General features: G+C 39.9%; 2 protein-coding genes and 1 long non-coding RNA gene across 9 annotated transcripts; 2 read left to right on the plus strand and 1 right to left on the minus strand.

Annotated features, from left to right (window-relative positions):
* Positions 1-61239: 61239 nt before the first annotated feature.
* On the plus strand, positions 61240-73847 carry NR1D1 (nuclear receptor subfamily 1 group D member 1). Of its 2 annotated transcripts, XM_058181540.1 has the most exons (8): positions 61241-61601; positions 67084-67416; positions 67757-67845; positions 68921-69065; positions 69864-70438; positions 71363-71548; positions 72637-72847; positions 73388-73847. In XM_058181540.1, the coding sequence occupies exons 1-8, from the start codon at positions 61541-61543 to the stop codon at positions 73582-73584; spliced, it is 1797 nt and encodes a 598-aa protein (XP_058037523.1). In that variant the 5' UTR covers positions 61241-61540; the 3' UTR covers positions 73585-73847. The 2 variants fall into 2 exon arrangements, with proteins under 2 accessions (XP_058037524.1, XP_058037523.1); XM_058181541.1 differs by lacking the exon at positions 71363-71548 and having other exon boundaries at positions 61240-61601.
* Positions 73848-75173: 1326 nt separating this feature from the next.
* Positions 75174-232380, minus strand: THRA (thyroid hormone receptor alpha). 6 transcript variants are annotated; one of them, XM_058181546.1, is made up of 14 exons: positions 231372-231413; positions 181398-181465; positions 161518-161638; positions 158973-159121; positions 137630-137887; positions 124926-125024; positions 124685-124813; positions 112924-112985; positions 104352-104452; positions 95346-95493; positions 94793-94998; positions 91447-91593; positions 87843-88101; positions 75174-86639 (listed from the first exon to the last, which is right to left on the minus strand). In XM_058181546.1, exons 6-14 carry the CDS (start codon positions 124928-124930, stop codon positions 86389-86391), a joined length of 1308 nt encoding a protein of 435 aa, XP_058037529.1. In that variant the 5' UTR covers positions 124931-125024; positions 137630-137887; positions 158973-159121; positions 161518-161638; positions 181398-181465; positions 231372-231413; the 3' UTR covers positions 75174-86388. The 6 variants fall into 6 exon arrangements, with proteins under 6 accessions (XP_058037529.1, XP_058037527.1, XP_058037526.1 ...); XM_058181544.1 differs by lacking the exons at positions 158973-159121; positions 161518-161638; positions 231372-231413 and adding an exon at positions 232332-232380; XM_058181543.1 differs by lacking the exons at positions 158973-159121; positions 161518-161638 and having other exon boundaries at positions 231372-231445.
* Positions 116893-119233, plus strand: LOC131197457 (uncharacterized). The gene is made up of 3 exons (XR_009154955.1): positions 116893-117468; positions 118221-118557; positions 118848-119233. It is a non-coding gene; the product is annotated as an uncharacterized LOC131197457 (long non-coding RNA).
* Positions 232381-288358: the final 55978 nt, after the last annotated feature.

The following is a 288358-nucleotide window of genomic DNA, read 5'->3' on the forward strand; positions in this document are numbered from 1 at the left end:
ACACATAATGTTTATTTTAACTCACAGAGACCAGCAACAACCAGAAGAGACAGGCCTGCTTTGACAGCCCTTTTATATTCAGCTGTCAAAAGCAGGAGCCAATCAGAACAGAATGAGAAACCATCTCCACCACTAGGGGCCGCCACTGCCGTTGCAGGACATAACACTTCTTTCCCCCTAGCTTGCGCAATCGTAATCCTGGAGATACGCTGGGCGCCGCTTGATTCGGCTGGACCTTCGTGGCTCCATTGTAGCCATGGTCACTGGCTGGCCCAACTCCTCAGCCTCTTCTGTGGGGGACGTCTCCGGCCCAGGGACCCCTAGCCCCTCCACCGGCAGAACAGACAAGGCTTCATCTCGGTTATCAGGTACAGGGGCTGGGCGTCTTATTCCCTTGTAGCTTAGTTCCTCTGCCCGGGATGATTGGGTTGGGCTACCTCCTGGCTCTTCCTGAGTGCCCCACTCTGGCAGCTGCCAGTCCCCAACCTGACGCCGGGCCCTGAGCTGGTCACAATTTTCAATAAATCACTAGAGATGTGTTATGTTCCTTCTTGCTTCAAACGCTCTACCATCATCCCAGTGCCGAAGAAGCCCACCATCAAGGAACTGAATGACTACAGACCAGTTGCTTTAACATCTGTAGTCATGAAAACCTTTGAAAGGCTAGTGCTTTCCTACTTGAAAACCATCACGGATCCGCTGTTAGACCCCTTGCAATTTGCATACCGAGCAAATAGATCAACAGATGATGCTGTTAATATGGCTCTGCACTACATCCTACAACATCTTGAGTCTCCAAAGACCTATGCAAGGGTCCTTTTTGTAGACTTTAGTTCAGCATTCAATACCATCATTCCAGACATTCTCCTAACTAAGCTAAACCAGCTACAGGTACCGGAACAGGCTTGTAAGTGGATCACAAGCTTCCTAACAAACAGGAAGCAGCAGGTGAAGCTAAGCAAGATCACATCAAATACCTGTACAATTAGCACAGGGGCCCCCCAAGGCTGTGTGCTCTCCCCACTTCTCTTCTCTCTGTATACCAATGACTGTATCTCCAATGATCCATCTGTTAAACTACTGAAGTTCGCAGATGACACAACAGTGATTGGTCTCATTCGAGACAATGACGAATCCGCATACAGACGAGAGGTCGAACGATTAGCCTTGTGGTGCAACCAAAACAATCTGGAACTGAACACACTCAAAACCGTAGAAATGGTGGTAGACTTTAGGAAAAACCCTTCCATACTTCCACCTCTCACAATACTTGACAACACAGTATCAACAGTAAAAACCTTCAAATTTCTGGGTTCTATCATATCGCAAGATCTCAAATGGACAGCTAACATCAAAAACATCATTAAAAAGGGCCGGATAGCTCAGGCTGGTAATAGCCTGTTATTAAGAACACCGAAGCCTGCAATTATTGCAGGTTCGAGCCCGGCCCAAGGTTGACTCAGCCTTCCATCCTTTATAAGGTAGGTAAAATGAGGACCCAGATTGTTGGGGGGGCAATAAGTTGACTTTGTAAAAATATACAAATAGAATGAGACTATTGCCTTATACACTGTAAGCCGCCCTGAGTCTTCGGAGAAGGGCGGGGTATAAATGTAAACAAACAAACAAACAAACAAACAAACAAACAAACAAACAAAAAAAGGACAACAAAGAATGTTCTTTCTGCGCCAACTCAGGAAGCTCAAACTGCCCAAGGAGCTGCTGATCCAATTCTACAGAGGAATTATTGAGTCTGTCATTTGCACCTCTATAACTGTCTGGTTCGGTTCTGCAACCCAACAAGAAAAACACAGACTTCAGAGGATAATTAGAACTGCAGAAAAAATAATTGCTACCAACTTGCCTTCCATTGAGGACCTGTATACTGCACGAATCAAAAGAGGGCCGTGAAAATATTTGCAGATCCCTCGCATCCTGGACATAAACTGTTTCAACTCCTACCCTCAAAACGACGCTATAGAGCACTGCACACCAGAACAACTAGACACAAGAACAGTTTTTTCCCGAAGGCCATCACTCTGCTAAACAAATAATTCCCTCAACACTGTCAGACTATTTACTGAATCTGCACTACTATTAATCGTTTCATAGTTCCCATCACCAATCTCTTTCCACTTATGACTGTATGACTATAACTTGTTGCTGGCAATCCTTATGATTTACATTGATATATTGATCATCAATTGTGTTGTAAATGTTGTACCTTGATGAACGTATCTTTTCTTTTATGTACACTGAGAGCATATGCACCAAGACAAATTCCTTGTGTGTCCAATCACACTTGGCCAATAAAAAATTCTATCTATCTATCAATGTCTGCGCCACATTCTACCCTCATCCAACTTGACCCTGTATGAGCACGGGCCAGTGATTCCCACGATCTTTCCTGGGAACCATAGGGGGTGGCCGCTGTAATTCCGGGCATACACCGCCTCCCCCAAATCAAATCTCCTGTTTGCCCCCATGGAGTCCAATGGCTGACTAGGTGAGTATTGGGGGTGCAATCTATCAAGTGTGGTCCTCAAGCGCCTGCCCATGAGTAACTCTGCTGGGCTCTTATTTGTAAGTAGGCACGGCGTGGAATGCTGCCCCAGGAGGTACTCATCCAACCTCTCCTGCCAGCCCCCTGGGCCCGACCTGGCCAATGCCTCTTTCACTGACCGGACTGCTCGTTCTGCCCAGCCATTACTGGCCGGATGAAACAGGGAAATGAGAGCATGGCGTATTCCTAGGCCCGCTAAGAATGACTCAAACTGGGCGGACGTTAGCTGTGGCCCGTTGTCTGAGACCACAAGGTCGGGTAACCCATGGGTTACAAACAACCGTCGCAAAGTTCTAATGACGGCTTCTGAAGTGGTGGAATGCATTAGTGCGATTTCCACCCACTTCGAGAAAGCATCGACGACCACTAAGAATACTTGCCCCTGGTACGGCCCCGCAAAATCTATATGGATGCGGGACCAAAGACCCCTAGGCTCCTCCCACTTTCTAGGGGGAGACTTAGGCGGCAGCGGTCTTGTCTCCTGACACCGGTGACAGGCCGACACACAGGCCTCTATGTCTTTATCTAGTCCTGGCCACCACAGGTAGCTCCTACCCAGGGCCTTCATCCTAACAATGCCCGGGTGACCCCTGTGAAGTGTCCCTAGAATGGACTGTCGGAGGGGGGGCGGAACTACAACCCTATGCCCCCAGAGGAGGCAACCCTGTTGGGTAGAGAGCTCGTGCTGCCTTCGCTTATAAGGCTGCAATTCAGGGCTGACAGGACCCTGGGGCCATCCACGGAGAACCCAATCAAGAACTTTTGAGATGACTCTGTCCAAGCCAGACATTCTAGCAATGTCACAAGCAGTAACGGGAAAGGCGGAACCGTCAATCAGAAAAACATGGGACGCTGGAGCCGGGTCTTCCACCTTGGTCATCAATGGGCAACGGCTCAGCGCGTCAGCATGGCCCAAATGTTTCCCAGGCCTATAGACCAGGGAATAGGAATAAGCTGCCAGGAACACCGACCATCTGGTCATTCTTGGTGATAGTACTTGCGGAATCTGTCTATCCCCAGCCAAAATCCCCAACAGCGGCTTGTGATCGGTAACAAGTTCAAACGGGCGACCATAGAGATACTCATGGAACCGCTTGACCCCCGCGACCAATGCCAATGCTTCTTTATCCAACTGTGAGTAGTTGCGTTCCGCGGCAGCCAAGGTTCGAGAAAAGAATGCAATCGGGGCTTCTGACCCGTTGGGCAGCCGATGACTCAACACAGCGCCAACCCCATACTGAGACGCATCGCAGGAGAGGACAAGCGGCAGGTTTTCGTTGAACTGTGTAAGAACTGCGTTAGACACCAAGAGTTGCTTGACAGCCTGGAAAGCAGCAGCAGCATTCGCATTCCAAACCCACGGGGACCTGCTATCCAACAGGCGGTGGAGAGGCTCTGCAACCGAAGCCTTGTGTGGCAGAAAGATTGCATAAAAGTTTAAGAGCCCCAGGAATGCCTGTAACTCTGACTTGTTGCGGGGTGTCGGCGCATCAAGGATTGCCTTGGTCTTGGCCGTAGTGGGGTGTAAACCCGACTTATCCACTAGGAACCCTAGGAATTCTACCTGGGGCACAGCAACTACACACTTGCTTTTCTTAACTTTGAGCCCCACATCCCTGAACTTAACTAGCACCTGGCGTAGTCTGGACATCAGTTCCGGAGTGCTTGCTGCCGAAACCAACACGTCGTCGAAATACGGCACTACCCGGGTATTCCGTGGAGTAGGCGTTCCATGAGGCATTCGAACAACCCCGGGGCCACACTGACGCCAAATTGGAGGCGGCGGCACTTGAACGCCCCTCGGTGAGTGACAATCGTCTGTGCTGCTGCTGTGGACTCATCCACAGGCAATTGTTGGTATGCCTGTGCTAAGTCAAGCCTCGCGAAGATGGATCCTTGCCCCAAGGAGTGCAGCAGATGCTGCACCACTGGCACTGGATATGCATGGGCTTGTAATGCTCGATTAATGGTTGCCTTATAGTCCGCGCAGATGCGGATTGAACCATCCGCCTTAATGGGAGTCACAATGGGGGTCTCCCATTGGGCATAATCTACTGGTTCTAAAACGCCCTGGGCAATGAGTTTGTCCAATTCTGCATCCACCCTAGGCTTCAGGGCAAATGGGACCCGGCGCGGTTTTAATCTGCGCGGCACCACCCTAGGGTCTAAGTTAAATGAAACAGGCATTCCGGTATATTTTCCCAACTGGCCATCGAACACAGTGGGAAATTCCCTGACCAGTGTATCCAGCTGACTAGCTCCAATCGAGTTAACACCCTGAATAGTCAAACCCAGGGCTTCGAACCAATTAAGCCCCAGAAGACTAGGCAATGAGCCATCTACAACTACCAGTGATAGGCGGCCTACAAATTTCTTGAATTGTACCCTGAATTTCCCACTACCCACAATGGGAATTGGCAGTCCCTGATAGTCTTTTAATAACAGTGCACAAGGCTTCAGACGCTTCTTAGCGATAGTAGGCACCAGACGCTTTATCGTGCTCCAGGAGACTATGGAAGTTGCAGATCCGGTATCAACTTCCATCAAGCATGGCCGCCCTTCGATCAGGACGGAAATTCGGATTTTCTGCTGGACCGGTTCCTCAGATCGCCACCTGATCCCTGTTCCTCGCATCTCATCACGGAAAATGGCATAGCAGTCATCCTGCGGCCTCCTGGATCTCAGGTGAGGTCGTCTTCCAAGAGAAGGGCCGGCTGACGGACCCTTTTGTGGAACCCTCTCAGGCTGGACCGATTGGCAAACCCGGGCAATATGGTCCCGTCAGCCGCAACGGCGGCAAATTGCATCTTTGAAATTACAGGCGGCTCGCATATGATTTCCCCCACACCCAAAACAGCCAGTCAGAGGGAGGCTATCTCCCGCATAAGTATTTGGTTTCTTAACCTCTTTAAGGCGATGGACAGCGTCTTCCTCCTCCTCCTCATATAGTGGATCAGCTTTGTTGAAATGAATTGTTGCTCCTTTCGCTATCTGTGGGCTCTGCCCTCGAGGCATATCAGCTAATGAGAGGGTGGCCAGCTCTGAGGCACATGCCTCATCTAATGCCATCTGAAATGTGAGGTCCTGCTTAGCGATGAGACGCCGCTTGAGGCGTTCATCCCGGACACCGCTGACGAGCCGGTCCAAAAGGTAATCATCCAGATCAGCAAATTCGCAATGGCGCGCCACTTTACGTAAAGCGGCTACATACTGGTTTATCGATTCCCCCTCAGCCTGATCCCTATGGTAAAACAGCTGCCGCCGGGCGATTCTGGAGGGTGTCGGGGCGTAATGTCTTTTTAATTTAGCCATGAAGTCATCCCAAGTCCCTGCATGAATTGACTGGGGGGCCATCAATGTCATGGCCGTCTCGAACATTTCTGCCCCACAGAAACCCAGGAAATAAGCACGCTTCCTTTCACTAGATAGGTTTGTATATTCATTGGCAATAAGAAAGCATTCAAAACGGGCTACAAATGCCTCCCACGATTCGGTCACTGGGTTAAAAGGCACAAAGTTCTGAGGCGATGCCATAGTTTGCTCTGTAGGCCAGGGATCTGAATAGCTCTGAGGAGAAATTCACACTTTGGCTCGCTCAGCAGCTCAGCAACTCACGTACTTTCCTCAGTCCTCGTCGCCAGTATTATATTCTGTGGGTTCCGTAATAATTGAGGCTCCACAGATGTTCACACATAACGTTTATTTTAACTCACAGAGACCAGCAACAACCAGAAGAGACAGGCCTGCTTTGACAGCCCTTTTATATTCAGCTGTCAAAAGCAGGAGCCAATCAGAACAGAACGAGAAACCATCTCCACCACTAGGGGCCGCCACTGCCGTTGCAGGACATAACAAAAAGAATTTGTGAATTAGAAAAATCCCTATAAGAGAATGTTTGCTGAAAAAATTGATAATAATAAAAAAAGAAATGGGATGTTGTTCTTAGTATTGGGAACTTTTTAGAGGAGTCCAGTTATTTTTTACAACATTAGAGAGCTGTGGTGGCGCAGTGGTTAGAATGCAATACTGCAGGCTATTTCTGCTGACTGCCAGCTGCCAGAAGCTTGGCAGTTCAAATCTCACCAACTCAAGGTTGACTCAGCCTTCTAAACTTCTGAGGTCAGTAAAATGATGACCCAGATTGTTGGGGGCAATATGCTGACACTGTAAATCACTTAGAGACAGCTGTAAAGCACTGCGAAGTGGTATATAAGTGCAGGTGCTATTGCTATTAACTTTAATTCACACAGCAAAGCTCTCAAAGTATGATGCAATAATTTTTTTTAGTCAAGTAATCACTGAGCTTGCCACTGATTTGGGCTGAGATGGAATGATTATGTAGCATAAAATTATGTATATATTATAGGAAAAAAAGACTGCTGTAAAAATGTAGTTAAAGAGAAGCAAAGTGTATACATTTCAAGAAAGCAGAGAAAATGCAGAATAATTTTTATGGAAATCAATTTTGAAAAGTGGGTAAAGAAGACTAAACAAGGAGGTTTTAGCTGAATTGTTATTTATAAATTTTTTTGTTTACTATTTTTATTATCTATTTCCTTCCTACAGTATGTGAAACATACTATAAAACTGCTTATCCTAAAAGGAAATAGCATGTTAGGCATGCATCTTATCTATTTCAGTAGAGTTTGATTCAGCACAATATCAGAATAAGAGTTAAAAGGGATCTTGGAGGTCTTCTCATCCAACCCCCTGCTCAAGTAGGCAACATTGTTCCATTTCAAACAAATGACTGTCAATCTACTCTTAAAAACTTCTAGTAATGGAACATCCATATGTTCTGGAGGCAAACTGTTCCACTAATTAATTGTTCTCTGTGTCAGAAAATTTCTCCTTAGTTCTAGGTTGGATCTCTCCTAATGATCTGCCACCCAGTTTACTTCTTGTCCTGCCCTCAGATGCTTTGAAGAATAGGTTGACCCCCTTTTCTTTGTAACAGCCTCTTAAATATTAAAGATTTCTATCATGTTACCTTTAGTCCTTCTCTTTGTTAGATTAGGCATATCTGCATACCATTCTTCATAGGTTTTAGTCTCCAGTCTCCTAATGATCCTTGCTGTTCTTCTCGGCACTCTTTCTGGAGCCTGAATATCTATTTTGTAATGTGATCTTGATTCTATCCCCAGCTGATGCAGCCTAGGACTGAGTTGGCTTTTTTGGCAGCTGCAGCCCATTTTGGCTCATACTTAAGTGATGTTTACTAGGACTTCTAATTCCTCTCTCAGTAACTGCTGTTGAACCAGTACCACCTGTGCTTTTGGTTTTCTTGCCTAAATGTAAAACCTTACTTTTCTCAACATTGAATTGTATTTTGTTGAATAGGGCTTAGTGTTCAAGTCTGCCAAAAGATAGATCCTGAACCTATCTTCTAAAACAGGGGTGTCAAACTCAACGTCTGTGAACTGGATCCGGCCCTCAGAATGCTTAAATCTGGGCCATGTGGCTGGAAATAGCAAAGGACCGGCCCACAGTGCCTCTGACAACCAAAATGAGGGGCGCAGCCCCCATGCCCCATTTTGGCTGGAAAAGTCTGTAGGAGGCCATGCAGGCCAAGAACACAGCATGGGAGGGCTCGTGTACCACCACCCCCATGCCATTTTGGCCAGCAGGGTGCTGCAGGAGGCATCCGTCCCGCCTCCCCTCCCCCCCCCCCACTGCCTGGACGGCCCATCGAGGAGAACTATAATGCTGATCCAGCCCTTGAAGAAATATAGTTTTGACACCCCTGTTCTAAAGTGTTGGCTATTGCCCGCAGCTTGATGTCTGCAAATTTGATGAGATCCATTTCTATCCCCTCATCTAAATTATTAGTGATAATGTTGAAGAATACTGGGCCTAAGATGGAATCTTGGGGTATCCCACTGCATGCTTCCTTCCATGAATTGTTCGTGGAGAATTGTTAACCTAATTTTGCGAAGCTTCTTCTCTGGTAACATTGTATTTCTAACTAGGGCATACAAAATCTTTGCCAGACCAATTCTTGAATACAGTTCATCTGCCTGGAATCCACATTGTATATCAGTATTAATAAGATTGAGGAGGTCCAGAGGTATTTCATGAGAAGAATACTCCATTGCTCTACTCACAATAGAATCCCTTATGCCACCAGGCTTGAAATGTTGAGCTTGGACAATCTGGAATTGCACTGCCTGGGGTCTGATCTAAGCATAGAACACAAAATTGTCTGCTACAATGTCTTACCTGTCAACGACTTCTTCAGCTTCAACTTCAATAATACACGGGCAAACGATACAAACTCAAGGTAAACTGCTCCAAACTCAGTTGCAGAAAATACGACTTCAGCAACAGAGTGGTCAACACCTGGAATACTATACCTGATTCCGTTGTTACATCCTCAAACCCTCACAGCTTCAACCTTAAACTCTCTACCGTGGACCTTATCCTATTCCTAAAAGGTCCGTAAAGGGGGTGTGCATAAGCACACCAGCGTGCCTACCGTCCCTGTCCTACTGCCCACATTTATTTGTATTCATTTCCTTCGTTCCTGTCCATGTTCATATTCATACCTACAATCTTGTACATGTTTGACAAACAAATAAATAAAATAAATAAATGAATGTTGATGTATGTAGCAAGAAAGGTACATGGGAAATACAGGCAATAAAACTAAGACAGTGAAGAAAAACACTCAGAAAGATATTATATGAGAGCTAGTAAGTATTCTCTATTTTTCTGGTTTTCTTGTCTCATTGCTATTGGATATATTGCCAAAAACAGAATCAGTCACATACATATAACAGCTTTGAGATTAGTAGAAGTACACATTTTTAAATGTTTAAAATTAGTACTTTTAAACAAAACATTATTCTATACATTTACTAGCTACAGAATACTTCTGGAGAGGGAAATTTAAGACATTCAGATGGGACAAGTAAGATAAGATTGAGATAGGCTGAACAAAAAAGGAGCACCACACAGAAAATATTTTTATTTCATTATTTTGTCTTTCTCTTTTGTTTAGTACATGTTATATATTGTTTCCAGCCAAGGTAATTGTTCTTAGTTTCTACTGAAGTCACTGGACCTTAAATCACATTTATTTCTACAAAATCTTAATTCAATCAACTTTGGATACCATCTGATATTAATAAATCATTATAAAATAGGACAAGAGACACTAACGACATATCAATAATTGTAACTTAAAGATTTATCTAATATTGCATGAATTATGAAGAATTAAACCATTAGTATTTTATTAATGGAGATACTCTAAAGCCATTTTGTTTCTAGTGTGCTTTTGTAATAATGAATACAATAAAACCTTAAACTGCATTTATTAATAGTCACTATAACTATAAAATATTATATTTATTTATAATAATTAAAATCATAATTGTTACATCATCTAAATTTTTATTAGTGACATGTTTTAAACATGTCAGTACTGTTTTACCAAAGTGGTAAAAGAGAAAATTAAAAAGAAGACATGTTTTAAATGGTAATAAAAATTTTAAATAGTGAATGTAACTGCATTAAACAGATATAATTTGCAACACAAGAATTTCTCTTAGAACAAAAATTGTATTCCTAATATCTCCATGTTATCGTATCCAAATTTTCAGAGAGGGTTTACATATTCCTTTCATTTATTTTAACTTTGCTTATGAAGTTACAAAAGATAACTGATTTTCTTTGGGGGTTGGGGGTTGAGCTTAAGATTTAGGGTATAAGTGGATAAGAATGAAGACAAAGTAATAGGTAACTTGAAAATGATAATATTACTTTTAATGTACATGAATCTTGGGCATAGGCATAAGCTTCTCAGATTCAATTCATGGGTTTCAAGGAGGAAACCAAGAATTACATAAATTCAAGGGCAGGGCAAGTAGTTATCAATCCCATTGTCTCTGGGAAAGTGGATGTCATTGCACCTTAATTCTAATGTAAACATACAGTAGAACAGGACAGTAAGTGAACACCAGAGGTCAAAAAAATCGAGATGAAAGTGATCAAAAGCTCAATCTATTTCATATGTGATTTATCCATAATCCATGTAGAAAGGAATAGAGCTTCAATTACATGGTTGCCATCACTATTTTGATTTATTTTTGACATCATCTTCTCCGGAAATACTACACTACTAACCAGAGCATATAAAACATTTGCTAGACCAATTCTTGAATACAGCTCGCCTGTCTGGAACCCACACCTCATTTCGGACATTAATACAATTGAGCGTGTCCAGAAATATTTTACAAGAAGAGTTCTCCCCTCCTCTGATTACAACAAAATACCTTATGCCACCAGCCTTGAAATCCTGGGTTTAGAAAATTTAGAACTCTGCCGCCTTCGACATGACCTGAGTTTAATTCATAGAATCATTTGTTACAATATTCTTCCTGTTGAAGACTACTTCAGCTTCAATCACAACAATACTCGAGCACACAATAGATTTAAGCTTAATGTGAACCGCTCCAATCTTGATTGCAGAAAATATGACTTCAGTAACAGAGTTGTTAATGCCTGGAATGCACTACCAGACTCTGTGGTCTCTTCCCAAAATCCCCAAAGCTTTAACCAAAAACTATCTACTATTGACTTCACCCCATTCGTAAGAGGTCTGTAAGGGGCGTGCATAAGAGCACCAGCATGCCTACCATTCCTGTCCTAATGCTCCCTTTGATTGTATCCAATTTCATATATTTATTACATACTTATGCTTATATATATGCTTATATATCATAAAGTTATTTTGTGCTTATGCTTATATATACTGTTGTGACAAATAAATAAAATATAAATAAATAAATAAATCATTACTCCAGACACCAGGAAAAAGGATAACCAATGGACTAAGAGAAAGTGAGATAGAGAAGAAAGCAAATGTCCAGAATTTATATACCATAACTATAGATCAGATATACACAGCCTAAAGTGAAAACAGAGGCTGGCTTCATACAACTCTCTAAACCAGGATTCTCTGAAGCAGTCAATGGAACCATCCATTATTTTTGTCATTGTTGTGATTATTCATATACTATTAGTAAAGGTAGTCTTATTTATTTCCATATAATTAATATTTGGGAGTTGGTGAAGAACTGAAACTTCATGAAGGGATTGATGAGGTGAAGAGTTTGGGTGACCCTCTTCTAATCCATAGTTCTTGTTTGGTTTTGGCTTAATATATTGTGCAACTCAAAACATTACTGGGGATATTTGAAACCCAGAAAATCGTCATTTATTCAGTTAGAAATGACTTATCATAATAGATAAACCCATACAGAAAGTGTAGAATAATGATGAAAATAGATATGTTTTAGGAAGAAGTAGAGAGATTGAAATGATTCTTTTGGGCATCAGATTTGAGATGCATTGAAAGGAACAGAACATAATATAGATACAGGTAACTATTATTCTTTATAAATAAAGGAGGTTGTGCTTGAGTGTATGCTACATTATATTTTATGCAGAACACTATATGATCCTGCAAAGCTTTTGCCGGTTACTCCATTAATCAAGTCATTCTAAACTTGGTTTCGCTTGAGTGTGAGATATTTTTTAGAAATTGTTTTTGAATTTTTACACTGAAACTGTGACTTCAGTTGAATTCACTTTTCAGGACCTCACAATTTACAGATCATAAGGGACAGTGAATGTAATAGAGAGGTTGGAATTTCCTCTTAATCTGTTTCTCTGCACATTCTTGGTCTGGTAATCTCAAGATCTTTCCTTCCTGTCTTTGCCTTTCCATATCCTTTACTTTCTGACTTTCTGCTTGATAAGATGCAACTAGCTGGGAGCTAGACTTTGACTATCCCTCCAATCTTTTTGTGTTATAAATTCTTCTTTTAAAGTTACCACAAACTGATTCAGTTGTCCTAATTCAGCTTACATATTGCTCATCAGAATCACAACTGAAATCAATTCCTCTGGCAGTTCTAGCCATTGAATGTGCAGAGTATATTCAGATAATCAACATATATCAATATTTAGATTCTGTATTACATACATCTACATTTCAATCAAATCACATTATGAATTATCATGTAATTATTATATATGTGTATGTATATGTATACATACATGTATGTCTATGTATATATACATTGATTACTACATGATCGCCCTCATCACTACCAATCCTAGACTATATGAAATTCCCCTACAGAATAAAAATTGTTGATGCAATGCATACTTGATTTGCACATTAACATTGCCCAATAAATATATTTTGAAATGAGAAACTAGAGGTTGTAAACTCTAAAAATGACAAAAATATTTTTCTACTTGAAACAGAGCCACAGATGTAGTCCAGTGGTGGGTTGCTCCCGGTTCGGACCAGTTCTATAGAACCGGTAGTAAAACTGTTGGGAGGTTCCACCCACTGTCCCAAACGTCATCAAAACTCTTCTGCGCATGTCTAGTTTTACTTATATATATATATATATTGTATGTATGTATGTATGTATGTATATGTATATATTTTCTGAGGTTTTCGCGGGTGTTTGTATGTAGGTCTTTAGTTATTCGGGTTTTCTCCCACGTAAAATTGGAAGTGTCTTGGCGATGTTTCGACGAAGTCTCATTCGTCATCTTCAGGCTTCAGCTTCATGCTTCTGGGAGCAATGTGTGATTGCAGCTGTTACTTCCTTTTTAACTGCTAGTGGGGGTTTGAACTGATTGGGTGGGAGCTTGGCTGTGCTCTGATTGGCTGGGGGGGGGTTGTGCTCTGATTGGCTGGGGGTGTGTCCTGTTTGGGTGGGGGCTTGGTTGTGCTCAGATTAGTCTGAGTTGCAGGGGGATTTGAACTGGTGAGCTGCATTGCTGTTGTTTGGCTTCGTGGTCGTGGTCGTGCTACATCTTCATAGTGGGTGCCAGTCTGCTACATGTATGGATTGGAGGGGTTTGAAATGGCTAATGTTGCAGCTGCGGTCTGGCTTCTGGTCCTTGGTCGTGCTTCATGATCAGTGTGGGTTTGGGTCTCTTTCTGGGTAGATGTGTGGTGGTGACATCCTCGTGAGTGTGGGTCTGGTGTCATTCCTCGTGTTAGGGACTCATTTGTCAATAACCCCTCCAATCCATACATGCAGCAGACTGACACCCACTATGAAGATGTAGCACGACTACGACCACGAAGCCAAACAACAGCAATGCAGCTCACCAGCTCAAATCCCCCTGCAACACAGACTAATCTGAGCACAACCAAGCCCCCACCCAAACAGGACACACCCCCAGCCAATCAGAGCACAAAAAAACCCCATCCAATCAGAACACAGCCAAGCTCCCAGCCAATCAGTTCAAACCCCCACTAGCAGTTAAAAAGGAAGAAACAACTGCAATCACACATTGCTCCCAGAAGCACGAAGCTGAAGCCTGAAGATGACGAATGAGACTTCGTCAAAACGTCGCCAAGACACTTCCAATTTTACGCGGGAGAAAACCCGAATAACCAAAGACCTACATACAAACACCCGCGAAAACCTCAGAAAACAAATACACACACACACACACACACATATACATGTATATATGTGTGTGTATGTGTATATGTGTATTATTGTATATATATAATATATATTATCCAGTACCTTGAATAAAGGTACTGGATAAGATTTTGATGGCCATTTGACTCCACAGTAATACCTAGCTATTGTAATTATAAAAGTAAAATTTGCATTATATTTTTGCTGCATTAAATAGAATAACCTCTCATCACAATGGTAAGTAGGTGGGTAAGGTATATAAAAAGGATTTTGATCAGAAAATGTTTCAGCAGTTTTGGCATATTTCCAGATGTTTGACACAAACTGATTGTGCTGGTATAAAATTGAACAATAACGATTTGGGATGAAATTTTTTGAAAATGATGCAAAATTGCATGATAACAATTTGGAATGAAAATTATTGAAAATTTACATAACAGCAAGTTCATATAAAGTGAGAAAAATCTGAACATTGTACCCATAGGCATCTCTCCCAGCCATATTGTTTAAAAGAATAGTAATACCATAATGAGTAAATAGCTACTCTTGCTGCTTGTCTTGCCATCCCCAAACTGCTATATAAGACAGTCATCTTTATCTACCAAGTTGTACTGGTCATATCCCATCCTGATTTTTAATCTTGCTACTCATCAAAAAAGTTTCCCATCAGGCTTTGTTCCTATTTTATCTGGGTCAGCCTCTGTCAGAATAAATTTTGATAGCATTTCCATTTGTAAAACAGCTTTTTAAAAAATGGATAGCCACTGCCGCTTATGATTCAACCATAAGTAATCATTCTAACTATTGTTTTATGTGGTGTATTAGAGAATACTTTTTTATGTATTTCATCCACATAGGATGAAATTCAAACACCATGGAGTTTTAAGAATTGTTTCATATACATAATTTCCTTCCTTGAGAATGCAGATAACTTTGAACCACGGGTGAAATCCAGCAGGTTCTGGAGAACCAGTAGCGGAAATTTTGAACAGTTCGGAGAACTGGCAAATACCACCTCTGGCTGGCCGCAGCATGGGGTAGGAATGGAGGTTTTGCAATATCCTTCCCTCAGGAGTGGGGAGGGAATGGGGATTGTGCAGTATCCTTCCCCTGGAGATGGGTGGGAATGGAGATTTTGTAGTATCCTTCCCCTGCCACATCCACCAAGCCACGCCCACAGAACCAGTAGTAAAAGAAATGGATTTCAGCATTGCTTTGAACCAAACTATATTGCACAGTGAGCCAATTCTGACATTTTCTTTTACTAAATGGCTCTTCAAATATATTCTATTTGAATATACTTCCAAATGTGTTTTTTTATCCGAAGGTAAAACTTTCATCATTATTATTACAGGTCAAAGCACAGTCAGCCAGTTGTTTAGATTAGATTTGACATTTTTATCCGCCTACTGAATCTTTTCCAAGGACTGGAATAGGCAGATGTTGTTGTTTGAAGGTATTAAAGATATCATTCGCAGGATGCAAACTGTTCCAAGTAAAGCTGTCTCTGTAATTGACTGATTACAGAGAGACTGGCCCAAGGTTACCAGCTGTCTTCATGTCTAAGGCAGGACTAAAACTCAATTTCCCAGTCTCTAACCTGATGCTTTTACCATTTTACTAAAGTGGCTCTCTTTTCATTAATAATATTATATTAATAATAAAGGAGATTTGGGGTAATGATTAAATGTTGGATTAGAAACTGGGAATTTCTGAGCTCCCTTCAGCAAAGAAGCCAATTTAGTGATCTTGGATCTCTGTCCATTCAGCTCATTTCATAGGAAAGGGGGAAAACAGGAAGAAGGAGCCTTGAGTTGTTCAGAGTAAAAGAGAGATATAAATTAAGTAAGTACAGACATACACAATATAAAGCTACTACAGCTTTTAACTTTGTTGATATTATTATATTGAATGGGATCATCTCTTCATTATAACATACTTCATCCAGAGTAAACTATGCCAGAGAAAGAGAGCAGGCATGAAGAAGTTCCAAAATAAAATAAAAAATGTTAAGAATATAAATGGCCAGGGGTGTTACTAGGCAACAACCTGTCTGCTTCTCTTTCCCCTACCAGCAAGCACAGCACTTATTGCCCCTTGTCCTGCACTTAATTGTAAAGAAAGCCCAATTACTCAAAGCTGCACAGCAAGCTGGCCACTCATCACATGATCTCCTGCAAAAAATAGAAAAGGTACAGGAAAGGCAGAACTCATGCTGTGTGCAACAGGCACGTAGTCACTGCTAGGACTTAGCGTGATGCCCAGAAAGAGCTGAAAATCAATAAAAGAGAGTATTTGTAGCTCAGAGTTGAACTGTGGTTCCTTGGTGCACGCTGAACTTGATGGTTTTCTTGTAGATGTTTCATTACCAAACTAGCTAACATCATCAGTGCTAGAAGTGAGTGAAGTTTGTTTTTATTTTTATATACTAGTCGCTTACCTTGACAGTGTTGGTGGGAGTGTTTTTAGTGGTTCCTTGATTAGGTTTCTTTCCTAATTAGGCTGTTGTTTACTATTAGCTCGTTTGTCTGTGTAGGTAGTTTCTTGATTGGGATATTTTTGGGTATTCTTCATTATTGGTTAATCTTGGTGCTAATCTCTGCTCATATGGTTGTTGATTGCTGGGCAGGAGGTGTTTGGGTCTTTTTCCATTTTTCCTTTTTGATTGTCTCTTTTGAATGCTATGGAGATGATGATGTTTATTTCTTTGTGCCTGTTAATGTTTGAAATGTCTGAGTGTCAGACACCTCTAGGAATTCTCTGGCATTTTTAGATTTGATTTGATTTAGGATGCTTACAATTTCCCACTTGAAACTGGTTCGATCTATCCAGCTATTGTGAAATAAGGAGTTTTCATCATTTCTTCTGACTCCCAGTTCATGTTCACCGATGCGCTCTGCCAATCTTCTGCATGTTTGTCCTACATAGTGGCATTTGCAATCCTTATACAGTATATTGTAGATGATTCCTGTTTTTGTCTTCTGGGGTTGCTGGTCTTTTGGTTTACTTGGGATGTTTTAGAGGGCTTTAAGTTTGTGTTCATGGAGATCCATGTGATTGTAATAGTCTGTTGGTGGTTTCTGAGATGTTTTTGATATATAGCACTGTTATCCTTTTTATACCTTGCATTGATTGAATTGTAGTAGGTTGAGTGGTCAGGCACTTTTTTATAAGTTGTCTGGATATCCATTATGTTGGAAGTCAATCAGTTGTGGGATTCAAATTTTTTTTACTACCGGTTCTGTGGGCATGGCTTGGTGGGCATGGCAGGGGAAGGATACTGTAAAATATCTATTCCCTCCCCACTCCAGGGAAAGGATACTGCAAAATCCCCATTTCCTCCCAATCAACTGGTACTTGGGAGGCAGAAAATAGATGGGGGCAGGGCCAGTCAGAGGTGGTATTTACTGGTTCTCCGAATTCAAAATTTCCGCTACAGGCTCTCCAGAACTGGTCAGAACCTGCTGAATACCACCTCTAACGTCAACAACCTCATTGTTTTCTTTTTCCAATGTTCAGGATTGCTGCAGTATGTTTGTGCTCATCTAAATAATGTTCTTACACAGCTTCTTTTGTGAGAGGTTGGGTTGTTACTTTGGTGTGGGCAGTTTTTCAATAGATTCATGTGTCTAATTTGCCATTGCTGCCTCTGCTGGTGAGGATATCTAGGAAGAGAGCGTGGAGTTTTCTTCTTCCCTTGTAAATTTTATTATTTTGATAATTTTGTGTGTTTTTTTCTAGTTGGTTCTTTTTTATTATGAGAAAGATGTCATCTACATATCTGATCCATACTCTGGGTGGTATGCGTGGGAGCACTGTAGATTCCAGGCATTGCATTATGGTCTCAGCTATGAGTCCAGAAAACAGTGATCCCAGGGGACTTCCTTTGATTTATTGATATATTTGTCCATTAAACTAAAAATATGTGGTCAGGTAAAGGTTGATACAGTCCATGATTCTGGGCATTTCAACCTTAGTGTATTTGGTTGGTGGGTGTGCTGTGTGGTAGTACTATCATGGATACTTTTGCTACTTCTGGTGTACCAGCACTGATGATGTTATCTAGTTCAGTAATGAAATGTCTGCAAAAAAACCACCAAATTCACAATCAGTTTTCACAACCAGACTTAGGTGGCTGAATAACATCTTTGAACATACTGCAGACCGACATGACTTTCAACATGTCTGAATGAGAAACAGGGTTATAGGATTATCTCTACAGTTTATAGTATGCGCGATAATATTATACACAGTATTTGTTTACTAGATGTGTATCTCACATTTAGGAGTTAAAAGTGATAGTATTCATTCCTATTTTCTTTTATAAAGTATTTTTTATCAACTGCCAGCTCTTTCCTCCACGTTAATTTTGTCTTTAAAGCCATGAAAAGAAATATGCAAAAGAATAAGACACAATTAACTATACTGGATCACAAGCTCTATAGCAGCAGCCTTTCTCTAAGGCCAAACTAACAAACACATCAAAATAATAAATGAGAAGCAAGTAAAAAGTTTACTGAAAGTGATTATTACTGCAAATAGAAAATTATATTGAGAACAAAAGGAAAGGCAACTACAAAAGAAAGAACTCTGAAAAAATAATACTGCATTTAGTGTTCTGCTTTATTGGGCTTGATGAGTGAAAACAAAAGCACATCAACCTTGGAAGCAGGAGTGAAATCCAGCAGGTTCTGACAAGTTCTGGAGAACCGGCAGCGGAAATTCTGAGTAGTTCGGAGAACCGGCAAATATCACGTCTGGTTGGCCCCAGAGTGGGGTGGGAATGGAAATTTTGAAATATCCTTCCCCCAGGAGTGGAGAGGGAATGGGGATTTTGCAGTATCCTTCCCCTGCATGCCCACCATGCCACACCACGCTCACCAAGCCATGCCCACAGAACTGGTAGTAAAAAAATTTGAATTTCACCACTGCTTGGAAGGCTATTAAAACTGGTTTCATAATGTTTATATATATTATAATTTTCATATATGTCGGCTTCTTGACCGATCTCTAATCTCTGCAGACTGTAAGGAACTGCAGTTAGTTTCATATTTTTGCTTGGATTTCTGTTTAGGCACAAGGCTACAATGAGGTTTTGAAAAGTTGTAAAAACTTTGTTCCCTATAAAAAATTTGGTCAGGAATTGTAGACAATGTCTGAAAAGGTAGCCTCTTGATCTCATTCCATTACAAACAGCCATTGCCAAAATCTGAAACGGCATTGTATTTCTGGCAGTTCATATCTAACACTTCTGTACGCCACGGTGATTGCTGGCATGACCCTCCCTCTCTCCAGTTTTTGTTGGTTTCCCTGTTTATGTGGCAATATGAAGCAAGTGGCAGTCTTCCCATTCAGTGAAACAATGACATGTTCCTTTAAGGAAGCAGGAATTAAGGCAGGCCACCACCATTGTACCTCCTGCTTTGATGTGTCCATTGTTACAAAAGCAACTAATCAGATCAACACACACACACACTAAGATTTTCCTTGGGCACCTTTTTCAGGCAGGTGAATTTGCTAAAAATCAAATGGTACAGTTATTCAAGAACCAACAGTCTTCCAGCTATTGCAGAAATCTGCGTCTTATAAGCCTTGGCTAATGCTCAGGTAATATGGGAGCTATATCAAGTGAGCTATAGCTTCTCACCTTGCCAGAAACAGCTCTTTCCTCTCTCCCAGATACTTTATTCCTGGGAAAACTTCCACATTTAAAATGTAATAATTTAAATTACAGTTTAAGACTCTTATCTGTTAAACTTCTATAACACAAACTTTGGATCGTACACATAATCCTAAACCATAAAAGCCTCTAATTTTAATTTAACATAATATGTAAATCCAGGCACCATGATTTATGAATATAATTTAAGGCTTAGAAAATTGTGCGAATCAAACCTGTCTGAGTAGTCCTCCTGCACACAGCAATTAATTCCATCCTTGGATTTCCACGGGAAGGGTAGCAAGTGTTATATATATCATGACATCATTGTCCATAGAACATTTGCATGGCAACATTATGTCACACGTCGGTCAGCCATCTGTGGCCCCATCTACATTCATCCTTATCATACATTCATGGTAACCTAAAATCTAAAATGTCTCTGGGTCACTTTACATAATTAAAATAATGGGTGACAACAGCCTAGTATTTTATCTTGAAACACAACTGCCTGCCTAGAAAAAATAAAGGTAAATTGGGACAATAAAGAAAATGGGGAGGATGAGGTAGTAGCTGCTTCACCAAGCTGTGTTTAGATTAATGTACTTTGTGACCAAACTAAATGCAAAATGGTAGCCATTTTTAAATAGATAAACATTTCTCATAAGAATTATTTTACATGGTGTCATACACTCAAAATTGCAAGTGTATCCACTACTCCAATAATCTGCCTATTCCTGGCTGAAGCCTTCTCCAATTTTCTGAATGAAGACATTTGATATAGAATATTCTGCAGAAGCCTCACTACACTAACCTAACATCACAGGCTACATAAAATAAACTGATGCAACATTCCAAATAAAATACCTGCCAGAAAAAAACACACCGAAACAAGGCAAAGAGAAACTGCACATAAAAACAGACAGTGCAAAAGTCTACCTTGTCAATCTGTGACTATGCTCCTACTACTAGCATGATCTTAGATTAAAAAATTAACCCAGACTTAAATATAAAATCTCTTTTCCCATATTTTCATATTGTGGAGGCAGGAGGGAAGAAGGAGTAAAATGCTAATGTCGACAACTGTCCCATCCCAGCACCATAACTATAACCATAGCATCATAAGAGGGACACATAACTAAGGCAGAATACCAAGAAATAGCCCAAACCTACAAAGATGAAGTTAGGAAAGCTAAGGCTCATTATACTTGCAACAAATTTCAAAAATAATAAAGTTTCTTTCAATACATAAGAAGCAAGAGAAAAATCAAAGAAACCATCAGTCTACTAATGGGAGATGATGGCTAAGAAGTAACAGGCAGTAGAAAAAAAGCAGAATTGCTTAATTCATTCTTTGCATCTGTCTTCATGCAAAAAGATAATAAAATCCAAATTACCAAAAACAGAACCGTAAAAGACAGGAGTACAAATTAAAATAAGCAAAAATAAGGTAAGAGAATACCTGTCAGCTCCAGACGAATTCAAATCACCAGGTCCTGATGGATTATATCCCAGAGTTCTGAGGGAACTGGCAGACGTGATCTCTGAATCATTCAGCTATAGCTTTCAAAGTTATTGGAACACTGGGGAACTACTTGAGGATTGGAAAGGAACTGAAGTGGTTTCCTTCTACAAAGAGTTGGGGGGGGGCGAAACAGATTCAGGAAACAGCAGACTATTCAGCCTGATATCAATACCTGGGAATATCTTGGAAAAGATAATTAAGACACAAATCTGCAAATAGATTTGCAAATTTGCAAATAGAAGCAAGCAAAGTTATTACCAGAAGCCAATATAACTTTATCAAAAACAGATCATGCCAATCAAATCTTATTTTATTCTTTGTCTAAGTGACTAAATTAGTGGATCAGGAAAATGTAGTGGATATAATATACTTGGATTTCAGTAAGGCATTTGATAAAATAGACCACAATCTACTTCTTGGTAAGCTGGAAAAATGTGGGATAGATAGCATCAATAGCAGATGGAGTTGTAACTGGCTGACAAACCATATTCAACATGTAATCCTTAACAGAACTATAGCTACACGGAGGGAGGGAGGCAATGGGGTACCTAGGGTGCCATTTTAGGCCCAACACTCTTCAATATCTTCATAAATGATTTAGACAAGGGAATAGAAGGGGAATTCATCAAATTTGCAGACAACGTTAAGCAGGCAGGGTTAGCCAACACCCCGGAAGATAGGCTCATCCAGATGGCTCTCGCACAGTTGAACACTGAGCCCTATCTAACAAAATGAAATTCAGTGTTGAGAAAAGTAAGATTTTACACTTAGGCAAGAAAAGCTATTTGTACAGGTACAGAATGAGTGAAACCTTGCTGGTTCAATACCAGTAATTGTGAGAGGGATCTTGGATCCTAGTGGACATTCACTTAAATATGAGCCAATAGTGTGCAATAACCAACCAAAAAGGCCAATACAATCATACACTGCATTAATAGAGGGACAGAATCAAGATAAGTATTAGTACCTTTACGAAGCCTTAGTAAGATCACACTTAGAATACCAGATTCAGTTTTGCTCACCACAACATAAAAAAAGATGCTGAGATACTGGAAAGAGTGCAGAGAACAGCAACAAGAATGATTAGGAGGCTGGAGGCTAAAACATGAAAAATGGTTGCAAGAATTGGATATGTCTAGCTTAATGAAAAGAAGGTCTTGGGGAGACATGATAGCAATATTCCAATACTTAAAGGGCCACCACAAAGAAGACGGATTCAACCTATTTTCCAACGCATCAGAAGGCAAGACAAAAAATAATGGATGGAAACTAATCAAGGAGAAAAGCAACCCAGAACTAAGGAGAAATTTTCTAATGAAAAAACAATTAAACAGTAGAATGGCTTGCCTTCAGAAGTTGTGGGTGCTCCATTTTTAGAGGCTTTTAAGAAGAGACTGGACAGCTATTTTTCTGAAATTATATAGGGTATTTGCTCGAGCAGTGGCTTGGACTAGAAGACCTCCAGGGTCTCCAGGGTTCCTTCCAACTCTGTTATTCTGTGTTTTATGTTCTAATTAATAGGACATAATGTAATGTACCCCAACTACTTTACACAACAGTCTCCCATTGTAGACTGTTTTTTAAACTATGATTTGTTGATTATGCCTGGCAGGATTTCTCTGTAAAACTAAGCATAATGGCTTTCAAATCATAAAGTGTATTCACATAACATATGGAGATAAAATTATTTCAGAGCACAATATTGCAAGCTAGGTTCACTTATATGGTTTATTTGTTTGTGGCTTGGTTTCATATGTGAACTAGTTAGTACTGCCTTGTTTAACAAACAAATGAATAATAACTTAATGTGTGAATTCAATCTTTTCACTACAATACTAAGGGAAAAATGATATGTATTCTAATGTTTCCACAATTTTGCTTTCTGCACATGAATAGGCTTATATTTGATAGGGATTTTTGCTTTACTATTGGCTAAAAAAAACCCTTACTAGTAATACACATTCTATTTTTAATTCTCTCCTTGTGGTTGAAATTGTACTAAATCCTAAACATAGTCTGTTCTGGGGCTGACTTACAAATGATCTTCAAGCATTGGTCTGTGTAGGGCAGAGGTTCCCAACTGGGGGTGCAAGACGACATTCCAGGGGGTATAAAAACTTGGGTTTAGAAGCTTCAAAATTATAGTGTGTATGCATAATTATATGCATATAATTATTTAGTTTAGTAAGGGGTACGGGAATATATCAGAAGCATTCTAGGGGTGTGGGGTATAGAAAAGGTTGGGAACCCCTGGTGTAGGGCCAGTGATTTAAAAGGTATAGGTAATCCTTGATTTACCACTAAAATTGGGATTAGAATTTTTATTATAAATTGATGCAGTCATAAAGCACGTCATGATGTAACCAGACGTGACTTTATGATCATTAAATGAATGGTATAGTCATTAAGAAAGTCTGCCTTCCCCAGTTGACCTTGCTTGTTGGAAGCCAACTGAGAAGGTTGCAGATCATGTTTATGTGCAGATCATGTTTATGTTATATGGCATAGGGCCGGGTTACTTACGGGACCGCCTGCTGCGACCGAATACCTCTCACCGACCCGTGCGCTCTCACAGAGAGGGACTCCTCAGGGTGCCGTCAGCTAGGCAGTGCCGTCTGGCGACACCCAGGGGAAGGGCCTTCTCTGTGGGGGCTCCCACCCTCTGGAACGAACTCCCCCCAGGACTTCGTCAACTTCCGGACCTCCGAACCTTCCACCGCGAGCTTAAAACACATCAATTTATTTGTGCAGGACTGGAGTAGATTTTAAATTTTATATTGGTTTTATATTGGTTTTAATGGGTTTTTTATGGATATGGTTTTTTAAATTAATTGGGCTATGTAGAATAAGTTTTTTAATTGTTATTTTATCCTGTATTTATATGTATTTTTATTTGCCTGTGAACCGCCCTGAGTCCCCAGGGAGATAGGGCGGTATATAAATATGATAAATAAAAATAAAAAAAAATAAAAAAATGTGATTGAAAGGCATTGCAACGGTTTTAAATGTAAGCCAGTTGCCTAGTGCTCAAACTGCAATGATGTGACTGCAGGGTTTTGTGATAGACATAACTTTGAAGTGACAGTCATAAGTCACTTTTTCCAAGGCTGTTATAAGTTAAAATCTTCGTTAAATGAATGGTCTTAAGTCAAAGACTACTTGTACAGTACTGGTAAAAAAATGGACATCTTGTAGTCTGGAATTAAAAGAATTGCCTGTGTTCTCCTGTTAAGGAAATGTTCTATGTAAAATATTCAGGGATTCCAAACTACCATCAGATTTTCCAGTTTACCTTCTTCAGGATTTGGCCATAAAATCATGTTGAAGTGTAACTATATTACTAATTAAACTATAATGGCTTATCCCAATAATTGCTGATCGATATCTGGGGGATTCTAGAAAGTCTGCTTTAAATCTTTTCAAATACTTAAATTCCCACAATCCATGGAATTAAGCAACAACAATTAGTAGTTCCACATATCACCTTGGGTTATAACCAAAAAACAGAATTTGAAGGGGCCTTGGAGGTCTTTAGTCCAGCCCAGTGGTGCAATCCTGGCTTAGGACCGGGCTACCTACGGGACCGTCTACTGCCGGCCTCTATCTCCCATCGTCCGGTGCGTTCCCACAGAGAGGGACTCCTCAGGGTGCCGTCAGCCAAACAGTGTCGACTGGCAGCCCCCAGGGGGAGGGCCTTCTCTGTGGGGGCTCCAACCCTGTGGAACGAACTTCCCCTCGGACTTCGACTACTACCTGACCTTAGGACCTTTCGCCGCGAACTTAAAACCTATTTATTTCGTATGGCTGGACTAGCTTGATTTTTTATCTTTAGATTTTAATTGAATTCGATGGGTTTTAAATTTTATAATTTTATAGGGGTGTAAGTTATTTTAATATTTGGGCTAATTTAATCAGTTTTTTAAGGGTTGTTTTAATTAGTGTGTATATTTGTATTTTATCTGCCTGTTCACCGCCCTGAGTCCTTCGGGAGAAGGGCGGTATACAAATTAAAATATTATTATTATTATTATTATTATTAATCCAAATGTTTTTACCACCAATTCTGTGGGCTTGGCTTGGTGGACGTGGCGGGGGAAGGATACTGCAAAAACCCCATTCCCTCCCCACTCCTGGGGGAAGGATATTGCAAAATCTCCATTCCCACCTCAGTCTGGCCCAGCCAGAGGTGGTATTTGCCGGTTTTCTGAACTGCTTAAAATTTCCACTACTGGTTCTCCAGAACCTGTCAGTACCTGCTGGATTTCACCCCTGATCCAGCCCCATCTCTTCTTTGTGGCAGCCCCTTATATATTGGAACATTGCTATCAAATCACTCTAGTCCTTCTTTTCATTAGATTAGGCATACCCAATTCCTGCACCTGTTCTTCATATGTTTTCAACCAACCTTCATTCAACCAACCGTTGTTCAACCAACCAACCACCAACCACCTGTACAAAACCTCTAACCATCCAATGTTCAACCATCCATTGTTCAACCAACCATTGCTCAACCAACCATTGCTCAACCAACCATCCTCCAACCATCCATCGTACAGATCCTCCAACCATTCAGTGCTCAACCATCCATTGTTCAACCAACTGTTGAACAAACATCCAACCTCCAACCACCCATCGTACATAACCCCCAACCAACTATCATCCAAAACTAGGTACGCACGCCCCTTATTTCTTCTACACCAAACACTGCAGATCTTAAATGCAAATTGATAAATGCAAGAAGCATTGTAAACAAATTGCCTGAATTTATCCTCTTGTTAAACAATGGTACATTTGATATTATATTTGTTTGTGAAACATGGCTGAACTCATCCCTCCCTGACTCCATTATTTCAAACAAAGAGTATCATGTTTTTCGATCAGATTGTGAAACCCGCAGAGGAGGTAGAGTGGCTATCTTTTACAAAAAGTCACTGAATCTAAAAAATATTCAAATTCCACATAAACTTTCTCTTCCTGAAACTATTGTATGCGACTTGACCTTTAACATCACACTTCAATTCTTTCTGTGCTACAGAGCCCCTGACTATGACATCGCTCATGCAAATATGTTAACCATACTGCTAACATGGCTACCTCTTGCCCATATCCTATCATCTTCCTGGATGACCTTAATCTACCTTTTAACTGGATAACAAATGACTGTACAACTGAACCCATCCATACTACACTATACAACGCTGTTACAAACCTTGGTCTAGAACAACTAGTAACTAACAATACAAGACTCAACAATTGCCTTGATCTCATCTTCTGCAACAACACAAACTCAATTTATGGACTACAAATTAAAGAACCCTTTTCCAACAGTGACCACAGCATGATAGACTTTTGTCTCAATATACGCCCTTACATAAATCGTCATAATAATAATATTCCAAACTACAATTTCAAAAAAGCCAACTATGACCTTATAAACAATAATCTCTCATCTCTTGACTGGCAAAATCTGTTCTCAACCTGTATCACTGCTGAAGACCACTATAGAGTTTCCTACTTGAAGTCAATGGTCATTAAACTTTACATACCACAAACCACCACCAAAATAAAAAAAACAAATTACCCATATCAATAAAAAAGCTCCAATCAAAAAAAAAATCCCTCTGGAGAAGAAACAAAAAGGGCTATGTAGCAAATTTCAAAAATCGCTGCAGAAATATATGCAACCAAATAAAAACTGAATGCACCAATTACCACACCAAGCAAGAAGAAGACCTTCTGCGCACAAATTCCAATCGTGCTTTTTATAATTTTGTGAACAACAAACTTAAAGACTCGAGATCCATCCCACCACTAAAAGAATCTAACGGCAAAGAATACAATGATGAAACAGTTAAAGCAAACCTCTTTAACACATTCTTTGGCTCAGTCTTTGTTAACAGTAATAGCTCATACCCGACATTCCCCAATTGTACCAACAATAAGTACAATGACCTAACACATATAGACTTCATAGAAGATAATATTGAAAAAGCTCTTCGCAAACTTAAACCATCCCTATCTATTGGACCTGATGGACTATGTGCATACTTCTTAAAAAAACTTTCCACTAATATAGCAGAACCCCTAAGCATGATCTTTGAAAAAGCTTTCATGACCAGTTCCCTTCCCAAACTTTGGTCACTAGCCACGGTCATCCCTGTCTTCAAAAAAGGAGACCCCAGCCTAGTTGAAAATTACAGACCAATCTCTCTATGCTGCGTCACCTGCAAAGTAATGGAATCTATCATCAACCAATCCATTACCCTCCACCTAGAAACAAACAACCTACTCTCTAATAAACAATTTTGTTTCAGAAAAAAATTATGTAATTTACAACTTCTTCACTGCAAAAACATATGGACTACAAATCTTGATCAGGGCAAAGCAATAGATGCAATCTACATAGACTTCTATAAAGCTTTCGACTCAGTAGTACATGATAAACTTCTAAAACTAAAACCCTATGGCATTTCAGGACCCCTCCACAATTGGATAACAGCTTTCCTGTCAAACAGACAACAAGTGGTCAAAATTGACAGTGCTCTATTAAATCCTGTTCCTGTCAAAAGTGGCGTTCCCAAGGCAATGTTCTTGGACCAACACTCTTCATATTATACATTAATGATCTCTGTGACTATATTACAAGTAATTGTGTTCTTTTTGCTAACGATGTCAAACTATTTAACCCCACCAACAATACAACTACCCTTCAAAAAGATCTTGACTTTGTATCTGAATGGTCTAAAACTTGGCAACTCCAAATCTCAACCAGCAAATGCTCAGTCTTACATATTGGAAAAAAGAACCCAAACACCAAGTACAAGCTTGATGGACATTACCTTACAGATGACCCTCACCCTGTTAAAGACCTTGGAGTTTTCATATCAAATGAGCTAAGCGCCAAAGCTCACTGCAACTACATCGCAAAAAAGGCTTTAAGAGTTGTAAACCTAATCTTGCGTAGCTTCTTCTCCAAAAACACTACACTACTAACCAGAGCATATTAAAACATTTGCTAGACCAATTCTTGAATACAGCTCGACTGTCTGGAACCCATACCACATTTCTGACATCAATACAATTGAACGTGTCCAGAAATATTTTACAAGAAGAGTTCTCCACTCCTCTGAATACAACAAAATACCTTATGCCACCAGACTTGAAATCCTGGGTTTAGAAAATTTAGAACTATGCCGCCTTCGACATGACCTGAGTTTAACTCATAGAATCATCTATTACAATGTCCTTTCTGTTGAAGACTACTTCAGCTTCAATTGCAATAATACACGAGCACACAATAGATTTAAGCTTAATGTTAACCGCTCCAATCTTGATTGCAGAAAATATGACTTCAGTAACAGAGTTGTTAATGCTTGGAATAAACTACCTGACTCTGTGGTCTCTTCCCACAATCCCCAAATCTTCAACCAAAAACTGTCTACTATTGACCTCACCCCATTTCTAAGAGGTCTGTAAGGGGCATGCATAAGAGCACAAGTGTGCCTACCATTCCTGTCCTATTGTTTTCTTTCATTATATCCAATTAATATAGTTATTACATAAGGTAAAGGTAAAGGTTTCCCTCACACATACATGCTAGTCGTTGCCGACTCTAGGGGGCGGTGCTCATCTCCGTTTCAAAGCTGAAGAGCCAGCGCTGTCCGAAGACATCTCCGTGGTCATGTGGCCAGCATGACTCAACACCAAAGGCGCACAGAACGCTGTTACCTTCCCACCTTTCGAAACTGCTAGGTTGGCAGAAGCTGGGACAAGTAACAGGAGCTCACCCTGTTACACGGCAGCACTAGGGATTCGAACCGCTGATCTGCCGACCTTTTGATCGACAAGCTCAATGTCCTAGCCCCTGAGCCACTGTGTTATTACATACTCATACTTATATATATGCTTATATATTGTATAGTTATTACATGCTTATGCTTATATATACTGTGTGAAAAAAAATAAACAAAAACAAACAAACAAACAAACGTTTTAGTCCCCTAAATGTCCTTATTGCTCTTTTCTGCACGCTTTCCGGAGCCTCAACATCTTTTTTTATAATATGGTAACTAAAGCTGGATGCAGTATTTTTACTAAGGCTTTATATAATAGTTTTCTGCTTTAAGATTTTTATCCATTGAATCTTTCCCAAGCTCTCTCTAAGTTAAAATAAACTCTTTTAAAGTCTAACATTGGTTTTATTATGTTCTATTATTTGTATTTGCATTCTATTGAATTCCAACATGACACAGTCACTCTCCCCCAATATTTTGGCAAGTTTCGGCAACTTCAACCTGTTAGTACCAATTAGGTCCAGTATAGTTGTCCCTCTAGTTCTCTCTATCTTTTGGATGACAAAGTTGTCAGCTAAGTTAATCAGGAACCTGTTTGATCTCCAACGTCAGGGTTCTGGCTGATGCCCTAATTAAATCATGAGCCTCAAGCCAAGCTTCAAAAGAAATCCAGTTATTTATTATTAGGTTAGGGGTACTGTGAAGTACAACAGCCCTGGATTCTTTGGCTAATTCTGAGTCAATGGATGTAATGAGTCCTGAGACATCAAATGAGTCCGTGATTTCATCTTCATCTATTGCCATCTGTTTGATTCTTTGGAGGCACTGTGGTAGGGAGTTGATGGATATTTGCTTCTCGGTGTGAGATATCCAAGCTTTTTTGTCAATTTTTTGGCAATGTTGTAGGTTGGGGTACCTGGTAATGAAACAATTGGATGGAGAGGTATATCTTGTTGTGTGTTTTGGGGCATTCACAGAAACATGGGAGAATGGATGCACTACTTTTCATCTGCCACTTGTCATCTTTGATGATTTGACCTTTCTTTGTAAGATTGCTGAGAGTGCTCTTGATCTGGTTGTCTAGTTTTTGTATTGGATTGGTATGGGTTTCACTATAATTCATCATATAGGAAAACAATCCATAATATGTTATATTCTGTCCATGATAATAGCGGTTCAGCCTTTCGGGTGTTCAGGATTGCAGCAGTGTTGCAGTACATGCATTCAATCCTCTGCTGCAAATGTTCTCTTTCATCAGTAATATATCAACTCAAAGTATCATTTGCATACCCTGGTTACTAAATATACTTTAATTGGCTAGATAAGAAACTAAGCCAAAACTAAGAATTATAGCTTACAGCATGTTTATACAACCTGTTAGTATACAACTTCCTTTAAAAAGTCCATAATAGTGACTCAGTTGGATCAAAGTTCTGCCTTCGTCAAGTTTTAGATGCCATAGGAGGCCTAATTTAAGTCATAACTATTTACAACCAGATGCAGCCAAGAATCTGGTTTGATCATCTGCTTCCCATTACAGACATAGCTGGAGGTCACACAACTTGCTTACCCATATTCAGCTAAGCCATGGTATGTCCATTAACCCCATTTTCTGAATTTGTACAGCACACTTAAATAACTTCAGGACTGAGTTGTGCAATGTGAGAGTAAACTGTAATAAGTTTACACTTCATTGTGTTGTGTGGACAGAGTCACTTATGCTTGAGTTTGCAGCATGCTATGAACATTTTTTCCCAGATTCCAATGTGATAATAACAAGATGGTCTCAATCGTTTTAAAGAACCAAAGATGTATTTTCATGTTTTAATTATAAACACAGTGTAGTAGGGTGGTCTCTAAAGCATCCCAAGACTCCGGTATTTTTGCTCTGAATAAAACAGTATCCTTTGGAATTTGTTGCCATGGGATTCAACAAAAGAAACTCTTTTATCTACTATATAATTACTTATTTACGTAACTTTGATTTGCTGGCCAATTTTGCTCTTATATTATAACCTGTGGCCACTAGGTGGCTCTGGATATCCAATTGGTGCCCAGATTCTCTGTGTACTTGTATTTGGGTGCCTTTGCTTTATCTTTTTTTCAATATGTCAGTGCAACTCTATTTTTATCTCAAGGTGGTTCAGATGTATATTGGACATTGCTGTGATGCCTTTGTGCTTCTGTTACCCATAGCATCCTCACCATTGTTGTCACAATTATACAAATGTAACGTTTTCCTCCAAGAACTGCAATCAATTGAGTATAGCGGAATGAGCTCATTAGCTGCAAAGCCATGGAGTTTAGAGGAACAGTGAAACTAAGAATTATACAGGAGAAATATAATTCATCTCATATATAGTAATAGTAATTCCTACCACGGTGTTTTAAAGCATTCAATGATGTGAACTTTCTTAAAATTAATGTAAAGACCTTCAATGCTTTATTATTAGCTATTTAGAACCTCACTTCTGTGATCAGAGTCTGAAGGAAGCAATTTGGAAATATGGATGTAGGCAGGTGTTATATTTTTTGCAACTGCCTGGCAAGGAAGCTGACTGGCAAATTCCAAGGAATATATAGGTCATTCAGTTGGAGAACTATTTTAGCAAGTGTTCACATGTTACAGTAGATTAAAACATTGGATGTTTGACTCATAGTATCTTCCAAATCATGGATTATACTGTGGTTAAAAAGAATCTTGACCATAATCTGAAATTAATCCCCTGGACAATCAGCAGAGTGCAGAAACAACCACCAAACAGAGCTATTTGAGAATTAGCATCCTTGTTTGCTTCTCATTTGTATTGGGTGGGGGGAGAAGAGTCTGTTTTGAAGAAGAATGATACAACTTAAATCTTGCCCTTTCACCCCTGCCCAAATCCAGCATAAAGCAGAAGTGCAAAGCTTGACTTCTGGATGTTTTTCCAAACCATTAATAGCTCCACTCTATGTCACATAACTGAGATAGGAGCTTAGAGAATGAAGAAGTCAGCAGCCCTCTTGGCTCCTGCCAAGATTATTTTTTTTCCTGCTGTAGCTTTTCACCTAATTTTCCTTTGTTGCCTTCTTCGTCCATACCAAACTTGATCCCATTCTGTTCCCTTTTCTGAGAGTAATCCTGTTGATGGTATTCAGATAGCCAGGTGAAGTCCTGAATCCCTTTACTTTTTCTCTGCAATATGTCATTAGGTTGGAAAGAATTAAAAAAAACTGTTGTGGCCATCTGTAATTTACTATGTCTTCTGGGGCATGTTTGCTAAGTGAATGTTTTGCCCATGATTAATTCGAAGTTATATTTAATGTGCATGCAAATGCAGTATTTCCACTTACCTTTGTGTAACAGAAACAATCATGTATTGTAAAAAAACATCATGTAATAATTCTAATCTAAGTAATATTCTTTGGGATATGACAAATGCAACCTCAATGATTTGGGAATAAAAAGTAGGTACCCAGCAGCCAACCATTTTAGTTTAGGTGACTGGGGAGGAAGGTCATGTTTGGAAATCTCTACTTCCCTCTCTTTAAAAAGAATGCAAACTCAAAAACAGTGTTGTGCCTCTCAAAAACGTGTGGAACATTTGTGCTGACACAAATGTAGAATCTGTGTCCCTTCATAGTGTCAGTATTTGTCCACTTGGACTCCCATTATTTCCCTTGTTTCTCTCAGCAGAGGCAAATGACATACGCGGGCCACTGCAGATGTAAACAACTCGTACTTGGCGGTACTGCAGTTCCCCTGCATCAAGGAGTCTCCTTGCCAAATTCCTGCCTCCTTCTTCACCCACTAGGGGAACACTGACATAGCCACAATGACAAAAATGGAGATGTCTTATTTAGGGGCAGAGCTCCGTTTCCCGACTCCAGCCTCCATAACTAAGTCAAATCCTTATTTAGACTTTAAAAGGAAAAAATTAAAGCAGAATTAACAAAAACAACTCTCCCTCCTCCTGCTCCCAGCTAGCAAAATAAAACATGTCTTGCTTTGTAACAGGAAGTTTCCTTAGCCAAAAAAATGTACACCACACACACACACACACACACACAGAGAGAGAGAGAGAGAGAGAGAGGGAGGGAGGGAGGGAGGGAGGCTAGTATCCTGTGTGTACACGTGCAATATCCCCGCCTCTTCACTTGGCACATGTCACTGCAGCAGAGAAGTCTAGTGAAGAAGTTGTGTCTAAAAATGGATCGTGCTTCACATGGCAGGAACACGTGACCGAAAGAGGCAAGTCTTTTTTTAAACAAGCTGCCTTTCTTACTGAGAGATGGCTCTGGAAAACAAGCAACAGAAGAGAGCAACTCACATGGGGAGCTGTAAAAAGACAGCCCTGGATTACTGGCAAGCAACTGCCTGGAAAAGCCACAGCAACTGATTTGGCTGGCTGAGCCAGACTTTGTCCTAAATCAGACTTCAAAGAGAAAACGTGATGGAAGTAATTGCCAAATCCACCTATTCCAACAAAAATGACTCCTGGGGGTGGGGGGCGGTTGATTGGTTAAATAACTGCCCTTAGCATTGTAAAGGTTAGATCACTCTGTTTTACGGAACTGCAGTTCTGCAGTACACACACTATCTAGACCAGTGTACTCTGAAGTTAGTAACTTCAAGAGGTACGAGCTGAAATTTCCAGAATTTCACAACCAGGATGGAATTCGATAATTTATTTGTAGTTTATCATATAAGGGGCGTGCATAAGTGCACTTGCGTGCCTACTGTCCCTGTCCTAATATTCCTTTTTACTTACTCTTTTCATGTATCCAAATTATGTTTATACTTTTACCTGTTATATATGATTGACAAATAAATAAATAAATAAATAAATAAATAAATAAATAAATAAATAATGAGAACACAACCATATTGTAGTCACTGCACATTCTGTGAACATGCAATATGGTTTGCTTGAACTTAATGTGTTAGGGAACATTGCAATTATATTTTGTTAAGCTGGATTTCTAATTTAAGATGCTGGGTGAACCTACCTGGCAGGTATTAGCATAAACATCCCCCACTGAGAGGAACAACAAAGAAATAAGTTCAAAATAAGTTCACAAACCCAGCCAGGTTTCCCAGCCTAGAACTCTGCAGTTTTGCTGAGCTTCCACTGTTATGATTCCCCAGTTAGAAGATGCTGGTTGGGGAGTTATGAGAATTAAAGTACAACATGGAGAACCTCGTGTTAGGAAAAGCTGCTGTGAGACATATCCAAGTGGGTATGCCTTTGCCTAAACATTATTTCATTATGGTTAATGTAGTCATTAGCTGAGCCTGCATGTGCTAAGCCATAAATCAACATACATAAAGTATAATGGATAGTTCAAATATTGTTGTCATCAGCCATTCAGTTGTGTCCGACCCTCAGCCACTCTATGGATCAGCACTCTCCATGCTCCACTGCCTCCTTCAGATCTGCCATTGTCCTTCTGGTGTCATCCTTTATAGTATTCATTCAGTAGCTATAGGGCAACCTTTTCTCTTGCTTCCATTATCACTTCCAGCATGATATACTTTTCGTGTGAGTCCACTCACATGAAATGTTCAAAGTATGACAGCTTCTGTTTGGCTCTCTTTGGCAATCTTGGCTTCAAGTTATATTTTTGGTGAGGTTTGGTGTAGGACTTCTTTGTTAGTTATTTTTGCATCCCATAGGAATGCATAATAGTCACCGCCAACACCACATTCAGAGGTGTCCACCCTTCTCCTATCTGCCTTTTTCAGAATCCCAAGTTTCACAATCATAAGTAGCAATTGGAAAAATTATTGTGTTAATTAATCTGCATTTGGTTGTGAGGTTGATGTCTTTACTCTTCCAGGTATTATTCATGCCAGACATTGCAGTTCTTCCAAGTGTTATACGTCTTCTGATCTCAGGGCTGCAGTCACCACTTTGATCGGTTTTAGAGCCCAGGAAGATATATTCCTTTACTGTGTCAATGGTCTCATTGTCAACTCTGCACTCTGACCTATGTGTTCTCTGCAGTAGTCATTATCTTTGTTTTCTTGATGTTAAGATGCAGTTCAAATTTTGCACTTTCATCTTTGACTTTCTGGATCGGCTACTGCAAATCCTCTTTGTCTGGAGGCCGTATGGGTCTGGATGGGGAGAAACAGGCTCAAGCTCAATCCCTCCAAGACGGAGTGGCTGTGGATGCCGGCATCCCGGTGCAGTCAGCTGCAGCCGCGGCTGACTGTTGGGGGCGAGTCATTGGCCCCAATGGAGAGGGTGCGCAATTTGGGCGTTCTCCTGGATGGACGGCTGTCTTTTGAAGACCATTTGACGGCCGTCTCCAGGAGAGCCTTTCACCAGGTTCGCCTGGTTCGCCAGTTGCACCCCTTTCTAGACCGGGATGCCTTGTGCACGGTCACTCATGCTCTCGTGACATCTCGGCTGGACTACTGCAATGCTCTCTATATGGGGCTCCCCTTGAGGAGCACCCGGAGACTCCAGGTAGTTCAGAATGCAGCTGCGCAGGTGATAGAGGGAGCCCCTCGTGGCTCCCACATAACACCTCTCCTGCGCAGACTGCACTGGCTACCTGTGGTTTTCCGGGTGCGCTTCAAGGTTTTGGTAATGATCTTCAAAGCGCTCCATGGCATAGGGTCGGGTTACTTACGGGACCGTCTGCTGCCACTGAATGCCTCCCACCGACCCGTGCGCTCTCACAGGGAGGGACTCCTCAGGGTGCCGTCGGCCAGGCAGTGCCGACTGGCGACGCCCAGGGGAAGGGCCTTTTCTGTGGGGGCTCCCACCCTCTGGAACGAGCTTCCCCCAGGACTTCGTCAACTTCCTGACCTTCGGACCTTCCGCCGCGAGCTTAAGACACATCTATTCATTTGCGCAGGGCTGGACTAGGGTTTTAAATTTTTAATGACTAAATTTTAGCTTTGGTTTTAAATTGGGTTTTACTATTTATATCTGATTTTAAATATTTGGCCTTTATAATAAGTTTTTTAGTTGAATGTTTTATTTTGTATATTTCTGTGTTTTTATATGGCTGTACACCGCCCTGAGTCCTTAGGGAGATAGGGCGGTATAAAAATACGAATAAATAAATAAATAAAAATTTGTTTTCTGCGAGCAATGGTGTATCATCTGTATATTGGGAGTTGTAGATATTCCTACCACAGATTTTAAACAATGGTAGCAACTACCTTTTAGTATATTTTGCAGATCCAGGCTACATGCATAGATTATAATTCTGTGTTGTGCAAACCTGGGTAACTAGATTTAAGAAACAATTAAATCACAAGTATGTCTTTAGAAGACCAGACTAAGTGTTTCATGTTAGAGAAGTATTTCTCACCTGGAGATTGCAACCCAACACCTTACTGTCTTCAGTAAGAAAATATGTTCCAGATTGCAGCTGCAGGCTGTCAAATGACTAAACTGTAATTTGGGGAAAACATTAGCGAGTGATTATTTGTTAGGGGTTTAAGTTTGGGCCACAAATTTTGGCAATCCAGATGTGGCTACCCAGTTTAATTAATATGGGACATTAATCAGACTCAATAATAATTCATCATATAGAAAAACAAGCAATATGCTGGGTGGAAGTTCTGGGAGTTGAAATCCACATATCTCAAAGCAGTCAAGTATGAAGATTTAAGCTTCTATGATAGAAGTATTTAGTTCTCATCCTTCTTTATTAATGACAGGTTTCTGTTAACTTCCGGAATAGGCATGAAATGAAAGTAATTGTTTTATATGGCAACATATAGTGAATAGCTACTTTTAAGATATAGTGAAATTTCAAGTTGACTGACCCAGCCTATGAATAATTTTTCTTTCCACTGAAATGATTAGGAGTTGCATAACATAATGGTGCTGAAATGCCAAGTTAAATTCCAAAAGTCTTGGGATATCTCTGCTATCAGATTTCCATAGGGTTCCAGAAAGATATGTGAGAAGAGCAGGAAGTAGTCCTCAAACAAGGGTGACCAGAAGATTAAAATGTAATTATTGCTGTACCTAAAATCAACTCATAATCGTTAACATGCATATATGTTTGGTATAAAATTATCAGGTGGAATCAGTCCATTGCAGGTGAAATTCTTTTTACTATTGAAAATTATTGATTGTATTTTACTACACTGGTCCAGTGCAGTGGGTAAATAGATTTTTTTTTACCAATTAGTCTGGGGCTGAGAGGGAGAGGGACTAGTCCAAAGTCATCCAGTTGACTTCAGTATCTAATTCTAAGGGAAGAACAGAATTTGATATATTAAAATGATTCTGAAATATAGGATATTTTTATTATCTTCATCCTGAAGATCAGAAATTACCTCTGGATGTGCTGGGGAAGATGATTATCTTTTATTTATTTATTATTTATTTATTATTTATTTATTAGAATAATATAAATACAGAATAAAAACAATTAAGAAACTTATTTGAAAGCCCGTTAATTAAAATATACAAATAAAACCCAATTAAAACCCATGAATTTAAAACCTAGCTCAGTCCTGCACAATTAAATAAATATGTTTTAAGCCCGCGGCGGAAGGTCCGAAGGTCCGGAAGCTGGCGGAGTCCGGGGGGAAGTTCGTTCCAAGGGTGGGAGCCCCACAGAAGGCCCTTGCCTGGGCGTCGCCAGGCGACATTGCCTTGCTGGCGGCACCCTGAGGAGACCCTCTCTGTGAGGCGCAGGTCGGTGAGAGGTATTCGGTAGCAGTAGGCGGTCCCGTAAGTAACCCGGCCCAATGCCATGGGCGCTTTAAAGGTGGTCACCAAGACCTTGAGCGCACCGGAAAGCCACAGGTAGCCAGTGCAGTCTGCGCAGGATGGGTGTTATCACAGGGAGCCACGAGGGCTCCATCTATCACCAGCGCGGCGCGTTCTGGACTAACTGCAGCCTCCGGATGCCCTTCAAGGGAGCCCCATGTAGAAACATTGCAGTAATCCAGGCGGGCGTCACGAGTGCGTGGTGACCGTGCATAGGGCATCCCGGTCCAGAAAGGCGCAACTGGCGTACCAGGCGAACCTGGTGACGCTCTCCTGGAGGCGGCCGTCAAATGGTCTTCTAGAGACAGCCGTTCATCCAGGAGGGCGCCTAAGTTGCGGACCCTTTCCATCGGGGCCAATGACTCGCCACCGATGGTCAGCCGCGGATTAAGCTGACTGTGCGGGATGCGGCATCCACAACCACTCTGTCTTGGCGGGATTGAGCTTGAGCCTGTTTCTCCCCATCCAGACCCGTCGGCCTCCAGACACGGGACAGCACTTGATAACCGTTGGGGTGGTCGGTGTGAAAAATACAGCTGGGTGTCATCCGCATACAGCTGATACTTCACACGAAACCACTGATGATCTCACCCAGCGGCTTCATGTAGATGTTAAACAGGAGGGGCGAGAGAATCGACCCCTGCGGCACCCCACAAGTGAGGGGCCTCGGGGTCGACCCCTGCCCCCCTGTCAACACCGACTGCGACCGGTCGGAGAGATAGGAGGAGAACCACCGATAAACGGTGCCTCCCACTCCCAATCCCTCCAACCGGCGCAGCAGGATACCATGGTCGATGGTATCGAAAGCCGCTGAGAGGTCTAATAGGACCAGGGCAGAGGAGCAACCCCTATCCCTGGCCCTCCAGAGAGGGCCTCATACATGGAATATTAGAATAATATAATATAGAATAATATAGAATAATACCTTCATATGAGAAGGCAACACTATTGTATAAATAGTTAAAATATATTCTCAAGAGTCATTCAGTAGGATTGAAGTCAACTGTAATGATCCCTTCTGAAATTGTGACCATCTCTTCTTCACCTGAAAACTTCCCATAAGTGAGTCCATCTATGCCGACCACCACTGTTCACTTCCATAGCTCTTATTGTCAGGAAATTTCTCATAATGTCCAACTTTTTAATTTCCATCTGTTTGTTCTTGTCCTGCCCAAAAGTGTCAGGAGACAATATTTCTACCTCCTTTTGCACCTGATGGCCTGTTACAAGGCAAGCCCAAGCAACATAAATCCCACAATGGCTTAGTCTGATGTCGAAGATTGTTAATACATAGTTCCCAACGGACCAAAGCAAGGCCACATCTATTCTTTAGCACTTCTTGTATCACCTGCAAAAATCTGCAAATAAATTTTTTCATGGTACTAAGATAAAATTTGCTATGTCTATCCACGAAGGTATTGCTAAAAGCGTAACTGTGGTGGCCTATGGAAAAGCTGGCATCCTAGTGAATGTGTAACAATCACAGACTAGTGAATCATTAACTTAAACGATGGTGCATCCCAGTTCCACAGCTAATTCCTTCTCAGTTATTAAATAGCTGCCAAACAAGTTTCTTCAAGCCAGCATGCCAATGGGCAAGGAAACCATAAGTTACTCAGTGCTAATTGTGTCCAAGTGTTTCCCTGCACGTGTAAGATGCCTTTATTGCTCAAGTGAGAGTAGCAAGCTGTAACACCAATTGGTATGGGGAAAAATAGTCAAAGTGCCTTAGTGCAATCGTTCCCATCACCAATCTCTTTCCATTTACGACTGTATGACTGTAATTTTGTTGCTGGCAATCCTTATGATTTATATTGATATATTGACCATCAATTGTGTTATAAATGTTGTACCTTGATGAACGTATCTTTTCTTTTATGTACACTGAGAGCATATGCACCAAGACAAATTCCTTGTGTGTCCAATCACACTTGGCCAATAAAAAAATTCTATTCTATTCTATTCAATTGTTGGCATACAAGCTGACTTTGAATTTCCCATAAGCTTTACTGAGGAACTAAAAACAATGACAAACAACTACGGCACTGTGAAATAGCTGAAACTGGGTTGAGGGAAAGAAATCAGAGGTTAAGAACTGACCTACAAAGCTCTTCTCTCTTAAAAACTTCTGCAGCATTGATGATGGGCACCCTAGACTGCTTGATGCATATTTGGTATTCTGTAACTGTTCGGTGCCTACGTGGCTGCATTTGCAAAGCCATCCAACTGCACCAAAAAGCAAGAAGGAAGAGAATCCTTGGCTTTCTCTAGGAAGAAGAGTTATAAATTGCTCTGCAGAATGAACTGCAGTGCTGTGCCTAGAAGGTTTTTTTTAAAGGGAATATAACCTTATTTAAGGAATTGCCCTACATTCCAGACTATCTCAGTTTCACAAGCAGCTAAAATTATACCACACCCAGTGCAACTCCATCTTCCAACTCAAAGCTCCACAGAACACACAAAACTACCAGTACCAGTGCACTTCACACACTATCTCACACATGTTCATACAATATACAGTACAATATATACATTACTATATATATATACAATATTACATTACTTATTTCACAAACTCCACAATCCTTTCCCTTTAAAAGTAAAAACTGCTACAGGTAGTCCTTGATTTACGACCACAACTGAGCCCAAAATTTCCTGTTGCTAAGCGAGAAATTTGTTAAATAAGTTTTATCCCATTTTGCAAACTTTCTTGCCAGAGTTGTTAAAAGAATCATTGCAGTAGTTAAATTAGTAACACGGTTGTTAAATGAATCTGGCTTCCTTGTTGATTTTGCTTGTCAGAAGACCACGAAAGGTGATCACAACCCCAAAACACTGCAACTGTGTTAAATAAATAAATAAATATGAGTCACTTGCCAAGCATCTAAATTTTGTTCATGTGTCCATGAAGATGCTGCAATGGTCGTAAGTCTGAAAAACAGCCATAAGTCACCTTTTTCAGTGCTATTGTAACTTAGAATGGTCACTAAATGAACTGTTGTTAAATCAAGGATTACCTGTAATAAACTCCTTGAAGCTTCTTCCAGGATAATAAAAATCCTAATGGCCATTTGCACCATGCTCTCCTTAAAGTAAAATTTCAGAACTTACCACAATTCAGACTTTCAGTTTCTTTTATCCCAGATTTATCCAGACTTCAATAGGCACTTTTTGGAGTATTTGCTCTTCTCACTGTTTTCCTAAAATACACAGAAGGATGGAAAACCTTTTAACCTATAGGCTTGAAGTGGTCTGCAAGGGATTCAGAAAAAATCATTGAAAGCTTCCAGTTCTTATTCTTTTCAATCCTCACAATACTTCTCCGTTGCCATGTGAGAGGAATTAGACAACAACCTATGCTTCATCTAGCATAGTCTCTTTCTGCATAAAAGTGAGCGTAGGGGACTTTCCTTCAATACGGAGCAAAAAAAAAAAAAGTGTGAATCCTTATCTCAAGGCTGTGGCCTTGAAGGAAAGAAGAGCTTCTCCAAAGCTCTGTCCAGGACGATGTCTGACCTTGTTATTGTTGTTCAACTTTAGGGAGATTTGAATTCAGATTTCCACTGTCACAACATCCACTAATTAGTTTAGTTTCAATCTTTAAACCAAGTTTTTTTAAAACTTTGCAGTATTGTGACCCCCCTCCCTTTATAAAACAAATGATTTCAGTGGAGTTACAACTGGGCAAGAAATAAATATGACTGACTTAACAATTTGGAATGTTATCTGTATATTGCCAACCCAAAGTGCATTTTGACCACGTGTATTTTGACAGTGAGCCAGGTCAGGGTTAGGGTGAATTCCCTTTCAGTTGTTTGCTGCCTGTCCTCAGAGTTTGAGAAACCCTGCCTGAAATCAAATTATGTCATCGAGGTTTTTGAAGGAGAAACCAGGCTAGCATCTTCCACATACATTGGAGGAAATTGTGTATCAGTGTAATCAGTAATAGAATGTTAACATTTTAAGAATCTTTTTAAACAAGCATTGCATTTTCATGTACATATACACTGGACTTTAAAGAAGTAGGGCAGGAAGAGAATTGATGCTTCTGAATTCTGGTGAATTCTGGTGTTGGAGGAGATTCTTGAAAATATCATGAACAGTGAAGAAAACAAACCAGTGGATCATCAAATAATATCAGCCAGAATTCTCACCTGAGGCATAAATGTCCAGGCTCAAATTATCCTACTGTGGATACATTATGCAATGACTCGGCTTGCTCAGGGAAAGCTGGAAGGAAAGAGAAGAACACCACAAGTGTGGAAGGACTTACGCACTATTGGGAGACATGAAAGAGCAAGTTAGAGATAGATTTTTATGGAGGAAATCTCTATGTTGTTGTTAGGAGTCAAAAAAGAGAGCCAGTTTAGTCTAGTAGTTAAAGCATTAGATTAGAATCCAGAAACTGAATTCTAGTCTCACCTTAGGGATGAAAGCTAACTGGGGTAACTTTTGGCTGGCCACTCTGTCTCAGCCCAAGTTACCTCAAAAGTTTGTTGTGGGGAAAATAGAAGGAAGAAGTATTAGCTATGTTTATCGCCTTGAGTAATTTATAAAAATAATAAAGACGGGATAAAAATATTTTAAAAATGACTTGATGGGACATAATCAAATCAATACATGGATAGCTATGTCCTACTTTGTAAAATATTCTCAGAACTGCTTTCAAAAGTATTCCTAACCTGGATACCTGACGAGACGGTTGACTCCAGTGTAAATAGACCCTATTAGGTCATCTAGGGAAAGCTACACCTAGGGTGCTTGCCTATTTGACAGCAAAGCTAACAATGCATGATGCGATTTCTTTTCATCCAGTGTCTTGCAGAATCCAATACTGTTCTTGGTTTGGGAGAATGCAATACAAGATCATGTAGTTGGTTTCTAGTACTAACGGAGGACTGGAGGATAGGTCTCCAATTTTAGTCCAGAACACAGTGCCCGCTGGTCTGGGGGGAAGGGGAGGAGGAGGAGGAGGAGGAGGAGAAATAGAGTTGAAAGGGACCATGGAGGTCTTGTAGTCCAAATCCCTGCTCAAGTAGGAGACCTTATACCAGGGGTCTGCAACCTTAAACACTCGTAGAGCCATTTGGATCCAGTTTCCCACAGAAAACACTGGGACCCACAAAACCCTTGACTATTTCTTTAGTGGCCACAAAACTAGCATATGTAGTTGAATTAAATGTTGTTTTCTTCTGAAACTTTTTTCTTGGATTTATCCATGTTTGGCCTACCAGGGGTTGAAAAGCTTAATAAATCGTGTGCCAGTGGGTGTTGCACATTGGCGGTTGTGACCATGGTTGAAATACTACGGTTTGGGCCAGTTCATCTGTACCGGTAGTAAAAAATGCTTTTAAAAAGTAAAAAAAAAAAGTTCCGACAATCATGCGGCACAACTGATTGTCACAGCTGATCGTCGGAACTTTTTAAAAACTTTTTTAAAGCATTTGTTACTAACCTATTTGCCAGAACTGAAAGTAAATGCTTTAAAAAGTAAAAAAAGAAGTTGGCCACACCTACCCAGTCACATGACTCACCAAGCCATGCCCACCAAGCCACGCCCACAGAACCGGTAGGGAAATTTTTTGAATTTCACCACTGATTGCGATGCATATTTTGAGTGACAGGGAGTTGCAGAAGAGGGGTGAAAGAGCCACATGCAGCTCCAGAGCTGCAGGTTGCTTACCCCTGCCCTATACCATTCTAGACAAATAGCTGTCCCATCTCTTCCTGAAAATCTGCAGTGATGGAACATCCAGAATTTCCTGAGGCAAGTCATTCCACTGATTAATTGTCCTCGCTGTCAGGAAATTATTTCTTAGTTCTAGATTGGATTTCTACTAAACGATTTTTCACCTATTACTTCTTGTCCTGCCCTCAGGGGCTTTGAAGAATAAGTTGACCCCCTCTTCCCTATGAAGCCTCTCAAATATTGGAAGAGTGCAATCATATCACACTTAGGCCTTCTCTTTTATTGTACAAGACGATTCTTCATCATCTAGTTTACCCTTCAGTCCCTCAACCATTTGTCTGAAATGGCATAGGATCTCCTGCCTGAACAGGGAGTTGGAGTAGAAAATCAAGGTCCTTTCCAGCTCTGTTATTTACTCATCACCTTTGTTGCTCTTCTCTGTATTTTGCCCCATAGGAATGGCTCTGTAGTTATTGTCCTTCAGCCTTAAGAAAAAGGACACTCTAGCAAGAGACCCTTTTGGGTTTGTTCCAGAGAAGAATGAGCACCAGAGAATGGTGCCTGGCCTATATCCACATCATCTCTCCCATAGTTTGACATTCATTTCTATTTCTTCCTGGTCCCATAAGGAAGGTATAGGGAGTCAGTGTGTCTTCTAATAGTGGTTATACAAATTCAGTGGGAATGTTCAGAAGTATTTTAGTCTGTAGTTAACTTTGTCTGATTAATTAATTTAGTCTTTATTTTCAGTGCACAGCTATTCCTATATTTCATGATGACCTGTAGGACTAGGAAGGAGACATTTTACATCAGGAACAGACAAGCTTTTGATGATACTAAGGATTATCAAAAGAAGTTATGCAATCTTTGATGAAGAGTGAGTGAGCATTTGCCAGAGTTTTAGGTGTAGATTACAGGGATGTTGGGGTTTTTTTTTTGTCCTCCCAGTCCTTTTTTTTTTTTTTGAGAGGTTTTTTTGATTTGGGGTAGCATTGAGCTTTCTTGGCTTTCTCTGTAATCATTGAGCGTTTCTAACTTCAGCATTACTAATATTGCAAATATTTGGCTTTTGCCTTCAGAGGAAATTCCAAGGAACACACAAAAAAAGACTGCACGTGGGGCCATGGTTCACTCAGTCATTTTATACAAAAGAACAAACCATATTAGAGAATAAATACAGTGGATAGAGAATGTTTGATGAATAAACTTAGTCAAAAGTAATGCAGATGGCAATGTTGGAGCTAGATATGTTTATGTCACCCAAGCAGTCCAATTCTACATATTCTTACATTGTTGTTGTTAGCTGTGAAGTCGTGTCCAACCCATCACGACCCCATGGACAATGTTCTTTCAGGCCTTCCTGTCCTCTACCATCCTCTGGAGTCCATTTAAGCTCACGCCTACAGCTTCAATGACTCCATCCAGCCACCTCATTCTCTGTCGTCCCTTTCTTCTTTTGCCCTCAATCTTTCCCAGCATCAGGTTCTTCTCCAGTGAGTCCATCCTTCTCATTAAGTGGCCAAAGTATTTGAGTTTCATCTTCAGGATCTGGCCTTCTAAAGAGCAGTTCAGGGTTGATCTCCTCTAGGACTGACAGATTTGATCACCAAGGGACTCACACCATAATTCTCCAGCACCATAATTGAAAGGCCTCAATTCTTTGGCGCTCAGCCTTCCTTATGGCCCAACTTTCACAGCCATACATTGCAACTGGGAAAACTATAGCCTTGACTATACGCACTTCTGCTGGCAGGGTGATGCCTCTGCTTTTTAGTATGCTATAGATTTGCCATAATTTTCCTCCCCAGGAGCAAGCGACTTTTGATTTCTTGGCTGCAGTCCCCATCTGCGGTGATCTTGGAGCCCAGGAAAATAAAATCTGTCACTACGTCCATTTCTTTCCCATCTATTTGCCAGGAACTGAAGGAATTGCCAGGAATTCTTACATATAAGGATTTAAATATTATACCCTATTATATCCTACCCTTGATAAAACTTATTTTGTCATAACAATTCAATTATAAATTGGCTAGTTTTAAGGATGCACAAGATTGGGGTTACTATCTTTTACACTACTGTCGTTAGCCACATAGCTGTTTTATTTGGGCTATTTGAATCTTCTAGACCAGTGTTTCTCAACCATTAACAACATTAAGGTATCTTTACTCCAATTCCCAGAATTCCCTGACCAGCCAGGCTGGCTGGTGAATTCTAGGTGTTAAAATCCAGCTTCTTAAAGTTGCCAAGATTCAGAAACACTGGTCTAGACATTCCTCAGTGGTAGCCTATAGGATGCAGTTTCATTACATCAGGTCTGGACTCCTGTGTCACATGCTAGGTCAAAGGCTATTGGTAGGTTAGCTTTGACTCCCCATTGCAAAATGTTGGTTTTAGAACCTGACTATTGTGAGAATCTGTTCTTCTCCCTCTGGATCAGTTATTATGTTTTGCAGAAAAGCTTTTTTGGAAGGGCCTTGCTTGGAGAAGCCTGATAGGTGGACCCAGCAGAAAGTTTTTCCCAATGACGTTCCAAACAGTGTCACATATTCCCTGTGAAACTGTCATTACTCCAGCATTGTTTCTTTTCTTCAAACTGTTAAAAATAATTTTCTTGGTCTGATTTTCTAAGCCGGGACGCAAATATACACAAATATACATAAAAGGGCATCTGCTGGCAGTAGAATAGCTTATTAATTCAACTACCCACAATGGTTGAAGGCAGCCTATATCACTAGAGGTCTAACAGTAGAATTATATATAATGACAAGCAAACTTTGATGTTTAGATATGTAGATTGAGGTGCTCCAATCCTGGGCTTTGAGGATGTGTGAAATCCCGGGAGATACCAATAAAAGTAGCACTTAAGACTTATATACCTGTTCACATTGCTTTACAGCCCTCTCTAAGCAGTTTAGAGTCAGCATATTGCCCCAATAATCTGGGTCCTCATTTTACTGACCTAGGAAGGTTGGAAGGGTGAGTCAGTCTTAAGCAGGTGAGATCCGCCCTAAATGTGGATTATTATGAGGAATCTGGTGGCTTCCCTATTTGCTGGAGCCAATGAAGTACTAGTCTAAGTGTTAGGATTTTATGTTTATTCTGCGGTTTGCTGGCAGTAGAGCAGGGGTCACCAACCTTTTGGACCTCGGGGACCACTAAATTCATAATTTTAAATGAAGGGGACCACTAATATGATTTAAAAAAAAAGAAAAATAGTACTAAGTGCAATATAAAAAATGCAAATAATTTTCCTGTGGACCACCAAAATTTTCTCACGGACCACCAGTGGTCCACAGACCACTGGTTGGTGACCACTGCAGTAGAGGGATACTTTTAGGGGGGGGGACGATGACAGAGGCTTCTAATTCTTTTAGATTCTTTTCTATGTTCTTTTCTATTTAAAGTCTAACATTTTTCTAACAAAACTTAAAGATGCAACAATTTAGCTTTTCAAAAGCATTTTGACTGGATATTTTTTTAAAAATTGCATGATTATTACTTGCTCTGTTAAGCCATTTTAGTTTTTGGAAAGGGAGTATATAAACGTTCGAAATAAATAAGCCTTGATACTCCCCTTTCTTGCCTGAGCAAAGGAAGGAATAAATCATGTTCTGAAAAAAATAGGAATCAGGCCAAAGTTTTGAAAACACCAGATACATATGAAAGCCAATGGGTTGCGGGCGCGGGTCCTAGTGTTTACGGGCAGAAAATGCCCGTCCCCCTTGGATGCGCGTGCCTGCCCACCTCTGCTTTGGGTTCTGTAATCTTTTCCTCCTGGTTTATGTAAGCAGCTGCAGGCGAGAGGGAAAAGGGAGCGGCGGCTTTGCACGCGGCTAAGCCAGCTCCTTCCCCTGGTGGTCGCTGCTGCCGCGGTTGCAGCCTTGGCTCGGTCGGATCACGAGGGCCGGCCATGAGCTCTTTGGGCGGATTGCCCCGCTCCACTTCCTTTCCGCGAAGCCAATCGAGGTTGATCGCCTGTCTTGACCGAACCCTGGGTGGGAACGGGCTTAGTCTGCTTTCCCCTTTTCTTTCGTTCCTGGTAGTAGCGCCCGCGGTCGGAGACATCCTCCGAGCAACAAGGGTACAAATGTAGAGCGAGCTCGGGGGAGCGTGTTCGCCCCGGCTCTGACCTCCCCAGCCGTGCAAAAAAATTTTTAGATCTCCTCGTGATTGCGAGGGTCAAACAAGCTTCCGTGCCTGGCAGCGAGCCCAAACTTCTTGGCACGGCTTGCCGCAGCCGTCTTCCAACCCTTCCCTTTACACCCCCTGCCTCCCCTTCTTAATGCAGAAGCCCTTAGGGGAGGGTGGGCTCGGCGGTGGGTTCATTCGGTGAAAGGGGGGGCAAGCTACTGCAAAATTGCTCGCTTTCATGATCAAGATGCCAAATATCTCAGGCAGAGGCTTAACTTTTGAAAGAGCCAGACGACGGCCCAAAAGGCGCGCTAATTCCTCTCGGTGAAGCGGGACGCCGCAGGGGGGAGGGATCTCGCTTTGGATAGCAAACGCTGCATTGCAGGAGGAAAACGTGACGGGAAGAACAGGACTCGACTGCAGTCCAAGAAACGCAGTGTTGCAGTGTGGCATACTGAAATTGAGAAAAAAAAAATCTTCCTATGTGATGGAAGCAGAAAAGTTTTACTCCATGCTGCTCCAGAATCCCAGAAAAACAATTAAGCTTTTCGCCACCGTTTACTGCATTGCAGACCTAGGTTTTTGAGAGCGTATAAATGCTTAAGTACATGTGAATAAGAATAATTTTAAAGCAGATTTTAATTTAGTATATGTAAAAATTCAGCTGAAGATTCTAAAAAACCCTGGCGATTGTTGATCAATTGATCATTAGTAATAGTGATAGCTGCATAATGCAGAGAGCTAGTAATACACTTCAGATATCGTGTTATTAGAAGATGCATTAGGGGGGACTGTTGGAAAAACATAATAATATATAATTTAGGGGATATTCAGCATCATTATGCAGAAGAGTTCTAAGATACCAGAAATCTTAGCTGTGTTGTTGAACTTCTAGGAGCTGCACATGAGGATTGAACCATTGTTAAGAACAAGAACATTGAAATGCTACTGCAGAAAATTCTGATCTACATGTAGGATTATATACAACATTGGAGAAAGTAACGCTTGCAGAATAGTTTAATTGTACATGGAAAGAAAGTTTTAATAGCATTTGTTTGTATATGTTGTTACATGTAAATAAACATTTAACAATATTCCCATAGGATAGAAAGTTTGGTGTGTTTGGGGGGTGGATCGTGAGTGGAGATTGTCAAAGGAAATTCTATTAGCTTATTTATTGTGGGAATGCTGCACTGTTGTAACATTTGGTACAAATGGGGTTATCATGTTAAACCGGTAAGTAGGGTTTATTCATTCAATATAGCATGTAATTTGAATTCAGCGTTTTGTTAATTTGACTTTAGCATGCTGTTTGATCCTAACTTTAGTTGAGTCCCTAGACAGCTAACAAAAATTAAAGACATAAAACTAATACTAATATTGGGGGTCTGGAACTACCGTATTTTCCTAGAAGCAGAGAGAGAGAGTGGGAATTAAATACAGCGCCTAAGAGTATACTTAGGAGCTGTATACTCTCTTCTTCCTTCAATGAAATAGAAGAAAATCATGTTGCATGTATGTGCCTGATAAATCAGCTCTATAGCACAAGAAGAAGGCCTCTTCTGCAGCCAGGCCTCTTCTCCTTCCACTTATGAATATATTACTGTAACTTTGTTGCTTGTATCCTTATGATTTATATTGATATTGTTTCCTTATTGCTTATTTGTACCCTATGACTATCATTAAGTGTTGCATCTTAGAATTCTTGATGAACATATCTTTTCTTTTATGTACACTGAGAGCATATGCACCGACAGATTCCTTGTGTGTCCAATCACACTTGGCCAATAAAATTTCTATTCTGTTCTGTTCTGTTCTGTTCTATGAGCTTGACAGATTTTTAATGGGAGGAAGAGTCAGATAGATGTTCAGTTGCCCACTGTTTTGGAAGCTTAGGGAAAATGGAGTATTGGAGTAGGTGAAGATGCAAACACTTATCTGGAGAGCAGCCGCCATACATATCAAAGACATTTAAGTTGAAGTTAAGGAAGACACCTCCATGTGTAATATACTCTGAAGCACCTTTTTGCTTTTGGTAACCAAACACTTCCATTCAGGGCTTTAAGCATTAATATCAGCACCTTAGATTGTGCCCAATAAAACCAATTTGACAACCAGCATAAATTTTCAGGCAGGAATCTACCTTGCACAGTTTGACAGTTTAGCTGCTGTACTATACAGTCTGGAGCTTTTTTTAAGCTTGAAAAAAAGTATATAATGCATTGTCATGCATTTTCATTCAACATACATTCCTTAATGGGTAAAGCTGAATTGCTGATTTGCCTGGTGCATAGGTAAAAGATGCTCCTGTGCAAATATTTAAATACTTAAACACACATGAAACTTTGATCCTAATAACTCTTTGGAATCTTATCCTCTAGGAAAACAATGCAGTTAATTGCAAGATCGTAAACACATCATTCTCTTAGCTGGTTGCACAGCATTCCATCTGTTCCCACAAAATTATCATAAGGTGGGCGCTCCTCCTTTGATGTCCTTTTGTACCCCACTAGTTTCTTCCTGGATGCAAAATTAATGTCTACCACACTGCTTATTTGATTGCACCTCAGAGATGTTGTAAGTCTCCAGTCTTAGTTTCTAGATTAAGCCTGGCAAGATGCTTATGATGTTGTGGCAGCAACAGAAGAGCAGGTTGTTCCACATTAGGCCTTAACCTTGCTCCAAAAACCATTGCAGTTCACTAGGTGCAACTTCTGCTTGGTTGCCCAAGAGAACTTAAAACTGATCTATGTGGTTTTCAGAATTTTTTCCTGGTCCTGGCCACTTTTTGGAATGCAATCCGAAAAGGCATGCTGTTGAAAAAGGTATACAGTACATCCTTAGATTTATTAGTTTGATCTTTTCTCAAGTCTGACTCACTTCCCTTTTGAATAAAAGCTGGAGAAACGAATGTAGGATGTGCAAAGTAAAAGACAACCAGCTTTTCTCCACAGGGCAGAGACCATTTTTTGCAGCGTTAAAAAAAATCTAGTTGCAATATTATCTAATTTAAAGAACTGTATGTACATTGAACTTTTACATTTAATTGCTTTTCTCCACCTAGCTATTGTAGCATGCTACTGTTCATTTCTTATTCATGTAGTCTCTGCAGCATAGGGATCTCTGATCCACCATCCACTTTAATGGATTTAGGAATTACTCAAGAGTTATAACAATGAAACAATGAAGGATAGTATTTTAATATAAATAGATTTGAAGAGTGAAATAAGGGAAATATGAATAAGAAGTAAGTATTAAAAATGGGAAAATTAGAAATTGAATAATGGTATTATTAAGTATGTTTAAATAATATGATCTGCAGTAGAATAATAAAGTGAAATAATGAGTAATAAAATGACGAAAGAACATATTTTAATATAAACTGGTATATTAATAGAAATATAGATTTGATGAATGTAAAGAATATGAATAGAATTAATTTGCATGTTTAAATAATATTGTGATTGGTATTGGAATCGTATATTTATATATTGAACAATGAAATAATGAAGGATAGTATTGCAATACAAAGGGAACGACTTTTAATATAACGGTGACATGAATAAAAGTTAGAATAAAGACAGAAATAAGAGAAAGGAGGAATATTAGTATACATATTTTATAAAATAAAATAAATGCAATGATAAGAGAAAGGTTTAGAAACTGAACGGTGGTAGTATGTATGTTTAAACAATATGAGATAATGAAAGATTATAATTTGATATAAATGTGTATTACTACGAGAAATATATAAACTGGAGGAATGTGATAACTATGATCAATAATAATACTTTATCTGTATTGAAATGCATGGCACCCAGGTGTCAGTCACACTGTTCACACATTGATATGTAATATAATATAAAAAACAAATTTTATATGTAATATAAAATAAAAAAACTTGATTTAAAAAAGTTATTAACAAAACTTTTGGTCAGGGCTCATTCAGTACGATCAAGCTACTTAAATTCATAATAAATGGTTAAATCAATATTGTTTCCGTTAGCATGAAGAAATGAGGTAAGTCAAATCAAGTCATCTCTGGAAGTAAAGTTGCCTCCCAGTAAACATCAATATCTGATGATTATAATAAATAAACATAAATACAGGTAGTCCTTGATTTACAACCACAGTTGAGACCAAATTTCCCATTGCTAAGCGAGACAGCTGCTAAGTGAGTTTTGGCCCATATTATGACCTTTCTTGACACAGCTCTTAACCGAATCATTGCAGTTGTTAGTAACATGTTTGTTAACTGAATTTGGCTTACCCATTGACTTTGCTTGTCAGAAGGTCGCAGAAGGTGTTCACCTGGGATGCTACAACTATCATAAATACATGCCAGTTGCCAATTTTGATCATGTGACGCTTCAACGTCACAATCGTTGCAGATGTTGCAACGATCGTAAGTTGGAAAAACAGTCATAAGTCACTTTTTTCAGTGCTATTGTAACTTCAGATAGGCACTAAATAAATGGTTGTAAGTTGAGGACTATATGCTTATGTAGCTTCCTTGGTAGCAATATTGAATTAGTTTTGCTTTGTACGTGTGTATTCTCAGTCTACTCTGCAGTGCTTGGATTTCCTTTTGATCTCCCATCCAAGTACTGACCAGGTCTTTCAGCCAGGAATGAGGATCATTTGCTGAAGGGTGTCCTGTGAGTTTATTGGTAGAGATTGGTTTGAATCCAAACGCCCCATTTAAGGGGGGGAAACATACTGTTTTTACATATGGCAAGCCATGATTGAATATAGTAAATCACAATTGACTGGGGTTGCGGAAAATACTAAGCTGTAGATTTAGGTATTCTTGTTTAATGATAGTAATTGGGGATTTCCTTTGCTAAGCAACATGATTGTAAAGCACAATGACAGTTGACTGTTGTTTGGTGATATCAGTTCCAGCAGCGCCCAGTTGCTGTCATTAAGCAGGAACCTCACATGATCATGACTTGTGATTTTCTGCCAGTTCCCCATTTGCTTCTGAGAGGGCTGCGGGAAGATCACAAATGATCATGTGACCAAAGCACAGACAGAAACAGTCAAAAATCCAGGCCAGATGCAGGGCACTTAGATTGCAATCATGTGACATGGCACTGCAATGGCCAGAACTTTGAGAATTAGTTATAAGTATCACTTTTTCAATGCTGTTGTAACTTTAAACAGTCATTGAATGTAACCAATAACTAGCATGTCCTGTTTTAGAATTCACAGTGGCTGAGCTCAGATATGTTAGAGCATCTTAAAAAAAATATTATTTACTGCAGAGGATCATAGCCCATCAGCATCCCTTATACGATACCTGGTGGATCAAGACAAAACCCAGGGTATTTTTTTGCAGAGAGTGATAGAAAATATACTATGGAGAAAAAAGTGGGCCTTAAGAAATTCATTTCTTAAACCTATTTTTCAGACCATGGAAGTACAGGAGGTACTCATTTAGTGATCCCAATTGGAACCAGCAACTTGGTCTTTAAGCAAAGTGGTTGCTAAGTAAAACCATGACTGTGCTTATAATCATAGCTTGACTTTCTATTGCTTTTACAGCCTGCAAAGGTTGTAAATATGAGGATTGGCTTGCAAAATTTCTTTTATCATTGCCACATCACAGCAAATGGTTGCCAAACAAAGCAATCACTAAACAAGGACTGCCTGCAATCTTCTACAAACAAATGAAATTATTGAATATGATTTGAAAATGATAAACTCTTCACTACCTATGGTCTGAATTATTGCATTAAGGTATGTGAAACAAAAGCCAAGTAATTCCAGCACTTTATGAAATTCAGTTTTTAAAAGAAAAGATTTGAAACCTTTTCTTTGTGACTACTTCAACTCCCATAAAACAAGGTGATGAGAAGATACTAAACAAAACTGTTTCATCGTGCAAAATACCATGGACTATGGAACTCTCTGCTGCAGGATGTCCTGACAGCCAGAAAATGCACCTAATGCATTGGGCTGTTCAGAGTATTAAGAGTTCTTTCAATTAACACTGAAAAGGCAAATATTTTTTTCCCAAAAGAATGTCCCTAAACTCTAGCCCAGAGAAAACAAGCAAAAGGGCATGTCTCATTTCTGATTGCCCTTTGTTCTGTAATCTTTGGGGCAAATTGTCCTGATCCAGCAAGTGTGTGTAATGTAGTGACAGTTTTTAACCCCGTCAGCAAATACGTCAACATATAATCTGGCAAAACAATGTGCACTTTTAAACATTTCTTTGTGTTGTTTTGCAGTTGAATACTACTTTCTAATATCAGAACTGCACTCACAGTTTACAAGATTTCTCAACATCTTTCATTTTTTGGAAATAATCGAGATAATGCAGAAAACTGGAAAATAAAGATACCAGATAGACAAAATCTGGCAGCATAGTGGGAGTCAAACAGTTTAGTTTGGCTAAACTAAAGTTAGGCAAGATGATAATCTGTTTACTTCTTTCTCAAACTTGCACCTGCCTGCAAATTTTATAAATAGCTGGCGAAGCTAGTTCAAACATGCAAAATCAAAAGTGATGCAACTACAAGGCTGTTGCCCATGTAAAACATTCTATATTCATTTGTACAACAAAGGTCAAAATGGGACTTAGGGTTTTCACAGATGCAGACATTTCTCAGTGTCACACATTTGAAGAGGCCAGTTAAATATAGATGACCATCAGTCAGCGGTAAAGGGTTTCTGCATCTCTTTGCTGGTATTTGGTGATTGTCTGCCTTTTATACTGCTCAGCCTTCTAGCCCTTTTTTCAGCTTTTGGGAAAGTCTTGAGGACCAAAAACTTGGAGAGAGTGCAGTAGCTCAGGAGCAGGTGCTCAAAGCAGGAATGCATTCCATTCTGTTATTGCCCCATTTACCCCAAGAGGTTAGATTGGCTATATTTATACAATGCGCTTATTGAACTAATCCATTTCGCATAATCCATTACAAATTATATAGGTAGCCTGGGTTAGTGCAACACGCTGGGACACAAAAACTGAACAAAAGCTAATATTCATGAAGCATAATATACTGTGCAATACTTTTTAAAGCATACTGGTTATGTGTGCTGTGGGATCATAGTGTGCACATTAATCATAGGCTAGTGGCCTAAGTACTGGCTCAAAATATAGACTGGTTGGAAATAATGCAACCCAGTAAGAGCAGTGGTGGGATTCAGCCAGTTCGCACCCCTTCGGGAGAACCGGTTGTTAACTTTCTGAGCAGTTTGGCAAACTGGTTGTTGGAAGAAATCATTAGGGCAGAGAACCGGTTGTTAAATTACTGGAATCCCATCACTGAGTAAGAGCATGTGATTTAAGCATAGATCTATGAAAAAGGAATTATTTTAACCAGGCAAAGCAATCCCTCCAGAATGGCCCATGAGAAGAAAGCTTATTTCCATACTCAGTATGAGGGAAACAAAGCCTTCAATGTGAGGAAAAACAAGAATGAAAGAGACAGTTACACTGAACCATATTCTGAAGCTCCATAGGGACATAAGGCAACCCAGAAAAGGAGATGAGAAAAATGTAGAAATGTCAAGGTACATGCTTGGCATCCTGATTGACAGGCCCCAGAAAGCTGCCCAGCAAGCACCTAAATCTTCCCCATTATCTACTCAGGGCACCTGAGGCATGTTGTTTGGACTGGCTTACTTGCATTTGGCAATTTGTCATACTGTATTTGAATATTGTCAGAATATAGGTGTGAGAAGCTCCACCTGGGCTTTGTTTTGGAGTTCTCCCTGGTTCCAAGGTCTTGTAGGAGGTGTGAGCGCAGCAGCCTTACTGGGTGTTTGTGGTTTGGGTACCTCTGCAGACAAGAAGGTTTTGGAGGTGTATTCAGCAGTAGGTTGTGGAAAATGTGGCTTTTCCTGTCTCTCCATAGTCCAGTACTTTTTCTTGGAAATCTGAGTAGGCAGGGCCACTGGGCAAGTGTCCCACTTTTGACTGGTTTAGGTTTAGGCTTAAATTATTGTCACAGTTTTCACACAGTTTGAATGACTGGGAGGGCACTTATTCAAAACGTATTTCTTAACAGTCCAACTGTTGACTGTATTAGATCATATGAACACAACCCATGGAAATTCTCAGCATGCAACAAAATAGAAGATCACACTTTTGGCTAATAACTACCTGTACACTGGGTTCAGATCTCAGACTTAACTGTCAGATGATCAGATAAACTATATCATAAAACCATAAAATGTAAGATCAAATAATAATAACAATCCTATCATCAACGTAATGAAAGAGTATAGTTAATAGGGAGGAGGATCTCTATTTTTGGGACAGGATATTCTCTATTGATTTACTTGGCTCCTACTCATTTAGCTTCACAATATGATTTCCCAACTTAAATGTGTATTATGGGAGTTTCCAAGAATAGTCCCAAAGTTCCTGCATAATTCAAGAAGCATTCCTGGATCAGCAGACAGGAATAGATTGTTTAGGACCAATCATATCCAATATCCAAGACAGCTCTGAATTCCAATAATCGATCATGGAGATAGTGAAATTGCCATTAGATCAGTGGTGGGATTCAGCCAGTTTGCACTACTTCGGGAGAACCGGTTGTTAACTTTCTGAGCAATTTGTTGAATTGGTTGTTGGAAGAAATCATTAGGGCAGAGAACCGGTTGTTAAAATATTTGAATCCCACCACTGCATTAGATCATTGGTTGCCCAAGCATAAGGCACCTGGGATGGACTATCTTAATGGTTCCACACGGAGATCAGAGATAGTAAATCTCAGGATGACCAAAAAGTGATCTGACCATGAAGAAATACTAGTATAAATGTCTTCTACCTTCAGACTGTGAACTATCTGCTCCAAGATAAAAATCAGATCAAGCATACAGGCAACTGGTATGAGTTGGGACAGTACAATTTGGTCAGTACAACAATTCCGTGAACTCCTGGGTCATTTTGTCCCTCACAGTCAGGACATGAAGATTAAAATCCTGTAGCTGAAAGTTACATGCATCTCTTCTTTCAACATGATGTTTATGCAAGTCTTGTTTGTGTTACAGACAAGTTTTGTCTTATGACTCCAGATAATGCCTATGCTAGAATGGGGGAAATTAATCACCAGACCAGAGATGAGACCAAGAAATGCAGGAAATGTTGTGATGTGAAAGTTCTATCTGTGAAGAATGCAGTCCAGTGGATTTACAGCTTCCTCTTCCCCATTAATCAGCAACTATCCTATCATCAGGATCTATTATTGTTATTGTTATTGTTATTATTCATTGCACAGTCAGTCATATGTTCAGACTGGGTTTGGCGTTTTTGTACCTATTGAATCTTTTTCAAGAACCTGGGATAAGCAAATCTTGTTGTTTGATTATTACTACTACTACTAAAACTAGTAGTGGTAGTAGTAATAGTAGTAGTACAATTTTAATCTCCAGTTTGATTCACGGTCTGGGACTGGTTAAAAACAGTTCAAGTCCTAACCAAGAATCTAAGAGCTGTTAAGGTAACATCTGAGTACATAGGCGGTTCTGAGTAAGGTGGCTTTTTGCAAAGTCAGAATATTTATAAGACCTGATATTATTATTATTATCATTATCATTATATCCTATATTACATATAAGATATTTGGGAGGTTTACTTCCTGGAACATAAATGTATAATAAATAAACTCCATGGTTTTGTGAGCCTGCATTACAACTTCATCTTCCTTATTAATACATCATCAGGCCAGGTAATATACAATAAAATTTGAGAACCAGCGCTAGCCCCAAACAATTCATTAAAAGAGGTTTTCACATATTTTAAGATGTGGATTAAATAATCATGATTTTCAGAGATTCAAATTTTAACTGTAGATTAACCTTGTGCTAGATTCAATAGCCAGTTTAGAATAATACTTTGAAACAAATATGTTTCAGTAAAATTGATTATTTGTTTGAATTCATACTTCACACTAATTCATAATAAATTGTATTACTGTGATGGAACATGTACCAGGAAAAGAAGAAGAGCGGGCGGAGTCTCAGCAAGAGAATGTAGTTTCCCAGGGAGGTAGCAAACATTCCAAAGAAGCCCAAAATAAGAATGCACAGTCCTGAATGGTAGCCACACTATAGAATTGCTTAGGATGTATTTAGTAGGTTAGAAAGTTATAGCTTTATTCTGGCAAGATTCTGTCTGTTAGTTGTATGCAAATAATCAGTTGGACTTCAATGTGTTGTCTTTGCACTTGGACCTGACAAGTACATTGTAGGCTAGGTTACAAACACAGTAAATTGTGGGAACTCAGTGATTGTTGCTATAAATTGTGGTTGAATAGTTCAATGTGTCAAGCGAACCCACCAATAAACCATAAACAAACAAATCATGATTTTATATAGTGTTTACCCTAGGTCGTATACATTTTTTTTGTTTTTCATAGTCATGTATGTCATTGGTCTCTTAATTCTTAGATCATTAACAGATGCTTCTAATTTGGGTTTACAGTGAAATTAGAATATATGGCTTGGTTTATACAATGGAACTGCTCAAAATATTTTTAACTTCCTCATGGTTAGGGAAGTTATATAAACCTAGGTATCTCTCATTTTTAATAAACTATTATTAAAATAAGATTTAATATCCTGATGAAAATAGCCTGGATTCATATATTATTTTGAATAATAAATTACAATGATAAATAAAAAAGAACAAATAACTGAACTGAATGGAAACAAATTAAAGGAACTTAATCCCAAACTGTATAGTATTTTAAAGATCAAATATGTCATACTGAAGTGGGCATAATCCTTAGTTTTAGTCTTAACAAGTTCTCTAAACTTAGGCTGATCATTATTTTAGGTTCAGAGAAATGAGAATTTGTATTGTAGGTTACATGTTGATTAAAATTCTGGTTTGCAAAATCTCCACATGTTGGACTGACCAGATCTGAGGTTCACAAATCCAAATGACCACTAGAACAGGGGTCACCAACCTTTCGGATCTCAGGGACCACTAAATTCATAATTTTAAATCCCGAGGACCACTAATATGAATTTTTAAAAAAAAGATAAATAGTATTTAGTGCAATATAAAAATGCAAATATTTTTTCTGCGGACCACCAAAATTTTCTCGCAGATCACCAGTGGTCCATGGACCACTGGTTGGTGACCACTACACTAGAAGGCACAAAGAAATACAGAAAACCCTAACTCTACTGCCATCTAATGGTCATCCAGATTTTTGTGGCTTAAATTTAGTGGGCCCTTCAGGTTAAGTTGACATAGGAAACTAAAATGGTCATTGCAGTAAACATCTTGTACTTTTTGGAAAATGCAATGGCTAAGGTAGTTCCATCTTCTGATTAAATCCTTGTTGAACTCTCTGTGGAAAGGGAGTTCCTAAAATGCATATGCAGTTTAATTACCAGACACTTGGTCAATATTGCCCTATCATATTGGAAGAATGCTGTGTTATGCTACGACACTATGATTTATGCCAATGGTGCTCCACCTATGCCTTGCCATAGACATACCAATATATGCAGCTTTTTCCCAATTAGGTGTATGATTGCTAAAGTAATTCTGGAAGTTGCAGCCTCAAAACTTGTGGCTTTCTTATGAGAAATCCTCTCCTTTATATTTCAACCAACATATAGAATATCCAAATATCTTTAGACAGGCCTTTAATGTTCAGATTCCCTACTCCCATGATACTATCCTGCCTTGCAATGAGGCCACTTAACTATTATAAGGAAGATGCTATTAATATTTAAGATGAGCTATATAAATAGTAGGTATCATGGTGAGGTACGTGCCTTTAAAAAACAGCTGGGAATTGTGCTACTTTCCACAAGTCACACTTTTATAGTAGACGCTGTCTAAAGCATGCTTTTGGAAAATGTGTTTATTCTAGTTCAACTGGTCTGTATTAAAAAGGGAACCAGAGTGGGCAGATAACAATAAACCACTGGTTTCCCCTGTCTTCAGTGGCATGCATTCCTCTGAACCATAAATACAGTACACATTGTTTCACAGTGCCTGCCTTCTCTTACTCAGCAATTGCTCTAGACTCTCCCAGGTCTCGGTGAAATGAGTAACATCCCTTAAGGAAGACCTGATTACAAAATGGGACCTAAATCCAAGTGCAGGAATGCAGCCAAAGGTGTGTTGCTTCACAAAGCACATGGCATTTAATGAAACTCTTGAGCAGACGCTATGGAACATATTAAAGTGAGGGCAGGCAACCTATGGTGTTTTGGACTACAATTCTTAACACTCCCTTATCATTAGCCAGGATACTGGCATTGATGGGAGTTCAGATCAAAAATACCTGGGTTTTATTAGGTTGGCTACCATTGTATCACACTACTCCAGAGAGGATAAAATAGCTCCTCTATATTTTCATTTATTTTTTAAAAAGGGAAGTTATTATTCTCTTCAACTCCAGCAGTTCTTTCACTAGCACATCAGGAAACTACCAGTTGAGGAAAGACAGTAATGTTGCCTAGGAAGAGGGAGAAGCAACTTTTGCCTGCAAACCAGGAAATAGCTGCTCAGCTTTTGATGAGGTACAGTTTGAAAATTCCATAATATCATACTTTACTCTTAAGAGTTAAGTACACATCTTGATCCTGGTTCATCTTTATATCAGCGTTTTTCAACCTCAGCAACTTTAAGATGGTTGAATTTCAGTTCCCAGAACTCTCCAGCCAGCATGTTTTAAGATTATGGGTGATGTTGATGAAAGCTGCTTTAGATTAAGAATAAATCCCTGCAAAGATCATTTTAAACACCACTTTCAGAGTAGCCAAATTACCATAACACTGCATTTGATGTCCATAAACCAGAAGTAAATTCATTTCCTCCAGGTATCACTTACTGTGTGATATTGGTCAGGATTATAGACATATGAAGTATAAAACACTTGGACGCTACAATACTGCTACCCAAAAAGAGGGCTGGATATGCTGATCTCTATTTAAGACTGCTACTTGCATTACCAGCCAATCTGATGGAATTTGGAATTCAACAAAGTCTGGAGGAATGTATGATGCTCAATCTTGTTTAATACTGATAATAGAGATGCAACACTGCACTTCCATTTGAGCACTTTTTTGACAGCAAGGCTGGCATCACAAAACTATTGGGTATCCGTGTGAATAGTGGTCAAAAACATTATCAAAAAGCACCAGTGATTTTTCAAAACCGGGTGATGTTTGCTACTGTAAGGAGGAAAAATTCGGGAGAAAACGGCTGTGTTGGAGAGGTCCATTCTTATTCTTTAAAAAAATCCCTTAACAAAATTCTTTTTTTTTTCAGCACGATCTTTTGCCAACCCTACTCAGTTGTGCCCGGGGGGCGGGGCAGCAACCTTCTTATACATCACGTTAAAGCATCACGTTTTTCATGAATTCTCCCTCTTTTCACTATGTGTATGCTTAAACTTCAATAACTTTGATCCCACCGGCCAAGCGGGCGCTAGAAAAATAATAAGCAAAGTCACCGTTTAGGGATGTAGCGTGACCAATGTAGCTGCGCAAGCGCAAAAAAAAAAAAAACTGTACGGGGAGACTACAACTCCCTGCCACCCTTGCGTTCAAGTCCTGTAAAACAGCCCAGCGCAATGTGCCTGCTGTTGCTGCAGCGTTAGTAGAAAGTGTGTCACTGGGACACGAGGCTCTCCCTAGGAGTCACATGGTGGATGTTCCTGAGCCGCGTGCTGGTGTCTGCGCAGCTGCAAGGAGAGAGTGAGCTTTGGCAGATTAACATTTTGCAGGCGAAGGGAGAGGCAGCGGCATAATCGAGCTCCCAGCTGGCGTGAGAGAATCCTTTGCACGCGCAGCCAAGCTCCAGTTCTTTCCAATCTGAGTGCCGGTGCAAATTACAAAGTTTAAAGAAGCAAGTCGCCATCATCCCGTGCAAGCTGAGGTTCTTTTGCATTGCAACATAAAACTTCGGGCAGGGGGAAAAGAAGAAAGAGGAGGGGAAAGAGAGCTCTTTGCTTTCCTCCCTCCTCACTAATCGAATCTCAACTCGCACCGTCGCTTAATATGAATGACAACTATCAGCTGAACAGGATGGCAACTTTGGATGACAACAACAACGCCCCAGGTAAGCCCCCGCTTTTCATCTATCGGATTCCCACACCTATTTAATTTTCCTGTAGTAAAAAACCCGGTGGATTTAACGCTCCTCATTCGCACACTGGTACCCTCAATAACCTTTTGTGTAGGACAAAGTCCAGTCTCTGAGCCCAGCCTCCTCCCATGTGTTTTGGTTTGTGCACCAGCACCCCAGCTAACCGGGGTCTGTTTTATCAGCATAAGCTGGAAGGATAGGCAGGGGTCACACACACACACACACAAATAGGGCGGTTATATATGAAGATGCTTCTGAACCCCATTAACTGTACATAGGATGAAGGAGCCTTTCCGAAGCGCCAGCCCCACAGAATATACTTTGGGAAGTTGGAGGAAAGTCCTTTTTTCTATCCTGTTCTCGTCTCCCGGTCAAAGATCATTTAATTTTCCACACGTGCACTGTGGCTCCCTCTTGGGGATCGCTAAAAAGGGAAGTAAAGTTTAGATACCAGTTTTAAGGGAGGAGATCAACCTCCTCTTTAAGGAGCGGAAAAGGTAGAGCCAAGGACTTGGGTCACTAACAGTCGCAGGGCGACGCCCTTTCTTGTCCTTTGAATTGAGGGGCAGATGGCGAACAAGGGCAGTCCGGAAGAGAAGGAAGCTGTTTTGTTTTCCTGTTGCGACTCAATTATTTTTCAATGAACTTTCGTCTGAGTCAGGAAATTCCTAATATATCTCGATATTCCCACCTCGACGCTGTGTTTATCTCCCTGAGATATCGCTCCCGGGGATCTTCCCCTCCTCGACGTTTGAAATCGCGCTGCCCCTTCTGGAATCCCACTCATTTTTTTGGGATTCCCCCTCCGAGGGTCTCACGTGTCCCGTGTTCGGACTCAGCCACGTGCAAAGTTTGTTTTCCTCACCGGCCCCGCCCTTGCCACCCATTGGCCTATCCCGCCTTGATTACATCTTTAACCGCGCCCATTTTCAAACGTCATCGTTCACAAACAGGGCTCTGTCTCCTCCCTCCTGGGCGGGCGTTCGGGTGGCTTTTGCTGGTGGGTGGAGGAGGAACCTGAACCAATGGAGAACGAGGGGAAGGGCAAAGCGTGAGGGGCGGAGCTGAGACGAGAGGAGGGCGGGGGACCATGTGCCAACGGGACACGTTGGGGAGACTCGTCCGACCTTCTAAGCTTATTGCCGCGTCTCGTATTCATTAAACTGAGCGAGGAACGGCTCTAAGATCTTCGGGGCACACGAAAATTCTGGTTAAGTCATGAGGCCTGTCCAAATGCCAGCTGCGTGAGTGGAACCCACTTGTTTCCCGCATCTTGGGATGTGCCCGAGATAAACTAAAAATTAAGCAACGCGAGTATGCCAACCCTTGAACATCTTTCGTTCTGGTGCGTCCTCTTCGTTTTATTCTGAGACTATACTGTCCCGTACCCGCACCAGATGGCAGCCCCTAGCTAACCTTGATTAATTGTATAAGAGGCTGACAGGAATTACCTGCGCTGTAGAGTGGATAGGAAAGTTAAAAACACACACTCTTGGGTATTTGCGAAGGAGACACTGATTAGCTGCTGTAAAGCTAATGCATAAGAGCACAAACGTGCATAAGAGCACAAAAATGCCTACCGTTCCTGTCCTATTGTTTCCTTTCATTATATCCAATTAATATAGTTATTACATACTTACGCTCATATATATGCTTATATATTATATAGTTATTTTCATGCTTATGCTTATATATACTGTTGTGAAAAAAATAAAAAATAAAGCTGCCAAAAAAAATTTATGATCAGCTGCAAATAGCTGGACTTCACGCAAGACCTAATGTTACATTTGTTTTAAGGTAACAATGTCATCACAGTACAAGGGAAATAGGGTCATTGGATCTTTTCATATATTACAACCTATTAATATACATACTAATCTGTTTTAATAAGTGATCAAATTCCCCTCTTCCAGCACTATGACGTCTTTATATCCAAAGACCTCTTATGCAATTTCATTGTAAGCTTTCCATTGAGTCCTCATGTCCTCATGAAATTAACAAATTGACAAACTAGCTTTGTATCTTAAGACTAACATGTTGGCAATGCTCCAATATTATCCACAGCCACTCCCAAGCCTCCACTTGGGTAAACTAGTGACATATATTGCAAACAGACGCGACACACCTTTCTTCTTCAGACCCATTTGGAACTTCTCCAGCTTGATGTTCCCGTAACTTTCAGTCTGTCTTGTGCCTTCAAGCATTATTTATTATCTATGACTCACTAGGGATGGTCTGTTTTAATATTCCTGGAAGGGACAACTGCACATGTGCATAGCTTCCTCCACTGGGATTCCCTACTCCACCCTTCATGGTGTGATCTGGCAGATTTTCAAACCCTGCTGCTTACCTGTTAAAAAATAGGAAGGAAGAGTGTTATAAAGGAAAGGGCAGAACCAGAGGAGAAAAAGGGCCTTGAGCCTATGATTTGGCAGTAGCTCCCTTAGATCCAAATCTGAGACAAGATGATGAAGATGTTTGCCTTAACCAGCCAAGAGAGTTGGCTGCTTTCCAGGTCTCTGCAGCCAAGCAGTTCTTAATTCAAGTAGATGCTGTAATTTAAACTGTCTTCATCCTTGTTTGTCCTTGGTAACTTTCCCAGTCGTTAGGCTTAAATTCAGAGATTGACAAAAGTTCCAGATTAATACTGGGCTGCATGACATTTGGAGCAGTCTAAACTGGGAATAGTGAAGTTGCTTCCGGAACGTTTTGTTGCCTTTAAAGTTACTGAGAATTTCCTTTGGCTGCAGTACTGTAATTGGTGCTTTTTTCCTGTTAAGGAATGTCATTCATAAGCCTCCCCCCCTCTTTTTGCAGTCTTCAGATTCCATTTGACACCTGGATTGCTTTTTTTATTTTCTAAAGCTGCAGAAGGAAAAAAAGAGATCTTTCATTTCCCCACTTACGCTGTAGGTTTCCCCATTTACTCTGTTCTGTAAAACCAATGGTGAATTAGTGCATAAGTAGATTGCCTCTGGCTCATTCTATAGGGAGAAAAGTCCCTTATACTGTAATGTAAGAGGTAGAAACGAATGAAAGGATTTGGGGACATTATCCCATTTCTTTAGCCTCCATCCTGATCTTCCCTGTTGTCTAAGAAGATTAAATTCTAGATTAGAAGTTACAATCTCAACAGGATCAGGAAGCCAGCTTCCAAGTGTATTGAGGATTAGAGGATAGTTACTAGAGATCTTTTTTAATCTAATGGGTATCTAGGAGCATAAGGGAATGTCTCTTTTGGGGAGGGGGAATGCCTGGAATGGGTTGATATTATACATAAACTAGAACTGGTGGGTGTTTCAGATTCAAGGAATTTAGTAATGTAGGAAGCATAGCAAATACAAGAAAATAGGTGCAACTTCTAAAAGATGCCTGGGCAATTTTTTTTTTTTGCAGGAAAGTGTTCTTCACGCTAGTCCCAGTTTTGGGTGGAAAATATTTTGTGGGAGCAGTTGGGGTGATAAGTATTTCTTTATGATAATAAAAGAGTAGTATAAGGTTAGAAGACCTTAGCTAGGCGATCTTGTCTTGCTTAAGCCTGGTGACATCTTAACCTTTTTTGATAGGATGTGATAGCTATATAGAGCACCTGAGCATGAGTGGCACCTGAGCAGTTTAGCCTTCTCAAATGTAATGCATTTCAGATATTTTGGGACTGCAGACCCAGAAATCTCTGCCAAGACCTCAGTTTGGGAAAGGCTAAATTAATTCATGCCATCCTCTTCCCTGTTGGTAAAGGAGATGGCTTTTGGATTGCCAGCCATAACTAAGCAAGGAGTCCCAGCTCTTGGGCTGCACGTAGTAACTGAGCTGGCGGAGATAGAGCTTGGCGGTCCCAGTCAAGGCTGGCTTGTTATCAAAGGCCTTACCTGGGCACTGAATGTGTTTCTCCCACGTGATCTTGTTTGTAAGCCTTCTGGCATGTATGATTTTGTTTTTGTTGCTCCAAGATTCCTTGGCAGTAATACTTGCCTCCTGGCAAGTGGCCCAGTTCTGAAACCTTGAGTCTCTTTTTAATCACCAGGTTCCCAATTTAATTGAACTTTTGGATGTGATGGATTTTTTCAAAGAAATAATTATTTTGGCTTCCACCTATTTTTCAGTGAAATTTTGGCTGCCTGTTTCACTGCTGTGAGTTTTTTGCTTCATCCTTTTCCTTACCCCACACCACCCCACCCGCATTTGCAGCTTAAGATATAGGTCAACATCCGAAAGCAGAAAGAATTGGATTGCAAAATAAATACGGTAATTTTGGTGAGATGAGTTCAGAGTTTGCAGCTAGGAAATAAACTTTATAAAGCTTTTAACCAGATGTGTTTGGGAAAAAAAGTCTGCCCTAGTTTATTTACATGTACTCCATTCCGGTCCAATTTCTGCAAATGCTAGAACACACACACCGTGTTCCCATTCACTGTTCTGCCACATCTTATGTAAGTTGCTTGTCCATATTGTAAACTGATTCACTAATTGCCACTTTTTTTTTTTGTATACGATGATTCATACAAATAATATGGTATGAGGCATATAGGAAATAAATAAATATTGTATTTGCAGGTGATGAGAGTTGACATATCTTTCTATCATGCTAACTAGAGATGATTACCCTTGACAACCAAAAATGCTTCTGTACTCCCGGATAAAATGCTTGAAACTCAGTTGATTCAGTACATAAGAAGCAAGGAAATCTTCTTATAGAAATGTAAAGCTTGGAAGGTACCAGGAGGCCATGTAATCTAAATGTCTGTCTGCTGCAAGAATCTTACAAAAGCATCCTTGAACGGTGGACACGACAGTCCTCTAGACACTTGTTCATCTGGCTGAGATGGAATGTAAAGTATTCTCATGGAATTCTTGCCTCACATATGACTCCGTAGATCTAGATTGCTAGCTGTATATGAAATAGGGATGCAATTTAATCCCAAATCAATCCTTTGAAGTTTGTGGGAGGCTTCATATTATTACCCTTAGCAGCTTGCTAAGTCTTCAGCTATTTGCTCACCAAGCATTTCTTGAACCACATTGCCTCTCTGCTAGTATAATAAATGAAACATTTTCTTTTCTCCACTATATTCAGAAATATACAAATCTCTCTTACGTCCTGTTTTAGTAGTGTTTTTCCAAGATAAAGATCAGCATTTGGCAACTTGTCTCTTTGGTCATTCTTCCCTAACCTGAACTTTCCTAATGTGCAAAAATGACCCTTCCTGGAACTCCCAGCCTAAATGACTAGAGGTATTCTGGAAAATGCAGTCCTGGCATTTTCCCCTCAGATTTGGCTCTAAAAGGTGCTTTGTTTTTTTGTTTTTTGTTTTGAATATTGATGACCCTGGGATTAGTCCTCACCCAGATGGCATGTTAGAGAGATCCAGTTACCTGACAGAAACAATTGAGAAACTATTCAGATGCTCCAGGGTAAGAGAGATTATCATAAATTTCTTTTTTTCTCTTTATGCAGGTGGTGTGATCAGTTACATTGGTTCAAATGGATCTTCCCCAAGCCGCACCAGTCCCATCTCTTTGTGTGGCAGTGACAGCTTGAATGGCAGCTGCCAACTGTTTTCCCAACCAACTTTTCCCAACTACTTCCCACCTTCGCCCACTGGATCTCTGGTGCAGGATTCTGGACGCCTCTACGGGGGTAGTTCAGCTGGACTTGGTGATGATGCCTCCCCGTCGTCTTCTTCCTCCTCTTCCTACAGCTCTGGAGGTTCTCCAGTGGGACTCCAAGTGACCTTGGATGATGGGAGGCGTGTCTCCCCTATCAAAAGCACCAGCAGCAGCATCACGAGTGAGTGATGAACTGGAAAGCTGCGCTTTGGGGGATGGGATCAGATTGAGAATGCTGAGGTGAGCATGGATTTGAGAGTGAATGTTGAGATGACCACATCTCGCAGGATAGTTATGGGCTTACAGTTCCATCAACTACCAACTCTTTTGGCAGACTGTGGGATTCAGGTACTTCAATTTATCAGTGTTGCCTTTCTGACAACATTGATTCCAGCTGCGTTTTTCAAAACCAGCTATGTGCATCCAATGTTTGAAAGCTCACCAGTGTTGAAGAGGCTGAAGCTGTGAATCCGGTCTTCAGATAAAGAATCTCATAGCCTTTGTCTCTCTTTCTCCTTCAGAACTCAATGGGATGGTCCTTCTGTGTAAAGTTTGCGGTGATGTTGCTTCTGGCTTCCATTATGGTGTCCATGCCTGTGAAGGCTGCAAGGTAAAGTTTTTACCTCAGCATACTCAAGAGCAGGGGTCTCCAAACATGGCAAATTTAAGAGTTGTGCACTTCAGCTCCCAGAATTCCTCAGCCAGCATGACTGACTGAGGAATTCTGGAAGTTGAAGTCCACAAGTTTTAATGTTGCCCTTTCCAATACTTTGAACAAGGAGAAAATATGTCTCTCTCTCACATAAATGAATCAATGAGAAAATATCTTTTTTAGAAATCTGATGATATTGAGAGCTGCTTGTGAGCATAGTAGCACTTTTGAGCATATTATGCTCTAGAGATCAGGCCTGTCTATTGCTCTTAGTGACATCCAAGATTTGTAGTGTGATTTGATTACTTATCTGCTCATCTGGTAGAACTGCCTCAGAGTTGACTGCTCGAGACCCCCCATCCAGATATACTGATAGGGACATTCCAAGTTGTATTATTTGGGGATAATGAAAATTGTCAGCATTTCTAGATGGCATAGCTGCAAGAATGCCATGAATAGTGACATGCAGCTAAGCAGAGCGCAAGATTCCTCTGCAGTCAATTCTGCTTCAGTTATAAAAATATTTTAATATGAAGGCAATACAATGTGCTATTTTTAGAGACTCTTACTTGCAATTACTATGGAGAAAAGACTTTTGTGTCATACTGTATGTAGGTGAATAGCATTTCTCCTCTCAGATTTGCACTACAGACCAGTGTTTCTGAACCTAAGCAACTTTCACACTTCAAGCAACTTTCAGTTTTCAGTGTCAGTTTTCAACTTTCAATCAGTATGGAGAATTTTGGCAGTTAAAATCCACCAGTCTTCAAGTTGCCATGATTGGGATTGCTCTAGACGTTTATAAGCTATTGAGGTTCCTACCCTTTTTTCCTAGAGCCAAGCATGTAACAGAATTGTTGGGTGAAAAAGGACACACTTGAGAATGTTTACACCAAAAGCACTTGGGAGTTACATTCTGTTTCACAATCTGAAGAGAGGTGTATTGAAACACACATCCTAAGAATTAACTCCTAATCAGACATAGCTGCTCACTGCCCAGGTTAAATAAAATGCTTGTCTCCCACAACTGCAGGGTTTCTTTCGACGCAGCATTCAGCAGAACATCCAATACAAAAAGTGCCTGAAAAATGAGACCTGCAGCATTGTCCGCATCAACCGGAATCGTTGCCAGCAGTGTCGCTTTAAGAAGTGTCTGAGGGTTGGCATGTCTCGTGATGGTGAGTTCTTGCAGCAGGAAATTAAGAAATCTCAGGAAGAACAAGTCTAGCCTTAGTGTAAACCTTTTAGTGGACCTTCTGGGTGATCTCAGAAGATCTGCACCAAAGGGTAAATCATATGCACTACAGTACAGAAGTTTTGGGTTGTCTTCCATCTGTAATTCTGATCTACACTTTGGTGCAGATGTTCTTGACACCAAGGAGAAAATGGCAAGAGATGGTGGGGGGAGAGGAATGTCTGGTGATGTATCTCCTTGGGATATTAGGATCTAGCTCTTGGCATGGTGCACTTCGGCAACATTGCTGAAAGGTTTGGGGAAGGTTATGTGGGATTGTGATTTTGGTTTTGGGCAGAGCAAATATTTCAGTCTTGTGGAATTTCTTTGCTCGCTAGCATAGATTGTTCTCTAAAAGGCGGACTAAGCAGAATTGGACCTGGTTAGTCCTTGGATGGGGGATGGCTAGGAAATCCCAGAAATTTGTTAAAAAAGTAAACCGGAAGCAATGGCAAGCTACTTTATACTGTTGCGATGATGAGGACAATGTATGCCACCTATCTCTAAGGAATTTGGTATGTGTGAAATCCCCAGATTTCCACTGAATAGGTTATCCTGCTATTGTGTCCTTTTGTCACCAAAAGGAAAAGCATGGTGTAGCATGATGTGAAGTTTACCCCGTCCCTGCTTTGCTTTTTGGAAGAGTTTTTGCTCTTCCAAATGTATTAGAATACCCATGTTGATCCTTGGATTCCACAGGGATATTTCATATATTGTCAACTTTTTTCTGTGTCCTGTGCAGCCGTACGATTTGGGCGCATCCCCAAGCGTGAGAAGCAAAGGATGTTGGCTGAGATGCAGAGCGCGATGAACAACATGGCTAATAATCAACTGAGTGCACAGTGCCTCCCTGAGAATCTGCCCACAGGACATCCGCAGTCCAGTACCCTCTTGCTGGGCCACCCATCTCAACTGGCACCTTCTTCCCCACCATCCCGTGCAGCCACCCCACCCCAGATTTCTCCTTGCTACTCTCAGTTTTCTCAGCAGCTGACACCTCCACGATCCCCAAGCCCTGGAGATGTCATGGAGGATGTCATCGCACAAGTGGCTAAAGCCCACAAAGAAATTTTTGTTTATGCCCATGACAAACTGGCCACAGGGCCCCAACCACCCACAGGGAGTAACAGTTCTCCTAGTTGGGACAACAACTGGTTGATTAATGGCCACCGCACCAATGGGCTGCATCTTCAGAATGACAACTGGAACACTGGCTCTGCCTCTAGACCTGCTTGCCACCAGAATATCAATGGACATAGGTTTTGTCCCTCTGGGGAAGCAGACCTTTCCCTTAGGCAAGGCGAAGCCAGAGTCTTGGTAAGTGTTACTTTGCTGTGGAAGTTTTCATTTGCTTTTCAAATTCAGTTGTTGCTAAATTGTTCTCCTACTGCTGCTGGTTGAGTTTACTGTGGCCAGAAAATCCCTGGGATGGGAATGAAATTCAAAACAAGAAACTTATGTTTATCTTAGCTATTTGGTTAATTGTTCACTATATGATTTGGGTGTATTTTTGTCTCCACCGTTTTTATGTTCTGGATGCTTCTTATTTATTAAAATTGGATTCGTAGTTCTGGTGCCTCAAGAGAAGTTGCCGCTTATTTACCTAGGGAAGAATATTTCTTTTCCCTTCTGTTCTTGAAGCTTTTTGTTTCAAGAAAAATCTGAACATTTTCTTTTCATTTTATAAACGATTGTGGATCCTTCAGCAAACAATAACTGGAATATATTTTTTAGAATAAAAAATAATACCCACCCATTTGGAGTAGCATTCAGTAATCCCTTTTGACCGCTGAGTTAAGGTCAGAGAATTTTCCCCATTAAAAACCTTGGGTATGCAATCAGAGGTTGCCATTATTTAGGAGGTATCTGCCCAAAATATTGGCAGGAGATGGATCATGCTTGTTCAATTTTATGTGTGCATTGGAAGGGACATGTACATCGAAAATCCTCAGTATTTCACTGTGATTGCATTATTACTAGGTGAAAGCTCATTTTTCATTTTTTTTTAAAAAAGGAATATGAACAATAAGAAAATCAAAGTTTGCTAAAATTTTATTTAAGAATGTACATCACAATTAGCAGTAAGAAAGGAAAAGTTTTTTTCTTAGAATGGAAAAAAAATGTATGCACACAGCCAAAAAATGTGCTTAGAAGCTTTCTTTTTTTGCAGGCTTACCTATTTCCAACCACTTAAATCCATACCCTTATTTGTCCTTACATGACTATTTCCCCTCCCAACAGGCTTGCCCAGTGAATTGTCAACCTCATGGTTATAGTGGCCGCACATTTCAGGAGATTTGGGAGGATTTCTCACTGAGCTTTGTGTCAGCTGTACGAGAAGTTGTGGAATTTGCTAAACACATTCCGGGATTTCAGGAGCTGTCACAACATGACCAAGTCTCACTACTCAAAGCTGGCACATTTGAGGTAGGAAAATTTCCACCTATGCTAAGTTCCTCCTTAGTCACAAACTATTGATATTCTGTGCCGGGAAATACTTCTTCCCAAAAACCTACTTCATATTTGTAAACAGGGCAGAGCAAAGGTTGTTTTTAAATCCCATCACAAATTTCCATCTTTTTTTTTTAGAACTGAGAAAGCATTGGAAAGACATTATATGTTGGCTTCTTTCTCAAATACAAATTATTTAGAAATAATTAGAAGATTGTTGTCAGGACGGTCTGTTTCTGGGAGACTGTAACCTAGTCACACCAAGAGCAAAATAAGTGCTTTGAAAAACCCAGGAAAAGAATTTGGGCTGAAATTCTGACAAATCATTTTTCTTTGAGATCTTTGAAAGAAAAAACAACCACCTTGTAGTTTGATCCTTACCATGTTTGTTTATATGTAGAATTGCAGCTTAACTTGAGAGATGATTTAAGAACTTTTTTCGCAAATTAATAGTGGAGAAAAAGTTAGGGCTAATCCTTACCAGCATGTCTGTATGGAATGGCATTGTTTGTGTGTTTGGGCAATCTCAGCAGTATCAAAAATTGTCCTTTTGTATCTTCATGTATACTCAATACCAGTACTGCCACTGGTCCTGGTGTTACTATGTAAATGTTTTCCAATGTTACTTCATATTTATTGACATATAGTCAAACTTTTATGACTTCAAAATAAAATTAAGCCGTCAACATAGTTCGTACCAACATGTCAGATATCTTTTACTGGGAATGTGGATATTTATATACATAGTAGCGGAGAAAGCTAAAAGTAATTTCATGCTTTAGCCCATGTCATAATCTCTCAATCTTATGCTATGATAATTTGCATTAGATTCTTAAATCCATTGAAGTGATTGATATAGTAAGATTCTTCATTTTGAGTCTGAAGTTGTTGCCATGGCATGAAAGGCACAAATCGCAATTATAATCCTTCCTAAATTGTAATTATAATTTCGAAGTTTCTTATGTCATTTTGGTGTTTTTTTAAAAATAGAAAAATGCATTTGACCAGTATTTGTGGGAGCATATTTATATTCTAAAAACTTTATCTTTTCTCTCCAACCCCAGGTGCTGATGGTTCGGTTTGCCTCCCTTTTCAATGTCAAGGAGCAGACTGTAACATTCATGAGTCGCACAAAGTACAACCTTGAAGAGTTGTGGGGGATGGGCATGGATGACTTGTTAACATCCATGTTTGAGTTCAGTGAGAAGCTTAGTGCCTTGCAACTATCTGAAGAAGAATTGGGCCTCTTCACAGCAGTGGTGCTGATCTCTGCAGGCAAGTATCCATTGACCTAGATTGGTGGGGACTCTAGTTCCAATAGACAGACTTTTTGATTGCATCTTTTTCCCAGCATAGCTTGTTCTCATTTGTTTGTAGTCCTTGCCAATGGCTTTCAAACCTGCGGATTTGTGATTCTTCACTACCAAAATGTAACCCCCAGCTACCTCACACAAATCTTTTCTTTTAGTCCCTACCTTCCAAATACTAGAAATCTTGTAGGTATAACTGAAATTCTCCATATTCCTCTTCTATCCCAGAAGCTCTCCCTTTAACATCGTATTTTAGCAATATTATGTCCTCGGGGATAAAACCTTCGTTTGTTGCGAAGTAGGATGCATGGCGATGGTTCTTTGGAAATAACAGCCAACTATGTTTCAAGGATTGTGATTTGCAGATCATCTCCGGCGTGATCTTCTGTTACAATTGGGCATTCTTGTGATCTGGAGGGAGACTAGAGAGTCTGGACACTAGTTTTATGTTCTTCCTTCGCAGCCTTCCTCCGCAGTACTTACTGTCCATTCCTCTCCAATGTAGATCGCTCAGGCATTGAGAACCCAGCGTCAGTGGAGCAGCTGCAGGAAACTCTGATCCGGGCGCTGCGAGCCCTCATCCTCAAGAATCACCCCCAGGAGACATCCCGTTTTACTAAACTGCTCTTGAAACTGCCTGATCTGCGCACCCTCAACATGCACTCCGAAAAACTTCTCTCCTTCCGCATTGATGCTCAGTAGAAGATAGCGTGGGCAGAAATACTGCGAGTCCAGGCTCCTGACCAATTCTCCCTGCTTTATTGCACTAACCAGACTATTTTGGGCCTGGACCTGGCTATCTATTTATGTGGGTGTAGCAGCTGCCGCTCCTGCCTGCTCAGAAACAAACAGCACAACCGCCTTTGTAAATATATCCGTGTATATTGGAACTGTGTGAAGAGAATACCCCTCTTCCTGGCTGTGGTGCCAACTTCAGGAGAAAAAATACAATGAAATCAAACTAACTGAGTGGTTGGCTTCCTTCTTTTGTTCACTTGTTCTCATAAATTGAAACTACTGTGGGGATTGGGATCAAGTATGGTATGATCCTTTGGCTGCTACCAGAAGGAAAGCAAGTCTTAGAAAGAGGCGGGTAACTGGAGCCCCATTGGCTTTTTCTAGGGAGGGTGATGTGGTCTGAAGTCCTGTAAAAACTGCTAGGTGAACAGGCTCACCCGCCTTATTGATTCCTTAAAATGCTCATCTTTTAAAGTATTCCTTTGGTGTAGAAGACTATGAATCCCTTTGTGATAGACGCCACTTAAAAGGCAAAATAATTTTGAAATAATGTCCCTTGTCAGTAGAAATACAAGGGAAATAACTAAACCACTTTCTTTGAAATACTCCTGTCTAGCAAAAAGGGAAAAAAAAGAAAAGAATAAATGATCACCCATCCTCAGGTTAAATTTGAATAAAATGAGGCAAGTAGGTATGCTGGCAAATTGGCCTCTTTTTTCCACGTCCTGAATGCTTGGTGAACTTTCTGTGTGTAGGGGAGGTTTTACCCGTTAAAGGGAGCCTTTGATGGGTAAAATGGTTAGAAGAGAACAGATTTCAGCCCAACCTTGTACTCAGTTTTGGCAGTTAAAAGAAAGGATGTTATGCCAGCCACCATTTACCGGAAATGAGACACCAAAAGTCAGTTGGGGCTGTGAGGTTTTTTTTTTTTTTTGTCTTTGTTTAAGGGTAGGTTTGTTTGTTTTTAATCATATATTTATTACATAAATATATAGTAAAATAGACCAGCAACAATTACCATAAAAATATCTTTCTTTAAAATCCTGACCAAAAACACAAAAAGGGTTATTTTTTCCCCCCTGCCCCAGACTTTTCAGGGTTATTTTTTTTTTTTCCAAAATCACACGTCACAGACAAATTGTGATTGTCGTATTTTTTACATCAGCAGCTTCCTGCTTCCCAGATGCAAAAAAAGGAAAAGGAAAGGAAGAAAAACAGAAACAGAAAAAAGAAAAAGACAGTAAGGGAGAGGGGAGGGAAAGGGGTGAGGCAGAGGGAACACCTTCTCCACCTGGCTTTTCCTTCCCTCTGAACTCTTCCCCCATAACCCAACCCCCCCCCTTCAGAAAACCCCATCTCCCAAATATACATTCACTAACTCCCTGCTCACAGTTTCTTTCCCTGCTCTGGACTGCGAGGGGAAAACCACGATGCATAGTATATTGGGGTTTTAAGTATAAAGTTAAGTACAAAGTTGCCTCCTTATTGGAAACTCCTTTCTATTCTTCCATAATCTTCGATGATAATCTGGATTCAAACATTTTTTTTTTAAAAAAAAAACCCTTTCAGAAAGAAAGACTGGCTGGGGTGACAGTGAAGAAGGTAGTGGGATACCATTTATAGGACTGAATGAGGTATGTATTGACAAAGAAATACTGAGAGGAGATGTGGGAATAATAATCAGTTTCTCTCCCCCCACCCCACATGAATAGGTCTATAATGTGAAAAAAAAACAAACCTGCTTCTTACCCAGTCATTAAGTGCCCCACATGGATAGAGGAAGGGACTTTGGGGCGCTGTGCCCGAAGAAGCAACATCTTTACTACAGACTGCAAAGGATTTTGCTTCTCCCATAGAGGTGGCATGGCGTACAAAAGAGGTGGGAGAGATACTGTGTTCCTTGCCCTGAACTCTGGGTAAAATGTGAGCATGGCATGACAGGGAAGAATGACACCTGAGGTGGCAAAGTATCAAAGGATGAAGTGCCGTGGGAGGGATTCACACCCTGAGATCTTCACATCACGTTAAGGATAAGTTATGACCTAGGAAGCAGCCTATGTACCTTCCAACCCCAGCTGACATAAGATGGGGGACGGTGCCCTCTATAGGTAAATGGGCACATAGGAATAAAGTCAGAGGCCTTCTTTCTCCATTAGCAGCTTTCTTGCATATATAAATCTCTATTACAAGGGGTGGGGGGGGAAGCAAATTCTACCTTTCTGCATTCAAACTCCTTATTCAAAATCTATTTCAGCTCCCCTTAGGAGGTGGCGTTATGTATGTGCTGGTGATGGGAGAGGAGTTTTAAATGAGGGCTACAATCAAGATCCTAAAAACAGACATTTACAGGTAGTCCTTGACTTATGGCCATACATTTAGTGAGCATTTGAAGTTATAATGGTGTTGAAAAAAGTGACTTACAACAGTCCTTGGTCTTGTAATCGCTGCTGCCAGTAATGACAGCAGCAAAAAGATCATAAAATCAGATGTGACTTGCTTGTTGACTGTTTCAGTCCCAGTTGTGGTCTTAAGTCGAGGACTATCTGTGCCATTTTAAAAGCTTAAGGGGTGCAAAATACATTTATTCCTCACAGCTGACGAGGTGATGTTGGCCAGGCTGAAAAGGTTTACTTTTGCTATAATGTCTTTGTCTTTCCAATCAAGCAATCCCTGTAAAAAAGGGGCTCCTGCCTCTTCCTTGTAAGACACAACCAAATGAAGCTGGTTGTTTCACAAGATGATGCTATTTCTTGATCATACGCCAAAGGTGTCGATTGAAACTATAAAGTCTGAATTAATCTAGTGTTGTAAATTCTAGCTGAAGCAATAATCTGTGCTAGTTCAATCACATACTATTGCTCTTTAACAATAATGCTATCTAACAAGCCACTATCATAGAAATGTCAACCAGATCATCAACCAAAGTGTCATGGTCTCAAAAGACAAAAAAACAATTTTAAAAATTTTTCTTAATACCTCAGGCTTGGCTTTCTATCTTAAGAAAAGAAACCAAGAGCCTAGTTTCTCTAATTATTTAAGGGAATACAGAATTGAGCCAGATCACTTCAGCCTGCTCGGCAAGAACAATGAAGGGTTCATAACTCTATACTGGGTGCTAAGCTGAAATCAGAGAAATGTTTCCAATTGGACAGACCCTCTCTCATTCCTTTCACAGCCTCATAGGGACAACCAAACACACCAACTAAAGTAGTATAATAATTAGCCAAGTCAAATAAACTAAAACAAATAGCTGACATTTGTCTTCCCCCTACGCTGCCTTCCATTTGAGACTTTGGCAGGAGGCTCTGCATGTAGGTAGAGCAAACTTGTGCGAAGTGCAGATGGGGTTTACACTTTGTATATATAGGATATCTGTGCACAGTTGAAAGAACTATACTTATTAAATATATATGCTCTAGATGAAGTCAAGCAGGAGGTTCTGCGCAAGCTCACTGAAATGAATGAGCGGTTCCACTCATTTCAGGTAAGGTCTAGAAGCTGTTCCTTTTCACTTCAACTACATGTATTATATATACATACCTAAATATGTTCAGGCTACTTCATCCAAGGTAATACCATTTGTGACTATTTTTTCAGGACTATAAAGCCGATCTTACATCTTGAAGTTCAGTATGTGTGGGAAATTCATAAATGAGAGTACCAAAATACTATTTTATAGAGGCTGTACTATTTGGTATAAGGCAATGAGGAATTATTATCCTGCCCCCTCTTCCCTGATAACCAGGGGCATCTTTACATGCTTTGTAGATTTCAAACATAAGATGTTCCAATTACACATTTTCAAGGCAGAATTAGTTTCCAAGTTGGGTTATATATAAAATATTTACAGAATTACAAATGCTGAACAGACTGTTCACTTGATTGATGTGTGAAAGTGTGTCCTTGCTGGCAACTTACAGCGTATTATTAAGGCTTCTAGAAAGATGAGCGTAGAGAACTGACCTCAAGATGGGGGTAGCATTGAGGCTTGAATGGTACTTCAGCTGCCCTGACAAGATGAGGGAATATGAGACATTGGTGAAGTGAGTCCAAATGACAAACGTGTTTGAGACAGAAACAAACAAGAATGGGGAAAATGAGGTAAGGTTAACAGCAAGAAGGAAAATGTCTGCATACATACAGAAATACATTTAAGATATACCTCAACTCTGCCACAAATGCTTGGCAGAACAGTTAGAACCCAGAGAATAGGCAAGGCTCAGTACTTCTAGCTTTTAGGTATATTCAGCCGGGCACAGCAGGAATATAATATTCTTAATATGGGAGAGAACAACATTCCCTGTCTTTAAACAGGGAATGTAAAACCGGCATGATAGAAGCAGAGACACACTGGCATATGTGTAGGAGACAGGGACCTTCTTTTCATAGAGAAGCAAATTTGTACTAGATACGTTTGTACCTCTTAAGAATATTAAAATACATACAGAATTTGTTAGCTTAAAACCACAAGATTGGACACCCATACATCTCAGGAAATTTACCCTGCAGATTCACAAGTCCCTCATTTTCATTATTACAAGCAAAACATACACATTTAGACACGAGCCAATGCCGATAGTGTGTTAGGGACACATCTGGGGTCACCATAAACCAGAGTATCTTTCTCATTTACCAGGAAGATGTTTATATAGGAACACCACCAACAAGTCAGAATAATATACCCATTGAGATAAAGAATACATGTGACCAGCTCTGGGCTCAGCGGGGTCTCCTGGCAGCACCACAATGCCTAAACTGTTTCATGGCTTCTGCCTTTGCTCAATCTACAAGAAGTGAAGAACAACCTGCCTTTGGATGGCATTCGTTTTTCTTATGCTGTCCAAGTTTTTTTTTAAAAAAATCCGTTAGGGCCCTGGGCTGCCAAAGAGGATGCTGCACCTATAGTACGTATAGTACAGGGAGCAAAGCAAACACAGCTCAACCCCCTCCCCAAAAAGAAGGGGGGAAGCGTGTTCGTTCTAACTGAAGGTAGGATTTGGAAAAAGGTAATGATAGGATTATTATTTGAGATCTGTTTTTTAGGCTTCTGGATAAAGAGGTCAGTTGCAGATTAGTTACCTATGCAAACCTTTTCAGCCTGGCAAGGAGGTTATAAGTGGCAAGAGAGCAATAGTTTCTGTAGCCCTTTGCAGGCAGCAGAAGTATATAGGTAGTCCTTGTTTAGCAACTGCCACAGTTATGACAGTGGTGAAAAAAAATATATGCAACTAATCCTTGCATTTATAACCTTTGCAGGTTTCTAAAGCAAAGGAAACTGACATAAGATCACAAACACAATCGGTTTCACTTAACAACCACATTTAACAACCAAATTGCCAGGGATAAATGAGGATTACCTGTAGTTTGTTTCTCTGTTATCAAAAGAAGTGGCATTAATCTCCAGAGGTTTATTTTTCTCTTTTAAAGAATTATGTGGCAGAATTTTGGGTAAGTACTTGAAAGGCTGGCTGCTGACGGAAAGGAGTAGGTCAAGAACTAGGACTAGAGAATAATGTGTGTCTTTCAGTGTGAGACTGTCCAGCTGGGACTCCTTGATCTATGGGTAGAGAAAGCGGGAAAGGAAAAAAGAACAAAGAGGCTGACCTGAGGCAAGAAAGCCAAATACACTGGAACAGTTTTTGGCAGGCAGGCTGGGGAAGAAGACCTTAAAAACCGTTATTCTAGGTCAAAATCAGCTTTTTATTTTTTATGTATTGCTTATTCTTATTTTAACCGAAAATAAGAAGAAATATGAAACCTTCAAACACTGTAAATAGTTTTGCAGAATGCTCAGCTTCAGGAATCTTATTTTTCTGCCTCTCTCTTTGGAAGCAAATAGCCCCCTTGCATGCCATGAGAATTTAGATAATTGGAATACAATGGTATGAAATTAAGGCTAAAAATAAGTTTATCAATTAAAAGGTGATCTGAAAAAGAATTTATTTGGGTTCTTCTCTACCATACTTTGGCTTCAAGTCAATTAAATGGAATTTATGGAAGCTGAACTTTAGAACCAACCCAGATGTTTGTGCCAATTAATAATTTCATTCTGATTTTCTTTGAAGAACATTTAGCAAAGTGGCTAGGTTTGATTGCAGAAAAAAGCAACAACTTTTGAAAAATTCCACAGAAAAAGGCATTCTTACTGCTTATTTGTGCAGGAATTCTTGGCCTAAATGGTCAGAGCACCCTGGAATACTCTAGAAATTTTCAAAATGCCAGAATGGCCACAAATACATTGCTTCCAAAGGAAGATCCAGAAATATTTTGTATAATGGCCACATTTGTTGTAGATGCCAGCTTGGGACAAGCTTCCATCTTAAGTGAGCAAAAAGAAGTAATTTTTAAAGAAGAGCATTCCAAATGGCTGATTTCGTTTCAGCTTGTCTTTATGCTGCTTTTTAGATCTTTTTTCAGCTGATCAGTCCAACTCTCTTTTATATTTACATTCATTTCTAACCTAACTGAATTGATATTGTTTCAAATTCCTTTTACAACTGAGTTGACTGTGTTTAATGCATGTGTGTAATGTACATCTAAAGACCTCAACTCTCCCTCAAGCAACACTCAACTCTTTCAGATGCTACATTCATCACTGACCCAAGCAAGGTTTCACACATTTAGTCATCCTAAGAACTACTGAACGTGTCAACTGATTCAGTAAAAACATTAGTTTATGTGATCAAGTTCAACTCAAGGCATATGCACATGCTTGAGGTTTAGAAATTACATACCTTGCCAAGCATCTCAATTTCTGAAATGGGTAAGAATGGGTTGGGAATACTAACCAGCTTCATGTAGTGCAGATACATTAGTGAAAGCTGTACCTCTTCCTGAATGAAATACGAATAAAGATAGAAAACTAGTTAGCCACTAAACACCTTCTGACATGTTTCTGTGATATCAGATTCTGTGATATCATTCTGTGGGATGCATTATAATCTTTTTAGTTTGGAATGAATAAATAGATGGGGGTGGGGAAGAGTATAAAAAGATAAAAGAGTAGCTTGGGTTGAGTTCAATTCCTGATTATATGGATAATTCTAAATGTCATTTTCCTTGTCAAAGTTTATTCAATATTCCAGTTAGAGAATACACATCTCAGAGATCTGATTTCAAGCCAAGTCCCTGAGATGCATAGAAACTTAACAAGCTTTTTCGTTTCCTTTGTTTACAACAGTTGTATGCCACCAGCCCAATCATGGGCAGCAGGTGGCTGTGGTGCTGAAATACTATTGCAGTAATAACAGATTGATTTTTAAAACACAATTGGAAAATTATTAAGTAGAAAAAGGCTCCTGCCTGAAAAGCTGGTACAGCATATTGCAGTTTTAACGAGACTATTTAACAAGACTACATAAAGTCGAAGAACAAGGCAGGAGTTACAAGCAAGTGGGAGTCACAAACCAATACCTAATGTTCTATTTTATTTATTCAGTGAGTTTCAATTTCAATTTTCAGATTTTGTTGTAACTCTTTTCTGGCCAGAAAGTCAGTTCCTACTACTCACATCTGCAGAAATTCCTAAAAGATTTCCACTGGAAGAGCCATGGAAAGAAAGCATTGAAAAAAGCTAAGGAACTTATGGCCTTATAGGGAAGCATCCATATTTAATTCTGAATAAGAATGGGTTTTGCATAGTGGGAAAGAAGCAGATTAAGGCTGGGTTCACACATTATATGTTTTAACCATGATTTAATGAATAAATCAACTGAGTTCATAAAACATGCTAAACCATGAACTATGGCTTAAAAAGATGGCCAAGTTTCATACAACATGCTAAGCTAAAATCAAGGAAAATCACATTGTATCTTAACATAACGTATGAAGCCAGCCTAAGAATAATGCAGTAGGCTAAGAGTAATGATTGTATGAAAAAAAAGTCTATCAAGAAAAGGAGGAAGCTGCTTTGGATGGTTATACTAACACTGGGCACTATTTAAAAACTTACTAAATAGTGATGATCTTAGCATAGGAGCTCTGGGCTCCTGAAGCAAAGCAAGGACTGTACAGAGGCACCTACAGATCATAGCCAATTCCTCCTGTTTTAATCAAATACTGTGCTTCCCTTACTGAATACTCCTTCAAGGTAATTGTTTCCATGATCTAACATTACCCAATTGAACCACCAAAAGTAGATATAGCAGTCAAAATCTCCAACCTGGAACTAAGCAAAGACTGTTCTGGTGAATAAGTGCTATATAAATGTCCATGGATAAGTGCTATATAAACTTCTGAGGCAGAGCACTTGCATGGCACCAGAGAGGTCCCACATTCGGTTCATAGCATCTCCAATTACCAGAATCTGTCTTTCACTCTCTACATGAGGAAGCAGAAAATGATGTTTCCGTGAAAAATGTGGCCCTACCTTTTGTTGAGGATTCTGAATTGCTTGAAAGCCAAACAGTCAGATCACTTCATCTCACGTTCTGCTTGATTCTCAGGTGCCATCGCTGGGGAAAATGGCTTGAAGCGTTGGGGACTCCAAGGAGAGAATACTGAGCTACAGAGGACACTGGTCTGCTTCTATTTAAGGCAGAAACGTATGTCCATAAAGTGAGTCTTTGATTCAAGTCCAAAGAGTGTATTTTCCATCAAACCTTTAAGATATAGGATCAGAGCCTAGCAAAAGAATTTTAATGGCCATGTTGAAGCAAATCCAGTGATTTTGGTAGGATTTCTTTCTGGTTAGGAGTTCACCCTAATTAACCTCTGTCTCTCACAGACACAGGAACAAACACAACACACATGCTCTCTCATACACACAAGCACACATACCTCATTTTATTGCACAGGGAAGATTAATGTGAGAGGGGAACTGTTTACCAAAGACTTGCAAGCCTGTTTCATGGGACCGATACAGATTTTAGAAGGGATGGATAATAGAGAAGGGCAGAACAATGAGGGTTGAGCAAGAAGGGGTAGTGTTAAGTGGTTTGAGTAAACTAGCTGTTTTTCAGAAAAGTTGGATTAAGCATGAAGGAACTTAAGTTTCTAATGAGCCATGTGCATATTGTGTAGGTGTACAGGGAATAGGATGTTGTGACATAAGTAAAATAAGAAAACACCAGTCTTTGAAATTAGCCAACCAGGCTATAAACTTCCTCATCTTTGGATGCCTTTCAAATTGTTATTGCATGGATATGAGGCTTTGGGGATAGTATCAGGCAAGTTTCTTCATCCTCTACGCTGAACAAAAAAAGTTTTCTCCCTCAAAGAAATCCAAGATTAGTTAATATCTTCAAGGCAAAACTTCTGCATCTTCTCAAGATACATTATTTCAATGGACCCAGTTTTATTCCTTGGGGAAATACCTGGTGGAACAACAACTAGGCATGGTGTTTCCTCTGCACTTTAAACACAAACATCTAACTCCCACATCAAGAAAAGCTGAATGGTGCTCTAAGAAAAATGGAATAATTAAGAAAAACCGCAAATGTGGGCTTATTTTGCATAATGTATTCTATTTCTGCACCAGAGGTATGTATTCCACACACCAATGGAAATCCCAGTTAAGGTCTGTTCTGAGGTTTCATTGGGCTTCATAAGCTGTCTTCACTACCATACAAGTTAGAAACTTGCTTTTCTTAAAGAAAAAAAAAACATGAGACTGTTAAGATCTGTATTCAACATCACATTTGATGACTGGGGAACAGGCATTGCCTTGAATATTATCCAGTATGACCGCTGGCATTTATGGCCCCAGACTCCCTTCAATTCAAGCCCAGCAATTACTTCCCCATTTAACCCCATGTCATTTAAAGATGATAAAAATAAAGCAAAAATCAAACAAACAAACAAAAAAAGCATTATGTTTTTCCAACCCAAATTTTTGTTTGTGTGATTTTTCTTTTTTGTGAACAGACCCGTACAAAGATTTTTCTTCTTAATTAAAAAAAATTATACATATTTATATATATGTGTGTGTTTGTGTATATATATATTTTCTGTATATTAGCTTAAATTGGAGCTGAGATCTCCATGCGCCGGCCTCTGAACCTTCAGATGGTACATCCAACATGTACCCATCATGTGACATTTCCCACGGCGTCTTGAATGAGGTAAGAGGTAAAGGGTTTTTTTTTCCAACGGAAACCATGTGACAGAGAGAAAGAACAAGGGAAGGGGGGAATAAAAATATACCCCTCTCCCGAACAACATTGTATTACAGTTGCAGAAAAAGAAAAGAGTCTGGCTATTAAGTTGACAAGAAATGGATCTATCACAGATAAAGCCGTTTAGGAGAGATAGAGAAGTCTGATCTATTAACAGTGTTAAGTGCCAAAATACTTGCATTAAGGTGATCACAGTCTGGCTAGCATTAAAGGTGAAAAAGACAGAAAGAAAGCGGGAAGCTGGTGGTGGTTATCTTGTTTTTCTTTAGAAATACCTCCTCCAAGGGCAAATCTTTAGAGTGGGAATTCATAACTGGATATTCCATGTCAAATATGGCCCTAAGTACCAATTGCTCCACCTTCCCCAAGCATCAGCCAAGAGGCAAAAATTCAGGATTAAAGGCAGGGCTGGTGGCTATTGAAATGGGATTGTTAGGCCTGGTCGATCACAATTTACCTTATACCCCTTCTCTAAATGATGTTCCTATAAAGCTAACTGCTGGCCAGAACTTCAGAGGTTCTATTTTCCAACAATCAGTTACAACCACATAAGCACAACACTAAATAATGAGGTGGGTGGGAGGAAAGCTGAAATCAAATAGAAACAATATCTAACTTGAAAAACTTGAGGTTTTTTCCTCTTGCCAGCTTGGCCAATTCAGTTTTACAAATGTGGGTAGCCTGCCTCCAAGTTCCCAACTGGATCACCTCTGATACAGTTCATGCAACCTGAGGCTTGAGGCATTGCTCTGCCCATGACAGTTCAAGTTAGGCAGAATGACCCTCCTTTTGTACAAGGAAGTGCATTTGAATATTATTTCATTGATCTAGCACCCCTCCGAAAGGGAAAATCAGACTTAATCAGGCCAGGATAACCTTTCCAACAGGCCTTATAAAAGAAACCTTTGCCTTTTCTTCCCATGTGCACAGATACAGCTGGGAGTACAAAACGGCCAGTAATTTAGAAGTGCAGGGGACATGGAATGCTGTAGGAGAAAGAGAAGTTATTATGCAGAGCCCACAACCTCTTAATACAGAAAGGCTGTACAATCCTGGGTTGGAAAGGGTGCTCCATGTCCCCATGAATTTCACTGTCTTCGTGTTTTCTGTATTGCTAAGTGCCATCCCCCCCATCCCAAATAAGAAAGAATTGAAACCTAACTTTGATTCTCTTGGAGCATTGAAGGGTTAGGATTTCTCCTCGTTTCTTCCCCAGAGAGAAGGGCGTTGAAGGGAGGGTGCAGCAGGGCAGCGAGAATACTAGTGCAGAAAGAAGTGTACCGCCACGTGGCGTGGGAAAGCGTGTGCAAAGAATTAGCAAGGGCTGTTTCAAAGCCCAGTGGGAACATTGCATGCAGCTTTTCAGCTGGGAGGGGGCAGCAGGTGTGGGTGGGAATCTGTTAAATCCACCCACTTGCTGAACATGGAGGTAGATTGGCTGAAGCTTTGGGAAGGGAAGAGGGCACCAGGGCAAGGAGGAAGGTTGATGAATATACCTCTCAACACTGGAGCACAAAGCAGGCACCTCTTAAGATGCAAGCCCTGCAGTGCCATTCAAAGCAATATAAAGTAGATCTTTTTTTTTTTAATAATTCAGTCACCTGTTTTCCCATTAGGGGAGGAGCTGAGGGGAAGGGTTTTTATCTCACCCAAAGTGCATTTGTCCTTCACATGTGGACCTTCAGCCTCAATTTAGGTTTATTCTCTTTTTTTGCCAAAACATCTGTGACCTTCCTCCTCCCACCTACCCCTAATTATTCAATAGGATTTCTCTTTTCCTCTCTCTCTCTCTCTCTCTCTGTTCCATTTCTTTCTTTTACAAAAAAAAGTGCATTTTCGATTTTAGCCTCCCAGGGAGGATAACTAAATGCTAAAGTTCTTAAAGAAAACAACAACAACAACCAAACACACTCTGACGTTTCCTGGGACTGTTATGTGCAAAAGAATATATATATATATTTATAGGTATATATATTTATATATATTGGTAATCAAGTCCATTTAAACGAGAGAGGTTTGATCAGGGCTCAAGAGGTGCCAGTTGCTTCCAGTGTTGTGGGAGGGGGCGGGGGGGGGGCAGAAAACATTTCTTTAAAGAAGGGGAGAAAGGCAAAGCATTTTGGAGGGAGGAGGGGAGAGAATAATATATGGATTGTTTTTATCTTTTTTATGTTAAAGTTTAAGACAGACATTTCACCCTGGAAAGATGACTTTGGACAACAGGGGACATAACAAGGGGGCAGGTAGGAATTGTATTGTCCACTTATTATTATTATTATTATTATTTTAAAAAAATCTGCCTAGATAAAGAATGTGTTGGCTACTGCACATGTCTACCTCATAACCCAGATTTTGTATAGCTTTGACTTTTTTCATGGCCCACCCCCTACCAAGGACGCCCGTGTTTCCCCTATCCAGGGGACTCATTGATGCTGACGTGCAATATTTAGAAAAACGAAAAGAAAAGAAAAAAAAAAGAAAAAAAATGAAAACAACAAAACAGAACAAAACAATGAAAATCTGTTGTGTCCGAGGTGATGAGGTGAGGGCCTTGTGACCCAAGTCCAGACATCGCCCCAGCCCCAAATTGCCCCATGTCCCCAATTCGCCCACGCCACCCTGTTTGCCCCCTCCATCCATCCCTCCTCACACCCTAAACTTCCTGATCCTCAAAGACCTCAAGGAAGAGTGGGGGGAAGAGCTCCGTGGGGCATTCCACCTTCATGTGCAGGAAGCGGCTGGCATGGCAAGCCCCAATCATGCGCAGGTCAGTCACCTTCATGAGGAGCTTGGGCCAGAAGTGGGGAATGTTGTGTTTGCGATAATTGATGTAGTGTTCAAATGCCAGCAGATAGGTCTCTTGGCATTTTTCAATCTTATCAACGCAAATTAGCCCACTGCGATCTGCAAAATAAATGGAAGAGAGGACACGTGTCAGGCATGTGTAAATTTCCCTCTGCAATTGCCCCAATCAGAAGATACCTTTCTGACTCACTAAATCTACCAAACCCTCATTGCTCAGATTAGAATTAACTCTGTGTCCTCCATAGGGACAAAGCACAGCACCTGAAGTTCAGCTCCTTACTTTTTCTGTTCCCCTATCCCATATAAGAGAACACCCACAAATGTGCTTGCAGGAAGAGACAAAGACTTTGTGAGGCAGGATAAGATCTTTGTCAAAACTCTTTAGAAACTGGCCTAACTGGCTATTTTAGGCCCAAAGGATTAAAGTTCCCTAGTCCTACTCTAGTGTTTTAGATATACACGTGTGTATGAAGAGACTCCAGAGATTAAAAGTGGTCCTTGCTCACTGGTTACAGCTATCTTATAATGATCTTCAGAAGGAGAATACAGGTAGCCCTCACTCAGTAACTATTATTAAGAGTGCACCTCTGTCACTAAGCATCACTTGACAGAATTGCTTATTGAAGGTCCTAATATAACTGAGAATGACTTTTCACTCTGAATCACTCAATTCTATCTTCAAGATGTCCCTCAAATTGAACTGACCAAGCTTCCCTTCTCTCTGATTTCTCAGTGCAACCTTCTCACCTGAACATAATAACGCAGTCCAGTTAATAACATTCAATTTGAATTCAATTTTTCAACACATCCAAAGGCCACTTTAACTAATCCTGCAACTGACTGACTGAAGCCATTAAATTAATCCTCTTCTTCATTATTTAATATCCTTTTAATCCTCCAACCATTCACTAGCCAGGTACAGCATCCCCTAATTCCACAAATGTGACGCATATTCTGCTGTAGCTGGAGATCTTGAAAACTTTAATATATATATATACAAATATATAAAAATACAAACCTACTGATGGTCTCACTTAGTCATTTTGACAAATCCGAAGTTGCACGTGGCTCATCCTTGACCTCAGGGAAAGATTGCAGCTAAAATGCTAGCCCACAAGCAGCCAAAAGTTCAGACTCTGCCTTCTTGCAAAATACAACTTTAATCTGAATTCTTACAAAGCTATTGATAATTAATAGGGATACTACTGAGCTATATGCAGCCTTAGTCTGATTTGCTTATGTTTGCATAATGCCAATCATACAAGGGGCACACTGAGAGCATAATCCATCCTGCACACATACCTGAGGACATGAGCAGCACAGCCTGGAGTAGTGCCACTTCAGTGTCATCCAGGCTGAAGGCAGAGAGGGATTTTCCCAGATCAAAGATGGCATCTGATACTACGCCCAAGCCACCGTTCTTCAGCTGCTCCCGCTTCACGGCCATTTCACCACTGAGCGTCAGGGTTTCGCTTTCAGGGTCATAACGCACAGCTGCCCGCAGTGACATAATCTCCATGCAGCAGCCCTTCAAAAGGATGATCTGGTCCTCACAAGGCAGCTAAAGGTAGAGAGAAGCATGATCATCTTGGCTCCAGCACACATGAATAGTCCCCACTGGAACAAAATAAGATCTTACCCCACCTACCAGAGAACGAAGGTTTGGTTTGGTTTGTTTGTTTTTTTTTGCTTTCCAGGGGAGAAAATTGGTGCAAGGCCTTAATATACAGAGACAAGGAGGGGCTGTGCTATCAATAGTGGGCCCCAGAAATAGAAAGAGTACCCATTTCCCCAGGTCAAAGTAGCAGGAAATCAAGAGCCAGAAGTTAGTTGGGGTAGAAAATGTGATGCTTCTTTTGAAAGTCACTTATTTGCCGGAAATGTTCTTCTTTTAGCAGCCGGCTCTGTTCACCAGGAAGCTAATTGAAATTTGCTGCCCTCAGCTAGTTAGAAATACTCCCAGGATGGCTATCAGATCATCTATGTACAACAAGTTACTGCATGATAATTCTCCTACAATTTTCAGCCTGAGACAATGTTCCTTCTCGTCTGCATTTGTGATCAAATCCCTGGTTTCCAATTTTGGCTTATTTATCCAGCCTGAACATTTTGAAGACATAGTAAAATAGTTTGTGGTAATTAATTCACCCAATCTAAAGCCATCATGTATGAAATATCGAAGAGGATACTTTACACTGTTAACATTAATGCTGTATAATATAATAGCTGAGTTTTCACAGAACATTACAATAGAATAAAACAATGTTGATAGTTCAGAATGTTCTGGAATCCTGCCTTTGTCTTAGCATGCTATAAAAACCCATCTCTCAATTTCCCTAAATTAAATAGAACTAGAAGAAGAAAACAGAAAGCTATTTTCTGAAAATATGATGAAGGAGGCCCGACTATGTTCATTACTTAAGGGAAAGACCCAAGTTTACATTTACCTGATGTTCTCCATTTGTACAACCCACACCCTTATCATCTCTGGGCTGAATTACTGCAACACAGGTAGTTCTCATTAATCATCCATTTGCTGTACAAATTTATGACGATGTTGAATGAAAGGACTTTCAACTGGTCCTTGAAGTTCTGAGTCCTTCAGAACTCCCACATCATGTGAACAAAATTCGGGCCAACTCGGTCTTACTTGCGTTTAATCTTTTGGCAACCTGCATACCCACCAAATGGCTCTGTTTACTGCTCCCATGCTTGCCATATACTATGCCTCTACCATAACAGCCGCGGTATTTTTTCACACTGGTGCACCCAGGGCCTTTTTTGCATACTCTTGATTTGTGGGTGAATCAAGGCTCCCATTCATGTTCTGCCCAGGGCCCGCCTGTCACATTAAAGAAGGCCCAAGTTGCACCAGTGAGAAAGAACGTATTTTCTAGGTGGAGCCTTCTTTCACGTCCTGGACATTTTTGTGCAAAACAATGCCCTGGGGAGGGCAAATTGGAGGCCCCGGGTGGGGGGGGGAGAGAAGATTTGGCTGTACTAGGGTGAAACAAGGCAGTGTGAAAGGAGATTCCATCTGATAAATAATCTGCACGGTGTTGGGCAGGGCTGAATAGTGTCAGTAGTGGGTAGATAGGTGGCAAAAAAGGGCAGAGATGGAGGGGAGCTAGGCAAATGGAGGGAGTTAAAGAGGAGGCTGGCTCTTACTTAACCACGGCATAGAACTGGGAGAGAATGGCTTGGATCCGGCTGGGTCCTCAACTAACGACTGGTGGAATTTAGTTAACAACAGCAATCATGACTGCAAAGACTGCCGTCGCTGAGGAATGTATTTCATGTGATGTCATGCTTTAGAACTGCACTGCTTAGCGATGGAAATTCTGGTCCCAATTGCTGTAGTTAATGGAGAACTACTGTATCTTTAGACCTCAGCTGAGGCTGCCTTTGATGGCTACTCAGGAACTGCCATAGGTGCAAAACACTGTGGGCCCTTGGGGCTTGTGGTTAGCAAGCATAGGCTACAGCAGTAATTTTGTGGCATGGCCTTGGCTGCCAGTGAGTTTCCAGATACTGTTCAAAGTGCTGGTTTTAAATTGTAAAGTCATTTACACTTTGGTTTCCTGATGTTTTCAGAATCATCTCCTTCAGGCTGAAGGTTGGGAGGAGACTGAAGGCAGTGACTCCCCTCTGCAGCTCTATGATTTTAGAGCCTCCCTCCCTCCCTCCCTCCCCCCATCCCTCTGGTTTATAGTCTATCTACTACACCTTCTTGATGGCATTTAGATGTGGTAAAATGGTATCAATCCATAAAATCTTTCAATTATAATGGCTGCCACTGGGACTGCGTGTTATTTAACTTGTCTCATCTACTATATTTATTGTTCTTTGATGTAAACTGATGGTATATTCTGTTATATTGGAATAGATGGTACAGAGGAATTGGAATAATCATTAATAGCAACGTAATAATTTATCCCCCTTGGGAATGAACATGCGGCTTAGGCCCCCTCTTCTCCCAAATGTTTCTTCAAACGCCTCTCTACTTTCAATACTTTCTGGAGTTCCTATTTGTCCCTGCTTTGGTGTAATAATTTTTTCTTTTAGTTAAGGATTTCTCCTTACAAAATGATTCCAGTCAAGCAGGAATCACAAACTGAATATGACAACATCATAATATGCCCAGTTAACTAGGCCATATGATTGTATCACTGAAAGTAAATCTGCTATAGCAGAAGAATTTCCTTGGTTGGTTAAGTTTAATGCAATAAAGTTCAGTTTAACAAAACTAAGCAAAGTCTATTTGGGGTGCAACGCATTCTAAGTAACAAGAGCTATTCCTTTTGTAGTGATCCATGAGCCATTCCATAAAAGATCATGGAAAATGAGGAACATCATTTGCACTGTGATAGAAATATTTATGAAATTTCATTTTCCTTTAATTTAAATCACCCTCTAATGTTGCAGACATAGGATGAATGGATAATATTTGACACTTATCTTCATAATTCCCTATCATCTCCTGTGTATGTAAAGAGCTAAAGGAAGGTATATGACCTTCCTTTAGCTAAAAGGAAGGTATAAGACCTTCCTTTAGCTAAAAGAGCTAAAGGAAGGTATAAGAGCTAAAGAAAGGTATATGACTGGTTACTAAACATCCAAAATATGATCATGTGATTGCAGGGGTGGTGGTAGCTGTTGTAACTTCAGATTGTAAGTACCTTTGGGGAAGGGGTCTTCATCGTAACTTTGAAATGTCATTAAGTGACCAACTATAAAGTGAGGACTGCATATACATTGTACTCCTATGTCTTCCAAACAACCAACCCAAAATGGTTTTAATTATGATAAAACAAGAATGGAAGGAGAAATTCTCTGGAAGTTCAAAACTTCATAACCAAATAATCAAATTCCTCCTTTCTCTCTTTCCTCACTATCCTTTGCTTACCTCTGAAAACATGGGCAGTTTTTTGGCAAAATCCACCACACGGGTGATGGCAGGGGTAATGATCTTCGTAAACTCACTGAATGCCTCCAGGTCTACTTTGTCTCCATCAGGCATGGAGGCCATTGGTGACTGACCAATATCTTCAGGCTACGAGTGGGAGAAAGAAGCAATATTAAATGTCTGCAGAGAACTAACTTGGGAGACCCTGTACAACAGGAAATTTATCATCCAGTCCTAACATTGGAAATATAACTCTTATCTATTGATAACTTTTCCTTCTCTTAGCTTCTTTACTTGGTGATCTCTTTAGGTTACATATTCTTTCTACAATTGGTATCAAAATAATATCACCCTATTAAAATATTTTAATAAACATAATTATTATTTGAATGGATTTAATTTAAAAATCTTTAAAATTATTAAAAGCAATTTAGAAGACCAGTTTTAGTGGATATTACTCTGCTAACACACTGTGCAAATGTAAGAGTTACATTGCTGAAAATACAAGTTTCGGTCCCTTGAGGCTGGGAAGGTCAGAATCCATGGTTCTACTCCAATGCACTAGTTTGAGAAGGACACCCATCTGCCTTTGGCTGTTCTGTATCTGAGTGCTTTTGAAAAAGCAACATCAGCCTTGGAGAACTTCCACCTGCTTTCCAATGAAAATGTGGGAAGTTTTCCACACTTCATTTCCCAGTCATTTGGCATACTTGGGAAGACTGTGTTCAAACCACGTGCTGATAAAGCCCGTGAGTCTCCACCTCTTAGGTTTAAATTTCTTTTTTATATACAAGTAATTTAAGAACAGGGCCTGTTTAGTTTCACCACATGAACTGAACAGTAATGCTTTTTAGTCCATTTTTAGACTAAATTTTGGGACCACTTCCTCTGTTCAGTAAGGAACTGCTGCATACTATAAAGGCTGCGGGAACAGACAGAGCAATCTTAACCCATGACCCCCTCAGTCTGCTGGCCTATTTCCTCTCCCCACCCCCAAGCCTCACTTTCTGTGACCTCCATGTCCTGACCTGCCCTGACATTAACTGATTATGGCCAGCAGAGGGCACCCCGAGCCAGCAATTCCTGCTCTGCTTAGAAATAGGGGAGGAGAGAGGGGTGGCTTTGAGGGGTTTCCATTCCATCTGTCCTTGATCAGAGCTGAGAGGTCACAGCTGTGTCCATTTGCTCAAGCAAATTAACCCTTCAAAGGTAGCTCTGCAGCACTGAATCTGCTAAATTGGTATATTCTAACCTCAGCAACTTTTAAGATGTGTAGATTTCAACTTCCAGAATTATCCAGCCAGTAGGTGGCTGGGGAATTCTGGAAGTTGAAGAACATAAACTTAAAAGTTTGCCAAGGCTGATAAATACTATGCTAAATTATGGCACTGAAAGCAATCTTAATAAAACATGGTTGAATTCTCAGCTTTATCATCAGGTTTACGCTGACTCTGAGCTTAGTATAATTGTTAACATTCAAGATGGATCACAATTTTCTCACATTAATCGCATAGCAAGAAATTTGGACATTTTCAAAAGCAAAAGTGCAAATAATGTTAAGTGCATAAAATATTGGGGTTTTTTTTTCAAGGGCTGGGCATATGCTTTTATCACCTGTATTGAAATAAAATAAGTTTATATATTAGCCAGACAATTTATATACAAACATGAATGAAAAAGAGATTTTAAAAATTATATTCTATATTTCTGGCCTGAAATTTATTCAAATTCAAATTAATAATAAATGGAATGTGAAAAAGTTTAAGAGAGACCCCATACAGCTAAATGCCTCAGTTTTTAAAAGGTGCTCACAATTTGGAATAAATCTATAGCATTTTATTAAAGGGTGCATGTGTAAAGTACATGTCATTTTAGCACAGACTTTTAAGATTTTTTGGGTGCAAAATGATACTTTTTAATGGTACAAAGTTCCATCTAATTCATAGTAGCTTTCTTACTTTTGCTCATAAATGGAGAGCTACAGAAGAGCTAGCACATGGGTGTCAAACACAATTTCATTGAGGGCCACATCAGGGTAGTGTTTGACCGCCGGGGTAGGCGTGGCCACAGTGGCCAGGCGTGGCCAGCTGGATGTCACTCATGTTGGGGGCGCCTATGGTGGCCTGAGAACTCTGCCAGCAAAAACTGGCTCCCGAACGCCCTTTTCAGCTGCCATGGCCTCCTGCAACCCTCTGCCAGTGAAAACGGAGCTCCATTTTCAATGGCAGAAGCACCGTGGGTCGGTCCTTCACTGTTTCCAGGCTCCACAGGCCAAATCTAAGTATCCCGCGGGCCGGATCCGGCCCCTGGGCCTTGAGTTTGACATCCCTGAGCTAGCATATAGCTGAAATGTGTACTTACCAAGCAGCTTAATTAGTTAAGCGGAATGTAAATGTACTTTGTCCAGATGCATAATTCTAAGTACACAAACTCTAACTTTGTATTTGTTTCTTTTTCCAATAATTAAGAAAGAGAACACAAAAACAACTTCTGATGCTCAGTTGGCTCTGCAATGATTCGTACAGTATTTCTCAACAATGTCAACTTGAAGATGCATAGACTTCAGTTCCCACGACTTCCCCAACCAGCATTCTGGAGGTAGAAATCCACACACCTTCAAGTTGCCAAGAATGAGAAATACGTAAGTCCACAGCAGCACAATACAGAGCTATGTGTCAAATCGCATGTATATTTTTTTGGTAACTACTTGATGCCTGGTAAATTATGCATATATTCACTTATTCTGCTAGATTTATTTTTAATCTATCAGATCCTGGGGAAAGACTGAGGTAAAGAGATCTACAGAAAGACATAGACTTTCAAAAGAAAAATAGGAGCAGAAAATATTACAGACAGTCCTTGCTTAATGACTCTAATTGGGACTGGAAACTTGGCTAAGTAAAGTGGTTGTTAAGTGAAACATCATGTGACTGCACCGCTTAGTAGTGCAGTTTAGCAATCCAGTTGTGGTTGTTAGGTGAATCACCTGTGACTGTTTAATGAGACATCACACAATTGCAACTTGCGACCTCTTGCTGGCTTCCCCATTGACTTTTGCTGGTCAAAAGCTGGCTGGGAAGGTCGCAAATGGCAATCATGTGGACTTGCAGGATGCTGCAACTGTTCTAAATGTCCAAATTGTGATTAGGTGACTGCAGGGACCATGAGACAGTCCATAAGTCACTTTTCCGGTGCAACTGTAATTCCAAACAATAAATGACTCCTTGTTGTTAAGGAAAGACTATACGTAATCCAAAATAAAGAAGGAAAAGAAATACGTAAAATTATGTAATGTTATCAATTCTGACAAACAGAACTGGGTACCCTATTTGCCAGTACAATTTACCAGGAATTTCCGCTTCTGTTTCCAATGGCTGCCTTGGGCATTGGTACTGCAGTGTGCATCCGTAGCGATGCGTATCAGCTCCCATTCCTCTGGGGTTGGCTCTGGCCGGTGCTGAAGGGATTTCATCATTTCCTCTTTGCGCCGTCTCTCCCGGTTCTCTTCAATCAGCTTCCGTTTGGCTACTCTCTTGGAGTCATCCAGCACCACTAGGAGGGTGGTGAAGAATGAAGAGGTATGAGAGGAGGGGGGGGACTTCACATAGAGCCAATCAGAATTCTGCAACCAATTTAGCCAATTCCAAGGTACCAAAGGGAATTACAAATAGCCATCTGATAGGATGGCTTAATTAAAACCTAGGGAATCCTAGGACAGCTCTCACACTATTCCAAGGACTCAAAATGTAGGGATTCAAAGATGATCCCAATGTAATTTTACACACTAAACAATTATTTCCCTCTTTTGATCCTTCAACGTGCATCCATTGTAACCACTCCCATCCCCATCTCCCCAACTCCCCCCCCCCAGTTCTCCACAGTGGGCGCAATGCCCTTACAGTCCATGGCCATGCCAACAGCAATGCACTTCTTGAAACGACAAAGTTGACACTGGTTGCGGGTGATCTTATCGATGACACAGGAACCATCATATTTGCAGGAGTATGTTGGATGCAGATTTTTCTGAATGGTCCGTCGGAAAAAGCCCTGTGGAAGAGAGAACACAGTGAGACCCAGGCAGTTCTGAGAAAGCAGAGCAGGTATTCTTTGATTCTCTAACCCAGGGGCCTCCAAACCTGGCAACTTTAAGCCTGGTGGACTTCAACTCCCAGGGAATTCTGGGAGTTTTTTGTTTTTTTTTACATTTATATCCCGCCCTTCTCCGAAGACTCAGGGCGGCTTACAGTGTGTAAGGCAATAGTCTCATTCTATTTGTATATTTACAAAGTCAACTACAAAGTTGAAGTCCATCAGGCTTAAAGTTGCCAAGATTGGAAACCTCTGCTCTAACCATCCATATTCCTCTTTCCCCAACCCTTGAGCTTCTATATTCTGTCAAAGAGGACACAGCCCTGTTGTACGCAATGCTATTGACCTTTCTAACTAAACAGGCCTTTTTTCTGCTATAACGATCAGTGACAGACCTGTAATCATAGAGATGACTGGGGTAAAAAATATCATTTTAGTATTTGGAACAGTAGGTTGCTATCAATGTGAATTCGTGGATTTCATATGGTATTTGTTTCTATGGTTCTAACCCAAAATATAGTCACCTTGACATATTCTGGTACTGTGGTTTCTTAGGACTGAATGCAGAACAGCTTACCAGGAAACTATTTTCTTTTTATTGGATCCTCTAGAATTTTCATTTTATTTCATTGAACCTTCTGAGATAAATTTTCCAAAGGATCGCATCTGCGAGCTAGTACTTTTTCTTCCCCATTACCAACCCTTAAAATTTTTCTTAAGCCTACTATTAGCTTTTAAACTTTTTCAGCCCAGGCCTAATTCCACACTTCCACCCAGAGCTGGCTGGCATTTTGCCACAATTGAGTGATTTATGATGCCACTTGAATTTTCTGCCCAAGGCACTGTGTCTGCCTACAGTTTGTTTGTTTTCTATTTAAGTCTGTGTTTTTTTTAACCTTTTGATTGTTTTTTTTAAAGTAAATAAAAAGAAAGCAAAGGTAATACTTTTTAGCCATATGTCAGGTACAACCTATTTGAGAAACAGCATCATACAGCTGGATATATAAGGGCACTATCTTTTTTGTCTTTATGTGCAAGAAAACAGATTTTAGTTGTTTTAACTGTGAGCTGGTCAGAGTCATGTATATAAGAAGGGAGTTTATAAATTTACTAACTTATTAACTTAACTCATTCCTCACAAAGGTTGCTGCAAAATGGGAAGAGCAGTCCTATCCTGAAGGTTCGAGCTACCAAAAGTAACATCTTGTCAGACCACATGAAACATGATTTTCATAATGTATAAATAAAGGCAAAAAAAAGAAAAAAGGCAGCTTGCATTAGGATGGCTCTTGAAGCAAATAAAAGTGGGGGGGGGAGGAAGAATGGACTAATAAGTAAGAGGGAAATATACACAGTGTGTATTCCAAGTTATGACAACATTTCTGTGTTAAATTTGGCACTGAAATCAGGTTTTATAACAGCGTTTTACTCAATCTCCATCCAGAATCTTTAAATATCCATTCATCTTTTCCCCATCCCCATTTAAGAAAAAGTAAACACAACTTTGCAGCAATCTGAAGTACTACAACAAATTGTAAGAAATTCTTAAAGTCATTTGTAGAAAATGTCTGCATTTCAGGCATACAACCAATTGCTTGTGTGTGTGCTTAATATTATCTTGCCTCTCTGTATACAAAGTAGTTATTTTTCAAATTGAGCAATTACAAAAGGAAAACCTATTTTTTTCTGCTGAACTGTGTCTTTGAACTGTGTTTGATCTGAACCCCCATAGTCCAGATCCAATAGGGAGTTGACTTGGGGGAGGGGGATTATTGAATGAGGCCAAGATTTGAAGATTTCATTCCTCTTATTATAACATCCACTGCACTTTACATTAAAAAAACAACAACACTCTGCTGAATTTAAAGCCATCCAAACAAGCACATTTTCATATACTTCTAACTAAACAATGAAAGTAATAGCATTAAAAAAAATTAATAAAAAACACCTAGAACAGGGGTGTCAAATTCAATGTGGATTCATCGAGAGCCACATTAGGGTTATGTTTGACCTGGGGGGAGGCATGGGCAGGGGGTGTGGCCAGCTTGACATTACTCGTGTCCGCGCGTCTGTGATGGTAAGAGCGCTCTGCCAGAAAAAACGGGCTATCGAGCTCCATTTTCAGCTGTGACGGCCTCCTGCAACCCTCTGCCAGTGAAAACGGAGCTCAGGAGGGCCGCCGGGGACCCTCGCAAACTCCATTTTCACTGGCAGAGGCACTGCAGGCCAATCCTTCACTGTTTCCCTAAAGGCCATATCTAAGCATCCCGTGGCCCAGATCTGGCCTGCGGGCTTTCAGTTTGACACCCCTGATCTAGAAAACGCACATGCTACAGAGCTGAATTCCAAGTCATATTGCTACGGAGTCCAGAAATAGATCTCCTAGAAGAGAAGGAGATGGCCATCTCAAGAGATGGATTGTAAGAGGCCACCACTAAATGACACATTGCAATCCCTAAGTGAAAGTGTAGTGAATTACTGCAATTTAGTTAACTGAAGGAAAATTTTTGTGGAGTGATTTCCCTACAATATACATGGCTGTAGAATGTCCCTTACACAGGTAGTCCTCGACTTACAGCCGTTCATTTAGTGACTGTTCGAAGCTACAACAGCACTGTAAAAAGTGACTTATGGCCATTTTTCACACTGTAGCATCTCCATGGTCACGTGATTTACACTCGGATGCTTGATAACTGGTTCACGTTTATGATGTTCACAGCAACCCAAAGTCACGTGATCCCCTTTTGTGACTTTCTGACAAGCGAAGTCAACTGGGAAGACAGATTCACTTAACAACTGTGTTACTAATTTAACAACTGCAGCGATTCACTTAACAACTATGGCAAGAAAGGTCGTAAAATGGGGCAAAACTCACTTAACAAATTTTTCACTTAGCAACACAAATTCTGGGCTCAATTGTGGTTGTAAGTCAAGGACTATTTTCTATTGCAGGGTCCAACACTGACCCTAAAGCAGCATAGGCTCTTATTAAGTTAATTCTCTCCTCCCTGTCTTTTTAAAAAAAACTGTTAATTTTGTCTGCAGAAATCCATTTACAGTGTTGTACAATCTTTTGTCAGCCACATATTCCAAATTTCTTTACTGCTAATCATTGTTAATTAGTCAAACCACATAATTTCTTCTTCCTTTCATTTTGGGCATTTAATATTGATTGTAAACACCGTAAATTCTCCCAGACATTATGTTTCAATATTTTGGTGTTCTCTAATAATGCTAATTATATATAATTGAAGCGTGGTAGCCAGAGCAATGAATTTGGACCGGGAAGATATTGATTCAAAAACATAATATTATAGATATCTATGGAGATTCTCAATCATCCAGGTCAGAGGTCACCAACTGATGGTCCGCGGACCACTGGTGGTTGGCGAGAAAATTCTAGCCAGTCCTGTGACTAGAGCTCTGGAATATGGGACCGGCCAGGCAGCTCGTGGTAGGGCTGGAAATCTCCGCCGTAGAGGATGATACGTGCAACTTGCAACTTTGCAGGTGGTGCAAAGTGCAAGGAATAGTGCAGCCCTCGCTGGCCAGAATGAGGTAAAGATGCTGTTATGGGGGGCGGTGTCGCAGGTGGGCCGAAGCAACAGGTGTCAGCAACCCAAACCTCTTTCATCCCCCTGCTGTGGCTCCCTGTCAGCTGAACCCACCAGTGGCTGGCCCTGCCCCTTGCCCTCCCATCCAGGTCACTCACCTGGCCTGAGAAGATAAGGGCGACGATGGCAGATGGAGACTTGCTCAATATTCCAGAGTGGGAGTGAAGCACCCCTGTAGTTAGTTGCTCCATCTCTTGCTGGGTCCTGTGGGCGCTTCTTCTACCCCTTTTTGGTGCTGTGTGCACCTCGTTCACTTGGGGAGACACGTGACTGCCTCTCTGCCCCAAGACACTGGCCCAGCCATTTCTCTTTGCCACTGCTGTTGGTGCCTCCATGGCCCACCCACTGCTCTTGCAGCACCTTGCGCAGCACAGTTAAATGTAGCATGCTTCACAATAGAGGAGATAGCATCCCCTCCTCCTCCTGGAGCCCACTACGATGTGGAGCATTAGTGCTGCTGGGTCGGGCGAGTGTCTCTGGGCGGAGACTAGGTGCATCTCCCTGAGCAACTGAGGTGCATCCAGTATCAACAAAGGTCGAAGAAGCAAAACTGAGAACGCGCCAGAGAATGAGAATGAGAGAGAAAGATGAGAGACAGACAGAGAAAGAGAAAGAAAGAGAGAGAGAGACAGACAGAGATGAGAAACAGATAGAGAGAAAGATGAGAGACAGAGAAAGATAGAGAGAGAAAGAGAGATATGAGAGAGAGAGAGACAAAGAAAAACAGAAAGAGAGTGAAAGACAAAGAGGGTGATACACAGAGAGAGAGAGACAAAGAAAGGCAGAGAGAGAGAGATGAGAGATACAGACAGAGATAGAAAGAGGGAGATATATAGAGAGAGAGGGAGATGAGAGAGAGAGATACCTGCTTCCCATAGAAAAGAAAACATCGGGAGCCACAAGACCTGGGTAGGCATGGCTTGGGGAAGTCATGTAACTGGGTGGGAATTGAGTTGGCCATGCCTACCCAGGTTTTGTGGCTCCTGGTGTTTCATTTTCTGTGGGAAATGAATCAAATGGCTCTTTTGAGTGTTTAAAGTTGCAGAAAGAGGTGGCCAAGCTAAGTGCTTGAAGGACCCATCCCATCACAGGGAATCCAAGCGCTTCAGCAAGCGGTGTGCTTGATTCATATTAGTGGTCTGCAGGATTTAAAATTATGAATGTAGTGGTCCCAGATGTCCGAAAGATTGGTGACCCCTGATCCAGGTCATGGTTGTCCCAAAGGTGGTTTTTCAAGGGGTAACTGGACTTTTTGGTTTTTCTTTGAAGACTTTTCACTTCTCATCCAAGAAGCTTTTTCAGCTCTGACTGGATGGTGAGGAATGGAAGGATTTATACTCCTTTCAGACAGCTGGTCATTTGCATTCTTTTAGTGAGTTGTTAAGGTAACCTGGAGGTTTCTGTGTCATCAGGGTCACCTGATGCAAATAGGTGTGGAGCCTTCTTGAAACTGTTGAAAGGACTGTGCTGTAGACTGGAGATAGGTGATGCCGTATCCCTCCCCCTCTGTTAAGAGAAGGCTGTTCAATTTTGACATAGATGGCCTCTTTGATCCCTCTTTCAAATCAGTGGTCCTTTCTGTCAAAAATGTGGACTTTGTTGTCTTCAAAAGAGTGGCCTATGTCTTTTAAATGCAGGTGGACTGCTGAATCTAGTCCTGATGTGTTTGTTCTCCTATGTTGTGCCATGCGTTTATAAAGTGATGGTTTTGTTTCCCCAATGTACAAATCTGCACATGGCTCACTGTATTGTACTGCATATAGCAAGATGATCAGTTTTTATCAGGGTGTTTTATCTTTGAGGTGGACAAGCTTCTGCCTTAGAGTATTCTTGGGTTTGAAGTGTGCACATATGTTAGGCTGGCTGAAGATCCTCTTGAGCTTTTCCGATATGCCTGCAACATACGGAATGACAGCATTGCTTCGTTTATTGTTTTCTTTGTTATCTGTCATGGAGGAGCTCCTGTAGGGTCTTTTTTGAGATTTAATGAAGGCTCACTTGAGATAGCCACATGTTCTGAGGGCTTCCTTGATGTGTTTTTGTTTTTTTTCTTTCCCATCTTTGCTGGTAGGCATGCCTTCAGGTCAGTGGTGTAGGGTTCTGATGACTCCCATTTTGTTCTCCAGTGGGTGGTGAGAATCAAAATGTAAATATTGATCTGTGTAGGTGGGTTTTCTTCAATGTTAAGGCTTCTATCTTCCTTAATGGCTACTGCACAATAGTCTAGTCCAGAAAACCTAGACTATTTTCCTTAACATCTTTCCCTATGAATTTGATATCTGGGGAATGCTTCCAATTCCTGTGTTTTGATCTTGGCCCAAGTATTGTCCACATACCTATACCAGTGAGTGGGTGGAATTCCTGAGGAGTCTAAGGCTTTGGTTTCTACTTCTTCCATGTAGAGATTGGCCACAATGGGGGACACAGGTGAACCCATGACACAGCTGTGTTTCTGTATGTAGAAATCTTCATTATATTTAAAATAGATAGTAATTAAGCAGAGGTCCAGCATGGCACATATGTGATCTAAGCTGAGGTTGATTCTGTCACCTAAGGTGCTGTCTTGTAGTAATTTTTTTTTCACTACTATGACAACTTTGATAGTTGGAATGGAGTTGAAGAGAGAAGACACATCACAGGAAACTATAGTCCTTTATTTAAACTCCTTTTAAATTTCCAAACCTTGCTGGCAAAGTCCTGTGAATTGTTGATGTGATGGGTGGTGTTGCCAACTAGAGGAGCTAATAAGGTGATTAGAGGTTTGGCAATGTTGTAGGTGACAGAGTTGATGCTGCTGACAATTGGTCTGAGTGGAGTTCCCTCTTTTGGGATTTTGGGGACTCAACATATGCATGGGGTGGCTTCCCCAGGGTGACACAGTTAAACCTCCAGGTGACCTTAATGACTTGCAAAACGAATGCAAATGATCAGCTGCCTGCAAGGAGTATAAATCCTTCCATTCCCTACCATCCAGAGCTGAAAAAGCTTCTTGAATGAGAAGCAAAACCTCTTCAAAAGTCCAGTTGCCTCTTGAAAAAGCACCTTTGGGATATAACATTATAAAACTTTCAGCAGATTAGTATCTCTGTGCCTTAATACGGATAACCTACATATATCCTACAACCATGATAAGTAACTAGATATATTTGCAGATTTGGGGTACTGATAGTGGCATTGAGAAAGGCTGACAGATAAGGAAAATACAACGGATCTAACTTTTTTCCCCCAGTCAAACCATTCCCGATGTTTTTGTAGATTAAGACTTTTTCTCCTTTTCCATTTTTTATAGTCTAATCTTTTTTTCTTGGCAATGAATGCTAGCTCAAAAAGTTTTTATGAATTTACCTCACTTGGTCCATGTATGTTATGCCTGCTTGCCATCACTATTTCGTATCACCAAGTGGCCAAGTAACCCACATTACTTTCTGCAAAAGACACAGTATGATGCCATGTAAAATGTTTGGGATGATTTACCTAATGCAGAAGAACTATACACGTAATTATTTTTTTCTTAGTTAATTCAAGGTGCAGGAAGTCCTAAACTTATGAACCAAAATTGGGACCAAAATTTCCATTGCTAAGCAAGGCAGCTGTTGGATTATACCTGATGTTATGACATCTTTTCATGACTGTTAAGTGAATCATTTCATATGTTAAGTGAATTATATGGTTGTTAAGCAAATACAACTTTCCCCATTAACTGCTTTTTGAAAGCCGCCCGGAAAGTCACAAATGGTGATCACATGACCCAGGGAAGCTGAAACCATCACAAAAACATGGCAAGTGTGCCAATTTTGATCATGCGACCACGGGGATGTTGCGACAGTCATACGTGTGAGGACCAGTCATAAAGTCCATAAGTCATGTCACTTTTTTCAGTGCCATTGTTAATTTCTAACATTCATTAAATAAATGGTTGTATGCTGAGGACTACCAGTACCGAGCGTGTAGGAATTTTTCACAGCCATGTTGAAGTGTCACATAGCATTTCTTGAGGTAGCAAAATTTTTTATTGGCATAAAATTTACTATTGGCAACCTATCCAGTCATAGACGTGCTGTTAGCAAATGGCACTGATCTTATTTATAATTTGCAGACACGTTCAGAATAAGGATGAATTGATATCCCAAGTTTTGTTTCCCTCCTCTCCTACCTAATGTCACCAGCTAGTAGAAAAACATCTACTAATCACTCTCAATACAGATGACTTTGGTAAGGAAAGAAATAAGCTTTGATAGAAGAGTAAACTGTTTGGGATTTGTGGAAATGAATTCTAACTCAGCATGATTATCAACTAAGAATGTAGCTCCATTTGAACCTACCATAAGTCTACAATATTTTTGAAGAGTGCTAAACCTGTATGCAACCCTGTAAAACTTGTATGTAAAAGGACCAGGGGTGACATTCTAGCAGTGTTCCAATATTTGAGGGGCTGCCATAAAGAAGAGCAGGGGTGGGTGGGGTGTGAAACCTATTTTCCAAAGCACCAGAATGCAAGACAAGATACAATGGATGGAAACTAATTAAAGAGAGAAGCAACCTAGAACTAAGGAGAAATTTCCTGACAGCGAGAACAATAAATCAGTGGAACGGCTTTCCTTCAGATGTTGTGAGTGCTCCATCACTGGAGGCTTTTAAGAAGAGAGTGGACAACTATTTGCCTGAAATGGTATAGGGATTCCTGCTAGAGGAGTGGATTGGACTAGACAGCCCAAACAACTGACAGACACTGGATGAACTGCATCATGAAACAGCAAAGAGAAACCTCTGTTCTTCACCATATAGTTCCCCTCAGGCTGATCCAAGTCTCTGAAATTGGGAACAATCTGGTTTGAAAGAAGAAGGACACTCATGCTGCCTGGAGCAGATTGAACTTGGAAGACAGCACCAAAGGGCTAGAGAGTAAGAGGCATGCCTGCAACAGCCCAAATGGCCAAAAGTTCCTAATTCCAAAGGGTACTAACTGAATGGTCAGTGCTCACGGTAAAAATATTACAACCTACTGACTGTTTAAAGAGCAAAGCATTACTGTAAACCGAGGATGACTTTAAGCTGCCTTAGGTATGACTTGAGATTCTGGTAAAAGCAATGTCAGAAGGATATGGGGGGAGGGTGGAAGGTTGCTGGGCTGTATTGCTGCTGTGATCAGGTGCAGATGTGGAAGGCCCTTGGTTGAGACACACCTTTTCAAGTATTTTTTACCTTGCAGCCTTCACAGGTAATACAGCGGTAGTGGTATCCTGTGGCTTTGTCTCCACATACAACACACTGCTCATCTTTGTCCAAATAGCTAGGGATGTACCCTGTAGGAGAAAGCAGCCAAGAGGTCAAAGCTGGAAAGATGAAACAGCAGCTGCAAGAGGTTAAGACTATTGAAGTAGACTAGAAAGCATTCTTGCCCATCACTCACGCTCACACTCCAGAGAAACAGAGCAAGACAGCAACAACTACTCCTTTGTGGCTACTTACCAATATCTGTTAGTTAAATGCATTTGTCTTTGAACATAAAGTTTACATAAAGTGTTCATTCCCCACTATATTTCTTTAAAACTGAAATTTAGGCACTGTTTTATAAGACAGTTCAGGTTCTCTTGTATTTTACAAAATGAGCACAAAAATCACTTAAAAGCTCAACATAACATCAGTTCTCTTAAGAAGAACAAGCAGCTAAATTTGCTACTTTGCAGTGCCTTAGAAGAATTCAGGATACAAAATCCCCTTTGCTTTGTCAACAACAGGCAGAAGGTGGAGGCTTTTCCATGGCCCAGAGTCTATAAGGCTGTTGTAGAGTCCTACTTCCTGGCTGGGTGACAAGAGGCAAGGGCAAGGCCTGGCTAGCTTGTTCCAAATCTTTCTGGAATACTTTTCCCGCCCCTCCAACTCCAAAGCTTCCTGAAATAGTGATAAAAAGCAGAGGAAAACATAACCACACGTATGTCCATAAAAGGCCCTTTGTCTCTAGGCAAGGAGAAGGAGCAGCAGGAATGATGATCATCCCTGCTAGTAAGTCCACCCACTTTCTATAACCTTGACTTTTCCCATCAATAGGAAATGACAATGTCCTCTCCCACTGCGCTCTTCCAATCCCTACTCACCCACTCCCACTTCTCTACCATTGTGGAAATCACAGCCACAGGCAGGGAAATCACAGGAAAGCAGACTATGCATCCTTGCTATAGAAACTGGCATCTAATTTTTCATTGCCTGAGAAACAGCCAATAATAAATTACCTTTCATCAACCAAACTGCCTTTTTGGCCAGCTTGTCCTATTATCTCTGCATCTCTTTCACTTATATTTATTCTTAGTACCAACAGCACAGAACCTCTCTTGACTTTGGCTGAGAAGGCTTCCCATTCCGCTTTGGGCTCAACCAGTTTGGCCCTAAGGATGTGCAAAGGTGTGCCGGATGGGCTATCCTCCAGCCAACAAAACGTTTTGGGTTGGCAGGCAGTGTTCAGTGCTCCTTCCTTCCTCAGACAATGGCTTCCCATCACTGTACCTTATGGTCCTTTTTCCAGCCTTTTTGGTTTCTCTACTTTTTGAATCTGCTCTCCAGTCTTTCTCTGCCTGCTTACTTTCTCTCCCTCTGTTTTGCCTTCTATTTCCCCTGAGGCCCCTTCTCTGAAATTAAAGTGGGGAAGGGTTAAAGAATGCACAGATAGCTGCAGGATGTTTTCTTAATAGAGCTCCATGGTTTTACTCAGCATATACAAAAGGTTCAAGGACTGCATGCATGTCTTGAAACTTTGTGTGTGGGCGCAAAACTCAACTCTGATTATGTGGGTCTTTGTTGAAAAGAAACTTCATGCTCTTCTCAAACGACCATGCTATTAATATCTATTATGTGTTTACTGCTGTATGAACGAACTTCTCTGATTCCTAGAAATGGCCGAGAGCTGATTCTCACATTACATTTTCCATATTGGACATCCCTTAATATATAAAATACATACTTCACAGCTAGCCATCAGCACCTATAGATTATATGTAGATGTCACACAAACATGCAATTTTGTTCACAATGGAACTACTGCCAATTCAAAACGCCTAATGAACATATTCCTAGAGATATACTTGGCAGTTTGCATGTATTTTTCCAATAGACAGATATACGCATTCCCATAGAAAAAATTGAAATACTGAAAATTGTGTGTATTGGGCACAAGAAGGAGGGGCTGATAACAAACAATATAATAAAAACAAATTTGCATTAGCAAATTTATAGAAACAATATAACTATATCAAATTTAGGTGTAATCAAATGTATTTAACAGACTTTCAAAATGGCCATGAAATGCTATATAGCATTATATCTTGGCAAATATATTATTTTAATAGTAAAAAACCATCATTTTTTTCATCTTGGGTATTTATAATTTCCCAACAACAAAGAATATATAATTTAGTAAGTAAACTGATCTAAGCACTTCCAAATATAAAGGGTGGCTTGTAAGATGATTACCTACAAAAAAGATCTATCTTGTAAGGCAACAGCAGAAGCACAGGTAGTGCTCAACATATAATCATTCATTTAGAGACCATTCAAAGTGCTTAGATCAGCATGTTGAGGAATTCTGGGAGTTGAAGTCCACACATCTTGAATTTGTCAAGTTTGAAAAACACTGGCTTAGATGGAATATTGACATAAAGTGATTCTATTACTTTATATTGTCAATATTGATTAAAAAAAAAACTTGCTATGGTTTAAGTTAGGATCCAGGTGTGGATATGCCCAAGAAAAACCATGGAGTCTTTCACAGCCAAACTGCTCTGCTATGCACCTACAGCCCTAAAAAACAGTTCTGGAAATCCTTTCTCAGAGCTTAATCTGATCACGTATCGTTTTAGTATTAAGACAAATAACTATGAGGAAAAGAAGAAATTCCATTTTCTGTTCTGGCCCACAGAGGGCTTTCTAAATCTCTGGAATGCGTAAAAGCAATAAAATCTACAGAAGTCTTCCCAGATAGATTGAGGATCACTTGTAATGGCTTTTTTAAAAAGGGCTAATTAGACAGGAAAACACAATGATCTTGTACTTATAAAGGGTGGCTTGTAAGATGATTACCTACAAAAAAGATCTCTCTTGTAAGGCAACAGCAGAAGCACAGGTAGTGCTCAACATATAATCATTCATTTAGAGACCATTCAAAGTCACAATGGCACTGAAAAAAGTGATCTGTGACCAACCCATGTATTTATGACCATTTCAGCAACCCCAGTCATATTATCACAATTTGGGCATTTGGCAACAGGTGTGTATTTAAGAGAGTTGCATTGCTTGGGATATGTAATAGCTATTTGGGACCTTCCAAGCTGGCTTCTAAGAAGCAAATCAATGAAGAAACCAGATTCTCTTAACAGTCCCAGGATCCATTTAAAAACTTCAGTAATTCATTTAATAATCATGGGAAAAAGGTCATAAAATCGGGCACAATTCATTTAACAAGTGTTGGTCATAAGTCGAGGATTACCTCTATTTGCAGTCTCCGATTGACTGGAAGCTATGTTATCAGTAATGTAAGTTCTTCATCCCTATTTCTCCAAAACAGAAAGTTTGGAGCAGGTTGTTTTCCAATTTTAAAGAAACTTTTGGCAAGTCTTTTTTTAAAGTGAAAAGTGACTTGCAGAATGTTTTTAATACTTGGAAATACAAAAGCAGTTAGACAGTTTCTTCAAGCATCGGTCAAGAATGAGAGCACAACCCAAGATGAGGATATATTCACCATCTTGAATTATTTGTAAAAATAATAAAGCTAGGATACAAATAAATAAATAAACAAACAAACTTATATAAGTTCTCCAAATATCAAAAGACATGATGTATAATCATTTGTCTTTTTTGCAGGTTGTCCTTTTGCCATTTGCCTTTTTTGCAAGTTGCAGGTGCAAGCTTTTTCCCTGAATTTATTTATAAACTTCCCCACATTCAGAAATTCTGCCTTATCATAGTTTTCAGTCAAAGGGAAGTTTGCAAGTACAACTAGAAGCATGTTTTGGGTGCATAACTTTACACCATCAAATGTATGTATGTATGTATGTATGCATGCTGTGAAAACAGGCAGATGCTGGAACATCCACAAAAGAAAGATCAACCACATCTTCTGTTCTAATTGTTTTATTTTAAATATTTTTAAAAGGAGTATGGTCATATTTAATTCTGCTTAGCATTTATTAGCTCCATTCAATTGGATATATGTAATTTAGCACATTACCTCTAAAAACTCCTCACTCCATCATGACTGACTGTTTAGGGCAAGTGGCATAAGTGATGTTATGAACATCAGGATATCTTTATGCAAATAACACAATAGAAGACTCTATTTAACCTGAGTGAAGACTCAGCGGTTAAGGATGCTAAGCTTGGCAGCAGGAGAGCCGACAGCCTGGGTTCAAGACCCGAGCTCCTCGCTATGGGGTGAGGTCCCATTACTTGCCCCATCTCCTGCCCTAACTAGCCATTTGAAAGCATGCAAATGCAAGTAGATAAATAGGTACCACTTGGTGAGAAGGTTAACAGCCATCCATGAGCCTTTGCTGTATAACCATATTGGCCACCTAATATGAACATAGAAAATGTTTTTGGATAATGCTGGTTCCCTTGGCCAAGAAATGGAGATGAGCACTGTACCCTGCAGTTGGACATGAGTGACAGAGAAACCTTTATCTTTACCTTTAGACTCATTCATTCTTTTATTAATTTTTTGGGGGGGAGAGAAATGGAAGTGAAAGGTGGTTTAGTCATTATCTCAAATGATGACTGTCCGCTGGACTTGAACAGTCAATAAATCTAAATAAGCGAATAATTTTATGACTGGTTTAAATTTACCTCTTGCACCTTTCCTAACTGAACAACTCATAATACAGTTCAGCTGCAAAGTTACCAGTAATTTTTAAAAGTTCTTAAACAAATGATTTTTCAGAGGAATTTGGGGCAATTTGGAAGGACATTTTGTTCTCCAGGTATTTCTTACTTCTAATAAGATTGGTACACACACCCACACCCACAGTTTTTTCATCTGTTTGTTTAAAGTAGGACTGCAGCAATCCTAAACTTCACAGTTACAACTCTTTGGCTTGCACAGAATTGGTAAGCTTTTATTACTTCAATTACATCTTATCGAGGGTATCGCTTGAGACCAGTAGTTCCATCACTGTGTTTGCAGTTTACTTCGTACTTCCACCCACTCCACAAACTCCACAACTTGACCCAAAACTGACTTAACTTTAGTCAACTAAATTACAAAATACAGATGACTGGAAACAAAAATGCCTGTAGACAGAAAGCTAACTAGAAAGAACAGTTCAAGTTTAGCCCCTTTGCTATACCTTTTCTTTAGAAGGAATGTTTAAACATGTGAAAGTATGACACTTTAAACTGTTTCTAAAGCACTGCAGTCCATTCTACAGGCTTAACATTCTGTTACTTCATTTTATTAGGTTTAATATGTTCTTAGTTCCTGGATTATTATTATTTTTTTGCATACTATGAGAGATGCACATAAATAACATTGCATCTGTCATTTAAAAGGAAAAAGGACAGTGAAAGCAAAGAACAATGGCTGTTATTGAAACATGGAAGTAAGAGTAAAACTGAAAGCTGAACCTTGATTTGACCTTTAGGCACACAATTCCTTTGTGGAATTAATATCCCAGTATTGTCCATATATATTACATATGATTTGAAGTTTATTAGCAACTGAACAGGGAAGAAAAAATATCAAAGGTTACAACCGTATAGGCACATCTCAAGAATTTTTGTACATTACCGCTTGCATATTTTACAAACACAGATAAAAGATATTGTTCTAATTTGAAAAATTAAAGAAGGCTTCCAAGGGCAAGATTTTGGTCTTGCATCTCAAACAAAAGCAGATTGTTCTACCATCTATGTGAGAAAGACATTGGGAGACAGGGCCAAGAGATGCTGCTTAGGAAGCAATCGGATAAGAGAAGGGCTAGAGGCTCAGAAGAGGCTTCTTGAGCTGCAAAAGAGACGGTAGGAGATTTACACTTTCAGACTTGCAAGATTTTGCTAATGTAGCTTTACAATAAAGTAGAATTAGCTCATCTCATCGTGTTTCCTTTCAGGACTATCTAGTAAGACTGACAAATGAGATTGGGAGCTTGGTTGTTAAATGAAGCAGTCACTAAGTGATACTGCAGCTGTGTTATGATCTTAATCCATTTTTTCTTTGCTTTACAGACATCTGGAAGTCAAGACTGGTCGTAAAATTACTTTTTCATCATCACTGTGACTGCAAATGGTTGCTAAAAAAGGCAGCTGCTGAACAAGAGTTACCTGTAGATCAAAAGGACATGCACAGTCTCTAAGAGATCCACAAACTGATGGGTGTAACTATATGTTCCACACATCTTCCCACAAGCAAAGCTTCCAGTCATGTTGTTGAGGGATTATGAGAGTTGGAGGCCAATGTATCTGGATCAAGTTAAAGGAGAGTACATAAAATACTCATAAAAATAATGGTCTTATGTGTTATGATTTATTTTCTAATCACAAACTTTCCAAGCTCATAAATTTTCTATGTGCTGTAGATATGTTAAAAGTCAGGATGATCTCGGCCTGCAGTTTTGAAAGCGGATGAACATAAAACAAAAAGAATGAGGAAAGAACTGAAACAGAGCAAGACAGACAGCAGTTCTCTGGCTGAGGAATGAAGTCAGATTGGTCTTAGTCCTGCTATAGCCTCCTTTTGACCCTAAGTCTCCTCACAGATGAAAGAAGTCAGATCTGCTTCCTTTCTGCTGTCCCCTGGCAGATATATTATCTTAAACCCAATACATAACTTAAACCCAATACTCATTCTCTGTAGAGAAATCTGGGAAATATTTTCTAAAGAGGAAACTAACCACAACTTGCCAGATTCCTGGAAGAAATGAAAGAAAACCAAGAAACTTTTTAGTGCAGATATAGGGGCTCTCTGCCTCTTCTCCTAGCCTTGTGGTATGTTTCTTTTTATACAGAGATCAATCTTCAACTATGAGCACTGTAGTGTCTTTCCATTTGGCAACTGCTGAATTAAAGCAATGCCAGGTAAAAGGCAACGAAGCTGCTAAACCCTTATGAAAAGAGTTTTCTTCAATGTTTATGCAAATAGCAAACGTCCATGAACGGGAAATAATCCCATCGACTTTTTTTTATTTTTATGAGAAAAGAATGAAAAATGTTGTTTCTAATATGTATCTCACATGTACACACCTCTTCAGATCTATAAACAGGGAAGTGAATATGTTCCACGGCTGACTAGGGAATTCTGGGAGTTGAAGATCATGCATCTTAAAGTTACCAAGATTGGGAAACTCTGGTTTATATTCTTTATTTAGCTTCTATTTAAAAAATAAAAACACATCAACACTTCTGGTAGGTGGATTAATGCAAAAGCTAAACTGAACTAGAAGTGCTAAAATCTGGATCCTATTCATCTCTCTCACAAAGACCAAGAGGATATCCCTCCTGGTAGTAAAATTATTGCCATACTGCTACATCACTTAAAAAAAAAACTCTCAAGAACTGAAAGTGAAGTGTTGATTAAATATTTTAATAAGGGGGAGAATTTTAAAAAAATTGATTGTGGCCAAGTCTTTGGAGGTGGAGGCTAAACGGGGATAGAAAAAAAAATAACACAAGGGAAAAATGTGGTCTGGTATTCTTTCGCATTCACCAGTTCACATGTGATTCCTTCTTGCCCCATGACCCACTGTGGCCTCACCTTTAGAATCCCGCCCCCAGTTCTTTAGTGGTTTATCTTCCTATTGCAGGCTTTGCCATTTGACATCCGATATCCTAAGCTGCCCCATGACTGCCTTTTCTGGACTAGTGAAAAACATCAAAAAACTCCTCAAAAGGTTCAAGTCAAAGTTGGATACATTCTGGGGATATTGTTTCATTTCAATTTGTCAAAGCAGGTTTCCCCCATCTCCTTTAAATTTCTCCTATTTCTCCTTTCCTCTGGAATATCAACACTCTAGTATATAAGTATAATAACTTTGAGAGCCAGTTTGGTCTAGTGGTTAAGGCAGCAAGTTAGAATCCAGGAACTCTGAGATTAGCCTTAGGCATGAAAACTGGCTGGGTGACTTTGGGCCAGTCACTCAGCCCAATTCACCTCACAAGGTTGTTGTGGGGAAAATAAAGAGAAGTAAGGAGTATTAGATATGTTCCCTGCCTTGAATTATTTATAAAAATAATAAAGGCACAATATAAATAAATATATAAACAAAAATAAATACATTTTTAAGAAGGCTTAGTTGGAATAATTGCTCCGCTGCTAAAGTCTAATTAATAATGTGATCTTAGGGGAATTTTAAAAGGAATACATGCTTGAGTACAAGATAGGAAGCTAATGGAGATCCTGTCCCCTTAAATCTTAAGTCTCCATAAAAAGTCTTACAAATGGTTAATGCCAGATCTTCCAAATTTTTAATTGACAAAGCCAAACTGATCTGTGACTATCAGCTGGATAGGGCATTATATGATTTTCCTGATTGCTTAGGACAGTGGAAAAACAAAACAACCCAAATCCTGCTGTAGTTATCACAAAGTGCTATCATCTTTGGATGCAATCCTTTTCTACTAAGTAAAAGTCCCGTTCTTACAGCAAAGGAAAGAATCCTAAAAAGTGAGTCACTTCCTCAATATCTTTGCTGGCAGGACTACAAGGAAATGTACTGTCTTCTAGTATCACAAAAGAGATATAAGCACATTTGATCTGAAAATTCTGAGCACCGGGAAGCTTAGAAGAGATGCTTACCTGACATATTGCTTTTTACCGAACATTGGCTGCTTTTTCTTTTACGTTTCCCATCCGGCCACCTTCAAAGAAGAGAGAGAGGGGAGAATCAGTAAGAAATTTGGAGTTTTACGCATTCAGTTTATCTTTCTTGCTCACCTGCTGAAACCGTATCCCCCTGCCTCAAAACTTTCCCAAATCACCAGAGCTCAGCTCACCCTTTTTCTTCATGGTGTAGCATTTCCATTATCCTACACCCTTTAAGAAATCAGGAGGTGTGAGCAGCACAAGGGGACTTATCTGAGAAGAGCAGAAGTGATAAAGTAGTTGGGAAGATGTTTTAATGCACATATGCATGGCTAACCCCCTATATGGCCAAGATTTCCATGCTATCCTTCGCACAGGTAAGAGTTCGGCTACACTGTTCTCACCTCAAGCTAATATGGACTATATGCAGGAGATTAAAAAAGGGAAGTTAAGTTACCAGCGATCGCTTAAAGGAAGCTACCCCAACCCAATCTAGGATATACTTCTTGCACTGAGATCTATGGCTGCCCGAAACAGAAGTGAGAGGTTGTCAAGATAGCCTTACACTTGTCCAAAAAGCTCAGGGTGATTATTCCATTCAACCTTGTGACAACTTTTTAGTGTAGATTAGGACTTAATGACATAACCTATCCAAAGTTAACTGGCCTAGTTGAAATCTTCTGCCTTAAGATAATACCTGGCTAGTGCAAGAAATTATGGTGGAAACAAAGATGTAAAGCTACATAAATCCTTTTGGCAGCTGAAATGTAAATGTCTATGAAAGGGAGGAGGAAAAGATCATGAAACATTGAAAATTCGTTATTACAAAAAAAAATTAAAACAAATAAGAGTCCCAATTCAGTTACACATTTGGAAGTATACTCAATATTTTGCGTATGTGTATTTAATTTGCATTATTAAGCTTGGATAGTATACTTTATTAATTTGAAAAGAAGTTTCAAATTACAGTATTTGGGGGAAGCCTAATTAAAACTTGTTATAAATTGCTAGGGGTACATAATGATGAGTAGGAGGGATTCCTGGTATATTCTAAATTCTGTATTATTATAAAGAATGTATGTATGAATGAATGAATGTGTGTGTGTGTGTGTGTGTGTGTGTATTATTGATTACTGACCCAAATTCTAATGAATAATCAAGGAAAATTTATCAAAACTGTCTCTAACCCAATATTCTGAAATTAAATTAACTACTAAAAATCCTACGAACTTTTGAATGTTTCAGTAATTTGAGTACAGTATAGCATACAGTATATACGAGAATATTTTTTCTAGACCAAGAGCTGAAAAATTGTTTTTAGATAAAAAAATCTTTGAAATAAATGTTAGAAATTTCTGATAATTCTTCCAAGGATTTCAGGCAATTAGACAGAGCTGAAGAAAAAAATGATCTTGCACATATAATTTGTATGCATGTATGACTGAGATAAAATTTTTATGTTACATAGAATACTCTTAGATTAAATGAATCTTAAATGAATTTTTATTATTAAAATATAAAATATATGTCTCTGCAAAATATGTACTTGTTTTAATAATAAATTACAAGTACTCCTTATTTATAATCTTTCATTTAGCCGCCCATTTGAAGTTACAAGAGCATTGACAAAAGTGATTTATGACCATTTAAAACAGTTGCATAGCACCTGTACATTTACATGATTAAAATTTGGGGAATTGGCCTGTATGAAGGCTGCATCATCTTACAGTCACGTGATTGACATATGCAGCAGTTCCAGTTGACTTCAAACAAGTAAAAGTCAAATGGGAGAAGTTGAATTCCCTTAATGACCACTTGACTGACTTAACAACTGCAGTGGTTCACTTAACTATGAGAAAAAAAGACAGTAAAACTTGGTGTGACTCACTTAACAACTGCCTTGCTTAGCAAAGGTAATTCTGGTCCCAACTGTGGTCAAAAATTGGAACACCTACATGCCCACAATTCAGAGAAATTAATTATTTCAAATTATCAGCCCCTGTGCATTAGAATTCTTTATTGACCATTCTTTATTGTGATTAGACACACAAGGAATTTGTCTCCAGTGCATTATTTCCTAATATAAAGACCAGCAAGTTAATCTATAAAATGAACCATTACTTAACAAACCCCTAGGGATGATCCATTGGAAATGTTCTACTTAACAGGTTCTTTCTACCATAGTGAGCAAAACCTTCCTAAATCCAATTAATAGGAATACCAAAAAATTGAATATTCTTAGCATAATTTAGAGAAGGGACAGAATTTATAGTTTTCATTATAAAGAGTTTAATATTTCAAAGAATTAGTATAGTGTACTATGTTAAGATGTTAGATTAACTAGACTGAAATCTGCTATTGGCCAAGGAAATTCTCTTTGTATTTTGAGTTAGTAACTCTCTTCTAACCCAATTTATCTCACTGAGTTGATACAAAGATAAAATGAAGGCAGAGCTCTCTATAAGCTGCCTTGAATTCCTTGGGGAAAGATAGCATAAAGTAAAGTAAATGCATGAATTTCTCATATTAGATTAAGCTATATGAAACTAGAGAAGCAGTTTGATGTTATGATTAAGGCATCAGACTAAAAATTGGGAGACTGAGAGTTCTAGCCCCATCTTGGACATGAAGCCAGCTGGGTAACCTGGGACCACCCATTTTTTCTCAGCCCTAGAAAAGAGGCAATGGCAAACCACTTCTGAAAAACTTGCTAAGAAAACTGCAGGAACTTGTCCAAGCATTCTCTTAAAATTGGACACAACTGTACAAAAGAAAAAAAAATGAACTTATCCAGCTGTGTTCATAATTATACCAACTTAGCCCAATGGGGAAATCCAGCCGGATCTATCTGGCTTGCGTGAACCAGTAGGATCGACAGCGGGAGGCTCCGCCCATCTGCCAGGATGTCATTATGCCAATTTTTTACCCTCTGCGCATGCGCAGAAGAGGCGTAGTCGCTCACATTTCCGAACCGATAGTGAAGGTAAATGCATTTCACTGCTGACTTAGCCCCTAATATCACTCTCTCCCCATCTCAGTTTCAACAGGATTGAGGGCAAGGGAGGAAATTATTTTCCAGAAGAAGAAGACTACAAAGATTAAGCCTGGATGCCATATAAAATACAGAAGGGTTGACTAAGACAAAGGATTTCAAGTTTCATCCAATATATAAGAATATATTCCTTACAACATGTGATCTTGTGGGCAGTTCTGTTGAGCAACTTGTTACCCACTGAAAAAAGCAATCCAGCTACTTAATAAGACTGCCCCAAGAGGCCTCCCTCTTGTTGGCCAAGTCTAATGGATCTTTATTGAGGACCTTCAGAAGAGGAAGCAGCAAAAGAGACTTCTTAATGTGTCAGAGAAGGAAAATACCATAAATACAGATTCAAGTCTGATTCTATGCTGGAGGCAATAATTGAGACGAAGCATTGCTATTTCACCCTTATAATACTGGCTAGGCTTGTCAGCTAGCAGTTTAGTTTAGGGTGGAAGCAGCAGGTAGATTTCCCATTGTGAGCAGTCAGCATAGCAGTCTGCTCATGGTCACTCCAATTTGCAAAGGCTTGACTTTTCATGGGGTGAGTCTATTATAGTAATACAGGTAACACTAGAGTGATACAGAGTCTCGCCTAGACTCTGGGGTAAATAGATATAGCACTTTATTAGCTACCGGTATCTCTGGATACCTGTGGGCTTGATCCATGCTTTTTGACTCTTCAAGATATCTGAGAGGTACAATGAATTGGAATGAGAGGTAGTTAACAAATCTGTTCAGGAAAGATAAACGCTATTGGTTTTGTGGTATACTCTGTCTGAAAAGATCCTTTTTGGATCTCTTTGTATGGGACATCTATGGCCCTATATCTAATCACCAATTCTGGGGAACGGTTAGGAGATTGTACAGCTGCAGAACACCTTAGATGAACCAGATTACTGGGCCATTTTCACTTAAGATCCAAGCTTGAATATGGGATGGACACAGCTTCAGTTGCCCTCTGGATAGCCTTTAAAAGGATGTGCCCATCACAGTATTTTTGGATTTCTCAGCAGCCTTCAACAGCATTGGCCTGGTATCCCTCTTGACCAACAGGGAGGGGTTCAGAATTAGAACACTCATTGAGTGACCATTCAAAGTTATGGTGGCATTGAACAAGGACTTGTAATGGGTTCTCATATTGCAGCTGTCACAACATCCCATAATCACATGGGGTGCTTGGCAACTGGCTTGCAATTATAAATCACAGTCTTCTCCAGCCAGATTTGTGACCTTCACTGCGGGCTTCTAATGAGCAATGAGGAAACCAGCAGGAGATTATAAATGGTAATCTCTTGACTGGGGGAATTCTGTGACTGCTCAGAATTTGCCTGATGACAGAAACTGGGATTGCTGCAACTACTATCATAAGTAGTTGGTGCATGAAGTGATAACATGCCTTATAACTACGTTGCTTAGCAGATGAGTTTACAGTTCCAATTATTGCTAAGCAAGGACTATCTATACTTCTGCTCTTACTTCAATGGACAGTTCCACTCGAGGTAGGGGATGACAGCATAACCAAGGAGTTGCTCTCTGTGGGATGCTGCATGTGTCAGTTTGTCTCCCCTGCTTTTTTATATTTACATGAAATAGGGGTGAAATGTAAAATTTGTTACTACCGGTTCTGTGGGCGTGGCTTGGTGGAGGGTAATGTGAGGTTTGTTTGTTTTTTACTTTTAAAAGTATTTTTTTAACCTCTTCGGCCGAAGAGTTTGTAGAAAAAATGCTTTGAAAGGGTTCTGACGATCCCAGCTGAGTTGCCTGATCGGCAGAACCCTTTAAAAACATTTTTTTACAGCCTCTTTGGCCGAAGACGTTGTAGAAAAAATGCTTTGAAAAGGTTCTGACAATCCCAGCTGAGCTGTGCAATCATCAGAGACTTTTTTTTTACTTTTAAAAGCCTTTTTTCGGCCGAACAAAAAATGCTTTTAAAAGTAAAAAAAAAAACCCTCTGATGATCGCGTGGCTCAGCTGGGCATGTGGGGTGGGGGAGGTGGGGTAGGGATTTTACTACCGGTTCTCCAAACCACCCACCACCATCACTACCGGATCAGGCAATCCAGTCCGAACCGGGAGCATTTCACCCCTGGCATAAAACTTCTGGGTAGTTTGTTGCCCAGGTAGCAAATGACATTTCGTTGAAATCTTATTTCTGAAGTCTCTGAAGGGTCTGGATACAATCTAACAAATTGAATGGGTTTGCATTGTTTTCACTGAGTGACATCTTCGGAATTGTCATTTGACATGACAGCACCACTCCTGAAAGAGCAGGTCTATACTCTGGGATCCAGCTACTGCTCGATGGTCAGATGGAAGTTGGAGTCAGAGGACCTTTCTGCAGCAACGGCTGGTATACAAGCTGCAGGCATCCCTGAAGTACAAAGACCTCCTAATGGTTAATTCACACTGTCATCATCACCTGTCCAGATTACTACAATGTGCTTAATATGACACCGGCTTTGAAGAACACTCAGAAATTTAAACTGCTCCAGAATCCAGGTGTTGGTTGCTACAAGACAATATGAGGATTTTCTTTTATCTGTTCATTATGAATATTTTACTGTGAGAAACCTTAAACAGAGCAAAATGTAAGTATGATAATGATTTAATTATAATTAGAAATTCTGCATAACATTAGTATCCATTCTCCCACCCCACCATGGTGATTTTAGCAACTATGGAAGGAGGGTGAAATTTTGACTTATTATGATTATCATCACTATCATTACAACTTATACAGGGAATAGACTCTTCTTCATTAAATAGCCTGGGTTTGTCTCCCCCCAACAGAGTGAGTAAGTGTGCAGAAATGCATGTCTCTCCACTAGCTTTTCCTTCCAAAATAAATTCCAAAGACAAAATGTCCTTTTTGGCCTAGATCAAAACCAACAACAAACGGTGACCTCAGCTAAAGCTCCACCAATCATCTGCCAGTCCAAGCACTCTCATTTGCATGCTGATATCTTATTGGCAGCTGTGGTGCTAAATGGAATGAAGAAGGCGGAGCGAGGAAGACACCCTGTTGGACTTCTTTGCAACCTGCATATTCATAAAGTACTGAATTTATGCAATTTTATACACTTCAATTAAAAAACATCCCCACCTTATTTGCAAATTATTTTTAAAAACTTGGCAAAGAGAAACATTTTAGTGATTTCTGAAAACACCCAATAAGACTGAGCTCAGGTGGATCTCTTTAGGTAAAAAGTCCCATGAAGTCATAATAGATAAAATCCTATGAACAAGATATAAATGCATCAAATGCAGCTCAAATGCCAGGGAACAAAAGCAGGATTAAGAACAAGAAAGATGCAGCAATAGATAATAGTAATAATACATAGCCATAAGCCCCCAAAATGGTTGTTAGAGCATGAATTATTCTGAAAAGGATTTTACAAGAAATGAAAAATAGCGCTCATTCAGCAGCCACGGTGTCAGCTGATCACATGGAAGCACAATTTGCTTTGACTTGGCTATCACAATTGTGGTGGGAAGGACCACATGTGCCAATTTTATACCCTGGAATATGTATCTTTTAACATACATACTGTATTATTTGAGATTTCCATACCAGGAATTACTTGAAATTGAAAGTAACAGCATCGAGGCTCCTTATAAAATACTACCCCATTAGGTAGGACAATTTTACCCTAGATTCAGGAATTGGAACTCAGGGATTTCTGTTAAGATTCCCCATATTTTTAGTCTAACCCCAAGCAAGATAACTATTTGACTGTGCTTGGATTATACCACTCAGACAACAGGGAGGCACTTGCAGAATTTAATACTTCTCCATAGAGAAATACTCCCTTAGCAGGAAAAGTTGTATTTAAGAGAAGTGAGTTCATTCTGTCCTTACCCACCCACCCCCAAAGACATACACCTATTTACATGAGGATATTTATAGTTAAATGGAATGGAAACCCTCAGTGATGTGAGCTCCCATCTATAATACGAAGTGATCCAGCCCCAATGCAGGTTTATGCGGCGGTTAAGAACCAGGACTTGCACATCTGTCTCATAGGCATTTCAACAGAAATACATAGCCAGCCGAATGGTAGGCTTAATGCTTGAATTACAGCAGCAGGATATGCAAAAGGGAAAAAAATGTATTTTAAAAAATTAAAGCTGTTTGTCAGGGAAGCAGCCCCAAAACAGCACAGGCTGGCAGGGTGTACGTGCGCTCTTTGAGCAAACATTACATATCAGCATGTACACAATGCAGCTTCTAAAAAAAGACTATCGTGACTGCAAAGTTGAGGGGGAAGGCAAGACTGGTACGACCAGACTGATACCCCTCCCCATTTCTAAAGCACCCAACAGGATGTCCTCTCATCCACGTAAAGCTTATAGGCACGGCTTGTACCAGGAGTTCCTGGAACCAGTGCCAGACTATGCTCTCTCGGCTGTTCCTCACAACAGCTTGCATGAGGGTGCTTGGACCTCTGCCAGCAAGGGAGGCCAGGACGGCACCTGAGGACAGTATGTGCCAGCAGCAGAACACGAAAGAAAGGCACAGAGATTCTTCCTTATAGATTTTGGGATTCCCCAGAGAGGTAGGAGGGGAGAAGAGGAAGAGCAGGAAATGCAATAAATTGTTTTGATCTGGGCGCCAGCTTCTAGGGAAGGAAAAGAGACAGAATAGCCCTGTGAACTCCAGGGGCGGGAAGAGAAAAAAAGAAAGACTTGGAAGAGATTCTGGCTTCAAATATTTGTGTGCTAGAACTGAGACAGTGAGCTTTGCTTGCCAAGTTCAAATCCTCCCTGAATGTAAAATTCAATAAGAAGTTTGAGTCATCACCATCTCTTAGATTTATAGTTGTTGTATATGGATACCGTGGGATGCATAAGGCAACCCTGTGTGCCATGCTGCATATTTTGAAGAGAAAAATAAGGTGTTTTTTTTAAAATAAATATAGCAGATAAATATATAGGCAGCAACTACCTCCCCCCGCCACCATATACATCTTTACAACCAGCATCCCAACTAGAATCTTCTATCAAACAAGACCAAAACCTGTTCCCTCATTGCACGATGAGCTATTGTGGAAAACTGGATATTCAACCCATATATAGTCACTTGTTGGGATGGACCACTACAGAAATCAAATCAATAAATAAATAAAGTGATAATTGCTCAGATAAAAGCTGTGAAGAGAATACCCTATGTGGAAATAGTTCCTTTTATGATGGCCAAACTCATTTTAATAAAACATAAACATCCCCCCTCTCTCTTTATGAAAGAAGGATACAAAACTCAAGAATAATGGATCTCTCAGATGGGCAAAACCAGAGAAGAATAGAGCATTTTACCTCAAACTTGTAAGCAAATCCTATTCCTTAGTGTTTGTGTATACTAGTCAATTAATCAATGAATTAGGTGCTCAAAACCTAAACTCAGGGCAAATTACACCAACATATGAAAAATATCACCAATCAGAAGAGCAAAATCCCAAAACCAAATCCATAACCATTTTGACAAAAAAACAAAAACAAACCAAACATCAAGAAGCATCTCCACAATCATCCTATTCTCAAGACCTGGAAAAATAACCAAGTCTTCAATAATTTCCTGAAGCACATATGGATGGGATCCACATGAATTTTGAGGACACAGAGGGCAAAATATCCAACGGAGTAAGTGTGCTTCTTGGGTTGTATAACATGACATTGTTTAATTGACAGGACTCATAAGTGTGCCCACCCTGTTACACGGAATTGGACATATCACTGGACACAAGCTGTGCATCAAATCATTAGGCCCTATGACATGAAATGGCTTTAAAGGTGATAACTAGCACCTTGAATTGAAAATGGAAGTCAACTGTCAACCAGTGCAGTTCACAAAGCAGAAGGGTCACATGGGCATAATATGATACCTCCATGCCCTTGCTGCCACATTCTGGACCAGTTATAGTTTTGGAATGGTCCTTAAATAGCATGATACAATAATCCAATCATGAAGTGGCTAGGGCATAAATGACAGTCTCAAGGTCCTCCAGTAAAAGCTACAGAAGTATCTGTGTGAAGGCCCCCTTTGCACCAGGAGCTGAGAATCCAAGAAGAAAGCCAAATTGTGCACAAATTTCATATAAAGAGCTGCAACCATACTGAGAATCAGCAGCGGAATCCCTCTAGATGCAGGAAGCCAAACAGACATACCCCTTTTGTCGTGTAAGAATTGCATCTGAATCCTATACATGTCTTCCTTTCCAGACATTTATAGCTTCCAGACACTGGCTTAGGACTTTGATGCATTGCTTGGCTGGCCAGGTGTCAAGATTGTTGGGTATCATTCACATATTAATGATATGTGATCTCAAATTGGTAGATGACTTCACTTAGCAGTTTTATGTAGATACTACGCAGAAGGGGAGAAAAGTACCAAGCTCTGCAGCACCTCGCAACTGAGGGGCCATGGGTGTGATCTCTCCCCACCTACCAATGCCGACTGAAGCCAATCATAAAGAAAGGAGGAAAATTGCTGCAAAATTGTGCCTTCCATCCCTAAACCCTAAGACCAGTTCAAAAGGATTGAACAATTGACAATACTGGAAGTCATTGAGAGATTAAGAAGCATGAAAACAGATACATGACACCCATCCTAGCTTTGACCCAAGGCATTAACAAGAGAGACCAATGCTATCACTATACTATATACCGGTAATCCTTCTAGGATCCTTTTGAGCTAGAGACCAATACTGTCTCCACCATGTTGCCAAGAAAGGGAAGGTTATAGACTGGAAGATCATTCAAGTCTGTTTCCTGAAGACAGAACATATATATCTTCAAGGTTGAGTGGATCACCTCCTCAAAGAAACTAACATCACCACATAAATTCAACCACAGGTCATCTCTCAGGTGGCTTTAGCCATCCAGGAAAGATCTGGATCTAATGAACAGGTAGGTGAACAAAAAGGCTAAAGAACCCTATCCAGTTTCTTAGGGATCACAGAACCAAAGTTGCTTCAAATAGCAGTAAAATGCCTTGTCCTGGGCACCTTAAGTGAATTATGTCCAATCGGAGTCCAACTGTTTGCAAATCAACCAAGTAACAGGAATATTTCCCACGGCAGCTCTGCAGATAGTCCTGCAATCCTCCGCAGCAGCGACAATCTCCCTAAGCACAAATGCTGGGTAAATATTTGGCCACTTTTATCACTATAATGTAATATCGAATACAGGTTCTTAATCATGCTTGATGATTTTTCATCATCCTTCCATAGCACATCAGGCATCTCTTCTTGGCACTTCATTTGATGGAACTCCTCAGAAAACCAAGGCACGCCCAGCAGGAAAGGGCAGTCTAGTCTGAGTTTCCAGCTGCATATCCACATTGGGTTGCAACTAGAGGCTCATTTGAACTGTCCACCACAGATTCAGAAGAGGATCCCAGCCCCAACTTTTTTGTATTTTACACAAACATATACTCTGTCACGTGCAAAAGTGAGTAACTATTTACACACCCTCTAACTTACATTTATCACAGAATGCAGAAATCTGGAAACAATACTATAAATATTCCAGAAAGGAAAGCATTTTGCAGTCAGTGTTCAAAATCCCTCCCTTGCTTCGTATTTTAAGATTCTCAACAGAATACATAGGGAGAGTGCTTGCTAAATCACCACTTGTCTGAAACTTCTCTTTCAAGGTTCTGCCTTTTGACCATCTGAAGAGTGCATTTCATTGATCATATCAGCCCCATCTAATTTCATCTCAAGATCAAGGATCCAAGGGAAATTTAAGCCCCAGTAATCCTCATTTGAAAATTAAGCAGAGGTCAAGTTCCTGATGCTAATCTGAACAGAGGGCAAAGAGATTTGTTGGCAGAATTTTAAGAGAAGGCTGCTGAATGTAAACACACATCAGGCAAAATCTGAACAAATCCAAACCCTTGGATTCTTCCAACTCTGGCAAAATCACACATTTTGGGAAGAGGTCAATACCAGTTCTCTGCAGCAGGTGGCAGTATGGCTTACTCATATTAGCTCCACCCAGAATATGATTGGAGAAAAGTGTATCCTAGTCAGAATAATCACTAGCATTACTAAACAATTTATTCATTTACTCATTGACATTTCACCTAGCATTGACTATGTTTTATCAAGTCCATATTCAGAACCGCAAAGGTCAAAAAGGCATCTCATGAATGGCTGGCTTTGCATACAACATGCAAATCAGTCAGTGGAAAGTCAGTGGAAGGCTCAACCAGTCAGTTGTGAGAGGGGGGGGAGGGAGAAGGGAAGCAGGAGGGGGGGGAGAGAGAGAGAGAGGGAGGGAGGGAGAGGGAGAGAGAGAGATAGATTATTTGCTATTATTTTTTGTCCTCCAGATCATATACATCATGGACATAGAGACTAATCCATATGGGTACACAAAAAAGCTTAAGGTCCATAGATAGATAGATAGATAGATAGATAGATAGATAGATAGATAGATAGATAGATAGATAGATAGATAGATAGATAGATAGATAGATAGATAGATAGATAGATAGATAGATAGATAGATAGATAGATATAGAGATCTATAGGATATTTATAAATGGGCTGTATGAACAAAAACAATTGCCAAGCTCTTTAGCTATATCTGCAGTTAATTTCTGTCCTTCATACAAGAGCATGAGAAATGAGCTTCTCTGAAACAGGAAGTACTGTATCCTATTATTACATTCCTGGGTCAATTAATCATGGTGGCTTTAGGCAAGTGTCTCACCTGTCTTTTAGCCAAGCCCAACCTTCAAAACTTTCCAGGAGTGATGGGTGTTGAAGTTGGGTATTTCTGAATGATGTCTGATTAGATGAGTTGGAGGCTACAGTAACCTGCTCATATGCACAAGGTAAGCTGAAAGACATTAATACAGGAGGCTCTCATTCCATCAGTTCCCAATGAATACCCTGAAAGAAGTCATTTACAAGTTGGAATTGCCAACGATCTATTCCTTGAATTGAGTTACCTCATTCCTCTAATTGTAAAGGCCAGAGCTGGTTGGGAGAACGAGACCGGCTAACTTCAGATATGTCACCTTGAGCTCCTTACACAAAGAGGAGATTACCTGTATGATCAAAAGAAATATTAACATATATTTCATTGTGATGAATTCGGGCAAAAGTGGGCGGCCCCAGAGACTGGGGCAAGATATCTGAGGTATTGGCGGGTATCAACCCAACTTTGAAGTCAACTGTTACTGGATTCCTTATGCCTAGTGTTGCTATTGAGTAGAGCCCTTAGTGCTCTGTGAGTTTGTTCATTTGCACCTTCTGTTGGTTATTAAGATTGTGAATGCACGTTATTTTACAGTCTGAGATAATACTAATGCTTTGTGCTTAAACGTGTCTGGCATGCCAACTTTACCATTGAGGAAAACGTTGGTATTGCCCTTTTTCAGATCGCTGTCACTAGTTACATAGTGCAGGGGTTGCATGATTGCTATTCAAATCTATTCCACATGACCTTTATCTGCAGGTCTCAATTTCTTCTGCCTAATTAGATGCCCACCCCCAGAGAATAAGTTATGGAACAGGGGTGCCATCTAGTGCCCAGGTGTGTTCATCACCAGAAACTAACCATATACAGATAGACATAAGGGAAGTGCCTGGAGGAAAAAAAGCATTTTATAGGTTACCACTCACAAGATGAGGTCTCTCTTCCTGCTGCTGGAAAGCTCTTAAGCTCATAAATGAACTTTCAAATACTAAAGCACGGAGATATAGCTAGCCTGAAATATAATTAAAAAATTAGATTATGGTGTCCTTCATCAACCCATATGCACACAACAGAATGTATTATCTATTCAAATATATGTGTACGAAGAAACTGCGAGACCATGAATTCTAGTTCTGCCAGGTGGATGCCTTTGGACCAGACACAGGAGAGCCAGTTTGGTCTAGTGCAGAGCTGAGTATTTTATGGCTCCTGGGCCACATCTAGCCTTTTAGCTGTCCCCGTCCGACCCACTCAACCATTGAGATGAACTGGAACTCAGAAAACAACTTGCGGAAGGGCAAGAAGAGAAAGTACTTTTCTGTGCCACTTTCCCCTTGGATGTCGCAGCCTGAGGAGATGATGGTGATGATGATCCTCGTTGCCAGTGTTGTATTTGCAAAACAACAGCAAGAAGTGAGGCAGGAGAACCATTAACAGTTCTTTTATTAACTACAAACAATTAACTGAGGTGAGCAAGCAGCAAGCTCTAAACTGACAGCCCTTTTATATTGGAGCTGTCAACAGCTCAACCAATAGGAGCTCCTTAATTCTCCCGCCGGCTATAGCATCGGCGGTTAACCAATCAACTGCTGGTTACTGGTCACGTGTTCTCCAGCCGAACACAACACCAGCCATCATGTAAAGGGACCTGGGCTCAGCCACCAACCACCACCTTCTTGAAGTGCAGCCAGCACAGGGTGAAATCTACCTTCCTTACCGGTTCGGAAATGCATGCGCCGGGTCACATGCACACGACACATGTGCGTGCACACCGTCTGCGCATGTGCAAAACCTTTCTGCGCATGCACAGAGGGTAAAAAACACATTACTTCCCGGTTAAAACCAGGAAGTAACGACAGCTGGGCGGGTGGGTGGAGCCTCGCACTATGATTGCTACCAGTTCTCTGAACCACCAGCCAAGATCGCTACCGGATTGGTCAATCCAGTCCGAACCGGGAGCATTTCACCCTTGAGCCAACAGCTATTGGTTCAGCCCTCCACAACTGTTCAGCCCTCCACAACAGTTCCCATTCCTCATGTGGCCCTTGGGAACATTAACTGCCCACCCTTGGTTAACCACCTATTAGAGGATAAGGCCCCAAGCTAGAAATCAGGAAACTGTTCTAGTTCTGTCTTAGATATGAAAGTCATCTGGATAACTTTGGGTCACTCACTTTTTCTCACCCAACCCTTTGTCACAGGGTTATTGTAGTATTGAAAATATGAGAAGAGGAAGGAATATGATTGCTGACTGAAAATCAAACGTGAAGGATGAAAAAAAAATTTTTTTAAAAGGCATAATATAATATAAATCTATAGTATAAATCAGGTTTGCCACCAACAAAAAAACCCACCAAAAGAATTGCAGACTATTGCAACTGCAACTATCAGCTGAAGTCACATTTCCCAGCCAGGATGGAAACAAAGTTAAAAAACAGATAAATGAAGACTTTGATTGCCTTTTACACCTGTTTTTCCAGGTAAATCTTTTTTTAAAAAACCATCAAAAATGCAATCATATATCGGAGAATTTAAATTCAGGGAAACCTAAATAATGGTGCTAATTTTAATCATACATAAATAAATAAAATACTTGGAATCCATGTGGTGCTTTCCCTACATTGTTATAGTACACTTAAAAGTTGATAGTAACTATGCTAGTATCAATTTCTTCCTGCTATAATAACAAGCAGGAGAGTTTAGTTATATATGGCAAAATTTGAACAGTGAAGTTCCAATTTCTGCTTCCATCATTTGGAAACAAGAGAAGAAACTCAGTTACTGGCGCATTAAGTTTTGGTTGTGACCTAATTTCATTTATTAAAATTCTTTTAAATTAAAAAAATTGGAAAGTTAGCAGGCTGCAAAGCGAAGGCCAGATTAACCGTAATCCTTCTTTCTAACAATGCTTCTTGGTTCCACACAGACCCCTGTGGCATAGTTAGAAAATAAAAAAGTACATGTTGTCACATATAGTTTCATGTACTTTCTTTGGGGTATGAGCTTTCTATAACTGGCCACAGCTACTATGGCAATCATTTTGAGAAGGTACCTCTAAAACACCTCAAAATCCAAAGGTAGGACTATCCTACATGATTTGGAAATAGCTTATTGGAAAGGGGGGAGACAGAAATTACCTCATTCAAGCCTTCTCTGGAAATACCATTCTGTCATCAATACATGAATCACTTGGACCTTGGAGATGGCACCTACGTTCTGTGCTTCCTTGCCATGACAGACCTGGTTAGCTTTATCCTTACAGATCTACATCAATCAATAAAGGTAAAGGTTCCCCTCGCACATACGTGCTAGTCGTTGCCGACTCTAGGGGGTGGTGCTCATCTCCGTTTCAAAGCCGAAGAGCCAGTGCTGTCCGAAGATGTCTCCGTGGTCATGTGGCCGGCATGACTCAACGCCAAAGGCGCACGGAACACTGTTACCTTCCCACCAAAGGTGGTCCCCTTTTTTTCTATTTGCATTTTTATGTGCTTTCAAAACTGCTAGGTTGGCAGAAGCTGGAACAAGTAACGGGAGCTCACCCCGTTACACGGCAGCATTAGGGATTCGAACCGCTGAGCTGTCGACCTTTCGATCGACAAGCTCAACGTCCTAGCCCCTGAGCCACCGCATCCCCCACATCAATCAATACAGGTATTTTAATTTTAATTTGGAAAGGACTTTGCCCCATATGTTGATCTCTAAATATGAGGCAATTGAGGATTTTTTTAAAAAATCAAATTGCTTTTATAGGGTTTTTAAATCTTCGGTCTTATTATTTTATTTTATTTATTTATTTTGTCAATTATTTTGTCAATCACATATAAGATAACAAGTAAAAGTAAACATAATTTGGATACATAAAAAGAATAAGTAAAAAAAGAAATGGTAGGATAGGGATGGTAGGCACACGGGAGCACTTATGCTTATTGTTGTATGTTATAAATTATATTAAATTTATACTGTTAAAAGTTGCCTGCAGCCCCATTTGGTGAAAAGATAGAATATAAATCTGAGAAACAAATTCTGAACAATCCTTTCTTCTAGGGTTCTCCGAGTTTCTTGCTAGCTCCCAACTAACAGTGAAAAAAACTCAAAAGTCTGCAAAGAAGTCCAATTCAATAGAATTTTTTTGTACAATTCTAACCCCAATTCACTTTCTTGTATATAGAGGGTTTATAGCCTATAGCAATTTACTCACATTCTGTGTTTCCATCAGGTTCTTTTCAGTCTTCTTTTTCCATCCTTAGCTTGATTTCTCCATTTAGCTCTACAGTATCAGATTTATCCTCTTGACTGAGTCTTGGCAGACCCAGGACCAACTTCCAACTGGGCAAAGAACAAATACTGAAACCCAAGACCGGCAGCAGTCTTGAGGTTGAACTACCAATTCTTATCAAGAATAGAAATGATAGACCTGGAAACTGCCTTTGCTTAATTAGGAGCCTAATGCGTGTGTTTGGGAAGAGGGCAGTACATCTTGAAGGACAGAAGGTACACATGGATTAAATTAAGTTACTCCCTAACTTTAAGTAACTCTATTATTTAGTTACTCCCTAAGCACCTTCCCTGTCCTTCTAATTCCCTATCCTTCCAATTATTGCAAACAAGAGCAAAATAGCTTAATTCTGAAGAGATTTGCCACTATTACATTGAAGGACCTTGAACAAAATCAGTATTTCCACAGCCGTTTATAAAAACAGAAATTGCCTCTTTGTGAAGTGATCACTACGAGAAAATGGCAAAAAACAGAAAGCAAAAACTGTGTTGTAAACTTCACGTTTGAGAGATGAGAGAATTCCAAAACAGTTTAGTCCCCCATCCTTGCTTAACTATCCTGGCTGCCAATACTTCATGCCAGCGAAGTCTGGGCAAACAGAGGCAGCAATACAACTGCCTGACAGACAGGCAGTCTCGGCAGCAAAAGACACCTGCTGCGTTGTGGGGCTCAAGAGGGTCCAGTCCCTGCCAGTGTCAGAGAATGGGTTCATTATCCTAACTATCCCCACCTCTACTTGGCACTTCCAGATGCCACAGACAGAGGGATAAACAGACCCAGCTTGCAGCCTGGCACACATGGAGACAAGCCCTTCTTAGGAGTGGAAGTAGACAAAATCACAGTTGTTCTGGCTAGCAAATAAATGGGACCAAGAACCACACAATTCTCTCCCTTTCTCACTCATACACATAGCCACACAAGCATAAACAACATATGGTTTGAGTCAAAGGATACTGGTGAACTTGAATGATGCCATAAACTAGATCAGCATCTATGAGAATTACTGTAACGTAATGGATTCAAATATAATACAGGAATTTGCATCATATCAGACTCCCTATTTACATCAGGTTTCTCAAGGTAATGTCTCCCCACCCACCAGTCATTGGCTGTTATAATTTGCCAGACAGAATGGATATTGACCTTTTAGTCCAATATATTTCAAGAACATCAGCTGTGGAAGAGCTGGCCTGTAGGAAATAATTATTTGCACTGATGTCATTTACTCAACTCTGTTTTTCAACATCTAGAAAAGGGGTGTCATACATCGTCACGTGATGTATCACTACTTTCCCCCCCTCTTTGCTAAAACATGGGTGGGAGTGGCCAGCGCGTGATGCATCCAGCCTGCAGGCTGTGAGTTTGACACCCGCGATCTAAAAGAAACTTGCTAGAGGAAAGTATTCTGAACATTGCATTGATATGCAATCAACATGTGGATGACCCGCAAAATTGACCCAGATTGTTCTCAAAAACTAGTTTAGAAGAAACATGGATATAGAAACAGGACCATCAGACCAATGAAGATATATCCTTGATGGACTGCCATCTGTGGTCTGGGTTCCCTTTAAGCCTCAGTGATAATTGGAAATCTGCTCATAAATCTGGGGTTGATGGCCAGAAGTATTTTTTACATGTTCACAGAATTGAACATGTTCCAGTTATTCATAGTAAAATCCAAGCTGGGTTATTGGTTTTATTAGGTAACTAGTTCAGGAAATTAGGTCAGTACAAAATGAAAAAGGCTTCATAAATAATTTGGTCAAGTAGTTTGGGTATATTTGCATCTATCTGCAATTTTATTTTTCAGGAATTGTATCACACTGCAGTAATGGAAGGTAACTATAGGATCCAGAGAAAAGATAAAGCTACTTTAAATAGTCACAGACAAATGCCACATTTGTATTCCCAAATAGTCCAGATTATTTATGAATACTCCTAAAACAGCCTCTTGGATATTGGTGACTGGCTTACATGGAATCAATAAGGTTTATACTTATAGCAGTGATGAATACATTTTCAAGTTCAAGTTTTAATTTTTAACACTTTAAATTATTTGGGTCCAAATAATTAAGGATTGACTACTTTCATCTAAAGTGCCTACATTCTGAAGATACATTTATTTCTATATGGAATAAATGGAAAGTCATCATGGTAGCAGATACTGTTCAAGAAAAAAGATCTTTTTGATAGCGACCTCACATCCGTAGAGCAAGCTTCAGGCCCCTTGTCTGCAGATTCACTGGAAAGCTCTGAATATATGTATTTTCAGTAACAATTTCATGACTTCTATTTTTGCACTGTTGGTCTTATTGGTAATTAATTTTTAAATTGATGCTATTTGTACTGCATTTTTATTATACAGATGGCTGGATGTGCTTACATGTAGCTATAGAAATTAAATAAATTCACAATAAAATTTTAAAATAGCAATTGTTTCTATATTTTTGCATTCATTTTCAGAGAAGGGGTTTACATTATTTGTTTTAAAGCAGGAATCCCTTAAACCTGGCTATTATGGACAACTCTCAATCTTTCCATTCCCTTTTTAGGGAATATTAGTAAGATGGTAGAGGCCTAGTTGCAGAGAGTTCTAGATAAAGCAGATTATTTGGACGGTTTTCAATCAACTTTCTGACTAGAATTGAGATAGGATTGGCTGCATTTGTAAATTTTATTTATTTATTTATTTATTTATTTTGTTAAATACATATTAAATAATATATATAAGTATAAGCATGAATTGAATACGTAAAATGAATATAATTAAAGGGAACATTAGGACAGGGACAGTAGGCACACTGGTGCTCTTATTAAATGACCTATGATGAAGTGAGATTTTGCTGGCCTTGCTGGATTCTCTCAACTGTCCTTGATAATCTTAATCATAGTGTGTCCTTGTGGACCACCTGCGGATTCTTATCCTCCCTCCATGAATGGTTCCAATTTATTCTGGGGAAAAGAGGCGAAGCTGCTAGTTCTCTGTTGTGGAGGGTTGTAGGACTTAACCTTCCACCCCCTTTTTTTATACAATTTAATATCTACATGAAGTTGTGAGGAAGGTCATCAATCTGGTTGTTAATAATATCCAGCTGTGTATCTCCATCCCAGATAACACTGAAGATACAGTTAGCCATCTATCTCTATGCCTGAAAGCCATTAGTATTTTGGTAGGGAGAAATAGGCTAAGTTTTAACCCCAGCAAGATGGTGTGGTTGTCAATCTATTCTAGAAGTTGATGTATCTCACCTAAAGAGCAAGTGTACAGTTTCATCTTGGTGCCCATAATGGTTGCTTCTGGATAGAAGCCTTTGTTGATGGATCACACCTTCTCTTGTACCTCATGTTTCAACTCTTGCAATCTGCTATACATGGAGCTGCCCTTAAAAATCACTTGGAAGCTAAAAGCAATCCAGAATGCAGCAGACTAATTATAACAGACATTTTACCCATTTAACATCTCTACTGTATTATTTGGGCTGCATTAACCCTAAAGAAATCAAATAATTGGGTTCACATCATCACACTGAAATTATTAAAAGAAAAAATAAGGATGATTAAAATTAATCTTAGTGCAGGCAGCTAACTAGATCAGTTGATTTATAACTGACCTGAGTGTTATGTGAACACAAGCACAGAGAAACTATAGTTTATCTTGCTCACACTAACCACCTAAGTCACAGCACAATTCACTTCCCAGGCTGAGTAACAAATGTGATTTGGGGGAAATGAAATGGAGATGAAGTGTACGTGACTTGGGACAAGTTAATACATATCGTTTGACTACTAGAATGTACTTGGCCAGCCCCTTTCTCTCTTTTGAACCTGTCAAATGTTTTACCTAATTGTTTTTCAGGCTGAACCTCTTTTGTCATTCCCATATTCTTTTTGTCAAAAGCTCACCTTTTGTTGTTATTCTAAAAGTAAAGTAAAATAGAAAGAAATATATGAAAACAAACAAAACCCGCTGAAGTTTCTTAAGACTTCACATTCCTAAGCTAATGCCAGATTTGCGATTCAATTTCCTTTCTGGAAACAAACAAACAAAGACGAGGATACTGCTGTGTGAACTGACAGCTAGTTATAGCATTTGGAAATTACCTCACAAATTTGGTTGAAAATGAACTTCTCTATCAGTTCATGACATGACTGCAACTTCTGTGCATATTGCACATGCCTGTAAACTTACATACTTTTTTTCACATGCATAACATTACCTGCCTCCCCAGACATTAATTTTTACATGGGAAAGGGGAATGTTATCCCTTCAATTTACCAGATTGGTTCTGCTGCCACTTCAGAAAGACAGAATTCAGGTATCAACTGGGTGGTAATAACAATTGGTTACTAATCCAATGTATTTCACATAAACCTTGTACCCTGAATTTTGATATGTAGTTGTTTGCAGCATTGATTATAGTTTGTATATGATCGCCTGTAGTTAATCCTTAATTGCTACAGCCAAATTTATAAGCCATATTCACACAAAAATGTGATTTTCACTTGTTGTTGGAGATTTGGCTTCTAATGTATGCAAAACCGTAAACTTGTTCTATATAAAATCTGGATAGAGAGATTCTACATAAGAACTGTGTGCTAGGGTAAGCTTTAATAAACATTTGCCTCTTAGTCATTGCAGTAAGAAGTGACAAAATAGTAATAGAAGCCAATAATTACAGATAAGATTATTCCAACAATCTTAAAAACATGACTTTTCAATGGAAATAAACTCACACATTAAGCTTCAATCTGTGAATTGTCTAGCTAGAGAATATGCACACATAAGAATGGAGAAAAGACCTTACACACTGCATGGAAGTTGTCTTCTGAAAAGATTACCTTGTCCTAATCCAGGACTTCTGTTGGAATCTTCAATCGCACCTGTGGCAGTGTAGCATCCCAATTAAATCACAACTAAATTGTAAATTACTGAACTCTCAAAGAGATCTTGGGTGATTTGGGGGTGTAGCATAGATCAGGAAGAGCTACTGACTTTCCCCCTAATTCTCTATCATATATATAAATAACATTTGATCTCTGAATATTTTAAAAATAACATCAACAGAAGGGAGAACATGTTTGTGTCAGATTCAAATTTTACATCCAGAAGTCATCAGGTTCTGTTTTAGGTTAAAATAATCCAAAAATGACAAGTTGAGGATTGCCTCTTTCCACTAAACATTATTTGAAAGACTTTGGATCCTCTACTTTTATTTTCAGCCTTCACACAAATCTTCATTTTGACTCACAGCCTTGTTCACACACCCACATGGGCATTTTAGCAATTTCAGTCACATACTAGCACCCATTCATAGGGCAGGCCTTTGAGTAGGCCTGTGCTTGAGTTATGGTTCTCCTTCAAAGGGGAATGTATGCTCAGAAAACTTCACTTAAAACAAAAGAACACACCTGAAAACTTGATTTGTTTCTTTGTCCAATAGTAATCAATTCAGAGAAGTTGATGAAACAAAAGATTTCAATGCAATAATATTTTCAAAGCAATACACTATTTCTCAAAGTTTCTAGATTTTAGTGATAGAAGGATTTTGTGGTCCAAGTTTCTCAACAATAATCAGTTTATGTAACCTCCAACCTCTATAAACTATTTTTTGTAAAACACACATGATTTAGCCAACAATCATAAAAAAGAGGCCATTTGATATAATAGAATAACAGAAAAACAGAGATGGAAGGGATCTTGGAGGTCTTTTAGTCCAATTCCCTGCTCAAGCAGGAATCCCTATAACAGTGATGGCGAATCTTTTTGGCACTGAGTGGCAAAAAGGGAATGCGTGCGCACACGCTCGCTTGTCAGGGACACGACCTGGAAGAGGAGTTACCCAGTGTGCATGTGCACACAAGAAACCAGAACTTCCAGTTTCAGGCACACGCATGCGCACCAGGCAGCTCCTCTTCCGGTTTCTGGTGCACATACATGCGCAATGATCAACTGGCATGCGCACATGGAAACCAGAAGACCAGCTGTTCCTGTTTCCAGCACTGCCGCGCACGCGAAGGCCAGCTGATCATTGCACGTGCATGCACACCAGAAACCTGGAAGAGCAACGGGCGAGGCCATGCATGCTAGGTGACATGGCTCTGCATGTCACTTTGGGCATGCGTGCCATAGGTTCGCCATCACGGCCCTATAACATTTCAGAAAAATGGTTGTCCAATCTCTTCTTAAAAGAGAGGGAGATATACCCCTTTACTGAAAAATATCTACCACTAACAGAGCTGTCTCCGTGGGATTGTTTGTGAAGGGATGAACTTCAGAAAGATTTGCTATAGAGTATGCTGGCTCCCTGCCACAAAGTGTTGTCTTTTTGCAAGAAACTGAAATGCAGTGCTTTGCCTACTTAAGAGGACACTTAGGGTCAATGCCAAAGCCTGTCGTGTCCCACTCCTCCGCTGATGGCCAGGTCAGGGAAATCCGAATCAGGCTTGCCTCTGCAGCTCTGCCCAAAGTCCTAGCAAAGTCCTCAGAGCAGGCAGGAGACCAGTAAGTGACTTCAGCAAGATAAGTTCGACTTTGCCTGACTCAGAGACTGCCAGAAAGCAGATCCTTTATATAGGCCATGGGGTGTGGCTCCATGACTCAGCACTCATTAAGGCCTGCCCCTCCCTTCCTTCTGTTGCCTCCGCCTATCCAATCTTCTGATGCGAGGGTCACTCCAATCAGCTGTTGTTGGAAGTAAACTTTCCTCAGGCTCACATGCTGTGGAGGAGGGGGAGGGGTCTAGCTGCTCCGTTTGCCTGGGCATGGAGCCAGGGCTGGGGCCGGGAGGTGTTCCCTCCTCTGCAGCCTGCTTGGGCATGGAGCCAGGGCTGGGACCGGGAGGTGCCCCCTCCTCTGCAGCTTGTCTGGGCATGGAGCCAGAACTGGGGCCGGGAGGCATACATTGCTCTGTGTTCGGGAGCAGATAAGCAGACCCCGGCTGCGGCGAGAGCGGACAAGACACAACAAAGCCCAACCTAAAGCCCATGAAGAAGATGAGTATCAGGCTGCCTTTAGAAATAGAGGAAGGAAACTAGGCAAGAGGGCTTCAAAGATCCTGGACAGGTTATTCTGGATAGCTCTCTGTAACGAGCCAGGATTTTTACAGGAGCCACTGCTGTGAGTGCAGAGGACATTGTCCAAGTATCTGACCCTCTGCACAGCCTGTCCAGAGCCAGCAATTTTACATTGCATTTGAGCAAAGTGAGGAGAGTATGGTGCCCTTCAAATGACTCACAGGAAGGCACAAGCCATCCTTTGAGAACCACTGTAGTAATGCAATGCAATATTATCCTCACACTAACAATTAGGAGCTGCCTACTGGCTTTTCTTGTTCATAATTAATTCTGATTAAAATAAGAACAAGAACTACCCAGCTTTCCTCATTTACATCTTATCAAAGTACAACTCATTCTCTGGCAACATTTCTGATCTGCCATGTCCCCATGGTGTTGCTTTTCTCCTGTCCTCAGTCATGACTAGCTGTACAGATGTTTTCCCTTAAGTTGTCAGGAACCAGTAATAATTTCAAGGTGCATACAATCTGTTAATCTTAACTATCCATGTTAGCAAAAGTAGAGCCCACTATCTATAGGTTGCTTTGGTGTATAGAATCCTTTCCCTTATGGCTCCCTTAATTATTTCTAGCAGTGATATCACTGCTAGAAGATTCCCCTTTCTCAATATTATTTGCCCATAGGCTTGTTTTCAAGTGGGTTTGGTACCCCTTTGAAAAAAAAATTAAACTAATTCTCAAAACAAGCATCTCTGATATTTGGTTTGTGGAGTCTGGGATGGAGCAGGTTAGAAGTATCACTCCTGTTTCATTGCTTCATATAATGAACTTGAGGAAGTGCTGGGTTTTGACAAAATGATTAAATCTCTGGTGTTTAGCAGTGCTATGATCATTTGCTGCCAGCTGGTGATGTTCAGAAAAGGGAAGACAGCCAAAAACAGAAAGTTAACCAAAGGCTTTGCTTAACATGCCTGTACACTGAAATCAGGATGTCACCAGAACTGAGGATAGAAAGGCAAAATAGGAGTCAGCAAGTTTTATGCTGGTTTAGTTTTCTGCTGGTTCAGGGATGAGTGAGTAGCATTTTGACTGAGCCATGAGGAAAGACTTACAATTTTAAAAAAAAAGCTGGTAGTGAGAAATTGCCCAATTTTTCAGATCTACTTTTAAAAAGCAGTAAAAACTGCTTTTGAATTCTGAATTCTTGAACACTGAATTCTGAATATGATGCTAAAATGTATGGTTCGTGACGTGAATGCAGAGAGCAGCAGAGGTAGCATCAAATGGAAAAACACTAAAATCATAGAGATCTAATTCAAACTCTGTTATCGTTAAAAAAAAACCAACCACTTTATATTCCCCATTGCTCCCCCTAAAAGTTAATGAGGTATATTGCAGGACAATCAGAAATGAGTCAAATTGGCATAACTGAGAATCAAGAATACTCAAAGATACTTCGAAAGATCCCGGAGATCTTTGTAGAAATTTAATTTTTAAATTTTCAGCACACAGGTACTTTTTAGTGGGTCCCATCAACAAGAACAGAGCTCTTTACCATGTGTATTTCTAGGACAAATTCAGAACTAAATAGAGGTTTTGAAAATGCCACTGAAAGAAATCTCCAACGTTCTCTTAATTGTTTTAATGCTCTGTAGATGATCTTACCGGGTGTCCTCTGGCTCCGATAGGCACTCCACCGTGCTGGGCTTCTGTTCCATTCACCGCAATTCCATCCAGGATCAATAAAGAGAGACCAAGGTGGGCTCCGCCCCCAGAGGCAACACTCCACGGCCGCCACGACAGATGTGGATTTCAAATTTGAGGGAGGAGGGGCTATTATGCTATGAGGCAAGCCCCATTGTGGTCTCCTTCACTGTTGGCAAATTGCAAGCATTCTGGGTCAAAAGCTTTGAAGAGGAGACCCTATGAAGATAAAAAGAAAAAACAGATTTCTTATTCATGTTTTATCTTGAATCCTTCCCATTCTCTTGACTTTGGAACAAAAATTTTAAAATGTTCTAATTCACTGACATGTACATGTAACATGCTGGCTATAACAGTACCTAATTTCTGAATTCCTGAGAATTGAGAATCCTAAATTCTCAATTTTTGCAATTCAAAATCACAAAAAGCAGGATGAAATATATAAATGAAATAGAGTTTTGTCTGTGCTGCTTATTATGAATGTATTTTATATGTCAAATAAAAAAAAAATAGGAGGAAGAAAAAAAAGAAAAAATTTTGAGCACTGACACATTGGCTGAAATTCTACAAGCATTTAACCAAGGAAGAACTATTCTAGCAATTATCCCCCTTCTTTTTCTGATGGTGCCTTCCTCTCATCTCCAGACATCTGTTGCTGTACTGGTGTTAAAGCAGCATTTCCCCCCCTTATTCTCACATTATGTATCAGCAGCCTAAAAGTGTATGAAATTAATTACTTTTTCCAGCACTTCTGATGCTGGAAACAAAGTCATGTAACCAATAGTGAAATGATCACTTTTGAATTTTTAGTCCATGTGAGATACCCACCCCATTCCTCAGTCAGTTTTTTTCACTGTGATTCTGTTACTCATACTGCAAAGATTTGGACAAAATGCTTTAAATTATTGGATCACCTTCATCCCCAATGATGGGGGGGCGGGCTAGCATCTTAGAATAGAATAGAATAGAATATTTTTATTTATTTTATTTATAGATTTATTTATAGCATCTTATCTTGGTAAAGGGAAAAGGCCTGTTGTTAGGCCAAGAATCAAGAGGCCTGGAAAAGGCAGAAGATGTGAAGCTATCAAGGCATTTCAAACAGTGCCCTGGAATATTGCCCAGATTGTATTTCCTTCAGTGATGCCCACATGCAATGAACACTTGCACATTATTTATTTAAATATTTATTATTTATTCATTAGCTTTCTACAACCATTCAGTTCAGAAATGATTCTAAGGTGGTGTACTATTATATTCTAAAAACAGGTAACAATTAGTAAGAAATTATAGCAATAATCAAGAACAATCTTCTGTCTCAACCTCACGCAAGTGCTCTCTGAAGGAGCCTACCATCCAAATTAGCCCAGGGCAAAAACCCAGGTTTTAAGGAGTTTTTAAGGAGTTTTAGAAATAAGGTTGGTTGGGAGATACAAATTTCAGGGCAAACGTGTTCCAGAGGGCAGTATGCTTCCTGGGTTCCATTGACCCAATATGTCAGAACATGCCAACTCTGTGAAATAGAACAGGTAAAAAAGATCCGATAGATTCTATAGAAAATATAGAAAGTAAGAGTCTACCTGACAGAAAATAAATGGACCCTCAAATAGCTATGCCCTAGGCCACAAAAGGCTTTAAAGATGATAATCAGCATCCTAACTGCACCTGGAAAACTACCAGCAGACTGTGCAATGTTACATGGGCATACTGAGGCATCCCATAATTACCTGTGGCACTACATTTCGGATTAGCTGCAGTTTCTAAGTGGTCTTCAGGGGCAGTCTTCTGTAGAACGTGCTGCAAAAGCCTATTTGTAAGATGACCAATCTTACATCTGTCTGAAGGACAGTCCAGATCACTTAAGTCCAACAGCTTTTTGAGAAGAAAGTGCACTATCATGCTTCAATACTGGCAGAACCATTCCTACCTCAAAAAAACTGATCCTATAACAAGGACAAACTACACACTACCTAACAAGTTAGGAGGGGCAAGATATAATAAATGGTTGTTCGGGTGAGGAGCTTCCATCTCCTTCCCTGGGAGTCACAGGTGCAAACTTGTCCCATTTAACAAATCCAAACTGTGTTTCATTCACCTCAGTGAGAACAGACGGTCAGGTCCAACTATAAGTGGATCTGATTAACTATATTAATAATATATTAAAGAATATTAGGCCTCTCAGACTTGATTCCAAAAATCTTGAGAGTGACTAAATGGTAGGAATGAAATTCAGCAAATTCCAACCCTTTTTTTGCCATCTGGTGGTCATCAGGATTTCTGCAACTCAAATCTGGAAGACTCAGTAAACAGTTGCATTCCTTCATATGTCTGATTCAGTAATGTTGATGCTAATAAGTTCATGCTCTTATTATATTTTATAGTTCAAGTCTCCTTACCCCTTTTTATTGAGTACAGCTAGTGGGAATTCAAAATTTCCCTTCCACAGCTCTTCTCTAAAGCCTAGAGGTTTAATCTTTCCTAAACTATACTATTGGTATAGTATATTAATTAACATATTATTGCATTTATTTGCTTCACTTGGCTTTTGTTTGTTTTGTTCATTTAAATTTTGCTGGTCATTGACCGAATAAATATTATTGATTTTCTAAAGAATTGAAAATGTTGAGATGCAACATTTGTTTCTATGTATTACGCTCTTGCTGCAATTCTTTAGAACTAGTTTAGAATAATTATCAAGAATGTGAGCTATTAATCAGTAAGTTCCTGCCAATAAGTTCAAGATGTTTTCTAAGAAAACCATTACCTTTCACTTTTAACTTGTTCTACAAGTTAAGAATGGTAACAGTATAAACAGCATATTTCTATCTTTCTTTCTAAGAGCCATTGTATAGAAGTATAATTGTACAGAAGTATAATATCTTAGGGCATAACAAAAAGCGTTATAGATTCTTATTATGCTTGTATTTTATTACTAAGGAACAGATATTGAGAAAAGCTAAGTTTTTGTTTGTTTGTAAGGCTTGGTAGATCTGATATATTAAAAGGCAAGATACAATTAATGATCCCTAAAACATTAGAAACATGTAACTTGGCTGAGGGTACCGTGGACTGACAAGAAAACAAACTGATGGATCATCACAACAAATTAACTCAGAGTTCTCACTCGAGGCTCACACCAGACCAAGCTCAAATTATCCTATTTTGAACACATTATAGAACGACTTGGCTCCCTGGAAAGGACTTTAATGCTAGGAAAGGTGGAAGCTAAGAGGATGACCAGCAGCAAAGTACATGGATTTAGTTACAGTGGTGATGAGTGCTCTATTGGGAGACATAAAAGAACAGGTTAGGGATAGGTTGTCATAGAGAAAATCTATGAGTGTGGTTGCTAGGAGCTGAAAATGACTAGACAGCATATAATCAATAAATCAAACTTGGCTCACTGTCTAACCAACATTCTGCTATATACTTCTGTTCTGGTGCTTCATAGTTGAATTCACATAAGTGAAGTCACGGTTTTAAAAGCCATAGTTTGTTGATAAATATAATTTATAATACTTATAATTTATGTTTAGCTGGGTTCACACATTGTGCTAAGCCCAAAGCAAGGAAACTACAATATAATTTCAGTTGATGTGTGAATCCAGCAATTGAAAAACAGTGGTCCACAGCGGGTAAATGCAATCCGTCATTTAGCCTGGAGCTGCAACCACATGGTTTCTATATCAGCTTTGGTGTTTTATGGACAATTCTAATGTCTCCATGCTTAAATTGGAAAGTGGATTTAGGACTTTAAATTTATCAATCTGAGTCAATGGAACAAGCCCCTTTGAAATAGCATGTAAAAGTGACATGTGGTATATGAAAAAAATGATCAGATCAAAGACCACCTCATACAACAGCCAAACCAAATCATTTTGGGAATTTTATGAACACAGAATAATTTCTTGTCTATATTCAGCATCAGTTAGTGTGGTTCACCAGTGAATCTGCCATTAGGCAAAATGGACAGTGCAAGATGAGGCCCGTGGAAGCACTGTTTTGTGAACCCTAAGTGACCTTGCCTCTCTCTAGTTCATTATCAGGGATAAAAGAAAACCAAACCCTCTGTCCAATCAATTTCAGAATAGAAGACAGCACAATAGGGGCATCAATTTGCCTCTGACCTCAAGCAAAATGCCTTGAACTTGTTCTAGTTCAGTTATGTTATCCCAGCTGACAGAAGCTGAAAAATCTCTTCTATGAACTTGTATAATTCCTCTTAAAAAGCAAACTTCATCTCCCAGATATGACAGGACTGCAGCACCAGAATTCCAAAGCTGCATAGCCAAAAGCCCACTACATCCCAGGACCCAGACTGAGGAAAGACCTTATCAATGGAGTTTCATAAAAATATTGGCATTTGGTTCCATAACCGCCCCATGTGTCTCTTGTCCTGCAGAGAAAACAGAAGGTTCTTTCTACGCCCAGTAATATCAGAAAACCTGTCAAAATCCCCTGTGCTGAAGCTCAGGTTCTCTAGACAAGATGGTCACAAAAATAAACATGCACCAACTAAGTCAAAAAGGAACCAGGATAAGAAGGAGATGGGGGAAGGGAGAGGGAAAACCGCTGGACTGTGTTAAAAGGATTGTATCTAGCCTTTTTTTAAAACTCCACTTCAAAGTAATCACTATTACTTATGCATACATTTAAATAAAGACTTCTCCATAAGAAATAAATCTCCCTGTTAGAAAGATATACCAGCCCAAAGATGGGAGAGTCATGGCTTAAATAGGATCATCTTCTTCCTAGCATGGAGCTAGAGCTGAAGAACTGCTGGAGCTGCTCAAAAGCAAGATTTAGCTCTAAAATTTGTTCTCCTTATGCAGCCTTGAAACATTTATACAATATGTCATTTCTCTAGAGATTTTGGCTTAGATTCCTTGGATCTCCCAATTTAAAAATGTCTATGTTGACTTCTTCCTATCATATGCTCCCACCCAATGATACCAACTAAAGTTACCAGACACCTCCCTTCCCTCCCAAACATGGTGATAAAAGTTAAGGAAGCTGAAATTCAGAAACTTGTGAAGGGTCACAAGCTTCCTATCTCTCCTTCAGAAAAATTAAAACAAGGATACCCTAATGCATCTATTAGTTTTTAGCATATTTATGACACACTAACCTGTTTATACATGTACCGTAGAGTAGAAACTTACTGGGTAATATATCTGAGGAAGATATTAAACAATATTTAGATAAGATATAGCCAAATTAGATGAGACACAAAGAGAGATATTAAATGGGTCAATTAGCATGATGTAATTAGTGGTAAGGTAAAGGTAAAGGTTCCCCTCGCACATATGTGCTACTCATTGCTGACTCTAGGGGGCAGTGCTCATCTCTGTTTCAAAGCCAAAGAGCCAGCGCTGTCCGAAGACGTCTCGGTGGTCATGTGGTCGGCATGACTCAATGCCAAAGGCGCATGGAACACTGTTCCCTTCCCACCAAGGTGGTCCCTATTTTTTCTACTTGCATTTTTACGTGCTTTCGAAACTGCTAGGTTGGCAAAAGCTGGGACAAGTAATGGGAGTTCACCCCATTACACGGCATGGTATTCGAACCGCTGAGCTGCCGACCTTTCGATCGACAAACTCAACATCCTAGTCCCTGAGCCACCGCGTCCCTTAATTACAGGAGGTTAGGAAAAAACAGAAAAATAACAAAACACCAGGTCCAGACGGACTTCTGGCAGAATTATATAAGACATTTCAAGAATCACTAGATGAAACTCTGTTAGAAATTTTTAATGAAGCACTTATGAAGGCCAGAATACCTAATTCGTGGACAGAAGCCAATATCATCCTTATCCCAAAAGAGGACACAGACCAACAACAAATCAAGAAACTGACTGGGTAAGATTATATTAAGATGGGTAGCAGAAATATGATACAGAAAGGGCAATGTGATGGTTCAGAGGTTAAAACACTGGGCTAGTCAGCTGGAAAGCTTAGAACCCGGGTTCGAAATCTGAGTGCTATATGATGAGGTGAGCTCCCGCTACTTGCCCCAGCTCCGGCCAACCTAGCAGCATACAAATGTGAGTAGATAAATAGGTACCACTTTGGCAGAAACAGTTACTGCATTCCATATTTTTATGCTGGCCACATGACGACAGAAGAATATCTCAGACAATACAGGCTCCCTCAGCTGAGAATCGGAGATGAGCACCGGTCCCCTTGAATCCGTCATGGACAGGGGAAACCTTTATATAAAAACTATCACCACAGCAACTGGGGCAAGTAATAGAGAGAGATATAAACAAGAGAAAACATATGAACATAAGAAGGAAAAATGGTCTCGGTTTTCTTCAAACCACTCATAAGTGATTGGGTATTGTTTGGAATCTCATCTCTTCTATTCCTGGTTAGTAAAAATATGCTAGGCCTCAGCCCTTCCTTTACTTCCCCCTCCTTGCACCCCCTATTTCTCCAAGCAGTTTTTGTCTTCCTTCTCCTTCTCTTGCTGTCTCAGCCTTAACATGCTACATGCAAAGTGCTCTGTAAGGAGACCTGCAGCTCTCTGGCACATTGCCAAACGTGTGTTATTATCAAAGGAAATACAAAAACAGTCAAGCCCTGCTGGCCTCCCCAAAAGAAAAAAAAATTGGGGGAAGAGAGAGGAAAAAATGCTGGGAGGCCCAGCTTTATCCTCAAATGACCTTTTCATTGGGACTCAACTCTCTTGAAATGGATTGGGAACTGAAATTTTGCAAGGATATAGACAGAGTTCGAGTTGGGGATGGAAAATCAAGGCAAAGATAGAATAGAATAGAATAGAATAGAATAGAATAGAATAGAATAGAATAGAATAGAATAGAATAGAACTGAATTGAATTTTTATTGGCCAAGTGTGATTGGACACACAAGGAATTTGTCTTGGTGCATATGCTCTCAGTGTACATAAAAGAAAAGATACCTTCATCAAGGTACAACATTTACAACACAATTGATGGTCAATATATCAATATAAATCATAAGGATTGCCAGCAACAAAGTTACAGTCATAAGTGGAAAGAGATTGGTGATGGGAACGATGAGAAGATTAATAGTAGTGCAGATTTAGTAAATAGTTTGACAGTGTTGAGGGAATTATTTGTTTAGCAGAGTGATGGCCTTCGGGGAAAAACTGATGGGGGAGAGGATACAGTTAAATCAAAGAATAGATGACCAAGTCCTCCTCTATATAAAGAAGTGAATAACTAGAAAGAAAATGGATAGCAGACACACTATTTTGAATTCAGCAATGCAAAACTATGAGCTACAATAGAAATATTATTCAATCTTCAGCAATTTAACCATCATGTAGAATACACACCACTGTTCGTTTTATAAGGTTGAAGTTCACTTTCATATTAATACCGAGTAATCACATACTTCACAAAAATTCATAAACTTTTATTTAGTAGCAATACTATCTTCAAGCCTTTTAAAGGATTTTTAAAGAAAGGGAGTCCTTCTCCCCCCTCCCCCCCAAAAAACAACAACAAATCCTGATTGTTATCTTACATTTTATCACATCCTAGTGCGACCTTCCACAACCCAATTTGGGAATTTTGGGAACTGAAAAGTCAATTCGTCTAGATGATATAAGGAATAAAGCGCAGGCAAGGGGATGAGACCACATAAAGGAAAAGATGAAGCCAGATCAATAAGAGTAATCCTGTTTAGTCCAAACTGCGCCATCATCAAGAGCGGGAAACAAGGTCATCCGTTCGGAATCCAGCCACACAACCCAGTGAATTCCATTGACCCTTATCAAGCACCAATTTCACTTGGACTGTTCGTAGACCAGATCTTGGTGTATAGGTAGCATGTAATAAATTTTAGTGCTTTGAATTAAAAAAGAGAGAGAGCAGGAAACAGGTGTAATAGTAATTATAATTACACAGCAGTTTCATAAATGCTTCACTTAAATGTCACTTTTCATACCTGTCAAAATTGTAGAGGCTGAGATAATAGAAATTTTTATTTTATTTATTTATTTATTTTGTGTCACAGTATATATAAGCATAAGCATGAAATAACTATACAATATATAAGGATATATATAAGTATGAGTATGTAATAACTATATTAATTGGATATAACAAAAGGAAACAATAGGACAGGAATGGTAGGCATGTTTGTGCTCTTATGCACGCCCCTTAAATTTTGTCTACAGTCACCCAAAGATTACATGGCAGAAGCGGTATTCTAATTTTTGTTCTAGTTTTTTCATTATGCTACACCCGCTTTGGCCTCAACACTAAAATGTATTCATTACCAGTTTTCCTTAATGTATTTGAGAAGATTATTGAAATGACAGCAAATAAAAAAAATTTTTTAAAGGAGAGTATTCAGAGGGCAGTAATATGTATTACAATTCATATTATTGCAATAAGAGGCCATTATTTAGACATCTTTGTGACATATATTAACATCCAACGCTTCCAAAACATCCTATACAATGTAATCATAGGTATGTCGATAATAATATGAATAGATACCGCATCCATTTAGGTACGGATGCATAGATTGAACAATTCAACCTAAGTTAAAAAGACAAATTATGAAAAATACTAGTTTGAAAACTTTAATACATTTCATTTTAAAAATAAAAATAAGCTTTAAAAACTGATTTGCGTTTACTTGCTAAGATAAATTATGTTAATAAATAAGTACCAATAAATGAAAGGTTTGGCTAGAATTGGCTGCTCTTAAAAGTGTTAAGTGGGGTCAGACCTGCTTGGGTGAGAACTTAACAGGAAATATCTGAGCAGCAGTTCTGGGGAGAAGTCAAAAACCATCTCAGAAAAGCCAATGGTATCCCACCTTAATATTTTTGTCAAGAAAATTAGATACACAGATGTGTCCTTGAAGTTAATAAGATTTGATCTTGAGTCAAAGGAGTTATTACTTTTTATGTAAGTAAATTTAGTATTCTGAATACATGAAATCCTCGTTTAGTGATCAGAATTGGGACCAACAACTCAATTGTTAAACAAAATAATCACTCAATGAAATTGCGACTTATAACTTTACTTCAGCTCTCCTTTGCTTTACAGACTTGGGAAGGTCATAAATGTGTGGATTGGTCACAAAGTTACTTCTGTGACTGAACAAGGAAGTTCTAAATGAAGATTTCCTATACCTGCAAAGCTGATCGCAGAGGGGAGATCTTGAAATTACATTTCTGTGGTTCCGCTTTGTTCTTACCATAAAATGGGAGCAAAAAACTCTTGATACCCTATATATATCTGTGATGTCAAACCTATGGCATGTGTGCCAGAGGTGGCATACAGCACTCTCTTTGTGGGCACGCAAACTATTGCCCCAGCTCAGTTTCGCCACGCATTCACACATGCCTCCCGCCGGCAAGCTGGTCCGAATTTCTGTCACACATGCACGGGGGGTCAGGGTGCATGCGTGGAGGGCTCATTTGTAGGCACATGCATGGCAGGTGAGTTGCATGTGGGGGCATGTGCATGTGTGAGGCACGCATGCACGGGGCCACACACGCATTGCATTTTGGGGATTCGGGTGTACATATGTGCATTTGTGCATACATTGGCCACTCGGTCCAGAAAAGGTTAGCCATCACTGCCCTATATGTTGCTTAACTATAATTCCCATTTGTCCTGATGCCTGGCAATGCTGGTTGGTGAAGACGGAGAAATAAACATTGATATTTGGGCAGTCCTGGATTCTCCTTTCTCTTGCTCAGTTTTGTTCCTTTCACAGAGGCTGGAAACTGCAGTTCCAACAGTTGGGCACCAAGCTAGAAAATCATAATAATTCATTTGGGAAGATGAAGCATTGCCACTGTTGAGATTGACATTCTGCCTGTACAGGTATACGCAGTCTTCCACTTACAACCATTTGTTTAGAGATGATTTGGCTCTGATTTTGATTTTGGCTTTTTTTCAATGGCTCTGAAAGGAAGTGGCATGACTAGTTTTCACACTTACTACCGTTGCAACATCCTCATGGTCTCATGATCATAATTCAGGTACTTGGCAACCAGTATATATGACAGATGCAGTGTCCCAGGAACATGTGATCACCTGTTGTAGCCTTTCCAACTGGCTTTTGACAAGCAATGTCCATGGGGGAAGCCAGATTTACTTAATCGCATGATTAACTTAACAACCGCTGTGATTTGCTTAACAAGCATAGCAAAATAGATTATAAAATGGGGCACAACTCACTTAACAGTTGTCTTGCTTAGCAACAGATATTTGGACTCCACTGTGGTCATAAGTTGAGGACTACCGGTACTCCACTTGCAATCATTCACTTAACAATGGTTCAAAGTCCTAACAGCCTTGGAAAAAGTAATTTATGATCCATCCTCAAACCTATGACTGTTGCACCATCCTCGTGGTCATGGGATTGCGATTCAAGTCAGCTAGCATTTACTATGCATTTGCCTAGCTGCAGTGTCTTGCAGTCACATGGTTTTGATTTGCAACCTTCCCAGTCAATAAGCAAAGCCAACTGAGGAAGCCAGATTTGCTTAGCAACCACATGATTCAGTTAACAACGATAGTAAAAATGGTCTGGTCACATGGTGACTTGCTTAATGACTGCACTACATAGCAACTGAAGTTCTAATCCCAATTGTTGTCATAGGTGAAGAACTATCTGTGGAATTTTAGACACTCTGCTCCAACATTGCCCACCATTGATTCTATATATTATTTATTGTTAAATTTATTTGCCACCTATCTCTCCATGGGCCTACTCTAGGCATCTTACAACAATAAAAAGGAAGAAATGAAGAGAGTGTAAACAAAACAGAAGTAAAATAATAGAACAATAAAATAAACAATGAAAAATAAGACAATGATAATACATCAACTAAAAGGTAGATGGGTGGAGAGCAGAGAGTAAAAGGGAGTGGTTATATCCTTTTTCCAATTGGGATGTTACTACTTCATTTGTGCCAATTGCACTGACTTAATTTTTGCCAGCGTGTTACATCAAAGTTCTTCCCATCTTATAAAATACAGACAAGAAAATTCTGAAAACAAGTATGTCTTGTTTCTCTGAAAAGCAGATCCCTAAACTATTCAAAATTTTGAACACATTGATTATTTTCAGTTGCCCATGGCAACTTGGAGGAGTTTGCAGAATTCAAACCGTTTGGGATAAAGGGTATTAAAAGGCAGAGTGGACGTTTGCCACCAGGAAGGGGGAGTGTTAGATTATTCTTCCCTCCGAGTCATTCTCGTTGCGGTTATTGAACATGCAATAAACATGCAATAAACAACCTCAGTGTGGTTACTAAACATGCAATAAACATTGCTTGTGTGGTTTCCACACTTGCAACATTTGCGGCACATTTAAAATACAGGAAATTAAGACAGCGATGGGGATTGGGCTAGGAACACACTACTTGAGGCCCTGCCAGGAACAGCTGAAATACCAGGAGAAAGATATGTTGGTGTAACTTCAATATGACTAATCCACATGCTAAGCTTGGGGGGAAGGGAAAGAAATAAGATGTGCTATGCAGCAGAATATGCAAAGAAAATAAATTTTCCTCGTTGAAGTTCAGGACAAATTGCACAATACTGACTCTTTTACAGAATTTAATGACTCTGAAACAGGACTATTCACTTGCATGTGGTTCCTCTGTTGTTTTATTTTAATGAAAATAAGAATGTGAGTAGTCCTCACGTTTCAAGAAACTTGCTTTTGTGGAAGGTTGAAGGCAAAACTAGAAAGCAACGTTTAAACTCTATAAACTAAGACTGAAAATAACACTGTGGTGTGATTTCAGCTTCTGACACCTCATTTCTGGAATTAGCACCCAGCTGCAGGGGGGGGATGTGAAAAGGAGGAGAGTGCCAACTTTTACTTCTAACATGATTATTAGAAGTCTAGGCTTAAAATTCACGAATTTATTTATCGTAGCTTGTTTATCTTTATTTATCTTTAGCTTGTGTTTCAGAAGTCAATAAAGGAAGAAGGTATAGTTGGATCATTTACGAGTTAATTTATTTCAACTATTCCATCTTCCCTGCATATACCCACTACTGAACATAAGGACACAGAGAGTAAGTCTCAATTTTTACCAAATACCAGCCCTCTCATACAGTTTTTAAAATATATTTATTATGAATATATAAAATATATACAGTATAGAAAAATATTGTTAAAATATTGTTTGGATGATAGTATGTTCCTTCTCATTCCAGTTAGAATTTTGAAATTAAATAGAATTGGCTATATTCTTGAGACATGTTTCTCCATGGATTACGCTGCTTTTTCAACATGTTTATTTTAGATAAATTACTTAATGGTTGATGAAGAAACATAATACGAAGTATATTGATCATATGATGGGACTACAGAGGCTACCTGTTTAACCATCTATTACTGTGGTTCTCCCTTTTAAAATGTCCACATTTTAAGGAACACATTGAACTATTAATATATACACCTCAAGGTATCTAGCCAAAACCACTTATGTAATAGTAATGTTGCAATGAATGAAAGCTGTTGTGTCCCTATAGTACATTTGTTTAACTTTATATATATATTATCTCACTGTAAGAACACAAAGGTTTCAGCCAGAGTGATTTAAAGAATTGCAAAGAAAAGACAATGCTGCCTCCATGTGCTCCATAGTACCTGTCTTCCTTTGTATTTGGAGAAATACTCTGCTTTAGTTCTTTCCTGGTAAAGCAAAGCACTTTACAGTATTTTGAGATATGTTGGCAACATTTGTTATTTCTTAAGATGTAGTTAAGAAAAATGAACCACAATCGGCCAGAGCTACAGAATCTTCCCACATTGTATTACTTAGCATAATGTTGTACCATCAAATTCAAAAAGTATTACATTATAGGCGGCTGTTCAACATATATTGAAGTAATTCCTAGAATCAACTGTATCTTAAGAGTTTAATTTTTTTGCTGAGTCTTAGCTCAAGTTAAACTCTGCTTCTTTGTGGTTGATTGCAATAAAAACTTGATCCAAGAATAAATTGCCAATATTTATAAAAGAAATGCTTGGGCCCAAACTTGCTAAAGAACTATGTGTACATTATGAATAAATGAATATAAGCAATGAATAATAATAACAATATACAATTAATAATAAATGCTATAGTGCCTTTGATATGTATATTTGCTCAACGAAGCCAAAGATCTTTTTTGCCCTCAATAAGTCTTTAATACTAAAATACTGTAATGAGAAGATAGCATGATATTAATCTGAAAAACACTTTTTCTGTTTTCAGGTTTGAAGAGTTGAACTGGAAATCATAAATCAGTGATAGGCTAATGCATTGGTCAGTGATAATGCAGTGATAAACCTGCTCAGAATACTTTTTAAAAAAATGAATATATTAATTTTTATAGGTTTTTAGTTTGCATGTATCATTAAAAGTTATTTCCAGAATAAAAACTGGTAAGAATACATTTCCTAAATCTTAGGTGAAGACTGTCCTGTCATAGTGGGAAATTCTACTTCCTGCTGTAGATTAAAAAGGGCAGTAGAAACTCCAAGAGCTTTAGAAAGGAAAGGTTTTGGTAATTGCACATCTTTTATTACTGAAGTAGCACAGAACTAATCTGTTAATCATCTTCTACTTTGCATAGAAAATTGAGTAGATACTGTTTTCCTCTTGAGGATATAACTGGGGTTCTGCAAACACAGAGGTTTGTCCGTTGGCACCTGCCTTGTGTTCCTTCTGATGCTCTTGATAAATTGTCAAAACTACAACTTTGTTTTTCTCGGCACACGTTCCAGAAATTTTATTTACTCACATTACAGCTCCTTGACATTGTCAGCTTGTTTATATTGTTGCTTTTTCATTGTAAGAGTTGAAGACTGGAATCGTTATAAAAATGGAATAATGCTGCAATGAGACTGGAAGGTTGTCACACCCAAAAAAATAGAGGAGCAATTGTAGTTAATCCATACAGTGGTATTCCCTGTATTGCTATAGTCCTCACTTGAGGCACAAATGATCAGACTCAAATTATCCAATTTTGAACACATTATGTGAAGAGCTACTCTCTGGAGAAGGTTCTGATGGAGGGAAAGGGGAAAAGCATAGAATCCTCAAGACTCTGCAGAACACCATCAGAATGCATCCATCTCCAGGGAGCAATAGAAAAGGCACACTTCCTGGGTCCCAAACAATGTCACTTGTTAATTGAAAGGACCTAGATTATATACTCCTATCAACTTGCATCAGTTAGGCAGATACCAAGGGAAATAAGTGATTCCTCAGATAACTCAGTCATATTGAACCCACTGAATCATACCCAGAAGCACACTGGTAGCCAGTGTAGTTCATGAAACATGGGTGCCACGTCAGTATATTGAAGCATGTCCACCACTGCTAGCATTCCTGCATTCTGGGTTAGTTAGAGTTGTCAAGCCATGAGATGACTAAGGTGTGATCAGGAAGTGATTGCCTGATGGGCCACCCAATCTATGAAAGGGCATAACCGATGAACTACATGAAGTGCAAAGACCTGTCTGACTATAGCATGAGATGTGAACCAAACAAGATCTCTAGATTGTAACCCCATTCCATATAAGTGATGGAATCTCCTTGGAAATTCATTTGATCTTTGCAGGACTGAGCACAAGACAATTTCATCCATCCCCACACAGTCACCAGGTATTGAGACAGGAATTTGACACACTTAGCCAACCTAGGGTCAAAAAAACAGAATGCTGATAATATCCAACCTCTAACCAACAGATGGCTCACCTAGTGGTTTCACATAGATGTTGAACAGGAGGGGAGAAAACTTCAAGCTCTTTGGCACCCAGTACAGGAAGAGTTTAGGAAGTGACCTCCTCCCTACCAACTACTAACTGGAACTTGCATAGAAGGAAGGAAGAGAACCAGGATAAACAGTGCCCCAAAGCAGATTCAGAAGACTGCATAGATGATGGTAATAAAAGCTGCTGAGGGGTAAAAGAGCAAAAGGGTGGATGCATTGCCTCCATCTTGGCTCTGACACAAATCACTGACAAATGCAATTGAAATTGTCTCCACACTGAATCACAGCCTGAAGCGTGACTGAAATGGATCCAAATAATCTGTTTCTTCCAGATTATTCCTTAACAGCTGTAGTCTGACCACCTTTCCAACAACTTGCCTAGAAAGAAATGTTAGAGATGGGACAAACTTTTGGAAGTCGAAAAACAGCCTCTTGAGAAAGGAACATACCAGCACATCTTTCCAGTCTGGAGGCAACATCACTTCCCTCAAAGAGGCTGACTTCATAGCATGGATCCAGCCACAAATTACCTGCCTACATAACCAAGGAGGGGCCTGGATCTAAGAAATAGATGGGCAAACTAAAAATGCGAAGAACTTTTTCCATTTCCTCAGGAATCACTAAGTTAAATCTGCTCCAAATTCCAACTCTGACCAGAACTAAGCAACTTTACCTGCCAAACATCTTGTTCCTTACAACAGTCCTGCAGATTATCCCATGGCCCGTCCCTATCAGTCACCCTAAATAGGACTGCTGAATAACTATCAGCAGATGCAACAAAGGCAGAAAAATATTGATATTTTGCTACCTTACTGCCACAAAGTAATTCCTAATATAAATTCTTATTATGTTGTGTAGACTCACTCCAAGTCTTCCTCCAATGGTACTCCAGGTATCTACTTTAGTAATTTACAGTAGTAGCCCAAATTGTGGAAACCCTTTGGGAAAAGTGTATTTTCTAAAACAATTTTTTTTGGGGGGGAGTACTACCAAAAAATTATATATCAATGAAAAGATAATTTCGGGTTTACAACATCTTCCCATGGAATGAACCAAGTCTTTTAGTTCTGCAACTGACAGAACCAAAACTAATGCCACTGACGGAACGTTGGTTTCAATGTGAAACCAAGATTGAATGATTGCTTCTATTAACTGGGTTTTATTGTTGGGTTGCTTCTGACTAACAAGTTTCTTTAGTCGGCTCCAGGGGTGAAATCCAGCAAGTTCTGACAGGTTCTGGAGGACCGGTAGCGGAAATTTTGAGCAGTTCGGAGAACTGGTAGTGGAAATTTAGAGTAGTTCAGAGAACTGGCGAATACCACCTCTGACTGGCCCCAGAGTGGGGTGGAAATGGAGATTTTGCAGTATCCTTCTCCTGGAGTGGGGTAGGAATGGAGACTTTGCAGTATCCTTCTCCTGCCACGCCCACCAAGCCACGCCCACCAAGCCACACCATGCCTACCAAGCCACACCCACAGAACCGGTAGTAAAAAAAATTGGATTGGATTGGATTTCACCACTGGTCGACTCCATAGATTTTCAATTGGGTTAAGATCTAGGCTATTCCCAGTGGAATATTTATTTATTTATTATTTATTTATTTATTATTTAAATTTTTATACCGCCCTTCTCCCGAAGGACTCAGGGCGGTTCACAGCCAGATAAAATAAACAATAATATTACAATATAAATACTATTAAAATACAATTAAAAGACTTATTCAATTGGCCTAGATTAAAAATTTAGAATAAATGATAAAAACCCATTAAAACCAACAAATTTAAAAACTAATCCAGTCCTGCGCAGATGAATAAATGTGTTTTAAGCTCGCGACGGAAGGTTCGGAGGTCCGGAAGTTGACGAAGTCCTGGGGGGAGTTCGTTCCAGAGGGCGGGAGCCCCCACAGAGAAGGCCCTTCCCCTGGGTGTCGCCAGACGACACTGTCTCGCTGACGGCACCCTGAGGAGTCCCTCTGTGAGAGCGCACGGTCGGTGAGAGGTATTCGGTAGCAGTAGGCGGTCCCGTAAGTAGCCCGGCCCTATGCCATGGAGCGCTTTGAAGATGGTCACCAAAACCTTGAAGCGCACCCGGAAGGCCACAGGTAGCCAGTGCAGTCTGCGGAGGATAGGGGTGACACGGGAGCCACGAGGGCTCCTCTATCACCAGCGCAGCCGCATTCTGACTAACTGAAGCCTCCGGATGCCCCTCAAGGGGAGCCCCATGTAGAGAGCATTGCAGTAATCCAGACGAGACGTCACGAGGGCGTGAGTGACTGTGCACAAGGCATCCCGGTCTAGAAAGGGGCGCAACTGGCGCACCAGGCGAACCTGGTGGAAAGCTCTCCTGGAGACGGCCGTCAGGTGGTCTTCAAAAGACAGCCGTTCATCCAGGAGAACGCCCAAGTTGCGCACCCTCTCCATCGGGGCCAATGACTCGCTCCCAACAGTCAGCCGTGGACTCAGCTGACTGTACCGGGATGCCGGCATCCACAGCCACTCCGTCTTGGAGGGATTGAGCTTGAGCCTGTTTCTCCCCATCCAGACCCGTACGGCTTCTAAACACCGGGTGTTCAATGGCTGAATATGAATATGCTTGAAACTCCAAAAAAAAGTGGTATTATTAGCCATCAAACCTCAAAAATACACTTTTCTCAAAAAGTTTCCACAATTTTGGCCACTACTGTATCTCCCAGTGCTCCTCAGCAAATCAAGGAGCTCTCTAGACTGGCACACATAGGGGGAAAGCCAGCCACACATTACAGCCAGTGACCAAGGCCCCAGACAATCTGCTCACAAGATTCTTGGGGTAAATGCCAATTTCCCATTAGATCCATCAGTTACCTGGGGTGGGCCTGCAAGGGAAGGATGACACCAGAGAGCTGAAAGTTAACCCAATTCTTTCTTAAGGAGGCAAAACATATTGTTTCGAGTATGCACACATTAATTTTTGAATTAACTCTTTCTGGGTTTTTACTATACATAAGCTGACTAAATAGACTAAATAGCATCTTACAACACACTACAATGCAACCACCTTCTCTCAAACTAACCAAAGAAGGAAAATCCAAAGTTGAAACTAAGCAAGCTTCCCACACTTGCACATGTGCAGCCACAAAGTCTTTAACTGACCTGGTTAAATGAGCTGTGCAAACAGAGAGTATAAAGTTAAACATATAGCCATCCTGTTGTTGTAAAAGCCAACAAAGTGGGAGGGGGAGAAAGCAAGACAATTGTACTGTAGTGTAGATGAATCCATGTTGTACGTTATAAAAGTGCTTTATAGATATCAAATACGATTTGACTTTAAACTAGTTTAAATTTTAAACCAGCTTTCTTCACTGTGATGCCTCAGATATTCTGACTGAAAATTTTAGAATTTGCCTGGCAGAAATTCATACAGCTGAAATCCAATACATCTGGAGGTCATCAGATTAAGAAAGGCAAGACTAATATATAAAATGTGGCTGCATGAGTTATCAGGTTTTAACACTGATTGATCATTATTTATTGTATATATAGCAGAAGAAAAACTGAGAGATAGTAACTGAAGTTTTCCGGTTAATCTATAACTAGATTGAATTGTGACCAACTATCCTCAGAGATCCTATAATCTATTAAATTACACTCATTTACATTCATGATTTGTTTTTTGTGCATTTGCTGTAGGTGCAAATAATGGTATTATTGCTAGTGTGAGGATATTGTTTCATCTCTTATTTTTCAACCTATTGTTTGTGATTTGTTCTGATCAGGGCAACTTATGACCAAAAAAACTTTTGACTTGTGAGAAAGTATTTGTCAGTAGTGGTCATTTTCCAATATCTATTCCTCATTAAAGAGGGAGAGTAGTTTTTTTTTTATCCTTTTCTTTTAATATAATCCTCAATTACACATGCTTGGCAACATTAAAATAAGAATGCAAATAAAACACTTAATTGAGAGTAATGAAATAGGCTTATGCCATAAATGAGTACAACCATATGACCTTTAAAATTTCATCTCCTCATACAATTATGATTCAGTTCCGGAAATATGATACTTCAATGTATTAGTACAGCCGATGATATTGGACCATTTTAAATACTAAGTATTCATCAAGTAATAATTACTTTCAAAAATTTACATGCCCATGAGAATTCTAAGGGTTCCAGGACAAGAGTCCCAAATTACTCATGTCTATGACGTCTTCAATATTATAGCATATTGTAGAATGGACTTTCAGTTCAAATTGTTTTCCAATTGGAACATCTCTTGGGGAAGGAGCCACCTTTCCCTCACCATTCAATAATATATTCATTTTAAGGTTTTAAATCTATGCCTTATTATTTTTATAAACTGTAAAATTTAACCACAATGTAGAATTTTTAAGTCTTCATTTTATGTTGTTCTGACAGCTGTTTACATATTTAATTTTTAACATACAACAACTTGGGTCTTTCAGCCTCCATATGAACCATGATGCCCCCCCCCATCCCACTAAAAATATTTTTGCCTACCTACTGAAACTTGGCATGGTGTCCCCACTACTCCAAGTCTGAATTCTTTAGCTGTATCATCACTTTGTGTATACAGAGAAAGATCCCTTGCATACCATTTAACAGTTGAATCTTGCAGGAATCGAATCAGCAAAATGGCTGAGAAGTAGTTATTGGAACACTTGGGACACTGTAAATAACTTTCTAAGCACTTTTGAGTTCTTAAGAATCCAGTATGAAAACTGTTGCATTTCAGAAAAGGAGATGGTAGAATAAAAATTATGCGACTGTCAGAATTCTAAGAAGGCTAGATTGCTTTCTGATAAATGGCTATTTGATCACATTTCATAAATAGCTAGTTTGTTATCCCCTTTTTTTAGAGTACCCATCATGGTCCATAGTCCAAATGTGACTCTGACATAAAAATTGCCTGCTCCTATTTTAAATGGGGATAACAAAGTCCTCACTTGGAACTTTCAACTTAAAACATATGAGTGGAAATCCTTGTAATGTAAGGACTATGTATATTCTTTGTATACAGATAGTCCTCGATTTATAACAGTTCATTTAGTGACCACTGGAAGTTACAACAGCACTCAAATATGAAAAGTGACTTATAACCATTTTTCACACTTACAACCGTTGCAGCATCTCTATGGTCACATGATCAAAATGCAGACACTTGACAACTGACTCATATTTATGAAGGTTGCAGCATCCTGAGGTCAGGTGATCACCTTTTGACAAGCAAAGTCAACAGAGAAGCCACATTCATTTAACAACCATGTTAATTTAACAACTGTATTCACTTAACAGCTATGGCAAGAAGGGTTATAAAATGGGAGCAAAATTCACTTAGCAAATGTCCTGCGTAGCAATAGAAATTTTGGGTTCAATTGTGGTCATAAATTGAGGACCACCTAAAGTTACATGTATATTACTCTGGTTGCAGAATTCAAAGGTTTGTAAATTGACAGTTTTTGTTTTGTAAGTTTCTATTCCCTAGGAGTAGGGGCTATGGCTCCATGGTTTAAAACTCTGAGCTTGTCAGCTAGAAAGCTGACAGTCCAGGTTCAAGACCCAAGCACCACGTGACGGGGTAAGCTCCTGTCCTTGCCCCGATTCCTGCCCAGCTGGCAGTTCAAAAGCATGCAAAGGCGAGTAGATAAATAGGTACCACTTCAGTAGGAAGATAACAATGTTCTGTGTGCCTCAGCATGTAGTCAGGCTGGCCACATGACCCATGGAAGCTCCTTGGGTTAAGAAATGGAGATGAGTACCACCCCTGTATGACTGAACAGGGGACACCTTCACCTTTAATACCTAGGAATTGAAAGATGCACTCAAAAACTGCAAACATTGTTGAAGCCAGAGTGGGTTGAATTAATTTTTTTAGCAATCATTAGACAGGATAACAGTATTCTCCCAAACTTGTCACATCTAGCTGAACAATAAAGAATAATTTAAAAAACAATATATGTGCAGCTTAATTTGCATAATTTACTAAAATTAGAGAATTTTATTTCATGTATCACAGAAATCTGGATACAGCTATATTCCACACAACAATGTTCTAGGCTACTGGTTACTTTTAATTGGTCTAAGTAAAAAAAAAGTCTAAGTAATCATAAAGCTTGAAAACAAGGGGAATTAACACAGAGAATACCATTTTTGTGTGCAGAAAGTTCTATTCTTTAGTACTATGGCAGACAAGAAGCAAGATGCCACAGTTCATGCATTATGCACAGAGGCAGACTAAAAAGGTATATGGAACTGTCTAATTCCAGCTAAATGAGAAAAGGACAGAACTGGCCACTGACTGATGGTTGGTAGTATCATTGAGGTGCAGCTAAGCAGGAGAATCCGGAAGCCATCTCAGAATGCTTTGGCTTTGCACCAACACTTGAGCCTTTCTTTCCATGACTTCCTTTGGAAAACACTTTCCAACACTTTCCAAAAGAATATGTATGCCAGAAGACCTTTTAACATGAAAGATTAAAGTATGTTGATGCAATAACTTATAACCCACAGCAAAGAGAAGTAATGACAGCTAAAATGCTTTGTACATTATTCCTTTCCATTCTTAAACTTACATTCCCCAGAAATTCAATGATGCAAATTCTATATCTATATATTTCCATGTTGGGAAGTCCTTCATCTGTTAATTTGTCTTAGAAATCTAATAGTTACGTGTTTCTCCTCCATATATTTGAGGCCAATACTGAATCCACACACAAAAAATCTGGGGAAGAGAGAGGGAGAGACAGGGAAACATAGAAAATTGCATTTCTTTTTGCATTTTTGTAACCTCAATGATTAAAAAAACAGTAAAATGTGAGAGAGGACAGGGAATGGGCTTTATTCATGATTCTATTAGGGTAAAACTCACCCATGTTTGTAGTTTGTCCCCCACAATCTTCCAAAACATTCTAGCCTAAAAGAAACACTGACCAAGGTAGTTTCCAGCTAGCTGAGTTGAAGAACACACCTCTTTTCCATGCTATTTACCAACCTTCTTCATGTAGGGCCTTCTGGATGCCACTTTATTCTTCTTGTGTTAAAGCCTGGCCTACAGAAATCCTTTGGCTACCTAAGCTTGCATGCAATTAACATTCAGTGGTTAAACACACAGTTTTCTAGTGCTTCTGCCTGCATTCTAGAAAGGCAAGTGGTGTCCTGTTAGTGCAAAAGACCAGAGGGAGAAGGTGCCGGAGGCCTATAGTACAAAATCACTTCAAAGGCAGAACGATCGTGTGGTTGCTTCATAATGGTTAAGAGTTATTTTCAGCTTTGCTGTACATTTGCACGCAACATGAACGAAGAGAGTAAAGGATCATCTTCCATATTTCAAAACAGCCTGATTATTCTTATATAAATACATTCTCTCCTCCTCCACAAGTGCTTTGTAAAAGAGCAAGTTTGGAAATGTTTGCATGTATATAAATGAAAATTTGGAGTTGAGTATAGAACTTAAGAAAATTAAATATAGAACATATCTTGTGGGCAATGGAGAGAAGAAGCTTTGCACTGAGTCAGTCCAAGCAGGTACCCTCTAAATATTCTTTGATGACAATGTTTTGAAAATTGTAGTCCAGTATATGTGTGGTTAAAATGCTGAGCTCGCTGACCAAAAGTCTGACAGTTTGAGACCCAAGCAGGAACTCCTATTCCTGCCCCAACTCTTGCAAATCTAGCTTTCAAAAGCATGCAAAATGAAAGTAGATAAATAGGTACCACTTTGGTGAGAAGGTAACAGTGTTCTGTTCGCCTCAGCATATAGTTCATGCTTGCCACATGACCATGGAAGCATCTTCGGATAATGTGGATGCCCTCAGGTGGAAACAAAGGTGAGCATTGCTCCTAGAGTTGGGCATGACTGCACAGAATTTTTTTTGCCTTTTTGCTGCAAAACGATTACTGCATTTTTTGGGCTATAAGATGCTCCCGACCATATGATGCATGCAATTGGCAGCTATATGTGACGACGGCGAGCAGCAATCCCTGCTGCCTAGAACACCTGATCAGCGGTAATCCAGGAGGCTGATCCCACCACCAATCAGCTACTTGGCAGCGAAGGCTCCAATATTCCCCAGTGGTGGCGAATGGCGAATGGTGGCGGTGACAGGCAGCGGCAGCAAATGCCACTGCCGTATCAACCCCCCTTCCTGCCTGCCACAATATTTGCTCTATAAGACACACAGACGTTTCCATCCACTTTAGGGGAGAAAATGCGTCTCATTGACCGAAAAATATGGTAAATCCATCTAGGTAGATAATTGTAGATATTCTTATCAGAAAATAGTGAAGACTAAATGCTTATAAACTAGCTCCTCACCTCCACATAATCACAGGATACATATTACGATACATCCTGCATAAAATAATCTAAGGGAGTTCCACTATTGCAATTTTGCAAGTAAAGTGCACTAGTTTGTTTGCCCAAGGCATCTGTGCAGTTAGAACACTGTGAATTAAGAAAACTGAATTTCAAAAAAAAAAAATCACCTACTTTCTCCAGCAGGAATAATCTGGATATCTTACTTGTTTAATAGTTTTACATACTGGAAAACTGGCCAACAAAGTGGTCACTAAAGGCCATTCTGCCTCACATTAGATGACATTCAAAGCACAAATCTCTTATCCATTAATTCAGTAACCTTTATAAAAGTCTGCAGGTGTTCTTACAGCAAATTTGTCATTCTCCTTGTAAACATCCTTCAACTTGACTATTGTGCAAACACCCTGGTTGTGCAAGCTTGTGATTGTGCAAAGATATAAACACCTTAAGAGCACCAGTTAATTTTCCATGATCTCAGCTGTTTAGCTGTTCTCACAGGAAAACATCAATTTATCCTTGACTACTAATACCGTCTCGTTGCCTTACTGATGCACTATCCTTCCCCAAAGCTGGTGGTCTGCTTATGGAAGAATGATCAATAGCCACAAAGATCATATATATTTAAAATTGTCCCAACATAGCCACATCATTACACAAGTGTTTCCTATTTTTGTTGCATGGGGCATAACTTAAACTTGGAAGCAAATGTCAATTTTGCATTCTAATGATAGTTTTAGTTTGTAATGCCATTCTCAGAATAAGGGTTAGTCCAAGTTTAACACCACTTCTTGGTATGTCACCGTTTTCTTCACACAGCTACTGTTCAGGGATGGAATTCAATTGCACACTGTGTCATAAGCACTCCATCTGGAAACTCTGGATCATCCTTATAATTTCCCTGGAGATAATATCATTGCATACCTATTGGCAGAAAAAGCACAGGAAGGTGTTAAGAGAGGAGATCAAAACTGCCTAAGAGGGTGGATGCAGCCAGCTAACACAGTGCCTTAATGTTTGGCATTTCAGACCTTTCTGTATTATTTAGTTTTGGAATTACTATACACGGCTTAACCTACTGCACAAAGCTGCTGTGAAATTAAAAGTCAAATAAACAAAAATAAACAAAAAGCAAGTCACGGCAGATTTCATGTTCCATTATCTCTCCAGTGCTCTTAAATACACAGTTCCTAGCATAGCCTGATGCAGTGGTTCAATTAATCTAGGTTTACTGAATAATCCACAACTAGCAGAATCTGCACAACATACTAAGTTATAAATCTTGGTTTACAATTTGCACCCAAACTATACTATAGGTTGTGCTAGTACAACGTGCCAATATAGTCACAGAACAGGCAATATCTGAAACTCTTCTATCCTGACCTATCCTGAATCTGAATTTCATACGGTAACCAGCAAACACTTAATTAATCTTTCAGATGCCATCTCCAAAATAAGAACAGAGAGTGGTTCTGTTATACAGATTTACATTTTCTGTCACCATCACCCCAATTTTTTTTTTCATTCTACTTCAATTAATCATGGTTAAAGTTCTGTGTGCTGAGGATTTCTCCTTCTGGAGATTTTCAGTCTGTCTTTCAACCCCCTTCTAATTCAATAGTCTCCCCCTTCCCTTCTAGAATTGCCAGGGAACCCTATTCATCAACTCCAGGCCCCTTCTTCCTCTCTCCACTCCCCTCTCCTCCATTTTCCCTGCCCATCCCAAGTAAATACTCAAGGCTGGGTAAATAAGACAAGCCCCCCTTCCTTTGTTCTCCCCCTTGGCCACCTGGCTGCCCCACCTTGGGCACACCTCTCCCCCTTGAAAGGCCCCCAGCCACACACACCCCAGTCCCTAGCAGTCTGCTGTAGTAGCAGAAGCAGCAGCAGAAGCAGCCGCCCCAGGCAGTTGGGGGCAGGGAGTGTGGTGGGGAAAAAATTGTTGCACAATCCGGCTTAGTCAGTTTCTGGCATGACCCAGCCCTAGACAGATATGGTGGGGGGGGGGGGGAGAGGAGGAGACAAAGAGATAGATCATGTTAACTCTCGCAGTGCTGTGTCCTTGTCCCTTTCATGCAAAGGAATGGAATGAAAGAATGGTACGTGTAAGTCTGAATTTAAAATCCCAACATTCAACTTTGATTTGAAAGCCAAGGGAGAAGTAAGTGAAGAAAATAGAAAGGTATCGGGGTCTGGTTCTAGTATATTCAGGGGAACCAGACTGGAGAGTAAACACCCAGATTCCTAGTTTCTACTGTGAAAGGTATAAATAGCCTTGTCACAAATTCATCTAATACACATAGGCAATGAGCCAGTATGGTTTAGTGGTTACAATACTGACCTAGAAACCAGGAGACTGAATTCTAGTCCCAGCTGGGTGACTGGGTTAGTCATTCTCTCTCAGCCTAATCCACCTCACAGGGTTCTTATAGGGAAAGAAGGAGGCGCATAGCCTCATTTTGGAATAATAATGATGATCCTCAGAAATACTGCAGTTTGTTACTTAAATAATATAGATAACGTGTTTCTTATCAAAGCTCCAAGTATTAATGGAACTAGAATTGGTCTTAGCCACAAAACTGCTAATTTTTGGTTCTAAAATATTAGGATTTGAGACAGAGATGGTTAAGACACAAAACAATTTTTGTGTAGTATGGACAAGAAAAATAGATGTTGCATACTAAAACAGAGTTGATGAGTGTGCGGCTGCGCGGGTAATAGAGGGAGCACCACGATGCTCCCATGTAACACCTCTCCTGTGCAGTCTGCACTGGTTGCCAGTGGTCTTCCGGGTGCAATTCAAGGTGTTGGTCGTCACCTTTAAAGCGCTCCATGGCACAGGACCGGGTTACTTACGGGACCGCCTACTGCCACCAACAGCCTCCCATCAGCCTGTGCGCTCCCATAGAGAGGGCCTCCTCAGGGTGCCGTCAGTTAAACAATGTCGATTGGTGACCCCCAGGGGGAGGGCCTTCTCTGTGGGGGTCCCTGCCCTTTGGAATGAGTTGCCTCTGGGGTTGCGCCAACTCCCCGACCTCCGAACGTTCAAACGCGAGCTCAAGACTTTGTTATTTCAACGGGCGGGGCTAGCCTAATGAAACTTTTAAATTGGGGTTTTAGAATGGTTTTATGTTAGTTTTTAATTTGATTGGCCAAATTTTTAGAATCGGTTTTTTAATAAGCTTTTAATGTTTGTTTATGTTTATGTTTTTATCTTTGGCTGTAAACCGCCTTGAGTCCTTCGGGAGAAGGGCGGTATAAAAATCCAATAAATAAATAAATAATAAATAAATAAACTGTTAAAATAGGAACCAGTTTTGTATATGCGTATGTTTGTATGTGTACACATATATCACTAATTGTATTGATAGTTTGACTTTTCTCTAGCATATGTGTCCTTGTCATTTTATCTTTACAACAGCCTTGTGAAGTAGATCATGCTGGGTATGTTTACAGAAAATCAGCTTCCCTACCAGCCCAACCCAAACTTCAGGCAATATACCTCTCAGAGGTCATGAGCTATCTAAGGGGAAAAAAGTAGAACCTGGTGGTTTTTCAGAATTTAGCATTCTGCTTCCAGCTCCGAGGAAAAATAGAGCTGTTAAGTTAAAAGAAAAAGAGACTCCGAGGTTCTTGTATTGGATATGCAACAAATTGTGGAGGGAGGGGTGTTAGAGGAAATATAATGCTGAAGGTAGCATGTGCTAGAGACTGAAGCAAGACAAGGTATCAGAACACAAAACATTCTCTTCTCAAATCTTACAGGACAAAGAGTTCCATGAGTTCAACTTGGTCAGGTATGTACAGGAAAAATCATGAATCACAGGGTCTCCAGGAATACAGGATAGTAGCGCCATGTAAGGCGCCAGAAAGGAAGCAGTAGAATAAGGAGGAAGAAATTAGGATACATGTCACTCAGTTCTAAGTATGCTGAGCACAATCAAACCTCTTTCTTTGTGAAAGTGTGCCTATCCCTTCTCCAGTTTTTTAAAAATGTTCTCAAAATATGGAATTATTACTTTTGGAAACTTTGCAGATTCTCCAGCTGCCCAAATTTAAAACAACAGTTATACATTTATATAAACACTGAAAAAATAAGGTGAAAACAAACACACACAATGTCAAATTCAAGACAATCCATATCAGCATTCTAAAGATTTATATCAAAACACCCTGAAGCTGAATTGTCCAATTTATTCCCCCCCCCCCATTTCTTCCCCCAAATGCTACAATTTCCCAGAATTGTTTGCCAGATTAGCTGCACATTTGAAGGTCCAGTTTGTTGGCATCTGCCTGAAACAAAATTTGGGGGAAGTCATGTCATCTTTCTTACGATTTGCAATGCAAGAAGCTGTCATTAACCATTGTCATTAACTGGGAAATGTTCTTAGAGAAAGTATGAACAGTAGCTGTCGATTGAGTAAAAAGCCAGCTTTCAAAAACAAATGGGGAAAATAGTAATAGTATTAATAGTATTTTAGAAGGCTGCAAATACTTCCCATGTGTTACCTTGTTAAAACCCTTAGCACTCTCTCAAGGCAGACCTTATTACACACTTGTTGCAAATATGGGGGGGGGGGGTGAGAGGGTGATTGTTAAACATCATCCAGTAAATTAACAGAAGTAAAGTCTGAAACACCAAGATCTGATGAAGGGAGCCACAGTGCAAGAAACTTTTTAATAAAAATTGTTGGTCAGAAAAATGCCACAGGTTAATAGGGCTCTCCTCCCAGAAGGATTCTTCTGATTCCCACTTTGTTTCCTTGATCAGTAAGGCTTACTAGCTCTCCAAAGCTTGGCAAGGCCTCATCTCCAATTCTCAAGATATTACCTCTAACTGCCCTCCAAGCCAAATCACTCTCGCTTTTCATCCTTCCCAAGCGTCCTTGTCTTTCCTGTGCAGACTCCCAGCTCGCTAACTGTCCCCCCACCCACCTGCTACTTCTGCCAAGCCACGGAACTTATATCATGAAGTGTAAATACCATGGGTGGGAGAGCCAAGCTGAGTGTTTATTACATTCAGGATTGGCGCACAACAGCCACTGCCAAGTATAGAGACTGGCAGCATGCCAAAGACGTACACAGAATTCATGTCCTTCACAGGGACATGGAAATGCTGGGGGGGGGGGATTCTTTGCAGCATGTGGCTTGGGCCCAGGCCACTGCCAGAAACACTGAAACTTTTTATTCATTGTCATCTGGAGAAAATAAGTGAATCAAAACGAAGGAAAAAGAAATGAAGGTCTTCTTCTATTAACAATCATCCCAATATATCTACAGGTGGTCCTCAACTTATGTCTGTAATAGAATCTGCCCATTACGATCGTAAGTCATAATGGTCCTAAAGCGAAACACCATGTGACTGACCTTATTCAACAACCTTTGTTGCAGCAGTCATTAAGCAAACCGAACCGCTGTTAAGTGAATGCAGGATTAGCAAAATGAACACTGTAGTTGTTACACAAACCAGTTGCTTGCTGTGGGCCATTTTTCCCAAAAATGGAAAGTTGCTGATTTTTGGCAAAAACATGGAGACATTTGCAAATGGCTGTAAATGCATTTATAGGCTGGTTGCCAAGTGCCCAAAATGTGGTCAGATGGCCATGAGAGGTAACAGCCATTAGAATTTCAGAATCAGATCGTAAGTGTCTCTGGGGAGATGTGTCATAACTTCAGTGCTAAGCAACTGGTCATAAGTCAAGGATTATTTGTACTTCTTGTTCATATTCATACATGCAAGCCCTGGTATGGATGGAAAGATTTTCTAGAGACAGAAAAGGAGAGTCCTGAACTTTAATTTTAAGCCAAATACAACTATTTCAAGAGTAGAAAAGAACAGCAGGAACCACTTTAAGCCTCTGTGCTGTACTTAAGATGCCCTAATCTATTTGCTTAGTAATGTCTCCTAACAGAATAGCCTTTCAATTTGTAGCTGGCTAAGACAACTTTACAACCCATCTTTTATAAACACAAGACTTGTGATTTGGCTGTGTAACACTTATTTGACTTCAAAGACAATCAAGGAATTTTTCACTATGCTAATGTAAATTTTCATTATTTGTGGCCTGCAATTGTGGGAAGGCAGGGGGGGTGCAGTAATGCAAATAATTGCCTTTACCAAATTCTTATCAACTTGCTCTTGTAAGAAAAGTTTTCTCCATAGTGACATTTCAAACATACATGTGGTGGAAACTGTTGACTGATCTAGGCACTGAATTGTGCATCTTCCATACATTTTCCCTAAAAAAAATACCACATTATAATGAACACTAGCAGTTTGCAAAGCTCCATCTGTTTCCAACATCAGGAGCTGGGAAGAAAACATCAGAGACTGCCTCCCAGCTTTTTCTAACACAGTGTTTTTCAATCTTGATGTCTGGACTTCAACTCCCAGAATTCTGGAATTCTGGCTGGAAAACTCTGGGAGCTGTCATCCACACATTTTAAAGTTACCAAGTTTGAAAAACAATTTTCTAAAATCATATAGAAGACATTCCTCCCCACCCCCGGCCCGCTTAAGCAGAAATATGAATGAAATCCAAATATCCTCACTCCAAGCCTTCTCTAACTGACAGGACCTTATTTCTTTATCCTTCTGCAAAGCTGAACATACCGAATTCACAGCTCTCAGTATCACATCTTCCAACTCAACACCGCAGATAAATTCTAAAAAATACCACATTATAATGAACACTAGCAGTTTGCAAAGCTCCATCTGTTTCCAACATCAGGAGCTGGGAAGAAAACATCAGAGACTGCCTCCCAGCTTTTTCTAACACAGTGTTTTTCAATCTTGATGTCTGGACTTCAACTCCCAGAATTCTGGAATTCTGGCTGGAAAACTCTGGGAGCTGTCATCCACACATTTTAAAGTTACCAAGTTTGAAAAACAATTTTCTAAAATCATATAGAAGACATTCCTCCCCACCCCCGGCCCGCTTAAGCAGAAATATGAATGAAATCCAAATATCCTCACTCCAAGCCTTCTCTAACTGACAGGACCTTATTTCTTTATCCTTCTGCAAAGCTGAACATACCGAATTCACAGCTCTCAGTATCACATCTTCCAACTCAACACCGCAGATAAATTCTAAAAAAATACTAGCCGAAGTACATTTTTAGTAGTCAACAAAAATTCTACTTCTTTTATTCATAGATGAAATAAAGGATACCAAGGCAAAAAAATGAAACAACTGTTACATTTTACAGAATTTATCTGGCTGAATATCTACAAGATTTCCTCCTCAAATAGCTTTATGCACAGCTGCTATAATTACTTCAGATAACTGGGCTCGCAGTTATCTGCTTCTCATGAAATCCCACCACTGCATCTCAACACTATAAATTGGATATATTATTATTATTATTATTTATTTATTATATTTGTATACCGCCCATCTCCCGAAGGACTCAGGGCGGTTCACAGCCAAAAAACAACAGAAAACATATAATACATATAAACAGCTAAAAGAATAGACAGTTAAATTCAATTGATGCCCTAAAACTATAAGTATAAATTTTAAAACCTCATTTAAACCCCTTTTTAAAAAATCCCAATTTAAAAACTACGTTCAAGCTAGTCCTGCTCTTCGAAATAGTAACATCTTCAGCTCGCGGCGGAAGGACCTGAGATCGGGGAGTTGACGAAGCCCCAGAGGGAGCTCGTTCCAGAGGGTAGGGGCCCCCACAGAGAAGGCCCTCCCCCTAGAGGTCGCTAGCCGACATTGCTTAGCTGACGGTATCCGGAGGAGGCTCTCTCTGTGAGAGCGCACTGGTCGGTGAGAGGCTAATGGTGGCAGTAGGCGGTCCCGTAAATATCCCGGCCCTAGGCCATGGAGCGTTTTAAAGGTGATAACAAGTACCTTGAAGTGAACCCGGAAGACCATCGGGAGCCAGTGCAGACTACGCAGGAGGGGTGTTACACGGGAGCCACAAGGTGCTCCCTCTATCACCCGCGCAGTCGCATTCTGGACCAGTTGGAGTCTTCGGGTACCCTTCAAGGGGAGCCCCATGTAGAGAGCATTACAGTAGTCCAGGCGGGATGTAACAAGGGCATGAGCGACCGTGCATAAGGAAGCCCGATCCAGAAAGGGGCGTAACTGGCGTATCAGGCGAACCTGATGAAAAGCTCCCCTGGTGATGGCTATCATATGATCTTCTAAAGACAGCCGTGCATCCAGGAGGATGCCCAGATTATGAGCCCTTTCCGTGGGGGCCAATAGTTCGCCCCCAATGGTCAGTGATGGAATTAGCTGACTGTACCGGGCCGCCGGCATCCACAGCCACTCGGTCTTGGTGGGATTGAGTCTGAGTCTGTTCCTCCCCATCCAGACCCGTACGGCCCCCAGGCACTGGGACATCACTTCAACAGTCTCGTTGGGGTGGTTAGGGGTGGAAATATAGAGCTGAGTATCATCAGCGTATAGATGACAACTCACCCCAAAACCATGGATGATCTCACCCAGCGGCTTCATATAGATGTTGAACAGAAGGGGCGAGAGAACCAACCCCTGCGGCACCCCACATAAGAGGCGCCTTGGGGTCGATCTCTGTCCCCCCGTCAACACCATCTGCGACCGGTCGGAGAGGTAGGAGGAGAACCACCGATGAACAGTGCCCCTCACTCCAAGTCCCTCAAGTCGGCGCAGCAGGATACCATGATCGATGGTATCAAAAGCCGCTGAGAGATCTAATAGGACCAAGACAGAGGAACAACCTCTGTCCCGAGCCCTCAAGAGATCATCCACCAGCGTGACCAAGGCTGTTTCCGTGCTGTGACCAGGCCGGAAACCGGACTGGAATGGATCAAGATAGACAGTTTCATCCATATAATATGGAGCTCCTGTTATCAGAATAACTGACTTAATTTCACAGGAACTTATTTTCATTTCTTAGGCCATTTGCAATAATTAATAAAATACAATTTGAACAATCTCAGGCATTTCACCAAAAAACCCAATTGCCTAATATATCAAGATATTACGTACTTTCAGGTTATAGTACTTCTGGTGCTATTTTAAATACTGGCCTGAACTGGCATCATCAACTGTTGGTGGACTGTTTCAAATAATAATTCGAACAGTACTGAATTATTTCCACACATACAAAACACAGCTCTGCAAAATTGGGGAGGGGGAATTGAACTCCAATTAGATATGTCATTTCAATCTACAGGTTTTAAAATCTTTTTCAAGTAACAATAAACGAATAACAAAAACAGTGCTAACATTATTATGCTGAAGATGTGGGTAAGATAGAAACATTTGCCCAAACACTTTTCTTGTTTGTTCCCCAAATTGCAAAGTGTTCTTTTAAGCAGACTGATAAAACTATTTTCAAATAGTTTTACATTAGTAGTCCTACATGGTAATTAAGGTTAAAAGATGCTTCTTCCAGAAATTTCCAACTTCCTCATTTCTCTGTTATGATGACATAGCATAGCAACTCTTTATATTCTTAATTACATCATCTCAGAGGCACTAAGTTCTTCATCAAGTTGTTTTTAATTGTTTAACATCTGTTGTAAACTTCTTTGAAAATTCCACAGAAAAGAGATATTTTGAGGCAGTAGCTTTGATATTTTGAGGAAATAGATTTAACACTTATACTACTTTAGCCAAATCTCATTAATTTCTGTAATCGTGGAAATGGGTGAAAATCTATTTATTTTGAATAGTTAACTCTGCTTCAGATAATCATAAAAGAGGTACAAGAAACTACACAGAGCACAGAATCTTTGTCTTTTGCCTACTGGGAACTTCTGCATATGACAAATTACAAACTTTCATGGTTTTAGAGTTTGTACCATCTAGAATAGAGGGCTAATGTCCTGCTTCTCTTTGACTGCCTTACCCAAAGTGGATAAATAGGCTACTGGTATATAATTTTTTATTCTCATTTTACAGACAAAATAACTTGCCAGACATCTTCTAGATAGATTTGAATTAATGTTTACTTTACATTAATCATTAGGAGAAAATAATATAAAAAAGGATCTAGGCAACAGTGTGAAAATATAGTGTTTCTAGAAACCTATAGAGAAATCAATGGGTTAGAACCTGGTAGGAACCTGGGTTGCATCTGCTGTTCTTTCAAGATAGAAAAGTTTCAGCAAAAGGGTGAAATACATATATTTTATGGCAGAATGGAAACTATTATTATTAATCTTTTTTTAAGTCTTCTTTTTACCTTAAAAGCACTAAGAGTGGGATTTTGTTATTCTCTTCTATGCTATTCTTTTACCAAAACTTTCTAAGCATATCCTTTATTTATGTTTTCCCAGCAAATAAGTAGAATGACTGGGAACATTTTTAATAAGGGATGGTGGGAAAGGAGGAAAGCTCTATTCATATAGGCAGCAATCGAACCCCTAGCACACCAAAGCTTAAACAGATGGAGGTCCTCTCCCCATCACATTACCACGGATATCAGCTGATCAACAAGGATAAATCAGAAGGAATTAGCAAGGTTTAGCTAAGCCTATGTGAACAATAAAAGGTAATTAACCATCAATGGGCCAATCTGATTGGAGTAGCTAGAACAACTGATGGGGGTAGGTGTGCATGTGGACATCTTTCAAAACAGATAAGTATTCTCAACCATGGAACACATATTACATTTAATCTGTCACGTCTGATGTCCTTGATGTATACATCCTGCATGGTAGTATTTATTTAATCAGTGTCTAAGCCACTTCAGTTGCTGAAGCTACTCAAGGTGATGTACAACATATTCATAAACAACTTTTAAAAAGAACAGAAAACTAATAGTAATAATAACAACATTAAGCACCATTTATAAGAAAAATACTTGCAAATCTTTCTGCAAATTAAAATGTCCAATTGCATCTATGGGGTTCTAACCCAAAGCTTTACAACTGCACTGGAAAATAGCTTTCACATTCCCAGCCAGCATGGTGAACAGATCTCACAAGATTACAGATAGTCTTCAACTTAAGACCACAATTGAGCCCAAGATTTATGTTGCTAAATGAGAAATCTGTTAAGTCATTTTATGACTTTTCTTGCCATATTTGTTAAGTGAATCACTGCAGCTGTTAAATTAGTAACACAATTGTTAAGAGAATCTTGTTTCCTCATTGACTTTGCTTGTCAGAAGGTCACAAAAGACAATCACATGACTCCGGAATACTGCAACCCTCATAAACATGGGTCAGTTGTCAAGCATCCGAATGTAAATCACGTGACCATAGGGATGCTACAACAGTCGTAACTTCAAACGGTCACTAAAAGAACTGCTGTGAGGACTACCTGTATTCAGCTCAATAATCCAGGAAAAAAAGGTGAATGAAAGATGCAAGACTATTTCCTCTATTTTTATTGCAAATGTATCAAATATTTAAATGGTCAGGATATGAAATTAATTCTTAGCAACGTTTTTAATAGTGTTGCATAATTATTTTGAGAAATAAGGAAATTTCAGTTTCTAAATAAGATCGGCAAACAGAATTGACTGAAAAACACAAATAATAAGATTTTCAAATTATACATCAAATATTTAATCTGTTCAGAATTGGAAACAGGACAAGTTTGAGATACTATTTCAGAACATGCAAGTACACTAACAGTATTGAGGGGGGGAAAGTATACCATATCAGCATGAAAACTTTTTCAGGCTTATATATTTATGTATTTATTTAACCATATTTCTATCCCACTGCAGTCCAAAGACTCTCGGGCATACTCTTCTAGGCACACAGCATTGTCCCACAAATCATATCTGAACAGCATCACCTCAGATTGGAAGACTTTCACTAAAACACGCATAAAGATTTCAAACATTAAACCAGGTCTTTCTTGTGCAAATACAAAGCTAAGTTTTCAGAAAATATTAAAAACAAAAAAATTGTCTGATAATTTTTTTATCAGATAAAAAAATTGACAGTGTTTTATGGAGAAAAAAGTTTTTTCCCTGCATTATATCTGCTGCATCACCGAATTACATACGCATCTTTACGTTTTTAATCTATGCTTGCTCGAAGTTCAATTAACAATTCTCACAGGCCAGGCTAGTTTTCCACAAAATGGCTCTTTCCAGATTTGCAGGACTACCTCTTAGAATTCCCCATGGCCATGTTTATAGGAATTCTGAAAACTGCATTTCTCAGCATGTCTCAAAGATGCTAGTTGAGAAAGATTCCTAGTTGTTTTCCTGACTGAAGAGTCACTATAGGATCCTTTTGTCTTTTAGAAGAACTGCAGAAGATAGAACATTTTTAATATCTAATTGGCATTAGAACTCAGGCTGAAAGGATAAATTCTTCAGGTGATGTTATAAAAATATGCCAGATTTTCAATGGGGGCATTTCTAGCACCAAATCAAAGTTGAGAGATATATATGGGATGTGTCAACTTTTCAAAGTAATTTCCATGCACATTTTCTTGATTAGATATTAATTATATCAGCAGAAACAGCAAGTGGAACAAAGACTTAACGGGGAATTATATTATATTTCTTAAAAGTTTGAGGAAAGGGGGGAATACTACACTAGCTGCCCTGGCAAGATGGAGACATAATTAACTCCTTCCCCACTGTGCATATTCTCCTTTCCTTCATCCAACAAGGATGGGCATAAAACCAGGGCGAGAAACTCCTTGTTCTGGATTGGAGAATCAAATTAAGTCTAAATACTGGGGTGGAGGCATATAACAATGTCAATCACTGCAACATAATCTGTCACAAACCATTTGTTATAGGAAACCACCATAGTTTCCACATAAATGTGGTACAGGGTCAGCATGCTAAATATGTCTTGCAAAGGAGCCGGAAAGCAAAACTTTATGAGGTATTACTTGTACTGTATCTATGTTCCTTACACAGTAGAGCTTCACAGACAGATCCACACATGAACATATTTTATTCTTAAACATTCCTAAATCCGCCAATTGTCCTGAATAAAAAGCTTCTATTAAATTTGGATTTGCAAACGAAAAGGTTTTGTTTTTTAAAAAAAATCTTAATTAGGAAAAAGATATGGACAGGTACATTAATTTGATTTGAGGCAAAATGCACACCAATCTGTACTGCATGCACAGTATTCATACTGGGGCCCGATTCACAGCCCGAAATATTCTTCTGAGCAAGCTGGATGCTGGCAAAATCAGGTTCTCATAGGGATTACACAGAATAACCTTCTGCTCATCTTTGCTTTACCTTGGCCGATGTTTGTCACAATTTTCTTCCCTTATTTTACAATGACTGTGATGGTTGAGCAACTGAACCATAGAGGCCTTCGGAAGGGAGAGCCAAAACAAATTTTAAGCAACCTCCCTTCAACTTAGGGGAGAGACACAGAGGCTGGCCATATGTGTGCTAAGATGCCAAAATGCTTCTCAACAGCCAAGTGACAAAAATCAGCCCTTTATTCTCCTCCAAGTTGGAACTAGAAAAGGGAAGAAAATTCTCCCCAATAGCAGCATTTCGTTTTCTCATCATGAAGGATGATCCCACCCGTTCCATTCTTTATCAGATTTATGTCCAACTTCATTCAAAAGACAGCACGAGATCAGAGGCAATCAGGAAAGAAGTAAGGAGTTAAGAAACAAGGACAGTCAAAACTTGGGATATGTCATCTGTCCATCACAGTAGAACACCAAGACCTGAGAAATAGCCCCTCTGAAGGCCAGCCCCCTCTCTGCAAGCCACAAGTTTCTATTGCCACCTTCTACTGTACCACAGGCCTCAAAGTGAGCATTTGGAAGAGTGGCAATGCCAGGGTTTCAGATTTTTTTAAATTTCTGTCTTAGAAATTGGTAAAGTTTATTTTATTTGTTAATTTTATTTGCTGCCTATCTCACTGTAGGGCTACTCTGGGCCAGTGGTGGATTCAGCCGGTTCTATTTGGTTCGAGTGAACCGGTAGCTGCGAGTGCGGGAGGCTGGATGTCATCACATCCATTTTTTATGCTCTGTGCACGCGCAGAAGGTCCTGCGCATGTGCAGAGGTGGCACACGCGCACTCACATTTGCAAACTGATAGCAAAGGTATCATACCTACCACCCCTGCTCTGGGCATCTTATCTTACAGTGATAAAACAGAAAAATGATAAAAATGTAAACACATCACTAGCAAACTAATGAAACAATAAAAGTAAAATAGTATGAATTAAAAGATGGGGGCAGGGGGAAGAGAAAGTACAGGGGGGAGGTGGAGTCAGCTAATTAGTTCAGTAGCCACTTCCAATGTTGGGATCCCAGGCCAACTGGCAGAGCCAGGTCTTCAGGCCTCTGGGAAGGATACGGGGGTGGGGACAGACCTCACCCTGGGGGACAAAATGTTCCAGAGAGTTAGAAGGCTCTTCTCCTGGAGTTCCTTGTTTGACAGGATCTACAGCAGGCCTCCTCTGCTGGCATGAGTAGGGTGGGCTTGCCTTAGAGGGACGAGACAGTTCATCAAGTAACCTGGACTCATGCCATGGGAGATTTTAAAATTCCACAATATGTAAAAGCTAATAAATTCATTATTTGTCAACCCATGGAAACTTTATACCATAATACATTCATTCTTGTCAGGTGCAAAAGGACTATTAATTTTGCTGCAATAAAAAAGCTTTCACTCTAGAATTGTTGTAAATAATTCCCTAATTTATTTCCATTGTGGCACAGCAGAATGCATCCCTTACAAGCTTGATTACAGATGTGCAAATTGTTCCATGCATTAAATTGCTATTTTGGGAAGATATAAGTTACAGTCTGAAAAAAGCATGTTAGGGTTTCGAACTAGTTATTTTAAATGCAGCAGATTCAAGTTGTGAACCAGACTTAGAAGAAATATGAACACAAGTCAAATAGTCCCCTTGCATCAACATATTTAGTCTCACACAATTTCTCAGACTGTATAGGTAGTCCTCAACTTACAACCATTCATTTAGTGTCTGTTCAAAGTTACAATGGGACTAAAAATGTGACTTATAAATAGCCCTTGCACCTACAACTTTCACAGCTTCTTCATGACTACATGAACAATATTTGGACATTCGCCAACTGGCATGTATTTATAAAGGCTGCAAAAGTCACATGCTCACCTTTTGTGGCTCCCCAGATGTCTTCTAGCAAGAAAGATAATGGGAGAAGGAGGATTTGCTTAACAACTGCTTGATTCCTTTAACAACTGCTGTGATGTGCTTAACAATCATGACAAAGAAGTTGTAAAATTGGGGAAAAGTCACTTAACAACTGCCATTCTTAACAACAGAAATTCTAGTCCCAATTGTGGTTGCAAGCTGAAGACGGCTACCTGTAATAGTTCATATCAATGAGATTTAAAAGCCTTTACAAAAAAGCATGGAAACCTTTACAAGAGAATTTAGGTTTAGTGCTGCACACCATGTGGACAATACAACAGAACAGCCATACCAATTTTCTATCTTTCTATATTTAGTGGCATCCTGCTCCTAATAGGTTGTCCCAAAGATTTCATATTAATGTTATCAGAATAGGTAACCATACTATAGGTCAGTGACCTAGAGGCTAAGGATACGATGGTGAATAGTACTGAAAACCATCTACAGCAGGGGTGACAAACTCAAGGCCCGGGAGCTGAATTGGCCTGCGGGGTGCTTAGATCTGGCCCACGGGGTCAGCCTGGAAACAGTGAAGGACTGGCCTGCGGTGCCTCTGCCAGTGAAAACAGAGCTCGGGAGGGCCGCATACAGTCCTTACAAGCTCCATTTTCACTGACAGAGGGTTGCAGGAGACCATTGCAGCCAAAAACGGAGCTTGGGAAGCCAGTTTTCATAGACTGAGCACTCGGGTCGCCAGAGACGCCCCGGACATGAGTGATGTCAAGCCACACCCACCCTGCCACAGCCCCCAGCCCCCCAGAGGTCAAACACAACCCTGATGTGGCTCTCAATGAAATCGAGTTTGACATCCCTGATCTAGAGTTTCAAGAAAACAAGCAGGGATATATTTTCCTCCTGTTTCTGATAAATGTCACTTAACAAAGGTCAGCCTCAATACAAAACCCTAGATGAAATCTTGATTAAAATAGGTCCAGAAAATCAATTTCATCCAGGTACATTTGGAGATACAAGGCCATAATTTCCTCAATCACCCATCCAAGAATGGAATATTTGAAAATGACCCATAATTAGATAATTGTTCTTGATCAAAGAATAGCTTTTAAGTCTGTCAATAGCTTTTTGGATCTTGAGCTTGTCTTCTGGGGTGTTGCTATTCCTGCCAGGTTGGTGTTGTCTGCAAATCTGATGAGTTTCCCTTCTATTTCCTCATGTATATTGTTTAAATCTAAAATTAAAATTAATTTTAAATTTAGATCTAAATCTTAGTAAAAAAAGTATAGTGCTTGTATTTATAAAAATGAAATTAAAAATACATTATGTCAAAACATTTTTGTTGCATTTTCAATATACTTGCCTCCAATTTCTTCACAAATGAGCACATTTCACTTACTGGAAACGCATGAAGTAGATGACCACTAATCCTTAATTTAACAGAATAAGTTTTTTTAATTGTTATTTCAACAATTCACTTAACTCCTTTTCCTGTACTTTAATAGGATAATCACTATTGCTGTCCATTATATTCTTTATATTTGGTACAATTTAGGATGGACCACAATAAGAACTACTCAAGAATATCTAGTATTGACACGTGTCAAAGGTGACATACCGTGACAATTTGATGTCACACCAGTATTCACCAACATCTGACAATATTTCTCAAAAGCAAACTTCTTGTGTGATTTTTGGAGGCAACAGAGGCTGCTTCAGGTCACCTCTGCAGCCTCTGAAATTCACACAAGACCCAGGCAAGTTTTCACATAGTTTTTGGAGGCTGCAGAGACAATGGAAGAGCATTCTCCAAAGTTACTTCAAGAAAGAACGCCTTGTGTGACCAGGAGTAGCTTCAGGTAGGCTATAAGGGCATGTCAACAGAAAGAGAACATCCCCTGGGGCTAAGTGGCATGCAAAAAATCCTGGGGAGTTGTCGTGTCCCACTCCTCCGCTGATGGCCGGGTCAGGGAAATCCGAATCAGGCTTGCCTCTGCAGCTCTGCCCAAAGTCCTAGCAAAGTCCTCAGAGCAGGCAGGAGACCAGTAAGTGACTTCAGCAAGATAAGTTCGACTTTTGCCTGACTCAGAGACTGCCAGAAAGTAGATCCTTTATATAGGCCATGGGGTGTGGCTCCATGATTCAGCACTCATTAAGGCCTGCCCCTCCCTTCCTTCTGTTGCCTCCGCCTATCCAATCTTCTGATGCGAGGATCACTCCAATCAGCTGTTGGTAATAAACCCTCCTCAGGCTCACATGCTGTGGAGGAGGGGAAGGGGTCTAGCTGCTCCGTTTGCCTGGGCATGGAGTCAGGGCTGGGGCCGGGAGGTGCTCCTTCTTCTGCAGTTTGTCTGGGCATGGAGCCAGGACTGGGGCCGGGAGGCATACATTCCTCCGTGTTCGGGAGCAGATAAGAAGGCCCCGGCTGCTCTGAGGGTGGGCAAGACACAACAGGAGTGCTCTGCTATGTGGAACAATTGTGCCATTCCCCAAAGCTCATGCACCTTGAGGAATGGTGCAAGAAAGGCTTTTTAAGTGGTAGCGGTGATGCTAAGGCTGAAGTCAAGGTCTAAGCCTCCATTTCAGGCCCAGGCTTGGCACTGCTGAGTGGTGGCGTTCAGGGTAGCGTAGATGGAGTGACAAGAGATAGAAAATTGTTTCTTTTTTGTTTTTATTTGGGGGGGGGGGAAGTGTGACACACTAGCAGAGTCAAATTAGGCATTTTCCAAATGTTTGACATGCCAAGCCCAAAAGTTTTGCCATTACTGGTATGTACTACCTGTGTTTTTCCGAAAATAAGACCCTGTGTCTTATATTTTTTTTGAACCCTGAAATAAGCGCTTGGCCTTGTTGCCATGCACTCAAAAACCCGACTGGGCTTATTATCAGGGGATGTCTTATTTTGGGGGAAACAGGTTAGTTACTATATGCAAAACCACAAAAAAAAAGTCATTCGAAATGGGGCAAATCCTTTCATTTGCACAATTCCTTTTGACCCAATAGTTTCATCAATTTTATTTTCCATGTTAAGTTTTATTAGGAAAATATTTTTCCTGGAGTTAAGTAAAACCTGTCCACTTTTTGAACTTAATTTTGAAAGTATGCCATAGATCCCATTGTTTTTTAGATAATAATTCAATGGTTTATATTTTACATTTTTAAAAATATAATTGTTTATGTTAAGTAGCTTGTGAAAACTTTTTGTGTGGATCCCAGAATCCCTCCAACTGAATAAAAAATAAACTTAAAACAGACAACAAATAATTTAATATAAACAACAATATATTAAATCATACCTGAAGGCAGCCAAGAATTATTTAGTGAAGAGTTGGAATTATCATTTGATATAAAGGGAGGGACGGACACAATTATTTTGGAACGAATTTGAGGCGAAGACTGCTGAGGAAGTAGACTGTGTTCTCCATGCTGACAAATCAGTCACCTATTTACTTGATCTGGGTCCTTTTAGATTGTGAAAGGACCATGGAAGTGACCTACAGTTAAGTCCAGACCATTTGTTAGCCTCTCTGAAAGGGGGAATATTGCTTTCTGCCTTGGAAGAGGGGGTGGTGCACCCCCCGCTCAAGAGTCCATTCACGGATCGAACAGTTTTTGACAGGTACTAACCAGTCTCCAATCTTCCCTTTTCAGAGAGGGTTGTTGAGAAAGGGAGAATTAGTCTGCAACTGACAAGAACTCTGGAGGAAACAGATTATCTAGACCAAGGCTGTCAAACTCAAGATCTGTAGCCCATATCCGGTCCGCAATGTGGTTAGATCTGGCCCGTGTAGCTGCCCTAGAAACAGCAAAGGACAGCAAAGGACTGGCCTGCAATTCTGATCTACAACCTAGCGGCAGCCATCCGGGCTGGAATGTGGTCAACCTTAGATCCATGAAGCTGGCCTGGAGTCAACGACGGGCCACTCCCACCCCTTGGGACATGCACAGAGGCAGTGTGCACATGTGGGGCCTGGTGTTCCTGGGGACAATCTTGCCCCACAGGATGACTGCGTTCTGAGTTCTTCCCTTTCACCCAGGATGCCAGCGCTCACTGCCTCCTGTGCGCACGCCCAGAGAATAGGGCCAAAGAAGTGGGGTGTTAACTGGTTGGCTCCAGGGCAGCTGCATGGGACAGATATAAAGCTGACCACATTCAGGCCCAGATGGCTGCCACAAGTTGTAGATCAATGCCCGGTCGGCCTGTGCCGGGCCAAGGTGATGGAGGTGGGTCCTTTGCTGTTTCCAGGGCAAACCAGGGGGCCAGGGGGAGAGTTTGACAACGCTACTGGTGGCCATGCCATCGGCAGCTGTGGCTTTTCAATGCGGGGACTGGGGTGGTCCAGGTGAAAGAGAAGCCTCACAGGCTGAGAGGCCAGGCTCAGAAAGGGATATGGGAAGGGGGAGAGACTGGCAACACTTCCGTTTTACTGGGACAGCCTCCTCCCCCATTGGAAAGCTCATGCCCGGCGCCTGTGGGTGCCCATGTCCTTTGAACCCACCAGGCAAGAGTTCCACCGGCAAAGTTGGTCTGGGTTTTCTGATCTGCTGGTGGAGGAAAGGCTGCCAAAGCCTTGTCCCACACCCTGTGCTCTGAAGCAGCGCCTGTGGATGGGCTTGGGCAGGGGCATCCACGGTCAAGGCTGCGAGCCATCACATCCGCGGGTTAGAGGTGAGTTTGGGGTGAGCTGCAGGGCTGTGCCCCAGCCCTTGGGTGGGTGGACCAGGGACTTCAGCCTGGGCATCTGATGAGGGAGCCTTTGGGCATGTGCAGAGTGCCCACGCTTGCTTCATCTGGGTCAGTCTGCAGCCAAGAAGCCCGGCCGTGGGTTTCCAGCAGGAAGTGATCCCACTGAAAGGGAAGCCTCGTGGACTGCAAGGCCAGGCCAATGAGCAGGGCATGGAGCTCTGGTGCGGACCGGGCGCTGATCTATTCTACAACCTGCTGTCGGCCATCCGGGCCAGAACATGGTCAGCCTTATATCTGACTTGAGAGCCTGCCCCACCCCACCCCCACCTTGCTTCTTGGGCATGGCATAGGGGCTTGCGTCCCTCGGGAACTTCTTGCCCCACAGGCTCTGTTCTCAGCACCTCCCTTTCACACAGGATGCCAGCGTTTGCCGCCTGTGTGCATACCCAGGGGCTAGGGCTGAGGCAGCATCCAATGTAAGAGCTTCAAAATTTTCAGAAAATATTCATGCTGGTTGATAATTATGAAGGTGGTCCAGTTAGATGGTACACTGGTGGTATTGTACACTGTTGTACTACCCTAATGTGATGAAGGTGGCCTTGAAGGGCAGAGGAAAAATCCATTAGCAAGGCAATGATGAGATAAACAAGATAGAAACCAAGATAGAAAATAATTTATAAAACCGCTTTGGACAGCCCTCAACTCTTAATTCTCACTGAGATAAAAGAGGAAGGGGAGCACATTGATACTTGCAAGAGTAATGTCAACCCAATAAGGCAAACCAGACTAAGAAACAGACACCATGCAGATATAACACATCATTTAGAACACAGAACATCTACAGTAATAGATTCTTGGTTTGCAAAGCACAAAAACTTGGTTTGCAAAGCACAAACATGCTAAATTAAAGCTGAACAAGCCACAGATTGAGTTACATAAATACTGTATCTGCGCTTACTCACCTGTGATCCTGAAGTTAGCCTGGATGCCAAACTAAAATTTCCAAATTATCTTATTTCATCCAAGGTTTCTGAAAAATAAAATATCACCATCTGATTATTACAAAGATATCAATCAGTCTCATTTCACCTCATTTTACTGATATCAATCAGTCTCATTTTACCAGACTATATCTTTCTTTACAACAACAGGAACCAAACTGTTCCTCAAGATGCAGACTGATATATCTGGTTATTTTTTAAAGGTCAACTATGCAGCTTGTCATTATTCTCCCACTACACACATTAGCACAGTTCACACAACCTGCTTACGGTAATCTTAAATTCAACTTGTAAACATAACAATATTCAGGAACTCAGAAACTAATTGCTGGATTCAATGAATTGGGGCAATTTTAATCTGTTCCTTTTAGAAGAAGGATGTTGAGAAAGTAATAACTTGCAGTTCCAAAGATCCCTGAAGAAAGTGAATTGTCTTACAGTAGGCAGGATAAAATTTATCATTGATTATTATAACGGGCACAGAATGGGAATTTGTCTATTCTACCGGATCTCACAGGGTGGGCATTCTCCATATCCCTTCTGTGAAATAATGCCAACTAAAAAGATGCAGGAAATGAGACTTCTCTATTGTGGTGCTTGCTCTTTGGAATAGCATCTCCCTTGAAATCTGGATGGCCCTGACCCTGTTAGCCTTTTGTAAAGAACTGGTTTAAGCTTAGGCATCAGGGTTAAAATGTTAATGGAATCAGACATGTATGAGATTTTGATTGAGAGCTAGTTTTTTAGAGGTCACAAGGTTGAGATGAGTGGATACATAAATTCAAAAACAAAAGTAATGTATTTATATAACTTGCTATACACATATAAAAATAAATTAGGGCTTAATATTATGGTCTTATTTCTTCAACTTGCTAAGACAATGGCTGACTTAACACTATACTCTGAACTGCAAACTACGGATAGCCAATGCCCATTTATATTAGTTGGAAGTATTTTGCAAACCAGCCATTGAAATTTATCCAAAACCAATTCAACAGCAGTCTCCAAGAAATAAGTTTACTTTTCCACTATCTCCACAACATAGTTTATATTTGGTTGTAATTGAGTCTTGCAATCATCAAGTCAGTCTTTTCCTCAAATTCTCAAAAGGAACTGAGAATAACTATAGGAATGGCCCATTGTCCCTATAGCACAGACAGGACAAAGGTGTGAAAGTAAGTGCAGTTGACTCAGCTTGTAATCAATTCTCTGCTATTAGTATCTTAAAACACTAGAGTCTAGACTCTGATATAGTTCACCCATTATGCTAAACCAAGTTTTATTTCATAATGGTTTCTTTAACCATAATTTAATAGGCTGATTTACAAAACATACCAAGCCATTAATCAGAGTTTGAAATCACAATGATTTCACCCAGGATGCACCCAACTTTATGGTTTAGTGCAATGTATGAATCAAACCTTCATGTCAGGATTATCAGATCGTGACTGATGGCAACCTGTAATCCTATTACACATCCTGGTCATCACCTAAAGTGCTCCCAGCTCCCTTCATTTTTAATTCCATTTTTATGAAAGCTGTGTTTTTGTGTGGGGTGGGTGATGGGGGTGTTAAAGGTAAAATAAATGCCATATGGCCTTCAACTTATCCTAAAAGGAATACTGTTAGTGGCATCATGACCTCATCTCCTCAGCACTTGGTATAAGCTAAGAGCAACTCATGGCTGAAAAAATGTTTCCAATCTTCAATTTGCCTAAATAATCTTTTATGTTGTGTCAAGGATGCATATGTTCATCCAGCTGTGTGCGGTTTATTCTGCTTCTTTGTTTTTTGAAGGAGAAGTGCTCTGTACATGTTCAGAGCCTGTCTTCTTTATAGAAAACAAAACTGCATCCCTATCACTTCTCTTTACATTCCAGGCTGAAATTAGGTTCAAAAGCTTAGTCTTGGTGAGCATCCAAATTCAAATTAAGGCCCCAAAGAAACAAAAAAATTACTCTCTGCAGGAGATAAACTAGTTCCTTTTCCAGTCATTTAAATAACCCTCTTAACATGCAACTGCCTGGCTGGCTCCCAATTCCCACTATCCCTGCACCCAACATGGATTTTTCCTGCTGACTCAGGATATTTGCAGCTGCAAAACAAACCATGGCCGAAGTCCATAGCTGAAAGGGAGCCAAGATGCACCTGGAGGCAAAGGGGTGGCTGAAGGAGAGCATTGGTTGCAGCAGGGAAGTCCTTGTTTGATACAGTAGTGTGGCATAAAAACCAGATTCAGGCATAAAGGCAGAAATTTGGACAAGTGGGTATGAGTATATGCTGCAAGAGACTTGGAGCCAACAACTGAAATAATCCATGTGGCTATAATAAATCTTAGAGAGATTTTTAAAAACTGTACAAGGGAAGGGCTTGAAGTTGCAACTGAGATTTATTGGCAGGGATAAGATAAATGTGGAGGGATAAGGGATCGTAAGCAAACTTTTAATATCCAATCTTCACAATTTCAATCTTGCCTTTCTTTGGGTTGCAAAGAAGCACAGTTTAATTTTTAAAACATATAGGAAGCCCTTAAGATTATAGATTCTGAAGAGTATTGCTAAATGCTTGGTAATATTGCTGAACCCAAAGTAAGTGTTTAATGGGACATTCAGAGTTCAGAGGATAAATCTTCCCAAAACTAACCATATTGTAATTTATCATGGTATAAACCCAATCATTCCTTTGCCCTATACTGAAGTTACTAAGGTCTAGCCATTTTAAGTCATCCTTTTCCCCCTATCATTCCTATGGAAATTCTCAAGAGTATTTTTTTTATCAAGCCTTTGAAATTGATTTTATGTTGGTGCCATCTTTTCTGTACAGTATTTATTACTGTTGATGAGATGTTTGTTGATAGGATAAAAGATACATTGTAAGGTTTTGTTTTTATAATTTTTGATGTCTTAAATTTACGATGATGTAGAAATGTTGTTAAACAAACACATTTAAGTAGCATCAAAAATATTTTGTATAATTCTTAAAATTCATATAGTACAGATAGTCCTTGATTTATGACCAAAATTGCACCCAAAATTTCCGTTGCTGTGAAAAGTTAGTAAAGTGTATATTTTGCCCTATTTTGCAATCTTTCTGGGTCACAGTTGTTAAGTGAATCACTGTGTTTTATTAGTAACACAGTTGTTAAGCAATTCTGACTTCCCCATTGACTTTGCTTGTTAGAAGGTTATAAAATGTAATTACATGACCTTGGAACACTGCAACCATCATAAATATGAGTCAGTTACCAAGCATCTGAAATTTGATCACATGATCGTGGCGATGGTGCAATGGTCAGTGCCATTGTAACTTCAAACACTCATTAAATGAACTATTTTAAGTTAAGGACTAACTGTATTAGCACTATTCTCTAAGTAACAAATGCACACTGCTACAATAAAGATATATTGGAAAGAACCTTGATAGGTTTTTTGGATCTTACATAGAAATTCACTACAGTATATGTTTATAATTAAAGTTTCTTTTTGTAAAAAAGAAAGATAAAAACCAATACAAACATGAAGTAAGAAAAAGAAAGAAATCAAAAAGAAAGTTAAATGTGGAAGAAAGAAAAAAAGAAAAAGGAAAATAGAAAGAAGATACAAAAAAGTGACTGAAGAAGCTTCTTGAATGAGAAGAGATACAAAGAAGTAGCTTCCTTCTTTATAAGACGTTCTTTACAGTAATTATAAGTACAATTATAAATTTATTCTATGGATAGAAAATAACTTTATTTATCCTATCCTGTCCAATCTTTGGAATTTTAAATAAGAAGTTTACATTTTTCAAATCTATAAGAGGTTTCCAGGCAGAAATAGACGTAGAAATTGTCTTTTCTCTCATCAAAGAAGCCAATTTAGCCACCTCAGTAAGCTTCATCATCTTTAGTAACCATTCTTCCATTGTGGATAAAGCTGAATCTTTTCATCTTTGTTCTTACAATAATCTCATTTCAGTTATCATATACAAAAGCAAAATTCCACGATTTTTTTTCTAATTATTTGTCCAATCCCAAAAGAAAATCCTCTTTTATTGATTGTAAATTAATCTTTTAAAATCTTCTGAATCAATGTAAGTATTTGAATTCAGAATTTTCTCATTTTTTACATGTCTACCAAATGTGATAAAATGTCCCTTCTTCTTGTTCGTATTTCCAGCATAAATGTTAAGTGCCTTTATTCATTCCCCTGTGAAATATACCAATGGCACATCATTTTATAAAAACTGTATTTTTATAAAATACATAATATAAGTTATAAATTTCAATTATTTCAAAATTTTACCATACATTCTTTATGAGGAGTTGTTCTTCTGTTTCAAATTTCAATAAAAGTAATTTTATTTTAGCAATTATCAGTTCATTATTTTTACATAATTCTATTTCAAACTTAGTCTTATAACCATAAATTATTTTGTCTACTTTAAATCTTTCTAGTAGCTATAAATAAGAGAACCATTGACAACTATATCCCTCTGCCACCACCAGCTCATTTCTCAATTTTAAATTATATTACTCTTCGCAAAATTTTAGTATCTTGTGATAGGTTAGCCATTAGGATTTGTCTATTATTTCTTGTCTATAAAATGTTACTTATGCTGAGAATGACAAATGTGTTTTCAGACACAAGCTGGGTTTGTATTTGTTACATATTCTTAATATGGCACATTTAACATAATGATCTGTAAAATCCACATTAATCTTGCCCTTATTGTATCACAAACACCCATTCCACCTAAATCTCATGTCAAATTTTTCTACTTTCAAAAGCAATATGTTTCTCAGCAACAACTACTCTTTCATTCAAACCATATAATTCTATTATAATTCTATTTTATTATTCTATTCTATTCTATTCTATTCTATTCTATTCTATTCTATTCTATTCTATTCTATTCTATTCTATAACAGGGCTGCAAAATAGTTTCAAATCAAGTAGACCCAATTTTCCTCTTGTCTTTGCATCTTGTAACTTCATATATGCCACTCTTTAAAAGGTGCATCAGATGCTCAAAGAGGAATTTTCTGAAACAAAGACATCACTCTGGTAAGATACTCATTTTTATCAGAGAAATTCTTCCCAGCAATGACAATTATAATTTTTTCCACATTAGTACAGTTTTTTCCCCCTACATTTTAACAGTTACTTTTAAATAGTACACAATTTATGTTTATCATAGTGATACCCAGATATTTTACCTTTTAAATTTTAAAACCGTTTTATTCATCTTTTAATTTCACATTCTTATTAACATCTTCATTTTCTGTTCATTAATCCTGAAACCTACTAAAGTATCAAATTCTTTTAATCTGTCCATTAATGTTTCAATTCCTTTTAAAGGATTTTCCAGTACCAAAATCATCAGCAAAAGTCGTTAATATACAAGGGTTTTCCCCCCTAAATTTTACTCCCAACTCCTCTCATCGTTGTATATCTCTAGTCAGTATTTCAAAAACTTAAATAAACTAAAGAGGAAATAATGGGCATCCCTGTCTTGTTCCTTTGTGTAATTCACAGGATTTTGTTCCATTAACAATTATTTGTGCTTTCTTTGAAGTATAAATAAATTTTACAATCTCATAAAGTCCAACATTCATAACTTCCAAAACCTTGAATAAAGAATTTCAGTCCAAATGATCAAAGATGCATATTCTATTTATCTTTCCTATCAATTAAAGAAGGGCACACATCAAATATAAAACCCTGGGTCAATATTGTTATTTTCCCTCAGAAGAGTTTATTTCATTGTACTTTTATTTTAAAATATTATATGCTATATTTTAAAACAAAAGCTTTGTAATGAGATTGACAATATTGTGTCATCATAAAATTGAATGACAACTATTTTCTATTAAGATGAAAGGAAAAGAATGGTCCAAAGGGCATGATGGATGAGAGCTAAATTTGCCCTTTGACCCTAAGCACAAACATCTGCACAGCTGGTGTCCTCCAAATATGATGGGAACCTAAATGCCATCCAGAATGAGCAGCAGTCATAATAATAGGGAATTTGGGGAACTGCTTAGTTAGAAATTCTAGAAATAGTATTCTAGCATATCTGAGGCACTAAGTTAGTCCCTATTGTTTATGTGGTCTTCTGATTAGGAGAGAAATAAGAGGTTCAGGATTAAATCTTCATGACCCTTCACTTCAATGAGGAATCACTGGTGAGCAACTCTGAACATTATCTTAATTATCATTCTGTACAGTTTACACATCCCTCCTCACTCATGTTTTTTCTTTCCCTGATTCACACATCACATTAAACTATGATTATATAACTACAATTTAATGTGTGACGATAACCATCACAGTTTGCACAAGGTATTAAGCCCAAGTGGAACAAATCACAGAATGTCCTCATTTTTTAAAAAAGCGGATCTGACCTCTTATCACAGAGCTGCATAAAAAAGGCCATTTTTTAAAAAAACACCCTGAAAGAACTTATTCCTCCAAAGAAATATGAGGAATATTTTAAAAAGTGAACTCAGGTGTGTGAGATATGAGTCCTTTTTTAAATTCCAAAATCTTGAATCCAGTCCCATTCTGTCTTCATGTTCCCATAACTATCTTCATAATGATAAAAATATGAGAAACTTAGAAACCTGTAGATACCCAAATAATGCATGAAAACCTTTTAAAGTTAAAGCAGAGCTATCTGCCTGTATAAAAATAGTGTTTAAACTATACAATCTGCAACTCCCTAAGTTTTTTATCCAATCACAAAATCACTTTCTCAACTGCCACCAACTTCCAACAAATTAAAATTTAAACAAAAACCATTGCTTTAAAACTGAATGAGAAGTGAAAGGAATGAGTATGGAGATCAAATTGGGCAAAAGAGGTTGTTTAAGAAAACTAGAATACATTCTATTCCAGATGGTCCACTTTCTCCTTTTATCAAATGCCCATTGCCCAAGCCCAGATGTACCATGCATGACTTTGAATCCCAGTAACATGATGCACTCATGTTGTAAAAAATACAACAAAGGTATTTTCTGAATTAACCATTGCCACAAGTTACCCTCCCAGAGTTCTAAAGTAGGTCAGGTAAGAAGAGGCTTTATAGGAAGCCAACCATTTGTTTAATTATCAGAGAAACAATCAACAAATCCAATGGAACCAAATGAAGAAAAATCCAGTTGGAGATTACTAGTTATTTACTTTCTCTCCTGATTATAAAAGAGCCTCTAAAACCTAGTATTGTGGGCATAGGTAAGATATCCATTTATTTTGCAAACCTATTTAATTCACATTCCCTTAACTGAAACATAATCTTAAAAAGTGTGCATAGTGGTAGGGGAAATGGATATAGAAGCTGGTTTGGGATTTGATGTCATTTTTAAAAAAATGCAAACTAACACAGAACTGAACATTATCTTTTGCCCACAAATGTAATGAAACTGAAAAGTGGAAGATTCAACATCACTTCTCAGAGAGGACAAGCAGTTCAATACAAGTTGTCAGTGTAATGCTACAATTAGAAGAGTGAAGTGTCTAAGATTTATCCTCGGGGTTCCGGAACAATTACGTCATGCAGTTGAAAGGATAAGCCAAGGTACAGAATTTAGTTTCTTGAAAATATCACTACTCAATTTAAACATCAACAATGAGATTTGATATTAAAGTCTTATTTTGTTCCATTTTCCCTACCAGCTCTTGTTTATATCTTAACTGATGAAGATTATGTAAAGTTTGAAAATTTGCAAGTTGTATGAGCTTCAACTTGACCTATTAAATTTTACTAAATAAAAATCCCAGCCTATGATCAATTTTGGATAGCGTATTTTTTTAATGGTTAGCTTGGCTTATGTTGTTTTCCTCTTCTGTGTGTATTTTTAAAGTCAGTTTCCAACTCTTACACCGGAAAAATGTGCTTGAAAATCAACAGCATGGGCAATGCTTACAGAACCCAAAGAAGCAATGAATAAAATTTTCAAGCCTGGCTCTAAAGCCTGCATAGCTTCTCTGCCCTTTCCCATGACTTACAAAAAGCAGGGAACTCATCAGGAGAAAGGAAAAGAGAATCCATGCCAATCTGATGATTTATACAACTGAGGGAAAACAACTATATTTAAAGGAGTGTAAAATCCAGAGTGCATAGTTACAGAATCTTTACTTAAATATGGAACATACCCAGCCTAATACGCAGTTCAAGAACAATGCTGACAAACCAGAAAAAAGATTCAGAAGAGAGGTGACAAACTAGAAGAGCAGCTGCAAGTCCAGTGGCATCTTGAAGACCAAGACTGCTTGCACTCATGACATTAACACTCAGAAAAAGTGACAGATAACTGAAAGGGAATCAAATTGCATGTTCTCTTTGAGCACCAATTTAAGCACAAGTCACTTTCAAGCCTCACGTGCAAAAATGCCTCTACAGATTGCATCATACACTTTCCAGGAGAAGAACTAACATCATTAAATGTTAAGGTGGAAAGAGATCTTGATGCCAATTCTATCAGAGTAACACAAAGAAGTCCGATATGTTAATAGCATGAAGGAAATAGGTACCCTGGTGCTTTAAAATTTCTGAAAACTTTTGTATATTTGTATTGCTGTATAAATATGACCTAAAATGTGATCTGTTCCCCGTGTAAGTCCTGAAACCACATAAAGAGAACCCAACTAAACAAATGAGTCAAAAGTATTACGCTTGTTTATTTATTCATTGAGAAAAATGATCCAATGCTACATATTTGTGTGTGGCAAAACTCTGAGAGAAGCTAAAGTTCCTGGGAGCTCAGGTGATTTTCTCATCCAGATTTCCAATCCATGGAGAAGGACTAGAAAAAGAAAAAAGAACACCAAAGTAGGTTGGCTACAAAATACTGGAAAAAATTATGTTTTGGGATCACGGCTGAAAATATTTAGATGATGAACTATGGAATGAGTTGCACATCCTAAGAACTGATAAAAATATACATTTGGCCAAAGCATGTCATGATTGATCAGGATAGTTTTAAACTGAATAAAAGAAAAAATTTGCATTCTAAAAAACCACTGCAGAAAACTTGTTGAAAGGAAGTCTTTTAAAGAAAAGTCAGAAGGAATATTGGTTCATAAAGTTTATGGTCTTTCCTATCCATGCATAAATGTTTAGGGTATAGAAAATAAGATGAGATTGAATTAATATAATATAGCAGGTATGTTTGTTTGTATCTCAGGGATCAAGATGACTCTGGATGGCTTATAATACAATAAACATAGAAATATAAAAACAATTATAAATATATTAAAAAATTATCTGGTAGCACGACTCTAATGAGTGGAATATAGTAACTGAAGGACATTATTTGTTCAAAAGGAAAAAAAGGGAGGATAAATAAAACTATGTTAAAAATATCCATTTTCTTTAGAAATGTACACAAAAGAATTTGGCAACACTGAGAAAACATTTGGATTAAATTAAGCAGAGGAATAAATAAAGCAATACTGCTATTGGTGTCTGCTATCACCCTCCCAACCCAAGAGATGTGGATGATGCCTTCCAAAAGCAAGTTGCAAATATTTTTCAAAAAGGCATGAAGTCATAGTGATGGGAGAATTTAATTACCCCAACATCTGCTGGGAGACAAATGTTTCCAAGTATAGCCCTTCCAGTAAATTCCTGAATTATTTTACTGACATCTTTCTCTTTTAGAGAATAGGGAGGAAAATACAAAAGTACCAACAATGTCTGATTAGGTATTAATTAATAAAGGACACAGTTGAGTAATGGAAGTAACAAAAACACATGGAGAGAATGACTGTGCAATACTAGTGTCCTTGATTCTAAAAACAAGCAAAGGTTAAACACTTAAATTGGACTTTTAAAAAAAGGTCTTAACAAACTCGTACAACGGTAAGTTGGATCCCATGAAAGAAATTAAGAGGAAAAGGAATTTATTAAAAAAAATGGGAGGAAAGATGATTCAGCAAACTATAAATCGGTTGGTCTGACATTAATACTTGGAAAATTCTAGAATATATCATAAATACCTCAATTTGTAAATCCCTTGGAGGGGAAATTAATTAAATTCAGAAATTCTACGGTCATAATAGCTTGGGGTTATAGTCAGACTATGTTTGGAGCATATCAGGTTGGAGAAGGCTGTTTTAGAGTGTGAATTCCTCAGGGCAAGGATCTTTTCTTCCATATTCTGAAACAATCCTGTGCATCAGTGTCACTATACATTAAACAAACTCAAATTGCAGGAGATGGAAAGAAGCCAAACATTTGAAAGATTCTAATTTATTTAAAAGATGATTAAGCTTCATGTGAGGAGCTATATGAGGACCATCTTTTATAAGCGATCCTCGGGCTAAAAATGTCTGATTTATGGACAACTCGTACTTACAAATTGGCTGCCTATTTCTAAATATGGCGGACAACATTCTCCTCCCTTGAGCTAATGAACTGCAGTAGCCACACAATGTTTTCATGAACTGCTGAAGCTCCATGTTTTTAATATACAGTCTGTTTTCAGCAGTTCAAGAAAACATGCAGTAGTGAAATACAGCTGGTTTCATCCGGCTCAGGTAGCACAGGCAGTGGGAGGCTCTACCCACCTGCCTGGATGTCATCACATCCCGTTTTGATGCTCTGTGCACGTGCAGAAGGTCGCATTCCCATTTGCAAACTTAATGTTTAAGTTCTATACACATCTTACTCAAACGACTTACCATTCCCACCCATTTCCCACTTCTCTCCGTTTAGCATCACATTTGTAGATTGATCTAAATTATCAGGCAGCACCTATCTGGATGAGAAGAAAAGGATAGCACATCAGATAACAGTGGTAATTGACTTGTGTGAGGATCCTGCCCTACTTAGCTTAATGTGGAAAACACTTTAGAGTAGGTAAGGATAGTACAAGTCCATTACTCCCCAAATGCAAAAAAAAAAAGTGGGGGGGATATATAGTCAGGATGTGTATGTGAGTAACAGGAAGAGAGTAGTAAGAATAGGTATAAATATATATTGGCTGGTCTTGCAGATGTGTTGGCAGACAATAGCATTAGCAAAAATGGATTACAGAACAACTGCCTTTGCTAACATATTTAAACATTTTATTACTTATGTATGGTATGGTATAAGCTTATAAAAGCATATTTACTTACTTTAACATTTTATTTTATTCATTTATTTTCTATATGTTCAAAACACTATTGGTTTCAGTCTGAAAACAATTCATTCGCCACCCATTCATTCTCGATCGGATCTCTTGTTTTATTGCATACTTAAGTTCTGCATTCCCATTGCATTCAGTTAATTTTTATGCTTCTTTTGATATATCTTTTATTTGTATATGGATGTAGGCAGAAGCAAGCTCTTATCCCTAACCACTTTCACTTCTTTCAATAAACAATCATTTCTCACGACACCACATATTAGAACAGAATATCATGTTTCCCCGAAAATAAGACCCTTGGCCTTATTATTGAGGGGGGTCTTATTATTTTGGAAGTGCAGCCACCTCATGGCTGTTTGCCAGGGCAACCAAAGGTGGGACTCTCCCCAGCATTGTTGGTGCTCATCTGCCTCCCATCTAGCCATCTATCCATCCATCCATCCATCCCCCTCGCCTGCAACCTCCCACCCCGTGCCCATCCTGCACCTGCCCGGTTCCCTTTTTCACAGCGCCAGGCTCTTTATAGAGGGGGTTGATAGGTGGGGCGGGGGAGAAGTGAGATGCGTGAAGCAAGATGGGGCTCACTCCTATTGCCATCTCTTCACACCCCCTCGCCGGGGGGCTGGAGAGTCGTGAGATGCACATCTTACCTGCCTTGCAATTCCATTGGGTGTCTTGCTGTTGTCTGCAGGCGAACAAGTTGTAGGGTAAAAAAAAGCTTCTCGTGAGCTCAAACTTCAACTTGCGAGAAGATTTTTTTTACATGTTTACAACATGTTTGCCTGCAAACAGTGGTGAAACACTTGATGGAGCTGCAAGGCAGGCAAGACAGCTCCACGCGTCCCAGCAGCCTGGCTGCTTCCCTTCCCTGCCATCTCGGGAAGAATCGAGAAATATGGAGCGAGACGGGGCTCCTCTTGCTGTCTCTTCTCCCCCCCTCACCGGGCATGACAGGGCTTCCTGGATGCAATTTGTGCGTGGCAGGTGGGGATGGGTGGGCCGGGGAGACGTGAGATGCGCATCTTACCTGCCTTGCAGCTTCACCACATGTTTCGCCGTTGTCTGCAGGCAAACAAATTGTAGGATTAAAAAAACCCTTGCGAGTTCAATCAAACTTCTCGAACTCGCAAGTAGTTTTTTTTTATTCTCCACAGTACTTCCCTCCACAGTACCATACTGGGCCACAAGAGTCAGGACAAAATAAGATAAAAAATTGTGGATAGCTGTACTACAATACCCTTCGGAAGAACGGCTCGCAGCACATGGTGCACATTGCTTGGCCTCCTGCTGCAGAAGTGGCCGCAATCGATGGGAAAAGCAGCTGTGCTTGCTGGAGGCGCTGGCCAGAGTGGCACCCATAAGGCAGCTGTTCCGTGGACAGAACTGCCTGCTGTGACTGTCACCGTTAGGTAAGAAGGGTGCGAGGCGTGTGGGGCTGGAGGCACTTGGCCTCCGGTTTCTTTTGCAACCACAATTGACTGCAAAAGCAGCCATGCTTGTTGGAGGAGGTGGCCTGAGTAGCACCCGCGAATCAGGTGTTTTGTGAATGGCGGCCAGAGTGGCTCAGCTGATCCAATTAAGGGACCGAGAAGCCCTAAGGTGACCGGGGAAGGGAAGGGGCTACCTCCTGTGCTGGCCACAGCCACCCCTTCACTAGGGCTTATTTTCAGTGGGGTATATTGAGGCCAACCCCAAAAATCAGGCTTGGTCTTATTTTCAGGTCACATCATATTTTCAGGGAAACACAGTAGAATAGAATATCAGAGTTGGAAGGGACCTTAGAGTCTAGTCCAACCCCCTACTTAGGCAGGAAACCGTACACCACTTCAGACAAATGATTATCTAATCTCTTCTAAAACTTCCAGTGTTGGAGCATTCACAAATTCTGGAGGCAAGTTGTTCCACTGATTAATTGTTCTGTCAGGAAATTTCTCCTTAGTTCTAAGTTGCTCCTCTCCTTGATTAGTTTCCACCCATTGCTTCTTGTTCTACCTCAGGTGCTTTGGAGAAGTTTGACTCCCTCTTCTTTGTGGCAACCACTGACATATCAGAACACTGCTATCATTATCACCCATAGTTCTTCTTTTCATAAGACTAGACATAACCAGTTCCAGCAATCATTCTTTATATGTTTTAGCCTCGAGTTCCCTAATCATCTTTGTTGCACTCTTTCTAGAGTCTCAACATCTTTTTTACATTGTGGCAACCAAAATTGGATGCAGTATTCCAAGTGTGGCCTTACCAAAGCATTATAAAGTAGTATTAACACTTCACATGATCTTGATTCTATCCCTCTGTTTATAAATTAAACTCCAAGATCCCTCTCATAGTCACCACTATTGAGCAAAGTATCACATATACGGTACCTGTGCATTTGGTTTTTCTTGCCTAAATGTAGAATCTTACTTTTTTCACCATTGAATTTCACTTTGTTGGATAGTGCCCAATGATCAAGTCTGTCAAGGTCCTTCTGTATCTTAAACCTATCTTCCGGAGTGCTGGCTATTCCTGCTAACTTGGTGTTGTCTGCAAATTTGATGAGTTCCCCATCTATCTCCTTGTCCAAATCATTGATAAATATGTTGAAGAGTACTGGGCCTAAAACAGAGCCATGGTGTACTCCGCTGCATACCTCCCTCCATATAGATGCAGTTCCATTGAGGACTACACATTGAGTGTGGTTGGTGACCAGATAGAATCCATCTGGTGGTAAAGCTGTCTAACCCACATTTTTCTATTTTATCAAGTAGTAGGTTATGGTCTAACAACTATGTTGTTCACTATTTTACCCATATTTGCTCATATTAACATTTCCTTCATTTCTATGACTTTTAGAAATATTTATTAAGATAAACAAATTTATTTACTTGCTCTAATTTCCCCCACTTGTATATAATTTGCAAGTGTTCAGTTTTCTTGGTCTTCAATATATACATTTTGATATCAACACTCTTTTTTGTATTACCCAATCTATCTTAACATTTAGTGCAACTCATATGGATTCTCTGCCAGTAACATAGCATAATTATATTTAGGGAGTGCAAAATTCAACATGTCCAGGACATCTCAGTGTACTTATGATTCAGATTTACCATCTTCTGGAACAGCGTGGTCCAGAAAAGAAAGGAAACACTTAAGAGTTCTGTTCTATTTCATTCCTGAATTAGTGAATTTTTGCATTATCTCTAGCTTACATACAAAAAATAACATCAACCCACTCACAACACTCACCAAAAATCGTGACAATTTATCTACATACCTATTCACAAAAAAACATAGAACGGAGGAATATCACACATTCTTGTCTTATTTCCTGCTCAGCATGGAACAGTTTGCAAGCTTTCCATTTATTTTACCACATTAATCGAACAACTTTCATATTCCTACAATATCTTCTATTACTTAAGCCTATGCAGCTTACCACAAATTTTCTCTATATCACTAAGCATAAACATTTTTTCTTACATTCACACATTTCTCAATGCTCTGAGGAACAGCAAATACCTCACCTGTCCATCTGCCAAGAATAAAGTTGCACAATAGCTAATTAAAATAAATTTTTATATCCTTACTATAACCTTCTCCCCTTCCTATCCTCACAAAGCTGGCTAAACAACATGAGGCTACACAGAGATTTTCTTTACCCTTCTCAAACTCAGAATAAATAAACCTTGTTGTCTTCTTCAGTAAAGAAATTCCACAAATGGGGAAGGTCATTCTTTATTAGAAAAATCCTTATTTTAAAAACTCTACCTGCTTCCATTACATGCTAAATTTTTTTTTTTTTGTTCAAAAAGTTTTTATTAGTCAAAAAAGGTTTATACAAATACATATCAGGTATGGTAAATTTTCATTTTTCTTATCTAAAATAAGAATTTTACTCAAATTTTTTAACACATACAACAGCCATAAGGCAAGCAGGTGACACGAAGTAGCAAAGTTTGCAAATTTTAAATACGTAATAAAGAAGAGTCAAGAATAAACAGAATATCGTACAAAAGAGAATAAGGAAAACCAACACAATCCCAAATATCTTTATCACTTCCTAGTTTTGGATCTCAGAACTCTGGGTTCAGCCTGACCCAACTCCAGGGCCGCAACAGCGGCAGCCGCTTCAGCCCCATGATCTATAACCTCCCCTTCTTCAATTCCTGGGTCATCTGATTCCAGGAAGGCTTTGTGTTCCTCCACATAGGCCGTAGCCTCCGCAATTGTACTGATTTTTTTCGTAATGCCCTCCCGGAAAATCATCAATCCCTCTGGCATCAGCCATCTGAAGCCCACTCCCTTCTGGTACAATTTGCTTGACAAAAAATAATATTTCTTTCTTTTTTCACGTACCTGTCTGGGAATCTGCCTCAGAATGGCTATCTCCCTGCCCCTGTAAATCAGTGCCCCACTCCTATGTTTTCTAAGAATTTCATCTCTCCATTACATGCTAAATTTGATTCTAATTACAAAAAGCATGTATAAATGGGTTTTCCCCAACTAGCCAAGATCAAAATACTAGGGATGATAATCCCATACATTAGGACACAAAGATGGAAAATGCTGTCAACATATATAAATGTGATGCTACATCCTACTCCAGAATATGTGAGCACCATATCGTTGATTACAACTTTTGTAGTTATCATTTGAGAAAGATTTTTCAAACAGACCTGCCTTCCATGAAACCTCCAGAATACTGTAGAGGATTCTACAGTAAATGCTGGAATACATAGTCAGTTTGAAATAGGACATTTATAGGACTTTTAAGCAGTGGTGAAATCCAAATCCCGGTTCTGTGTGCATGGCTTGGTGGGTGTGGCAGGGGAAGGATACTGCAAAATCTCCATTCCCACCTGACTCCAGGGGAAGGATACTCCAAAATCCCCATGCCCTCCCCACTCCTGGGGAAGGATATTGCAAAATCTCCATTCCCACCCCACTGTGGGGCCAGCCAGAGGTGGCCTTTTCCGGTTCTCCGAACTACTCAAAATTTCTGCTATCGGTTCTCCAAACTACTCAAAATTTCCGTTACCCGTTCTCTAGAACCTGTCAGAACTTGCTGGATTTCACCCCTGCTTTTAGGCATCTAGCTCCTTATATAAAGCACAGATTAAAATACTACTGCAATGGGACCAGATTTCTGGTTGTAAATCACTACTGTCTTAAGTCAAGGCACCCATTGATTGGACCCAATTTATCACATTTTTTTGAAGCAGTTGTTAATAAATTTGGGGTCATTAAGCAAACACCACAGTCATAACTGCAAAGCCATTTTTCTGAATGGGAATTTTTTGGTCAGAAATGGTCACACCCAAAGAACTGAGCACAACATGTGGAGTTACTTACTGCTTAGTAATTCTTTATTGTTGTTCCTCTACTAACAGAATCTTGTCAGAATAAAGCAACCATCTGCACAACAATTAGATATATTTTGTGAACTGCTGGGTGGGTGTGGGTGTCCGTCTTTGCTTTCCCCCTACCTCCATTCCAAGCTCCGCTGACCCTTTGCCTCTAGGACAGAGTCCACCCCTCCTTAAAGTCTGGACTATATTCCACCATAGAAACCAGCAAATGTATCTATATTCCATGCACCAAATCCTGTTAGTAATTTGAATGTCATATTATAGACCCAGCCAAATTTTTTTTTACCAGTATCTCATCTAAAGCTTGTCACAGGCTTTTGATTTAGCTATTATGAAGAAAATATCCAGTGGCGAAATCTAAGAACATGACAACACTTGTGTTACATGGCTTGCAGTATAAGAGTGTAACTAGTGTAATAGTGTGTTTCTGCACCAGCTAGTTCACCTATGCCAGAATTGAATTGAAGGGTATCTCTGCTTGTTTCTTTCTACCGCTTTCTACTGTCTTGTAAAAGTAATACATTATAAGGAATAAACACACATCAAATTGAACCAATGAAATGAAATAACAATAGCCAAATCTAAAATTAGCAGTATAGTTACCATTTCAGATGACTTTCTCTAGAGATCATATATATTTACATGCGATTCTATTCAAAAATGCTAAAAATTCAGTGCCAAGGCTTTTCAAATGCTTTCCCCCTTAAAATCAAAATAATATAAGGGATATTGATGTTGTTAACTTATTATTTACATGTATAGCAATAAAAAATAAATCAAAGTTTCAAAAACGTTTGAATAAAAGCTACACTAAATGCAATTTGCAGAAGCCAGTATTTATTTACGTCCTATCTTTCAAAGAGCCAAATATAGTACTCCTGACTAATTTTCTCCACAGCTACAACTCTGTGAAATGGGTTAGGCTGAGAGAAACATTGACTGGCCAAAAGTTACCCAATGAGTTTCCACAGCTGAGGGCAGATTAGAACCTTGGTTTCCGCACTTCTAAGGCAACAATTTAATTTCTATATTTCATTCACACGCCATTATTTCAGAAACAGCTTTTAGCTACCAAAACAGCTTTCCAGATATGTACACATGAAATTTTTATGAATAACACCAAGAAAAATATATTTACTGTAAAATTTAAACCTAAATAAACTAGGAGCATACATCTGTAAAGCATATATTGTACCGAATAGTACTCCAGACAAGGAAAACATACCAAATTTGTGAATCACCACAAATGACGAGGGCGGATTTTTTTCCCCCTGAAAGCATTCTGATATAAAAAATTATGGAGAAGTCCTCTTACTGTTTCTGTCATATATAAAGTATAAAGGATGTGTGTCAAAGGACCACATTCTTTCAAGTTGAAGCAAAATGGTCATCCATCTGCTTTCCATGTCAAAAGACCTGATTCATTCTCTAACATTCCCAAGTAAGAGTCTTTTGAAACCTTGAAGAGATATTAGGTTGCATAAACAGATTAGAGGAACAAATGGTTTAGTGAGTTAACAAGTGGTGCTAAGTCACAAATCATGATTTATAAATTATAGTCACTGGAGTTGTACTATATACTATAATTTAAGATCACATTACAAAATATAGAATAAAATCTCAGAGGTAATGATTTGTCTTAAAATTGTGTTCATTGAACAAGTTATGATGGCTTAATTCAGGTGATAAACTAATAACTAATTAGTTTAGAATAACTAAAAAGTTATTCTGTAATAACTTTACAGAATGGTATCAATTATTCTGGAAGCAATTAACTTAATATCAGCCAACGCTGAGGATGGCAAAATGAAACACCTCAGATATAGGCTTACTGGAAAGAATGAAACTGAGAGCAACCAATGTGGACAGAAACATGAGAAAGTCTACTCCCTGAGTAGTACAAATGTTTTCCAATCATGAAAAATATTTCATCATCGTTATTGTTATTAACTTATAGCACCCTAGCAATTTTACTGTGACACACTGTATGTCTCAGCATATTATCTGGGAATCACTATTCCCTAGCCACATGGATTTTTAAAATCCTCTGTATAATTAAATATAAAAAGAGTTTGGTTTTGATAGATCTAGGACGATTCTAGTCTAACAGTCGACAATCAAAATATAATCACCACTATTGATGTCTACTTAGCATAAGAACAAATATACTTTAAAAGTCAACAGATAAATTTATTGTTTTATTGGATTGTAGTATACCGCCCAGAGTCGCTTTCCATGAGATGAATTGCTATAAATTTTTGATTAAATAAATAGATATGACTTGGTGTATGACTTATGGGCTTACAAGGATAGCAGTGTATGTGACAGAATCTAAAGGCGACTTACTATATATTTTTAATTGGTCCTTTTTTTAAAAAATGCACCACAAACAAGGGAAAATAAATTCTGTTCCCCTTTTTGGAGAAGTACTTTTCTCACTCTACATCTTTACTTGCATTTTGAGATGTGGATATGAGTGGCTTGGTTGAAATGTGCATTCCAGTCAATATATACTTTTAGAGAGTAAGATTAACACTTGAGTGGACATGTTATTTAACATATTACTTGGCTATAAAACATTTTGATACAATACATTAACAATATCTAGTTCATCACAACTAAACAGATGCTTGGCTGTTGTTTTATATATATATATATATATGATATGATTATGGGGAGGAAAGCATCAAGATAAACCTGTCTGTTATTTTATTCTCAATTCTCAGTTCTTTCAGCTTTCATTAATAAAGATGCCATGGTAGCGCAACACTTAGCATACTTAGAATGCAGTACTTCAGACTAACTCACTGCTCACTCCAGGAGTTTGATTCTGAACAACTCAAGGTTGACTCAGCCTTCCACTCTTCCGAGATCGGTAAAATGAGGACCCAAATTGTTGGGGGCAATATGCTGACTATGTAAACCGTTCATAAATGGCTATAAATCACTGTGCAGTGGTATATAAGTCTAAGTGCTATTGTTATGGCTATCTTACAGTACCCTAGAAATGTATACATGCCTTGAAAGCCAGAAGAACTAGGAACACAACATGCTAAGTCAGAATCAATCAAATCACACATTTAACTTAGCGAAGTGAACAGATCCAGTCAGTACAATGCTTGCAAAAGACTAATGGCATATATCCATGCATCCAGACATGGATCTCAGTCAGGTTTGATCTTATGTTTTGATGGGGAAAAACTTGCACGTGGAGGAGAAGTTATGGGGACTGTTCCAATGTGTAAAGAAAATACGTACACAGCTCTGTGAAAATAGATGTGCAAATGAACTTATGAGTGTATGTATGCCAGATCCTTTGATATATGCTCTCTCCCTCTGCTGCCCAAGACAATCTATCTTGAGTCCTCCATTACTATACCCAATTGGAATCCTAAGTATTTAGGGACAGCAGCTGCTGAAACTGCCAGGACTCTGGTTTGGAAGGAGGATGCCACAAAGATGACATAAGCAAAGGCAACAGAGTGGTCCCCACAGTAGAAGAGACAATGAGTCACTTAGCGTGCTTGTCCCCACAACAAAACCATGGTCCCAGGTTATGCAACAACGTCTCTGTCAGGTCAGAACAAGAATCAGAACATAAGAACGTGAAAGCATTAATGGAGATCACATTGTTTTCTCCCTGTAATATGCACACCCCTGCCTGGTGACAGGACAAGTTATTGTGAAACTTGTCAGAGATGAGCAAGGAAAAAGAACGTGATGAAAAGACAATGAGCGGTCCATGTGATATGCATACATATTCTCGTTTCCAATTATATGAAGCAAAAAGGGAACTCTCTTCTCCCAGCCTATCGCAGGCAGACCTGACAATTGATCCAGAAAACAGCTGACCTATATCTGCAGGTCATGAACTGACGGGATAATTCTCTGGGTCGACATGACTCAAGGCAGGGTGGAGAAAGAAATCGATCCTTTGAGTTCACAGCTTTCAGAGGCTATCAGAAAAAGCAGTTGTAAGAATGACAGCAGAAAGGTAGATTTTCAGGGTGCCCACAAACAAGATTAGATTATCCAGGCTCTTAAATCTATGTGAATATTTCCAACAGGAATGATTTCACAAACATTAAAAATAGACTTTCAATCATTTCCTCTTTCCATATAATTAAAATCCTTTCTTTTTCAAATCTAACAATGGAGGATTTTTACATGGAAATTTGAATCTCATATTCTGATGGCAACCTTTAATATCCAGTAGAACACTTACGTCTTTCTGCATTTTTCTTTCCCCCATGTTTGCACAACTCCATGAATGGGTTCACACGTTGTACTAAATCAAAATGCTTGTTTGTCATGAAACCATTGTATGTTAAAAGCCAGGCTTCAAAGCTTAAACTTCTTTGTGAAGTACAGTGGCGTAAAATGACAAACATCATTAAAATAAATTGGTATCAATTTAAATAAATACAGCTACCTAAAAGAATCCAAGGTGTAGAAATCATATGGAAGGTTATCATGTAAAACAGATCTGGCCATGTCAGAGATGGCCAAGGAGTTAAATCAGAGAAAGGGAACCCGTGGCGGTTCTGCATGCTATAGATATACAACTTCCTGCATCCTCAGAAAGTATGGCAAATAATGAGGGATGATGGGAACTTCAGTTCAGAAATGTTTGGGCTGGATCCATACAATATGCTTTACCAGGTTGACTAACATTCTGATTCCTGACTGTGGTTCAAGCACATGAATAAACCCAACCTGTTTTATTCAGCAAATTGTGCCAACCCCAAAACTGAGTTAATCACAAGGGGCTTAAGCAGCTGGTATGAATATAGCCTTGAATCATATGAAGTTAAGCCAAGTACGGTTTATTTACTAAACGTAGTAAGCATCTGAATACAGTCACTCACATCACTTTCACAGAGACACTTCGGGTAACTCTGAAATTGCTGCATGTAACACTGTCACTACACTGGTGATCTTCTGAAAGCTTGCTAGGCAGCTTTAGTGATAAGCAGTGTCCTGTATTTTGAAGGAACCATTTACAATGCCTAAAATGAATGTGCATGGTGAACACTCTATGAAATTAAAATGGTAGCTACTACCAGTCAACGTGAATTAAGAGTAATCAAAGGCAATATAGAGAGGCAGTCCTTATTCAGCAACCGCCTCAACCATTGACAACCATTTAACAACCATTCAGTCATGATGAATATGGTCAATCCTCACATTTATGGTCTTTGCAGATAAAGCAAAGGAAAACTGAAATAAGTTTGTAAGTACAGTTGCGGTTCCACTTGGTGATTACTTGGCTGAACAACCAAGCTGTTGGTCTCAGCTAAACATGGACTACTTGTATATAGAGGCTTTTAAATACTTGCATAACTGATGAACGAGATATGTATAAACATATCTACTATGTTTACGTATAAATACACTACTTGATTACTACAAGTAGTCCTCGACTTATGACCATAACTGGGGCCAGCATTTCCGTTGCTAAGCGTGGCAGTTGATAAGTGAATTGTGCCTGGTTTTACCATCCTTTTGCCACAATTAAGCGAATCATTGCAGTTGTTAAGTAAATTTTGTTTAAAGTTGTTTAAGCAATTTTGCAGCCGTTAAGTAAATCCAGCTCCTCCACTGAGTTTGTCAGAAGAAATCAGCTGGAAAGGTAACAAATGATTATATAATTCCAAGATGCTAAAACTATCATAAATACAGTGGAGTAAAAAAGTATTTAGTCAGCCACCAGTTGTGCAAGTTCTCCCACTGAAAAAGATGAGAGAGGCCTGTAATTGTCATCATAGGTATATCTCAACTAGGAGAGACAACATGAGAAAACACATCCAGAAAATCACATTGTCTGATTTGTAATGAATTTATTTGCAAATTATGGTGGAAAATAAGTATTTGGTCACCAACAAACAAGCAAGATTTCTGGCTCTCACAGACCTGTAACTTCTACTTTAAGAGGCTCCTCTGTTCTCTACTCATTACCTGTATTAATGGTACCTGTTTGAACTTGTTATCAGTATAAAAGACACTGTCCACAACCTCAAACAGTCACACTCCAAACTCCACTATGGTGAAGACCAAAGAGCTGTCGAAGGACACCAGAAACAAAATTGTAGACCTGCACCAGGCTGGGAAGACTGAATCTGCAATAGGCAAGCAGCTTGGTGTGAAGAAATCAACTGTGGGAGGAATAATTAGAAAATGGAAGACATACAAGACCACTGATAATCTCCCTCGATCTGGGGCTCCATGCAAGATCTCACCCCGTGGGGTCAAAATGATCACAAGAACGGTGAGCAAATATCCCAGAACCAAACGGGGGGACCTAGTGAATGACCTGCAGAGAGCTGGGACCAACGTAACAAAGGCTACCATCAGTAACACACTACACCGCCAGGGACTCAGATCCTGCAGTGCCAGACATGTCCCCCTGCTTAAGCCAGTACATGTCCGGGCCCGTCTGAAGTTTGCTAGAGAGCATTTGGATGATGCAGAAGAGGATTGGGAGAATGTCATATGGTCAGATGAAACCAAAGTAGAACTGTTTGGTAGAAACTCAACTCGTCGTGTTCGGAGGAGAGAGAATGCTAAGTTGCATCCAAAGAACACCATACCTACTGTGAAGCATGGGGATGGCAACATCATGCTGTGGGGCTGTTTCTCTGCAAAGGGACCAGGACGACTGATCCCTGTAAAGGAAAGAATGAATGGGGCCATGTATCGTGAGATTTTGAGTGCAAACCTCCTTCCATCAGTAAGGGCATTGAAGATGAAATCTGGCTGGGTCTTTCAGCATGACAATGATCCTAAACACACCGCCTGGGCAACGAACGAGTGGCTCCGTAAGAAGCATTTCAAGGTACTGGAGTGGCCTAGCCAGTCACCAGATCTCAACCCCATAGAAAACCTTTGGAGGGAGTTGAAAGTCCGTGTTGCCCAGTGACAGCCCCAAAACATCACTGCTCTAGAGGAGATCTGCATGGAGGAATGGGCCAACATACCAGCAACAGCGTGTGAAAACCTTGTGAAACAGCAACAGAAAACGTTTGACCTCTGTAATTGCCAACAAAGGATATATAACAAAATATTGAGATGAACTTTTGATATTGACCAAATACTTATTTTCCACCATAATTTGCAAATAAATTCGTTACAAATCAGACAATGTGATTTTCTGGATGTGTTTTCTCATGTTGTCTCTCCTAGTTGAGGTATACCTATGATAACAATTACAGGCCCCTCTCATCTTTTTCAGTGGGAGAACTTGCATAACTGGTGGCTGACTAAATATTTTTTTACCCCACTGTACATGCCGGTTGCCAAGTGTCCAAATATCAATCACATGACTGTGTTGGTGCTGTGATGATCATAAGCGCAAGGACTGGTTGTGAGTCATTTTTTTTCCATTGCCATTGTAACTTCAAACGTTTTCTAAACAAATGATTGTAAGTCAAGGACTACCTGAATATATCTAATTGATACGCCTGCTACAACTCCCTATTTCCCACAGTAATTATAAAATTCTGATGTCTTCAATTTTCTTGTGGGAAAAAAAGGATTCTTCCTCTCTTGTTCCTCTCTCTACATGTCAAGTCCCGACCCACCACCACCCAGAAAAACAAGAAAAATAGCTTTTTAATAAAAGCTGTGGCTTGCTGTTTTCCCCCCACCCTTATGCTTCCCTTCTGTATCTTTTACATTTTGACTGGGGAGTGGAAGGGAACAAAAAGGGCTCCCTTGAGCAACCTCAAGGTTGATTTTCTTGTCTAAAAGGTTTATGGGAATGGTTTGCTTTTTTTGAAGCAAAGAGCATCATCAAGCAACATAAGTTACATACCCAGCAAAAACTAAACGACAGAAAGGCAGACCCCTTGGGACCCAGTCTAGGAGACGGAGGCCAACGGACTTTACATAATTTACCATGACTTAACTGTAAAAGGTAAAAACCTGGCTATTAATAAGGCCATAGGAAAGGATCCTCCATTTAGGGAGATATCTCTAATTATGGGGACAAACAGCAAGATAATGTCAATAGGGATCAGCTTGATGCCTCAGCTGTGAAGTCCCCAAGAAACAGCCAGCTGCCTCCTGATGAAACTGTGCATAGGGCCAGATTTAGACATAGCTTTTTTCTTTTTCTTTCCTGTCCTGTAAGTAGCAGAGAACAGTGAATTTAGCCACGATTTTTATTTCTCCAAGTCCTTCAAAGTAGTGTTACTGTGGCTATTATGGGAAATCTAAATGGGAAACACAGAAGACACCTAGTGCTGCTTGGAACACAGCTGTTGTCAGTTCACTTGTCAAACAGGAGACTCTAGAACAGGGCTGTCAAACTCCCGGCCCATGGACCAGATGCGTCACATGCTGGCCACGCCCACACCATTTAGCAAAGGGGGGGGGAGTCCTGATACGCCATGTGACGACGCAAGTTTGAAAGCCCTGCTCTAGAAAGATCATACTAGTCCCGCTGCAAAATTGAAACCAGCTTCCTCCAAAAAGCTTTTAGCAAAGGGAATAATACATTACAATTCTGGAAAGTGCAAAAAGGGATAGGGTCTTAACCTCCCTTCCTTCCCACTTCTTCTGAAGTTTTCTTATATACAGTGGTACTTAAAAGCTGTGGACCCATTTGCATTTTTAATATTTCAATATAAATACAACCTAAAAAGTTATCTGTTCTCCAGGTATATCCTAAAATAACATAGATAATTCAATTAAGTCAATGAGTCAAAACCATTACACTTGTTCATTGATTTTTTGAAACTAACTTTTGTGTAATGCAAAAATATGTGAACAACAGTAACAAGAGTTGGAAGGGACCTTGGAGGTCATCTAGTCCAATCCCCTGCTCACTCAGGAGACCTGTACCTCTGAGATCATTTAAGGGGAAAATTATAGTCAAGTATTTTAATCAATCATAATCAGATATGAGAAGGGACTAGAATTCTGGGTATTTGTTATCAAAGCCTGACCAGATGTGTGGAAGTGTGTAATGACTCAAACAGAGGATCTCTGAAAAACAGTTGTTGATGATCACCAGGCAGGAGAATATTATAAAACTTTTTCCAAACAGTTTGGACTCCACCCATCTACTGTCATGAGATTGTATACAAATGGAGGTAATTCAACACCATTATTACTCTCTCCAGGAGTTAGATCACGCCAAGAGCAAGGCATGTAATACTCTGAGGATCTCAATGAACCTCAAGTTAACATCCTTAAAACTAAAGGCCTCTCTTGCATTGTTGAATGTCAGTACTTGTGAGACCACCATTAGGAAAATAACAATTGTGTGCATGGCAGAATTGCAAGGAGAAAACAAGTATTCTCTAAAGCAGTGGTCACCAACTGGTGGACCATGGACCACTGGTGGTCCGTGAGAAAATTTTGGTGGTCCGCAGAAAAATTATTTGCATTTTTTATATTGTACTAAATCAGGGGTCCTCAAACTACGGGTCCTGGGCTGGATACATGCAATGAATATTTGTGTTGCTGCGGAGAGTCTCCCCCTTCTGGGTTTTTTAGTGTGGGTTGAAGGGGGGCAGAAATTCCGATTTGGGGGTCTGCTTCAGCCTCCTGATGCAGGGCTTTGGACAAAGGCTGGAGGGAAGTGCTGCTGGTGGCAAAGAGCCGAAGAGCCGGAGGGCCTTGTTCCAGTGAGACTCTATCATGGCCTGGAACTGGCTGACCATCACAGCCCATTAAGCCTTCAGGTCCAGTACCTGGTCTTGCACTCACTCAGGTCTTCCTTCTGCTTGGAAAGCCTATGCTTGTAGTCCTCAATGAGGTACTTCTGCTGAGTCTCCTTCTCGGTCAGATCCAATTTGAACTGAGCTGTTTTGCCAACTCTTTCTCAGGGTGGCTGCTTAGCTCCAACAACTGCTTTCTGTTGGGGCCCTAAGGAGCCCTGGTGGGTACCTGAGATTGGCTGGGAGGGGAAGGGTGAGTAGAGGCTGGCGAAGTGCTCCTCGATGTGAGTGACATCGAGTTGGACACACCCACCCAGTCACATGACCACCTAGCCACGCCCACCCAGCTGGTCATTACGCAGATTACATTAGTGGTCCACGGGATTTAACATTATGAATTTAGTGGTCCCTGAGGTCCAAAAGATTGGTGACCCCTGCTCTAAAGAGAATATTGTTGCCCATCTATGTTTTGCAGAAGTCTGTGCAGGTAAGTCAGAAGGCTACTGGAAGAATGTTCTGTTGACAGAAGAGACCAAATTAGAAGTTTCTGGGTTGAATGAAAAGCATTATGCTTGGGGAAACACTACCATGTAAGCCTTACCACATATGTGAAAATGGCGATGGCAGTATCCTGGTATGGGCCTGCTTTGCTGCCTCTGGATCAAATAGCTTTCCATCATTAGCGCAACTGTGTATCTGGAATTGTGTCAGCAAATACTACAGGAAAATGTCAAGCTCAAGAGAAAATGAGTTATGCAGCAAGTAACAACTGAAAACACAAAAGTCATAGAACCAAAGATGGTTCAGGTCAAAGTCCTAATTTTAATCCTATGAAAATGTGGAAGGACCTGAAGCGGTCAATTCATGCAAGGAAGTCAATCCATCATCCCGGAATTGAAGGTATTCTAAAAGGAGAAATGGGCTAAAATTCTTCCAAACCAATGTGCCAGATTGATCAACAGTTACCATAAAATTTAGTTGCAATTAGTGCTGCCCATGCCAGTTATACAAAGCAAAGGTTCACATACTTTTGCCACAGACAAATAAGTAGCTTTGGATTATTTTCCTAATGAACAAGTACAATGTTTTGATTCATTTATTTAATTGGGCTCTCTAAATGTAAGTTTAGGACTTATATGGATCATATTTTAGGTCATATTTGTGCAGAAATATTGAAAATCCAAAGGCATTCATAAACTCTGAAGCATATTGTAGCCAATATTTTTACTGGCTGCATCTTCTCCAATTTTTAAACCCTATCAGATACTTATAATAGACCCCCAGGATCTTAATTTGGACAATTATCTGCTTTCAATTTTCACTTTTTCATCGTGGATATGGTTGGAGAAGAGGGAGATAAGCTGATTTTCCCCCCAGTTTCCCCCTTCTCAAAAGCTGGCAGAGGCTTAACATTGAATTGCACAATGTCCATTTGATTTCTTTGAAGGCTTTTATCTCTTTTCTCCTCTCAAATGTGGACAGGCTACTGGGGAGGTTACATGCCACCACATGTTTACTGGACCTGTGCCCCTCCTGGCTGGTGCTGGCCACTCAGGAGGTGACACGAGGCTGGCTCCGGGGAATTATAAATGCTTCATTGTTGGAGGGGGTTTTCCCCGCTGCCTTGAAAGAGGCGGTGGTGAGACCCCTTCTCAAGAAGCCTTCCCTGGACCCAGCTATTTTGGGAAATTATTGTCCAGTCTCCAACCTTCGCTTTGTGGCAAAGGTTGTAGAGAGTGTGGTGGCATGGCAGCTTCCCCAGTACCTGGATGAAACTGTCTATCTAGACCCGTTCCAGTCCGGCTTCCGGTCCGGATATAGTACGGAGACAGCTTTGCTCGCGTTGGTGGATGACCTTTGGAGGGCCAGGGATAGGGGTTGTTCCTCTGCCCTGGTCCTGTTAGATCTTTTGATACCATCGACCATGGTATCCTGCTGCACCGATTGGAGAGTTTGGGAGTGGGAGGCATCGTTTATCGGTGGTTCTCCTCCTATCTCTCTGACTGGTCATAGACGGTGTTGACAGGAGGGCAGACATCGACCGCGAGGCGCCTTACTTGTGGGGTGCCTCAGGGGTCGATTCTCTCGCCTCTCCTGTTCAACATCTATATGAAGCCGTTGGGCGAGGTCATCAGTGGCTTTGGGGTGAGTTACCAGCTGTACGCTGACAATACGCAGCTGTACTTTTCCACCCCGGGCCACCCAACGAAGCTGTCAAAGTGCTGTCCCGGTGCCTGGAAGCCGTCGGATCTGGATGGGGAGAAACAGACTCAAGCTCAATCCCTCCAAGACGGAGTGGCTGTGGATGCCGGCACCCCGGTACAGTCAGCTGCAATCGCAGCTGACTGTTGGGGGCGAGTCACTGGCCCCAACAGAAAGGGTGCGCAACTTGAGCGATGGACAGCTGTCGTTTGAAGACCATTTGGCGGTCGTCTCCAGGAGAGCTTTTTACCAGGTCCGCCTGGTTCGCCAGTTGCGCCCCTTCCTTCACCGGGATGCCTTATGCACGGTCACTCATGCTCTTGTCACTTCTCGTATGGATTATTGTATCCCCATGTAGAGAGCTACCCCTGAAGTGCACTCGGAGGCTTCAGTTAGTTCAGAATGCAGCTGCGTGGTAAAACACCGCTCCTGCGCAGTCTGCACTGGCTACCTGTGGTCTTTCGGGTGCACTTCAAGGTGTTGGTTACCACCTTTAAAGCACTCCATGGCTTAGGGCCCGGGTACTTATGGGACCGCCTGCTGTTACTTATGCCTCCCACCGACCCGTACGCTCACACAGAGAGGGTCTTCTCAGGGTGCCGTCTGCCAAGCAATGTTGGCTGGCAGCCTCCAGGGGAAGGGCCTTCTCTGTTGGAGCACCTACCCTCTGGAATGAACTTCTCCCTGGTTTGCGTCAATTACCTGACCTTCAGACCTTTCGCCGTGAATTGAAAATGCACTTGTTTATCCAAACGGGACTGGCTTAATTTTTAAACTTTTTGAATTTTAATAATTGTAATTGGGGTATTTTTATGAATTTTATGGGTCAAATTTGACAGTTTTAAATTTTCGGCCATTTATAGAATATGTTATTTTAACTTTTGTCTTAATTTGTATATTGTACTGTTTTTATTCTGGCTGTACACCGCCCTGAGTCCTTCGGGAGAAGGGCGGTATAAAAATCTAAATAATAAATAAATAAATAAATAATAAATCAACTGTTGTGAAGATTCTTTTCTTTCTGGATGCTTACAACTAGTTGGGCATTTTCTTAAAAGTCTTGTTTTCCTTAATTTTCAAAATTATATGGCGGGGTTTATTTTGTCGGCAGCTTGTAATATGCATAAATTACATTATTTAGTTAGTGGTTCCATTTTACTTCCAAACTAGTAACAACTCAAGTCACTTGAATTCTTAATTTCAAATTATGAAATTCAACAATTGATATCTACAATAAAATGCTAGAAGATAGAATACTTCAGTTCCAGATACCAGACAGAAAGCTATGTTAACTTCCATAATACAGATAGTCCTTGATTTACAACCACAATTGAATGGCAAAATTCTATTGCTAATTGAGACAGTTGTTAAATGAGTTTTGCCCCATTTTACAATCTTTTTTGCCACAGTTGCTAAGTAAATCTGGCTTCCCTATTGACTTTGCTTGTCAGAAGGTCACAAAAGGTGATTATATGAGCCCAGGCACTGTAATTGTCACAAATATAAGTCAGTTGCCAAGCATCTGATGTGTGTTCATCCAACCATGGAGATGCTGCAAAGATCGTAAGTGTGAAAAACGGTTGTAAGTCACCTTTTTTAGTGCTATTATAGCTTTGAATGATCACTAATATACTGTTGTAAATCAAGAACTACCTGCACTAATTTTTTATTTTTCCTTACCAATATTTTAATGTTTATTTTCCACTAATAATCAGCTTTGCGTACCCAGTGAGCATTTTCACTGTCATAACTAAAAGTCTCCTGCTTCAATTTTTTTCCCCTTAAAGAATGTTTATATTTTCCAAATAATTTGCCTAACTCTATAAATACTTCCTTCATTTGTATAAACACATGCAGTTTTCCTACAGGGTCACATGCACGGATTAAATTAATTATTAGCATGACTGGGATGATGGGAATTCTAGTTCATCAAGCAGAGAGTATTGATTTAGATTGGTAAAAAAATATGCTGCAGACAGCATCCCTTATATAAACTATATTAACAAACAGGAAACTTTGCAGCATCCACCATATGGTTTCCTCAGTCCACAGCAAAAGAGCAATTGCAGGACAGTTTGTTTTAAAAGTAATTTTGACCCTTTTCAAGTACAGATAGAGGCTTTGGGAAACAGCACTTCACAGAATTATTTAATTTATTTGTCTGTGTGTGTGTACACCTTCAAGTCAGTTTTTGACAACTGACATCTGGCTGGACAAACCCTGCAGTTTTCTTGGCAAGGGTTTTTGGAAGTGGTTTGCCAACGTCTGTTTCTTCCTAGGACTAAGTGTGTGATTGGCTCAAGTCCACCCAGCTGGTTTTGTGGGTAAAATGGGACGAGAATGCAGTCTCCCAAATTTCTAATCCGATACCTTAACCACTAACCAAAGTGGTGCTCACATCACAGATTATGCTCCTAATAATCCAAAATAAGCATTAATCTAACACAGACTTCCCTAACCCGGCACACTCCAGAAATTTTAGACTGCAGTTTGCAAAAACGTAATCCAATACACTTGAAAAGCATCAAATTTCAAAAGGCTGTTTGAATACGCTACTTGTCTCACAGCAAGAAAATCAGTAAACAGGGTCTAAGGAAAACAAAGCAGAATGACCAAAGCAGAAATCTTATAAGAGAACAAGGAATTGCAAAATCAAAACATAAAACATTTAAATTTAAAAACTATTTAGTGAATTGTTTGGAATCTAAAGGAAGAGTTATGTCATGCTTAACAACTCTAACAAGACTAGACTTTTTTTTTTCTTTTTTAAAGGGGGGAACGAATCCAGAATATAAGAAACCAACATAGCAACTCTAAGTCCTATTCCCTTTGCTACAGATTACTTATTTATATCATTTGTATACTAAAGCTATTTTAAAACAAATAAAATTACAACAAACTGCTCCACAGTAACTGGTCCAATAGTTCAGTATAGATAGTAAAGAAGCAAAATGAGTAAAAAAAGCAGTTGGGGAGGGGGGCAGAAATTGTAAGGGGAAAGAGGTGGCCTCAGTTTCTCCATCCAGCAAAGATGTTGCAAAGACAATCCCAGACAGGAAATGTAGCTTGCAATGCCACTAGATAAGGAACTTGTGTTCAACAGCTTGGGGGGCCTCATGGTCTTCCGAGAAGCACAGTGTTAGAAATAAGAGGTCAGCTTTTGTGGTGTGAAGAGGCCTCTTGGCATTACGCAACGGTGAGACCTTCCTCTAGTCCCATGGCGACATCCTCCTCACTATTCCCCTCAGATATACTGGGTTTGTGATCAGGTGACCAATGCGCCAACTATTGTTTGAAGCGATAATCATAAGAAAAAGAGAGAGGTTTACCACTTAACTAGCTGGTTGTGAAAGCTGGAAGATTCAGGTTTTACTCTTTGGAGCCCCTTTTCCAATTTTATTAAGTTTTCCTAATGCTCATGTACAACACCAGCCTTAGCCTCACATCTGGTTTCTAACTACTAATGCAAAAAGAGCCAGTGTAGTGTATTTGGTAAGGTGGTGGAATGAGATTAGGGCAATGGCATCCTGCAGCCTTTCGTGGAGTGGCAGCTGAAAGGAAGATCGTCCCGACTGAGGTAGATGTTGAGAGAAGGGAAATGAGCTGTTTAACCTCGTATCCTTTACACCTATGTAAAATCAGACATCTGATTCTCTGCTCTAGCAAAAGCTATTTTGAATCTGCTTTCTGAGAACCAACACCTCTTAAAGAGCCTTTTTAAAATGTATATATGGGTTTTACAAGGCAGGGGCACTTGGAGGGGGAAGAACCTAAATTGATGGTTGGCCGTGGCCTTCTATTAAAAGATGCACCATGAAAAGAGGGGATGGTGAGCCATGGAAAATGGCCTGGGAGCAAATGCTGAAGTATTATATTGCTTCTTTGTGAGCAGTCAAAGCACACCACATACATTATCTCAACCGTCCTTATAATTCTGTAAGGAAAGTATGACATGAATTTACCTAAGGCCATTGTCCCATTAAATTAGAGGCTAATTCTGGAAGTTGTAATGCAACACATCAAGGTATCAGATTAGGAAAGGCTCTTTAAGGTTTACATCATAGGCTTTCACTTGGCAGTTCATAAGCCCCAATCAACATACCGACCACACAATGGTGGTGTTTTTTTTAATATATTAGGATAGGATGTGGTTGGGGGTAGAGAAAGATTTGTAAGTTGAAGAGAGAAAAGGGGAAAGATGAAGTGGTTAACAAACCACAAAGAGAAGTCAGTATATGAAAAAAAAATAGCTGGGTTGATATACAAAGTTGCACTAGACTAAAATTGAGTTGGGTAGTTTGTGACTCAACATATTGTGTGAGGACAGCAACCGGTTTAAAGTTTACCATATTATGTGAATCTCCCAACATATAAGATGAAAAAATAAAAATAAATCAAGGTCTAGGTTTACCTGCTAAATAAACTCAAATTGAAAATATAACTTCTATTCTCACAGAGTACGTTCTGTCCAATTACACCACATTATAGCTTAACATAAGGCCCTGATTCATACACTATGGTAAACAATGCTCATGTCCCATGACACGCAGAACCACAAATTATCAACTCCTATTTTAATCCAGCGCAGCACATTTAGTTAATATTTATCCCATCTCCTAGGAAGTGACTCTGGGCAGTGTACAATAATTAAAATAAAACAATAAATATATAAAAACAATGAGTTATATTAAAAACACAACCATCTGGTACAGGAGAGAAAACTAAATACAAACCATTTTAAGATAAGCCAGGTCTTGAGAATCTTATAGAAAAAGGATGGAACTAGTCTTACTTCAGGGGTGAGAATGTATTGCGTAAATCTTGTCAATTAGTTGCCCCTTTTAATTTCAATCTTAAAAAAAACACAAGATGGAATGGCTGAAGGCTACCAATTTTATTTCTTCTCAACGTTTTTTCAGATTTTCACTGCTGTCCACATTCTACAGCAGTGAACTGAGGTATACCTCAGGGTTTGAGGTATAAATTTAATGAGCTGAATTTTCCATTTATCCTAATACTATGTACTCCAGTTCGTAGCAAATCAATACATCTTCAAGGGCACCAGATTGGGGAAAGTCTCAGCCAGAATGTCAGACAGAAGTATTTCCCAGCCCTGTTACGTGATCCTTTCAACTAGAGATTCCAAGATCTACTCCTTTACCACAGAGCTAAAGCCTTTCTTCTAAAAATAGATGCATATTGTAACTTGTAGCCATTAACAGCACTTAGATCAGGGGAACACAGGCCCATTCATAGCTATGCTGGAGTGGTAAATTTAAGAGCGAAATTCAAGATGAAATTAATAACATCTTTAGACCTTTTGGATTAAAAAAGAACATCAGATATGAAAAGAGGGATGAGAATTTGAGTCAACTGGACCATAGGATAGGATAAGATTTTTAACGCTTTGTCCCTGCAGATTTCTGCGCCTGCTATCGGTAATGGGAGAGAACCTGAATTTTAATCAGGACTATAATAGGAGGAAAGGTTACATACACTTACTTGCTTTTAAATAATCCTTGAGTTACGACCATAACTAAGCCAACAATTATGGTCGCAAGTTGTTCCAATTGTTAAGCAGATCATCCTATGACCAATGCAACTTTGTAACATTTTTATGGTGGTTGCTAAGTGAATCCATGGTCATTAAGTGCACCCATTCTCTGCAGTGGGCATGTTATATATTGCTTAAGTGAAAAATGACCAAAGTATCTTTTAGCTTCACACAATGTATCAATGCAGTTATTCTATATTTCTTTCTTTAACAGATTTCCTTTGGGGAAAAAGGATGGAAAAGAGCAGTAGAACGTAATCCATTGAAGAAAATGCCCGGATCCCTATAAAAGTCCAGAGGGGGGCAATGCACAACAAAGGACATTCAAGTTCAAGGATACCCTAAGCCCTAAGTAGTTCATTTGGTTTTGGCTTAGCATGCTTTCAAAACATAACCACCATGGCTTATCAACAAGCTGTGGCTCAGGACAATTTTGAGTTATTCAAATTGTCTTGTATTATATTTTGCCCTAGAAAGAAGCCAAAGCATCTTGTTCCAGATTTTAATTGATGATTATTTTTACCACTGCTTTTGAAACAGGGTTTAATCTCGGAGTATTAACTGAGATTATTTTATTATAATGTTATATAGTGTTGCACAGGCTGTCTCAAAGTGACTGATTAAATCCAGTAAATAAATAACTTTAGATAAACAAATAACTAAGTAATGCAATACATGAATTATTAGGGAAACAGAATTAGCAATGCAAAAGCTGCTTGACTTCCAAGGAAGACCCTCTACCCCTGAAAATCAGCCAGCAGAGAAATACAGCGATCAACACTTGCGCCACGCAGAGAGAAGGACATTCAGCTCCAGCAGCACAATCCGCCACAGCAGTTTCCTGATATACAACCAGAGCAACAAAGAGAAGGAGTAACAGAAGCAACATGTAGGAAAGGAGATCAGTTCTTCTCCACTATCATTCCTTTCTTCCTCCCATTTTCTCTACCATCCCCACAAGCAGCAACAATAAAATCAGATTTTTTTCGTTTGGCCAAGAGGCAAGAGCGCTACTGCTTGATGGTTTTTGACAACTAGAACAGGAAATTGGAATAAGAGAAGAAAAAGGGAGGGAATTGGATTCCATATCAGGCACACAGAAAATGCAAGAATAGAATAGAATAGAATAGAATAGAATAGAATAGAATAGAATAGAATAGAATAGAATAGAATAGAATAGAATAGAATAGAATAGAACACACTTGTTAATTAAATCCTTTAGAGCAGGGGTCTCCAACCTTGGCAACTTTAAGCCTGGCGGACTTCAACTCCCAAAATTTCCCAGCCAACAAAGCTGGCTGGGGAATTTTGGGAGTTGAAGTCCGTCAGGCTTAAAGTTGCCAAGGTTGGAGACCCCTGCTTTAGAGACAATGGTCCCCAATCTTCTGACACTGTGGTGACGGGAGAGGGGATGGTTTTGCATATGCGTACCCACCGCTTGCACAAATGGACCTTCACACACTCGTGTGCTTGCCCGCCGTTCACACAGCCTGGTTCCCAACAGGCAGTAACCCAGTCCTGGGCCACAGACTGGGGATCGGGGAATCCCTGCTTTAAGAGACATTGGAACCTTGCTTACCTAATTGCAAGTGCTACTGCTTTAGTTCCAGATTTTGAAAATAGGAAATCTTACCAATTATAAAGAGGAGAGATAGATGCATAAATGGACATACTCCTGTACCTTCAATAGCAAACTTCATCTACAGAAACCTACAGAAAATACAAAGATACGTCTCATAGCATTACAAAGCAGAATAGGCTGGAATTCTTTATTGCAAAGGTAAGGATCAGAGATGCATCATATCTTCTGGCTAGAAATTATAGCCTCTGAATGTGGAAAGAACCAAAATCATAGTTATTTCAACTGTTCCCAGCAAAGTGTTGTGCCATCCTTTTGATTAACCAAATGGAGTAAGGCTGTTTTTTGTAAGCCAATTTGGCACCATATTTTTCTCCATCTCAGCCTGTGGTTAATGTAACTTCAGATCTAACTTTGGCTTGGCCAAAATTCAGAATATCAGGAACACCTAATTAGGATTTCTCATCAAGGTGGATTTCTTATCTAGCCATAGGAAACTTGCTATTTAGTATATGATGCAGGGACGCGGTGGCTCAGGGGCTAGGACACTGAAATTGTCGATGGAAAGGTCGGCAGTTCAGCGGTTCAAATCCCTAATGCTGCTGTGTAACGGGGTGAGCTCCCGTTACTTGTCCCAGCTTCTGCCAACCTAGCAGTTCGAAAGCATGTAAAAAATGCAAGTAGAAAAAATAGAGACCACCTTTGGTGGGAAAGTAACAGCGTTCCATGCGCCTTTGGCATTGAGTCATGCCGGCCACATGACCACGGAGACGTCTTTGGACAGCACTGGTTCTTCGGCTTTGAAATGGAGATGAGCACCGAGGGAACGACTAGCATGTATGTGCGAAGGGAACCTTTACCTTTATATGATGCAGCAAGCTTCAGGTATTTTATAGCCAATAAAAAAATATAGTTATAAGATATCTTATTTCCGGTCATACCATATAAAATCACATAAGCCTCTCTTTTTCCAGCCTTATTTTGTGTTCTCAAGCAAAATTTGGCTCTTCCAAAATAACAATGAGATCAGATTGGTTATTTAAGCATTTACCCAAACAGGAAGTCCACAACCATTTATTTAGTGACCAAAGTTATACTGGTGTTGAAAAAAGTGACTTACAGCCATTCCTCACATTTATGATTACTGCAGCGTCCCCACAGTCACATGATGAATATTTAGGCACTTGGCAACTGGTATATATTTATGATATTTTCCAAAGCACCAGAAGGCAAGATAACAAATAATGGATGGAAACTAATCAAGGAGAAAAGCAACATGGAATTAAGCAGAATTTTCCTAACAGTGAGAACAATTAACCAGTGGAACAGCTTTCCTTCAGAAGTAGTAGGTTCATCACTGGAATTTTTTAAAGAAAAGACTGCACAGCCTATCTGAAAAGGTATAGGTCCTAGGATCTCTTGCTTGAGCAAGGACTTGAACTAGAAGACATCCAAGGTCCCTTCCAGCTCTATTCTGATTCTATTTAGTTATGATTGGATCTTTCATTTGGATATTAGCAAAAGGTAATTATTGGATATAAAATATTGGATATTACCAGCATGAAACTCTATTTGATATTTACAATGCAGTCCTCAACTTACAATCACAACTGGGATCAGAACTTTTATTTTTAACAAAACTATTAAATGAGATGTGCCCAATTTTATAACTTCTTTTTGCTGTGGCCATTAAGTGAATTACATAGTTGTTAAGCAAATCTAGTTTCTCATGTTGACTTTGTTGGAAACCGGCTGGGAAAGTCTCAAATGATGATCACATAACCCCTGGATACTGCAATCAAAATTCTAATCCCAACTGTGATTGTTAATCAAGGATCACCTACATTGTAAATACCAAATAGTTTTATTCTGGGGCATCCAATACGTGATACCCAATCATTTACCCATATAAAAGTCTCATTGCCAGATAATCCATAATTTTTAAGATGCACATTAAATTATAGTGCTAGATGTAAGCCAATGGAAACACACAGGCTTTACAAAACTAATTCCTGCATATAATTAGACCTAATATGATGCCAGATTCTGACCACAGGTTATATTGGAGTTTAAGAAAAACACTTTACCCGTACAGTTTGAAACAATGAGCAGTAAACCAAAGTCATCATCTGAATATTAATAGGGGGGAATGGAGTTTAACTGTCTACATTCTGTGTAGTGAGTTGCTCTCACTAATCGTAATTTTTTCATTTTTTCCAAATGATTCTTTAACAGACATTATCTAACTAGACAACACAAAGACTGAGATACTAGCTAAAGAGGGAATTAATCTACAAACCGCAGCTCACTGTGATAACTGGCACAGAATCTAATGGTAAACAGTTTATTCATTAGTACTAGACTTGATGTTTATGAAATGAAAATAAACTCACCGCTTCCCTCTCCTTGCTTCAACCCTACTTTTCAGAACTAATTTACATAAACTGGTATTTGACTTCCAGTCTATCCATAGCCATGTGTCCTACCTTTGACCCACATGAGCTTCAACTATCTGTGTCAGACTCAGACCCTGCTGTCATAAAACTAAGCCCCAGGCCTGATGCATAGATAATATAACCATAAGTAAATAAGGCTACCACAAAATAGAATCAGAGTTCAAAGAGCCCTTCTAGTTCTCATTAATTGCATACCATAGAGCCTTCGGACAAACCACATGCAACTCTACTTCTGAATACTGCATCCAACTTCCAATACCTTTAAATACTTACAAGGTGCAAATATAAAAAATCCCTAAACATCCTTGCTCTTCTCCACTGAAACCATATTTGATTTTTTAAGTTATTATTTTATCAAGATGGTCAGAAATTTCACTTTTAAACACCGAAATGTACAGCACCTAACTAACCTTGGTTACTCTGGAAAAATTAATTCAGGCTGCAATTACTTAGTACCTGAATGGGAGACCTATGGGCAAATCCCAGGACTTCAAGTAGACTCATTTTTTTTAAAAAAAATGACCCAGAAGATAGGGGCGAACCACTTTCATACTAATACCAAGTAAGTTACATGAACATATCTTGAAATCACCAAGGATTGAAGTCAAGCTTGATTTGAAGGCTCTTCAAATGCCACATGTGATCATTGACAGAACAGTATACATGCAACTTGAAGAAAATAAGGTTCTGCCCTGATGACCTTAAAGTACAAAAGTCATGCACTTAAACTAGCAGCAATGCATTCTACACCCATGACACAATCATAGCTATAAGCAACTTTCTTTCTTCATTATCAAGTTGTCCCTTGTAGGTTGAAACTTCCCCTTTCCTATTTAGAGAATTAAGAACACAGAAACAGGTAGGGAGTATTTAATTTTTTTTTAATTATCAGTGGCTGTCAGGCTGCTTTTTTGCTTAAAACACACACAATTGCTTCCCTCCCCTTGTAAATACATATCAGAAACATCTGATTTACAGATCTAGAAGATTATCAACACCCATGTTCCATAGCTCAAAATATCAATATTTCAAACTTCTTTGTATCTCCATTAACTATGTGGGTATGTAACATATAGTTTGACATTGTGCTTATTAAATACTTATGCTTATTTCTAATCAGCTCCAACGTTTAGTTGATTTTTTAACTGTCCACATCCCACAATTACAGGTAGTCCTTGATTTACAACAGTTCATTTAGTGATAGTGAAGTTACAACATCACTGAAAAAAGTGATTTATGACAATTTTTCACACAATTGTTGCAGCATCCTTATGGTTACAGAATTAAAATTTAGATGCTTGGCAATTGGCTCATATTTAGGATGGTTGCAGTGACCCAGAGTCACGTAACCACTTTTAGCTCTGATAAACAAAGCTAATGAGAAAATCAGATTCACTTAACAACCGTGTTAGCTAAACTCACTTAACAAATGTCTCATTAAGGAATATAAATTTTGGGCTCAATTGTGATTGTAAGTTAAGCAAAGCCAGTGGTGGGCTGCTGCCAGTTTAACAACTGGTTCGCCCAGCACCAAAAATGTGAGTGTGTGTGTGTGTGTGCGTGGCCTTCTGCACATGTGCACAGCTTCAAAACCATGGTGATATAGCACGGAATAGTGCTGGGGAGCATGGGCAAGCCCACACATGGGTCGCAACTACCGGTTCGCCCAAACCAGTCTGAACCAGCTGCAGCCCACTTCTGCATCAACCTAGATAAATATCTCAGAATCCTGGGCACCAGGAATGTATTTCATGATGTATCGAAGCCGGAGCCTTGGTTTTTTTGCATGACTCCATATACCTGTAAAGGCATCATTAAATGAATTCAAGTGTTTCCAAGTTGAACTGGGAAGCAGTTTTTATGACAAACCTGCCAAAAGATACTTATGACCTAATTTCAAAGTTATGGCAGTCACATACATACAACACAAGATTATGTAAAAGCATTTTCAGTGCTTGGCAACCAGCTCACCTTTGCAGCCCTTTGCACCTTCCCACAGTCATGTGATGACAATTTTCAATGTACTTTGCTGGTTTCTGATGCTTACTTCTGGTCTCCAACAAAAAAAAAATGCTCAAGGAATGAAATGGATTTACTTAACAACTGTGGCACATGCTTAATGACTGCAACAAAAAAAATGCCATAAAAACCCCGGGTCCAGTCATGTGATATTTCAACTCAAGAATGCAGTGACTTATGACTGTAAATTTGGGCCCAATTACAGTCATAGGTCAAGGATTACTATATATATTATTTATTATTATATGTATATTATTTATTTATTAAATTTGTTTGCTGCCCATCTCACCGTGAGGCAACTTAGGACAGCTTACAACATTAAAAATATTAATTTATTGCAGTGCAGCAAATTAATCGCTAACAAAAAACATCTACCCAAGGGCTGGTTAATATCTATAAAAACCCACATGATGCTCTTGAGAGCATGTAAGAAGAACAAGTTTTACCTTTAAGGAACAACATCTATATAAAATAGGAGGTAAGTAATGTGTAGACTAAAAGAGCTCCTTCAAGCAGCCCACAGTTTTCTGAGATGGTACACAGTGTAGCACTGAATATATACAGTATATCCCCTCCATATTGGTACAAAAGAATCAAAATTCTAGCCCTCCCCCTTTTGAAGATATTAGTGCATCACTATACTTGGCTGATTAAAACACACACACACACACACAAAAGGTTTGCCTTTGCTGTAGTTCTACCCGTGTTGCTTTTCATCTTCTATATCTGAGTTTGTAGTAGGAAAAGGGAACACTGCCTTTCTGTCCTTAGATATGCCTGCATTATTATGTCTTTCCTAGTACCATTTCAGACTATTTCTAAAAAAGTATAAATTTACATATTTTCACCTGGATATATGTTTAGGTATACACATACATAGACACAATGGCCCTCATATTTGAAATGTATTTTTCTCCTGCTTTAAACAGATTTTTTTTTTTAAAAAAAGGGAACCTCTTCCTTTTCACCTGATACCTTTTTATTGTTGTTTTACTTCTGTTACTCATTTATGGATTTAGCAGACAGACATCTCATTTTTCTTTCATCAAGACACTCAGAATACTGAAGGAGAGAGTCCTAAGTTATTCATCAAATCTTTATTACCGACCAGCATAAAGAAAATGGAACTACCAGACCAGCATAAAGAAAATGGAACACAAACAATTAATATTTTTTAAACAGCTGTAAAATATAAAAACAAAAGTTATGTAAGGTTAGAAAGCATTAAAATGTATTTTCAAAAAAAACGTATGTATATATAATCAAATCTTTTAAAAAATCATTAAATCAATGCAGGGGAATATAGAAGTTATTTTTTTGGACTAAGTTAATTTACAGTACAAAACACTCGACTAAAAAATGAACCGCTCATTAAGGCTACATTGAAGCACAGGCCATCGTCTGAAGGATTTTAAGTGTTGCTGTGAAGAACCTGGCAATGTTATATGTAGTATTAAGATTAGTATCTGCAAGTAGCAAGGAGATGTAGAATCGTCCTCTGCATCTCGGTTGTTTTACACCTCAGTGATATGCTTTGCACTCCAAAATATGGAAATGCAGCTACAATCTGCAGCTTAGTGGAACAGCAAACATCAGAAAAACTAAGAATACCATTAAAACGTATATAGACTGGCACAATACAATTGTGGCAAAATAAGGAGGGAGGCATCGGTGGGTTCTTTTAGGCTTTTCTGGAGGTAGAACACATCACTTTTAAAAATTAGATCCATTTAATTCAAGGCACAAATGTCCTCATCATTTGATAATAGCAGTAAACAAACAGTTTCTATTCCTAAATTCTGAACTCTATTATTGTAATGAATAAAACTTTAGAGAGCGTCAGGAGTGAAGTTTTGAGTAAAAGGACATATTTCATGCAGTTCTGAATCACAACACTGATGCCCAGTCCCCAAGCTCTTCAGTACGGACTAATTGATCAGTTTGTTTTTCATCCCATCTTTATTATTTTTATAAATAACTCAAGGCGGCAAACATACCCAATACTCTTTTATGTACGCTGAAAGCATATGCACCAAGACAAATTCCTTGTGTGTCCAATCACACTTGGTCAATAAAAAAAGCTATTCTATTCTATTCTATTCTATTCTATTCTATTCTATTCTATTCTATTCTATTCTATTCCTTCCTATGTTCCTCACAACAATGCTGTAAAGTGGGCTGAGAGAGGCAGATCTGGTCAAGTCATTCAGCCAGCTTTCAGGCTAAGGTAAGACTAAAACTCATGATCACCCAGCTGTAGCCTGGTGCTTTAATCCCTAGACTAAACTGACTCTCTATACTTATTTTATAACACATTCAATGTCATGTTGCCGTTCACAGTTTTATCAAAAAACAAAAACAAAAAAACCCACAAAAAATATCTAAGATAAATGCTACAATCCCAGTGTATCTTTATTTCAAAGGAAAAGATGTAATGCAAGGCATCTCTTTGAAACAGCACTAGGTAGACTTTTGCCATCTTCAAGTATCACCATACAAAATATTCCAAGATGCCAGCCAGTCATTCCATTTTTTGAACTGCTCCATCTCTTTTGCTGTCTTTGTTTCCAATTTTCTCTTCTAAAAATCAGTGTCATGTGCCTATTGAATATGTTCAAAACAAAATGGAGTTCATTTTCCTATGTATCCCTATACACCATGGTGTTTCCACACATATGCTGATGCTTTTCTCTTATGTAGTGATGAATATCCTACAAATGCACAATGTGCTTTCCCATATATTAATGATTAACATCAGGCTGCATAATTCAGAATTAAGATTCTGGCCTTCTTTCTAAAGTAGTATGCAGAATTTCCAGTATTATTCTGAGTATGAATATTTCTTCTTTCAATAATTAAACATTCTGTTCCCTGACAAATTCCTAGTAGTATTCTAGGATTAATACACCATGTTATGAGCTTTGTATGCTGTTTATAATGAGAAGGTTTAGCAGAATAGTGAATGTTAAACCTGTGTGCAATGCATCTGTCCTCTAACTAGAATTCTAGAGATAACAGGGAGTATTGCTCCATCAACAGGATAAATGTACAATTCTAGCCTAATTATTTTCTATATGTGATACAAAGACTCCATATATTGTCTCAGGCAGCTAAATTTCTCAGGAAATCCTGATCACTGATCCACAAAGATAGAAACTTGATGTGCCACAAAAAGTAAGCATAGACATTACTAAAAAAAAAGATATCTGCAAGAGAAAATCAAGTCCAGGTAGATATAGCAGATGAAGGCAGTTTTCCCAGTTTCAAGTAGCCTGCCTGGATTGGGGGTCCTTCTAGGTGCTAAATGGTGATCAGTTATTGACATTGTAGGTAGCTTATTTATCCTGGTTTGATTCCAAATTCCTTGGTAAATTTAGGAATGGCTACTATCACAACACGTATATTAGTGCCATATGAGGCAAATTTCCATACTGTGAGGAAGAAGCCTGAATTAAATTCAAATGCAGAAATGGAATTACTATTCCTATCAAATCTTGATAGCCAGCATCCTGAGCCAGCATAGTCACTGTGCTTGATAGTAAGGGAGCTGCAGTCAAACAGCTCTACGGATGGGGCAAATTAGAAAAGTGCTCTAGAGAAATCACTCCCATTTTTAAATAGGAAGAAGGTAGGCCCCAAGATTGAACAAATGAGGGTTGAGAGTAAATGTGACAATCTTCACATAGCACAGCTCTTGTCCTTGGACATTTATTCTGGTGGTGTTCCTGTATGACTCTAAGCTCCTTAGAAGCATTCTCCTCAGACTAAACATTCATCTTTCCTGTCTCTCAAATAATGGCTCTCCCTCACCCCCGCCCAGCACCTCTTTTTACTTTCTCTGTGATGGGAACCAACCATTTAAATCAAACTACAGCGACAGAGGCTCTCCACGTGCGTTTCAGCTGACATATCTCCGCCCATATACCACACTCACATGCACTAACCCACACACAGCCACCGTTCATGCCAGCAATAGTGAACTCTGCCCCACTTCCAGAAGACAGAGCACGGGAGAAAGCTCTCAGAAAGACACAAGATTTGAAAAGAAGGCAGCAGCCCGGGGCAGGACCAAGCCTCAGCTGAGGTTGCTTATACTATGTTTGTACAGTACTGTAAAGCCCTTAATACAGGCTAGGCCACAGCAGTGGGGGGGGGAGCTGAGGAGGGGAGCTAGACAGCTTGACTTGCATCTGATCAACGAGTCCTCTCCAGATCAGGTCCTTGATGGAACCTTCCAACAGAGTTTGTTCTTTTCTGAACACTGCAGAAATCAGATGTATTTTCCCCAAAACAATGACCAGTAGCTTGCCTGTATGAAGTCAGCATTCTGCCTAGTCAAGGCAGAAATCAAAAGAGGAAAGTAGGGGAAACATGATAAACTAATTTGAACTGTCTCTAAACCATACAATCTAAGGAAGCACAATCCAGAATTCATGATTTGGCAAAATGGCTTGGAGTAAATTGTTTGTGCAAAACAAATTTCACTCCTGCCATGAATTCATCAGATTATTTTAGGCAACATCATATTCTCTTTTCCCTCATCTTCAATACAATATTCACCTATCTAACGGGATTGTGTGTAAAGATTTACTGAGTAATAGAAGTGACACACTCTGAATAACAGAAACTGTCATCTAGGTTCAAAGTACTTTTATTAGGATCCACTCCATCAACATTTCTTAAAAAGGATTACTGGTACGTTTCCTAACCTTACTACAATATTTCAAGTGCTATACACCTCTCAGCTTTGAACATAAAAATAAGGGGGAAATGTCTCTGGTATTGGAGAGAGAGTTCTTAAATACTTTCATGTTAGGAATTAATGTCTCTTTTCATTTCTAGACATCAGCTTTTCTATATTTTTTAAAGAGAGAAAAAAATCCAATATTCATTACAAAGACACTATATATAGTATCTATACATGGATTTATTAAACTCTTTGACACAGCAGCTTCCTTAGTTAAAGACTATGAAGAACCCAGGAGTAATATTCAAATATCAAAATATTTTACATACAAACCTATTCTTTTCGTTATTGAACAACTTGCAAAACTCTATGATCCTGAACCCTACCTGATATATACAATGCGAATCCAATTTTAATAAATACCAGTAGGTTAGGAAGATACGTCATGGAAAGCTCCTGGTTTATTTTTATTCCTTTTTTTAAAATGCTTTAGTATTACATCTCAATCAACTGATGAGAGATTCAGTTGGTTAAAGTAGAACTATATCATACAAAGTAGAGACAAATGATGCTGTTCTGTTCACAATTATACTGAACTACACTTGTGACCCTTAGAGCTAAAATAAATCATGGGTTTTTAGTCATTTAATATCATAGGACAAATCATAATTTTACTGTTCCCAGGTCTATCAGTGTATCAGATGATGTCACAAAAAAATAATTTTGTTTGAATTCTGCTATAATTTTCATTATTGCATCAATTAAAATTGAAATAATATATTAATTGAAAAAGCATACACTATAGGAAATGGCTTTATTAGCAACCATATACTATTCAGCAATTGTGATGCACTTTTGGGGGGGGGGGCTCAGTCTGCCTGCTCCTAAAATTTCCTCATGTATGGGGAAAAGTTGCCATACCTGGATCAACAACTTGAAAACCAACTGGTCTCAATTTCAGATACCACAGGATGGTGCTATTGCCAATGGCTGTCTACCCCCACAGCTTCTTCAGGAAGACTCTTCTATTAAATTAGTAAAACTCAGGTTGATGCTTAATAAAAGGTTATTGTTTCTTCTGAAGCAGATAACAGGATGGTTTAGGGGAGAAACCATTAGATTTTCATACACAAGAACAAAAATCGAATGATGTGTTTCAAGTAGTCCTGGTCAAGTTATTACCTTTCAGTCTTGTCCTCCGTAAGGCTATCTGCCTTTTCTTCAGCAGATATGGAAACCGATCACTAATAGTATCAGGATCACATGGAAAGCGCACACACACACACACACACACACACACACACACACACACAGAGTATTATCAAATACGGCACTTCTGCAAGCAAAAAGCCAATTACCATGGCATGTTTGTATGCACTCACTGCATCAATCGGAGGCAAATATGAACAACATATAAGTTCAACAATTGTAGAGAGTGATAGTAATGTATAAAGGCATATAAAAACATTTAACAAGAAAATTAATCCAGCAGCCGGTGACATCAAGTAGAAACTGGTGTGGGACATTTCAGAGCAATGGGAACAACTATAATATGGTAAGAAATTTTACAAATGTAAGTGTGAAAAGAAAAGCTGAGTCTGTAACAGATTCTGTAGTTTTTATTGTGCTCTCTGTAGTACCTGAAGCTTCAACCAGTCAATATGGAGTGGAGGTCCTGAAAAAAAGCATTTCCTCAGGGTCATCCTAGCCAAAGGTCAACCCAGGTGAGATGAAGAGGGCACTATAGCACTGATATATAAAAACTATGCTAGAACACTTCAAGTGTACCGTGGCTCAGCCATTTCAGCCAAGCACATAACTATTAATTTTTACAGGTAGGGAAACCTGTTTGGTTGTTGTTGCAAAGCTACCAGGAAAAACCACTTATGTATCACCTACTACAATTTAATCCCCATGCGGGCACCTCTAGAAGCCTTAAATGGGATCTATTAAATACTGCCCAAATCCAGTCACAGCAGGGCAAAGCACCCACTCATCTTTGGAATGTATGAGACCTCCCCTCCCCCATCCAATCTCCATCTCAAAAAACAAGTCTATAACTGCTCTCCAAGACAAGCTTAACTTACATATGAACCATAATCAAAACAAAATGTTTCGTCTACCAACACAGATCACTGAGTTGGTGGGGGTGGGGGGGAAGCAACATCCCTCAGCCAAGTAACCACAACTTATTCTGAATATCTTGTTTTAAAGTAAAGGCCACCAAATTGGGGACCGTGGTATTTCTTCTTTTCGGGTAAAATTTAAAAGCTATTTCTCTCTCTCTCATAACCAGCTGCTAAAACTATACATTCCCATTTTGTTGCCAAGTTCCAGTTGTTTCAGATGGTTGTCCTCAATCTGATGCCTGCCAAATTTCTCAGACTACAGTTCCTATAATATACAGACATTATAGCTTGATCACCAAAGCCAATTTAAGGGGAGGAACATTTTAGAACAATGCAATTTGGTCATAAGCTAATTTTGTTCTCCAGAAGGTGATAAATACCTAAGAGTGTGTGTGTGTGTGTGTGTGTGACAGAGAGAGAGGGAGGGAGGGAGGGAGGGAGGGGGAGGAGGAGGAAGAGGAAGAGAAAGAGAAAGAGAGAGAGAGAGAGAGAGAGAAACCAAAAATTTCACACACAAGTTTCAAATCTAGCAAGGGTGTTTTCACATACTACAGCGAGATTAATTGAATTGCTCTTGGACATTTTGAATGTATACATTAATATTGCTAGTTAGTAGAAGATTCAGATGTTGTTAATATGGTACACAAAGGAGATTTACCTTCAGTCTAAGTAGTGCGAAGATCTGCATTCATATTATACAGGTATGGGGTAGATGGACAATACTCTCAACAGAGCAATAAGAATACTTCATAAGAATGCCTTACCTTTTTGTTTTGTTGACAAAAGTCGCTCTTCTAATGTAAGAAAAAATTTCTGGGTTTAATTCCCTGCCTTGGCTTCTAAATAAATCATACTCTTGGCCTGCATTAACCTCTTTACTTGCTTATTGCCACTGCAAGCTGTTTTAGGGTGGGCAAGGCTGAGGTCATTTCCAGATCATGACCTTTGCTCTTCTAAGGGCTACCACTATTCACTTAATGCTTGTAACTTCCTTCAAAGTCTCTTAGTCATAGATTTTAAAAAAAAACTTCACTAGTATTACACTCCTTTTTAATTGCATTAAAAGGCAAATATTATTATCTTTTTTTCATTCTCCCACATTTCTATATGCAGGATAAAAGAGGGAGGTAAGGTGACAATACATACTACATAAAGCAACAACAACAAAAAAACTTGCAAAGGAAGATCTGGATGTGAAGCCAGTGTGACAGCCATAGGCTGATGAAGAGAAGTGCAAATAAAGATATGACAAAATCTTTCTAGTTAGTAGAAAAACTAACTATTTCATGCCCAATGAAAAATCCCATAAATGTGCCTTTAGCCTTATTCCAGGTTGGAAGTTGACTTCTTTATCAGAAAGAAATTTCCCCAAAATCTGCCCCCAAACGGTTACATTCTGCCTGGAGATTGCTTTAAAAACAACAACAACCAAAAATATGTCATTGAATGTCTGAAGTGGTTGAAAGATACTTGCCTAGTTACCTTTTGATGATCCACACAAGGGATGGTCTCTGAACTGGTCTTTAAGGGAAAAAGAGGTATCTTTCCTTTCCTGCAACCCATTAACTTGCACCATAAGCAAACTGGTGTACACCCATTCTCTCCCTCACAAAGAAGGGGAGGAAAGAAAGCTTTCACTGGGGGGGAAATGCAAACAACACTGGCAAAACTGGAGAGGAGAGGCAGGGTGACACAAGGCCCCTCCTTGTAAGATACATGCAAAAACTTGCATGCTGACTGGGACCATCATGGGCATAACTGGGATATAATTCAGATTTATATCTATCTCCGCTGTTCAGCTTTCTTTTTCAATTTTAAATAAAATTGGGAGCTACACAGAAGCATTTATAGACATCTCAAAGCTTCTGATTTTTAAACATTGACATGCATTAAGTACTCAGGATTAATCCGCCACTCTGACCGTGTTCCCCTACAGACAGATGTCTCTCTGACAGCAGAGTGAGCATCAGAGTCGCCCCTCAGAATCCCCCTTTCTTCAAGTACAGGATCCCTGCTGCATGGGTTCCTTTTCAACCCAAAGTACCCCCTTCTACCACCACCCTCAAGCCAAAAGGGGGACACTTCACTCACCCTGAGCCCTTCCCCTGTTTTTTTTTAAATGGAATAGGAAAGTTAAATCCAGCTCTACCAGAAAATGGGCCTTGCTGCCAACATTAAAAACGCAGTCCCCCCTACAGCCCCCCTAGACTTGTGACCACCAACCACATGCCAAACGTCCTTATTTTTAAAGAAAATATTTACCCACATTTCCCCCCTTTAAATACAAATAGAAAAATACCCTCCTCTTTCCTAACTCTTCTAGCCCCCCCAATCAATGCAAATGTCAAAACTAATTTTCTATTGTCAGCCTTTGCATTTAAAACAAGAAATATGCAAAAACAGAGAGACCTTCCTGAGATTAGAACCAGAGATGCAAACAGTAAGAAATCAAATTCATGCAAGGCAGAAAAAAGTGGGGAATTAACCCTACCACCATCTCTTGGAGAGGAGGGGATTAGCTCCAGCAAGCAAATTCTTTTAATTTTTGATGTTAAAAAGAAATTTGATTTTGAGATCATCACTTCTGAGCAAACCATTTTTTTTGCAACAACCCCCCCCCCCCAAATTATCAGAAATCCCAAATCAGCACCAATCTCCAGAAAGTGCAATAAATAAACAAGCTTGTCTTTGGAAAGAAAAGTGTTTCCCTTTTTCTCCTCATTTCTGTTTCTCCTTAAAGCCTTCTCTCTTTTTCTCCATTGCTGAAAAGAGAAGGGGAGTATGTATGTATGTATGTATGTATATATGTATGTATGTATGTATGTATGTATAGATCCAAACGAGAGGGGAAAACATTAAATGATGAGATTAAAAGGGGGGGGGGAGGAGAAGAGGCGAGGTTTTACTCCACAAGATTCCACAAGCGAAAAATCCCTATATGGGAAAGGAAGGGGGGGCGCATCTTTTTCCCACCACCCCTGCCTAATCTCGTTTAGATTTGCAACGTTGGCAGTGACAGGAACAGCTGCGAGGGGACGGGGAGCGCAGGGTGGAGACAGCTGGAAGAGGGTGGGGGGCCGAGAAGGGAAGACATATTGGGGTTCACAAGCGCACACGAAGCTTCCCCTTAAGAATCGCAGAGATCCGCAATTCGCTCTGCTTTCACCCGCCGTAACCTACCTTTGGCAAGGCGAAGGCGGCGGCGGCGGCGGCTGCTCTCCGTCTTCTTCTTTCTCCCCCGCCCCCTTCTTTGCAAGCAGGAAGCTGGCGTCCTGCCCCCCTCCCCTTCCCCTCGCAAGCCGGAGTTTCCCCGCGCGCTCCTTCGCTGCAGCCCCAAGGGAGGGGATCGGTGGAGAAGACGGCCAAGAGGGGCTTGTAAAATCCGGGCTCGGGCAGTAGCGGCGCTCGCCTAGTGCGTTTGTGTCACTAGAGCTGGGGAAATGGACTCGAGAGCCGAAGGGAAGGAGGCCGGCCTGGCTCCTCCTCCTCCTCCCCCTCTCCCCATCCCTCGCCACCGCCACCTCGGCCGCCTTGGCTAACGCCTGCACCCTGCAGGCCGAGGACGCGCTGTGCCAGAACTGCCGCCGCGCGCACAGCGATTTTCCCCTTGCAAAGGAAAGGAGGGAGCAGGTTCGATCCCCAGCAAAACACCTCGCCTTCCCCGGTCCTTCGCAAACCCCGTGCACTTTTTCTCTGCGTTGCAGAGGCATATGGCAAGTGGGAATTCGCATCATGCTCACGAGCGATCAGCTTATCCGAGCATTCTGCCCGTGTAGGCTTTCTCGGAAACGTATGTCCCGATTTCTTCAACTAGGCTTATTTCCAAATAAGGGTACATTCTACTCCAATCCTAGCAATAATTCGTTTCGAACATTTTCTTAAAAAAATAAATACACCGTAAGTGTATATGAATAAATCTAGAGTTCGCTGTTAGCGTAGCCAAATTCTTCCCCCACCTGGAAAGACTTCTACAGCTTGTGCAACCAAAAAGAATCAAACAGATAAAGTGTTTACGCCAGTGATTACCCAGCTGCATGCCAAGTTCTGCCTGTCATACAGTTGAAAAAGCGCACGAGCCTAGGAGGAAATAAACGAAACACAACACTCACTACTGTACTTAGGAAAGTATGCTCTTCTTACCATAGGGCAGACGTCAACAACCTTTGTAAGGGGCGACTACTTACCCTCCAGACGTTTTAAGAGGAGCAAAACTGTAGTGGGTGGAGCAAAGATGAAGTAGGCAGAGCTATACCACACACGTGGCTAGAGCTGGGATTTTCAGTATAATTTATATACTGTACTCGACTTTTTTTTTTTAATCTTGAAACACTTCACATAGCTTTATAATTTTTGCCATATTAAAATTAGCATTTAGTAATAGTAGATTTGACTGGGTTTATACCACCTAAATTAACACTTTAAACTGTGATATTTTTTTATCAAAGCCACAGTTGGATATGTTCACCCATAATTAAGCCTGAAGCTAACAAAACAACATTGAAATACATATTTAAGCTGTAATCTGTTTTATTTGAATTAGGCTTGGTAGCTTATGTAGTATATAATTGGCTTACTGTGTTGTGTGAATCTAAGTCACTTGGGTAAACTGAGAACAAACAACTGTAGATTAATGTGTTATATGAATGCAGTCTTTGAGCAAAAAGAGAAAGAATAACAACAACATTCATTATTTAAGTTAACTTAGATGACAATGATAAATTATCAGTAGAATCTTATTATTTACTCAAAAGTAACTACCAGTGAATATAGAACCATGATGGCGAACCTATGGCACATGTTCCCAAAGTGGCACACAAAGCCATATCGCCCAGCACACACAGCCTTGCCTTGTTTGTCTTCTGGATTTCTGGCTCACATGCGCGTGCATTGATCATCTGTCCTTCGCGCATGTGGCAGTGTTGAAAACCGGTGTGCAAATGCGCGCCAGCCAGCTGACTGTCGGGCATGCATGCATGCCAGAACCCAGAAGTTGAGCTTTCCGGCCCCGACAAGCGCACACATGCACATATGACATTTCCACGTGACCTTTTCAGCATTCAGTGCAGAAAAGATTCGCCATCACTGATATAGAACATAGAGTAATACGGTTGGAAGGGACCTTGGAAATAATCTAGTCCAGTCCTCTGTTCAAGCAGGAAACCCTCTGCTCAAGCAGGAAAGGATGGCTCTTTTATGATTTGTGGACTTCAACTCCCAGAATTCTGGGAGTAAAAATCAATAAGTCATAAAGAGGCCATCGTTCCCCACCTCTGCCCTATACCATTCCAGACACGTGGCTGTTCAGTCTCTTCTTGAAAGTGTCCAATAATGGAGCACCCACAACTTATTCAGGCAAGCCATTCCATTAATTAATTGTTCTCTCTGTCAGCAAAATTTTCTTTAATTCTAGATTGGATATTTGTTTAATCTTCCACCCCTTACTTTTTGTCTTGCCCTCAGATGCTTTGGAGAATAGGTTGATTCCCTCTTCTCTGTGACAGCTCCTCAAATATTGGAAGACTGCTATTATATCATTCTTATCCTTCTCTTCATTTGACTAGAATACCCAATACCCAATTTTCTCAATCAGACACTTTAGCCTCTAGATCCCTTATCATCTTTCTTAGCTCATAGCCTAACATACAATTTACCAACAGTATCACTAACTCAGGAACTATGCCTTGTTAACCTGTTAATCTGGGTTAAATTTTCTCTTAACACTGCTCCTAGCCATTTCTCAGTCTGCTTCTACAGGTTTTTAAATTCCCACGAATTTGCATCACACAAGTAATTTTCAATTTACAACAGTTCATTTAGTAACTGTTCAAAGTTACAAAAAGTGACTTATGACTGTTTTTTATATTTACCAACCATTGCAACATTTCCATGATCATGTGATCAAAATTCAGACACTAGGTAACTGACTCACATTTATGACCATTGTAGTATCCTAGGGTCATATGATCACCTTTTGCCATCTTCTGACAAGCAATGTCAATGGAAAAGCCAGATTCATTTAACAACTATGTTACTAATTTAACAACTGCAATGATTCACTTAACAACTGTGGCAAGAAAGGTCATAAAATGGGGCAAAATTCACTTAACAAATGTCTCACTTAGCAACAAAAAAAGTGAGCTCAATTGTGGTTGTAAATCAAGGATTATCTGTATTATATCCAGTTTTAATTAGAACTGCAGTTCTAATTAAATTGCATATCCAGTTTTAATTAGAACTGCAGAAAAAATAATTGCTACCAACTTGCCTTCCATTGAGGACTTGTATACTGCACGAATCAAGAAGAGGGCCGTGAAAATATTTGCAGATCCCTCGCATCCTGGACATAAACTGTTTCAACTCCTACCCTCAAAACGACGCTATAGAGCACTGCACACCAGAACAACTAGACACAAGAACAGTTTTTTCCCGAAGGCCATCACTCTGCTAAACAAATAATTCCCTCAACACTGTCAGACTATTTACTGAATCTGCACTACTATTAATCGTTTCATAGTTCCCATCACCAATCTCTTTCCACTTATGACTGTATGACTATAACTTGTTGCTGGCAATCCTTATGATTTATATTGATATATTGATCATCAATTGTGTTGTAAATGTTGTACCTTGATGAATGTATCTTTTCCTTTATGTACACTGAGAGCATATGCACCAAGACAAATTCCTTGTGTGTCCAATCACACTTGGCCAATAAAATTCTATTCTATTCTATTCTATTCCATGAAATACAGCAGTATTTCTTAAAATGTGCTCCTAGGATGTCTGACAATACCTTCTCCAGAATTTGTAAAATCAAAATTATTTACTGGTCTATGTTGAAAATTAGTACAAAATTAATATTCTTTCAAACAATCACAAAAAGTAGTGACAGTGAATGCATCAATTTTAATTTTTAAAACTGGGAGGAGATCTTGAGAGCTTAACAGTTTAAGAAATACTATTATACAATAACTTTTTTAAAAAAGGCATACAAATCTACATACAGGTAGTCCTCAATTTACAACAGTTTGTTTAGTGACTATTCAGAGTTACAACAGTACTGAAAAAAGTGACTTACAACCATTTTTCACACTTACGACCATTGCAGCATCCCTATCTCACATGAATTACATTTAGATGCTTGACAAGTGGTTCATATTTATGACGGTTGCAGTATCCTGAAGTCATGTGATTCCCTTTTGCGACCTTCTGACAAACAAAATCAATGGAGAAGCCAAATTCACTTAACAACCATGTGACTAATGTAACAACTTCAGTGATACATTTAACAAAGATGGCAAAAAAAGATGTAACATGGGGCAAAACTCACTCAAGAAATTTCTCACTTAGCAACATAAATTTTGGGCTCAATTGTGGTCATAAGTTGAGGACTACCTGTAGCTTCTAAAATAGCACATGTTAGCTTGTAGAACAATTTATATGTCTGCGATAAAGGAGAAATGGGGGGGGGGTAAAGACTTGCAGATTTTTCATCCTTCCAAGGTGGGTAAAATAAGGACTATTGCGGGCAATATGCTGACTCTGTAAGCTGCTTAGAGAGGGCTGTAAGCAGTGGTGGATTGCTACCAGTTTGCCTCAGTTCGGGCGAACCGGTAGCAGCAGTGGTGGGAGGCTCCGCCCACCCACCCAGACGTCATCAAATACGATCTGCGCATGCGCGGAAGCAAACCAGTAACAAAGGTAAGTGAAACTCACATCTGGCTGTAAGGCACTGTGAAGCAGTATACAAATTAAAGCAATCAATAAGTGGAACAACTTGCCTGCAGAAGTTGTGAATGCTCCAACACTGGAAATTTTTAAGAAAATGTTGGATAGCCATTTGTCTGAAATGGTGTAGGGTTTCCTGCCTGGGCAGGGGGTTGGACTAGAAGACCTCCAAGATCCCTTCCAACTCTGTTATTATGTTATGTTATGTTAAGTCTAAGTGCTATTGCTATCTGTAGGAAGTAGGTCAAAAAAGTCAACTGAAGCCCACCCCTTTCAATGTGTTAGCATATATTTAAACCAAGGTGGGGGATTTGTTTGCATGGCTCTGGCTATTATCTTAACTTTTTTTTTAATCCTTTCTCTCTGGACTTAGTGCTGTGATTTAAATTAATAAAGTTACATAGTATAGAAACTAGTACAGTACTTGATAGGATCAAAGCATACAGTATCGATTGCATCATTAGCAGACAAAAAAAGACACAATTATCTAAAGGGAAAAATATTGTACTAAATGTCCCAGTATGTGCTTATTGCACAAATTGTCTCAATTTTTTCCCCTCTCAAACATAACATCAGAGAAGCCCATTACTTGTTCTAAAACAAGTTAAAAAAAACCTTATTGTGTGATTATTCACTTTAGTTGTTCATGATAGATATGGCATTCCGTTTTGCGTGCCAGAGAGCCCAAGGAGATCAGCTAGATCAGACCAAAGGTCTATCTGGATGCCACATCCTGTTTCCCACAGTGGCCAAACTGATTCCTTTGGGAAACCCACAGGCAGGACGTGGATGCGCTGTATACTCCTTTCCTGTTGTTATTCCATAGCAGCTGGTATTCAGGAATCTCCATTTACAGGCAGCCTCCTCCACAGAGCACTTACAACTAGTGGACATGCTCCCTTTACCCTCATGTTGGCCACTTATATGTGCCATTTTAGCTTATCAAAATGTTTATTGTTGTGTTTGGTTATTCAACACCAATATCCCAATCCGAGCACCACTCTTTCAAAAGAAGTGATGTCTAAAGTAACCTACAGATTTGCAAGAAGCCACTCAGAGCACTGATGCACACAGGGGGCTTTGCCTCAAGGCTGCATTAATAAGTTGTCCTTCAGAAAGTTAAAACGAAAAGGACCCACTGCCCCAACAGCTGAGCCTGGATCTAGTACTGTCCTTCAGTTTTAATGCTGGGCAAGGTTTCAAAAGCAGTTGGTGAATTCCACTGGCTTTATTTTTTCTCCCACCAAATATCACCTGCTGTCAAGAAAAACAACCACTAATGGCTCTTTTTAACCTGTGGTAGGCAAGGTCAACTGAATGTGGCCAGCTGCCTAAGAGAGAGAGTGTGTAACCACTTTTCCAGTTACCCCAGTTACTGGTTACAGATAGAGAAGTGCTCCCTGCCCATGACTTATCACTAGAGGTAGAAGTCTCTCCCACTTTAATCTTCACCCATCTTCTCTTCCTGCAACTTGTCAACCAAACTATTTCAGGATGCAGATTTAGTGCTCTTTCAGAAAAGTAATAAACCCAGGTTCAGAAATAGACCGAGACAGGTCCCAATGGTGATGGAGGAGATGCAAGCAACATTGGAAGAAGTGTTTCCTCCCATTTCACCTAAGCTCCCTCTTCTTTCCCTAAAATCTCTCAGTCAAGTTATTTCAGCATACGACTGTAATGGAGCCTGTCAGTTAAGACATTATATAAGAACAGTTGTAAAATCGGTGGGTCACATGATCAACCTGATTTTATTACCTTTTTTGTGGTGGTCATTAACCAAACACAGTGGCTGTAAAGCAAGCTCTGGTGGTTGTTAAACAAACACCGCAGTCATTATGTAAACCAATGATTTACTATGGGTGCGATTTTGCCAAAAACCGAAGTGCTGGTTATTGGCAAACTGTCACAAAACGCAGTCTATGTCTGCACTGTGCTTCAAATAGCTATAAATGTTTTGTGATGCTGAGCACTAGAAGTTCCAGTCACGTGCAGAGAGGACCCAATTGTTGGAATGTTAAATCCGGGTTGTAATTCTCCTTTTTTGGACCAGTTGTAGCTTCAAACAATCACTAAGCAACTTGTTGCAAATCAAGGACTACCTGTATGCCGGTGGAATTCAGTAGCCATTTGTAACCACAGGAATGCATACAATCAATGGATTTCTAAACTAAATATCTTATTGAGAGGCCAATAGATCCACTTCTGATCATGGCAAGAGCAGAAATAACCCACCAAGTATGTCTCAAAGGTGCTTTTTTCTTCAAAAGGCAACTGGACTGTTACCTTCTTTAAAAAAGCACTTTTGAGACAACTAGGACCTGGGTGACTGAGAATCTCTGTAGACATAAACCCACCAAGTATGCAAAATGGTACTAGGAGTCCCCAAATTTCATTTCTCCCCTGCAACAAAAACCATAAAAATTATATCCCTATGAGCAGAAAACCTATAATTTGGGAATAGAATCAGCAATATAGTTCAGGTAGAACCTGCTTTAAATCAATTTTCTATGCAGCACAGGACAAGAGTTCTTTATAGAGTGTGCTAATCCTGTTTTTTTTTTAAACATAAGTCTAACACTTTCTCAAAAAAACAGAAAACCTGTCTTTAAAACCAGATTGTAAATTCTTCTGAAGAATGTTAAACCAAGAAGAGCTTGAGTAATCCCTGCCTGACTTTCCTTCTGCTTTGCTGATTCCAAGTTTTGATGCTTTAAAAAATGGCCATTTGTGGTTTGGCCAGAGAGTAGGGAGCATGCCAGCTGCAGCCTGAAGTGACCAACAGAAGTTGGGCAGATCCCAGCCACTGCTGTTGTGGAAGTGTTTATGTCATGTCCATAGCAGAAATTGTTGAGAGAAGAGAGGAAATTGACTAGACTTGGGACTGGACTGGATTGAACTTTGCTTCAAAATTGGATCAGCCAAATAAAAACTTTAAACAATCCCTTTTCCAATGAAGGAAACTTTAAGAGGGCTCATCTTTAACAGCTTAGAAAACAGTGGTCACCAACTAATGGTCCTTGGACCACTGGTGGTCCGTGAGAAAATTCTGGTGGTCCCCAGAAAAATTATTTGCATTTTTTATATTGCACTAAATCAGGAGTTCTCCTGGGACAGATACAAGCAATGAATGTTTGTGTTGCTGTGGAGAGTCTCCCCCTTTGGGGTCTTTTTGTGCAGGTTGGAGGGGAGCAGAAATTCCGACTTGGGGTCTGCTTCAGCCTCCTGGTGCAGGGCTTTGGGCGAAGGCTGGAGGGAAGTGCTGCTGGTGGTGAAGAACTGGAGGGCCTTGTTCCAGTGGGACTATATCATGGCCTGGAACTGGCTGACCATCTCAGCCCTTTGAGCCTCCAGGTGCCAGTATCTGGCCTTGCACTCCCGCAGGTCTTCCCTCTGCTTGGAAAGCCTATGCTCCTAGTCCTCAGTGAGGTGCTTCTGCTGAGCTTCCTTCTCGGTCAGATCCAATTTGAACTGAGCTGTTTTGCCAACTCTTTCTCTTTCTCTCATGGTGGCTGCTTAGCTCCAGCAACTGCTCCCTGTTGGGACCCTAAGGAACCCAGGCAGGCAGGTGAGGAGTGGTGAGTAGAGGCTGGCAAGGTGCTCCTTAACATGAGTGACATTGAGTTGGCCACGCCCACCCAGCCAGTCATTAGATAGATCATATTAGTGGTCCGCGGGATTTGAAATTATGAATTTAGTGGTCCTTGAGGTCCGAAAGGTTGGGGACCCCTGGCTTAGAGGGCGTTTTTGTGATTTGGACAACGTTTCTCAACTTGGCAACTTTAAATATGGGGGATTCTGGGAATTGAAATCCACATATCTTAAAGTTGCCAGACTTGAAATACATTGCTTTAAAGAATGAGAGAGATGTAAAGTTGGTTCTACGTTAGTAGTAGTTGGAGTTCTTCCTGGAAATAAGAAATTCAGTTGAGTCTTTTATCAAAGAGGCTGAATGTGCCACCCCATGAAAAGTTGAAAAAAAGTGATTATTAGCAAAAGAACTAAGATCAGTTCAAAAGGTCTTGCTTGGGATAACCAGGCGCTTTTCCCAATCTTGTGCATTAACAGTGGGTTCCCATAAATTGTTGAATCACATTTCAATCATCTTTTGTCATTGATAATATATTCCTCATTTAATCCTTGGTATTTAATTCATTTATAGTTTAGTAACAGTTACTTTTTATTACAATACTGGAAAATTGTTTTCTCATTATCTCTTTCATCATCACTACACTTATTTATAATGGTTATCTTATATGACAAAATCATCAAAAGTGAAATAATAAAGTCCTAGCATCCTACATGAAAACTTGATTATTCCCAAACTATATATTACTATATATTACTTATTATTTCCAAGCAGAGGCTAATGTAGCCAGTTCTTGAACATGGCTACTTTGCTTGCTGCAATGCAACAAGCTCAGTTTTGTTCAAATACTTTCTAAGGCATTTTTCCTTAATAATCTGCCAAGATACATGGCAAGATTCACATATCCTGCTAAGCCATTTTTTATTTTGATTTATCTTGTGAGCAAATCTAGATGTGTTTATTTACCATGCCATGACTGGGCTACCATGTTTTAGTAATCAATCTGAATAGATCATAACATGAGAAATCTCATTATCAATATCTCCCTGTAAAATAATGATACACCAATGAAATTATTTCATAAACATTAAGTCCCACTGAATTTAAGTCGTAGAATTTGGATGATGCTGTAAGCTAAGAATGGCTTCATTGCCTTATTACTCTTCTAGAAAATACAGCTTACATATAGAAAGTTGATGAAAGTTTTCTAGTCTGGAAAATGCCAAAGTGCTTTTTCCAGTAATGTATTTTATTGAATTAAGCCTCAGAAGTACCAAGTGAAGGTTTAATTAGTGTAAAACATCTTAGTATTTCATATTATTGTGAAATATAATTTTAAAAAAAACAGTGAAAAGTGCCCTCATTTCATTATTTCTCTTAAATTTTACTTAATGATAGTTATTTTGACACTTTATATCCAAATAAATTGGCAAGAGCACAAATCAAGCTCAGCCAGAATGAAGTTGGTTGATATTAGCTGAGCATGTTGTGCAAGTCAGTATGGTCTGAAAATGAGCATTTTTGGATTAACATTATGAACAAACCCAGCCACTGCTGTTTATTCAAAAAATCATGATAAATACAACTGCAGCTTAGTTTGATGCACAAATGCATAAAATAATTCTGCCTCTTATTTATTTCAGTTCCAGCCTGTATTTAGTTTATGGAATTTAGATTCAGTAACACAATCTAACCATAAACTTGTTTTTATACACCTGAAGAATAGATTGGGCAGCCTGAGTTTTCAGTAATCCTGAACAACCATCCTTGCTGAAAATTTAGCAGCAGCCACTCCTACCATTTGGTACTAGGAAGTGCATGAAAAATGTGGTTGAAGTCTTGATGTTTAGTATTGTTTGTTTTGACTGTGACAGTCTGGCAAACTCACAGTCCTCTGCCATAAAGGCATAGCCATTGCTCTGCTTAGCATCACCGCCGTGTTTTATAAACAAGTTATCCTTCAAGAAATTTTGTCCAAATTGACAAGTTTGTTAAGAAAACTCCAAAGAGAACGTTCTGAAGCATGGTCTAATCTAGAATGCTCAATCATCTCAAGGAGTGTGCTGAGGAGACCTCAGAACAAAACTGCAAAAGAGAAGTAGCTGAAAGGGTAAAAGCAACAGGAGCTGTGGAAAGCAATGACAATGGCATCTTAGAATACAAAACACTACAGCAGTATTTCTCAACCTTAGCAAGTTTAAGATGTGTGAACTTCAGTTCCCAGAATTCTCCAGCCTGCCATGGAAGTTGAAATCCACACATTTTAAAGCTGATGAAGTTGAGAAACACCACACTAGTGTAATAGTAACTGAATATGTTAGTTTTGAGAGACACATTTTAGTAAAACTTTAGAGAAGTTCTAGGCTTGATCACATGGACAGATTTCCTTAGGTTTAAGGGAAGGCAGGAGAGTTGAGAATGGCTAGAAAATAAGAAATTGGAAACATAACTGCACACCATTCCAATTACAAAAATAATTAGGGAGGGGGCTTTAGCAAAAGAAGAAACCACTCCAGATGCATTGGGAGCTTTCAGTTAAGATTAAGCATTAAAAGGAAATAGAAACTGGTATGGAGATCAGGGAGGTGTATCAGCAGTATTGGCAGAAAGAGAGCTGGCTTGGAGAAGTTAAAGCAACAAAAAGGGCTTTGTTTGCAATAGTTGTAGTAGAAGGAAGAAAAAGGAAGGTGTGGGCCCATTGCTAGGAGAAGATAGTGGCACAGTAACAGGAATTAGAAAAGGGTGGGGCTCCTCAGTACCTACCGTATAGTACTTGGCTTTGGTCTTCTCACCAAAGGCGAACTGTGTTCAGAAGGGACTAAATGAAAAATTGACACAAGGAGGGAGCAGCAAGTCAACTGAACAGATGACTATTTATTTACTTATTTATACACAAAATCATATATATATATATATATATATATATATATATATATATATATATATATATATATATATATATATATATATGTTTTCTGAGGTTTTCGCGGGTGTTTGTATGTAGATCTTTGGTTATTCGGGTTTTCTCCCGCGTAAAATTGGGAGTGTCTTGGCGACGTTTCGACGAAGTCTCATTCGTCATCTTCAGGCTTCAGCTTCATGCTTCTGGGAACAATGTGTGATTGCAGCTGTTTCTTCCTTTTTAACTGCTAGTGGGGGTTTGAACTGATTGGGTGGGAGCTTGGCTGTGCTCTGATTGGATGGGGGTTTTTTTGTGCTCTGATTGGCTGGGGGTGTGTCCTGTTTGGGTGGGGGCTTGGTTGTGCTCAGATTAGTCTGAGTTGCAGGGGGATTTGAGCTGGTGAGCTGCTGCTGTTTGGCTTCGTGTTCGTGGTCATGCTACATCTTCATAGTGGGTGTCAGTCTGCTGCATGTATGGATTGGAGGGGTTTGAAATGGCTAATGTTGCAGCTGCGATCTGGCTTCTGGTCCTTGGTCATGCTTCCTGATCAGTGTGGGTTTGGGTCTGCTTTCTGGGTGGATGTGTGGTGGTGACATCCTGTGTGGACCTCGTGAGTGTGGGTCTGGTGTCATTCCTCATGTTAGGGACTCGTTTGTCAATAAGGGCGGGTTTCCAAATGGCTGGTAGGCGGGAGGTATCATCTCGTTTGTTCATGCTGTGTGGGCGTTTTTCTATCTCGATGGCTTCTCTGATTATTCTGTTGTTAAAGTGTTCAGTTTTGGCGATAGTTCTGGTCTTTTTAAAGTCAATATCGTGTCCTGTGGCTTTAAGGTGTTGGACCAGGGAAGAAGTTGGTTCCTCTTTTTTGACTGAGTTCTTGTGTTCTTCAATGCGTGCACTTATTCTTCTGTTGGTTTGTCCAATGTATGTGGTGGGGCAGGCAGTGCATGGGATTTCATATACTCCTTGATTTTCTAACTCAATTTTGTCTTTGGGGTTTCTTAGGATGGTGGATATTTTTTGGTTTGTGCAGAATGCTGTCTTGATGTTATGTTTGTGGAGGATCTTGCTGATTCTGTCTGTGGTGCCTTTTATATATGGGAGGAGGGCTGTGCCGTTTTCTTGTTCTCTGTCTTGGATTTTAGTGGGGGGTTCTTTTTGGATTAGTTTGGTAATCTTATTTCTCTGGAATCCATTGGATGTTAGTACGTTTGTGAGAGTGTGTAGTTCGGTTTTTAGGTGTTGTTCGTCAGCTAAGCATTTTGTTCTAGAGATGAGTGTCTTGGCTACGGAGTTGATCTGTGCTGGGTGGTGGTGTGAGAGTGCGTGCAGATAGCGGTTTGTGTGTGTTTTCTTCTGGTAGATGGTGTGTCCTAGGGAGCCATTGGGTTTCTTGTAGACTAAGACATCTAGGAAGGGAAGTTGGTTGTTAACTTCTGTTTCCATGGTGAACTGTATTTTGGGGTGTAGGCTATTGAGGTGTATGAGGAAGTTGTCAAGTTTTTCTTTCCCATGTGGCCAGATTATGAAGGTGTCGTCTACGTATCTGAGCCAGAGTTTGGGTTTGTGATCAGATTTTTCTAGACAGCATTCTGCACAAACCGAAAAATATCCACCATCCTAGGAAACCCCAAAGACAAAATTGAGTTAGAAAATCAAGGAGTATATGAAATCCCATGCACCGCCTGCCCCACCACATACATTGGACAAACCAACAGAAGAATAAGTGCACGCATTGAAGAACACAAGAACTCAGTCAAAAAAGAGAAACCAACTTCTTCCCTGGTCCAACACCTTAAAGCCACAGGACACGATATTGACTTTAAAAAGACCAGAACTATCGCCAAAACTGAACACTTTAACAACAGAACAATCAGAGAAGCCATCGAGATAGAAAAACGCCCAAACAGCATGAACAAACGAGATGATACCTCCCGCCTACCAGCCATTTGGAAACCCGCCCTTATTGACAAACGAGTCCCTAACACGAGGAATGACACCAGACCCACACTCACAAGGTCCACACAGGATGTCACCACCACACATCCACCCAGAAAGCAGACCCAAACCCACATTGATCAGGAAGCATGACCAAGGACCAGAAGCCAGACCGCAGCTGCAACATTAGCCATTTCAAACCCCTCCAATCCATACATGCAGCAGACTGACACCCACTATGAAGATGTAGCACAACCACGAACACGAAGCCAAACAACAGCAATGCAGTTCATCAGCTCAAATCCTCCTGCAACTCAGACTAATCTGAGCACAACCAAGCCCCACCCAAACAGGACACACCCCAGCCAATCAGAGCACAAAAACCCCATCCAATCAGAGCACAGCCAAGCTCCCACCCAATCAGTTCAAACCCCACTAGCAGTTAAAAGGAAGAAACAGCTGCAATCACACATTGCTCCCAGAAGCACGGTTGAAGCCTGAAGATGACGAATGAGACTTCGTCGCCAAGACACTTCCAATTTTACGTGGGAGAAAACCCGAATAACCAAAGACCTAAATATATATATATATATATATATATATATATATATATATATATATATATATATATATATATATATATATATATATATGTCTTTGGTTGTTCGGGTTTTCTCCGTAAGATTGGAAGTGTCTTGGCGACGTTTGACGAAGTCTCATTCGTCATCTTCAGGCTTCAGCTTCATGCTTCTGGGAGCAATGTGATCGCAGCTGTTTCTTCCTTTTAACTGCTAGTGGGGTTTGAACTGATTGGGTGGGAGCTTGGCTGTGCTCTGATTGGATGGGGTTTTTTCTGTGCTCTGATTGGCTGGGGGTGTGTCCTGTGTTGGTGGGGGCTTGGTTGTGCTCAGTCTAGTCTGTGCTGCAGGGGGATTTGTGCTGGTGAGCTGCATAGCTGTTGTTTGGCTTTGTGGTCGTGCTACATCTTCATAGTGGGTGTCAGTCTGCTGCATGAATGGATTGGACGGGTTTGAAATGGCTAATGTTGCAGCTGCGGTCTGGCTTCTGGTCCTTGGTCGTGCTTCATGATCAGTGTGGGTTTGGGTCTGCTTTCTGGGTGGATGTGCGGTGGTGACATCCTGTGTGGACCTTGTGAGTGTGGGTCTGGTGTCATTCCTCGTGTTAGGGACTCGTTTGTCAATAAGGCGGGTTTCCAAATGGCTGGTAGGCGGAGGTGTCATCTCGCTTGTTCATGCTGTGTGGGCGTTTTCTATCTCAATGGCTTCTCTGATTATTCTGTTGTTAAAGTGTTCAGTTTTGGCGATAGTTCTGGTCTTTTAAAGTCAATATCATGTCCTGTGACTTTAAAGTGTTGGACCAGGAAGAAGTTGGTTCCTCTTTTTGAATGAGTTCTTGTGTTCTTCAATGCGTGCACTTATTCTTCTGTTGGTTTGTCCAATGTATGTGGTGGGGCAGGCGGTGCATGGGATTTCATATACTCCTTGATTTTCTAACTCAATTTTGTCTTTGGGGTTTCTTAGGATGGTGGATATTTTTCTGTTTGTGCAGAATGCTGTCTTGATGTTGTGTTTGTGGAGGATCTTGCTGATTCTGTCTGTGGTGCCTTTTATATATGGGAGGAGGGCTGTGCCGTTTTCTTGTTCTCTGTCTTGGATTTTAGTGGGGGTTCTTTTGGATTAGCTTGGTAATCTTATTTCTTTGGAATCCATTGGATGTTAGTACGTTAGTGAGAAGCCATCGAGATAGAAAACGCCCACACAGCATGAACAAACGAGATGATACCTCCCGCCTACCAGCCATTTGGAAACCCGCCCTTATTGACAAACGAGTCCCTAACACGAGGAATGACACCAGACCCACACTCACAAGGTCCACACAGGATGTCACCACCACACATCCACCCAGAAAGCAGACCCAAACCCACATTGATCAGGAAGCATGACCAAGGACCAGAAGCCAGACCGCAGCTGCAACATTAGCCATTTCAAACCCCTCCAATCCATACATGCAGCAGACTGACACCCACTATGAAGATGTAGCACAACCACGAACACGAAGCCAAACAACAGCAATGCAGTTCATCAGCTCAAATCCTCCTGCAACTCAGACTAATCTGAGCACAACCAAGCCCCCACCCAAACAGGACACACCCCCAGCCAATCAGAGCACAAAAAAAACCCCATCCAATCAGAGCACAGCCAAGCTCCCACCCAATCAGTTCAAACCCCCACTAGCAGTTAAAAAGGAAGAAACAGCTGCAATCACACATTGCTCCCAGAAGCACGAAGCTGAAGCCTGAAGATGACGAATGAGACTTCGTCGAAACGTCGCCAAGACACTTCCAATTTTACACAGGAGAAAACCCGAATAACCAAAGACCTAAATATATATATATATATATATATATATATATATATATATATATATATATATATATATATATATGTCTTTGGTTGTTCGGGTTTTCTCCCGTAAGATTGGAAGTGTCTTGGCGACGTTTGACGAAGTCTCATTCGTCATCTTCAGGCTTCAGCTCGTGCTTCTGGGAGCAATGTGTGATCGCAGCTGTTTCTTCCTTTAACTGCTAGTGGGGTTTGAACTGATTGGGTGGGAGCTTGGCTGTGCTCTGATTGGCTGGCCGTGTGTCCTGTGTTGGTGGGGGCTTGGTTGTGCTCAGTCTAGTCTGTGCTGCAGGGGGATTTGAGCTGGTGAGCTGCATAGCTGTTGTTTGGCTTTGTGGTCGTGCTACATCTTCATAGTGGGTGTCAGTCTGCTGCATGAATGGATTGGAGGGTTTGAAATGGCTAATGTTGCAGCTGCGGTCTGGCTTCTGGTCCTTGGTCGTGCTTCATGATCAGTGTGGGTTTGGGTCTGCTTTCTGGGTGGATGTGCGGTGGTGACATCCTGTGTGGACCTTGTGAGTGTGGGTCTGGTGTCATTCCTCGTGTTAGGGACTCGTTTGTCAATAAGGCGGGTTTCCAAATGGCTGGTAGGCGGAGGTGTCATCTCGCTTGTTCATGCTGTGTGGGCGTTTTCTATCTCAATGGCTTCTCTGATTATTCTGTTGTTAAAGTGTTCAGTTTTGGCGATAGTTCTGGTCTTTTAAAGTCAATATCATGTCCTGTGACTTTAAAGTGTTGGACCAGGAAGAAGTTGGTTCCTCTTTTTGAATGAGTTCTTGTGTTCTTCAATGCGTGCACTTATTCTTCTGTTGGTTTGTCCAATGTATGTGGTGGGGCAGGCGGTGCATGGGATTTCATATACTCCTTGATTTTCTAACTCAATTTTGTCTTTGGGGTTTCTTAGGATGGTGGATATTTTTCTGTTTGTGCAGAATGCTGTCTTGATGTTGTGTTTGTGGAGGATCTTGCTGATTCTGTCTGTGGTGCCTTTTATATATGGGAGGAGGGCTGTGCCGTTTTCTTGTTCTCTGTCTTGGATTTTAGTGGGGGGTTCTTTTTGGATTAGCTTGGTAATCTTATTTCTTTGGAATCCATTGGATGTTAGTACGTTAGTGAGAGTGTCTAGTTCGGGTTTTAGGTGTTGTTCATCAGCTAAGCATGATATATATATTTGTTTTCTGAGGTTTTCACGGGTGTTTGTATATAGGTCTTTGGTTGTTCGGGTTTTCTCCGTGTAAATGGGAAGCGTCGAAACGTCGCCAAGACACTTCCAATTTTACACGGGAGAAAACCCGAACAACCAAAGACCTATATATATATATATACATACATACATACATACATACATACATACATACATACATATATACAGGTTTTGGTGTGTTCGGGTCTTTTCCCGTGTAACGTTGAAAGTATTTAGGCAACGTTTCGATGAGGTCTCACTCATCATCTTCAGGCTGGAGTTTTTGGCTTTGTTCTTATGTGAGCTTTGTTCTTTGCTCACATAAGAACAAAGCCAAAAACTCCAGCCTGAAGATGATGAGTGAGACCTCATCGAAACATTGCCTAAATACTTTCAACCTTGCACGGGAAAAGACCTGAACATACCAAAACCAGCAGCAGCCATTTTTTTTCTCTGCCTCTTTCTGGATAAAGAAAACTCCTTGGTTGTTAATCCGCTCAAGAAGAACCATTTGCATACTGGTGCGTCTGCTGAGGAAGAGGAACACTGGCAAAGCAGAGCTGTTTATAGGCTTGAGAAAATAGAAAGGCCTGCTGGATAATGTCAGAGGCATAGCTTATGCCTTGCTCAGCCAGCAAAATATACCCAGGGAGGCCAAGGTAGAATACAAAGGTAAAGATACCGTAACAGTAACACCAACAATAATTCATTAAACTCATACACAGTTTACAACAACCCTGGGCGGCTCACCACAATCAAACAAAGAAATTGCAATAAAACTGATAAAAGATTAAAGAAAGTTTTATTCTCCATCACCAAAGGTCTCAGTGAACCAACGTTGTACTGATCTTCTCTAGCAACTGGAAGTAGAGCCAAGTATTTTTTTTATTCAAGGGTAATCTTTGTTAGGCACAGACAGTTTATTCTCCATTAATCTGTCAAATTTCCTATCACATCTATTTAAATGGATCACATCACAGGTTGCAGGAACCAATTCCATAATTTTAACAGTGTATTGTCTAAAGAAATGGTTTGATTTATCTATCCATAATCTGCACTTTGTTAAAATGATTCTAGATTCTAATACTATGATAAGGGAGTGATGTTGATCATCTTTTTATCCACTTGTTTTACTCCATGCCAATGTTCCTAAAACCTGGCAATTTAAAGAAGTGTGGACTTCAATTCACAAAATTCTCCAGCCAATATGAAGAATTCTGGGAGATTTTATATATATATATATATATATATATATATATATATATATATATATATATATATATATATATATATATATATATATATATATATATCTTAAAGTTGCCAAGTTTGAGAAACATTGCTCTATGCAAAGCACTCATCTATCACTTACCTTAGCTCTAAGCTAAAATGCACCAATTTTTCTATACATCTTTTTTATTAAGTTGCTTTTAGTGCAACCTCTTTCAGCTCTACAATATTGAGAGGTAAACCTGAAGAACACCAGTCTGAAAAACATTGTATTGTATACTATCTGATAGCACAACTGATGGCTATTTCTTCTTTTTTTCCCTCTGTTCTGAAGACCAAAAATGTTTCATGGCGTTCTGTATGTTTAAATATGAATAGTACCAATTTGCACTCCTTGGTTCCTGCGTCAGGTAACAAAGCAGGAAAACACTCAGGATTACTCTTTCCCTGAAAATAAGCCCTCCCCAGATAATAAGCCCAATCGGACTTTTGAGCGCATCGCTAAAATAAGCCCTCCCCGAAAATAAGCCCTCCCCGAAAATAAGCCCTCCCCGAAAATATTTAAGTGCATGTGCAGCTGGTCCCCACCATTTCCTTGGGTTAGGATTAGGGAGACAGAGATGGAAATCAGGTAAGATGGCAAGAGGAGCCCCGTATTGCTCTACATACCCCAAAATAATCTCCCCCGAAAATAAGGCCAAGTGCTTATTTCAGGGTTCAAAAAAAATATAAGACAGGGTCATATTTCCGGGGAAACACAGTAGCTAGCATAGATGTTAATGTGTCATGCAAATGGAAGATGGAAACTTCTTTGACCAGACAACATAGTCATAGATTAACAAATCTTACGTTCTGTGGTACAAGCACATGTCCTTTTCAGAGGGCTTTGTTCCAGAATGAGAGGGAGGAAACCATATAACTTCAATAAGATAACAGATCTTTTCCAGTCATTATCTGGTGGTCAGTAACATAAATTGAAATCCCACATTCAACTTATTTCTGATTATAGCAGTATAAATTACAGGTGCACATTGATTAATACAGCTCCCTAATAAAGGAATGGTATATTTATTTATTTATTTATTTATTTATTTACTTACTTACTTACTTACTTACTTACTTACTTACTTATTTACTTACTGGCCCAAGATACTTTTGCTTCCTTGGACTTTTATTTTAAGTTTATTTGATTGCTTTATGAAGAAGAGGCTTCAAATTTGAAAGGGAAATAGTTCTAGCATTCAAACTTAGTCACAGCTAGTATTTTTCAATTTATGAAACCATGATCTCTAAATTTTCTAATGTGTACAAAGCTTAGGATTCACTTCATGGTATCAATACTCTGCATGTCTTCTGGAATTACACGGGAGTTCAGTATTCTTCATTAGATGTGCACCCTCACATTTGCTACAACTTTAGTGAACTTATCTGAACAGTAAAAATGCTTGGTGTAATTATGGACCTCATCTGTAAATTATAAATATCATCAGCCTTTGTAATTATTAACTCACCCTTATAGACCAATAAAAATCTTATTGGTCAGCTCATGACATTGTTCAATGAACCTGGATATTTGTGGTGATTTTTCTGTGCAAAGTACCCACCTAGTCTGGAAGCAGGTAAGGTTTTTTGTGCTCAGAGAGATAGTTTTTAATTGCAGTGCAGTGGCAGATTATTCAGGCCAGAGAACAGGATTTCTTCCTATTAATAAAGTGGAATCTGTCTCCTTTCCTTCTTCTTGGAGGTTTAGAGTGAATTCAAACATAACATCAATCCATGCTTTGATTTATTATGTTTTATTGTAGAAGCCACTGTGGGCTCTCAGAACACATCCACATTTTGCTTAGTATAACATATGAACACTTTGTCTCTTTCCTCACCTTAGAACAAGCCATAAATATCTGCTGCATATCCATTTTGCAGATGCAGGCCTATTGGATGGGGAAAGAAAAAGATGTTTGCTTGTTTGTATTTTTATATTTTTCCTTGTAGGTTATATTACATTAACTAAATGCTAGGTACATCCACTGTATACTATTTAATTACTGAAATAAAGATATTCTTTTTTTCCCCACTGGCTGTGGACACATTTTAATAACTGATTTTATCTGCCACAGAAAATTTCAGAGTGATGGATCAGAACCCATAACACAAGAACATTCTTAGAGATGGGGGTTGCTGGTTGAAAGACTGGGTTTTAAAAGATTAAAAATAAGTCCATTGAGGGAGGGAGGGAGGGAGGGAGGGAGGGAGGGAGAGAGAGAGAGAGAGAGAGAAAGAGAGAGAGAGAGAGAGAGAGGCATGTGGATGGATATAGATACATCTTTCTCTGTGTCTTACACACACACACACACACACACACACACACGGAGAAATGTCCATTTTGCTATCATATTTCAGTCTTGGTATATGTATTTCTGGGACTGGGAAGCTGGAGCTAGAATTTCATTGATTGCCTCTTTTAGATTTAAAACATTTTTAACCTACTATTCAAATCTATAGAAGAACACAATATTGGTTGATAAATAATGGAAAAATAAGGAGTCTTCAATAGGACAGTTGCAAATCCAGAAGAATTACATTTGTGTCTTCTCATAAAGAATACCTGAGAAAATATTGTAAAAAGAATTGAATGAAGAATTAAAAACAAGGTGTATAATAATCATGTACACTGATTTGTATGTAAACCCAGTGCACAAATCTGTACAGAGATACTCATGAAGTAGAAGATAAACTTAATATGCATGCAGAAAAGAAGCACATACACACTTCTGAATTGTGTAACTTAATATGATGGCAGGCTTTGCTGATACACATATGGAGAGAGAGAGAGAAAGAGAGAGAGAATATGCAAATATTCTGGAAGTCTCTAAAATATTTCTGCCACAGGCAGTTGGCTGGTTGGCTGTACATAAATCAGTAGAAACAGCCAAGTTCTTTGCATCTGCTTTGGTGAAGATGATTGTTTTGAAATTGAACTATGACAGCCTCCTTTGCTGATAGAAAGAGATGGTTTGCAAAACCTTAGTTCTCATAGCCATGGAGGTTTCATATGAAAACAGGGAAGAGGAGTCAATCTCTTCTTTCTAACTACAAATGTATAGAGGAGACAATTGCCAATATATACCATAAGTTGAGTGACTATCTTGAGTATATTTTAAAAAAATGGCAACTCAGAGCATCATTTCATAATTTTTCCAAGGATAAACTATAAGAGCACCCTTTCTTAATTTTCCTAGACTTTTCAGTTTGACATAAGATGTATGGGATATAGTAATAGTTCATTCATAACTGATAAAATGCATGCCCAAAGACACTGGAAATGTTATTTCAATCATTTCTGATTTGGGATTTGACATTTGGACAAAAATCTAAAGATTTGTCCCAGCTTAGATTTAGCCTTAAGATACAGTACTGGTAATGGTAATGCCTCTGCCAACAATAGATCTGCCTACATAGTTAGATGCAGTGAAGAAGTACATACAAAGAATGATTAGAATACATTACTGAGATAAACAGCAAACTGTGTCTGGGGATCTGAACTATATAACACCTATTAGTTATAAAGTAGTGGCTTACACATCCTGATTTTGCTTCAAACTCTGCTGCAAGATAGGCTGGATTCTATTTGCATAAATTCCATAAATTAAGCATGTACACATGCATACCTCTTATATATTCTTTATTGAGGAACTTTAATTATCATGTTTGAAGATGGTGTACAAAACCTTTCAGTCACTCAACCAATTAAATTTCACAGCCATTTAAGATAAATCCATACTTTTTCACTGCTTTAAAAAAATATATAAGCTGTAAAAACCAAACCAAAAATTTCCTCTGAATTTGCTTTTAATAGGTCCCACAATTCATCTTAATTCCTATTATAAAAAACTGCTGCATTCCAATTTCTCCTTCTAAAAGTAACTTGCTCTTTGATATATATGCATGAAGCAACTTTATGCCAGCCCAATATGCATATTACACCTTACCATGATCTACTGAATTGACCAAAATTAATGGGATAGTTCCATCCAGTCACCCTGATTTAAGGGATTACAGGGTTGTAAAAAGGGATTTTTAAAAATTCATTGATGGTTTGCAAACTACTACATGTGTTTTTTATACAACATGATAAGCCAAAATGAAACAAATTGAATGATGGATTAGCATGACATTTAAATGCAATGACAGACAGCCAAATCCTGAGTGATAAGTGTCTGCGGTATTTGTGAGTGTATATGAAATATAGAAAAAAGGACATGATTGCATGGCTGCAACCGCCATTTTGAAGGGATTTTTTAAACGCTCCCTGCAAGCGATTATTCTGAATCTACTCACCCAGTTTTTTTATTTGAGTCTGCCAATAGATTTTCCCCCCAGGGCAACATATATGCTTTTCCCCCAGATCTCATTATCATCTGAGCAAATGTGGTGGTAATTCTAATCCCAGAATAAAAAAATCTTTTGTATTAAAGTGCCACAGGAATCCTGGAAATCAGGCATGAGTGTCATACTCTTTCCCACTGGAAGAGCTTAATTTGGATGATTAATTAAAGAAAGTACTGTGTCAAAATATTAGCTTTTGTACAATGCTTGGGTAAGGTAATTTCAAATGTCCTAGAAATACATGTACATGCACAAGAAATGTATGTGGATGCATGTATATTAGTTGCTGCAGCTTGCTGTATGTTGTGGGCACATTCAATATGTATAAAGAATACCAGGCTAGTAAATGAAAAGTCAACTTAAGAACTGAAACTCCCACTTACTATCCTACTGGACTGATTCCAAATCATTTTGGCATTAAGTTCAAAATATATACATTTATATTTGGCTACAGCTCTTCCATAGCATAATTTGCCTCTTCCTCCTCCTCCTCCTCCTCCTCCTTTCTCTTCTTGCCCCCCTCCTCCCCCTCCTCCCTCTCCCTCCTCTTCCTCTTCCTCTACTTCCCCCTCCCCTTCCTTTCTGACTAAGCCCATTAAGGCAAAGTCCTTCCTTGTTATAAATCTCTCTCTCCACTACTCCCATTGTGCCTTTCATCTTCCCAGGTAATTTGTACATTGTATTAAACTAAACCATTGTTTATTTAATCATGGTTTATTGAAGAACCCATAATTGGCCTTAATTAGAATTTAATAATTGGAGATTGAAAGCAAGATTCAGGCCTAAATTATATCAGAATTTTCTGAGTAACTTTCTCCGTTTTCTTGAGGGCTTCTAAACCTATATATGGCTAATATAGAGAACCATACTTCCTGGTTCACAGCCAAAATGTTAGGGACAGTCATCAAACAGGGTCAACCAAGCAAGGGGACTGTTTCGACTAGCCCTTGTTGAGAGGTGGCTGCAGGGCATAAGACAAAAGACTGTGTGCTTTGTCCCTTCCTTAGCTTACTGCCTTTGGGTGCAGTGGCAGAGGCTAAGTTGAAAAAAAAACCCTCAACTACCAGACCAGTCAACTTCTGTACATGGAATGTAAAACATTTGGGACCAGCTCTGTTGTCAAGATTGAAGGAAGTCGGGAGGAGGGTTATACCCAGCCTTTTTTCTCAAAGTCATTTGCCTACATTTGTAAAATACTTCCCCCCACCACCACCACATTCTTGTTTTCCAAGAACCCAGATGCACTTTGTCCTCAGGCAGATTCTGAAAATACTTCATATCAGTGACTTATGTTCCTATATACACATTCATCATAGGCATATTTTACACTTAGGTCACTGTAGAACAGTTTGTTCTTATTGGGGGAAGAAGATAACTTCATATATGTTCAAAAGTGGTAAGGTTAAGATACCTGCTGGCAGTCCTGATGTTCTTGATGTAGAAAAGCATTTCTATTGCATTAAAAAAAGGTAAACATGCTTTATAAAGGTAAAGGTTCCCCTTGCACATACGTGTTAGTCGTTGCCGACTCTAGAGGGCTGTGCTCATCTCCGTTTCAAAGCCAAAGAACCAGCGCTATCCGAAGACGTCTCCGTGGCCGGCATGACTCAACGCCAAAGGCGCACGGAACGCTGTTACCTTCCCACCAAAGGTGGTCCCTATTTTTTCTACTTGCATTTTTATGTGCTTCCAAAACTGCTAGGTTGGCAGAAGCTGGGACAAGTAACGGGAGCTCACCCCGTTACACGGCAGCACTAGGGATTCGAACCGCTGAGCTGCCGACCTTTCGATCGACAAGCTCAACATCCTAGCCCCTGAGCCACCGCATCCCTTAAAAACATGCTTTATAGTTAAGCTCAATTCTTTGTGACTTCAATGGGAAGAAGATAACTTCATATATGTTCAAAAGTGGTAAGGTTAAGATACCTGCTGGCAGTCCTGATGTTCTTGATGTAGAAAAGCATTTCTATTGCATTAAAAAAAGGTAAACATGCTTTATAAAGGTAAAGGTTCCCCTTGCACATACGTGTTAGTCGTTGCCGACTCTAGAGGGCTGTGCTCATCTCCGTTTCAAAGCCAAAGAACCAGCGCTATCCGAAGACGTCTCCGTGGCCGGCATGACTCAACGCCAAAGGCGCACGGAACGCTGTTACCTTCCCACCAAAGGTGGTCCCTATTTTTTCTACTTGCATTTTTATGTGCTTCCAAAACTGCTAGGTTGGCAGAAGCTGGGACAAGTAACGGGAGCTCACCCCGTTACACGGCAGCACTAGGGATTTGAACCGCTGAGCTGCCGACCTTTCGATCGACAAGCTCAACATCCTAGCCCCTGAGCCACCGCATCCCTTAAAAACATGCTTTATAGTTAAGCTCAATTCTTTGTGACTTCAATGGGGAAAGAAGAAGAAGAAGAAGAAGAAGAAGAAGAAGAAGAAGAAGAAGAAGAAGAAGAAGAAGAAGAAGAAGAAGAAGAAGAAGAAGAAGAAGAAGAAGAAGAAGAAGAAGAGGAAGAGGAGGAGGAGGAGGAGGAGGAGGAGGAGGAGGAGGAGGAGGAGGAGGAGGAGGAGGAGGAGGAGGAGGAGGAAGTAGTAGTAGTAGTAGTAGTAGTAGTAGTAGTTGTTGTTGTTGTTAAAAGAGGAGGAGGAAGGGGAGGAAATTTGCCATTGCATGTTCTCTCCCCAAAAAAGACTGCAATCACCCTCAAATCTTAAAAGAAGAGGCATTCTCCATAATCCCAATCTCCTCTGTCACAGTTTATTGTGACAAAACATCCTATTCTTTTCAGCCAAAACCGGCTGAGAGAGGGAGAGAACTGGCTAGCTACCCTTTGGAAATAAGGGAGTTCAACTAAGCTCTGCCGTCCAGGGGGATGGACGGGTTGCAAGCCAGTGTCATGTGGAGGTGCAGGGTGAGGGGAAGAGGAGAGTGGAAGGAAAAGATCCTTCATGCTTGGGTGACGTTGCCTCTGCCTGTACAGTACACTTTATCCTCTGCAAATAAGCAGTGTCTGGCCACCCCCTTCCCCAAGTGCAAGCTCCGTCTGGCCCTGATAAGCCACTAGTCAAGCTGAGATCATCACACCACGTACATAACACAATTTACACATAACCTCCACCTTTCTTCTTAGGGGATAGCTCAGGGTAAGTAAGTAAGGGTAGACTGTAAACAGTCCCTATGGGGAGGGAAGGTGGGAGAACAACATGAGAGAAAGACACTGTAAAGAGGAGACTCCAATTGTAATCATCTCCCATAATGCTCCCAACTTAGCACAGCCATGATCAGTTCTTGAGGTAAACTAAGCACAAGACATTCAGGAGCCAAAGTTTGGAGTTCATAATTCCTCTCTAGTTCTTTTTCCCAGAAATATTATTCATCCTCCAAGAGGAAGAGCTGCAAGCCAGATATTCTGGCTTTCAGACAACTCGTCTTTTCTTTGCTTTTTGTAAAGTTTTTTTTTTAATTAAAGAAGTGTTTTTACAATGTTAAAAAATAAACATGAAAAAGTATACAGGAAAAGTAGGACAGAAAGATAAAGTGTTGAAAAAAATAGGCAACAAAGAAAAAGGGGAAAAAAGATACTGAAAGAAACAGCTTCCAATTTTCTTTTTCCAGTTATAGACATACTTGATACAATTTTGCCCCTTCAAAAGATGGTTTCTTTCTTCCCAACTATAGCCCTTTTTAATTGATAAATCCAGAAATCACCAGTTTATTTTTATCCATTTTCAGCAAAAAATCCATTAAAGGATTTCCAGTCTTTTATAGACATTGTTACTCTTTCCCCAGTCAAAAAATTTTGCCATTTCTGCAAGTTCTACATTTACTCTTCTATTATGGATATTTATGTATTTTTCCAATTTTTTACATACAATAATTTAACTACTGTTACCATATATATAATCTAATGTTGATGGGCCTACTCTGATTGACTATCCATCCAGTAGAAGAGGCCTACTACCGATCCCGTTTGTCAAAAACTTTCAGATGGTAGGGTAGCAGGCAGGGTAGCAGACAGAAAAATGCTGTGGATATAATTTACTTGGATTTCAGTAAGGCATTTGATAAAGTAGACTACAATCTACTACTTGACAAGATAGAAAAATGTGGGCTAGATAGCATCACTATCAGATGGATTTGTAATTGGCTAACAAACCACACTCAATGTGTAGTCCTTAATGGAACTGCATCTACATGGAGGGAAGTGTGCAGTGGAGTACCCGCAAGCCTTTGTCTTAGGTCCAGTACTCTTCAATATCTTCTGTAATGTATTTGAATTTCAGAAGGGAAATTTGGGCGGGAAATTGCACGTTGCTGATTGGCTGATGCCTCAGCCAAAATACTATTTAAAGAGGGGTTTTGCCTGTTTCTGGGGTTAAAAAATTCCATGAGTACCTGTTTGGGTGGAAATTTGAAATAGTCACAGACCACAGACCTTTATTGGGACTCTTGGCGGGGGACCGTCCAACACCGGTTGCATTATCACCCAGGCTGACCTGTTGGACTATTTTCCTGGCAGCATATTCGTACAAACTGTCTCACCGACCGGGCAAAGATTTGGGACATGCGGACACTTTAAGTAGATGCCCGTTGCCAGAGACTATCAAAGACCCGACCCCAGGGATGCCCGTCTTGTTAATTGACTCTTTGGACTCTGGCCCAGTCACATCTACGGAAGTGACTAAGGCATCTTACAAAGACATTGTCATAAGAACTGTGATCGGTTGGGTGCAGCGGGGATGGCCCACTGCACCGGGGGATCGTTTCAAAGAATTTACAAAAAAGCGTTCGGAACTGTCGGTACAAGGGGGTTGTCTGTTATGGGGGGATAGGGTGGTTATTCTGGAGAAACTACGAGGGCATGTGTTGGAACTATTGCATGTGGGCCACCCGGGGATTGTGAGGATGAAGAGCCTAGCGAGAAGTTACGTGTGGTGGCCACAAATGGATAAAGACATTAGCGACCGGGTAGGGAAATGCCAAGCATGTCAAGAATCAAGGCCACTACCCCCAACAGCCCCCATAAGGGATTGGGAGAAACCCCAGGGTCCTTGGTCTAGGATCCATATAGATTTTGTCGGGCCGTTCCATGGGCAGACCTTCTTAATTGTGGTAGATGCCTACTCGAAGTGGTTAGAAATTTTACTCATGAAAACCACAACAGCGGAAGCTGTAATCACAGTCTTGAGGCATCTATTTGTGACACACGGGTTGCCCGACACTCTAGTGTCCGATAATGGCCCACAATTCATGGCCACCCAGTTTGAGGGGTACTTGGCAGAAGAGGGCATCTGACATGTCCTCTCGGCGCCTTTCCATCCGGCGACAAACGGACTTGCAGAACGTTTCGTACGCAGTGCCAAGGAAGCGCTATCTAGAATTAGCCCAGGAGATTGGCAATCCAAAATTGATACCTTTCTGGCAGTCCAACATAGAACTCCCTGTGTGACCACTGGCCACAGCCCATCGGAGTTATAATGGGTAGAAGACTCCGGTGCCCCCTAGATCAGTTAAACCCAACATACTCCCCTGATGGGTACCAAAACACAAAGGGAAGAACCAGAACAATGACAACAGGTGACCCGGTATGGGCACATAACTATAGTGAGGGCCCAGCGTAGCTAAAGGGAACAATTGTAGGAGTGACGGGCCCAAAGTCATACATAGTGGACATGGGGGATGGCTGAGTGTGGAGACGCCACATAGATCAATTACGAAAAAGAATACAAATCAATCCAGAAACCAAACAGCCAGACCCTGACTACCCAATATTTGAACCAGCAGCTAACTCAACTCCGAGGTGATCGGAGGACTTAGCTGAGTCTGAAGAAGTCCAGTGACGCCAATCGGCTCCTCCAGAGGACAGCAGGGACGACTCTGCCAATAATCCAGGGCCGGAGGGCCCAGAGGAGGAGCTGGGAGGAACAAACAGTCCCTCCGACCAGCTCGACTCACTCCCAGGGAATGAATTGCGCAGGTCAGAAAGAGTTAGGAAACACCCTGTCTACCTGCGTGACTACGTGGAAAAATAACATGCAAATGTTATGCAAAAAACTATGTAAATATGGTACAATGTGTTCTGGGAGGGGAGGAGTGTAATGTATTTGAATTTCAGAAGGGAAATTTGGGCGGGAAATTGCACGTTGCTGATTGGCTGATGCCTCAGCCAAAATACTATTTAAAGGGGGGTTTTGCCTGTTGGTTGTTGCTGGGATCACAATAACCCAAAGAGCTGTTGTCACTTGTATCGTCTCCTGCCTCTTCATTGCCCAAACCTAACATCTTCATCAATGATTTAGAAAAGGAACTCATCAAATTTGCAGATGACACCAATCTGGCAGGAATAGGCAATACTCCAGGATACAGAAGGATAGACTTGAACACTGGGCCCTTTCTAACAAAATGAAATTCAATTTTGACAAAAGTAAATTTCTACATTTAGGCAAGAAAAACCAAATGCACAGGTATAGTTTAGGTGATATCTGGCTCAATCAGTAACTGGAAGCAGGATCTTGAAATGCTAGTGGATAATCATTTAAATATGAGCCAGCAGTGTGCTGCAGCTGCCAAAAAAGTCAATGCAGTGCTAAGCTACATTAACAGAGGCCCAGAATCAAGATCACACAAATTTTATAATGCCTTGGTTTTGGCTGCCACAATATAAAAAAGATGTTGAGGCTCTAGACAGTGCAGAAAAGAACAACGAAGATGATTGGGCATTGAAGGCTAAAACATACGAAAAATGATTGTAGGAATTCGGTACGTCTAGTTTAATGAAAAGAAGGAATAAGGATGACATGATAGCGATATTCCAATATCTAAGGGGCTGCCGCAAAGAAGAGGGGGGGGGTCAACCTATTCTCCAAATGAGGGACAAGAAGCAATAAATGAAAACGAATCAAGGCGAGAAGCAGCCTAGAACTAAGGAAAATTTTCCTGACAGTGAGAACAACTTGCTTTCAGAACTTGTGGGAGGAAGTTTGGGCAATAATTTGTTTGAAATGGTATAGGGCAGGTGTAGTCAACCTTTTTATACTTACTGCCCACTTTTGTATCTCTGTTAGTAGTAAAATTTTCTAACCGCCCACCGGTTCCACAGTCATGGTGATTTATAAAGTAGGGAAGTAACTTTACTTTATAAAATTTATAATTTGACAATTTGACAAAACCTCTACCGCCCACCATAAAAGCTGGAACGCCCACTAGTGGGCGGTAGGGACCAGGTTGACTACCACTGGTATAGGGTCTCCTGCTTAAGGAGGGAATTGGACTAGAACAGGAATCCCCAACCCTTGGGCGGTGGCCCACTACCAGGCCATGATCTGTTTGAAACAGGCAGTGTAAGCAGCTACCTGGTACATGCGTGCGTGTGTGCAGCTCAACTTGCATGATCGGTGTGCAGTGCACACATGTGAACATACCAGCCAGCCACTTGTGTGGGCCTGTTTCCCTGCCCCCCTGGCTGCGCTGCCAAGCTGTAAACGTTACCAAAAGATCCGCAAGGTCCCTTCCAACTCTGTTATACTGTTACTGTTCATTTTTTTACTATGGCCTCCATGCATGGCAGAGGTGGGTTTCAGCAGGTTCTGACCAGTTCTGGAGAACCAGTAGCAGAAATTTTGAGTAGTTCGGAGAACCGGTAGTAAAAATTCTGACTGGCCCCACCACGATCTATTCTCTGCCTCCCAAATCCCAGCTGATCGGGAGGAAATGTGGATATATTTTTTTTTAATTTGCATTTATATCCCGCCCTTCTCCGAAGACTCAGGGCAGCTTACACTATGTAAGTAACCTTCCTCCAGAGTGGGGAGGGAATGGAGATTTTAAAGTATCCTTACCCTGCCATGCCTATCAAGCCACATCCAAGCCACACCCACAGAACTGGTAGTAAAATTTTTGAAACCCACCACTAATGCATGGTACCATATATGGTAGAAATATCCCTTTGTGCTTTTCACATTTCCAACAATTAGAAGACCCTTTATACATTTTAGATAATTTCTCTGATAACCCATGCCAATGTTACAACATTTTATAAAAATTCTCTCTTAAATTATAAGAAAATGTGAACTTTAGTCCTTTCTTTAGTCACATTCTTTCCCATTGATCCATTTGTATATTATAACCAAAATTATTAGCCCATTTTTCCATGCACTCTGCAGCCTGCCTTTCTTTGATTTCAAATCTCAACAGAAGTTTGCACATTTTAGCAAATACAAATTCATTATTTGTCTATAATCACACTTCAAATTTCATTACATGTTTTTCTATACCTTATAGCTTTTTATCCATATTAAAACTGCTTCCTACTTGTGCATATGAAAACCTTTGAAAAGTAAATTCCTCTGTAGGCAATTCTCTTGAATTTATCTTAAATTCTCTATTTTCATGTATTAGCAAATCTTGGTATTAATCATTTTTCTTTGTCTGCTGTTTTCTATACAACAAAGTTTTCTTATCCATTTGCTCCCATTTGAAGGGCAGTTGTGAAACCCTAGAATCCTGGATTGTTTGAGCCTCCACTGGGATTTGCTTCCTTCTGAGAGAAAGAACAAAAGAAAACTCCAAGGCTTGAGTTTCCTCAAAGTTCCATTTTATTAGAGATGTCATATTGGCACAACTGGGAAAACCCAAATCTAGGAGCTTCCAGGTTTTCTCCACCCAAAGGAAAGTTCAAGTCCCTGCCCGACACCCAGAGGTGGTATTCAGCAGGTTCTGACCAGTTCTGGAGAACTGGTAGTGGAAATTTTGAGTAATTCGGAGAACCAGTAAATACCACCTCTGACTGGCCCCGTTCCCATCTATCCTCTGTATCCCAAGTCCCAGCTGATTGGGAGGAAATGGGGATTTTGCAGTAACATTCCCCTGGAATGGGGAGGGAATGGGGATTTTACAGTATCCTTCCTCTGGAGTAGGGTTGGAATGGAGATTTTACAGTATCCTTCCCCTGCCATGCCCACCAAGCCAAGCCACGCCCACAGAATTGGTAGCAAAAAAATTTGAATTCCACCACTGACAATTCCCACATATCCATCACATGGTCCAATCCAAGTACCATCCCAACTAGAGATGCTTCCCAGTTCCAGCTGTCCAGGTGCAGAGCAAGATGTCCTTGACTTTCTGAAGCTGCAGGACAGTAATTTGCCAACATCCCCACTAAAATTGGACTCCCTCTGATGCTGATTAAAACCAGAATTCATTCAAGTTTGCATGAAAAGTATTTAACTCTGTCCCTGTGGGCAGCCAGATAGAAGCTCTTAGGAAGCTGATTTCAAGCCCCTTCCCCTAATTCTTCTTCCATATCAGCATCCCAAAGGAGATTATAGTTGAAGATTTTACTGTCCAGTTGTTATTCTCAAAACATGGACTTTTATAGGAGAGACATTTGTTTTCTTTTTGTAAGTCATGCTCTTCCAAAACTCCTTTCATCTGTTTTCTTACTAATATCCCTAAAGAAGAAACTACAGAAGAGTTGCATAATGTTAATCAACCAACTCTGCTGAGAGCTGCTTATCTGGAAGCATCTCAGCTGCCAAGGCCTAGCCTTTCAAGCTCTAGTCTACATTACTGTTGTTACATTTTGCTTGGAAAAAAAAACTTAAAGGGACATTTGGTTTGTGCGCCATTTTTGTGGGCCTAATAAAGAGATACTACCCAAGCAGAGATTTTAGAGTTTTTCATTGACCAAATCATTATTTAAATAAATATAGACTTTGTTTACATTTTCAATTGTGCAGCTTCTCCCATAAAATTAAGACTTCCACACTTTAATTACATTTCCAGGAAAGATGTCTCTGGCAATAAACTGCTTTATGAGAGGGAAATATTCAACAGGTGCAGTAATTTCCTTGTAACTGTGCCTCGTTGCACAGCAGAAAGATTTAATCTATTGTACCTCTGCCTGAAATGAAGGTGTTAAAGAGATAGGAAGTTTTTGTTGGGAAAAAAAAACAAGGTTTATAGAGGAGATAATTTAGTAGGCCTGGATTAAGGCACTATAGTCCCTATTAGTCTTCTGCTAACACAATTATACTCTCTTTATAAGGTTAATTTTTTTTCCTTCTGATTGTCTTTTGTTTTAATCCACTATACTCTCCTTTCTCTTTCCTTTAGATCCAAAGTTTGTGGAAATCTAAAGTGATTATGGAATTCAGGATGTTGCATAATTTGTTTAAAAATCGCCGCTGCAAACTGAGAAGATGTTTTGGGGAAGGGAGCAATAAACAGGTTGTTTATGTTTGAATTTCTATGGTTTTACAGTACAGAAACAAAGCAAAGATTTTATATGTCAGGTCAGAAGCCACATTATTCTCCCAAATGTTCCAGTTGTGATGCACATGCCTGATTTGGACCTTTTCTTTCTTCTTTAAAATTAATTCTTTAGGATGTGCTTATAATCAAAGCTTATCTGCCTACTGAAACATCTCCTACAGTGAGGCAATGCAGATATGCTCATTCAAAAAGGGTACAACTGTGGGCATCAGAGGAACATATGAGATAGAGATAGAGATGTAGAGATGTAGAGATGTAATTAACCATGCACAGTCCAGGTCACATCCTCAGACAGGGCTCCCTATGATATTTGCTTTTTTATGTGGAACAGTGATTAATATCCACTTATTTCCAAGCAATATCAAACTATTTTGTCTCCTAATTTCATTCTTCTGTAGCAACCCTTCTTGGGAATACAAATCTATTATGTATTTTCAGAGCAATTTCATCCAGAAGATGAGGCCTCTGGTGGCTCAGACTGCTAAAACAGTCTGTTATTAACACAGCTGCTTGCAATTACTGCAGGTTCAAGTCCCACCAGGCCCAAGGTTGACTCAGTCTTCCATCCTTTATAAGATAGGTAAAATGAGGACCCAGATTGTTGGGGGCAATAAGTTGACTTTGTATATAATATACAATGGATGAAGACTATTGCTTAACATAGTGTAAGCCGCCCTGAATCTTCGGAGAAGGGCGGGATATAAATGCAAATTAAAAAAAAAGATGAATACATTTTGGGTCAGCAAAAAATCCAGCTTAAATGTTTTTAGGGTGGCATACAAAACATTGACATCTGATAAAATTACAAAAAAATACTCAAAAGTAGAGTAAATAAAAAAATAAAAACTATTATGACTGTCATCCTAATTGTCAAAAGTTCTCTACAGTATGAACATTTATAATTAACAGATATATTAAAACGGGGAGAGAATACTGACTTTACCTGGCACTGAAAGACAATAACATTAGCACCAGGTTTACTTCCCTGGGAACAGCAATCCAGAATTACTAGAAAAGCCCATTGCCATGAAGGCACACTGAACGGGCCTTATAAAATTGACTCTGGATTCCTACAAATGCTGGGAACCCAAGCAATTGTGGACTTTACAAATTAACACCATTATCTAAAACTGTGACCACCAACAAATGGGAAGTGTGTGAACATCCTATAAAAGTAATACTTTTTGCAAAGGTTGCTCAGATCGTACTGTTCAGAGTTGCAACATTAGTCATAGTTATAATGGTACATTTTAATATACTGTTGGTGTATAGCAGTTTCCTCGGAGCAGGTTTGGCCTAAAACATTTTACTGTCTGAAAAAAAGCAGCAAGAAATGGCTTGTCTTTGTCGAAATGCAGACCCTGAAACTCCCCAAGATGTTGGGGCTCTTGAAGCAAGAAATCCTGGAAATATCAATTGCCCTTATACTTGTTTGCTAGCATAAATACATGGTAACAAACATGTATTAGCCAATACCACTCAATAATTCACACCTGAGGCAGCTGTTTTATTCTGGCCATTGGTAGGCCCAGCTTTTTAAAGATGTTAGTGGTATCTTATATGTAACTAGATGGATCATTGGTATATAGCCTGAAAATGGAATCCATATAAGTAAACATCTGGTGGACATTGGGAATACTAATTAAAAAATAGAGTAAGTTTAACAAAACTGAACTCAGTCTACTGCTGTCACACAGAACATGGTAATTTTAATCTTTAAAGGAAAAAATAATAGCATATTGATGTTATTGCTGAATGAGAAAAATATATTTCTGTTTATTATGTGCCTATGTATAATAGCATTACCTAATCTACCACCTTCTCAATGCCCTGAAATACAGCTCCCACATGAGACCCCTAGCATAGTTTCAAAGGTAGAGAGGAGCTGGGGGAAAGGAACCTCCGCGGTATACCAAAAGAAGCCACAGCATTGGCAGCTCAGAGGGCAACAATGTGGGTGGTTATTTTTTTGTATTCTCGCGAGAATCGGTGGCTAACCTTCTTCCCTCCTCCCTTCCCCACCTTCCTCTTCCCTACCCCTACCCAACCCCCCAATCTGGAAAAAAAGATGGGACTCTTGACTTGGGGAACTCACTGGAGATTCAGGTTGAGGAAGGGGGTGCCTTAGGATAGATCACATCCTAAATAAGACCTTTTTGCCATTTAACTTCATGGGCATGAATATAATCTGATTACAAAAAATAGAGTCATACCATTTTATTTTGCATTTTACTTGTATCAGAAGAGGAGCGCACCTGTTCGTCTGTCTTTTCTTCAGCTCTCCTGGTAATACTAGAGAAAAAGGCTACATTATATTGTTTTTATAATTGAATAATTCAGTTTCAATATTGTCATGAATATTCTTCCTGTCCTATACCTGAGATGCCAAAATAGTATTCTCCTTTCTTCCTGGAAAGAGCTAAGAGACTTGGGTGTTTTATTTCAGCTGCCATCATTAATAACAACATTGTCCTCTATTCAGATCAACAATATATGTTCACCCAACCCTTTGCACATTTCCCTGATCCCCAGGAGATTCATAACCTATTGCATAGCTAATGATGAGAATTAGCTGGCTTTTGTTAAAACTGACTTTCATGCAATTACCACCCCCTCACTCCCCCCCCCCAAACGCCCACCTAGTATTTGCAATTTCTTCTGCAAATACATCAGTCTTTAATTTCAAGTCTGCTTGTCAGCAGCAATGACTGTAACTGAATACTGGAAGACGGGGTGTGGTGGTGGGATGGGAGAGACCTTGTCATTTAGAAATAATGAGAAATTTTCAGCAAGCTTCCATGGGGCCTGTTTACAATAAATTGCTCTCCCACATACCTATCAGTTAATTTTTACAATGTCTGTAGCTTCTCTCAACCCCTTTATGATTAACTTTGATTTTATGTAGTAATAGGTTCGTCTGTAGACTTTAACAAGTGATCAAATCTACTCTCATCTAGCAGAGAGCTTTACCGGTTAAAATCTGCAAAGCATCTGGCAACTTTACCCTATCGTTTTGCATTTCCTAAAAGGAAATATGTATCAAAGGTGTAAGGGATTTCAGCTGCCATCCTTCCTTCCTTTTGTCAGATCTATCCTATTTGTATCAATGTTCTCTATTGTACTTTATTTTCTAATAGAATATCTGTGTTTTTAATGCTTCACTTTAGAGTAGACCCAAGGTTAGTACTTCATCAAGTTTTAACTTGCAGGCATTAAATAACATGCAGTGAGGACAAAGAATTTACATTATAGTCCTCGACTTTCAACCACAACTGAGACCAAAATTTCTATTGCTAAGGCTGTTGTTAAGTCACATCCAATTTTTGATCTTTTTTTGCCATGATTGTTAAATAAACACTGCAGATATTAAATGAATCACACAGTTATTAAGCAAATCTGGCAAGCCCTATTGACTTTGCTCATCAGAAGCCATCTGGGAAGGTCATAAATGGTGATTACATGACCCCAAGATGCTGCATCACAAATGCATCACAAATACATGCTGTTTGCCAAGTGCCCAAAATCTGATCCTATGACTGTGAGAATGCTGCAGCAATCGTAAGTGCGAGGACTGGTCATGTTACTTTTTTCACTGCTATTGTAACTTTGAACAGTTGTTAAATGAATAGTTTAAGTAGAAGATAACCAATAATCCTTATTTAATGACAACTCATTTAGCAATCATTTTAAGCTCTGACAATGCTAATGAATGGGAGTTGAATCAGTTCTTGAAGTTCCAACCACCTCAGCAACTCTGCAGTCAGGTGATTGCAATCTGGAAGCTCGGCAAACCAGCTCACTCTTACAATGATTGCAGCATCTCACAATCATGTGATTGTCATTTGCAACCTTCCCTTCATAGCTCTCTGGGCAGCCTGTTCTAATAATCACTCCGCAGAAATATGGGGAATTTAAATCTTTAAAAAAAAACACCCTTAAGATAATAACAAAAAGATTCACTGATTGTGTTCATACAATCCATTTACTCACTGTTAATTTAACCATGGTATATTCAACCCATTTTTCTTCATTCGTATGTCATTCTGAACACGGGTCAGATTTGCACAATATACTGAGTTAAAATGTGCTCATAGTTTGTTTTTTTCATATGTTGTGGGAACAGAGCTCCTATGATGGTGGCTACAATTCCTGACAGCCCAGATTCAATAGTGAGCAGTCATGGTTAGGAATGGGAAATAATTCAAGTAGGTTCTCCTTCAGTTGAAGAAAAGAGATAAGAAGAAGAAAAGAGGGGACTTGAGGAGGCAGGTGAAGGAAGGTGGTCTTTGTGAAGATGTTTTGTATTCCAGGCATAAGGGATAGACTCTGATGACAGAAAAAGCATATATCAGAATGTATCAGCATCAGAAATAAGCACATAGAATAGCACATTGTTCATCACCTATCTTCCAGGCTCCAGCCCCATATACATTTAATCTCAAACTCGTAAAGGGGTGCATCTAAAATAGCAATGCATTAGTAATGCGGGTTCACTGATGGCTCAAAGGTATATGACACCACCATATGGTGCCATCTTCTGCCAATGCAAAGGTTTACATTTTTAGAATGTTTCAGAAGGAGGCAAGCTATTGGGACCCCTCTGCTTCAACATTCTACACCATCACTTCCTCAATCTGAACCTAAAGTCTGGCCTGCTGGAGCTGAACCAATATTTGGTCCTCTGGAAATAAGCCTTTTCTAATCTCAAACCAAGCCATATATATGAGAGCTAACTGAACATGAACCAGATCTTGCCATTAATCTGACCAACCCACATCTTAAAAATTTCATTGAAATTTCTATACAAGACAGAATTTGCTTTTGCGATTAGATCTGTAGCTGGTGACCATTCAGACCAGTTCTATTTCTTACCTATATTTTGGATCTACCACCATCATAGCCTGTTTCTAATCCCCCTTTATTCTTTGGATTTGTTCAAAGCTGTGAAGTTGCAACACATCCTTTCAATTGTGCTGTATATCAAATGTTAGCCAATTTGCATGAAGAGGTAAGATAATTCACTTGCTGATTATATAAATTCTTTCACTCGTTGCAATCTGCAATTTTTCAGGATATTATTTTTCTGTGGAATCTCCTCTCCATCCCTCACTCCAAATAGTACATCAAAGAATCAATCTGAAAAAGTTGGCAGGTATAGAAAGAGATAATGGAATAAGAATCAGGTTAGGATATTGATTAATTGATATAATAGGATTTTTAAAAATTAGGGACCGTGATGTAGTAATAGAAAAGGAGAAGACATTTCTGGTTTTGTATTTCAAAACCAGAATATAAAACAAAGTTTTAGCCAGGAAAAAGATGGGAAAGTACAGAGTTTCTGAGAATATGTGGCAAAGATTTATTGATAAAGCCAAAGGATTGCTCAAAAAAAAAAAATCTTAAACGGTTCCCATAACCTTTTGCTGCCTCCCAGTATTTATGTTTGTGTATTTTCAATTGTTTTTGTTACAAACAGTGCAAAGTAACTTTTTAAAAATGCCACATTTAAGGCTAAAACCAATATCTATTGAAAGAGCTCAAGATGTCAAATTGTATTCAGAGAAGGCAGTAGGAGAAAATAGGACTAAATAGCAATTCAGGAAAGAAATTTTGGGGAGAAAAATTATTCTAGAGCAGTGATGGGGTTTGATGGCTCTCTAAGAGTCAATCTCAAGCCAGCCCACAACTATTTGACCATTACAGTGGACAGGATGTAGCTAAGAGAACCTGACCTTGACAGATAGAAGAAAGAAGCAGTGGTTTCTATTAAAAAAAGTTAAATGAAAATGTTAATAGCAAGAAATCCTCCTTTTTTAAAAGAACTTTTTTAATTTAGGGTCTCCAGAGACAGCAGCTGCTGCTAGCTGATTTATTTTGTTTTTGGACGACTTCTTTAAATATTGTTTTTTTAATACTTGGTTGCTTGCTACAAAGACAGTACTCAGATAAAAATATTTCTGACAAGGTCGATTGGCCAGTGGTCAATTTATTTATTGTAAAAATCTTCTTAGGCAGTTGCCAGAATTAGAAGCTGCAGTGTTAAAGTGGAAAAAGTTACATATAAGCTGCCTTTCAGGGTATGTCCTTTGAAAGTGGCACACAGGAAAATAGCATTTAAACAGACAATAGAAATGCATTTTGAATTTCTAAAAACAGCAGCAGAACCATTTGGGGATGGAAGAGGAAAGCCAGAGACAATTTAATGAAAGATCTGACAAAACAGTGAACTCTGCTAAACTTTGTATTGAACAAAGTTTTGAGGGAAGGAAATTCTCAAAACCAAGAGTCATTATAAAAAATGCCATCTTTGCGATCTCTGAGATTTATTACATATTTATACCTCTGAATTTGTCCTTAAGGCAAAAGGCTTTATAACATGTGGAATATTCTTCAAATAATCTGTTCCCAGTCATAAAAGCTTTAGAAAGCTAGCATGTTAAACTAAACTTAGGAAGTTAGTAGGAAAAGTTGAGATTTCTGAACTGTCTAGTACAGTTGTTTAGCCTGGAAGATAACCGTACATATATGATTACCAGGCAAACTGACGTATCCAAACAAAAGCACATTTCTAGCTATCATTATAACTTACATGGTTATAGGACCAGAAGTAACCCCAAATTATAAATTTGAGCAGACCCTTCTATAACCAATTGCAAATTACTGCTGAGATCAGCCATATTTTTAGCCAATACTGCATCCCTTTTCTCAGAATTAAATTGCTCACTTCTCATTCTCATGCATTTCACCGGCTTCTGGGCATCTATGAAGGGCATCCAGACTTGCTTATTATTCATGTGCATGTGCATCATCACAGCACATGCTTGAAATATCCAATACCTCTACTGGGTATGTGTGATGTGGAGCTACATACTGCAAATGGAGATTAGGATTTTAATATCTTGCATTAAGTTGCAAGAAGCATTTACAGGAATTTCATAATACATGCATTACTGGCCCGCTAAGCAAATTCTATGTCTGTCTGTTAGCTGAATATATTTCAATCAGAGCAGCATTTGTACAGTCATTTTCTCTGTCAATAGACAAGTTAATTTAAAAGATGCTCAATTTCATAGACTATCCAAGCAATCTCCAGGCAACTAACATTCCCATTGCTAAGAAAAATATATGGCACACAAATGAATTTGTCTGTGATTTTTTTCCCCCCACCCAAGAAGTATTAGGAATTATACATGGGTTTATGTGCCAGAAATTCTATATCCTATATCTCCTGAGAGAGAAACTAGTGGACAAATTATTATCTGATAATTTTGTAATATCTTATTAAAATATCTGAGTTAGGCTAATAAAAAGGATAACAAACTTTTCTGGTATGGGGAATTCTTTGGAAAATTGCCAGCAGTATTTCTCTAATGTGAATATTGGTTTGGTCCAATATAAATTATACTAAGGAAATTCATGGTAGGAAAAGTTTCTATTTTCTATTTCTATTTCCAAATATATGTGTTCCTTGAAAATTTTCTGTTATGCGGTACAGTATTCTACAGAATGAATAAAGCACAGGGATACTACAGAAGGAGACCATTAAGCTGAACCCACAATTATTGACTTGATTTCCTTTGAGAAAAAGGATAAAAACACAGTAAGCAAATGCATAAAATGCATTTCAGAAATAAAAAAGTCAAGTTTCACATATTTTCCTCTTCCTTGTTCCATATCTTTTTGTTCTTGGGTAAGGCCAGGCGAGTTATGACTTTTGACCCAGCCACATCCAACTCCCAAGGTGCTTTGATACATTTCCACAAATTTCAACAGTTAAGCTCCTAGTAAGCTATGTCAATTGAAAGGTCGGCAGTTCAGCGGTTCGAATCCCTAGTGCTGCCGTTTAATGGGGAGAGCTCCCATTACTTGTCCCAGCTTCTGCCAACCTAGCAGTTCGAAAGCATGTAAAAAATGCAAGTAGAAAAATAGGGACCACCTTTGGTGGGAAGGTAACAGTGTTCCATGCGCCTTTGGCGTTGAGTCATGCCGGCCACATGACCACGGAGACGTCTTCAGACCCCGCTAGCTCTTCAGCTTTGAAACGGAGATGAGCACCGTCCCCTAGAATCGGGAACAACTAGCACATATGTGCGAGGGAAACCTTTACCTTTATCTATGCTGTGTTGACTTGGCCATCATGTCAAATTATAGGATAGCTCACTCTTTTTGACTTAGTGATTGTCTGAACATATATATTGCCATTATTGAGTGAACATATGCACTGTCATTTTCTAACTATAGTTTATTAGAATTAGTATATTATACCGGCACAATTAGTGTATTCTCTAAAGTTAATATGGAATATTGATTCAATAATTGTACTAGAACTAGGGAGATTCACATTCAGCACAGAGTTCTCTAGATGACTCTAAGTTATTCTGTTAGCCTACTGTATTAAGAGACATTCTACCTCTCATGAAAACTACTTTGAGCTCTAAGAAAAAAAGGCAGAATAAAAATGCTAGATAGAATAATAATACAATTAATGAGTGTAAGAAATGAATCACGTGGGTAATCTAACCTCTTTAGAAAAGTAGATGTCATGTAATTCATAGAAAAAATTAAGATTGCAAAGATAAAGTTGAAATAGCTTGGACAATCTCTGGTGAAATCACAGAAGGTCTGGATGAGCAAGGTTTTAAATATTATATATCTATTCACAATTGCTAATTACAAATGGAATTAAAATTAGGCAAAATATTATCTCAGAATATAGCGAAGCCATACATGTCCAATCCATGGTCTATAGGCTGCATGTGGCCCTAGACAACTAAGTAATACAACCCTACAAGATATGATAAAATATTAAAAGAATAAAGGAAATTTGACGATTTCTCTTCATTCAATGTGGCCTAGGCAAGCCAAAGGGTTGGACACCCATGAGTTACTCCATCCCAAAGGTTCATGGCAGGTGACAGAGCAAGCAAAAATAAAAGAACAAGCATTGAGGGGCCCTTGGTGCTCTCTGAGCTTGGTTGTTTTCCTGCAGAGGTTTCATTACCCAAACAAGGCAACACCATCAGTGCTAGTCAAACTAGAATTATCAGCATACTAGTAACTGATATCATGTATTCCTTCCTAATTCACAAAGCAAGCAGATCTTGTAGTATTTTCCAAATTTGTTTTGTATTTCTTTTGGAGTGGATTCAATCTTTCTTTGGGAATAGGTTTAAGCCTTTGAACCCCACCAAAGTTGTTACTGTAGAGTTTTGTTGACCAAACCTTACCCTAGATGACATTTAGAGGGTGTTCCCGTCCCCCAGTGGATATGAAAATACCATATTATGGGACAGAAGAGAAGGGACAATGGTCTCAAGGTCAATAATACAAAAGATATGGCATTTTATTAGCTATAATAAATACCTTGAAGTGTGCTTGGAGTATATGTAGCCAGTGCAAACATTCAACATGGTTCTTATCTGCAGGTATAATTTTAAGGATACTATTGCACTTCAGTGGCAGCAAGGCTTTTTAAGTTTGGAACTTTGCTGAATAAAGTTTATTCTTTTTTGTATTTCCACTTAATATACAATTCCCAGGATATTATCAATTAGCTCCAAGACAAATAATGTATAAAGAGTGAATCCAGATGTCCATAATTTTAATGATAAGCTTGCTAATGGAGCTCATTCACAGTATTATGGTTAGACATGCATTCTTCCCCCCAGTCAAGCTCAGGAGAAACCGGTTCATCCTGTTTGCAGTTGGAGCTACTGATTGGCTGAAAACTGGAAAAGCTGCTAGACAAACTTCCTCCTGTTCTTTGTCAATCAATTTTGAACATCTAAAAAATTGGTCCCTTTTTCAGATAAAAACAACAAAGGTATGCTTGATGTCTCTACACAGACAACCTTTTAAATGGACAGCCTGCTTGAGTTCTGCAGAGAAGAGGAACACTATTGCAGCAGAAAAAAAATGGCACTGGTCCTTATTTGCACATATTACGTTTACAGTACATGAAACTAAAAAAGCCACATTACTTTGTTCCATGTATGAACTCAATTGATGAGGTTATCATCTTTATCTTTGCACTGAGTGAAATCAGCTCTTGGTGCTAACCAACCATGGTTAAATGAACTAAGGCTTAATTGTGTGAACACAGCCTTTGTAATTTTGAATGTTCTAGCTTAACATGTACAGGTGTGGTTTTATAATAAACCATGGTTCTCCAAACTAATGCAGAGTCACTATGCATTGAAAAACAGGAATTATTACAATTCTGTACTTATCTATACAATTCTGTACTTATCTACTCTGAATTTTACAGCACTAGATTAGAACTATAGATTAATGAAAACAAAATTATTGAAACTAGTTAGCTGTGTTACAATTGACCCAAGCTCAGTTTGGCTAACTCCTATAAATGATACATCACAGATGAATGCTGCATTTTCCTGATCTGAACACATTTGAACATGTTCTTTGTCCTTATGAAAAAAATGCATCCAAGCTAGTCCTATAACAGTCCTCTAAGATACTATGGAATTAAAGAAGCTGCTAAGAAATATCTATTATGAAAACCCAATGCTCTGTTTTTAGAATTAGTCTCAGAGATTACAGTATTGAAGAGAATGTATGTGAAATGGTAACATTATCATCATCCAGAGAGTAGAACTGCTCTGTAGACATTGTTAGATGTTGGGGATCTTACTGGGCAGTGGTGGGTTTCAAATTTTTTTTCTACCGGTTCTGTGGGCGTGGCTTGGTGAGTGTGACATGGCTTGGTGGGCCTGGCAGGGGAAGGATACTGCAAAATCTCCATTCCCACCCCACTCCAGGAGAAGGATACTATAAAATCTCCATTCCCACCCTACTCCAGGGGAAAGATGCTGCAAAATCCCCATTTCCTCCCGATCAGCTGGGACTCGGGAGGCAGAGAATAGATGGGGGTAAGGCCAGTCAGAATTTTTACTACCGGTTCTCTGAACTACTCAGAATTTTCATTACCGGTTCTCCAGAACTGGTCAGAACCTACTGAAACCCACCTCTGTTACTGGGCCCTGAAACCCTGTTTGATGGCCTCCAATGTCTATTTCTGTGCTGGTGGGATGACTGCTGAAAATGGAACAGCATCATCTCCTGACATTTTGAAGCAGAAACACATGAAAACTAATATCCCCACACAGGCTTAAAATGGATCACACAGTGCAAACTAATCCCCACAATCTGTTCCCCTACATGTCCCCCAAAAATGAAAAATTCTGGCCTTGGTTTCATGCCTATCATTCCTCTCCCCAACACTTTCTGAGGCATTTAGATTTCCCAGAAAATATTCTGTCAAAAGATTATGTGCCCCTCTTTTACATTACCAATTTCTAAGAAAGAACTAAATTACTACTAAAATAACTAACTGAGGTGTTTACCGTGTATTTTTCTTTTAAGCTAGCAGGAATGGTCCTAGAAACCTTACTATTTCTAACATACGACTTTACTACCGTAAAAAAAAAGTCTTGTTCTATTTCTGTACAGGTTTGTGTTAAACTTGACTAGATGGGCAATATGGCATCTCTAGGTGTATCTAGTTTTAACTTCAAACCTGGGATGCATGGGTGAGGCTGTTGAATCCTTCCCAATTCTGTCACAGTTTGTTGTCCTGGGAATTTTCCCTCACCACATTGCTTATTTTCCATGAGAAAAATGCCTGGAGCAGGACACAGCAGAGAAATGGGAAGGATTCAGCTATTCTCTCCCACTCCCATTCAGTAAACATTGTAATCCCCCCTTCCTGCTTTCCATATGAATGAAGCAACCCCATGATTAAAGATATGTCATTGCTGCTGGCATCCAGCCGAACATTTTTCTCAGGGAGCAGGGAGTATATTTTTTTACCCTAAAGCAGTGAGCATTTCATAAACCTAAGATATACTGTATTTTGCCATCCAGCCAGTATTTCCTTGTGAATAAATATATTTATTATAGTTATATTCTGAAGATTATCCAACTTGTATCTTCCAGTAGTTTATGTATCTTTCTCACTTTTTTTTCCTATTCGGATAATTAATGGGGATAGATTTGTGCAGAATTTTTTCAGAGTTGGATTTGGTTCATGGGCTCCCGTTTTAGAGTTCATCTAGAAATAAATAATATTTATTATCTACTTCTACTATCAATGCTATTTCTATCAGAGAAACTGCAATTCTTCACCCACTGACCTTCCTGAGCTTTAAATTTGGAAATATGGGCTTCAAATCAAGTGTAACTCCTCATAAGTATGTGAACCCATCATATAATATTCTTGGCAACTGGATGGACATTTTACCATTGCTTTTGAGATGATGCTTTCCTATTTTTTTCCTACTGTAATTCTATTACTTCCAAGTCCTTGGTAGACTCCCATACAAGTTTTAACTATGCCCAATCCTGCTTAGCTTTTGAGTTAACAATATCTGCCAGGTGTTGCTACACTATTGAAGCAACAGGAGGCCTGGAAAGAGCTAATACTGAAATAATCACTTGAACGATGCACTCCTCTTAAAAAGAAGGACTTACCATTTGTCAATTTCATTTTCAGTGTCCAATAGAAAGAATTCATTAAAAATCATATTTGATCTTGGTTTGACTCTGTGGGTCCTTAACCCCTCACAGTTTTCAGATAGCTGGATTACTGCAATGCTCTCTACATGGGGCTCCCCTTGAGGGGCATCCGGAGGCTACAGTTAGTCCAGAATGCAGCTGCGCGGGTGATAGAGGGAGCCCCTCGTGGCTCCCGTGTGACACCTATCCTGCGCAGGCTGCACTGGCTACCTGTGGCCTTCCGGGTGCGCTTCAAGGTGTTGGTGAACGTCTTCAAAGCGCTCCATGGCATTGGGCCGGGCTATTTACGGGACCGCCTGCTGTTACCGAATACCTCTCACCGACCCGTGCGCTCTCACAGAGAGGGACTCCTCAGGGTGCCGTCGGCGCGACAGTGTCGTCTGGCGACGCCCAGGGGAAGGGCCTTCTCTGTGGGGGCTCCCACCCTCTGGAACGAACTCCCCCCAGGACTCCGTCAACTTCCGGACCTCCGAACCTTTCGTCGCGAGCTTAAAACTCACTTATTCATCTGCGCTGGACTGGGTTAGTTTTAAATTTATGGGTTTTTAATGGGTTTTTATCCTAAATTTTTTAATCTTGGCCAATTTAATAAGTTTTTTAATTGTATTTTAATTGTATTTATACTGTATCATTGTGTATTTTTACCTGGCTGTGAACCGCCCTGAGTCCTTCGGGAGAAGGGCGGTATAAAAATTAAAATAATAATAATAATAATAATAATAATAATAGCTACCCAACTTCACTGAGTAATGGCATTGAGCCATTGTTAAGTAACAAAGATTTTGGAAAAGAAAAATGTTCTTACAAAAGCTTTATGGAACAGAGATGAACTTCTAGATCAATGTTTCCTAATCTTGGCATATCAGTAGTGGCAACATTGGAGTGAAACATTAGCCATGAAAAGCTAGCATAAACAGAAACTATAATATAGGTGGCCCTCAACTTATATCCATTATTTATTGACTTTTCAAAGTTAAAATGGCATTGAAAAAAGTGACCTATGATGATCTTTTACACTTACAACTGTTGCAGATCCCCATGGTCATCTGATCAAAATTCAGATGCTTGGCAATTGTCCTGTATTTATGATGGTTGTAGTGTCCTAGAGTCAGACGATCACCTTTTGCAACCTTCTGACAAGCAAAGTCAGTGGGGAAGCCAGGTTCACTTAATAACCATGTTACTAACTTAAAAACTGCAGTGATTTACTTAACTGTGGCAAGAAAGGTCTAAAATAGGTCAAAACTCAGTTAACAATTGCCTTGCTTAGTAACAGAAATTTTGGGCTCCCTTGTGGCTGTAAGTTGAGGACTAGTTGTACATCATTTGGGATTGTTGTTGTTAGTTGTGAAGTCATATCCGACCCATCGTGAGCCCATTGACAACTTTCCTCCAGGCTTTCCTGTCCTCTACTATCCCCTAGATTTAAACATCCGTCAATCAAAACATCCAACCATCGTTCTCACTAAATTTCAAAACATCCGTTGTACAGAACCCTCAACCAACCAATGTTCAACCATCCAACCTCCAAACACCCATCTTACAGAATCACCAACCATCCACTGTGCAACCAACCTTTGTTCAACCAACCGATGTTCAACCAACCTTTGTTCACCCAATTGATGTTCAACCAACCAACCCCCAACCACCTGTGCAAAATCTCCAACCATCCATTGTTCAACCAAATGTTGAACAACCATCCAACCTCCAACCACCCGTTGTACATAACCCCCAACCATCATTCAAAACTAGGTACACATGCCCTTTACTTCTTCTGCACCAAACACTGCAGATCTTAAATGCAAATTGATAAATGCAAGAAGCATTGTAAATAAATTGCCTGAATTTATCCTCTTGTTAAACATTAGTACATTTGATATTATATTTGTTTGTGAAACATGGCTGAACTCATCCCTCCCTGACTCCATTATTTCAAACAAGGAGTATCATGTTTTTTGGTCAGATCCCGAAACCCGCAGAGAAGGTGGAGTGGCTATCTTTTACAAAAAGTCACTGAATCTAAAAAATATTCAAGTTACACATAAACTTTTTCTTCCTGAGACTATTGTATGCAACCTGTCCCTTAACATCACACTTCGATTCTTACTATGCTACAGAGCCCCTGACTATGACATCGCTCATGCTAACAAGTTAATCACACTGCTAACATGGGCTACCTCTTGCCCATATCCTCTCATCTTCCTGGGTGACCTTAATCTACCTTCTATTAACTGGATAACAAATGAATGTACAACTGAACCCATCTATACTACCCTATACAATGCTGTTACAAACCTTGGTCTAGAACAACTAGTAACTAACAATACAAGACTCAACAACTGCCTTGACCTCATCTTCTGCAACAACACAAACTCAATTTATGGATTACAAATAAAAGAACCCTTTTCCAACAGCGACCACAGCATGATAGACTTTTGTCTTAATATATGCCCTTACATAAATTGTCATAATAATGGTATTCCAAACTACAATTTCAAAAAAGCCAACTATGACCTTATAAACTACGACCTCTCATTTCTTGACTGGCAAAACCTGCATCACTGCAGAAGACCACTATAAAGTTTTCCTACTTGAAGTCAATAGAGTCATTAATCTTTACATACCACAAACCACCACCAAAACCAGAAAAAACAAATTACCCATATCAATAAAAAAGCTTCAATCAAAAAAAAGAAAAATCCCTCTGGAGAAGAAACAAAAAGGGCTATGTAGCAAATTTCAAAAACCGCTACAGAAATATATGCAATCAAATAAAAACTGAATGCACCAATTACCACACCAAGCAAGAAGAAGACCTTTTGCGCACAAATTCCAATCATGCTTTTTATAATTTTGTGAACAACAAAATTAAAGACTCGAGAGCCATCCCACCACTAAAAGATTCTAACAACAAAGAATATAATGATGAAACAGTTAAAGCAAACCTCTTCAACACATTCTTTGGCTCAGTCTTTGTTAACAGTAATGACTTATACCCGACATTCCCCAATCATACCAACAATGAGTGCAACGACCTAACACACATAGATTTCACAGACGATAATGTTGAAAAAGCTCTTCGCAAACTTAAACCATCCCTATCTATTGGACCTGATGGACTATGTGCATACTTCTTAAAAAAGATTTCCACTAATATAGCAGAACCCCTGAGCATAATTTTTGAAAAAGCTTTCACGACCAGTTCCCTTCCCATACTTTGGTCACTTGCCATGGTCATCCCTATCTTCAAAAAAGGAGACCCCAGCCTAGTTAAAAATTAATGACCTATCTCTCTTTGCTGTGTCACCTGCAAAGTAATGGAATCTATCATCAACCAATCCATTATCTTCCACCTAGAAACAAACAACCTACTCTCTAATAAACAATTTGGTTTCAGAAAAAAATTATCACGTAATTTAGTTCTTCACTGCAAAAACATATGGACTACAAATCTTGATCAGGGCAGAGCAATAGATGCAATCTACATAGACTTCTATAAAGCTTTCAACTCAGTAGTACATGATAAACTTCTCCTGAAACTAAAATCCTATGGCATCTCAGGACCCCTCCACAATTGGATAACAGCTTTTCTATCAAACAGACAACAAGTGGTCAAAATTGGCAATGCTCTATCAAATTCTGTTCCTGTTAAAAGTGGCTTTCCCCAAGGCAACGTTCTTGGACAAACACTCTTCATATTATATATTAATGATCTCTGTGACCATATTACAAGTAATTGTGTTCTCTTTGCTGACAATGGCAAAATATTTAATACCACCAACAATACAGCTACCCTTCAAAAAGACCTTGACTTTTTATCTGAATGGTCTAAAACTTGGCAACTCCAAATCTCAACCAGCAAATGCTCAGTCTTACATATTGGAAAAAAGAACCTAAACACTAAGTACAAGCTTGATGGACATTACCTTACAGATGACCCCCATCCTGTTAAAGATCTTGGAGATTTCATATCAAATGATCTAAGTGCCAAAGCTCACTGTAACTACATTGCAAAAAAGGCCTTAAAAGTTGTAAACCTAATCTTGTGTAGCTTCTTCTCCAAAAACACTACACTACTAACCAGAGCATATAAAACATTTGCTAGACCAATTCTTGAATACAGCTCGACTGTTTGGAACCCATACCACATTTCTGACATCAATACAATTGAACATGTCCAGAAATATTTTACAAGAAGAGTTCTCCACTCCTCTGAATACAACAAAATACCTTATGCCACCAGACTTGAAATCCTGGGTTTAGAAAATTTAGAACTATGCCGCCTTCGACATGACCTGAGTTTAACTCATAGAATCATCTATTACAATGTCCTTCCTGTCGAAGACTACTTCAGCCTCAATTGCAACAATACACGAGCACACAATAGATTTAAGCTTACTATTAACCACTCCAATCTTGATTGCAGAAAATATGACTTCAATTACAGAGTTGTTAATGCTTGGAATGCACTACCTGACTCTGTGGTCTCTTCCCAAAATCCCCAAAGCTTCAACCAAAAACTATCTGCCATTGACTTCATCCCATTCCTAAGAGGTCTGTAAGGGGCATGCATAAGAGCACAAGCGTGCCTACCGTTCCTGTCCTATTGTTTCCTTTTGTTATATCCAATTAATATAGTTATTACATACTCATACTCATATATATGCTTATATATTGTATAATTATTTCATGCTTATGCTTATATATACTGTGTGACAAAATAAATAAATAAATAAATAAATAAATAAGTTCATGCCGACTGCTTCAGTGACTCCATCCAGCTACCTCATTCTCTGCCGTCTTCTTCTTCTTTTGCCTTCACTTGTTCCCAGATTAGACTCTTCTCCAGTTCCTCCTTCTCATAAAATGGGCCAAAGTATTTCAGTTTATACGATAAAATCGTTCAGCTGAAGGACGGTTTGGACCAAGATTGCAGCGATTCGGACGAGACGTCTGAGGGCGGTCTTGGTGATGTTGTATGGGATGTTGTATGGGATGTTGTATGGGATGTTGTATGGGATGAGTTTGACCCTGTGACTCCCGAGGACATGGACAGGTTGCTGGGTAGATTGAATGCCACCACATGTTTACTGGACCCGTGCCCCTCCTGGCTGGTGCTGGCCACTCAGGAGGTGACACGAGGCTGGCTCCAGGGGATTACGAGTGCTTCCTTGTTGGAGGAGTCTTCCGCCGCCTTGAAAGAGGCGGTGGTGAGGCCCTCCTCAAGAAGCCTTCCTGACCCGCTGTTTTAGGTAATTATCGTCAGTCTCCAACCCGCCGGCGAAGGTTGTAGAGAGTATGGTGGCATATCAGTTCCCCTTCACCTGGAGGAAACTGTCTATCTGGACCCGTTCCAGTCCGGCTTCCGGCCCGGTTACAGCACTGAGACGGCTTTGGTCGCGTTGGTGGATGATCTCTGGAGGGCCAGGGATAGGGGTTATTCCTCTGCCCTGGTCCTATTAGACCTCTCAGCGGCTTTTGATACCATCGACCATGGTATCCTGCTGCGCCGGTTGGGGATTGGGAGTGGAGGCACCGTTTATCGGTGGTTCTCCTCCTATCTCTCCGACCGTCGCAGACGGTGTTGACGGGCAGAGGTCACCGCGGCGCCTCCCTGGGGGGGTGCCGCGGGGTTCGATTCTCTCGCCCCTTCTGTTCAACATCTATATGAAGCCGCTGGGTGAGATCATCAGTGGCTTCGGTGTGAGGTACCAGCTGTACGCTGATGACACCCAGCTGTACTTTTCCACACCGGGCCACCCCAATGAAGCCATCGAAGTGCTGTCCCGGTGTCTGGAAGCCGTACGGGTCTGGATGGGGAGGAACAGGCTCAAGCTCAATCCTCCAAGACGGAGTGGCTGTGGATGCCGGCATCCCGCACAGCCAGCTGAGTCCGCTGACTGTCGGGAGCGAGTCATTGGCCCCGATGGAGAGGGTGCGCAATTTGGGCGTTCTCCTGGATGAACGGCTGTCTTTTGAAGACCATTTGACGGCCGTCTCCAGGAGAGCTTTCCACCAGGTTCGCCTGGTGCGCCAATTGCGCCCCTTTCTAGACCGGGATGCCTTGTGCACAGTCACTCACGCCCTTGTGACGTCTCGTCTGGACTACTGCAATGCTCTCTACATGGGGCTCCCCTTGAGGGGCATCCGGAGGCTACAGTTAGTCCAGAATGCAGCGGCGCGGGTGATTGAGGGAGCCTCGTGGCTCCAGTGACACCTATCCTGCGCCGGCTGCACTGGCTACCTGTGGCCTTCCGGTGCGCTCAAGGTGTTGGTGAATGTCTTTAAAGCGCCCATGGCATAGGGCCGGGATACTTACGGGACCGCCTGCTGCTACCGAATACCTCTCACCGACCCGTGGGCTCACACAGAGAGGGGCTCCTCACAGTGCCATCCGTGCGACAGTGTCGTCTGGCGACACCCAGGGGAAGGGCCTTCTGTGGGGCTCCGCCTCTGGAACGAACTCCCCCCAGGACTTCGCCAACTTCCGGACCTCCGAACCTTTCGCCGCGAGCTTAAAATCTATTTATTCATCTGCGCTGGACTGGGTTAGTGTTTTAATGGGTTTTAATGGGTTTTTAGTTCCAAATTTTAATTCTGGCCAATTTTAATAAGTTTTTTAATTGTATTTTTAATTTGTATTTATAGTATTGTATTTTTATTTGGCTGTGAACCGCCCTGAGTCCTTCGGGAGAAGGGCGGTATACAAATGTAAATAATAAAATAAATAATAAAATAAAGTTTCATCTTCAGGATCTGGCCTTCTAAAGAGCAGTCAGGGTTATCTCCTCTAGGACTGATTGGTTTGATTGCCTTGCAGTCCAAGGGACTCACAGGCATCCTCAATTCTTTGACGCTCAGCCTTCCTTATGTTCCAACTTTCACAATCATACATTGCAACTGGGAAAACCATAGCCTTGACTATACGCACTTTTGTTGGCAGGCGTTTTAATATGCTGTCTAACTTTGCTATAGCTTTCCTCTCCAGGAGCAAGCGTCTTTTAATTTCTTAGCTGTAGTCCTCATGTGTGGTGATCTTGGAGCCCAGGAAAATAAAATCTGTCACTACCTCCATTTCTTCCCCATCTATTTGCCAGGAATTGAGAAGGCTGGGAACCATGAGCTTAGTTTTCTTAATGTTGAGTTTCAAGCCAACTTTTGCACTTTCCTCCTTCACCCGCATCAAGAGGCCTTCTCTGTTGGAGCTCCTACGCTCTGGAATGAACTTCCCCCTGGTTTACGTCAAGTGCCTGATCTTCGAACCTTCCGCCGTGAGCTGAAAACGCACCTATTTATTCAAGCGGGACTGGATTGATATTTTATTGGGGTATTTATGTCTTATGATTTTAAATGGTTTTAAAAATTTTGGCCATGTTATAATATTTCTTTTTAATTTCTTTTTAATGTTTATATATTGTATTTTTACTAGGCTGTACACCGCCCTGAGTCCTTCGGGAGAAGGGCGGTATAAAAATTGAAATAAATAAATAAATAAATAAATAAATAAATAGTTCCTCTTCAGTTTCTACCATTAGAGTGGTATCATCTGCATATCTGAGGTTATTAGTATTTCTCCTGGCAATCTTAATTCCAATTTGTGATTCATCTAGCCCCGCTTTTCTCATGATGTGCTCTGCGTGTAAGTTAAATAGGCAGGGTGACAGTATACAGCCTTGCTGAAATCCTGTCTCAATTTTGAACCAATCAGTGGTTCTGTGTCCAGTTCTCACTGTTGCTTCTTAACCCGTATATAGGTTTCTCAAGAGACAAATAAGATGGTCTCGTACTCCCATCTCTTTGAGAACTTGCCACAAATTGTTGTGAGCCACATAATCAAAGGCTTTAGCATAGTCAATGAAGCAGAAGTAGATGTTTTTCTGGAACTCCCTAGCTTTCTCCATGATCCAGCGTATGTTGGCAATTTGATCTCTAATTCTTCTGCCTCTTTGAAATCCTGCCTGCACTTCTGGCAATTCTTGGTCCATATATTGCTGGAGCCTAGCTTATAGGATTTTGAGCATAACTTTGCCAGCATGTGAAGTGAATGCAATGGTGAGCATTCTTTGGTATTGCCCTTCTTTGGAATTGGAATGTAAACTGACCTTTTCCAATCCTGTGACCACTATTGAGTTTTCCAAATTTGCTGGCATATTGAGTTTTACTGCATTGTCTTTTAAGATTTTGAATAGCTTAGCTGGAATACTGTCACCTCCACTAGCTTTGTTGTTGCTCAGACTTCCTAAGGCCCATTTGATGTAGCATTCCAGGATGTCTGGCTCGAGGTCAGTGGCCATCCCATTGTGGTTATCAGGATGTTAAGCTCCTTCTTATATTTTTCCTTCTGTATAATTTTGCCACCGCTTCTTAATCTCTTCTGCCTCTGTTAGGTCCCTGACATTTGGTCCTTTATCATACCCATCTTTACATGAAACATTCCCTTCATATCTCCAATTTTCTTGAAGAGATCTCTGGTCCTCCATATTCTATTGTTTCCTTCTAATTCTTTGCACTGTTCATTTAAGAAGGCATTCTTATCTCTTTTAGCTATTCTCTGGAATTCTGCATTTAATTGAGCGTATCTTTCTCCCTTGCCTTTTGCTTCCCTTCTTTCCTCAGTTATTTGTAAGGCTTCCTCAGACAGCCATTTTGCTTTCTTGCATTTCTTTTTCTTTGGGATGGTTTTAGTTGCTACCTCTTGTACAATGTTGCGAACCTCTGTCCATAGTTCTTCAGGCACTCTGTGTCAAGGTTCCAGAAAAACCTCTTCTGCATGAAAAAAACTCTGAAGCCATTGTCTTTCAAAGTTCTTTACTGGCATAAGGAAACTGGCACACGATGAGTGAAATTCCAAAACGGAAACTTCCAGATTCTTTCCCCAGTTATACAAACCCCAAGAGTCCCACCTCTCTAACCCCTTTGCCGGTCACATGGTCCAACATTCTTCCACTTTATTCGAAACCTCTTCTTGCCACTCCTTTGCAGATGCGAACACAATCCGATCTTGACCGCTTGAAGAATGTTACCATACCCATCAACCCCCCTTCTTCCTCTCAGGGGAGAAATGTGGCAGCATCTAGAAACCTACGGCCTAGTATGGTTTCCAGGCCTAACACTCTGTCTATCAGATCTAATTCTTTAAATTTATTTTTCACCCCTACTGTATATTCATCTGGGATTTAGTTCATATCTGAATGGCCTAGTGCTTTTCCCTACTTTCTTCAATTTAAGCTTAAATTTTGCCATGAGAAGCTCATGATCTGAGCCACAGTCAGCTCCTGGTCTTGTTTTTACTAACTTTATAGAGCTTCTCCATCTTTGGCTGCAGAGCACATAGTCAATCTGATTTCTGTGTTGACCGTCTGGTGATGTACCGTATATACTCGAGTATAAGCCGAGTTTTTCAGCACGTTTTTTGTGCTGAAAAGCGCCCCCTCGGCTTATACTCGAGTCTACGTCTCGATGTACTTCGGGAACCCCGCACAGGAGATGCCAAAGAGGCGGCGAGATCGTCCGGCGGGATTTGCCCAAGGCTGAGCAGTTCGCCGCGCGGACCCGAGCCAAGCGGTCCCAGTCAGCGAGCGGTGAAAGCGGGCGGCGCTCGGCATGTCGGGAAACCTCCTCCCTCAGCCGAGAAGGCTGGCGGCTCCCCGCCCGCGCGCGGACCGAGCCAAGCTGGTCCCAGTCCAGCGAGCGGTGGCGACATGCGGCGCGCTCCGCTTTCACCGTTCGGCTGGACCCATTTAAAGCCCAGCTTCTGAAGCACGGAGGAGAAGAAAGCCCTGGCGGTGCAGTGAGAGGCGGGCGGGGAGCCGCCAGCCTTCTTGGCCGACGCTTTCACCGTTCGGCTGGACTGGGACCGGCTTGGCTCGGTCCGCGCGGGCGGGCGGGGAGCCACCAGCCTTCTCGGCTGAGGGAGGAGGGTTTCAACATGCCGAGCGCCGCCCGCCACCGCTCGCTGACTGGGACCGGCTTGGCTCGGTCCGCGCGGGCGGGCGGGGAGCCGCCAGCCTTCTCGGCTGAGGAGGGAGGGTTTCAACATGCCGAGCGCCGCCCGCCACCGCTCGCTGACTGGGACCGCTTGGCTCGGGTCCGCAGTAACTCCCGCCAGGCTGTGCCGCGAGGAAACCATTTAAAGCCCAGCTTCTGAAGCACGGAGGAGAAGAAAGAAAGCCCTGGCGGTGCAGTGAGAGGCGGGCGGGGAGCCGCCAGCCTTCTTGGCCGACGCTTTCACCGTTCGGCTGGACTGGGACCGCTTGGCTCGGTCCGCGCGGGCGGGGAGCCGCCAGCCTTCTCGGCTGAGGAGGGAGGGTTTCAACATGCCGAGCGCCGCCCGCCACCGCTCGCTGACTGGGACCGCTTGGCTCGGGTCCGCAGTAACTCCCGCCAGGCTGTGCCGCGAGGAAACCATTTAAAGCCCAGCTTCTGAAGCACGGAGGAGAAGAAAGAAAGCCCTGGCGGTGCAGTGAGAGGCGGGCGGGGAGCCCCCAGCCTTCTTGGCCGACGCTTCCACCGTTCGGCTGGACTGGGACCGGCTTGGCTCGGGTCCGCGCGGCGGGGCGGGGGAGCCACCAGCCTTCTCGGCTGAGGGAGGGAGGGTTTCCCCGACATGCCGAGCGTCGGCCGAGAAGGCTGGCGGCTCCCCCGCCCCGCCCTCTCACTGCACCGCCACGGCTTTCTTTCTTCTCCCCCCGTGCTTCAGAAGCTGGGCTTTAAATGGTTTCTCGCGCAGGCGGGAAGAAGATGCTCGGTAGCAGCGGCGGCGGAGGCAACCACCACGTCAGGAGGCTTTCAAGAAGGCGGCGTCCGAGGGGAGCAAGGCCATGATGCAGAAGGAGAACTCTACAATATATAATGCTCCCCACTCCCAACCCTTGAGGGCAAGCCAGAAAGATACCAAGATTGATGATAGTAGGAGCCATCCAATTAGAAAAAAAGATACAAGTGAATGGTTGAAGACCTGAATATTACTATTCCCTACTGGAATAGCCTAATATCAGTTTTCTTCTGAATTTACATTAGATAACATTCAACTTATAGAGCCATCTAATTGATTTGCTCAAATAATAGAAGTTAAAAAATATGCCTGTGCTTTGCCATCTGAATTACTTATACAAATAACTCATGATGGCAAACATCCAGCAGACATTTTCCTCCTACAACCACCACACTCTGAGGCGAATATGGCTGAAGGAGTATGATTAGCCCAAGGTCAGAACTCATGGTCTCTGGCTTTCTAGCATGGTACCCTTTAGACCAAACCGACTATTTTTATTATATCTCGTAGGAATTATGCCTGGTAGGTAGGTACAAAGTCTAAATTACTTACAAGACATAAAGTACATTGCATTGGGAGACATTTGTTTGTATCTGAAAGCTTTCAAAAACTACTGAAGAAGTTGCCACCAAACTCTATTTTACTATGACAAAAGGTGAAATCTATTTATAATACAGCAGGTGAGTATATTAACTGTATTTAATTAATAGAAGCCTCTTCCTACTTTTGGAAGGCAGCTGCAAGCATTATCCAAACAAACAAGATTTAAGTATCAAGTATAAAAATAAATATTCAAATAAATATTCATGTTATTTTACTTGGCTCTATCTTTATTTTTTACATTGACCAGTAGCTGCCTCATTTCCCACCCTAGGCTTATACTCGAGTCAATAGTTTTTCCCAGTTTTTTGTGGTAAAATTAGGTACCTTGGCTTATATTCGGGTCGGCTTATACTCGAGTATATACGGTACATGTGTAGAGACGTTTCTTGGATTGTTGGAAAAGAGTGTTTCCTATGACCATCGTATTCTCTTGACAAAATTCTACCAGCCTGTGCCCTGCCTCATTTTGTACTTCAAGACCAAGCTTGCCTGTTATTCCGGTTATCTTTTGACTTCCTAATTTAGCATTCCAGTCCCCAATGATGATAAGGACATCATTTCTTGGTGTTAATTCTATAAGGTATTGTTGGTCGTCATAGAATTGGTCAATT

The sequence above is a fragment of the Ahaetulla prasina genome, chromosome 4 (genome assembly GCF_028640845.1).
Source record: "Ahaetulla prasina isolate Xishuangbanna chromosome 4, ASM2864084v1, whole genome shotgun sequence".
Taxonomy (NCBI): domain Eukaryota; kingdom Metazoa; phylum Chordata; class Lepidosauria; order Squamata; family Colubridae; genus Ahaetulla; species Ahaetulla prasina.

Coding starts and splice junctions, on each gene's coding strand:
- NR1D1 (XM_058181540.1), top strand. CDS start 61,541: ATGAATGACAACTATCAGCTGAACAGGATGGCAACTTTGGATGACAAC. Junction 67,846..68,920: donor ATGCCTGTGAAGGCTGCAAG/GTAAAGTTTTTA, acceptor CCACAACTGCAG/GGTTTCTTTCGACGCAGCAT. Junction 70,439..71,362: donor AAGGCGAAGCCAGAGTCTTG/GTAAGTGTTACT, acceptor CCCTCCCAACAG/GCTTGCCCAGTGAATTGTCA.
- THRA (XM_058181544.1), bottom strand. Junction 112,986..124,684: donor TGGGCTTGGCTAAAAGACAG/GTGAGACACTTG, acceptor TCTTCTTTGAAG/GTGGCCGGATGGGAAACGTA. Junction 94,999..95,345: donor TGTTGGCATGGCCATGGACT/GTAAGGGCATTG, acceptor CCACCCTCCTAG/TGGTGCTGGATGACTCCAAG.